The following is a 288,358-nucleotide window of genomic DNA, read 5'->3' as shown; positions in this document are numbered from 1 at the left end:
AATAATAGCTACCACTACTAAGTGTAGCTTTTGCTAGTCTTTGTAAAGCTAGCATGAAGAGGTGGAGTTGGAGTTAGGTGACCTTTCAACTTGCTGGGTGGATTTTAACCCTAAACCTTTTGTCAACATGCATGTTTCCTGATACAGAGAGGATATTCAGATTCAAATATTATATTACTGCCAGGTGTAAATGGGGTCATGGTTAGGGTGACCATATTTTGATTTCCAAAAAAGAGGACACTCAGCCCGGTCACGAGATAGCCTACTTAAATGATACTCGCAGTTTACTCAAAGATTCCTTATAATTTTAATATATTTAAAGTTTATATGTATGGATAGAATATTTTGTTATATTACAAAATAATATCTCCCGAAGACAGAAATTCAGATAGGCTTCCCATAGGTAACTGAACTTTCTTTATTATGCCTCAATTGTAAAATATATATATATATATATATATATATATAAAAATGTAAAATAAATGTAAAATCTCTGGAATAAAATAATGATAGAAATAATGTCTCTTCTGTGTTAGAAAAATCAACTTGTAAAATAATAGCTCTCTTTTCAAGTCTCAGTGGACAAATAAATAATATGAAATAATGTTTTCTAAATAATACCTCTTCTGTATTAGAAAGACCTGTAGCTGTGGTGGTGTTTCACAGTATGAAATGCCAACGCACCCTCCGCTGCATTTACAGCATCCTCTGTTTTTACGGGTTTCACAAAGAACTCAGTCAACTTTGCTGAACTACTCTCACTTCGCACTGCTTTTTCATGTTTCTCTGTGTCCATATGAACTGTGAGGTCCCCGGCACCTTTATTGGACACAGACACATATGTACCAGCTTCGCACACGGTGCACTCAGCCAGTCCCGGCCGGGTAGTAAACTGGGAATTTTTTTCGCAGTTCATCTGTGAACGTGCATTTGCGCTTTGGCATCTTGAACGCTTCAGCTGCACCGCCGGTGTCTGCTGCTTTCTTGTTGTGAGTTTTGGACACAGGGCAACCTCTCGGGGATTACGTCACACACGCTGACCCAAACAATGACAACCGGGGGAGAGGGGGCACACACATATACACACACAGAAGGAAAACCGGACATTATCATCAATTAATAAAAAAAAACCGGACGCCCCGGACGGGACATAAAAAGTGGACATGTCCGGGGAAAAGAGGACGTTTGGTCAGCCTAGTCATGGTGACAACAAGACTCCACAAGACCTCTTTCCCCGCCAAGAAATAGTCCAGCAGTTAATCTCCTATCAAGCCACACATTGCTATTTTTAGGCTTTGTTCTTTTGTATAAATTGAACAAATGAGATATAATGTGTTAATTAATGAGCCTTGGAGCTTTACAGGTGATGGTCGGTTAGCTGTTAACCCTGTTCCCAGTCTTTATGCTAAGCAGAGCTAACCAGCTGCAGGCTGTTGCTTCATAATTAATGTAGAGACATCAAAGTGGTATCCATCTTTTCTTGTTGGCATGAAAGTGGTAAAAAGTATTTTCACAAAATGTTGTTCTGTTTTTTGAAACTCCCACTTTCAGCAACATGAGGGGCAGAAAACAGTATTAATTAGATAATGTCAGATAGCTGGGTTCATTGAGATATATTCATTACTGCCTTACTTTCTACCTGTTAATTGGATATTTTAGAGCCCAGATATTTTCACTGATGGTAGTGTGTAGTCTGTGCTCTCATCTTCTTTAAAGATATATTCCCTGTCCACTAGATCAGTTTATCTCATCTCTACATTATCCTCAGAGACAATAGAGGAGGGTAGATAAAGATGAGCTGTCAGTGAATAAAATGTGTTTTCCTATTAGGCAGAAATGGGCCATCAAATGTGACGTGTTCGATATCAGACTGTTTGTCTCAAAGTCTGTTCTCAAAGGCAGACGACATGAGTAATGGCTCCTCTGTTTTGCTGTAAATTGACGATATTATGACTTCGTCTTCATATTATTATTTTAAATTTGGCATATTTCAAAAGGCTGATGCTGAGCAAGTAGTGCTAATGTAGCCTCCAGTCATATCCATGATTGGAGCTGCTGAGAGGGAAGCTGGCAGAATTTCTCAGTGCGGCCTTTGACATGTTGCGGTTTCTGTGTTGGATAGGTAGAATTGGAAGGTCTAACGGGCCACATTGAATTCAACAGCAAAGGCCAGCGGTCCAACTACGCCCTGAGGATCATGCAGAACAGCAAGGATGGCCTAAGGCAGGTAAAGTAACTCCAAGTCTTTCAAATCTGATGTGAATATCATCTGTCTTCAATCTAATCACATGATATGGCTGCAGACAACATCAGCACAGCCTAGTTGAAGCATAAAGTCAATGTCAGTGGTTTACTTTGAGAAGGATTTACATATAAATAGACTCACACACATTCTTCCATTTTCTTTTTAGACAGACACAAATATGACTGTAACTGCTGAACACAAAGCTATCAAGCACAGTCCTGATCCCAGTTGGGTACTACTTCTAGCAAATGTTGCAGTTGTCTTCATGGCAGTGATGAAACTCAAGTTGGATTGTACAGCAGGGAGCTGTGATAACACTTGCTCAGTTGACATCTTGTGGTGCAGATAATCCTCATTATCCTGCTAGTAGACATTTTGGGGTGCTAGAGGCCAACATTTAATATCAGGGATGCCTATTTGAAGGTTAAAGGAAGCATGTGTTTACAGAGAATAAGATTTGGTTAAAAGATCTGTCAAAACCGGTTGCCGTTTTATTTTTACAGACACCTCATTTAGTGATTTTGTATAAATATTCAGTACAGACTTAAAGTTGACAGGAAATCTTCCCGAAAACTCTCTTGAAGTTGCCGTTACTGAAATTTCTCCACCATGATTCATCATTAAATAAAGAAACAATTAGTAATATTTTTCTATCTTGTTGCACCAAATTATTCTAATGTATCAGCAGGGATTTGTATACCATTGATCACACTATACCACATATACCAGTCACTCCAGTCTTACCTTAGTGTATACTGGAGTTTTCAAGCTCTTCGACCAAGTAGTCTAGTTGTACTCTCTCTAGTTGTACTCTGGTTTAGTGGAAATATTTCTCATGTAGACACCATGAGGCATTTTAATCCAAACCTAAACTCAGTTCAGTGAACTACCCTGCACTTACACTGACAGTAGTCTACCCGTGCACCTCCTTGCCTCAATTTCCCACAAGGGAAAACAATTTCAAATTGTTTTGCAATTTTTTGTAGATTAGACACATTTACCAGGATTACAAAGAGTGAAAATAGTAGTAGTGGTGGTAATGAAATTTAAGTGACAAGAGGCTTTGAGAAGCTCAGAGTATTGTCCTTTCATGAATGGATACCAGAACCACTTGTGCTCTATGAACTGTATGTGCAGTATCAGGGGCTCCCAATGCTTCATGTTAAGAACCCCCAAGTGGAGAAGCATTAGATAATGGATCTATAAAATCTGATTACAAGAAATGCTGTTTGAGGACTTGTTGTAAGATTAAAGTATTGTACAGATTACTGAGAACCCTTTGAAGGAGATTTGACAGTTCTCGAACCCCACATTAGGAAACAGTGAGCAGGTTAATAGAGAGTCTGATCATCACGACTTAAATCCCACACTGGCCAGGGAAAATCTGTTTGGGAAAAGTGATTGTCCAATACTTTCCCATCCATCAACAGCCTCAGTGAATGCTCCAGTGGAGCTGAGCAGTCACCAACAGCTACAACCTGCAGTTGATTTCCCTGGTAATATAAATATAGGTTGTATGTCAGTAATGGATGGAAAGCAAGAATGAGATCAAAGGGAAATATCAGCACAAAAGTAGAAGAAGCCTTAAATAGCGGAGTGATAGTGGTATGCATCAAGATGAAGAATCTGACTGTAGTCGTGTTTACTTTTGTGGTTATAGTCAGGTAACACTAAGCTTCAGAATATTTATAAGATAGCATCTTTCATAAGAGCCACAAAATGGCTAACGCTTCCATTTTGTACATTGATGTGTTCTGACAGATATCACAGTATGTGTGATATCTTTGTACTGTGGAATTGGAGCAAAAAAAAGACGACTGTTGAACCAAGTGGTGGGTAAAATTCAGAGACTAAAAAAATAAAAATAAAAGCTGAAGAAAACATGTTTTCCTATTACTTCTGCCAGTGTTTGAAGAAGTCACAAGTTGTCCCAGGCCAAAACCCTTTCCAGTCACATTGTGCAACAGTTTTTGATATTGTCTGTGGCATTACAACATTTTACATGACTGTGACAGTGAACTAAAACAGATTAACTGCAACAGTTTAAGAAAATTGGTCTTTTATGTAAGAAGACCACTGTTAAGTGTTAGTGACAGAGCACAACTTGAGGTTTAGTGTGGCTTGGAGATGTGAACAGAGACACATTCAGTAAGCTCTGTGTCGAGGCTTGTCTATAAACACACACGCTACATAAATACATGCAATCATGCGAACATCTGCCTTGTTTCTTCTGTCCAACAAAATCAAAAAATCCCCCGTCTTTTTCTCAGTACTTCTCCCTCTACTCCAATTCAGTCCCTACAATAAGAGGATTACACCTGCATATCAACTGGCATCTTTACTTGGGTCCTATCATGAGTGAATAGCACAGACTGAAATGGCCAAAATCAAAAATACCTAAATGACTTAATGAATAAATACATTTGCCATTATATACACCAAAAATAATACATTTAATAATTCTAAGTGTGTCATGGGGTCAACTTTTTGCTTTTCACTGTTATGTAAAATGAATTCTGACAAAAAAAAACAGATGTATATTTGTAGTTTCAGGCTTTCTATATAATTTTGAAACCATCCTCAGGAGCAGGTAAAGATGTCAAGAAATGGCTAATAAATACCAGGTGTGCCAACTGATTTCTCAGCAGCATCTGTTGTATCAACATCATGTAAACACCTTCAGGTCCTTTGATATCCCACATCATTTTTAAACAGTGTTGTGTCCAGAAGGAACAAACCATTTCATTAATGCGTGGCATGTTGGTAAAAAATGTATCCTGATGTTTGTAGTTTGGTTTAACGAGGCTGTTTTTTATGTCTAACATAAAGAGAGGGAGTGGAGGACCTGAAGTTGTGGAAGCAAACCATCATCAGCCAGTTTGCAATTTCACCTCAGTTGGATATATGCTCATCTAAATATGTGTGAAATGTCTACTGGAGCCTTTTCAGTCCCCTGAGGTGTGTTCTGACATGCATTTTTTGATTTATTAAGCTCTAGTGTGGTCTTTGTGTTCACAAATGTGAATAGTACCAACAGTGCTTTTGTGCATGCAGACTACAAAGTAAAGAAATGCTTTGGCTGATTTTAAATGTGACACACCATACACAGCTGTCTTCCCTAGTGTCTCACGAGCTCTCTGTCCTGGTAATGAAAGAAAATGTTTTTTTACGTTTAAAACAGGTGTCTTAAATAAACACTACATGAAGAAAACAAATGACTATGAGGATCATATTTCCTTTTTACTTTGATGGTGTTTACATCCCCAGATGAACAGTGTAGGAATTGCAGCTTTAATTTTTACTGCTACTTCTTTTTACTTTCCAGTTTTAGCAAACCAAAGTTCATTTGATCAACTAAAACAAACCTCAGTCATGATATATAATATTTGGTGTCAAACTGTCATTGACTGTCTGACATCAGTGATTTCATAGGACTCTCATATCTGCACTGGTGATTCTACGCCAGACCTGAACTGCAAACTGGACTTTTGCCTGGTCAGATTTTTAGCGAGTGACACACCTGCTCAGCTGGACTGAGGTCAGGTGAATGACAATTCCAAGAACATCCCACTGGTGGTTATTAAAAACTCCTTGGCTGCATTGACTGTATATTTAGGATCACTTTCCTTCTGCATTGTCCTAAAATTGACAGACTACCTAAAACAGGAGCTTATGGTTGCTTCAATGTTCACCCAGTATGGATATGAATACAAAACGACTTAAAACCAAAACAGCATTTAACTTTCAGTCATTGTTTCATTTCAAATCCAATATGCTGGAGCCAAAACATCCTAAATGTGTCTCTATCTAAATGATGGGCTGTACTCTACTTTTTATGGTTTTGTCCCAGTCTGGCTTTATGTCCCTCCACCAGTCCACCAGATTGCCCTCAGACCTTTAAAGACTGGACTGAGCGAGAAGAAGTAGAGATAAAAGAGGTTGCACATTATATTTAACGACCACTTGAGAAACTCTGGCTGTCTACATTGACCCTCGTTGGAACAAAGTACTCAAGTAAACTATGACGTTAGTTATGTTATTCAGACCTGCATTTGTCTTTTAGTTCAACTTGTGTTGTCCAATGCAGCCTCATTGTGCAAGTCACTGTGCTTGACAGACTTGTGTTTTTGTCAACAGCAAGTTTATTTTACAGTGTGTTCATTGTGCACTTTTTAGTTGTGTTCATGTTCATTCTGGGACAGTTTGTGCATGGTTATATTATATTTTCGGTTTACTGTTTGTTTGTTTCCCTTCTGTGTTCCTGTGCTCTACACCTGCTCTGAATCAGTCTCGTTAGCCCTGCTCTGCTCCCTGTCTCTTCCAAGCCAATCAGCTCACAGCCTGCCCTTGTGTCTTGCCACCTGTTCCTTGTTTCATTAGTTCAGTTTGTATTTAAGTCCTGGTTTTCAGTTAAGCTTTGTTAGATCCTCTGTTCAGTTTGTTCTGCTTTGTCCAGTCTGTTCAGCATTCTTCAGTTTAGCTCTGCCTACATACAAATGTATTGTTCAGCCTTGCTCAGTCTGCAGCCTTTTGCATTTGGGTCCACCTGCTGTCCTCCATTCCATATTCTCTACTTACCAGCTGCTAGTTTCACTCTGGCTGCATCCAGGTTATCCTGGTGAAGTCATAGGCTGAGTTTATGTACCAGCCTACCCATAGTGGAACCACACCTGTCAAATGTAGGGACACATGACATGTATTAAACTATTCAGACCATTTTTTTTACTTTGAAGTCTGCATGCACAAACACAGTAATACACATGTTTGCGAACACAAAGACCACACTGGAACTTAATAACTCAAAAATGCATGTCAGAACTCATCCTTAGAGATGGCCTGAAGAGGCATCCACATAAATGTAGATGTTTCACACAGATTCAGATGAGCAAATATCCAACTAGATGAAATTGCAAGCTAGTTGATGATGATTGGCCTCCACAACAAACATCAGGATACATTTTTTACCAGCATGCCAGGCATTAATGAAATGGTTTGTTCCTTCTGGACACAACAATACTTAAAAATGATGTGGGATATCAAAGGAACTGAAGGTGTTTACATGCTGTTGGGACATCAACAGATGCTTCTGAGCAATCAGCTGGCACACCTGGTATTTATTAGCTGTTTCCTGACACCTCTTCCTGCTCCTGAGGATGGTTTCAAAGTTGTACAGAAAGCCTGAAACTACAAATATACTTCTGTCCTTTTTGAGAGCACGTATTTTATATAACAGTGCAACATCATACGCTATAATACTGGAGAGTGTGGTAAAGGTCAGTCACTAATAGTGTGTGATATAGAACACATGTTACATATGAGAGGACCTCATAAACACCAGCCCTCATTACTGCAGCATCTCCAATAACCTGATATCACAGCTACATAACACCACATGAGAATACAAATTACCAATGTTTTAGCCAAGCAAACAGAAAGAGCGAACTAGACACCAGGATCCTGCGTTAGATAAGTTAATGTAATGCAGTGTCAAACGACATTCACAAAATAAGATGCTAGAAATGTTAACTAACTGCCATTAGCATTATCCCTCATCAGCTGATGGTTTTACAGTTCAGTTATGCTGTCTAGCAAAACTCTCATCAGATGTTACTTCTCAATTCAAGTCAGCATGTAGACTGATTTGAAAGTTAAAAATAATAGAAGAACCAACTTAGCAGAACTGTTCATGTTTTCATGGAGCAGTGTAGCGCTGCTGCTGAAGGTGGAGCTAATGAGGCAACTGTGATTTCCAGAGGAACCACACCAGCCGTGAGCCTCACATGGTCTTGGCTTCAACATCCCATCTTAAACTTCACTATATTGCAAATAATATAAACCTACTGTCTCAAATAAGCCCGAACACAACTGTGTTCTACTGCTACAGAGGCAGCAGTGGAGTCCATCTCACCTGGCCAAAAACTAGTCGATGCTTTTCCTGCTTGGAATTGGACTTCATGTGGGATTAAGGCATGTATAGTTTATCTACGCACTCTAATGTTGATCAACCAATAGGCAAAAAATTGACCCCATGATTAGAATGATAGCCCCCTCATTTGCATAATGAAGCAGAAATGCATAAAGAAAAATAAAATGAAAAATACAGAAAGAAAGAAATACAGTCCCCTCCAAAAGTATTAGAACAGTGAGGCCAATTCCTTTATTTTTGCTTTAGACTGAAAACATTTGGGTTTGACATCAAAAGATGAATATGAGACAAGAGATCAACATCTCAGCTTTTATTTCCAGGTATTTACATCTAGATCTGATACACAACTTAGAAGATAGCATTATTTGTAACAGAACACCACATTTTTAGGTGAGCAAAAGTATTGGAACAGAAAGACTTAAAATAGATTAAAATGAATAAGACTTAATATTTAGTTGCAAATCCTTTGCTTGCAATAACTGCATCAAGCCTGTGACCCATTAACATCACCAAACTTTTGCATTCTTCTTTTGTGATGCTTTTCCAGGCTATCACCACAGCCTCTTTCGGTTGTTGTTTGTTTTGGGGGGTTACTCCCTTCAGTCTCCTCTTTAGCAGGTAAAATACATGCTCTATAGGGTTTAAGTCTGGAGATTGATTTGGCCAGTCTTAAACCTTCCACTTCTTGCCCTTAATGAACTCCTTTGTTGTTTTTGCAGTGTGTTTTGGGTCATTATCTTGCTGCATGATGAAGGATCTCTCAATCAGTTTGGTTGCATCTTTCTTTAAATTGGCAGACAAAATGTTTCTGTAGACTTCTGAGTTCATTTTGCTGCTGCCATCATGTGTTACATCATCAATGAAGATTAATGAGCCCATCCCAGAAGAAGCAATGCAAGCCCAAGCCATGACATTACCTCCACCGTGTTTGTATGTTTGGGATCATGAGCAGATCCTTTCTTTCTCCAAACTTTAGCCTTTCTTTCACTTTGGTAAAGGTTAATCTTTGTCTCATCAGTCCATAAAACTTTGTCCAAGAATTTTTGAGGCTTGTCTCTGTACTTTTGGCAAAATCCAGCCTGGCCTTCCTATTCTTGTTGCTAATGAGTCCCAACCTCATCGCCATGTTTTTACCTCATTACTGTCTCTAAACGAGGGGCTTTGTCCCTAGCAGTCCTGAATTAAGTGTCTGCTGCTCATTCGCAGATGGATCTGTACTTTTGTTCATGAAGTCTTCTGCAAACAGTAGATTCTGATACCTTCACTCCTGCCCTCTGGAGCTTGTTGCTGATGTCACTAACATCTGTTTTAGGATCTTTCTTTACAGCTATCACAATGTTTCTGTCGTCAACTGCTGCTGTTTTCCTTGGTCTACCCGTTAGACGTCTGTTACTTAGTACACCAGTGGTTTCTTTCTTCTTCAGGACATTCCAAATGGTTGTACTGGCTATGGCCAATGTTTGTGCAATGTCTCTGATTGATTTTCCATTTTCTCTCAGCTTCACAATTGCTTTTTTTTCACCCATAGACAGCTCTCTGGTTTTCATGTTGGTTACACCTCTAACTATAATTAACTAAGTCTGCACAGGCAAAACCCAAATATAAAACTGAGCGTAGACATTCAACGCTATTTATTGTTTGAATAATCAATGTAATAGGACACAACTGGGCAACAAAACACACTTGTCACTCACATGTTCCAATACTTTTGCTCACCTAAAAATGTGGTGTTCCGTTACAAATAATGCTATCTTTTAAGTTGTGTATCAGATCTAGATGTAAATACCTGGATATAAAAGCTGAAATGTTGATCTCTTGTCTCATATTCATCTTTTGATGTCAAACCCAAATGTTTTCAGTCTACAGCAAAAATAAAGGAATTGGCTTCACTGTTCCAATACTTTTGGAGGGGACTGTACGTGAATAAATAATTAAGTGGGAAATTAAATGGGGAAGTAAATAAATAGGGGAATTAATACAAAGTTAAATAAATACAAAAGCAAATTAAAAGAGAAATATCAATTTGTCACATTTTATAAAATGATTAATGGCGCCATTTATTTTAATATTATTTTGGTGACCTCCAAAGTGTGTTCCTATTATACATGTTACTCTTAAACGCCTGTTTTCTGTAAATGAATCTTTCATCTTCATCAAACCAATAACTATAATCCTTTAAGTTTCTCCTTTGTCATGGTGCTGTATGAAAGAATGCATAGTATTTCTCCTGGAAATACCTGTGTCTCACTCTGACAGCTACAGTGTGCATTTCCCTGCTGCCCTGACTATTGTGTTTTTCTGCCAGTGCTGCATTATTTATGATGGTTATTAACTTGTCCATAATCCAACAAACTGTCACCACTCTACTGCAACATATACTGTAGCTGTACTGTGGTTTCTTATCTACAGTATTTTAAGTACTGGTTGTTGTACTATTATGACACAGACTGTTTGACAGCACAGAGAGGAATAACTGAGTTTCTGTTTTAAAATATTTGATCCTTTCGGTCTTGGTGACCTCAATGAAAAGGGTGATTGATTTCCTGCCTGAGTGCGAAAAAAATCTTAGCTAAGCAAGCCATGAAAGAGTCAGACAGTAGCCCATCTGCCTTTATTAACCTTGTCTGTGTCTCCCATGCCCTCTTTTTATACTGGCACTGGGCCAGTCAAGCAGAAGGATATTGCTATCAGGCCTAATGTGATAATTTCAACCAGAAGTATTATAAAGCAGCCCTGCCAGTTATGTTAATGGAGAGAGGCAAGGTGTTAGACAGGGGACAGGATGGGGGTGTTTATTTGTTTTGTTGACTAACACCTCCCACATGCTGTTGGGGATGGGGCTACTTCAGCCAGGCAGACACTGGAGGTGCAAAGGCCTTGGCAGTGTGGCAGTGATAAGAAGAAAGATAGCTCACACACACACAAACACACGCACACGCTTACACCTACAAACATGGAGGTTAAGCAGAATATTTGCACATGAACACATGACAAGTTGATAGTTCAGGTCTTCTGTTTGGTTAAAATAGAGTAGAAGCATCATAGCCTACAACTCCCACATTGCATCTGGGCAGTAAATCCACATAAGCAGCATGTTTTTTCATTCACAGTTCGACCTCGAAAGACTAAAGAGCACCTTCCATCAACTTACATACAACACTTCCTGGAAAGGGAGAGTAAATTCAGATTCAGATTCAGATTCAGATTCAGATTCAGATTCAGATTCAGATTCATTCTTTATTGTCCCCAGGGGGAAATTTGTTGTCATATATCCAACTGATTTTGGAGCATGTAGTGGTGATTTTTATTATCTTATTTCTGTTTTTGCAAGGGAGCATGGTGAAATAGCAGAGGGCACAATACAGAAGGATGGATTCAATGATACTGCGGTACAGGAGAAGCAAGAAGTGGAGTTTGACAGAGAGAGTCCTGAGTGTGCGGATGACATGAAATATCTGTTGACAGCGTTTGTGGATATCTGCAGTGTGTTGATCAAAAGTCAGTTTATTGTCAATTGTGATGCCAAGGTATTTCCAGCAGTCCACAACAAACTGAACAAATTGAATTTCTCCGTCAGGCATTTTCACACATTATAACAGTTTCCTGCTGCTCTGTCTCTCCATTTATCTATCTTTCCATCTATATATCTGTCTGTATGCATACATACATACATACATACATACAAGCATGCATACATACATACATACATACATACATACATACATACATACATACATACATACATACATACATACATACATACATACATACATACATACATACATACATACATACATACATACATACATACATACATACATACATACATACATACATACATACATACATATATACATACATACAAACAAACATATACATCTGTATACCTGTAGATATCTGTCTGCCCTCGCGAGCTGGGTACCACCCAGGGGGAAAGGGAAGCGACTAGATGTTATGGGTTAAAGTTATTTAGTAGAGGGTAGTTAGATTGAAAAAATAATAATATTACACAACCGAAAAAGAAAAGTACCAAAAGAAAAGGGCAAATGGGCATTGCTCAATGCAAAAAACAAATATTACCAAAAGAGGAGCCCTAAAATGGATCTATAAAATTAATCTGAAACAAAGAAAACAAGGACAATAAACCTAATTACGTAAACCTTGTCTAGTAAGGGCAGGGTAAAAACATAAACACAGGGCAGGAACAGCACCCCTACTCCAGGTGGCTCTTACTATAGCGAAACTACATGTGTACGAGTCAGTCACCAAAATAAAACATTGGATCCTGGATTTGTGCGCTGGGCGAGGTACGTGACGCTACAATGGGGATCATCGCTGCAAGCCACCGGAAAGTGGGAAGAGCCACAGGGACCGAAGGGTAACAGACAGGGGAGGAAACACTGGAAAAGAATAAATGCATTTACACAAACACAAACACACACACACACACACACACACACACACACACACACACACACACACACACACACACACACACACACACGCATACGCAGGGCCATAACAGTCTGTCTGTTTTTTTTCCTTTACATTGTACCCTAATGAATAATAAGGACCAATCTTTGCCTTTGTGTCTTTGATGTAACTATCAGCTCTGACTATAATATTAATCGTTGGTTGGAAAGGAATTGGAGAAAGTCATTCATGCTTTATTTTTACAGTTGAAGTGCATAAAGGCGAGTGTGCACTGGTTTGGCTCCAGCTTGTCCAGGACATTGCAGTAAGGATCTAATGAAAATGATAATGAAAAACAAAACAAAGTGACTACGTAACGAGTTTACAGACTCTTGTCGTTGGGTTGCAAGCATCTTTAGGATGGATATAAAATTTTAGTTTTGACTTACAACGTGTTTGGCCCCTCTAAAATAAAATATCATTCCAACACTGTAAAGACTTCTAGGTCTTCAAAGCAGCAGTTGATAACTGTCCCAACACTGAAAACCTGGTCGGGATTAGGATTTTGCCATTGTGGCTGCTCAGATGTGGAATAGCCTTCATATAAAATTGATGCTTTGCATTTAACACATTCATGCGGAGCATTACAATAATTGCCTGAAGCTTGAAAACAACCATTTCAGGTGACAGTTCAGAAGCACTTTTTTTTGTTTTGTTTGTTTTAAAAAGTGATAAAGTTATTCATATTATTTCTACTATTAATATGTGGCTACATTACCCAATAATCTTTTACTGTTCAGTTTTGGCAGGCAAAGTCAATTTCTCATCTGCTCCTGTGCTGGCAGCCAGGTAGGCCAATGATGATGGTATAAGAAGTTGGCATGGCATTGTCCGTTCTCTTACCAAGGCACCACTGGCACCTGTAACTAACAACGCTCCACAGAGGGAGGATGGAGAGAAAGGGAAAGATAGATGAGGGAAAGGGGACAATAGCATGGCAGGCAGAAAATAAATGAGACAGAAAGGGCATACGGTAGACAAATAGCTCAGAAAGAAAAGGGGCAAAGACAAAACTATAAAACTAGAAACAGTAAAACAATATTTCTTACATGTACTATTATAACTGTCACCACACCTCGTACTAAAGGCAACAGTGCTGACCTTCACTGCTGTTTCTCATTGGAATGACTAATCATATTATTTTAAGGGAATAGGCTATAATCCTCTACATCCTTTCGCTACGTCTATTCACGAGCCAGGGTAATGAGTTCGATAAAGGTGCCTAACAGGAGCTATCTTGGCTTGTGTGTGCGAGTGTGAGCATGTTACTGAGTGTATATTCTCCAGATGGTGTGAACACCAGGGGTATGCTGTAAAACAGTATCATTCTGGATATATATAAATGACTAATATAACTCAACCTGTTCCTCTGAAAGCACAGCTTGCTTCCCCCTCTCCAGGAACATCAAAAGACGGAGCAGTAACCCAACTCACACCCTTGTTGCTAGAATAGATCACCATTTTTTCGGTTTGGAGGATCAGAAGTATGAGAGCTGTTGTCACTTTAGTATGATACTTGGCTGTGACAGCTGTGGGACTGCTGACTGATCTATCTGACATCAGCTCACAGTGTTGGGTGTATGCATGCATGTTTTTTATGTTCATACTTGTCTGTGTCTGTGTTTATGTGTGAACACTGATGGGGTAGGTGCCAGCCACCACTGCCTGCTTCTTGGCTCTGCACACAATCGCACGCGGCTAGCCCATCGCCATCTATGCATGTTTAGCAGAGGCACGAGTGTCTTCCAAAACAAACACACTGCAGCCTGCCAGCCAACCAAACTGCGGCACGCACCATACTGACAGAGTGGTCCAGCCTCTAAGCAGCCCCTGGCCTCCCTGAACAGGCCATCATTTTCCTGCATGGAGCTCATTGACCGCAGCACGCCTCCTAATTGGAAGAAGCTGTAAAATGAGTAATTATTGCAGTTTGGGGTGGCAAGCTGTTGCCTGTTAGATCGCTAGGTTCTGTTGTGTGAGTGTGCCAGTGAGAGGGTGCTATGTAAGCTGCATTTGTGTATTTGTATATTTGTGTGTGTGTGTGTGTGTGTGTGTGTGTTTGTACATACTGCATGCACACGCCCGCATCTCTTTGCATTGCAGGGGGTTGCTGAGCTGCAAACAGTCTTGGCCAGTTCCTACAGAGAGGAGAATCACTAATTAAGCTTTATAATGGAGGCAGTTAATCAAGGCTTTGGAATAAAAGCCACATGAGAAAGAAAAGAGAGAGAAACAACAGAGAAAGAGAGAAATATAATAGAAAATAATAGACTCAGTTGGAAAGGCTACAGAGCAGTGAGAGGGTTATGAGTAGGTTACAGCAGGACATGGCGGCCAGAAGTGGAAAAGGCCAAAGGCCGACTTCAGCATGACTTAAAGCAAATTGTTCTTATTATCAAGTCCACAGGTGGTTTGCAAAAGTCGATGCTGCGGCTCTGACATTCTGTGTTTGTGAAGCATGCAAAGTTGATGGTTACCCAGGTTCAAACCATAGCCGTGAAACAGAGGTCAAAGATGACTGAAAGAATTTTAGGCTTCTTGTAGTGATTGGAGCTCAGTTGTATCAGTTGTCTGTGAAGCTGCACATTTATTCCTTGCCTTATTTCATCCCATCATAACATTTTGCTCCCCTGATGTGGAATTATTGTGCAAAATTGCGATCCCTATCAACAGAACTTGCAAATGTTTTTTTTTTCTGTTCCTGAAGTAATAGAAATCCCTCCCTAGGCGATGGAACAAGCTGCCAAAATTACCCCTGGCTGATTTACTGAAATAGAAAGCAAGTATCCCAACTCATTCCTCATCAGGGTGGATTACATTTGCTGCAGCATTAGAAGTGAATTCCCTAAATCCAAAGAACTGATTAGCTTCCTACCTCAGGTAGATAATACTCTAGCAGTGTTCAACAGAACAATCAAATTCATTTTGATTATTTTGCCTCATTTCCCCAATTAATTCTATTCAGCAGTGGCAGGCACATCTCAAACCATTTGTTCCTCCGATGTAAATAAACAGAATTCTTGGTTTCACTACACATAATTTAACCTTGTATATTGATTTTTTTTAATGGTGTCTTCCTCTCGCATGTTTTAGTCTCATGTTCTCATTTCTGTGCATTTGTCTCGATGGTGAATCTCTCAGAAGAGATCATTAATAAACTGTTAAATCATCCAGACCTGACCGAGTACATCATGTCCAATTTCCTGAATTATCATTTGAACATTTACAGCCAGATTGCTCTTTTTAATACACCTTAGTCCCCAGGTGTCCTTGTGTCAAGGTCTTTAGAGGTGGGGCTGAAGAATGGAGGTGGTGTACGTAAGAGAAGACCTTTTTTATCCTCATCTGCTCCCCCGTATCAGAGGGAATGCTGAGTGCCTGGAATATGTTAGACACACACACACACACACATCCTTGCACACTCTTGGACACACGCTTATACTGCATGGGCACCACTTCAATTTGCATGAAATGATTTGAGCTGTGTTATTTACACAAGACTTCCTCCAGTTAAAGGGTGAATGTGCTCGTTCAATTTCTTTCTCTTTTCTATTGGATTTATTTATTTCCTGTCAGCACTGCTCCTATGTTTATTACGGCAATCTGCCTTTTTCTTCCCTTCCCCTTTTCTTTGCTCCCACCCTGTCTCTGAGAACACTATTACTCTGGCTGCCCCCGCTGCGGCTGATGCAGATGCACTCAATTCAATTTCTCTCTACTGCTGCAATGTGAGGGAGGGAGGAAGGGAGGGGACAGGTACAGCGAGGCGCAGGGGAAAAAGGCATAAGAGGATGAGAGGTGTGTGGTGGTGCACAGCAGGTTGACAGACAGCAAGACAGCCTCCAAAGTGGGGATAGTTAGACTAAAGAAAGCAGTAACATTGGAGCCTATGAGTCAACATGTGGTGTGGGACCACCTCCTCACCGGGACTGAACTGTTGGTTGGTAGTACTGCTGTTGTGGAGCCAAGCTCATCACTCTGTGTGCCCAGAAATATAATAGAAACAGTAACGTCTTATATACTGTAATTGTTCTCTTATAGTTCCCAGCACAACTCTGGTGTTTGTGTCTTGTACTGAGGAAAGTGTGTGTGTGTGTGTGTGTGTGTGTGTGTGTGTGTGTGTGTGTGTGTGTGTGTGTGTGTGTGTGTGTGTGTGTGTGTGTGTGTGTGTGTGTGTGTGTGTGTGTGTGTGTGTGTGTGTGTGTGTGTGTGTGTGTGTTTTCCCACTTTTGTACTTTCCTGTTCTATTGCTTACATATAGTTTCTTCATGAGACGACCCCTTGGTGGGACTTTGACTTATACGCCAGCTTTCTCACAGGATCCTGTTATGGTCATAATTATAAAATGTGTAATAAATGATTGGAAAAATATATTTATGATCAACATAATAACTGTATGAAAACAAACACTTTTTAGATACAACAGCTATACATCTCTCACAGCCTCACCATTTTAGAGATCAATAAGAGCTTATCTTATCTTACACACACACACTGCTCAGGGCACATGGGTCTGCCCCTTCCTCACAAACACATACCCGGCTTGCCTCAAACAACACGCAAACATAACAAGGAGAGGAAGGAAATCCTCTAAAAACCCACTTAATCAAGAAAAACCCATGCACTCATTACACACACCAGCTGGCTCAAAGATATTTACGAGGACTTGACGCCTAGGCAGTGAATTCCAAACTCACTAAGCGTTTTTATTGGGCCTCGCCCAAAAGGGACCCTCAGGCAGAGTTTCTACTCTTCCATGTTCGTGCACTTTCAAAGCAAGAGAAACAGTATTTTCTTGCCCTTTTGTAGGCAAACACCCAGGGAGTTTCCTCTTTAAGCTGAATTATCCTAGTACGTCACCAGAATGTCAATTCACCATCAAGTGCATGTTTTACAACCCTTTTTTAACATTTGAAAAGCATAACCAAAATGCAAATGTCAACAAAATTACTTGCCATTAAATTTCTATAAATTGATATTCAATTTACAGTTCCTTGTAAAGCAGTACAGCATTGATGTTTCGTCAATTTCTGACTGTCCTCATCACAGAGAGGTTAACTTTCCTAAGGAACTCCTGCAGGTTAGTGATCTCAGTGGAACCTCCAAAGAGTGTTGTTAGCATTTTGCCTCTAAGCACTCTGAACTCTCATTTTGATGGGATTAAAGTACAATTAGAACATTTTATGTAGATTACATTTGGAGAACGCATTACCTGAGATTACTGTCCATCTCTCTGATTTAGATCCATTCACTATTTATGCTTTACTGCAGTGCACACCTCTTACGTTAAGACTGGTTGTCAAAGTTAGTATGATGCTCTCCTCCCAGACCTTTAGCCTATCATAATTCTGGTACATATTGCAAGCACATCATTATTTAAGGTCATTTTGTAAAACACATCATTCTTTCTTCTTAGTCGGGACTTTTCTTTCTGAAGTTTTCAGCTCTCAGAAAAAGTGAAAAAGACAACACCCGAAATGCAATGAACAGGTCATCACAGCAAGATCAAAAGAAAAGAGGAAGAAGCAGCAGTGGGGTCAGAAACCACCAGAAAATAGTTGTAAAACTTCTTAAAGTCAAGAGGGCATGATTTGGAAGAAATGGGATCCTTGGCATTTTTTGGAGGAAACGACTTATATTATTAATGAATTATTTTGTGTGAAGAGAAAAACTGGCCTTCAATTCAAAGGAGGATAATTTTATTCCTACAGAATATGAGACTATGCACTTGCAATTGAATACTTTCTTATTTCTGTTGTTGTGTCAGTGGTGACATATGAAGACAAGTGGGAAAACACTTAGAAATTGTAATATTGATTAACCAAATAAATACTGAATAAAATCAATACCTTCATTTTTGAATCTGTAGTTAAGACATTAAGAAAGGTTTACATGATCCTCTTATAAAACTGTGTGACTTATATCATGTAAATTAACAATTTGACTTTCTTATGATATTAAAATAATTCGTTGATTCTGAAACACAACTGAGATTAGCACTTGCTAGACAAGTTGAGAAACATATTTTTACACATTTTAATAGACATTTAAACCATTTTAGACACTCATTGTGAATAGAGAGAGAGAGAGAGAGAGAGAGAGAGAGAGAGAGAGAGAGAGAGAGAGAGAGAGAAGAGAGAGAGAGAGAGAGAGAGAGAGAGAGAGAGAGAGAGACACTGACTCAGGAATGTGGGCTTATCCCAAAATGTATGACTCTGGGGAGAGTTTTAACAAGCAAAAGAAGGGAGGACAGTCCATCAGTTCATCTGTGGGGCGAGGGGAAAGGTTAGCTTTATTTTAGTTCTGTTCAGTATTTTCTTTTGAAATCCTTCATGCCTCTAGGTCAGAGGTCATTGTATCTGTGTGCTCTTTAGATGGACCGTTGTATTAAAACATCATAATGTGTCTGAAACACTTTAGCTTCCTCTTATCCTCTCCTGGGCTTCTCTACTACACTTCAGTGCTTCCTGTGAATGTTTTGTTTCTTACAATTACAGCTATGTGGGTTTATGTATGTCTCATTTTTCTTATGAGAAATACAGTATGTTATATTAAATAATTGATATCATTTGTATTTAATTTATTCTTTTTGTAATACTACTGCGCATATTCTCTTTGTGTCAGGACTTTTCAAGGAAGGCGCTGAGAGCATTTATGCAAGAAAAACCTTGTGAATGTTTTGTTTCTTCACATATGCAGTGGCTGTTACCGCTGGTTGGAAAATAAATTGCTCAGAGACAGTCCCGGGAAGTGTGTCATTGCCTTTTACACAACACGACGCAGAGTCAGACCCACTACTCCTCCACCCTTTTCTTTCCTTGAAGGACATTATCATAGGAGCTCAGTGTAACTCAGCACACCATGACACGGCTTGGATCTCTTTCTCTGACTCAGGCTCCAGCCGAGATGAGTACATCTTAGCCAGGTCTGATAGACCCACCTACCACCACAAAGGTTAGAGTGAGTTTAGAAACTGAGGTGGCCTTCTGATCTCATCCAACTGTGCAGTTTTAATATATTTCAGTCTCTGTGTGTGTGTGTGTGTGTGTGTGTGTGTGTGTGTGTGTGTGTGTGTGTGTGTGTGTGTGTGTGTGTGTGCGTGTGTGTGTGTGTGTGTGTGTGTGAGAGAGAGAGAGAGGAGAGAGAGAGGCTGAAAGAGAGAGAGAGTCTGTGTGTGTAACTGTGAAACTGCAAGTAATAATTACCATAGTTTTACATCGCAAAAGGTAGCAGTTTTAATATGAACTAAAGGTGCCCCAGATGGCCTCCTGAAACGAGGTGTTAAACATAAATTCCTAGCATGCAAATTGAGTTTTGTCATGAATCATTATTTATGTGTTTATATCAGGGTCAGAGACAAAAATGTAAGAAAATTCCTGTGAAATATGAAATCTGTTGAAATACCACTGATAGTTTTCAGTATAGTAGTCAACAAATGGACAAAGAAGAAGCATGCTAAATTGCTATTTGTCAGCAGGGGAGCAGAAATGCTAGTTTATTTGCCAGCATGCAATGCAGTATATATAATTATTATTTTATTGTTGAATAAAATTGTCCATGAAAGTTGCAGAAGGTCTCTGAAGATCACATCAAGGGCCTATAAAGCTTGCTGGAAAAATTGCTCCTCTCCTCCCTCTGTCTTTAAATCGTGTTTTATTTTATACAATCTTTTATCTGTTGTAAACCATACCCCGAAAACAATATTCAGCAGCAAATTGAAACTGAGCAGCACACTGTGGGTTTGTTTTTTGTGTGTTATATTGCGGTGGATGATGTGTTTTGTGTGTGCGGTTCATGTTTCCAGCCACTGGAACTGCAGCATGTTGTTGCAGCATGTCAAACCACATTACTGTAACAGAAGATCATCCATTTAACACGCTTTCTCGTTCACCTTGTTCATGTGCCATCTTTTTTCCCCCCAATTTCTCCTCATTTCATTGTGAAGACTGAAGGTGCTCTGTGCTTTTCCAACAGGGAATTCAGACTTTGAAAACAACTGCCTGGAAGCTTAAATTAGCAGTGTGAATTCAGTATCGTCTTTTCTATCACTGCCTCAAACAACCTCGGCATGCACGTTTCATTTTTTATGTTCACTTCCCCGTGGGGTAGCTGCTTCTTTTATGGTGCTTTAATCTCTCTGGTGTTAGTGATGCTCTCGTCTCAATGCACACTGAGTTTATTTTTATCACATCACCATGTAAACCTTGTTTAGAAAATGTGTTCTGATGTAAAAAACTTCTATAAAGTTTAGCTACACTGTTAAAGCCACATGCCTTCTCGCTAATGCCAGTAATGTTGAGTCACAAAGCCAGTGGATCGGTTTATCATCTTTCCTCTAATTTATTGCACACAAAGCTGTCTCTGTTACTGTATGAGTTAAATGTCCTGAGTGCTGCAGACAGTGCTGGAGGTCACAGTGGCTATGAAGTGGCTTTTGAGAAGAAAAAAAAAACTTGTCAGCTAGCAAAAGACTCAAGTCACTTTTATTAGATTTCTTCTCATTTCATTTTCTGGAATGTGGATGAATACTAATCACAAGTCATAAACGTAATTGAATGTATTGCTTTTGAAGTATAATTAGAATGTCTTGCCTGACATAAATGGGTTTGATTCTGATTATAAATCCTTGTACAACATGTGCGTGTGTATATATATAAGCTATGCTATCTGACTTGGAGGGATTTTTCTGACTTCTGCAGACTCTCACACACGCACTCTGACACACAGTCATTTTCAGCAGTGATGTAACAGTCAAGGAGAATGTGTCAGATGCACGGAATGGCTGTTGATTTAAATGTATGAGACTGGGGTGAAGCTGGGCAGCATTGTTTATAAATTATATTAGTCATCTTTGACATATTCTCCCCCAAGACGTTTCATCTGTTGACTTTTTCTCTTGCATCTTGAGATTCATATGAAACCTTTGAGGAAATCTTAAGATGGTCAAAGCTAAAAATTGGTACAATTGCGTTCTCCTGAGTGTTTACAAGCCACATGATAGGGGCAGTACGGGTATGTCATACAGTTTTAGGCAACGCAAAGCCAACTGAATTGCAACGAATCACAGTGTATGATATCAAATAAGAAGTAAATGCAGTCACACTGAATCATCAACCTGTATCTGTTTCTACATATTGAAATTCAGAGACTCGCATCACTAGTCTACACACACCGACATCCTGTGTGTGTCTCTAGTTCTCTCTTTTGTTTGGTCTCTGGGAGACATACAACAGTCCCCTTTCCTCTTTTGTTTTTCTCAGTTTGCACTTTGCAGGCTGGAGATGGGGAATAGATCAAAAGCAGAATGGATGAGCTGTTTTGCAAGATCCCCCAGTCTTAGCGGATTTCAAGGCTGGGTGAGACTGTGTATGTGTTGCTTGGCTGTGTGTGTGTGTGTGTGTGTGTGTGTGTGTGTGTGTGTGTGTGTGTGTGTGTGTGTGTGTGTGTGTGTGTGTGGGGGGGGGGGGTTTGAGTGTGTGTATGTGTGTAATATGCATGTTCATGCAAATTTATGTGTATGTGCCTGAGTGCCTCTGTGCCTGTGTGCCTGCAAGTTTGCCTCTGCGTCTCTGTTTTTATCAGTCTGCATAGCGCACCCACAAATTCCTACCAAGATATAGCAGAAGAACAACCATAGGCACAGTGAGAATTTACATGTAGTGTTTTATCTGTTCTTCGTTCTGGGTACAGTAACCTGCAGTAACCCTAACCCTTACCCTTGTTTGGTTCCTTAAAAGATCCTCATTGGATGTCACCATGATCGTGATCAATTATTTTCTCAACACGAGTCAGCAGAATGCTTTAATTTGATACACTGTCATAAATAATACAACACAGTGACACCAGTTATCCTCATTAAAAAAGTGCACATAACAGCCTGCTGCAAACCTTATGGAAGGAAGGAATAGTGCCAAAATACAACATATACAAATGTGTATACACAAATAACAAAGACAAAAACTTAATGCAAATGTTCAAGAAATCTGCACATTAGAGTTAAAGTGTCAATATGCTTCATATGAAGTGCCTCTCACATGGTCAAACAGCCTCTGAAACCCACCTAAAATAGGAACTAAGGGGACCAACAATTTTTGTGACTTTCCAAAACTGACAATTTGACAATCATACCCACTGAGCAGCGTTTGAATTTCTCTCTCTCAAACTCTTTGTTTTCATTCCTCACATAGTTCTCTCAGTCATATTTTATGTAACACTTTAAATGTTTTTGAGCAAAGATTGTCCCAAACTGTGCGCTCTAATCTCCATTTCAATAATTGTCAAGTCTCGCTCCCCTCTCTGTGATGGCTAGCTTTTTACCCCACATGACCCTTCAGAACAGCTCTGAGCACTTCTGCCCCCAGATTTGTTGAATGTATTTGTTCATTTCAAGCACAATTACACCTTTATTGTCAAACAAAAAGTAGTTATTCTACACTAGCTGACCCTATCACCCCACTCACAGTTTCTCTTAACCCAACCCAAAAGACCCAAGTGGGTGATTACACATATGACCTGATTTTTACAGCCTTCCACACTTATGTGTTGTAGGTCTATTTAGTCTTGCTATTGAGCCTTTTACAGGTACTATACCTAAACATGATAGCAGGCATTCATGCTTGCACAATGCACAATGTTGTAACATCATCATGTCATACAATCGTGACCTCTAATGACTTAGCGCTTCACATCTTTTATCATCAGGCTACACTTTCAGATGACTGAAGAGCTGGATGGAGATAATGAGAAAGCTGGGATTGGAACAAACCCTAAAAGCTCTTTCTCTTGTTCTCAGTTTTTAGAGTATGTCTTCACTAACATGGCCACTAGAGAAGAAGACATTTGGACAGTCAGTAGTGTCTGGGTGCACGGGCTGAGGAGGGACTGTGGCTGGGAGGGCATCCATTGTTTGTTGTGTGCTCTACGAGGGAGGCATCACTTGGAGAACATGCAGCGCTGCTTTGAAGATCTGTTCAGCCAGCCGAAAGACCTCCTCTTCAACTCTGAGCTTGTGTCGCATTACGATGACGGAACAAGCAATGCCATTATTCACTATAATGCCAAATAATGAGCGTGCTGACTAGCTTTGGAGTGAATTACCACATCTCAAATAACATCATGCATTTGTGTGTTTTCAGAAATAACAACAGATTATTAAGCTCTTTCCAATCAGTACAACGGTGACAACTGTGTGCTTTACCGAAAGCTCTCTTTACTGTAAAGCACTGCCAACCACCTACACCACCACCTGTGTCTGTCTAGCCCCTGAAGTTTGCCAACGGCATCACCCTGATTAGTGTCATTGCTCGCTTGATGATGAGTCATACCAGAGAGAAGTTCTGTAAAAAGAAAGCCCATTTTTCTCCCTGACTATTCCATAGAGAAAACATGCATAACAGTTACACGCAAGCACACACAAATACAATGCCTCTCTTCAGCAGCACTGTGCTTGTCATTCTAACAATGTGATCATTGTGAGGCAGAGTGGGTTTGCTCTAAATATAACTGTCCTCTGTTTAGTTTTAACCAGGCACTAGCTGCTGATTCAACCGGTGGTAATGTCTGCTGATGGGAAGAAACTGTATCTACTTCAGCATATTTTTGTCCAGCTGAGAAAGCATAATGTTGCTATAAGAGCAGTAAAAGTCCATCATCGGAGGCATAGGAGGATATTTTGCTTCAGCAATATGCACAGCCACAAACAGGCGAGCACACATGCCAGCATACAGGCAAGAGCACACACACACACACACACACACACACACACACACACACACATTTCAGTCTCGACTCAGACTCATTTGGGCCGCCGCAACACCTGAATGCTTTAGCCTCGGTGTAAGTGGGCTGTATGACATTATGTTTGATAATGGTAGCTATTGCTTCTCTCATATATGATGGATGCATCTGTCACAGTGTAGTCTCGCCACACCCTATTGGTTGCAGCGTTTTTCTGACAGGAAAATCAGCCAATCCTGACGCTTCAGTGAGCAGCCACCCTAATCTTTTCCTCATGCTGTAATTCCAGGTTGCAGAATGAACCCTGGGTAATCCCTCATAGGGTGCGTTGTTCCACTTGTTGTCACTCTCTCTCTTACTTTCTTTCTCTCTCTCTCTCCCTCCCTCTCTCTCCTTTTTCTTGAATTCTCGCTCTTTATTTTGGACTTGCATAAACTGTCTCCCTCACTCTCTCTGTCTGTCTTTTCTGTCTCTCTGTTGCTGTCTCTTCCTCTTGTTCTCTCTGCCTTATGTTCTGGCTCCCTAGCTGGCTGCTCCTCATACTTTCTCATTGATTTTCTTTCCATTCGCTAGCCTCACCGCTCCTACTCAGTAAGTGATTGACATTCTCCTGCATCTTTCTATTTCTTTCTCAGTCTTTTCCTTTTTGCTCTCTTATATTCCCATCTCCCTTATTATAACCCATTCTTCCTGCTGCGTCCCTTTTTCTCTCAAAAACACACAGTGCACAGTACTCTTCAACTTTGTTTTCTAGATTCACTGGTTGTACTTTATGGTAGTTATTTATTGTAATTGAAGTGTAAATACCAAATTAATAACACTGCAAATGAGAAACATCAAGCTACAGCTATTTATATTGTTGTACACAAACACAGTCTGGTTATAAGTTAACATGCTGATTCCTCTCTCTATGATAAAAGCTTATGAGTTTAATAGATTATCGGGTTGTGCTGTGTGTTTAATGAGGTTTTAGGCAATGCTTCACTAGGATTAATGCAATGCTTTGGGTGCTCCATGTAAGATTACAGATGTTCTTTCCTGGCATTCAGATTAATGGCAAACTTTGTTAGGCTGTGATTAATAATTCATCAATTTAATTAGTTGTGTGTTTGTCTCTCTTCAATTTTTAGACCCTCTGTTGTCATCTGTTTTATGTTGTTTGTGCTATATAATGAGTAGCCTCCCATTTTTATTACACAAATCAATAATAAAAAGTGTGATTTATTACATAAAGTCTTACAAAGAATAATTATAACATCAAAGGTTTTCAGTCTGTGTGATAAATGTCATGGTGTATTTGCTCACAAGCGTGCATTCTTGCTTACATTAGCTGATGTATACATCCTCCTTCCTGTTAGTTGACTCACAGACAGTACAGCTCTGCCCCCCCCCCCCCCTCAAGCTCAAAGAGAGTTGATGGCAGGGCCACCAAAAGACCATTTCCTCCCCCGCCAGCATATGCTTTTTCTGCCTTCCTGCTCACAGCTCCCTCATCTCCTTCTCTCCACCTCCTGTTCCTGGGTAGGAGTCACAGTGCCACCTCATCACATTACCCTCTCAGTCACCCCAATGCTCAGACCTTTGGTGACAGCTGGTGAGACCAGCCAAGCCTCAGGCTCCAGCCTCTAGCCTCCCACCACCTCCGCAGGTTCTGACAACTGATTGTCCACGCTGATTGCTGAACACCATGTTTCACAGGTCCTTTTTGCGTCGTGCTGCAGTACGTGCACATTTTCTCCCCCTCTGTTTCTTGAGGACATGATCAGTAGAGGGTGGAGTGTGTGCCGTATTATGCAGGAGTTTGGTTAGTTGCCGCTGTAGTATGTGTGAGCAAGGTGCTATTTTTCCCAACAAGTATACCAGAGGAAATGGAAGGCGAGATCTTTTTGATCATATGCTCTCAAAGGAAATCGTTGGTTCCGGGAGCTCTCAGTTCCTTTTTTCTATATCTCACATCAGAATTCATTATCGATGTTAGGAGAGTGGTTAAATTGCTTCCAAATGTGGGTACTGCTCAACATGAATGGGGTAGAAATCTCCTGAGAAATTTATCAATTTAGCCTTGAAACAAACTATGACCAAGCTCAGTGGGCTTTATTTACTGTAGCTTCTTATTCTTATGAGATTTCCATCACTAGCATGGAAATCTCATCATGTAGCAGTTCATCTTCTCTGGGTCTGACTCCAACCATCAAGTACCAAAGGTTTTCCAGCATGTAATCAGGGAACTCATTCCAGTGACATGGATTGGACTAAATTACATACTATATTTTCTCATTTACTCCTCCTATATAATATTCATAATGGAGGGAGGTTGATTATTATGATAAGGGATGTTATTCCCTAACACTCTTCGAGGAAGAGGTGGCAATGTTTGCATAATGAGTTAGATTACAGAGTTTGAACGTAGATGACTAAAAACAGACTGCTTTGAATTGTCATTTTATTTCTCAGTATAAATCACAGGTAGTTATTTGGGAATATTTAATGAAAGTGCTGACTTTTTTTCTATCAAGTTTCCATAAAATCAAGTCAGTGTAATGTTAGTAGGAGCACTGTGAGCAGGATGGCCTAAAATGCCCCACATGTATTAAATCTAAACCGAAGATAATTTGCATCAATAAAACTTGCACAAACTAATAAAAAGCCAACATTGTCATCTGATCATGATTTACTCAATTTTATCTTCAGTGCACATGCAGCAACTGCTTCATTTAATATTGACACTGGAATTGCGTGCTGCTTAAATGAAATGATAGGTTGTGAAATTACCATGATAAGGAAATGAAAATTGTTTTTCTGATAGCTCTGTCTGTGTTGTATCACTGGAGTCACATAAATCTCACCATATAATCATCAGTAAAAACATATTTCACTGTCAAAAATGAATTATAAAGACCTCTTACAGCACACTACAGCACAGGTAGAGAATAAATTGGTAGTTGCTGCAAAAGTCAAGCCTTTCTTCAAGTCATAACTAAGTCTTCTTTTTACTGGTCATTTTTGCATTTTTCACATTATCCGGTATTTGGAGAGACTTAATAAGCTCCAAGGTTGCAAAAGTTTCTCAACCATTAGAGGAGCCATGTAAATCATTCAAGGTCAGAGCATACAAATCACCAAGGTTTCCCCCTGTCAGTTCCATTATGGTAAAATGGAGGCGACTAAGAAGAATGTGCACACAAAAGTACTGAAAGGCAAAGTAGGTTGTTTTTTTTTAATTCTTATATTTACAGAGATTTTCATCACGGAGAAGAGAATTGACAAACATGGGCTCAACAGATAAATACATGAAAAAGGAGATGACAGTGACATTTTGAAAAAGGATGGGAGGAAAGACACCATGGTGGAGGTAGAGGTGTGAATCCCCACTTGAGCTGTAATGAGAATGAGAATGTGGCTCTGCGCCACAGGATTTGCTGGTAATTGGTTTAATGAATGCATTCTGTTGCCTCTGATTGAACACATGCCCTGTGTTCTCTCCTCAAGGAGCCACACACATGTTGTCTTTGTTTTCTGCCGCAGTCTCTAACTTTCGCCTTCACCTTGTCTCGCACCGTAGTGATCTGTCCCTCGCTTCCTTTGTGTCCTACACTGTCGTTTATGAAGGTCACAGTTATTTTCCTTTAGAGAGAAGGAAGGCAATTAAGCACAGATTGTTTCTATTGGCCTTTTCCAGCTGATGGACTTAGTGACTGATCTGATCTGTGTGTGTGTGTGTGTGTGTGTGTGTGTGTGTGTGTGTGTGTGTGTGTGTGTGTGTGTGTGTGTGTGTGTGTGTGTGCGTGCGCGCGCGTGCGTGCGTGCGTGCGTGCGTGCGTGCGTGCGTGCGTGCGTGCACGTGTGTGTGTACGTGCTCTCTCTCTCTGCAGATTGGCCTATGGCACTCTGAAGGTGGGCTGTCCATGGAGAAAAAGCTTCCATCAATCAATGTGACGGACACCCTCTTCAACACTACTCTTACCATCACAACAATATTGGTGAGTACTGTATGCACACTGGTCTGCTCACATCAACAGTCGTCTATATCATTTTATTGGCTCAAGTCCTTGACGGATCCACATGTGGCTGACATTCTGTGGTTGACACACAATTACCATATCAAAAAGCCATTTTGTATTTTCAGAGCCAAACTCAGTCCTCTTGGGATCAGAGGAACTGATGCTGCACGATTGTTTTGCCCTGAGTACTTCAGATGAGGCTGCATCACAGTGCATCAGCAGGAGCTAATAATTCACCATGTCAGCCATTCTCAGACTCTGTTATAAATATAGATTGTATGAGCAATAGTTCTCACTTCCGTCACTGTGCTACCTGTTACAAGGGTTGCCATATTTAAACCGTTTCCTTAATTGCCTGCCACATTATTGATCAATAATCTATAAATCCTTAAAGTTTTTCTCAATTCAAGCTTTATTTAAATAAATATTTAAAATGATATTAAATAATTTAAATTAAACCAAATATTAAAAATAATACTGTAGCCCAGAATTGTTGTTCCTCCTCAAAATATATCCTCCAGTCATATTTTAAGACAATCTTCTGCTTGGATTAAATAATAAATTGCGTCTGATGTGTTTTTTTCTACAAAATCAAGTTTAATTAACATGTTAAAAATCTTTAAAATAACACACCAGTTCAGCTTTCTGGTGAGCACATAGAAACTTGAAATATGAAAACAGCTTTCTCATATCAAACTCTGCAAATGCGCCATTCTGCAAACAGAAGCTCAAACATCCAACTGGATATTTTTAACTGGAAGGGGACTTTAACAAATGGCCAAACAATATCAAAATAATAAAAAGGTGATGATTAAGCACAATAAACTGTTTTTATTGGAGGACAAATTAGACCAGACATGCTTACTCAGTGTTGTATCGACAACAAAGGCTACAGCATGCCTACAAACATATCAGTTACAGCTACCGGTTGTTATTTATGAGCATATCGACATAGTCAAAGGTGACAAATATGCTATCATTATAATCTGTTCACTGAAACTCCATGTTGATAAAAAGGGAGGATTTTGCAAAAGACATTTATGCAGAAGAGGAATTGGTGAAGTGGTCACAATTTGCTTAGTTCGGCTGAATTAACTCCAACCTTGGATATGTCTTCAAGGACGGCAACAGCTTTAATCGTGCTGTTCATGTCATATGCTAAACTGCTCACGTTGTGCTGTATCACGGTGAATCATTGTAGGGACAATCAGTCCAGCTACTTAAAAAATGTGCACATGGATGCAAAAATATGTTGGTGCAACTTTGCACATTAATTATGAATGAATATATTGTTGCACCATCAAATTCTTGAGTGATTAATTGCAAATCAATTAATTACCTACTTGTTTTATTCAGTTGTCCAGATGTGCTTTGAATTTCCCAACCTTGTGTTTCTGTTGATAAAGCTCCTCATTTTCTGTTTTACAGTAGCTTTGATATAGCTTTTGTATGTTGATGTGCTACTGTAGAACATCAAAGATGACAAATGGATTCATGTTGGAGCTACACAGAGAAATTCAGATTTTCAGTCAGCTGCATGTGTTTCATGCCTTTTCTATATCCCCTGAGACACACACAAACACAGTCACACACACAAACCTGTCACTCGCCCAACTCCTCCTCTTCACTGATGAATCAGACGATAAGACGTAAAGTAGCTTGTAAGCAGAAGCAATTGGCCCAATGTGTTATTCTGAGTGGCTGGCTTATCAGCTGGGGAGCGGTGAATGAGGGAAGGACACGGCCATATTTCACCACTGAATAAGTCACTGGTCTTATTGAGAATGAGTGGAACGGGGGGGAGGATGAAAATGTGTGTGTATGAGTGTTTGTGTTGAGGGGGGAGTACAAATGAAACAATGTTTTCACCACAGAAAGAGGGTGTGAAAGAAAGAATTGGCCAAGCACAGAGCTTTGATTTCACTTTGGAGATATAGAGTCCCTGGACCAAACTTCGGAAGCCACCAAGGAGCAATTTTCAGTGCCTATCACAGCTCATTCATCATGGTGTGATTGCTGTGTCGCTGTTATCTCGCTTGTGGGCGGCAGACGAGCCGCAGCTGAAAGCCTCCATAAGAATTCCTTACCTGTAGCACTAGCCTGGAGACTGTGTCTATATGTGTGTGCTTGCACACAGTACTTATGGACACCCAAATCAATTTAAATTTGATTTACTGGCATGAATACAACAACAACAACAATATTGCCAAAGCATCAAGAAAAAGTGAAACTAAATAAATGTGTGTGTGTGTGTGTGTGTGTGTGTGTGTGTGTGTGTGTGTGTGTGTGTGTGTGTGTGTGTGTGTGTGTGTGTGTGTGTGTGTGTGTGTGTGTGTGTGTGTGTGTGTGTGATTTAAATCACTAACAGACCCACACACCAGATGTAAGACCAATTGATTTCGGGGAAATTGGGGGGAAAAGCTGTGTCCCCAATTGGTAAATTGCTGATTTCTGGGTCAGTGGTTAAGGTTAGGATAAGGGTGAGTCTCTAGGAAATGAATGTGTGTGTTTGTGTGTGGTCTGTTATAAGACACTTTTGGGGACAAATTTCAGTCTTAGGACCAGTTAGTTGGTGACAGCTTGTCTGACTGGGGATAAAAGCCAGTGGTTATGGGTTAGGGTAAGTTTCCAGGGAATTAATGTAAGTCTATGTAATGTCCCCAAAATGACCATGGTGTGATATGTGTGTATTTGGTGTGTATTTGTTTGCATCATTTGTGTGTGTGTGTGTGTGTGTGTGTGTGTGTGTGTGTGTGTGTGTGTGTGTGTGTGTGTGTGTGTGTGTGTGTGTGTGTGTGTGTGTGTGTGTGTGTGTGTGTGTGTGTGTTATTATCATTATTTAAGATATCAATGGATCTTACTATTCATTGATTTTCTACTTTCATCCAAGTTTCCACTGTCACTGCAATTCACTGCAATCATTTCACATTTGGGAAACATTGTTTTGTGTGTGCATGTTCATTTTTGACATATTAACCTGACCTTTACAGTTTTATTACACTTACACATGACCATCACATTCCCACTTCAATTTCACAAACAGCCCCAGAAAAAAAAGCACAATCACAGAATTGATTATCACTTTACTGAAGGGCCACAACCCATGTCTTCGTAATCATTGATTGAGTTTGTTACACGCACTGTTCAGGTCATAGTGAAATAATATCTTTATACCCTCAGCAGCCACACTGAGGTAATAGAAAAGTCCATTCATTGTTTCCTCTGTATGAAAATCTCTTGGTTGTGTTGTTCTTAAGTCGTGTGCGGTATTGCATTTTCTCTCTGTTTTAAAATACAGTAGGTTGTCAAGCAGTAAAAAGACTAATCTGTTTTCATTGTTACACATTTTTTTCTCTTTGATTGCAGGAGATTTGCATTTCAATCGTGTAACATATGTTTTTTCATAGCTACAAGTAGGCATGCAACAGTATAACAATTTCATGTCACGATTATTCCAGCCAAAATTATTCCAATTAGTGACATTATCTCAATAATCATCAAAATGTGCATAAAGCTCTAAAAATAGCACTAAACATACTGGAACATCCTTTTTAATGAAAAACAAACAAGGACAGATTCAGACTCAGACATCCAGCAGGTAATCACAATGAGATAAAAAAATCCATTAATAAAAAAAAGAATCCACTTATCAACCTAAAATCCAAGCATTCACATTTTGAGCCTTCAGCCATAGTGACAAATGACTGGAAAGATGCAAGCTCCCCCTTATAGCAGAGGGCATTTCAAATGAATCAGGAAATCAATAGGACTGTACATATAGTCAATAGGACTGTACGTTGTATCCAGATTGATTCTACAAAGTCTGGACAGCTAAAAACCACATGAAATGCGATTTTTGCAAATCAGAGCCAAGGCACGTTTGGATATGGTTTGAAATGTGATTCCGATCAGATTTCTACAGATGCGTCTCAGTCCAGACACTCTGGTAAATCATGGTAAATAACTCCAGATCGGCAGCCACGCAGCATCTTGTGCTTTGTAAATTGGACTTCAAAGCATTTTTGTGTTACTTGTGACACACAACAATGACGCCAAATCCAAATCTCTATCAGAGCGGCCGAGCAGAATCCATGCTGCTACTAGCAGAGTGGTATCGAGGACAACACAGAAAACAACAGTCCATGGAAAGACGTACATAGAGTTCTCCACTGTGACTTGACATCACAATATTTTGGAGGTGAGATGATAAATCTCACTTTCTCATGCTTCCATGTGGGAAAGCCACATCACCAGTGTATGTATTTACTGATGCCTACATCCTTACCACAGCAACCCATGCCGATAGGTTGGTTTCTGGACGCACAAATCCGATCTGATCACTTGCAAATAACAGTGCAGATGAAACGGTCTGTCTTAAAGATCTTATTTGTGAAGCAAATCTGATTGACTTGCAATCTGAACAAAGCCGAAGTACATTTACTTTTCAGGTACCTTTCCTTTTACTTGAGGATTTCCATTTTATGCTTCTTTATACTTCCACTCCACTACATTTCAGACAGAAATATTGTACTTCATACTACATTTATTTGACTGCTTAAATTACTTTTCATATGATTTTGACACAATGGATAATATAACAAGCTTTTAAAATACAACGCATTGTTAAAGATGAAACCAGTGGTTTCCAACTTTTTGGGCTTTTGACACCTTACAAAAAACAGTGTGTAGTCAGGCTCACATTTCAGATGTCTATGAGTTGTTAACAGCTCCACCAAATAGTGATTTTTCCCTCTAAACTTCTCACATGGTTTCATTTGAATAAATGTTGAAATGATTCAATTTTTCACCAAAAATCAGAGAATAGAGAAAAAGTCAGAAAACTGAAAACAGATGTGTATGGGAACTTTGATTTTTCTTCTTTTCTCTCCCATTAATCATCTCACGACCTCTCAGATTTATCTGGTGGCCCTTTGGAGGGTCCCGACCCCTAGGGTGGAAACCACTGGACTAAACTAGTTGATTGTATATAAAGTTGTTCAAACTAACTCCACCTCCAGCAAATACAGTACTAACATGCTACTTTCACACTGAGTGTTTTTAAGTACATTTTGCTGCTAAGAAAGACAATGTTGCTTTTTTACCAAACCAACCACCACGTCCTGCACTGACAACACATTTTCCTGTTACATCCTTGTTGGGGACGGATCAGGACAGATTACACTACAAAATATATGTGGTCAAATGTATCCCCCACCACCTTGGCAAATGGTTTGAGTGATTGGATCACAGTATGCCTTTGTGGTCATTTACTCTTGTTTTTAGTGCTGTCTATTTGTGATCCAATTGCCCAAGTATTTTAACATTTGTCTTTTTTTATTACAATACAACATCAGAGTTGTAGATAGTAGAAAAACATGCTCATCTGGGCATAAAGCCATCAATATATATAGATCAGCTTTCAAACTCCCACCCAGTCCACACACACACAGGTGTCATGTAAATGTATGTAGTTATTAAACCACCAGCAAATCATTACAGTAAGGGTCTTAATATATGACTCATGTAATTAGACATTTAAGCACTACCCATGCTCACTTCTTACAGAATGCAAGACTCCTTATTATTGCCCATTTTTGAGAAAAATCAAATAGAGTAATGTCTCTCCCTGATGCCAGCTTGCTACCATTGTTGGTAGGGAATAATATGGTTTTAGGATTTAAATCCCCACTCAAGACCCATTTTTCCTATTAATATCTGAAACCTGCACAAAATCCTTGGAAGTATTTTCCTTTGCCTTGTGTCACTGAGGGCTCTCATATCTACTCACATACATGTTGGTAAGAATTCAACAGATCACACAGTGCAGGCTGATGAAAGCAGACACAGAGGAAGATTTGCTGGCACCCAGGCTCAGAGGCACTGAAGCATGTGCACATGAATTTGCACGCACATACACGATCCGTCCCCATTTCTTGAAGTTTGTCTATAATTGTTCTCTGTCTGTTTTCATCTCATTCATATTTTCTGCCATTCATTTACTGTGAAGCACAAAGCTGTTTGTTGAAATTGCCACATAAAAAATTAACATGACCTTTTTCTAATGACCTAGTATTTTTCCGAATATTGTCAGAGCTTCTGTGGCTCTTCTTCAAACAGAACTACAGAGCCCTGTGAAAGAATTATATCTCAGCTTCCAGTGTGCCAGGTTGCTCTGGAGAGAATTTTTTAAGGATAAAAAAACAGTTGAGGAACAGCTGGGTTGTGTGAAGACATCTTCAACACCCTGAGGTTTCAAAAAGGGAAACTCCACAGTGACGTGAATGTGAATAACACCCAAAACTGCACCTGTGTGTGTGTGTGTGTGTGTGTGTGTGCACCTGCTTGGGTATATATAAAAGTGTGCTTCTTCCACCAAAGTTATCAGCCTGCAACCAGACTCCTCATAGCCTGGGAATAAGAGGTTGCTTTAAAAGTCTGCATTTCTTTATAGTTTCAAACTCATAGCTTTATTGCTGTTTTGCTGTGGTGTGCAAAAGCAGGTAGATGGAATTTCCTTGTGATCTTGCCTTCATGGAAGACAGCACTTTTATGCCCCCGTATAGACTTTTCATACCTTTATATAGTTATTTTTATATGACTTTGTTCTCAACTTTGCAGAGGCTTCAAGTGAAAGTGGCTCATTCAGTGATTTATTTTTTGTCAGTATTTGGTGGACGTTTTTTGGAGTGTGAACTGCAGCAGATATATCAACTTTTTACAGCAGTTGTGTCTTCATGACACAATTTCTGTTAAAATGACAGAAAAAAAACAGTGTAAAAGGGGAAAACATTTTTGGCTTGATAGACAGGCTCTGGGTTATTGATTGCTGTTGTGAGTTTACCGGTGTGATTGATGGATGCTTGCCAGGTATGATTGTATTAACCAGGTCAACACACAGGAATGGAGGTAAGACAAGATATAAAGGCAATATTTTTGAGCCTTACACCGTTGAGACATCAAGCTTTAATGACGGGGGCCGTGCCTTATAAAAGTAGAAGGCTTTTACCTTTCTTAACAAACATCAATTACCAAGAGGCTGGAAAGTGAATTAAGGCTTTCCCTTAATTATGTGTTGTTGTAGGATACAAACATGCATTAATCCTGGCCCATTACTGGGCTTTGTAGGTGTGAAGAGCTATTAGGGGACCGTATCAGGTTTGTGTGTTTCTTCATTTCATCCCTGTCTCCTAGTCCAGAACCTCTAATGATGTGGAAATCGGAAGTAGTGACAGCATCAGAATTGGTCTGGTTTGGACTGCAAGTTGATGCTTGAAAAGTTTCAGCAGTGTGTGAGCTGTGAAATTAGCATTTATATTGTGCCTCATGCTTGCTGAAACATGAGCATGCATAGATGTCACATTAAGCCAAACCGGTGATATGTGTGGTTATTTTAAGTTAATAATCAGATAGTCAGGTTTACTTTTATAGAGCGGTGCTGTTATTGTCACTATCTGACTGAATGCTTGACCAGCCCTGAGCCCCAGAAGCATTTTATTTTATCTTGTTTCTTAGAAATCAAGGCCAATAATATTCTGTAGTTTTATTATCAACAATTCCCATGAAAACGCCAAAATCAACAACACTGTAGTTTATTTAATCCCTCTCACCCTATCTTAAGATCCAAATCTTTAAAATCAGGTCACAGATATAATATTATTAAATATTAGTTAATTTAATATAAAAAAATATTAAATATTTTTAAAAGGATATATAATTTCCCCAAATATCTCGCCACTGTAGTTTTCTGCAGATTTGGAACCCTGTCTCTTAGATATCAGGTTTATATAGGCCCTACTCCTAATGTGCAACATGTTTTAAACGTAATGCTGCATTACACTTTTACTGGAATTATGAAGAACCTTTGTTAATTAACATATCTGAGAAAGTCACAAAATGTTGATACTGAATATATATCAGTTAATAATTTTGTGCCCCTACAATATGCAGTACAATATCCATCATTACCGCCATTAAGGTTAGGGTGCTTTTGGTTTATTACTGAAAACTTACTTACTTGCAACATCAATCGTGACATGTTTACAATTTTACCTTAAACCAAAACCACACTCTACTTTATTTGTCCCCAAGGGGCAGGTCAGGGACCAAGCAAAAGAGACAATAGAGACAAATGTGCAAAAGAGAAAAATTGTCTGAATAAAGTTGAACATTTTTATTTCATTTTTGACAAAAATTGTAAATCCCAATATAACATAAGATTCTAGAGAAAGTATTTTAGGGCACTAAAGCTTCAATAACCAAACAGATCGAATCTTCCAACAGACACGCAAGGAGCTTATATACACAATTGAACTAACACTACACAGACACAAGGGGACCAAAAACAACATTAAACATGCAACACACTTCAAGATATTCAAACATAAACAACCTATCAAAAGAAATGATCTACAAAGAAAGAATTGGCTTCCAGCAAATATTAACAAATCCAAACAAAAAGAGGGTTCCTTCTTTATATATGTAATTCTGAATTCAAGCGCCCCCCCCCCCCATTCCATTTCCTGTGGGTGGTACTTCAAACGCCACTCTTCCTGGCACTTTGCCAGAGAAGCTCGGTAAGATCACACACAGAGGTGGATGCTCTTTGTAAATTAAAGAACCATGTGACATAGGATGTTACCTAGAAAACCAAACTAAAAAACAAAATGTCATGAAATGAATAAAGCGTGTAATGTGTACACAAAAGACGTGTTGTGGGTGTTGAAATTTGACCACATATAAAGAAATACTGACACTGGTGGATAGCAGCTGATGCGGCAACCACAGTGCAATAAAAGTGTTTTTGTAGCCTACACATAACCACACACAGGTCTCTGGAAGTCAAGGTCCAGCACTTTGAATGGCCACCATTGACCCCAACCAATGTCCTGCAGCTTGTGTGCAGGACATAAATGTAGTACATCCAATATTTAAAAAAAAAAACATTGCTCTGGAATATCATGCAGCTGACAGATACCTAGCACAACATAATTAGGAAAATGAATTATTATTATTATATAAGTGTAATTTCGAAGAGACATTTGGTGCACTAGCCACTGTCACAATAAACACTGTTCGTGGTAATGAAAGAACATGTCGACCAGTGCAACAATGGCTGCTTAATATGATTTTAGTAATTAATTGTTAACAACAACAGAGCTCTTTGGCACAGAGGAATGAAATATAACAGGCTTTGGTTGCACAGCCAATACTTGTTAGTAGGTTCAATTAAATGGATTTGTTGACAATAAAAGAATAGATAGTGTTTGGATTTGAGCTATCTCTACTTGCTAAATCTTATGCTATGTGTTAGCTCAGTCTGTGTGTTCGTTAAATGAAAGAATAGGAGAAGATGAGCGGTCTCACAGGCTATTTTATTTAGCAGTAAATGAATAAAACATACAGAGCTCTGGGTCGAGATCTTCCTGTCCCTGATGAACAACAGTGTTTGTCAGTTCATGAAGTCTGACTCCTATGCTTTCCCTGACCCATTTTATACACAATACAGAATGTTTATGCAATGTGTGAGGTGTTGTCTCCTCCTGATTGGCTGTTGATCTGACTCCATCCTCCATCTTCTCACAGTCCAGGATATGTGACTTTCCTGTGACCTCCTTAAACAGGCGCAATAGTGACTTCCATGTGACCCCCTTCTTCTGAAACTACACAATCACCAGACATCCTTTGGGGTTTTTTAAGGGTTAGTTCTGCATTGTTTAACAAAGGATGGTCAGGGCTATGACTGAATGTTTGACCCCGATCTCCTGTTAATAATAAACCTTTAACCTATACAAGTGGGACGTGTCAACGGTGGTTTCCTTCTTCATCCACACATCAAGAATCTACCTATTTACTTACACTTCAGGGTAAACTGTCTTCAATACTTTTCTACTGTCATTTAGGGTGCATTCATAACAATAGCCCCTGAGATAATGATGATGACTTCCTAATCATTATTGATTGAGAGAAGCACTGTTCTGTCTTTACTCCTGCAATGTGATAATCTTGTCTTTACCAAAGGTCAACTGTCTTCCAGCTGGGATGCATTCTTATTACACAACAAGCTTACTGCTTTCAAATTGTTACACATAGGACCACATATTTATATGAAACAAACAATAAAGTAATTAATCCCCTTATCTGATATTTTAGCAGTGGCCAATTCATAGCATATATCTACAATAGATTCATCAAACCTGTCCTTAAACACTACATGTGCGAGTCACTTACTTTTCTGATTACTGTGTCTTGTAATACAGTCTGTCATCTACCTCTCTTTATAGTACACTGCAGGTTATTGTTGCTCTACAGTATGTTTAATCAAACTATTAGTCTGGTTAGACACATTGAATCCATATGTAGATTCTTGGTGCAGAGTCACACAGTGGGAGAGTCAGTCAGTCATTTTATTCCCATTCTTATCACAGCAGAGCAGAAGCTGATTCTACTGTCCAGTGATGCAGCGAGAAAGAGGCAGAGCTGCCCAATCCGTTGTCAGAGTGATCTGAACCTGTGATCTGTACACAGCTACAGGTTTGAACCAAGCAGTTGCTATGACAACAGGATAAGTCACAGTAACAGTCGTGCCACCTGATTTGCACCAAGTTGTCAAATCTTCCCAATTTCAGTGTAACTACTATTTTCGTTGCTTTCCCTGTGAGGCAAATCAATCACCTTTCAACCTGCTACCACACAAATAAGTATTCCCAGCTGTGACGGTGACAAAACAATTTCACTTCTATACCAGCACTCAAAATATAGCACCACAGCATTACTGCCTGTGCATTTTCCTCCTGAATGCTGTCACAGTGGCTTTGAATGGCTTACAAACATGACTCTGTGGTGAATTACACATACCTACTGTGGGCAATTTATGTTAACACAAGTTGTTGACAATGTCTTCAACAAGTTCATGGTTAAACAAACATTTTTGAGCCAATATTTTTTGGCAAGTGGTGATAACTCATGTTGTTGAAAATTACTCAAAACTTTCTGTCAACAACAATAAAGAAACCTGAACTTTACTTTTGCCCTGTTTATCTTTAAAAATGGAGAATGTCAGCACAAGAAAACATGTCCGCTTGTTAATCATTGTTATCTGATGCCATGTTGCCAAAGTAAGTTAGTTTCATCTGAATTCACGACCTGAGTGCAGGGACAGAGCAACAGCAAAGTGGTACATAACGCTGTCTTTTTCATGATGTAGTGGAGCCTGAGCACACCAGTCTGACAGTTGCATTATTTGAAAAATAGCACAATAAGGGAGGCTCGAAAATACATAGCTGCAGAGCTCTTTAAATCTTCACACAACATCAACTAAACGACAAACAAGACATAAATAAACAGGCAGCTGAACAGAGAGTTGGTTCTCTAAAAGAGTGGTTGTAAATAGGTGTGTATGTGGTGTGTTTCATATTCACTTTTGTCTGAAAATAATAGATTAGGATGCAGCTGTCTGTTCCTGATTAGAGTACCTGGCTCTGTTTCAAATCCACAAATCTCATTTGTCATCGAGCCAGTAAACCTGGTGTGAACTATGACCCACAGAGGACACATGCATCATCCATCCTTCCTGACAATAAAATCTTTAGTCAGGGTCTGTAAAACATATCACACATTAAAGGGGCACTCCAGCAATTTAGTATTGCTCTTCCATAAAGTTGGGAGGGGCTTATAAGAGATACAAATCGAAGCAGCAGATTCTGAGATATCCTTGCTTAGTCTCAAGTATAGGCCAACACCCCAAAACACTGGATTCTTAACTTCCCATAATGCTACTCATAGTGTATATTGAAGCCATGTCTTTTAAACTCCACGGCATCTGTTAGTAACACAAGCTTTCTGCTGAAAATATTCTGGTCTCCAAGCGCAAGCTGAAATAACTTCAGACTTTGGAAATGGCTCTTGCACAGCCACAGACATGATGTTTTATTTCCACAGGCTAAAAAGTACTTGAAATTAATTAAATGTGTAAAATTGGTGCAGTACTCCTTTAAAACACAGTAGAAAGTATAATATGGATACAGTATGACATTGTGAAATCTACAGTATCTTTTTTATGCTCTGTCACATTAGCATTTATAGACTGTTGGTGGTGTCTATAATGCATCCGTGTTTGTTTTTCAGGAGAATCCATATGTGATGCTGCGGCCGAATCACCAGGAGCTGGAGGGAAATGAACGCTATGAAGGTTTCTGCGTGGACATGCTGAAGGAGCTGGCAGATATTCTCAAATTCAAATATCGAATCCGGCTGGTGGGGGACGGACTGTACGGAGTTCCTGGAGCCAATGGAACGTGGACAGGCATGGTCGGAGAGCTCATCTCAAGGGTATGTCAATATATGCCCATACACAAATTGTAGCATAGCCTACCAGAATGCTCTGCAGTCATAATTACATACATAAAGTATTTCTTAAATACACTTACATACACAAAAGTGTATCTCTCAGCTCTCGCATGGTTCACAGCTAAGCAGCTTCATATCATTACACTCTTTTTCATTTGGCAGTTGGCCTTTCCAGCTTAAGCATTGTATTTTTCAAAACAGTCACGGCTTGTTGGTGGCTTGTTCCCTGTCAGCTCCTTTCCTTAAGCCTTCTGAACCTGACCTTAACAGACTTTCCTCCTGAATCAGTCTATGTTGTTGCTGCTAAATCTTTGAGTGAGGTCTTACATTCTCCCAGCTATGCTGTATGTAGCTGTTAACAGGCAGATAAGGTATATAAGGGAGCTGAGGGGAAAAGAGGAGGAGGAAAGAAATGAAATAGGCGAGGAAAACTGGGGTGAGGAAGAGAAAAGCGAATGAAGTAGAGCAGGATTGAGCTGATCCTTAGAGGTGATCTGTCTTAATTCAGCCGGATAATGGAGGGCAAAGACATTAAGTATGTAAAATAGGGGATGCCTGCTCCTGTTATTGTCACATCCTGCCACTGCCTCATCCTACATAGTTGCCTCTGGAAGGCTGACCTTCAGTAGGGGTCATCATCGACATTGTCATGTGTATCTGACAGCATCTCGAGGTGTGGAGTGCAAGGTGGGGGGGCAGACAAAAAGTCGAGATGTGCTTGAGAGCGGATTTCAGTCATGGGATGGGGGGACATCTGGAGGGATGTTCCACAGTGGACAGAAACGATTGTGCTTGTTTGGTTAAAGGCTTAGAAAGGAATGGGAAAGATGTCAGTGAAAAAATGAACAAAGGAACAGCCACGGTTTCAACTTTAATGGATAACTTGAAAGGATATGAAATATACACTTGGTACCAGCAAAGGAAGACAGCCTGGGGTTATTCAGGACAACAGATACCTGTGTCTCTGCCAGTACCATTCAGACTGCACAATATTTCAATGTATGAGGGTAATTAGTTTGACAGGTGTCAGACAGCCTGAGCTAACAACAAGATGAGCCAGGAGGCGTCCAGACTAAAAGTCTAAGTACATTATGTCCTGATTTCAAATCTACAATGCTGCAGTTAGAGAACAAAGTCATACAGCATCAACAAAGACCAAACTCTTAAAGTCAAATAGTACATCACAGAGGAAATGTTTAATTCATCCCTCACATTTATTACAAAGATACTGTATGATTTCATGTAAGTAGGAACAGGTATGATGCAAAATTGAACAGCTAACATCACATTTTGTTTTTGCGAGTTCTACAAGAAGGCATAACAGCAGCCAGGCAAGAGGAATCCAGTAATCAATATTAATATTCTATCGTCGCATAAATATTTCAGTGGCTGTTACGACTGTGTGTTCATTTTTCAAAGGATCAGTGACTTTCTTTGTTGAAATTGCCCTCGATGGTCGTTCCCTGCGCGCTGCCTCCTTCGGCGCTGGGAGCAGACCGATCAGACTTTTCAAACGACGACGGTGAGAAAAAAGATGAGGGGGAGGCTGGGGACAGCTGATGATGGAGGGTCAGAGCCTGCGGGCTGGGGATAGAGCAGCAGGAGACATTAGGCCTCAGTGTGGAGCGTAGGCTGGAGGTAGGCAAGGTTAAAGAGGTGGAAATTAAAATGTAATGTACTTGAAGCACAGACAGAGTGGGATATGGGGTTTTTAAATGAAGCAGTAAGTGTCTTCTGCTAGTGTTTTGAACCTGTTCCAAAGGTTAGAATAATTATGGAAAAAACGGATACATTTTTACGTTACATCAAAATGGATGTTGTTGGAAAACGCTTTTTTCATGTGTGTCAGATGGCCCTCTCTTAGTCTCTCCTTCCTCGAGATACAAACAGTGGGTCATGGATTTTGAGTGGCATCTGCAGCGCTGCAGCACAACTCCCCTTCTCCTCCCTCTCATCCTCCATTCCTTTTCAGTCTCCCCAATCCTCTTAGTTCTCCTGCAGCAGACAAAGAGCAATGCGTTGCTGCTTTCACTCTTTGCTCCTCAGGGAGAAGAAAAATCCCTTGCAGTTGCACTTTGCTGGCCTATATTATTAGTAGGGAGCCATCCAGTATTCAGCATACATTGACCATTTCTATGTGTGTGTGTCAAGTGATTTGTCTTGACAGTGCTCCTTTGGCCAGCCACAATGGCTTCCCTGAGCCTCTCTGGTGCCCTACACACACACACACACTACGCGCGCGCGCACACACACACACACACACACACACACACACACACACACACACACACACACACACACACAATGCCAATGCTGGATTATCTTCACCACAGATAGCGCTATTGGAAGACAATGAGGCTATAGGATACCAAAGGTCATTATTAGGGAATTAGCAAATAGTAACCCACTTCTTATGTCATCCTTGTCTTCTTTTCAAGCGCTCACATTAATGGTTATGTCATAAACTTATGTTACATCCACACAACTATATTCAGTATGCTTCTCAGCATAGTCTTGGACTCATATGTGTTTACGTGATGTGATACTGTTACAGAAAGCTGACCTGGCGGTTGCAGGCCTCACCATCACAGCAGAGCGTGAAAAGGTCATTGACTTCTCAAAGCCCTTCATGACCCTCGGCATCAGCATCATGTACCGCGTCCACCTGGTGAGTAACGTCCGACCAGCCCTCCCCATCCCCACCCACCAACACACCCATTGCATCTTGTTTTCTTCCTTCTACTTTATCTATAATAATAATAATAATAATAATAACTTCATGTATAGAGCACTTATCAAGCAATAAGCACAAAGTGCTTTTCAAAGGTGAGAAATACATATACACACAAACACATACAAAGACAAAACTATTAATGAAAGAAGATAAAACTCTTAATGAAAGGAATAAAAAGGAAAAAAACAACAGCTGATGATGGCCACACAAATGTGGTCTATGTGAGAAAAAGGCATTCTCTTGAAGTAAGTTTTAAGACAAGATTTAAAGGCAGTGACAGAGACAGCTGGCCTGATGCTCACTGAAAGGCTATTCCAGAGTCAAGGAGCCAGAAATGCAAAGGCTTGATCATCCTTTGTTTTTAAACTGGACTCTGGAATAGTTAGAAGACCCAGACTGGCAGACCTGAGGGGCCTGTTTGGACAGTAGGGTTTAAGGAGTTATATACTCCAGCACCAGACTATCATAAGGTTTGAATGATAAGTACAGTTGTGTATGATCCACGTAGCTATGAAAGGAGATGTTGTAATGGCAGATTATTTGTCCCAAGGGTAACATGTAAAGTGTGAATAAAACGGGTCCCCAGATTGATCCTTGTGGTATTCCATGTATAATCTGTGCAGTTCGGGTGGTAAAACACAACACCCCTTCTGTTTCTGCCGTCTCAACTTTTTAACAAGTGTCCACTTCTCCTGTGATTGCCCATTTACTCCTTCTGTTGCTATGGCCCCCAATCTTGCCAGCACCAGATGGCACGTTTTACAGTGTGAACTTCCTGATGAATGTAGCACTTTCTGCATTGTTGTTCTCTGCTTGCCCTCTGATTGGGTTTGGCCATCTTATTAACACAAGTAACGACCTCCTTGCCCCACAGAGAGCAAGCCCAAGCAAGAAACAGTGAAACAACAGCAGTGCTGGTGAAAATGAGCCAGTGGCCCATTAATCATCAGTCCCTCCCCAAACCCTAGGTGACAGAGTAGGGCCCAGTATGGCGGAGCCACAGTCCCCACTGAGGTGCTTTGGCACGTGCACGAGCTAACATTAGTGTAGTTACCCCTTAGGGGCCCTCTTCCTCCTGTCTCCCCTTCTTGTATACCTCCCACATTCTCGCTCACATATACTCGGCGCACGGCGCTAATAAGTGTAGCAGTGAGCAACTCAATTGAGGGCCAATAGTTGGAGAGAATAAATCGATGCTTGCAGCAGGTGCAGTGTTAAATGGGCTGCTAGGTAACATGTCACCTCTGAACTGGGAGATAGCATGAGGTCATATGGAGCTGACGTCCCTGAGGGCTGGCACACAGAGTCACAGAGCTGGATCAGCACAGACTTGACCCAGTTGACCCCCTCATTCTGGGTAAGAGGTTGTTAAGAGGGAATGTGTATGTTGTGTTTTTGAAAAGATAGAAAGGAATGAGAAAGGTAAAAGATAAGGGGTAGAGTGAAGACAGCTGTCTCTGTTCTCTCTCTCTCCCTCTATCTCAAACCTTCATTTCCTCATACTCTCTTTATTCTTCCATTGCCCTTTAGCATTTTCTCAGATCTGACTCAGAGCGATCCCTCAGCATGGCTCTGAAATTCGATATTTGAATTTCTGTGACTGCAGTTGTTTAGTTCTAATCCACTAACTATTGATCCGAGACACAGAGATTTCTACAAGGGGGTTTGCTGCTTATTTCAAACTTTAAATGAAAATTTCAATCAGATCAATAAGACTGGTGAATGCAATAAAATAAAGGTGCCTGTTGGGTATTAATTACCCTAAGACTATTGGCTATTTAATCTCCATTTCTCTTTTCAGTGTGTGTGAATATATTTTATGTATGTCTGTCTCACACACACAAATGCTCGTTTTCCCTTTTTTTTAGTCCTGTCAGTAATTTCTATCTATGAAGGCTGTTACATTTATGACACTGGACTGAACCGCCACTGGTGCATTTCCTCCAACTGTTAGAGTCAACTTTTCTGTGGAGTACTCAGAACAGCGGCAAATCACAACTCTTAATTGCCTGCCACATGATTTTGTGTCAGTGTTTTACCTTGCAGAAAAAAAGACATGAGATCTGATCCTCTGCAGGGATTACTGTTAGCTTGTCTACTGATTCTGCTCTGTGATTTGCAGCACACAACATTGAAATAAAAATAAAGGAGCACATTTCAGACAGCTTACAGCTTGTCTGCAAAATACAAGCTTCACCTGTCTAGATTTTCAGCTTTCTTACCCAACTTTTTTGTGGCTGGCTGAGGATTTGTTGTTACGTACCTTATACAGTGATGTTGTATGGTATATTATATGGTATATAAAGCCCTTTGGCCATATAAAATATATACATTTGAATTGTACACACAAATCACATCTTTAATGTCAACACAGAGCAGACCCCAGCAGTCGGTATAATATGTGTCACTGCCGGCCTGAATTGGGCATCAGAGTTATGAACTCAGACATAACCTTGAGCGACTGTCAAGCTCTTCTCATAAAAACTTTCCCTCCCATAACATTCATCATCTGTACAACACAAAGCCAAACTCTGTAACTCAAGAGCCCAACACCCTGTTGTACTTTATATATCTGTGCCAATTCCATCATTTCAACATTTACCTCAGTAAGACAAAGTGTATGTGTGTGCACAAGAGAAAGAGCGAGCAGTGTTTAATTAGACATAGGAGTTAATTAGGGGTGTGTAGAAGCTGTGTCAGATTCAGCAGTTGCCCTGATGGGCAGGGCACGGCATATGGAGCTTTATTGACTCTGTGGCCACACACACTCTCAGACAAAACTACACAGTCACAAACACAAGCAGCCCTGCACATATGGATGCGCACACCCACATACTTTCACATGAGTGCACATACAGTCACACACGTACTCTATACACACAGACATAAAGCCAGACAACCTGGAGATCCCGTGAGGCAGCGGGATGTTGTTGTGAATATGACCCTGTGACCTCAGCCAAATAAACTGCTCTCCGCAGATTGCCCCTGCAGCCATCACAACAACCATAACAGCTGACAGCGTGAGCTCTGACGCAATTAGGAATGCACACTATCAAAGACAGACAGTGGGGATACACAGTGGAGGGAGAGGAAGAGAGACGGCATGGAAGGGAACAAGCAAGAATTAGGTAGAAAGAGAAGCGGAATGGTTGGAGAGAAGATGGAGAAATGAGAGCAGAAAGAGCAGGAGAGTGTGAGAGTTGAAATGACAAAGGGAAGTCTCCTTCAGTGAGTCAGTCTTCAGGCAGGAAGTCTCAGGGGGCAACAGCGTGGTATGAATACCAAGAGGCAGGATGACTAGGTGAAATCCTTGACTTGATAACCCCACCAGCTCCTTCAGCCACCCTCCTGGCATGCAGGTATCCCCTGAGAGAGACAAGCAAAGGACAGTGGGAAGTTGAGAGAGAACAAGGGCAGTGCAAGGTAACGCTCTTTGTCTGCATGGCGAGAAGAAGAAGGGACAACTATTATAGCCATCAGCCTCACTATTCTATTTAAAATATACTCATAAAAGGTTATAAAGGATGTTTCGCCCTCTGTACAATGTCTGCATCCTCTTCCATCCTTTGATTTGCTTTATGCCCTCTTATCGTCTTAATGTAACGATAAACTTCTGTAAAATGATTCCCCTGCCACTAATAAAAGTAATTTAAACTCTGGATGTGTGAAACGCAGGTGTTTGTTTTACTCCTAAATCTGTTTATCCAACTCCTACATCAAGCCAACTATTATTGTATCATGTGAATCAGCACTAGGTTGTTAAGTCATTATGTCATATGTGCAGTTTAGAGTCTCCCATCTCGTCTAAGTGTACAATGTCACATTCAACTGAAACTACCAGATTAGCTATGCTTGCTGTGTTTTCCCACGTCAACTACCTGCTGCCTCCTGTTCAGCACGGGTGCACTGGGTGGCCCAAGCACGCACTGTATCTGCCCTGCTCTGGATGACTGACAGCACAGACAGCTGCTGACAAGCTTTGAAACACAGGCACACACACAAACACAACACTACTGACACCCTGTCTGTTTGGCACACACCTTGCAAAATGAAGTGGGAACAGACCACCAATACAAGCTCATTGTTTAAACAATAACCCGAGGCCGTGCTATATGGACTGAGAGCAACTTGCAGTTTTTGTACTTTCGCTCTCAGGTCAGTTTATCTTGGATCACTTCAGTATTGCTAAGCACTTTAATATTGATCTACATACAATTTTAATAACTGTACTAGTAGATTATATTTATTTATTTTTGCTTTTTGTCTGTGACATCTGGTGAACTGTCCATGTGTTTTGTATTTGTGTTGTTGTGTTTGGTCTTTTTTTCCCCTTTGTGATTAAAATGTTCAATTAAAAAATTTAATAATTGCCCTAACAGCAGTGACACTGAACTCTCAATTACAGTGATGCATCAGAAATAAGCCACCGGGAAGGACAGATGCAGTGTTCCATAATTTCCTCACATCACAGAAAACAAGAGTCAGTCATCCGGTCCTATGTGTCACCTTTACTCAAACAAGGCTTCAGAGCTGCACTTATTGCACACCTGAGGACAGCACGATGTTTAACTGACATTATCACCTTTATAGCTAAAATGGTAGCCAACAATTGCTAATTTACACACCTAGCAGGCACGGAGCAACATTTGCAGCCATTTGGAGTCTTGTTTCTGTCCACCCGACGAATGCAAGTGTAAGGCTCTCCACCAACTCTGTAAGCTGCTAAATGCTTCAAAGTCTTCACCAGATAGTCCCTATTTTAGTTTTATCAGTCTTTAGTGCTAGTCATTTGATACATTTTAATATGCATGTATAATATAAATAATGATGACACAGCTTTAAAAACGCTTTGGTATCATGACTTTGTTGTCACAAGATGATCATGAAATGGAAATTCATTAAGCTTGTTCTTTTGAGGACACAGTTTATGAGACCTAAAATGTGTGTAAAATGGGGGAAAAGTTACCAGAGAAAATGGCAGTGTGTGCATAGTTTGAATACATGTTATGCTGTTCCCATTTAGCCTATCTGAATGTCTATGTGCTCATTAGTGTGTCTGCTGCAGCTTCACCATGGATAATTTCCCCTCCAACTTCTTAAAATATAACTTTGTCTCTGAATCTTAATGCACCAACAAGAGTTGAGATTTCCCACCAGCACGACTCTCATGTCTCATCCTACATTTATTTCTGTCTCTATATCTGATCTGCTCTCCTGCACCTTCACTTCTACACCATCTGTTGGCATGAAAGTCTCCTGTCTCATCAGCTCCCCCCATCTTATAGCCCCTTGGTGGGACCTTAAGATGTGGACAAGTAGGGCAAGCAGTTAACAAAACACTGGTTCAGCATGTGTCAAACTGGACCAGCAAACAGGAGGACTTATGTCAGCACATACTGCTGTTACCCCACTGCCAACAAGAGACAACTTGGCAGTGATTCTCACTTTACAATAACTCCCTACATCTGAGATGGCCATTGTGTGTTTCACCACTCCACTGTTCTATTTTCAGACCGCTATCATCATTATCATCGGCATTACACTCTATAGATAGACTGACGGGCATTAAGTCTGGCAGGCTGATTTGAATCTTGCTAAAAATTACATTGAATCTCACTCTGCTCTCCTGCTTCCTGCACGACTCCTATTTTATTCAGTCAGGCTAATAGAGTATGCAAGTGATTACAGGCGCATTAATGAATTTTCATCTCTGCACAAGTTTAAATGGGGGTTCGTTTATCATAACAAATGCCCACCAAAATAATTTCACCCTCTTGCAGCAAATTTAATTTTCAAGGGCCTCAGAAATGTATTACTGCAGTGTTTTGGCATGCGTGATGTCCCCCAAGAGCACCTAATTGAGTATTTTTGCATAAAAGCTATTTGGACTTGTTCAGGTGGGCTCCACAGAGCTGCCTGTTGACACAGAAATGGAAGATAAGGCATTTCGACACGATTGAGTGCATCCCTCTCATAACAACACTTGGGACAGTTGGTTGTTTGATCACCTCCACCATTTAACTGTCCTGCTGGCCCTGACAACCACCTCCATTTTATAGTCATTAACAGATGGTGGACGTGCATATGTATATAAATGGCTAATATTCCTCTGATAATGTTCGGTCAGCCAGGCTATATGGACATAAGAAATACGAGCATACACAAATACACAGACACATATACACACACACACACACACACACACACATAAATAAACACACACAATCATTCTGTTATTCAGCACTGCTTCACCAGTAATTGGTTTCATTTAGAAGACAATGGCTGTTGGTGCTAGATAATGAAACATTAGGAATTAGCGCCTATATTCCCGCTGGTCTACTAACTGCCACGCGTATTTTAGCCACTTTATCTCTTCTACCACTGGTTACCAATCCAAACATATATGCAACAGCCCATAGCTTCTTCTGCACAGCTAGCCTTTTTGTCCAAGCCAAAGCTATTAATCACTTTCCCTTTTTTTCTGCCGGCTGCGATACTGCGCGCTCTCAGTCATATAGGAAGTCAACTATAGGTCACAGAAATGAATTTCTGTTTAATGTAGCTGTAATGGTTTAGTTGATTATTTGACCTTTCTCTCTCTATTCCAAGCTTGTGCCAAGCACAAATTGTGACTATTGTCTTTATCTCTGTTAATAATGTTGACCTCTGATTGTCCTTCATGATATGATTTATCTAGTGTAATTTGGTGTAAAACCATACTATATACGTATACCTATTTACAGGAAATAGTTCTCAATTGATGTTATTTCTCTCTTTTTTTTCAGTGCTTGAATCCAGGGAATAAAACCTCTTATCTGTGGTGTTGTATCAATATCCAGCCCTGTGACACTCTGTTGACAGTTCATGGGAGACTGAGTTTGTGCTTTCATACAATGTTGATCTGAATGTTTACATGCAAATGAGATTCATATAATTATAGTGCTATCAGTTTGCGACAGGAAAATCTGTGCTTATCACATCAAAATCCCATTATTTACTGTCCCAGTCACCTTTTTCATCTTTCCCAAATTACACAGGCGGCAGTAAATGTTGGTTAACGCAGACCAAACTAGGGCTGGGGCAAAGGAATCAACATGGAAATTCAACAACAATTCTTTTTAATTAATCTTGGCACTCACTATATTGAGGTGATGCTAGAAACTCAGATGTTTTCTCACTTGCTAATTAGTTCTTCACATTTACGAGTAATTATTTAACCTCTCACCTCTCCTTCAACAGAAGCTCTTGTTAGGTCGGCTTGGGTGATGTGAACATGGGATCAAATGTTTTCTTGGTCTGAAAAGGCGTTAATGATTTCAACTCTGTACTGTGTGTGTTTTTGTGTTCCAGGGACGGAGGCCAGGCTACTTTTCCTTCCTGGATCCCTTCTCCCCTGGAGTATGGCTGTTCATGCTTCTGGCCTACTTGGCTGTCAGCTGCGTCCTCTTTCTGGTGGCCAGGTAGAGAGCTCACTCAGCTCAGCAGTAAAATACACTTTTTAGAGTGAGAGAGATTAATTTAGAGACAGTTGAAGGGGTATAGAACACAGTAAAACACAAAAAGGTTGTGGTGGGGGGATATTCAGAGGAGGAAACAGATACCTGTTTTCTATTCTCTTCAGTCTCTCTAGTTGATCTTTCCCATCATAGTGAAAGACGGTGGGTCTCCAGCATCACAGTGACACCTGCTGGCCAAACTGGCATAACTGCTGTTCAAATCACTACTGCTTATACAGCAAGAAGCATTTTCACATCACACTGTAAATTATGAAGAAACTTAATCAAAAATGCAAATTATACATCTTATGTAACACCTGCTGGAATCAAATGAACAAGGTATTACCTTTCTAAAATCTAAGCTCTGCATTACATTACTGCTATATGAACTAAATCTATAAAAGATGAGGGATATGATTTGTTCATGTCAGTTATGAAGATTTTGCCTTTTTTGCTTAAGTTTGATAAAAACAATATTCCCTCTGCAATCTAAGTGAGGAGTGTGTTCAATGTCTTTATCTCCTACACCTTAAACTGTCCTTACTTTCTTTTGTTTGTAATTTTTCTGTTCATTTTGGCAGGTCATAAGAAATGTATACCCTAGTTTTAAGCCAGAGACATCACCTTTTTCTCAATCCAGCACATAACAAAGTTGTCACATAACTTTTGCTTAATGCGGCAGAATTTTAACACACAACTCACACTTCTTCACTCCCAGTGTTAGTACACTGCACATGGGGAATGGAAAGCAGGTTGGTACACTCTCTAGAGAGCCCAGAAAGGTGACTTTGTGTTCAGTTAACTATTAGAGTTGTTTTGCTCCCCTTTCTTTCTACCTTTCGTTCACTATCTGTCTCTGGAGTTTGCTCTCATCAGAGTACCTTATCTGACTTTCATTCCCACTCCTGTTGGATGTACCCCTACTCCTATACCCTCTGTTGTCTAACCCCATTGTCTCATTCTCCCCAGACTGACACCGTATGAGTGGTACAACCCCCACCCGTGTTTAAAAGGACGCTGTAACCTGCTGATCAACCAGTACTCACTTGGAAACAGTTTCTGGTTTCCTGTTGGAGGCTTCATGCAGCAAGGATCCACAATTGCTCCCAGAGCTCTGTCCACACGTTGTGTCAGCGGAGTGTGGTTAGTATTACCTACAGAGACACCGAGTGCTCTCCAGCAAACACACATGCACACACCCATTTGACTCAACTTTAATTGCTCCATCATGGCGTTTCATCTATGATCTGCTTTCAGTGGTATTTTTGGATCCTGTGATTCATCTTTTCATTTATTCATCTGGTTCAACATGAGAACATGGTGAAATGTGTGCATGTGCGTATGTGAGACATTTTCTGTGTATGTCTATGCCTTTATTCTCTACAGCATGAAGTTTACTTTCTCTCATCCAAACTAAGCCGTGTCACCTTCCTTATGCTCACCCACCCATTCATCCATCCACCCCGTCATCCACAGAAAGTCCTGCAGTATCCTATCCTTTCAGGTGTGCGGTTATTTTAATCCTCCTACACTTCTACAGCCACACAATCTATCTTCATACACCTCCCAGCACATTTACATACTTTTGTAGGTGAATACATATGTTCTTGTCCTCCACAGGTGGGCTTTTACATTAATCATCATCTCATCCTACACCGCCAACCTGGCCGCCTTCCTAACAGTTCAGAGGATGGAGGTGCCAATAGAGTCAGTAGATGACCTGGCAGATCAGACGGCAATAGAGTACGGCACCATGCATGGAGGATCCACAATGACCTTCTTCCAGGTCAGAGGTTATACACATCATTGCATATGGTAGATTGTTTATACTCTTCTATCAAAGGTACACTCTCCCACTCACCTCAGAGCCCTCTGATCGATGGGTCACTAGTGATGTTATCCTCCTCATCACCTTCCTGTCCTTTCTGTGTTCCTCCTCTAACCACAGGTTTTATCTGCTTCCTGTCTGTTCTTTGCAACAATCATTCAATATCATCCTCCTCAGGGAGATGGGGAACTGTCCTAGTCCCTAAGAGAGGCACACACTATTCTCTTTCATCCTCTTGTAATTTGACCTGAGAGAGAGAGAGAGAGAGAGAGAGAGAGAGAGAGAGAGAGAGAGAGAGAGAGAGAGAGAGAGAGAGAGAGAGAGAGAGAGAGAGAGAGAGAGAGAGAGAGAGAGAGAAACATAGAGAGTGTATTGCATGGCAGAGAGGCCGTGAGGGATGATGAGGAAGGAAAGAGAGATTTTAGCCTTGTCTTCTTTGACATTTTAACATCCACTGGACCTTGAGTAATGTCAGGGTAGGAAGGCCAAGAGAAAGTAAAGGACAGGTGTGGATGTAGTGTGAAAATTCTGCTCTGGACTCTCAAAGCTTCTCAAATGTAAAAAACTGTGCAAAAGAAAAAAAAAGATTCACATTTAACTGCAGCACAACTTCCACAGAATGGAAACTATGTATCTGTGACTTCTAGATTTTTACTGTCTCCCACATCAGACTGTGTCTGTTTCTCCCAATTACATCTTGTCTTGCTGTTCTGCAGAACTCTCGCTACCAGACCTACCAGCGCATGTGGAACTTCATGCACTCAAAGCAGCCCAGTGTGTTTGTGAAAAGCACGGAGGAGGGGATCGCCCGTGTCCTCAACTCAAACTATGCCTACTTGCTGGAGAGCACCATGAACGAGTACTACCGGCAGAGGAACTGCAACCTGACGCAGATCGGAGGACTGCTGGACACCAAGGGCTACGGCATCGGCATGCCAGTGGGTGAGTGGAGAATGATGCATGTAGAGTTGGGAAGGGAAAAGCAGGAGTATTATAATTAAGGGAAAGAGAAAAGAGGGCTTAAAACCCCTAAAAAACATGGCTCTCTAAACATTAAATATAACAGTCAAAGTTTAAAGCAGCTGTACAGAACATGCAGATAGTTATAGTCAGTTTCAGCACATTGTTTAGCACATAACTTCACTATTTTGGTTCACTATCACCTTCACAGCATTGTTTTCAGCTGCAGCAGGCAGCTTTTTTTCAGAGAAAAATCCCTAACAACCCACTGTACACGGCCTCCTCAGTACCAAGAAACAGACACAGTTAACGACTAGCTGATTAACATCAGATCAACAGAAAATGAATTATAATTTAAATGATATAGAATGATATAGAATTAACAACCATTTATTTTGAGTTGTTTTTATGAAAAAAAAACTAAACTTCTCTTGTTCCAGCTTTTAAGATATGATTATTTCGGTTTTATTTAGTCCTCTATGATTGTAAAACTGAATATCTTTGGGTTTTGGACTGTTGGTTGGGACGAAACCAGAAATCATCATAACCATTTTTTGATATTTTATAGACCAAACAACTAATCCATAAATCAAGAACATAATTGGCAGATTAATCAATAATAAAAATACTTAGTAGTGGTATGATAATGATATTTCACCAAATCAACTAAAAAAGTGATGATATGACAGTGTTGTGTTCACACCTTGTTTCATCTGCTTCTAAGTGGCCAAAAAAATGGAAGGAAAAAACATCCACAGCTTATTGCTTCAGCAGGATTGTGAGGTTCTGTGTCAGTCAGATTTGATTGGCAGTAACCAGGTATGATGGTTGCAGTTTTAATATGATTAAAACTGTAATCACATTTGATTAAAATTTGCTAAGTCCTGATTGGTGCATGGAAGTATATGATTCATGCACCTGAAATCAGAAAAAGGAGCACAGATAAAAGAATAATCCAGAAAATATCTCATGAAATGACCTACATTTTTCAAACATTGGCGAAAAATTGTGTGTTCATGTAAGATCCTGTAACTCATAGTGTGAAGTTGAGAATATAGCTTTAGGAGGCATTTAATAGTCGACTCACACAGGTTGGAGACCTGATGGGTATCAGCAGGCGGACACAGACGGAGGAGTAGAGAAGGAGAGGGCAAAAGAAGTTCAGTGTGAAATGAAGGCACCAGAGGACAAAAGCTGACGGTTTTGCTTAAATATATTGTGTAATTCATGTTGAAGCTCAGGAGAGGGAATGAAGACCAGGAGTATTAGTTGGAGGATATACCATAAACGACACATTAAAGAGTTAAATTGAAAATTAAAGCCTCAGCAAAGCCAAACCATTAGCTGCTATCATGGTGGAAAATGATGCAAAAAGTGAGAAACTGAAAGAGAGACTTACTGCCAGACTTTAATAGTCTCCATGCTGTGATGTGAGATGGGAGGGCGAAAGAAAGGGAATGTGAAATATTGTTCCTGTTGAATGTGGAACTGTTGCTGTACGTCTCAGTCGCTGCTCTGAGAATATAAACACGAGGTTTACTTACACTTTGATCTCAGGTTGAGTCAAACTACAGATGGGGAGAAAAAACACACCTTAAAGTAAACAAGATTAATTTCAATTCCTTTGATGTATAAAGGATAGATAAACCCACTATTTAGCAAATGATGTTCCATACCACATGCTGCGATGTAGATTCACACTGTCCATTAAATTTGCATAAAATGTAAATTATTTGACACTGGCATATGAGACAACACACATCATACACAACAGTGAGCGAGTCATTATTGCGAAATGAACCACCCTGAAGCAGCGTCATGAAAAATGTTACAAAATGAACCTGTTGCCAGTGTGTTTTTGTCAGAAATTACAGTTTTAAAGCAGAACGCAGGCTGAAATAATGCGTTTTGTACTGTACAGTTGAGTTTTGCCCCTCTCTTCCCTCCAGGGTCTGTGTACCGTGATGAATTTGACCTGGCCATCCTCAAACTGCAGGAGGACAATCGTTTGGAGATCCTCAAGAGGAAGTGGTGGGATGGTGGCAAGTGTCCAAAGGAGGAGGACCACCGTGCCAAAGGTCTGTCCGGGTTAATCCTCATCCGCTTTTTTCTTCAGCACTACTTCAGCTTGTCCACGCTTCAGCTTTACCAACACATTGTCCATTTTCATTTCTTGGCCTCCTTCTTCTTACTCTATGAATCCCTCTTCTTACCTTCTCTCTCTGCCTCACTCTCACCTGTCCTATGAATGTTCTGTTGTCTCCAGGTCTGGGTATGGAGAACATTGGCGGTATCTTCGTGGTGCTGGTGTGCGGTCTGTTGGTGGCTATCTTCATGGCAGTGTTGGAGTTTGTGTGGATGTTGAGGCAGACGCCAGGAACTGAGGTGAGAGAGGGCTATCTAACCTGCATCTGCTTTGTCTCCCTCTCCCCTCCCTGGCACCCTCCCCCCCGTGGAGCTGCTAGGCTCCCCCACAGTGTGCAGCTTTGACAGGAAAAGATGTCTTCCTCTGGGTTTCACTTGACACCCAGCCTTCCACCATCCAGCCTATGAGTCATAATCAGCACAAAACCAAAGATATACCTCACTTACAGTATACCTCACACAGAGAACATGCATATATGGATTATTTTCTATTTATAGTGGTAGATTCATAAATATATATTGCATAGAATATCCTACATAACATATAATATTGAATGTAGCTAGACCTTCTTGATGAATAAATGCTTGCAGGGTGCTGGCTGACAGCCTACTCATAGAATAGCAGTTATTGTTTTATCCTAGCCTTAATCTAAGCATATTTTCACTCAAAAGATGCCTTACATTGTGTGCACATCTTCGCTCAGTCGAATTGACAGATCAGAAGTCATTCTCTCCATCAGAGGGTGAAGGTTGGACAGTAATGGACTAGTTAAGGCCACCTGACCCATTTTCTTTGTACTTCAGTTAATAATCGACTGCCAATAGAAATAGAAATGGAAAGTACTTAAAGAAAATATAGTCTTTTTTTCGCTGCAAGAATTACATTAATGATAAATCTGAATTTTATGACCGTAGCTTCATCTAGGATGACTATGAGAGGTTTTGTGAATTTTGTCACAGAACTCCTGCCTGAACCATGTCCAGTTCAAATTCACATATAATGATCACTTCCGTCGGTGAAGTAGTTCTGCTGTGCTATTCTTGAGGCGGGGACTCCTTCAGTGAAAGTGACCTCATAATACACTGGAGAAAGATGTGCATGCAGTGTTATTTCTGATGTGATTCCTTTAAAACATACTTGATATTTGTCTTTTCGAATGGACTCCGCACTGTGATTTTAACTCAATAAACATTCAGTATGTGAAAGTCAAAAACCAACTCATGTCATTTCTTCTTTTTGACCAGCATAGATTAATGTTTCACTCGAACTTGTAAACCGTGTGTGTGTGTGTGTGGTTTTTGATTGTGTGCATCTGTATAGTTGTTATTTTGCTCTTGTGCAGCATGTAGAGATTGATAATTCTCCTTTTTTGTCTTGCACTTGAGCTGCAGTATACTTTAATGTCTGTTATTGTAAATATTTCAGTTGGCATACTGTAGATACCCAGTGAAACACACCTTCATCAGTCCAGGAGATCATATTTTTATGTTACATGTCTGAGTGTGTCTAAAAAGTAAGTTTCATGATGTACTCTTTGTGTTGTCTTTTTTACAGTTTTCAACCTCTGTTGTTCCCACTATTCTGAATTTAAAGATAACCATGAAATGTATATGTTATGTGTCTGTGATGTCTATCAGTCTGTACTGATTAAGTCAGTCAGTCAGTGAGTGTTCTTGCCTGTCTCCCTCTCTCTCCCTCTCTTATCCCCCTCTCCCCTATCTTTTTCTCCTTGTGTGTGTGTTTGCAGCAATCAGTGTGTGAGGAGATGCTACGGGAGCTCCAGGGGATCGTCCTGTGTCGCGACAGCCTGCAGGTGAGGCGCAGGCGATCGTCCTCAATACTGCGACCGCGGCCACTACCCTTGGATGAGCGTCGGGCTCGAGCTGCCGCAGCCAGCCTCAGCAACGGCAAGCTTTGCGGGGGCACCGGACTGCCTGAACCTCTTTCCCACAGACTGGCACAGGAAGCTGCACTGGTTGCAAGGGGTTGCAGCCACATCCGCATTTGCCCTGAATGCAGACGCTTCCAGGGACTGAGGATGCGCCCTGCAGGGGCCACGGGGGCCCTCCCTTCTCCCACACACAGTGAGGAGAGCATAGAGTGGGACAAGACCACAAATAGCAGTGAACCTGAATAACGCCCAGCGATTCCAACAGGGCTGACTTTCCCAGCAGCCACCTCTCTACTTTCCAGGGATCAGAGGTCATGTGGTATTTTGATTCAGCCACTCTGAGCTTGACCATCAAGGGCAGGACAATGCTGTGGACTCTCTTGTTTCATAGAGAGTTTTGGAATCTCCTTGGGTGAATTTTTTCCTTGGTCATTGGAAAAACTGATGAGTCGTCTCGTTGTGGTCTGTCCCTGTTGGCCCTCTGTACTGTGTACAACAGGACGGACAAAAACGGCTACGGGGCATTTGTACTATGCAGTATTTTCAGTCATTTATCATTGTGCTGTTTCTTTTTCTTTTCTTTTTAAATTATTTCTATCCTCTGTTGGATTATCAGTACTGAATATTGTTATTCTATTGTTCTTGGGGGAAAAAAAACTTTAAACAAGTTCCTTTTTTTAATCTGACAATTAACTGTATGAGCGTATATTGCCTCTGAAGAGCTGCAAAGATGAACAGACTAATGCCAGGTCATCCTTCAGATCCCTTTTTTTTTGAAAGTGCCAAAAACCATAAGTATTATCTTGTGACTGAAGAAAGCACCGCAGCCTTGAGAAGACAACAAAATCATCTGTACCTGGGAAAGAAACCAAGACATACAGACACATGGACTTCTTTTATAGTAGTGATATTCTATTAAAAAAATGTTTTAACTGTTGGTATCTCTGAAAGACAGCGATGCATGTCCAGAGGTGTTGGCAGATGCTCACTGAATGATTGATTGCTAAAGAGGTTGACGATTTCCTGTTTTGAATACCTGCTTTATAACATGATGGCTACACACACACACACACACACACACACACACACACACACACACACACACACACACACACACACACACACACACACACATTCACAATCCATTTATTTCCTTCTTCCTCTGTGTCGTGACATCTCTTTCTCCTCCATATGTCCGACGTCTTTGAAATCATGACATACTATATTTATCACTTGTCTACTTTATGACCTCTCACTTTTAAATGTATACACAGTCTCCTCTACAGTATCTGGAGCTGTACTTTCTCCGTCTGTTCAAGAATGATTTCAGGTTTCATAAGGTCAAGCCTGTGTATAAATGAAACGCAGCATATATCAAACGCAACCAAGAACACACAAAGTCCTCTCATAAAGTAAAAGGTTGTTTTTTTTAATATATCAGCAGTTGACTTGAGTTCTTTTAAATGTCAAGGCAGTTAAAGTTTTATTGAATGTGATGTTTTACACACTGCTAGAGGAGTATTTCAGTTCAAATCGGGCCAGATGTTCTCTGACATTTTCATACATTTACTTTTGCAAAACCCAAAGTTAGAATATGTTAATCAGGCATTTAAGAGACCGCCGCACACGGATAAAGAATATAACAGAAAGTAGATTCAATCAACTGTGCGTCAGTTCAGTTTTGGTGACTAACTGAAGGAAGTTTAGTCAGATGAGCGAGGTCAAACTGAAATGATTAGGCCAAAAGATCTGATCATGTATAATTAATTCAGTTTCCTTGTGTTAAAGGAAAAAAATAGTTCTCTTTATTTTTCCTTTTCATATCAATCATACCTCCAGAAGAAAACACTGAGGACAAACCACCAGCAACAAGATTCTTAGGAGCCAATTACTTTTTGCATAGACTGTGACATGTGACATAGTATTTTCCCACCGAACCGACTGTGTTAAGGTGTTACTGTATGATAGCCTGACTGCCTCAGCGGCCAATCACCTGTCTCCACTGCTCCTTGCTTATCTCTGATGTATACATAATTTTAAATCTGCCCATCAAGTTCTGTCAATCACCATTCCTCATAACAAAGCCAGCAATTTAACACAAGCTTGAAGGCACCGCCACTGCGTTTCTCTTGTACTTATTAGCCACATTCACTTTCTATCTTTGTCATTTTTTCACCTGTGGGTTGTCTTGGTTAAAAAAAATTCTCTGCATAAGCTCTTTTAAAGTAGCAGCCTGAAAAAAGGGGTGAGTGTGCTGATCATTCACAGTGTTTAAATGTGTTTATGTTAATGTAGAATCATAATGAGGACAATTTAACACACTGATATGAGTGTTCACCTTGTTGAATCATTCTGTCATTTGGTTTAATATTTCATATCCACAGACGTGGGATCATCCCCTATATTTTTCAAGCACCTGTTATTGCATCAGTGGTAACGATTGGTACGCTATTTCAGAAGCTGGTAAACATGACATACTGTTGTGGATTAACCATTTACAGACCTGTAGTGAACTGTGATATTAGCACAATTGTACTAATATAGACTTTTCAGAACAATGAGTGGAATCACAAATGAGTGCATTTTCCATTGGATGGTTTTTTCTTATCTTTCAATGTCAAATCAATCGGTTGCTGAAAAGAATTTTCAGGACTTCAAAATGGTATTTCGACTCAGGTCTGCAGTGCGTCTGAACCCCCAGAAGACACACATCAGTGTTTTAAACACCACTGAATCTGCTTGATTCAGCACCCCATAGAAATCAATGGGAATGGCAGAGTTATCATCATTTTGTTAAAATCTGCTGAGCCGAGAGTGCCAATGCATCTAAACCTCAAGTAATGAACAATTATAGTCCCATAGAAAGTGTGTCAATATAGTTTGATCAACTTTAAAAGTGGGTTTTTTATTCCAGCAATAACAATCGTTTGAAGTAGATTATGTTAATAGAACAGAGGATACAGACCTACATACTTTATATGTGGTTATTATGGTCAGCTCATGCAGTTCAGACACACACAGTACATGTGTACATGCTCACAGATTGTGTGCAGAGTGGTAAAGACAAACCTGTTCACATTTGATTCACAACTTTCTATATTTCTTTATAAAAAAAAGAACCTGTTAAAGGAAAATTGCCAAGCAAATAGCAAAAAAGACCCACATTTCATTACCAGTTTTTATAAAAGAAGTTTTTATCCATTTGTTGAATGCCACTTAGAAACTCATGAGAGTAGGAAGCCTCCTGCTGCACCCGATGCTAACTTCTTAAACACTAAAAACATTTACAGGGGTGCTAAATCAAGCGTAGTTGGAATGAGATTGCCAATTACCTTGAAGGCATGAAGAGCAGTAGAGTAAGAATTAATACAAATCCCTCTGAAACACTGGGCAACCTTCGCTGGGAGACAACTGAGAGAAGATGGCAGAGTTTGGCTGCTATATTTTATATGCTTTATTTTCTTATGTTGACATTTTTATTCCATTATAAATACATTTCTTAAAACAACTTCCATTTCGTGGGGTTCTGGTTCTGTCTCTTCTTTACTCTGATAGGCCTACATTTGACCTTCTGAGCAGTTTAGATCTGTCATGCTAAATAGACTGTGCACTTTGTTTTTCATGTTTTATTATTCGACTGGGCGAAATATTCAGGCAGTGCACCTGTTTTGTAGTGACGTATACGCGTGCAGAGAAGAAGAATGATGATTTATGGATTTCTAGCTCGTAAACATGACAATTGTCGAACGAACCAGAAGGACCCGATGCATCTACCTCCCGTTTCTCTCCCCTGACTAAATTAAAGTCTGCACACTCGTGAATCAGTTGAACAGCTGAGAATTTGCGTGGGTGGAAAGTCTTAACGGAGGCTAATGAGTTTAACAACTCACTCATGTGCTATGTAGCCTACGCATCCACTCACCCATAGTCCATCTATCACTGTGATTTTCAGTGGATATTTCTCTCTCAGGATTGTGAGTGAGCACCACACCACACAACAGCCTGGATCTGATTTACAGTTTAATTCAGACTTCCTCTCTCTCTCCTCTCCTCTCCTCTCCACTCTGAGTGCCTGTCACATTATCTTCCTGCTTGTAGCATCAGAGATGACAAGTTTTTCAGTGTGCCCCCACCTCCATGTTACAGTGCATATCCACACACACACACACGCACCCACCCACATAACTCTTGCAAAAGTGACATGCACGCATAAACATCCGCTGCCACCTGCATGTCACTGCTGTGTCAAGTTTATTTCATCATGCTCATGCTTCTCCTTCTGCCTCTGGTGCTCCAGGTCCATAAATTAAGTGCATCCCTACCCACCACTGCCAAGCTGCTGTTTGGATTTATGGAGCCCATGATGAGCATTGAGTGCCTGTAGAGGTGTGTGAAAATCTACTCCACTCCTCAAGCTTACCCAGTTGTAGCACATAACATTACCAGTTTCCATGTGTTGATAGTTATTCTCCAAGGATTTATGAATTACTCGGGGTGGCGAGTAGGGTGAGTGGCATTTCAGTCACATAAACTTTTTTTAGCGCTGCATCCAGTTCAAGGCCCCTTAATAATGATATTTAGAAATATATAGAATATTGTGAGTTTTAAAATGGTCTGTAACTCTGCATTCAGTATGATTTTACTGCTTTCGAATGGCAATTGTTACATCTGTTCATCTCATATCTACTGAGATTGCTTCCATTTGTCCAACAACTGCTTCCTTTTCTCTGACAGCAGATTTCCAAAGGTTAACAGTGTGTATGTATATAGCCACTAATGAGCGTTGGATCAAAGGGTACCAATAGAAAGACAGACCAGTCTATCAGTAGAAACTAACAATTACGCAGTGAGACAGGTGCACATTTTTAAGTGAGAGCTTTCCTATTGATTTGTTGGCAATTCATTGGAAAAGGCTTGTTGTTGATATTTGTGTGCTCAAAGAAAAGGTATTCAGAGTGCAAGAATTCTCTCCAAGGTGAGACGCTGTCAAGGCTGTTATACAGCTTTTTGTTCACTGACAGTTGTTGAACATATTGACCAAAACATCTTGACATTGTTTGTCTTTCAGAGAAATAAAATGGAGCTTCATTTACTTTGTGTTTCGTTCCCTCACTATTCATTCCTTCCTTGATCGATGGCTTAGCAGATGGGGAAGCATTGATTACGTAGTTGTGTGTGTGTGCGTGTGTGTGTGTGGGTAGGTTAGAGTGTGCATGCGTGGGTGTATTTGAATGGGATTTCTCCCTCTCTCATGCACCTACCTCCATGGGAAATCACAGTGTGGGCATCTTGATTCATCAGCTGGAGGCCATCTCGTTGCATTATTACCCAGAAAGCAGCAGACTGAGTAGACAGCCAAGTCAAATTCCAGAGGAAGAGCAGCAGCCAGCACTCTTTGTTAGGTATTCACGAGGAAAATTAAAGCAGCCAGTTTTTAGTGTGGAAATAAGTCAATCACCTACTAATAAAAGCTTTTTTTTCATTCGAGTTCTTTAGATTTTTTTTTAAAACATAAAACAGTCAGAAGTCATTTGTGTTGAGTGCTGGCACTGAAAGTCCCTGTTGACCTTCCAGAGACTGAACTGCACATCAGTCACTATCCATAATGACTTAACTTTTTCTTACAGAGCATCATCTATCTGGGAGAAAATGCTTCGACGGCAGCAGATAAACATTAGCTGGGTTTAAATTAGAATCATTCATCATGTGCATAATATACACATCTGTCTTTGTATTATCTTTTTCAAAAAAGATAATAACCCTAACCCTGTAGAAATAAGGTATATACACCTCATGTGTATTGTAATATTGCCATGAAGGTGAATATTATTATGAAGTACACTGCTAATTTTTGTTCCCCCACAAACAGATGTACAAGGCTTATCTCATTTTCAGTACTGGGATGGCCGCAATCAACCCCATTAAACCCTAAACAAACATAAACACCCTCTGAAAGTTAAAAATCCTTGTGGTTTGAGGAGAAATAATGGTTTTCAGATAAAGACCCCTTGAGTTCCCGTGTTAATTTGGTCATTAGAGCACAGAATTATCTTAATCCCTAAATAAATGATTCATTACCTCACAGATGAAAGGCTAAAAAACAATGCACCGGGCCATGAAAAAGACCCACAAATGACAGCCTTGGAAGTAAAATCCGTTTATCTGCCTCCCCGCAGGGGGAAGTTGGGTTTTATCGATGCCGGGCAGCTAAATCATATTTCCTGCATCATTAACTGTTATTTTTCCTTTCTCTTGGAATTGTCTATTGTTAGTCTACCTCATACGGTGCAGTACTTTTTGTTTACGCCTTAGATTTCCCTTTCTCGTGATTTTTGTTTTTGTCATGGCTGAATGAAAACCCCAACTTGTAGCCAGTTTCACATTCTATCGCCTTTAACCTAATTTGGCATCCTCTCCACTGACTCAGCAAAGCAATTTTCTAAGTAATCTTAGAAAATAGTCTCTATATTGGCATTTTTGCTAAAATACATACCTGTTGCAACTCATAATAGCCTTAACACTCTTTAAATTCCCAACAATATCATTCATTTAATTCCCGTTGGTGCATTTCTCACACTTTTATTCAAGTTACAAACATCTTGTGTTAAAAAGAACAAAGTATTTATACATATTAAACTGTGTACACAGTGGAACACTAATAACTTCTGGGTATCTAGGATATTCAGGCCGACATCTCAGAGCATAAACAGTCATTGCTACATCTAGTGGGCATTACACAACATTACAGACACTACACAGTGAACTACTGGATACATGCAGAGATTACAGAGTCTATTTTGTTCCCTGATGGAAAAATATTATAACAACATCTATCAGTGTGCTCAAGTGTAAGATGCAAATTGATACTGTCGTTGGTGTCACTTTCAGTTGGACCAAACACAGATGTAACGTGAGTTCAAATAGACTGAAGAGCTGATGCAACATCAAACAAATGTATCCTTATTTGTAAGGAGCCCGTCGTTTAGATGTCCAGCGCATTCAGGCCAAATTCAGAGAGCAGTTCCTTGTAATTTTGATGAAGGGTTGTGCTCTTGTCCTCCCATCCCTGTCGAGCCACAGACAGCTGCGAGGTCAGGCTGTCAAGAGTATCCTACAAAAGATATTAGCAGAAATGAGACTTGAGAGGCAAGCTGAAATTTCAAATAATATATCAACGTTGCTTAAATGGATATTGCTCCCCTTAAACTCCCATGAGTTTCAGGGGAGAGCTGATGGAGAGGGCACATAATTGGATTTTGTATGTCATACTGGGAAAGAGAGAAATAATGATAATTACATAGTAAAATATGAGCTCTATAATCATAGACTAAGCCCTCTAACTTGGCTGTGGGCTTCATCACTTATCTTTGAAGATCTGGGCACTGAAAATTTGCATGCACTCACTGTCTGTACTTAGCCAATTGGGCTATACCTGTAAACGGTCAATCCTGTTCCCTTTCCTCACCTCACCTTCGTCTTAAAAGTCCTACGTGTATATGTAAGAATAGGGAAGCAATTTACATGTATTAATAATTTTTATTGCCAATCAGTGAATGGATTTTGTGAATGGATTTTAGTAGAACTTTAAAAGTGAGACCCTCCCCAACTTCCTCGGCTGTCTGTATCCTCTCTATATGAAGGACCTGGTAGTATGATTTCACTGCTCACTCCACGAGCAAGCGCAAGCAACAGGATGCTGACTGAAGTTCACTTAACTGCCACCGGTGTCAACAATGACAGGGAATTTCTGATTACATATAGACCCTTTAAGGAGGAATTCTGGTAGTTTCTAACTCTAATTGTCCTGGTTTGAAGCAATTCACCTGTAGTTTAGTATAACTTTGTACGTCATCATAGTGGACATGCGTGTGCTCTGCTTGAAACACTTTTACAACAGGTCAGAGAAATTGGGAACCTGAAACTACTTCATGCAAAACTATGACTTTCCTGTGCTTCATTTTTGAGGATCAAAAAAAGTTCTCTTTTTAGTTGTGCTGTCAATCTAACTTCTAACAAATCGATGAAAACAGAGCAGTAGTATGGATGAAGGTCAACCTGCAGGTTGATGCTCCGTAGCTCCGCAATGCCAGACAGTCACTTCGGATTAGAGGAGTACAGACTATCAGCCTTCCAAATACTGCTTTTGACAGTTCAGCCGAGGCTTTCCTCAGCATTACTAGACTCCACTGTGAAGGTGTTTCCAGCATAGTGCTGTCTGTTATTGCCAAAGTGATGGCTGTGAGTATAATGTTATATTAACATATAGATTTATTGGACAAAACGAGTGACTCGGGTTGAAAAAAAGAGAACAAAAAATGACTGTAGACAGTAGACAGTATTCAAACAGCCCATATGAAAACTAAAAGAGGTTTTCCTCACTATAATCATTCCTCCTGTTCAGATCCCCTTTAAATGCACTTTTGATGTAAGTCATAGGGGGCCAAAATCCTCACTGCCGACACAATCATTTTTTCAAAATGCATTTAAAAGTTTATATGAGGCATCAGAGTCTGTGTTAGTCATATCAAGTGGATATCTACCACATTTACAGTCTGTTTAGCATCAAATTCCCTCTTTGTGTGTCCTCAGACAGGATTTACCTGTTGAGCCACTTTGGCACTAAAAACACTAATATTAAAAGATATCTACTTCTTTGACTAAATTCATAGTAGCTTAAACTTTAAAATACATTTTTGCACCAAAGGAAGACTATAGATTTCGGCCTTCATCACTTACAGTACATTAAAAGTGTATTTAAAGGGAATCTTTTAATAGTCAAAACAAGAGGAATGATTAGATGGAGGAAAACCACTTTTAGTGTTCATATGGGTACCTGCTTGTTGTTTTAAGACACACTTGAAAAATTGTGAACACGTCCTTTAAAGCCTCCATCAGCATGTGAAGATGTCTAACTTTGGCAACTTGTAGTAGAAGTACCAAAAAAGACATGTCTTGTGCTGCAGCTTACATGCAGGATCTTCTCATAGTCTGCGTCCATGTTGTCCAATTTGTGTTGGAGAACAGCTACAGTGGAATCCTTCTCCTTTTCCAATTGCTCATGCTGTCTTCTCTCTTTCCTCAGTTCCTCCTGACACAAGGCTAGGCAGAAAAATACACATGGGTACGTCATCACTCCTATGTCTTTATTCATTTAAGAACAGGCTTTGTAATTAGATGCATTCATACCAAGTTCTTCCTTTAGCTTGCTGACCTCCTTCTCCAGCCTCTCTACCTTGCTGGTTAGCTCCGCCTGCATGGTTTTGTACTGGCGACTGAGGTCTACAACAACATTTACATAAACAATATTAGACTTAGCTTTCATTGCTGGTTCACTTTGCAAGGCTAATGCAGCAATCAGCTTAGGCACCCAGCTAATTAGACTTTTTGTTCTTCAAAAATTACCCTAACCTTGGCAAACATGCCCCTTGTCCTCTCTCCTGTGGGGATCCACGCTTTATCTCTGCTTATTAAAACAGAGCCTAATTGTTGATTCATGCCCTCTCTATACCGTACCACAGTTGACGTCCCTGTGGTCTTGTCTCTCGTGCTGCAGCTTCTGCTCCGCGTCTCTCATGCGTCTCCTCAGGTCAATCCTGTCAGACTGGGTCTTTATTACTGACTCTCTCTGTAAGGCTGATTTAATCACACAAAAACACATGCATGAGTGGACATACCAGAGGTGGAAAAGGTATTCAGATCATATAATCAAGCAGAAGTGGAGACAACCCTTTGTAAAACACCATTTCTTAAGAACTGTTAATTTCGTAGTCAAAATTAAATTATGCTTTAACATGTAATTTGTAATTTACTGTAGTAGGTGTACCAGATGGTTTAGCTAACTACTTAATATGCTGATGTGTGCTTTCAATTGTAACAATGCATCATATCAAATGACCATATGGTATTGTTTGAGAGTAAAATCTTAATCTGGAAATTAAGATACAATACACCCTTCAGATAAAGTTAATATATTATCAATGCATAAAATTTCCCTTTTGAATTGTGGTGGTCTCAGTGTATGGTCTAACAAAATGGAGAGCCAGTAAGCCTAGTACAAAATTAAATAAATGTACTGATTTTCTGGTGGGAAGACATGTTGATAACAATGAGGACATGATAGCTAATTAATAGCTTCATGCACAGAAAATTAATCAACAATCTTGAATTAGCTATTATTTGTGTAAGGTATTTCTTATGATCTTTTTTTGATATCATTTAGAATTTGAATATCCTTTAGTTGTGTACCATTGTTCAAACTAAACAACCATTAAGAAGACATTAACCAGTTCCAAGAAAGTGTGATGTTATGAAGGAAATATTTTTCAATATTTTTGACATTTACTGTAATAAACTAAATGATATGTGTTCTTTACAACTGAATAGATTGTTCTTTTTTTTTTTTAAGACACAATGGATGTAATGTAGATATATAATGATATAGTGTAGATATATAATGTTACAGTAGATATGAATGACTTTGGTCAGTGACTAATGCCTTGATAGTCTGGCATCTTCATAAATTAAATCATAACCTACAATACATAGAGGAATTTAAAATCGCTGCTTACCAATGTGATCCTGCAGAATGGCAACATCCAGAATACTGTGCCTATACTTTGCTTCCAACTCATTTTCACCTACAAAAAGAGGATAGTAGTAGTAGGAAAATGCATGAACCAATAGATAAACAAGTGTCAAATCTGTCAGAAACATCTTATAAGAAAAGTTACTTTTTTCTGGATTCTTCTTTGTGGTCTTTTTTGTTCTTTTCTTTGGAGGCATACTTGCTTGCTGTTCTGCTGCCTTCTCAGTCCTTTGAGCATTTAATTACACACACACACACACACACACACACACACACACACACACACACACACACACACACACACACACACACACACACACACACACACACACACACACACACACACACACAGTGGGGCCAGTCTAACTACATATAGGGATGAGTCTTTGTTGCTGCTGGGCACTGGTTGCTGAGTGAGTTGCCATGACTCTAACTGTCCAGCTTGATTGATAGTTGATTGACTTCAATAACAGCCAATCACAACTTGACTGGGGCGCTGTTGCCCTCTTAGCTCACGCACACAGGTCATGTAATTGGATCCTTACTTTTAGTGAGACATGTCAAAGCGTCCTTTGTATTCAGGGGTGAATTTAGGGCTGCATTCAGCATCCCTTTAGCGTTTTATGAATGCTTTACAGGCACAGGCGCGCGCCCGCCGACTACATTCATGCTTGTGAACGCGCACGGGGAAGGCGTGGAGTTTGGGTTTGTTGGGTGAGGGGGGGCGGAAGGGGACGTACAGGAAAAGATAGGGCCGCACATACACGTCACGGGTGGTGGTGGTGGGGGGGGGGTAAAATAGTGGGCAATGTTTAATTCCCACAATTATTTATTCACCCCTTGTTCTAGTGTGTGTGTGTGTGTGTGTGTGTGTATGTGTGTGTGATAAGCTTTCGCAGTTTTAAAGCGCAACTTCCTCTCCTCGCTCCCCGGTGTGTGTGTGTGTATACGTGTGTGTGTGTGTGTGTGTGTGTGTGTGTGTGTGTGTGTGTGTTCTGTCGTCAGCCTCGCAAGCCCGCAGAGGAAGGCTGACACTGTCACACACAGCCACTGAACTTCCCGTCAAGACAACTCAGCACAGGCGAGAAAAAAGCTGCTGCTGCTGCTGACAAAAAAGAAAAAAAGGGGGAACAACATCAAGAGAAGAGAAGAGGACACACACACACTCTCCGGGTCCACAAGGCAAAGAAAACGGTGCCATTGTCCTCCAGCTGAGGGGACGAGCAGAGGCAGGTCTGGTGCTCTGCTGCGCGGCTCCCTGCAGAGAGTAGCCCGGCTAGCTGCAGCACGGAGCGGCTTGCACAGGCTGTGAGTGAGGGGCTTATTTTAGCCACAATCGGGACATTTATCTTACTGATGGGAGCTTTTATCCGATAGTCATCCATCCCTTCCCTTCCCTTCCTCTACCCCCCCACTCCTATTCCCTTCCCCCCCTCACCACCGTCGGACCCTGGCTCGGATCCGCCACTCGGGCGCTGTCCTCGCCGGGGGGTGCCGGATCATCACCACCATCATCTCCCGGTCCAGCTAACTCCCAGGAGGCGGTTCGGTGCGCCCCTGACCCCCCGGCCCCCTTTTCCTCGCCTGTCTGCCGGTGTGGCCGACCCCTAGCCGAGCCCTGAACATGGCAGGGAACCTGAAGAAAGGCGGGGGGCTCATCGGCATGATGAAGGATGCCTTCCAGCCGCACCACCACCACCTCCACTCCCATCACCAGCCCGGGGCCGTGGACAAAAAGACGGTGGAGAAATGCTGGAAGCTGATGGACAAGGTTGGTGATGAACCAGTGAACGGTGTTACGGTTTATCTGGTGACCGTGTTAACTGGTGACTTTCTCACATTTTAGGATACGTTACGAGAGGTGAATGAGTCTTCTGAACACAATTGAACTTACATAAATGGTTAGATACTTAGATATTTAAACACAGATGAAAAATGATTAAACTATAAAGTCATTTCTACGTGAAAGTCACCAGTTAACACGGCCACCAGTTAAACCGTAACAACGGTAGCTATGGCGACTGCTAGCCACCAGCAGCTAACTAGCGATAAGCTGGCTAATCTTCGCCCTGCTGCAGTTCAAGCGCTGCTAACATTAGCTAGTCAGCTGGGTGAAAACATAGTTAGCCGACGATAGCTAATTTGCTAACCCTGTGTATGATGTCTTGCACCTTTTGTGCCAGGCTACTGCACATTACTTTAAAAGACAGAGACTTTTAAACCCCAACCAACATCAACATCTATCTATTTGCCACTGCTGTGCCACTCTTTTCTTGTAACTAGTTGTCACACCATATCTGGTTAGTCTGACTATGTTTAAATGTATCCTGAATATAAACAACTATGGAATTAAACAGAAATATGCTCAGGGGATTGAATTTACTAACAGAGGCAGCCAGCAGAGAAACAGTCTCTCCTGTACATTGTTGCTGAAATGTCTACAGTCATCTGTCTGTCAGAGGGCAAGCCCCTTGGAAACTGTAACAAAGCATTGATTAAAAAAAGGAAATGTGCCCATTTAACTAGGCCAATTATGCGCTTTCACAGGGGAGACTATTTCACAGCTTCACTTCTCGGAAAAAGTCTGTAGCAGTTTGACCCCCAGTTTCCTGTGAGATTCACACAGCAATATTAGAGAGAATAGGAAGACAAGACACTCTTTTGTGTCTGCTCTTCCTCTTTGAGGCCTTAGTTTAGAGCGCTGATGTTAAGAGACTGACTTCTTTTGAAAAAAGCTATTATTAAGAAACCACATTCCAGCCTATTTTGCATCTGTGGTAGGTTGCCTGGTTAGACTTTTATTCACGCTTGATGAGGTGCTGTACCTTACACAAATAAGACAACAGAAGCAATACTGCAGAGTCTATCTTTCTGTTATTTGTTGTTTTTTTTTTTTACCTGAGTGTGGTGAAAGATGACCATACTCCACTTAAACCACCTGCAGAGTCAGGTTAGCTTTGCAGTTCACAGCGTGAGAATAATTGATAGTATGACCTGATTGAGTAAAACAGTGGAGGGCCAGCACCAGTGAGGTGAAAAAAAGAGCATCTTACCTTGTAGTAAACGGTATAAGACCAAAAGTATTTTTACTCCACCAGATTGTTTAAAATAGCAGCGGAAATATTGTTTGGGGCTGTCTAAAGGAAAACCACAGCCCAGCATATACCGTACCTCCTCCTGCACAGAACCAAGTTAAATTTTATCAACCCACAGCCTACATTACCTGCTCTGACAGTGTTCACGATGGGGAACGTTCATCGTCAAAGCTTTGCCCTGAGCAAATTTTATCTTAATTTAGCTATCAACATCAAGTTTGAACTCGGAAATTAAAGTTTAAAGCATTAAAAGTTTAAACATTAAGTCTTGCAGTACTGTTTTAGCTGTGACTTTGCCGCAGGCTTCAAGCCATTTAGCTATTCATTAATCAAACGTGATGATGCACATGGAAAATCCTCACCACCAGTTATACAGGCAGACATTGGCTATGATTAGTTTTCTAGTTAAAACAGACACCAGTGGATATCAAGTCATATGCTACTCAAAGATTATTTTGATATCAGTGGTATCAATTTTGTGATGTGGTACTGTTCAGTGACACACATCCACAGTTAGCAATGGATAAAATGATCTATATCTATGTGATCATCATTTCACCCACAGTGACATTATCTTTGAAAATGTTCCCGTGTGAAAGTCCCAGTAGTAACGTCACGCCATTTTCATTTTCATTTCATAGGGAAGTGATCGTCAAAAGTCATCTCATTTCTAGCTGTTTCTGTTTGTTTGTTCTTTTACTGTCTGTGTGTGTGTAGCACATGATTTTTATTTTTTATTTGTTGTGTGACATTTTATGCCTTTTGTAAAAGTGTAGCAACGTACAGTAAGATGGTGGACACTGGTGTGTATGGTGACACATCGCTTTAACCCATTTAGATGGGCAGAAAAATGTGTGTAGACATCCAACTCAAGTCCAGTGGAACTTTTAAAGTGGTCTCATGCAGTTTTTAAAATGTCAGGAAGATTTATTATAGGTAATTAAATTGCACAATGTAGTTTGTCATCAGACATATTTCTTAAAATATTATCCATTTTGTGAAATTGTGGATATGAAAACTTTCAGGCTGTGAACAAATAGTTGTTTCTCTTCAATTTGCTAGACAGTTTTTTTTCTTCTTCCAGAAACGGTCTCTGAGCTCTGCAGAAACAAGGAAGCACTATTTGTCTGTTTACAGCTGAGATCTTGCAAGAATTCAACCAGGGTCAACTTTTCGTCAGACTAGTTAAGCTTTAAACGCCATAAACTTGATGTGTAAAAAGGCAACAGCCAGGTGTAGAATCAGCTGGGCAGAACAGGGCAGACATGATAGGGCAGAAGTTGAGTAAAATGCAGTTTAGCTTGAAGGCAGTCAACATTTTACTTCAACAATGTAGGTTTGATTGATGTACATGTATGACGGCCCTCCGTTTTTGTGTCTTTGTGTGTGCATGCATGCACGTATGTTCAGCTGAGTTATGGGTACAGGTGTTGTGTGTTAGTTGATAATGTCAGTGGTATAACCATGGCAACAGTTGTGTCTGGTCTCAGATATAACCAGAGTACACCTACTGCATTTGAAGTCCTACAAAAGCATTAAAGTTACGAGGACACAGAGCTCGTAATGTTGCTGAAGGCATATTAGCTTTCAGTTCAGTTGTTCAGTTGTAGTTTAATGAAAAAATGCTCCTCATCCATATATGAAATATTTAAAAAATCATCAAAAAATACCCAGAGGATACAAAAACTAACATGTATGAGTGCTATACTGTGTGTGCTACATACAGAACAATACAATATAAAAGTTGCTTTAAAACATCTTTTAGTTCCTTGTCTCCACTAGAGACAGAAATATGTTAAACTGGTGAAATCTTCAGGGTCATTTACAGTTTTATCTGGTCGGTCTAATTTTGACTGACTGGTGCTTAAAACAACTATATTGGTTCTTGTTGTAATCCTTGTAGACACAAAGATTTAAATTTGTATCTGTTAATAAAGTTTATATGGATATTCTGTTATTGCACTGGAGGGTTACACCTATGATCTGACTAACACACAGTATTAATAGGAAGCTAACCTTCAATGTTAAAAAAACCCAATAAAACCTCACAATCAAAACCATTTTTGCATGTTGAGAAATTGGTATTGCTTAAAATATCCTACCGGTCAAGTGTGACCTCATTCTTCTTTGAAAGGCATTTGATACAGTGATGTTGAACCGAGTGGGCCATTTACAAACTGAGATCAGATATCACTTATATGTTACATGCTCAGTATATAGAGAATGGCTTATTTGTTCCTTTATGTCAGATACCTAAAACATGGACTGTCAGTTTAGTTACTCTAAACTATAATATTGGTTAGAACAAATAAAAAAATGGAAGAATATTGGTATATTTCTTTATTTTCAAAATATAATACATGAGACCTCCTTAATGCATTTTACCTAAATGAAGCCATATCTGCTGGCATGTTATACATAAGGGTTAAACAAATAGCTCTGTTTTGGCATAGAAACACATACAATTGTGTCAGCATGCTGTTATTGTAGCATACCACCAAACTGAGTGGAAGAACAGGTTAGGTTAAGGGTAAGATGAGGCAAGGAAATTCAAGTCGGCATTCCTGACACATTTCTTTCGAACACTCACACACGATTAGTAGACAATCATTTGGCTTGGTCCACAAAAGAATGAGCCATGTCCTGTTGTTGACATGTAATTGTTTGGTCACTGTTGAAGCTGATAACTGGATCAGCACAGGTTCAAATGTTCTGCCTCTGTGATCACACAAGAAATTTAAGACCTGAATCAAGTGGTAAATATGGCAGCAACCATGTCCACACAGAGTGTTTTAGGCTCTGTGCCAGTCTTTTGTAATGGCCAACAGAGTGACTCAGAGACCGAGCATTGAGACAGGTGAGAAAAGGGACATGCAAATAAGGTCAACAGCCGGATTCAAACCATGGATGTTGCGGTTTTAACCAGTAGGCTACTGGGGCATATCTTTTAACTTTTAAAACTTTTTTTTTTAGCAAATTTGGCTTAGTTGGATAGTGAGCAGTTAACAGGCAGACAAGGAAACAAGGGTAGAGAAAGGTAGGTATGACTTAACAGAGGTTGCAAGAATCAAACCAGGGACGTTGTGGTTACGTGGCATGTGCAGTAACCTTTCAGCTACCAGGGTATTCCACTGAAATAGTTTTTTAGAGTATGTTGTTCTTGAAAAGTTTGTTCTTTGTCGGTGTCACAGCAGTTGCAGGGCAATCATAACTGAGAGAATCTGTGTTTTTTTAGACAGATGGGTGGTTAAGTACGTGTTGATTAAAATGAGGAAGTGTAAACATATGAACAGCTTCTCTAAACATGCTGAGAATCAGACTGATGTCCTAAGGATATTGACAGGGTAGTCGCATAATCAGGTGCAAACAAATCCTGCTGTCAGCGTTCCTGTGCTTGTCTCCAAGAAGAAGTCTGTGTAGTGAGTGAGAAATTGAGACTATTAGCCTCACAAAAAAACAAACTGCACAGAAGAACGCTGATAAGCCTTTGTCCTGTCCCACCTTCACTTTTCATGTGTAGATAGAATCAAAAGTATGTATGTGACCGTGGTGAAATCACTGATATTTATTGTACTCCATTATTTAATGTGTAGACTTGCCACACTCCAAATGCTCCGAGCTTGACTCTTTGACAGGGCTTTTAAGGACCTTTATGTCTGTCTTCAGCTTTGTTGGCATTTTCCATTCTGCTTGTCTTCTATCTGGGCCCATTGACAATATTCTGCACTAAAGATAAGTGCACTTATACAGAAAGGAGCTATATTACGCAAGTCTGTCTATGTGATATAAATAATGCCTTACCGATGTATGGAATGAAAATGCATAGTGGCGTTTTAGAAAGTTCTCAGATTTTCTCCCTGTGTCTCTTTTCTTTAACCTCCCTCACACCATCGTTTCTAACACTGTTTTTTCACCTTCTCAAAACCCACTTCTTGTCTCTAACTGTATCTTTTCTCCCCCTCACATCCTCCCTTTCTGCAGGTGGTGCGTCTGTGCCAAAACCCCAAATTGGCTCTGAAGAACAGCCCCCCTTACATCCTGGACCTGCTGCCAGACACCTACCAGCACCTGCGCACCATTTTGTCCCGCTATGAGGGCAAAATGGAGACTCTGGGGGACAATGAGTACTTCCGGGTCTTCATGGAGAACCTAACCAAGAAAACCAAGCAGACCATCAGCTTGTTCAAGGAAGGCAAAGAGCGCATGTACGAGGAGAATTCTCAACCCAGGTGAGAAAAGTGAATAAAAATACGGCAGCTAGTCAAACATTAATTGAGTGCGTATGATTCTCGAGGTGTGAAACCGCCTCCATTTGGTTTTTCTGTTCTCTTACTGCTGAGCCACTGGCTGCTGGCTTTCTTAAATGAACTTCCCTGATACAAGTGAATTTGAGGTGTGAAGTCATTGTGGTACAGCAGTTCATTCTGAATAATTATAACTACGCAAGCACAGAGTGAACAATTGCACCCATTCCCAACCCCCAGGGTGGTTGTAGCTCAAGATGTATCAAAACAAGAGGAGAGAGGTGTTGTGGTTTGAGCATGTGAGCATCTGTGGTTAGAATGGCGCTTAATCTACAGCTGCTTGCCTGCCTGTCACTCTGTTTTTGTGCCTCTCTATCTCTACCATCTACTTAGACATTTTCCCTTCATGTAGCAGTCTTGTTGTTTTTTGTCTTGAAGTAACACAACGCTTCCTTGCTTATCTCTTTGCTTTCTCTCCTAAGCCCAGTTCAGACCAAAGCTTCAAGACCAGACAGAACTATTTTAGAGCAATGCAGGGCGAAGCTGCAGCAGTGTGAAGTGGCACGTCTTAGCTCGACAGAAGCCAGCTGATGGCGTTGCCTACAACTCAGTTTCGTCACGTCCCAAGTAGCTGGTTTTAAAATTAGGGCCGGGACTTTAACGCGTTAATTAAGATTAATTAATTACACAATAATTACTGCGTTAAAAAAATGGACGCATTTTAATCACACTTATTTTTGCACCGCGGAACGTTTCTCACTGGATGAGTTTCAGGCGGAATGATTATACTGGAGCACCAACTAGCGTTAAAAAGGAGATAGTGCGGGTCTCCAGGTTTAGGTGGCAAGGTATGACGAGTGTGTCCCGATTAAAGAACACGGATACAGATGTACGGAGTTATCTGCTTTATTACAGCTGTGGTCCTTATACATTCACACACAGCAGGAAATCAGGGCAATAAGGATGCAAGATGCAAAAAGGCAAGGGAAAAAACGTCAGCTCTCTAGCGCATGGAGAAGGAGAATTGCACAGGTGTGGTGCGTTCAAGAACATCGGTAAAACTCAGCTGCATTCAATAACGTAGGACAAATGAAACCTACAATGCAAACAGACTATAAACAGGTAAATATCACTCAAAACAATGTGGGCTTTCTAACAAGCGTAGTTCAGACAACAACAAACCACAGTGAACATGAAAGTAGCTGATGAGACTGCTTTGGTTGGCCCCGTGGATGGGAGTGTGGATAAGAGCATGGTTGTGTGCAAGCTATGCAACAAGGAATTCACATATCACCGCAGCACATCGAGCCTCAAGTATCACCTCAATGCAAAACATATAGCAGCTAGCATGGAAGCTAGTGTGGTAGCTAGCTAATTTCTGAAATGTACTATATTTCTACATATGCTATTGCTACACTTAGTGGCAAAAATTGCACTGGTCTGTTGAACTTGAACAAAAATAAACAATATTTGTGTTGCTTAAGCTTATGTATTCAGTCATTATTCAATGGTATACTAAAAATCCATGTGAAAAAAATTACTTCTCACTGTTCTCAGGTCAAATATTTATATGCGGTTAAAATACGATTAATTTCGATTAATTAATTATAAAGCCTCTAATTAATTAGATTAATTTTTTTTAATCGAGTCCCAGCCCTATTTAAAATGTAAGGCATGTCACCCATCATCAGCCAATCAGCTCGTAGCCAAGTCAGCTAATTGAAATTGCAGTTTTGGACTGAGGAAAAGAGAGCGTTGACCCACTTGTTTCTTCACGTTTTCTGTTTCATCAGTACTAAAGATGCAAGTAGCAAGTTCCTCACTATCATTGTCCTCATTCATATTTTAAGAAGCTACTAGAGCCAGCTACAAAAAATGCCTGAAAAGCCATCAGTGAGAAACGGAAGTACGGAAAGTTGTTTGGCCTCGTTGCATTGGTGTTAACTAGCAGGTTTTGCAGACTGGTGCTTTGCAAGTAGTTGCAAGTTTCAACTCGTCTCATTGTGAACTTAGGTCTGAACTGGGCTTTACATTCAGTCATCTGTTGCTTTGAAAACAAACACAAGTGTGAAGTCTGTAGCATACAAACATAACACAGTTATTAATAAGACAGTCCTCTAGTTAAAAATAAACAACAATGAGAATAGGCATTTTTTTGGAGACCTCAAGACACACTGGAACTTTTCAGTAGCACAAAGTTACTGTAGTGTAGTTAGCTGGACCTCAGAGGTGCAGACTAGCTGCTGGATGGAGCTTTCCTTTCCTCCTTGCTTGTATCACTATAGATGCCTTTTGATTCCCTGCATGCTGTTGGCAAGTGCTGCCATAGTTATCACAGGCGTCATATACAGTGTGTGGCTGCCGTCTTTCGGGAGCTTCTGGATTGGTGGACAGAAACCATTGCCTGAGGGGAGTAGTTGTTGGCAGAACAACGACCTAAAACTGAGTTCATGCACACGCCAATTGTGATTCTCTATATATTCTATTTTTTAGTTTTTAGGAACATCTTTAACAAATCAAATTGAAAGCAGTTTTCACAGCCTAATGTACAGTTGGGTGTTTGTAGATCTGTGCAAAGCTCCTTGATATTGACATTTTCTTTATTGTTGTTAATACTGGAGAACTTCTTTGTCTTTGGTGCACGTTACATTATGATTCAAGAGGTGAATCACTTCATCCCCACAGACCAGAAATGGGTCATGAATGGAGAGTTGATGCTCTACATTGAAACTACATACTGAAGGCAGGATAGAGCCTTTTTCTGTCTTTCATGCCGTCACTTCATTGTTCACTAGATATTTCCATTTAATTGTTAGATGTATCATTTGTGCTAAGTAAATGATAAAAATATTTCTTAATCATCTACATTTTTAACAGAAGAGATTATAAATGTTGACTTGTGATCAGTCAGAAGAGAATAGAGTAGACATCACAAAGTTGGTGTTGACCAGGAGATGACCTGAATAGAGGATGTGTTTGTGGAGCTGCTCACATCTGCTCTGTGAATCACTCGTCCTGTGCTCTCCATTGACGATAAAAATCAAAAACCAAAAGTGAGAAATTTATATTTAACATTTTTTGGTTTCATTGTAATTGCCTCTTAGTTTTGAATTCATTCAGAGAGGTAAACTTTTATTATCTGCCTATATACCTTATTTTAATGCAACAAATGAAATCTTGGTTAAAGCAGTAACATGGCATTTGATAGTAGGCAGAACAGAAGGTCACTCTTCCAGACAGCAGCTGGCGACACAACAACCCAAATAAGCTGCAAAAGTCTCCTTCTTATCTAATTTAAAAACACAAACACACGTCTTGTCACACATTTGTTTCTTGTCAAGGATGTGTTCAATAAGCGACCTAACAAACATTTGCCGGGACACCACTAACGTCATTTAGCAGGTTAGGTAGCTAATTAGCTGCTCAACTGCAGCACTTTTAGCATGTTAACGTACCAACAATTGTCACTTCAGACCTGTTAGATTCTAGTTTCGGTCAACACTTTTCAAACTCCCTGTAAGTGACAAACTGTTTGTACATAGCTGGTAGCTACAGCAGTTTGTTTACTTTGTTTCCTTTCCATACTGGCATTTGGGCATCCTGCTAGCTAATGCCAATCAGTAAATATAATTTAAAAGACGCACATTATTTTTAACTGCAAGGATGAACTTATGTGGTTTCAGTCGGACTTGAAGCCTTTGCTTGCAAGAAAACATCTAAATGCCAACAAACTTAAGTTAAGAGAAAGACAACCTTTAGGGAGTTATTCAGACAGGCTGTTCAACTGGTTTTCTGGTTTGACATGAATGTCAAGTGAAGAAAAGGTGACCTGGAGGTAGGCAGATACATCACTGTATAAAGATCATGAATACTGTTAAAGAGGAGACAAGGAGGTAGGTAAATGTTTTATGTTGCAGCGATACTTCAGTTTTCATAAATGATTGCAGCTTGCAAATTATTCATTTACATATTTTTTTTAGAGAACCACTGATGCTGCTAGACAGTAACTGGCTTTCTCCAAAATTGGACAGCAAACACACTACAAGCTTACCCAAGAAGTCTTTGGTTCAAGGAGAGTCTTCTCACATTAAGCCAACATGCTGCCACTTAAAGTGTATATTAAGCTGCTGTCTTGTTTTGAAAAATTGGGTAATAGCCTTATCCACGCAGTCCTAAGTGATACATCCTCATCTCGCAGCTCAGTTCCTCAGTAAGATTGTTCTTTCTCAGCTAACATGACGGTAATCTCACTGGCAGAAAAACCCTAAAAAGTCAACCAGAAAGAAGAGGAAGCTTCTATTTTAGCCATCCATGTATTTACCATGAGCTGATAATGCAGTTTAGCCATTTTAACCATTTAACTGTTCAATTTCGTCATCACTGAATTGCACAAAGAGGCTGCACAAAAAGAAATTCCTGGTTAAAGCAGAGGAAACACACACACACACAAACAGTAGCCGGCCATAACACACAAAGACTGCTATTGTCTGTGTGGAGAAGGCAGTGGCAGTGACACTAACCAATGGGTATCAGCCCACTTAAGAATGCTATAGGATCGACCAATGACATTGAGCCGCTTGAGAGACTAGTATGTGGTTAGGCTGGAGCTGAGCTCAGTACAAGGCTTGGAATGAAAAGTCAAACTGTAAGGATAAAGATGAATCCTAATCTCACTGCCTGAATGTAGAGAGAATACTTTTAGAATATGCTGCTTTCAGCTTGTTCTTCCATTCAGCCTTAAAGGGATAGTTCGTATTTTGAAGTGGGGTCGTTCGAAGTACTTATCCATAGTCAGTGTATTAACTTCAGGAGATTTGGGAGAAGCAGAGAAAACTACCGGCATGACCGCAAAGCAATGTTCTGCTGTGGACGGCGACAGCAGCAAAATGTATTTTAGCCACTTACTGCACTTACTGTACACTATATTTAGAATAGTTTCACTCCAAGATACTGTAAGTTACTGTAACATAATACTTTCTTTTGGCACTGCATTTTCTCACCTCTTGAACTTCTGTATTCTTACACATATCATACACTTTATCACACTGTAGATCAGTTGTTTTGGCCAGAAAGTGCTGTTGCACTACATGTATATGTGTGATTGCTTTTCAGTCCAGGTTTTGTATTTAGTGTTTTTACCTACTTTTGCATAGTTACAGGGTTAGAAACAGAAAATGTTCGATGTTGTTCTCAGCAGCAAAGAATGAGGATGGAAGTCTGAGTGACTGTGTGCTACTGTGAGCAAGACTTAATTATTAACACTGACAGCACATATTCAGTCAAAATCAACACAACAGCGCAGTGAGCACTTCCTCCTTGTTTGCTTCACTCACTTCCTCTTATTGCTTTACACAGCAAAGCTGAGACATTTTCTCTGGAAGTTGACGAAGGCCCCAAAACCAAAATGAGTTGCTTTTAATCAGCTTTTTTTTTATTCTTCACAAGTTTGCAAAAAAAATGTCACTTTACTGAACAGAGAGTGGCTAGGATGTTGTTAAATCCATCTAGAGAAATGAAAAATTGTTTTATTTTCTTTGAGTCAGAGTCGTGCCATGGTTTGTGAAATATGCACAAGTTAGAACAAACAAAATACGAGCAGTTTGCATCCAATTACAACTTGACTTTTGCATTAATTGTAGTGACCAGTGAGCTGCTGGGTTTGTATTCAGTGTATTCATTGTCAGAAACGTATACAGTATGTTTACTATTATCCGTCTCACAGTCCCTAAGCAGAGTAATACAGTAGAAAGTTGATCAGTGTGTGCACAGAAAAGCCCTTTAACCCCCCCTCCCCTCCATGGATCTAACCGGATACTGCTTTGACCTCTCTGTGAGAATTTGTTTGATCGTCTTCCTGGGCTAAGCTGCCATTGCATCCTGACCACCGTCGATAGGTCCAGCTGGTCACAGGAAGTGGTGGGCTTAAAGGCTGCAGGATGATTCAACTGCACCGTGGGACAGCCTACACTGCAGAAAATGACAGACCTGGAGACTAATAATGTGTAAATATAATGTGTAGTACTGTAGTATATCTCTTATGGCCATGTGTCTCATAGCTTATCTTTACACACCTAATCCTTTGCCTGTTAAAGCCATTACGGCTGTTGGCTTTGTTCTAAAGCGCTTATAAAGCACTCTTCACTGCAGCTAAGTGAAATCAACATTTACTTTGTTGGTCATTTCATTTTTTTTTTGTCTCAAGTGCCTTAAAACATCTTAATTAACAAATTGGCCATCTGTTAAACATTTTAAGATATACTCACCATTTCATATTGCGTTCACCACCATGTACTGAACTTCTGTGAATTTGTAATATTTGATGGTATTTCTCAATATTTTGTCAGAGACTCATTTGTAGTAGACATTAATAAAACCCACTGTGACGCACTTCCTCTGTTTAAACCAGCAGAAAGAGTGTAGTAAAAGAAATGGCAGATTTGTGTGTGGGGGAAAAAGGCAAATTTGCTTGTTTTGCTGTAGTTTGGCTTTGCAGCAATATTAACATCTGAACATACAGTTGAAACAGTCAATTAATCAATTAGTCTCTTAACAGAGAAATAGTCATTCTTCCAAATAAAAATAAAAATCTGGTTGTAGCTTCTCAATTGCGAATATTTGCTTATTTTTTTGTTTTTTTATCATTGTAGAACTGAATATCAAATATGGCAGACTAACGGATGATGAAAATAATCTTTAGTTGGGACTCTGCAAATATAATCAGCATGTATTTTAGTCCTACTCTTAACTGGCTCCTCTTCCTTTACTTGCTTCCATCATTCGTACCTTCCTTTACTGACCGCGTATTCCTCTTATCCTTTGCACAATAGAAAAATGCATTCCAGTCGTGCTTTAGTGATATTATTACAATAGTCGGTAGGAACAACTTCCTCAAGCTTCTAGTCATTCAGCCTTCCCTGCAGCTGACCTGTTGCAGATGAGAGCTGCTCTGTAGCTTTATGCAAGCTTTAGCCTTATGCAAGGCAAAAAAGCTGTAGTGGCAGGTGCCTTTAGGAGCCAACAGTGATCTGGATTTTGGACTTTTCACTCATGACGACAACCAGTTGTTCTTAAAACGTTCTACCTGTTAGTGACATATACTTTGCATGACTGTGAAGTGTTTAAGAGATGTCTTTGCATCTTCATCTGAAGCATAGTTGTGGTGAAATGTGTACACTTTGCAGTCGGCCTTCCTTTTAGTTGATCAGGACAGTTGCTTGGCACTGTTTGTCTGCTGTCACTTCACAGTTAGAGGTCTTATCACAGCACATGGCTGTCTGGACATTTGTGTTTTTCAATATGACTATGTTTTAATGTTTATTTTATATTGTGTTTTGTATATTTGCTGCTGGGGTCACACGTTGTTGATGCTTTCAAACCTGGATAAAGTTAATAGCATGAAATTCATTCTGCAGCTGTTTACAGTAAAGTGTCTCTGTGTTGTTGATGAGTGGTGTAGACAAGGCTTTGTGCACAGAGAAACATTCCATTGTACGGTACAGTAGCTCTGATATTTGCAAATGTCATATGCACCCATTTCTATTTTGGTTCAAGAGCCCCATCCTAAAATATGACTTCCTATTTTCTGTAAATGTACCTGACATCCATGTGAAACAAAGGTCTGTCTCTGAGAGCACGGCTCTTTACTTTGACTATCTGAAAACCCATCTTATCGCCACAGCTATAATATGGCAGGAAAGGTCTGTGTGTGTAGTATTGGATAAAGACATCAGGAAATGCAGTGGTGCATAACAATGATGTGAGATCATTCTGATTACAGGAGAAAGTTTGCATGAATATCATTCATTCCTGTTTTTTCAGTAGCTGCTGGGATAATGTTAGTTTAACGATTTAGATACTCCCACTCATTTTTTAAAGACAGAAAAATACAGTCATGGGTTGCTGCTAAATTTGGCCGTTTCAAATGGACAGTTTCATGTCATAGTGTAGTTCAATAGGACACAGCTACATTCTGTGTGAATCCTGTGTTGTTTGGCTGGTTGGAAAAATGTTCAAGATTGTGCCCTGAGGTAGATGAGTGGTAAAAGTTGCTGTATGTGTTCTAGGATTGAATTTTTTCAAAACCCCCACAAAAATGTTCTAAACAAAATGTTGGAGGTATTAACTGAACATTTACTGTTACTTATCAAAGCCACAGTGTTGCTTCACACCACTGCTGTTATCTTCAGCATTTACTCTTGTATATGAATCAAACTCAATATGACTTTTTGGCTCGTCGGATATGAATTAAGAAAAATAAAGTGCTGCTTCTGTCTGTTCTTTCACGGTGGGGAGTCTTGACGGTTGTGATGGAGGAGGAAGTACAATTAAAGGTAGCCTTTATAGTTAGCCTAGCAGCCAACTGGCTCTCAGTGCTGTTGATGAAACAGTTCACACTTCAGAGACTACGGGTGTTTCAGCTTCAGTTACATTTGCCCTTACTTAGAACTTGTGGCGGTGTAAACACACATGCGCACACACACAAATAGCAGAACAGCGTGGTTATTTATGTTTCTGCGGTATCAGTGAGCAGCCGACTCATGTAGTCCTCACACTATTAGATTGTGGTGATTAGCATGATGCAACCCACTCGTTTCTCTGCCCTGCAGGATATAACAAGCGCTTGCTGTTTATCCACACAGAGATAAATGAGCTCCGATATGCACCAAGATATGGCCATTCAACTGTATTGAGAGGATTAAGCTAAAACAGCACTGTTTTTCATCTTTTTTTTTCTCCTTCACAATAATCCGAGTTTAAGCCTGTCTAATTGACAACAGTGATAAGAGTTTTGAACGAGAGATTAAATTAAAAAGGTCAGGATTTTGCACAGGTGCGCACTGTGTAGTTTTTCTTTTTTGTTTTATTTTACTTTATTTAGGGGTTTATGTTAGGAAGCAGTTAAGTCTGTTTGGATCACTGCTTAAGTGTAGTGTGCGTGTTGTGTGTCTATGTGTGTGTGTGTGTGTAGTGTGTTGTGTGCTGTAATGGCTGTTTCCTGATGGAGATCTGGCTTGAAGCCAGTTTCAGAGAGTTAAATTTGTAAAGTGATGACTAGAGCAAAATGGAGACCCAGAATTACAAACACACTGTCCACTGTGTTTCTCATTACAACCAGATTTAGTTTTAATGCCTGTGTATATTTTTTGTAGCATTTAACACAGTATTAACTTATTGTCCGAAACACATAGTATTCTTTGCTTTAAGAAATGGACCCTTCCCAAACAGATGCACATAGCACTCACTTGCTTTCTTTCTTAAGAATCAAGTTTTTTTTTTTTAAACAGTCATCCCCCACACTGAATGACTTCCTAAAACTGAGTGGATTTAATTTGCTTCACAGTGTGCAGACCAATGGGCAGACCAGACATGAGCACTTTGAATATATATTGTCAGAGGTGTGATGTGACCCGTAGGAAACATCCTGTCACACACTTCTTGATCCAATCAGTTTACTGTGGATGTTTCATCTTTTAGCATTCCTCCCTGCAGTTTTTTAAACTGTCCATTTATTTTTAAGGCATCGCAGTGGTGGTCTCAAGGTGTGGCAGGGTGTAAATGTGACTGAATGGGAGGCGAGTGTCCATGTTTCCTCTGAGGACATAAAGCAGATGTGTGCAAAATGTATTATTGCAACAAAATTGCGTAAATTCTCCAATAAAGATGTAATCCAGAGGACCCTTGTGTCCAGAAGGGTTTGCTCTCTCTTTTTACTGGTCTCAGAGTTCCTGTTCTAGCTTAGTTCATTTTTATAAAGTTTTGCAAACAACTTTTGGTAGTTGAATTTTAAGGCTCAGTATGTGTTTGATCTGCATTTCTCTTTTAGCCTCAAGCAACAAAGATAATACAGCTGCATGACGATATTACAGCTACTTGTGACTCTGCCAATCCAGACAGACTCTCATTCTGTAAGGTTGACCCTTGCTGGCTGTGCTGCGGTGTATTAGCGCAGTGCGGTGCTGGCTGGCTAGCTGCGCTACTTTATCACAGCCAGCAGGAAACAGGAAGGGAGCAGCCAGCTGCAGGGTCAGAGGTCAATCTATAGCATGAGGGGGATGGTGGACAAAAACCTAGTGTTCAGAAAAAGGTTTGGCTTGTTACTGTGGTCGTGGTCGAGGGTGACAATTAGAGCAGGGGAAAATGAAAGCCGTATCACCATCCACTGTAGGTCAGCAAACCATTCTCTGTTCGGCTGTAGCCCCCTGACTCTGCATTGTCCGTGTTGGCACAGCAGCTTAAATAGCAGCAACAGTTGTAGGGGTAGGCTATTGGAGCGCTGGCTGCTGCCCAACACACACACACCAACTACAGAGCTGGTATTGTAGGATGTAGAGGGACAGAGAGAGAGATGCTTAAACAGATATCCACTCGTTCAGCTACGTGTGCGATTAGATTTAAACCTGCATCTTACTAATATTTTCATAGTGATATACAGCCTTCTTCTTCTTATCGTTTTACTCCATCTTTCTGTAATAAAGACGAAAGGAAACTGGGACACACTGTGCATCTCTTGTGCCAGAGACAGCTGTGCTACCCTGCAAGCTTGATGCCAATCACACCAGTGTCTGTGTTCACAACTTTCATTTTCTCTCCCTTACGTGCTCTCTTTCTGAGTTTAGACAGAAAGAATGAATGACAGTGAATGAGAATAAGAGAAAGTTCGCCACAACAGCATGTGTGATGGCTTAGACCTGCCAATATTAGACCATTTAGCTGACGACCCCAAAAAATGGACCTAAGGCTTGTGACACCTGTACACAGCTCTAACAGCATCCGTGTACTGAACAATTAATTGCAGCATCCTGATTTTGCAGGTAAATTGAGTGTCTGGCCTTTGCCTTAACCTGCTTGCTTCAATCTCCAACAGGATCTGAATGGCTACTTAAGAAATACCTATCATTCTTCCAGACTTTAAAGCATTTGAATAATATTAATATACACACTGAATCCAATCACACTGTGTAATGTGCAAATGGTATTATTATCTAAGGTATTATTATCTAACTCTGCATGCCTATGGAGCTTCGCCAGATGAAGCCAATGAATCTACAACGACGCTAGCGGCTCTGTGACATCAGCATGTTCATGTTCACCATCTTAATGTTGTGTGATATCGTGCTAACATTTACTAATTAGTACAAAACACAAAATACAGCAAAGGCTAATGAGAATGTCATTAGTTTGTCGCAAGTATTTTGATCAGACGATGGTGTGAGATGAAAGGTTAGTTAGTTATCAGATAATTAATCCTCTGGGGACCAAATTTCATGTTAATCTATCCAATAGTTGTTGAGATATTTAAATAACAGCAGGACAACATCCATTGTCTGGAAACATCAATGTCTTTATAATATTGTGTGTCAATCCTTCAACTAGATGTTGACATATAACAATTTGGACCAACAGGCGGACATTGCCATCCCTAAAGCCAAGGCTAAAATTATAGCTGGAAGCGTTCGGTAGACAGAAACCTTATTAGCAGCTAAACAATTTGCATTCTCAGGGCTCTAAACTAACTTTTTTCACTGGTTGCACTGGTGCGCCTAACTTTTTTTCTTAGGTGCACCAGCACAAAAGTTAGGTGCACCCAAATTTTCGACCATATCGCATTCGACACCGCAGTTTTGCAGGTTCACGTTTTTTAAATAGCTGTCCATATAGGCAATATTGACTTGTAAATGATTAACTAACAATCTGGTCAACATAAAATTCTTTATTTGAACAATTCCACAAGAAAGGTCACTTCACTGAAAAGTGTTGGTGCTTAAAGTGCTTCACTGAGCTGAAATTTAAACTTAAAACATCTCAAGATAAATGAAATAGTTATTGTGGAAAGAAATTGGCAAATTGCAACTTACCAAACAATGAACAGATTCAAGTTGTCTGCTGACACCAGATACTCCTTATAAAGCATGACACTAGGAAAAATGGATTGACTTAACACAGAAATGTATTGAAGCCACCTTATTGGCATAGGCCACATCCTGCGTTTGAGCACTTGATTTTTCTTGGGTGTTCAAAGAAAAGCTCCATGGCTCGCTGATAGTTGAACTGCGAGAAGGGGGGGGGGGCGTTTATGCTGACACGCATACAGGTAGCTAAATGCTCCCCTTGCAGTTTTTTGCGCAGGTCAGTCTTCACACACGCTGCATTCATAGTCACACAAAGACACACACACAGTTCTGGGTTGGAGCCGTTCATATACTCTGAGCCGGTTAGCCTGAAACGTGTTACTATAGTAACGTCACAGTTACCTGTTTGAGGATTAACGTTGTAAATGTTGACATCACATGGCGCTGTTTGCATTAGTTTTTCGGGCTCCGCTGTTTTTTTCTGAGCAGGTTCTGCCTCAGATGATGTTATGTTTCAACCAGCGGTCTGTGTTTGTTTCCTTATACTTAATATCACTGTTAGCTTGTCTGTGTTATGCTAGCGAGAGGTACAGAGAGAGCTGCAGGTGTGTTCAGGGTCGAAGTCAGACAGGCGGACATAGCGGTTCTGGCCAGTCGTCGTTCAGTAAGCACCACTGCAGACGTTGGTTGAACATTAATATACATCGCTGTAAATGTGTACGGGAATTTCCCGCATTATAAGTGTTGGATTTGCGGGAATCAATTAAATTGTGGGCAACACCTGCAATCCCACGCTGAAATTCAAGCCCTGCACGTCACGTTACTTCAAGCACAGTCATTTTTGCAGCGGTGCTTGAATGTACAGGGGGAAACACTGCATCTTGTCATCCGCGGCTACATGCACTCTACTTCCACTCTCTCTGTCTGACTGCAGCACACGCATTACACACAGGAATATCTGGACCACGGCCAATCAGAGGGGGGTCCCACCCTTCACTATCTCTGGCCTGATGTGTGTCTGTTGTTGAAGGTTGAACCACAGGGAGACTTTCAGAGTCGCAGAGATTTTTTTTTCCCGAACAGCTGGTCGCACCAGTGCGACCTCAGATTTTTTTTAGTCGCACCATTGAGAAATTAGGTCGCATGTGCGACCAAATTGGTCGCACTTTAGAGCCCTGATTCTTGTTTCATACATTCTTGTGTCAGTACATAAATGCCATCATGAAACTGGGAATAAGTGCACTTAAAGTTCACTTAATTGAGGATTAAAAGCTCAAATGGGCGAGACTGGTAACTTCTAGCTTCAGTTCACAGAGCGGCAGCGTACTGAATGTTGGCCATAAAAACTTTTAGACAGCCCTGAATCAATTGCCCTTTGGCCTTTTGAGTACATGTAAAATCAAGCCCAGATTTAGCTTTGTGAGATCACAACATTTCAAAGCATAGTGTGCTCATCAAAATTGTGGCCCCAAGTGAGGATATTCAGACGTATCATTAGCATTTGCTTTTGAATTAGAAATGAAATGAAATGGTGGGTTTGAAGAGAGGAATTCATAAGCTTGAAGTCTTAAGTAGCCGCCATGAATGTTTCAAGTTCAGAGATGAGGGGAGTGGATAAGTGGATTCATAAGATGGCGCAGCAACCTAGATGTAGAAATGAAAGCTGGGAGTGAGGTGAGATTAACTCCATGCATAAACTTGAGAGAGAGGATAACTGTCTTCATATGATTATGTTGTAGATGAAAGCGGAGCAGAGGGGGAGGCTGTTGTAACTTTGATAAAAGCACAGCACAGAGAGAGGATGACAAGAGGACTGATGAGACTCTGAGTAGGCCAGTAGGGCCAGAAGCAAAAGAAACATAGGACCTCCTGCCGAGATGATAGCTGCAGAAGAAAACCCTGAAATGCAGTGTCACAAATGCTTGGGTTTCTTGCGATGACACTGGAACGGGAAGGCGTTCACAACCATGGCTGCACGAGCTCTTCAGGGAAATGCCTGGAGTAGTTGAACGTCTCATTTTCCACACTGATGAGGGGTAGCCCTGACTTCAAGGACATGCCGTCACTACATCTGGCTTCAAGTTTTCGCTGTAGATTGTAAGTGGGCAGAGCAGTTCAAAAGATCAGACATCCAGCTACAAGACTGTTCACTGTTTGGAGTTCATTTACTGCTGAGAGCGTTTAAATATAAGGCTTTATCACAGTTTGTGAGCGTTTTCTCTCACAGATTCTTGCCTGCTCCCTCTGAGGTAAACGATCACACTAACAAGCGCTGGTCTATTTTGGCAGCGTCTCAACGTACACTAATCTTATTCCTCCATCTTCAGTCACTGTCCTCCTTCCACATTCACTCTTTCCACTGCCCCCACCCCTCCCTCCCCACTCATAGGGTTAGTAGTGTAGTGTGGGGCAGCTGCAGTGTAGCCACGCTTTCATTGCTGTCTCTCTCGTGCATGTCAATTCACTCTGCCCGACAGCAAAGCACAATCTCCCTCTGTGCTGCCTCGTAAATCATGGCTTTCTCAGCATAACACATCTAATGCTGTCATGGGGTGCAGTGGTAGGGTAACATTGTGCATTTTTCCCTTCTCTCATCTTCCGGTCTCCTTTTCTTTGTCCCTTCTCCTCTCACTTTTGTCATCCCATCTTCCTTTTTGTTCTGTCCTCCTCCTTCACTTCAGTGCTGTCCTCTTTTGCAAAGAGAATTGAAGCTATATACCAGGATGTCCTCGCCTCTTCATTTAAATCTTGTGTGAGTGTAACTGTGACTGTGTGTGTGTGTGCATGTACACACTGCTGTGTTGTCTCCCTGGACCAGTGACTATTTCTGTATTGTGGAACCAGCTAAGGACAATTCTCAGTGGGAGAAAACACCAAGTAGAAACCCAGCCTTGAGGAAAAATGTATTTTTTTCCAACTCCTATCTCCTCACTTTACGTTTTAGAAGAGGGTGTTACGTTATATTTTAGAAACTAGCCTGTTATTCTTATGGAAGAGAAAACTATACATTTGAATATCATGTTTATTTTAAGAGCTGAGGCTAACCGTTGCCTCCTCGTGTCAGAGTCACTGAGTTTGCCTTGTGGGGGGAAAAAAACCAAGTGAAAACAAATGTAATGCTACTGTCAAGCTTCTCACATGTTTTTTGTCTGGGAAGTTGTATGTGAATGAAAGTCCATTCTCTGAGCTCAACACATGCAAAATAAACATGTGGCAAGCAGTTGTTGTAGACACAGACAAAGCTTGAACGTCTTCCCAAAGCTGCAAATAGAAAAGCAATAAAGAGCCATGTCACACAACAGCGTCATCCACCCTGGCAGCTCGATGGCGGTGGTGTCACGACTAATACTGTAGTAGGAAATGAAGAAATGAACTAACAAACAAATGAGGGAGGGAAGAGGTAGTCGGTGAGGATACACTTCTACCATTTCCATTTGGCGATATTCAACTTCTGTACATTTCCCTTCACTTGTCTTCATGAACACCCATCATCCACACTGGGGTAAAATGCTGGTTTATTTCTTGGCGAATTAACTTTTTCTTCTGATTTAGAGGCCATGGCAACTCACTGTCACCTCTGCTTCACTTTTCTACAAATCAAAATACATCAAAAATCTAATGATGTATGCATACTATAATTTTTAGAAGATTGATATTTCCATAATTTAGTCAGGCACATCGCATCACTGCCTGTTTTGCATTGCCACAGATGGCTTACCAAACAATAACATTACCATGTTGCTCTTTATGGTTGACTGAAGAAACTGCATGTTTGATGCACATTTGAATCAAACATTTAAAACCTGCAAAGTTTACACATTTCTACAATTTCACTACATTGTTGATCAAACTATATTAAAAAAAAGTACTTAATCTTGCAGCAGAGTAAGTTATGTTTTAGTTTTTTGTTTTGTCAGTATGAGAACAAGCCGGTGCAGCAAGGACTCATCGTGCTTTCACCTTAACCTACAAGCTTACTGGCTTATGACACTAACTGGAAACGTGGATCATTATTCTTTATTCATAATGAATCATTATATATTATTATATCATATTATTAATCCTCATCAAACAGCTCTTTCTTACTGTCGTGTGAAAACGGCAAGTCACAAAATTTGGTGATTTGGATTTTTTTCAAATGATTTCTTGGAATGACTTGTTACAACAGAAGCAACAGAAACCGAAAACAGAACTGTTTTCTGACCTCATGGAAAATTGACATTTTGGTTTTCACAGGTGACGAAATGCATCAGCACACTGTGACACTTCTGCATGGTTGATTTAAAAAAAAAAAAAAAAAAAAGACCAGTGTTGTATTTTTGTCTTGTTTTTTGGTTTACCTTTCAAAAACTAACCAGTATTAGTTGTATGTAATTAATAACTAATGCCTAGCAGGAACACAACCTACAATGAGGATCAATGTCATTGATTCATAAAGGATATCCTCTGTCATCTGGTTGAAATGAACTCGTGCAACTACAATGAAGTATCCATTTTGACCTGCAATACCAAACTAATATTGTTTATTTTTAGGATCCTGTTTCACTCTAGAGGCTTCTCTACAAGCTAACGACACTTTAACCACAGTGCAGCGATAAAGACATGAAACATCACGCTCACTCTTCTTGATTTCCACAGGCGGAACCTCACCAAGCTGTCGCTGATCTTCAGTCACATGCTTGCTGAGCTGAAGGCCATCTTCCCCAACGGTCTGTTTCAGGGTGACAACTTCCGCATCACCAAGGCGGACGCTGCAGAGTTCTGGAGGCGCTCCTTCGGGGACAAGTGAGCCAAAATATGTATTATATTTGAACAGATTGAATATTAGTTTACTCCAGTGGTTACAAACTGGAACCCTTAAACCCCATGGGCTCCCTTACATGACTTCACCAGCAAAATGAATTAAATTTCACTCATTTAATTCATTAGCAGTTAATGCAGTGGAGAATGTACAAGAGACATCTGATAACAATAGTCTCTTTGCTCTTCCTTCACTCACAGTAGCCGCAGACAATAAATACATCTTCTCTGGGACAAACAGTAGGTAATTGAATGAGAAGATATGTTGAATCAATCCCCAAGTGTAGTCATACCAAAACAAACCAGCTATGTGGAAGTGCAAGAACGTTTTCGCAGCTGGGTTTTCCCAATACTGTGTGATAATTCTTTAAATTCCCCATTTATCTCATAACTCTTTTATATATCTTACATCTCCAGCAGGAAGTGGCCAATGATATTGGGAAAGCATAGTTCTGTATTTTTGTACATTTTTGCCAAAGTGCATTGAAATGTGATCTGTTTGCATATCTGGGAAGTGTTCTTTGAAAGATTACATCAGGTTAACAGTCATGACAGATGACCTACAAAGCTATATTCTGGACTATGAATATAGTCTCTTCACAAAATAGCATTTGCTTTTCGAATCATAGAATTGTGTTTCTTTATTGAAAATGCAGCCTAAATGTGTATTTAGAAGTGTTTGTGGTGTGTTATATGCAGATACCCATGAATTAACTGCTCATGATGCACTCAACGTTATAACTAAGAATGTCACTTCATCTTTACTGCATGTAGACTGTGCCGTAAGCAAGCGTGCAGATAGTCTACATTCAATACTTATTATTTATGATCTGTTGTGTTTGTTTCCTATTTCAATTTTTTCATGAGGATGTCATCATCTGTTTTTGTTGTGTTTATTACAGGACCATCGTGCCTTGGAAGGTTTTCCGTCAGTCTCTCCACGAGTTTCATGCCATCAGCTCCGGATTGGAAGCCATGGCCCTCAAGTCCACCATAGACCTCACCTGCAACGACTACATCTCTGTCTTTGAGTTTGACATCTTCACTAGGCTATTCCAGGTAGTGAACACACACACGCATGCATTCTCCACACCTTTCTCCCTCTGTTATCACTTTTGTGTGAGTTAATGTGCATAGGAAGTCCGTGATAGAGAAGACAGATTGAGAGCAGTTTGTAGCAGTCGTGTTGTAGGAAACAAATTTCATTTGAGCTGTACGTAATGAACTTAAACTAATCTGCCACATCTTTTTTTGGCTAACTGTATCAACTTGTTAGCAAGACGCCTGCTGACTTATTCACGTCGTCAGATTTGGACTAATGTTGAAGCTCTTCCCTCTCGACAGATAGAAATGCGTGGCAGTGATTTTATCCTCTTAATTGGGTGTCTGTTGTCATATGGCCCAGACTTGTTTTTTGTTTTTTCTAGCTAGATAGCCATACTGAGCTCCTTCTCAAGGATACTCACCAATACATGTGCTCCCCTAAGGCTGTACTTTCTTACTACTAGATGAACAGCGAGGATGAACATTCAAGGAATAATTCCTTAGAGAGGAATCTTTATGAACCGAGCATGCCCATTGGGGCTGTAGAGCGTTCTTTCAGCAGTTTATGAGTTGGTTTACTTTGCCAAACCCTGACTCAACTTTGTAATTGATAGACCACACTATGAGCGCCTTGCTCATGTGCTGGGAGTTGTGGTGAGCTCAAGAGCTAAATGCAGCCAACATATTTTGCAATGTTATAGACAAAGCAGCACACAGCTTGTCCGTTTTTTGAGTATTTTGGTGTACATTTAATGTGATGAAGGTGCTACACAGCAATTATGCAGCTCCTTCTCATTCTATCAGCATAGCACGAAGCTGCAGGAGAAAGAAGGGGCAGATAAAGATAAAGAATTGAGAAAGAGGAGGGCAGAGGGTGGGTTTATCAGGTATCATCTTCAGAGCTTATCTGTACTCAGTTCTCTTTCAGTTCTGTCATTAACACAGTGAAATGTGAATGAAAACCCTTTTATACCATCTCACATATAAAATCTTTCAATTTTAATTGAGATCATTTAAAACCTTGCATGCAATAGCGTGTGTTTTTTATCCCATCAGCATCATTATTCCTTTCTATTTGTGTGCAGTACTCCGACAGACTTAATGAAGCCTAAACAGAATACATGTCGTATGACCCTCCCTCTTACAAAAAGAAAAAAAACCCCTCCTCATAATGTCTTCAAACTTTGAAGAGGAAGTGAACCTGTGGCCATTTTGAGCTCTGTCCTTTAGACTTGTAGTTATATGGTGTGTTTTTTTTATTCTTATTACTATCAAGAGTCCTTCAAATGTCTTATTTTATGCAGTATATTTAGGCTGAATGACGTGGTGGTGATAGTAAGTCATTTTGTAGTGGAAAGTTAACTTGCCTGGTTCAGTTTAGTGTAAATGTACAGTACTCAAAACGCAGCTACTAACACGGCCAGTTTATGATCACTATTCATTACGAGAGAGAGAGAGAGAGGATACAACTTATCTTACAGTTTCAACTTGCCACTTCCTTTGTTCAAAAAGTATAAATAGTCAACATCAGATTTTATTTTTAGGAAATACGGTGAAACTGCCAGTGAACCAGGCAGTCCCTTTTTGTTATTTAGCCTGATAACATCGCTGTGTTTTTACATAGAAATGGTTGTGCAGCTTTAAACGTGGTCACGACTTTTGCAGCTCATTTTAAGTGCTGTATGTGTTAATTCTACTTCCTTTCACACACCATGCAGACTGCTGAGAGCAAATGAGGAACCACCTACTCACCACCACACTCAGTGAGCTTTACAGTCGTATAAGTTTGTTGAAGTAATCACATGTCTACCTTTTTATTGTTCGGTGGATTGACTTGATGTTTGGTCATTTAGTCTTTAAAGAAAGCAACATAAACACCTGTGTTAACTTTTGCCTGCCTCTTATATGGGAAGCAGTTTGCTAGCATCCATTTAACCTTCCTCATTCTGTGGCGCCAGATGGTAGCGAATCAGTTGCATGCTGTTTTACGTGTTGCAAATTCTGCTTAAAACACATTTTCACAATGCTTGACCCAGGTTGAAATGGACATTGTAAATCACACTGATGTTCAGTAAACAGTTGTTTTAACGTCACCCGCAATGTAGTATATTTCTCCAGTACTCTGCTCACACTGTTATATTGCACTGTCCATGCGTTCACACATCAGATGAGTCACTTTCTCTTACTTGTGTGTGTGTGTGTGTGTGTGTGTGTGTGTGTGTGTGTGTGTGTGTGTGTGTGTGTGTGTGTGTGTGTGTGTGTGTGTGTGTGTGTGTGTGTGTGTGTGTGTGTGTGTGTGTGTGTGTGTAGCCTTGGTCGTCCCTTCTGCGGAACTGGAACAGCTTGGCAGTTACTCATCCCGGGTACATGGCCTTCCTCACGTACGATGAGGTCAAAGCACGGCTGCAGAAGTTCATTCACAAGCCTGGCAGGTAAGACATAAAGAGACACACACCTTATAAGGCAATCCTATGTCTAAACACAATGTGGTCTCATTCTCACTTGCTTCTTGGTGTGAATGCAGCAATATAGGAATAACCGCACCTATCCTCATTGGCTATGTCATCACAGTCATATCAAGTTGACTTACTGTAAACCTTTTTTTTTTTTGTCCATCATCAGCCTGTAGTAACACATGTTTGGTCCTTTTGAGCAACACACCCTTATATTATAATACACTGAAATTCAACAATGTAGTGGTTAGCACTGTTGCCTCACAGCAAGAAGGTTGTGGGTTTGAACCTGCCGGCCAGCTGGGGCTCTTATGTGTGGAGCTAGCATGTTCTCCTCATGCCTGCATGGGTTCGTACCGGGTACTGCAGCTTCCTCCCACAGACCAAAAGCATGCAGTTTAGGTCAATCAGTCACTCTAAATTGCCTGTAGGTGTGAATAGTTGTTTGTCTACTATATGTTAGCCATGTGATGAACTGGCGACCTGTGCAGGGTGTACCTGGCCTCTCGCCCAATGTCAGCTGGGATTGGCTCCAGCCCTCCCACAACCCTCTAGAGGATAGGCGGTATGGAAAACGAATGAATGAGTGAATGAATGAATGGACAAGACATGTCATGTAACAATGTTCGTGTGTTTCCTGGGGGCAACAGCATGGCATGATGTAGCCCTCAGGACTTATTTCTGTCCCTGCTCAGGTGATGACGTGTGTGAGATATACATAGTCAAATAAAACCATCATTGTTACCATAGTGATGGTGGTTGATGGTGCTTTTACTGTGCACACAAACACACACAAAGAAATACAAATTATCCAAGTTTGGCTTTGCATCAATACACAGGCAGAGCACAATTTCAAAATTGGTTTCAGTTTTACATAGCAGTTATGCTATGGTGTGTGTGTGTGTGTGTGTGTGTGGGCTAGTGTGTGAAGGACCCAGGACAGCTTGGCACTGGTACCTAGCATCAATGGCCTGATTGTACGCTGAAAGCTGATGTCACTTCTTCAGCCCGGCCTGCGTAGGGCAATGTTGACATCCTAGCAGTTATTGGTCAATGTGAGCACAGCATTTCGATGCTGTAAATTACAGCTCACTGTCATATTTCGACCGGTATTAGTGCAGGAATCCTAACACATACTTTTATCTCATAGAATGGATTAATGTAATGCTCTTTTTTCCTGGCCTACCTACATCAGACACCAGCGGCCCCCAACTGGTCCTGAATGCTATCTTTAAAGTATTAACAAAGACAGGAGCTGAGTCTTAACTAGTCATTTCCTATTACAAATGGATTGACTCACCAACCTGTACATAGAAACAAACGGGCCTTAAAAGGCAAATTACTGGAGAGCGGCTGCATGTCTTCCTTGATTATGTCTCCGAGATTATGTCTTTAATTAATTGTCTTTGTATATTAAATATGCATTATGCTTTTTATTGCATTTCAAGTGAACCTTCTTTATTTATGTGTTTATCTTTGACAATGACTGGTTTCAAAAACCAGTGCTACTCTGTGTTCATAAATTCTGTTGTTGAGATTTTCATGCATTATTCTGCCTACAAAATAATATAAAGAATACATTTACTGTGTATATATTGCAGGCAACATTTACACTCCCTGACTGTTTGATCACCTCTTTTACATCCTTATAACACAGTGTGACCCCCGACACAAATTCAGCATGTCTTATTTTTCACGTGTCTCTCATCAGTTACATCTTCCGACTGAGTTGCACAAGGCTGGGCCAGTGGGCCATCGGCTACGTGACAGCAGATGGAAACATACTCCAGACCATTCCCCACAATAAACCCCTCTTCCAAGCTCTCATCGATGGCTTCAGGGAAGGATTGTAAGTCCAGTAGCATTTTTTTTGGCACACTTTCATCTGTCATTTTCATGTCATTGAGAAGTTTATTCTGGCCCTCTGATCTGCCGTTCTGTATCTGTGCGGCTGGTTCATGGTCTTTATGTGATGCAGTTTTAATAGATGATCTGTAAGTCAAGCTTCCTGTCATTTGCAGGGCTTCTCTTTTTCCTGTTACTTCTCTTTTTCTTTTCTTCCCAAGTCCCACAGAGCATGCATCTCTATGTAAACTATGCTGTTCTGTTTTGCATCCCATGATTGAATCTGCCTTTCAGCTCTAAAACCAGTCCAACCATATCATGTTGCTTGCTCCCATCATTCGACTGTTATCATAACCAGAATAGAACTGTTGGTTTCTAATGCAGCTCACTCAGTGGTTTAGCTAGCTGGCATAAAACTCATCATCTTATGCCAATTTTGATTCCTTTGTTTTATTGAAAGCTATGGGTGGCTTATCCCAACCTGTAATTAAATGCTGATTTTAAACTGGGAAAGCCTACACAGTGTATCGCCTGCATCTGCAAAGCATTTATCAAATGGTAATTATAGCATCTGACCCATTTGTAAAATAATCACGCGTCGTACATGCATCATCTCTGTGATGGTACTAAAACACGTTGCCAGATTGAATGAATGGGTTGAACAGATGTTTTCATTACGACTGCCTGTTAGGTGTACATGCAGTATAATCATACCAACTAATAATAATAATGATGATGATAACTTTTAAATGAAAATGCCTGTCCATACACCCAAGGATACTCAGAGAGGAGAGGAGAAGTATGCCTCTATGTGTGTAGCATAAATGTCTGCACCTCTGCATCAACAGCTATTTATTCCCTGATGGCCGGACCCAGAACCCTGACCTGACAGGACTGTGTGAGCCTTCGCCTCAAGACCACATCAAAGTCACACAGGTTAGAGCAGTGCACTCCTAAGACTGCATCCTCACTCTTTAATACCTTTTACATTCCTGCTACCCCTTGGTATTTTATTCATAAGGTCAAATGAATTTTTTCAGTGGACATGCAGCCCAGTAGAGATCTCTGTTATAAAAAAAAGTGATGTTGATGAAGTAGAAGATGTGATAAAACACTCCACAGGAGTTGAGTTTGTCATGATTAAATAGCTGACCAAATATTTAAATAAGGCTTGATGTTTTCTGTATGATGTAACTGTTTCATAAGCAAGAATCTAATAAACAAGCACAGGGTTTAAAAAATGTCCATATCACAGTGCAGAAAAAAATCCAGTACTAAGTAATGGGTGTATGCACAACTACTTTTTAACAGGATGTTTTGGCTTTAATGGACATGGCTTCAAGCTAAGTGCAAATAAAGTTAGCAATAAATGATTGGTTTCACAATGTAATGGTTTTACAGTTAAGACAAAGTGTTCTCTCAACTGTAAAGCATTATGGGAAACCCCCTCTGCCCTGCACTATTGCTTTCTGTGATCAAAACAAAGGACGTGACATGTTAAATGACGAAGACAATTCACAGAAAATGATGACAAGAATATCCACCCTGATGTATTTTAACCTATCTCTTGTTTTATCATGATCACAAATCTTTTTTTGTTTAGTTTTTTGGTGTTTCTGAACAGACTCATTTTGTTTTAGCACAAGATTGAAACGAAAAATACGCCCCCACATGTTAACATGAACTTTTGCTCCAGAGCCTCGCAGCCTCTTTCAAAATGATCTCAGGTGGTGTTACTGTACCGTATGATGTTACTGTGCTCAGGCACTGAAAGATCATTGTCGTCTCATTTCCTCCCCTCAGGAGCAATATGAGCTGTACTGTGAGATGGGCTCGACTTTCCAGCTGTGTAAGATCTGTGCAGAGAATGACAAAGATGTGAAGATTGAGCCCTGTGGTCATCTCATGTGTACCTCCTGTCTCACTGCCTGGCAGGTATGAGAGTGGGTGGATGGGAATGGGTTTGTGTGGGTTGATTTGCTTGAAGTAAAGTGTCAAAACCTGTACCTGTTGAGAGGAAAATGACTGTTGACTGAACTGCTCTTTGCTACAGACATAACATGACATATAAAAGCACAAAAGCACCTTTAATCCATGTGCTCTGTTACATTTGCAGGAGTCAGAAGGTCAGGGAACGGGATGTCCCTTCTGTCGCTGTGAGATTAAGGGTACGGAGCCTATCGTCGTGGATCCTTTTGACCCCAAGGACAACAGTGGGGGCTCATGCAGGCTCATGTTCGGGGCTGAGGGTGCTCCATCACCCAGTTATGATGATGATGACGATGACAGACTTGAAGACCCCCACCTCATGATGAGCAAACTTGCCTGTACAAAGGTAAGAATGTTGAAATAACTTGACTTTATTGAGAAAAAAGTTACTTAAGTTTTCTGAGATTTTCCAGCCATGCCACTGGTCCGGCTGTTCTGGTATTTTCAGCTGATAAAATGCTGAGGCTGGTTTGATGCCTGGGGTGCACCTCACAGGTTCCCACTGTCCTCTTCTCTGTTTTTCTGAGAGACCCATCTCTCTACAGATGAAACACTCCTTGCCTGCCCTTTTCACTTGTAGTGAGCTTCAACCTCACTGCTCATATCTAAAGTCTTTCATCTCCATCTTTCATGGTGCCAAGGTAGCTGCTTTTTTGTGCCTCTCTGTATTTGATATGTGGGGCATTCTCCTATCTTCCATCTTTTATGCACCTCTGAGAGACTCAGATCACACACACTTTGATGTGGTCCCTGGAATATCTTTGGCTTTGAGTGCTGACCTTGCCTCTTTATCATTTTTCAGTATTTCTTTAAATGTACTTGTCTGTACTTCATACATTTTTTTGTGTTGGTTTGTGTTTGTTTCATGTGTTTCATGTTGAAACAAAATGAGTTTTTGATTTCTTTTTCTTTTCTTTTTTTGGGGGGGAATCTGAGGAAAATACACCTCTTCTATGAGCTGTGCTGTGTAGAATTTTAAAAGCATGGTTATTGGTTCATACTGAAATGTCATACATTGTATTATAATGTTTTTAACCGTGCTGACAACCATTTTGTCGACATGTGGAAATACTGGGACCTTAAATTTGTTCAGGTCAAGGACGATTTGGCCAATTTTCTCCACAGAGCAAGTTCCTCTAATCAGCTAATTCAATTTTAATAGATTAAGAATTGTATTTCACTCCACTGGCAGTGCATTTATTCTATTTATCAGATATTGGTCGATATTATCAGTCAAATCGGCTTATCACAGATAAATCGCTTGCGGGATTTATGTTATCCAATATGTGTCAATATATTTGACATGTAGGCATCATTTTATGTATACTTGATCCTTACTTCAGGTTACATATATATCCAAACTGCATGTTATATGTCTTTTTATTTATAGTTATTTATAATTCTTAAATGTGCAGTGAAGTTTACTGGTTCAATGCACTGATGTCATTTTATACATAAAGTTTATTGTTAAACTATAAAATAACTTGCCTCCTTTATATATCTTTATCAAGTGTTTGATAACCACATTTGAGTGATCATCGCAAAAAATATTATTACTTCATGATTTTCTTTTTCTTTTTGTTGTCATTCAGTTCTAGATAGTGATGGAGGTGAAATAATATGAGAACTGTACTGCTCTGTGTTCTTTGTAATTCAAGTATTACTGTACTTCAGTGATTAGGTAGTCTGACAGGAGTTAAATCGACAACAGCAATTATGAATCAAGTGTTTCATGAAAGGCTGCCATTGTGTCAAAATGTTGTTGTGTGTGTGTGTGTGTGTGTGTGTGTGTGTGTGTGTGTGTGTGTGTGTGTGTGTGTGTGTGTGTGTGTGTGTGTGTGTGTGTGTGTGTGTGTGTGTGTGTGTGTGTGTGTGTGTGTGTGTGTGTGTGTGTGTGTGTGTGTGTGTGTGTGTGTGTGTGTGTGTGTGTGTGTGTGTGTGTGTGTGTTCCAGGTGGAGCGGCCTCCATCACCAATGTCCACGGCTCCTCAGTCCTCTCTTCCTCCCGTTCCGCCCAGGCTAGACCTGCTACCACACAGATCTTCCAACTCCCCTGGTGCCTCCAGCCCTGGAGCCACCTCTAAGGTAAGTGAACATACAGCAGGCCAGAGCTCCATCTCTGACCATTGCACTCATTTACAAGTTCTAAAGAATTTGGTTACTGATTATACTCCATAAAGATAAAAGGTTAATACAAGAGCTTTTAAGTGATTCATAGTCAGCAGTTTATGACTAGACGGATGTGTCTTTGCCTTGAGGCTAAAAGGGTTGTCACAAAAAAATGAAAGGACTTTTTATAATTTTTTGCATTGACAGAATTTAAACATCTCAAGCTGTTACTCGTGGTGTCTGTTTTTTTACCGTACCGTTAAGTGCATCACTCAAACAGACTCAAATATGTTCATGAGATAAGATGAGAAATAGTCCAGCACATTATCCCCAGTAAAAGTGAATTACTACTTTCACACTTTAGTTTCTGTACAGGTCAAAATAAACAAGATAGAGTGTGTTAATTAGTGAGCTTTACAGGCGCTGGTAGGCGGATTTTGTACCATTGGACTGAGCCAAGCTGGTTGTTTCTCTCGTTTCCGCTCTTTGTGTGAAGCTAAGCTAAGCTTCATATTTAGTGTACGGATATAAGAGTGGCATCTATCTTCTCACCAAACTCAAAATATCTTTTCTTTTAAGAGTTGTAATCAGTATGTAATCATTTCCTGTATTTCATCCCCGTTTATCAGATTCTTATGCTTACTCTTACGGTCACCTTTTATATAAGTGAGGTGTCAAAATGACAAAATACGCTGTGTATTTTACTCTTAACTATATTTTAAGAAAATTTCCACGCATATTGCCACAAGTTTCTCCTTAAATGTAGATAAACAGAAACTGTACATAGGAAGCTGAAATTGTCTGCAGCTAAGAAGCCACATTGTTCTTGGGTGTTATTCTCTAACTTGTGTATATTGTAGTTTATGATGATGAAACACAAACACATGGGTCTTGTTGCTAAATTGATTTTTTTCCCAGCACTGATGAAACAAGCTCTGTGTTTTCCTTAATTCATCATCAATATTGTATGAAGTCTAAATGAGCTCCCTCCATCTCTGTTTCTCCCCTCTAGGCAGCATCTCACCACAAAGACAAGCCTCTACCACTCCCCCCAGCGCTGAGGGATCTCCCCCCTCCTCCTCCTCCAGACCGTCCCCACACCGCGGGGGCGGGCCCTGATGGACGGATGCAAAGGCGGCCATTACCCTGCACTCCGGGGGACCCCCTTCGAGATAAACTGCCTCCAGCTCCCCCAAACCGGCAGATGGCTGACTGGAACTCCAGGCCTGTTCCCAAGGCCCCCACCTCATCTTCCTCATCCTCCTCATCATCTTCCTCGTCCACCCAAGTGTCCAGTCTGGGTGGGGATATTCGGGCAGGTGTTAGGGAACTCTCCAACCGACACTCCCTCCCCTTGGCGCTGCCCTCTGCTCTGGACACACGCTCGGACTCACAGAAGAACAACAGCTCCCTCAGTCTGGACCATCAGCTGGTCAGACGAAACCACAAAACACCAAACTATCATTTGATTTCATGTGTTTACATTGGCCACAGTTTAAAGCACACAGCATTGAAGTTCTTACTAACTGTCAAAGTAAGACAAAGGGAAAAAACTAATGTGGCACCATCCTCTAATAATCCAGTATACTGTGTATGTCACTCACACATAGCCACAGTTTGATCACACTTAAAGTACGTAAATTAAATTAAGGTGTATTCATTATTGTCCTCGCTGCCTAAGTGGCACCACAATTACATTTTAGTGTGTGTTATTTATTTATTTATTTTTTCTTATGTTTCTGACATTTCAGTTTCTGCTTCCTTTTCAGAATTTTGCTGCAGCAGCCGGTCAAGATTATGACAACCCCAAAGTCAAGCCCTCAGCTTCAGCCAACGCTATCTATGCACTGGCAAACAGGTACTTTATACTGGCACAAAAGATTGACAACATTTTCTCTTCCTTGCTGATCACAGTGTGATTACAAATGCTCACAAAGATGCACACATTTTAGGAAGCTTGTTTCCAAGTTTACAGTTCCACTATAAATATTGTTGGGTTGTTTGTTTTCAGACCGGCTTCAGCTTTGAGGTCAGTGACAAGCGAGGAGGCACGTGACAGTGACGAGGAGTCAGAGTACATGATCCCCTCGTCTCGTCCTGTCCTGCCCCCCATCACAGTGCCACCTGTAGGAGATTCTCCACCAGTCCTGAGGCCACAACATCAGCCTCTATCAGCACTCCAGTCACAGGCCCAAGCCCCCACCCTCAACTCAAGGTACACTCAAGAATACACATTCTGCAGCACATGGAAATGAAAAGACTCTTACATCTGTTGCTGTTACTGACAGTTTATCATTCTTGTTTCCTGTTGTAGGCTGGCACTGGGTGAACTAGAGGATGGACCTCAAATGTATGAAGCCATGTACAACATCCAGGCCAGGTCACAGCAAGCCAGAGATTCAGGTATTTTGATTCACCAGCCTTTTTATGTAGTAAGATCAGTTGAGCGTGGCAAGTTTTAAGCCTTTCCGCTGCTTGCACCTTGAAGCAGAGCTTACTGTTTACCTCCCCTAAAATTATTTATTTATCTGTGTCGGGGGGGTTGAACCTAGCTTTAACCAGTTAGTCTCAATCTTCTGACTTCTGAGTTGTTTTACTCCAAAATAAGCCTTCTGGAAAAAAACACTTACTGTTGCTATTCAGTGTTGGTTACAGTAGTGAATCATCTAAAGCTGTTTTAAGACATATTTATCTGTTTATATGAATGAAAACAAGCATATGCTGAAAATCTTCTTTCAGAAACTTTCACACACCGAAGTGCTAATGCATCATCTTCCATCCTTCCCAGATTATTCAGAGTTGCCCCCTCTGGCAATGACCAATGGTCCCAGAGACCACCCAGCAGAGGACAGAGAAGAAGAAGAAAATGGCTACGATTTCCCGAAACCCCGACTGCCGTTGCCCCTTGCACGACGGACCCTTTCAGAACTGGCAGGGTCTTCATCCTCCTCTTCATCCTCTTCTTCAAGTTCATCCTCCACAGCTGCTTTCAGCCGCCTTTCTTTAGATTCTGACGCTGGAGCTGCTGCATGTAAGTTTACTTTGGTTTGAGTCAGGACTTGTTTTTAATACATAATATAACTTTCTAATCACCAGAAGTATTGAATATATATTGTTGAGTATTTGGCACCTGGTCCTCCAATAAATAACTACACATTGCTTTTGAAACAGCATTTCTGGTTAAAGCTCAAGCAATGTAACCATAAAAAGTATTGTTTAAAAAAACACAAATAAAGGGGGTTGATATTATTTAATAGTAATTAATTATAATTAAACAAACCATTTAATATTTGTGATATTAATACACAATATTACATTAATCCCAGGTTGCAAGTGACATTTAGTGTATTATCTCAACCTAAGCTAGATGGGGATATCTGGTGCTAAAGCACCGCCTCAGGCTGTCAGGAAGTATGAAATAAAAGTAAAGTAATTTAAATGGCTAAATATCATTTGGGTAAGTGAGAAATACTTTATGAGGTTTGGGTAAACCGACCATTACATGGGCTTTTATTAAGAGATTTGACATTTAAAAGTTCAAAGTGGTGACAGTAATATTGTACAGTATCAGGCTGACAAGGGTGAAAATTAGGGTCTGTTTCATAAAATTACTTGGATGTAAAAATGTATACAGTGCAGCTTTAATGGCCTTAACAAACCTCTGACATTCAGTAAAAGCAGGTAGTAAAGCAGCTGCAGGAGGAAAAGACCATGGAGCATTTAACATGGGGCTTTTTCATCAGAGGATTTTGGTGGAGAGCCTGACAGACTTGATGGAGTAATAACGACAGGTGGTTTCCTGGTCGTTGGTGCATATACCTGAAGCTTTTTGGTGGCCAAAACCACAGTTCTTAATGTGCTATGCAGTTTCTTTATAAGACAACATTCAAGTGTTTCGTTAAAGATCTAAATCTTTGCATCTGAGAATAAATTAAGCGACTAACAGAAGCTGACAAGCTCTCAGGTCATTTTATTGTTGCTTCATTAAAAGTTGCTGCAGTGGAAAAACAGTTCACCACATATACAGTAAGATAAGAACATGAAGCTTACCTCAGACAAACACTCAGTTTGCTGTCTGCTACAGGTGCATAATTAGAGAAAAAGATTAATTTCTAAATGATCTCCAGGAAGGTAAATAGGTATATTTTAAATGAATTTATGTTGTTTAAGATATAACCAAAACTTCAAAGTAAAGCCTGTTCAAGATGTTTTGGCTCCAGAGATATATACACTCACTCTTCACCTCATTTCTTCAGCCTTCTCAGAGGTGGTGGAAGCACCAGAGAGACCCCCAAAGCCCCTGCCCAGACGAATCAACTCAGAGCGTCGGCCCAGCCCTGTCCCACCCGTCCCTGCCGTTCCCAGCAGTGGAGCAACAGGAGGAGAAGCCAACTCTCAAATTAGTAGTGAGATAGAGCACCTCATGAGTCAGGGATACTCGTACCAGGACATCCAGAAAGCACTGATGATTGCACAGAACAATATTGAAATGGCTAAAAATATCCTGCGCGAGTTTGTCTCTATTCCCTCCACCGCGCATATTCTAACATAGCACACTTCCTGTGCCCTCTCTCATGTTTGCTCTCTCGCCCTCGCTTGGCCCAGCCTGGTTGGGTTAAGGTTGGCACAGCCCAACCCAAAGCCCATTGCCTGCAGCACTACCTCCGGTGCTGGCTGACGCCCCACGCCCCTGTGGATTTTTTAACTGGCTGTTACTCCAGTGAGCTCACAGCATCTCTGGGACTCTGCGCCCTGCACTCCATGCGCTTTCAACAGTGTCTGGCCTTCTTTTAAACTGCTCCAGCAGGCCTCTTCCTTTTCAAGAACATCTCCGCAGGACTGACCAAACGCATGTGGAACAATGATGGGACGCCACATGGTGTGAGACTTTCGCAGGAATCCTGGAAAGACAAGATTCTTATCTTTCATTTTGAAGCCTCTTGCTGAAAATGTAACCAACACCTCACAAATAAAACTAAAAATGTATGTCTATATGAAAATTTAATATATGAGTAAATGTATATTAAATGTGTGTAATATATACAGTACGTGCATATACAGTATGTGAAAATGATTTCAGCTTCGAGGTTCGCTGTTGGTACAAGCGTTATGTGTAGACAGGGACCAGATTCTGTCAGACTGAGGCATGCGAGTGTGGAGAAGTATCTGTGAGGAAGAGGAAGAGTCAGGGGGTCTTCCTCACCAGGATCTGTCAGTCAGCAGCAGCTTAGAAGATATCCAGCGGCGCTTTTTCATTATGAATCCAGTCTGTTATGGCCTTTAATTAACAACATTTCTTTGGTACTTTTTTTTTGTTGGTTTTTTTTTTTTTTTTTTTTTTTGAAAACATGCTTGTTTTGTCGTGTTGTATCTTTGCATGACGATGGTTATGACGATGGTTTCAGGTCTGGACTGTTATCTGGCTGTGTGTGTGTGTGTGTGTGTGTGTGTGTGTGTGTGTGTGTGTGTGTGTGTGTGTGTGTGTGTGTGTGTGTGTGTGTGTGTGTGTGTGTGTGTGTGTGTGTGTGTGTGTGTGTGTGTGTGTGTGTGTGTGTGTGTGTGTGTGTGTGTGTGTGTGTGTGTGTGAGAACTGCTCTTAAATGAACCCCTGTTCCTGTACAACATGAATGTGGAATTACAGTCAGTATACTCAGACTACTGCTCTAACTCATATGGCAGGGCCTAGTGTAGCTGTACAGCCTGGCAGTGAGATAATTCGAGGACGTACTAATGTTGACGACCCTGCAGTACCAGACAGGCTAGTGCTCTGTGATCCGTGGCGGCTGAAACGTTTTCATTTTGTCTTTGGCTGGCTGACTCGGGTTTCTGTCTCCAGCTCGGTCCGGTGTTATGAAACAAAAAAAAAAATTGTTATTGATTTACTTTGGTAATATATTATTGTAATATGATCATAAATATTGTTATTATCATTAATTCAGAAGTGCTTCACTGCTGCTACTATTGTTAGTGCTAAACAATTAAGCCTTAAATGTACATTTGTGAATATTGTGTTTAACCGTGTTCTTTAAAGTGACAGTATCACCCGTGTTTTTCCAGTCCGTAATGTAGCATACTTGAAAGTACAAGCGGCTTGTGAGCCTGCAGCCCTCTCAAGCTGTCGACTCTTCAGTGTTTTAAACCTTCTTTTTTTTTTCCTCTCTGATTCTCTGCAGGTCGACTCTGTAATAAAGTAAACAAAATGCATTTAGTCATAGATTCAGGCTTCACTTTGACATCCATTTCCTTTCTTCTCGGGGGATCGCCCCACTAAAAGGAAGTGATTGCTGAGGCTTTTAAAAAGTAGGCTCATGGGTTTGCTGGCCCACCCCCAAGTCTACATAAAAAATCAGTATTTGGGCCAACTGTAAGAACTAACTCAGGAATAATGTTTATCTTAACAAGTGGCGTTCACCCTGGCTGTCCAAAACCGGAGAAGACTCTTTATTGGCATAGACAGCAGCTCACCTGCCATCTGCTTGTCCTGGTGACATGTAGCCTAAAGTATCCGCTTAATGAAGTCACACCAGTAGCCTATTACTTTTTTTTTTTTTTTTTTGTCACATTATAACTTGCACATTTTACATTTTACTTCCTTTTGTTCGCAGGACTAGAGAGAGCAGCTTCATTTCCAGGTACTATGAATGAACAGATTAATAAATGCAAGGAGCTTTTAGGTACATTGAATTGAACCTCTCCCAGCATGTGAAGAATGTTTTTGTTTATTTTGGGAGGGTGTGAATCCTGTCAATAGCTAATTAGCTTTAGCTTATACTGGGTAATGCTGTCTGTTGACTGGACGCTGTCTCCGCGCTGTCCGGCCATCCTCTAGTTCCTTTTTTTTCCTGTTCCTAGTTGCCTTGAGAAACTTCTTGAATGATGGGTAATGGACATGGGGAGTTCCCCGATCCTCATTACTGTACCAATGTTTTGTTAATGTTTCAAGGACAGCACAAGTCATTGTTGTGTATTATTTACCTTTTATTTGTTTTTCACACAGTATACCAATTTGTGCTTTGATACTGTCACTCTAAAGGAAAGCAAATTGTATAGTTAGTGGTATAAATTGGTATTATTTCAGTTTGCATTCCTGTACATGTATTTTGTTCCAAAGGTTTTGTTTACTTAAGTGAATAATTCTGTGATCAGTGCCATATGTTTAGAGATCTTCACCATGTTTAGAGTAAGGCCTTTATTTTTGAAGAAAGTGTGTAGGTACCAATCTGTACCTGTTGATCTCTGAAGGTAAGATTGCGCAGTATTGCTTGTATTAGTCTTTCCTCTCTGCCCTGTCAGCCGTGTCAGTGTCATCTGTAAGTACAAGCACTGATCTGTGAAAGGCCTCAGCTTCCTTTCGTTCATCTCTCTTCACATGAAAGAAGAACCAGATCCCAGATCAGTGCTAAAGCCTCAGAGGTGCCTGAAGTGCACCAGCCCTGTTACCCCGTCCCCGAGTCGGGGGAACTTCAACTTTCTGCCAGAAGAGGGAGCCGTTGTTCCATGTAGCTGTGTCGCTTCTTATCAGTAAAAGGCATTCATTAACTTTTTGATGGTTTTTAAAGCTCATATCACTTTGGAAGTATGCACAGTGCTGTTAATAAAATGATAAGCAAAAGCCATCATGTCTCTCTTTTCTACAAAAATGGTCCAAAATGTTTGATTGCTTTTTATGCACATTTTTAACATTGGTATACTGAAGCCAATAACTTGCACAACTTAAGTGATTCTATTCACTGTTCATTTGTAAGCCCTTAAAAGTGTAAAATATAGTGACACATTTTTACTGTGCAGCATTGAAGTACTCACATTTAATGTACTGGGTTTTTTTTTTTTTTTTAAATGCATTGACTTTAAAGCATTAATCATCAAAAAGAAACGTCCCAAACAGTACATTTACTTTTAATACAGAGTATATTTTGCTGTGAATACTTCCATGTAGTAGTTTTGATTGCAGGAGTTTCAAAAATAACTATACCATCATGGTTTTGAAGTTCAAGCAAGCAGTCAAGTGCTGAGCTGCTATGTGATGAGTTGTGACACCAGTGTTGTAGCTCAGCTGAGCCCAGCAATGACTGAACAAGGAGAGATGAGAAACTGAACGGGACTGCAGTTGACTAGGAAGGGGGATGGCTGGAAAAATTCAGGGCTTTGAAGATGATGCAACAAAATGTGCTTAACAATGCAATACAGCATATATTTAGTAAACAAAGAGTTCTGCTGAATAAATGAGTGATCAGAACAGCAGACAAGTTCAATACTTCAGTGCCATGTTCTGTTTCTTGCAGGTCTAGTAATGCATTTGGTAATAGATTTAAAAACCAAAATCAGATTGGACGGCCCGCCAAGCAGATCAAATCATCATATCTGAGCCATTTTTAAAACTAACCTAATAAACTCTCGGTACAAAACTGTGAAAAAACTGATGGCTATAACATAATTTATTTAGAAATACGACAATAATAATAGGTTGAATTAGATCATGTAAATGTGTTTGTTCTTTTAGAGAAATTTTAACGCAAAATGCTGAGTCTGGACAAGCTGATGGTTTTTCAATGGAGATAACTCCTTTGGGGCTCACCATACACACATTTTTTTAATAGAAACAATGAAGTTATTTTCATTTAACAGTCAATCTTTATTTGGTATAATTTTCAAAAACTGCAAACAATGAATTTGTTGGTACACTGAATTGGTTTGAATTTCTTCAATGATTTTAATTTACATTTTACAAATCTAAGGCATTAAAAGGCATTTCATAGATTTCAAAATTCCAAAATCACTGGGTCAAAAACTAAAAAATACAGACTAACAAAGGTAGGCAGGGTCAGTGAGACAGCTGCACAGAACAGCTGGATTGTTGATTGTCTTCAAACGTCATTTGCATATGTGGAGTCACATGCATACCCCTCCTTAGTCATGTCGCCATGTGACTGGTTGTCATGAAAATCATTTGTATTTAAGATAAGGAGTGGGTGTCATGTCTGAGGGGGACTAGGTGTCTCTCTGGGACTCAACAGATTATTTCAAATAAATATGAACTCAACACATGAATTAATGCATTCAACAGAGATGCGTCTGCACTATATGGAGAGCGACTTCATGCCGTGAACCATATCTACCATGGACCAATAATCTGTTCTACCCTCATCCTTCTAAAAAAAAAAAGAAAAGAAATAAAAATGGCTATAGAAGAAAAGCTCATTCATAAACACTTACATTAAACCAACAACAAAAGACAGTTTCACATTAGAAACGAAACACTGCATGAACAATAATCATGAAAAAATCAGTGCACTGAACATTAAATATAACTACTGTTCGTAGTCAACAGTAAAAAATGTGGACTTTGCTGATATTTCTGTAGAGCTTTGAATATGATTTCTAAGGCATCTGTTTAACTTTTTACTGTTGCCAATGCTTTAACTCAAACACACTCATAAAACATCAAAACTAGTCTGCAAAGGAAAGACAAAAATCAATGCGAAGCTAAAGGAAAAACCCTTCATGTCAAATCCCGAATAGATTATTCACCCGTCTTGCAAAAATATCTTCTTTAATAAACACAAACTGGGGAGCGTAAAGATGTAAGTGTTAGCTGTAGAGTGAGAGGGAGAAAAATTACAAATGGGAATGCTGTGTGATTAAATGACCCAAAAGTTTAAGCTAAGAGGCAAAAGGTGGGTGCAGGCGAGGCTGGAACTGGCTGTAGGGAGAAGTATTGGTGTATCCCCAAAAATTTCAGTGTACAGACTTCAGCAAAACAGGAAACATGGACAAAAATATTAAAAAACATAAACAAAACAAAACATAAAAACAAGATGGCTTAAACTACCTACGTCCTCCTTGCTATCAAGAGTGCCAGGAAAGAATAAAACACTATCTGGTAATTTATTTTTGGTTGATTTTTTTTTCTATCATGTTATTTTAAATAAAGAAATATATACATAGATTATAATATGTACACTTGATAAAAAGCTGTTTCAGGCTGCTCTTCAGTGATTGCTTGAGGTGATGCTTAGTCGGATATAAAAAAAACGTCCCTGGTCAACGTTGTGCTCTAAATATGGTTCTACGGATGATCAGCAGTACACAAAGTTCATAGTAATGAGAGGTACAGTTCTTTAAAGGTGGAAGATTAATTAGCAGAGTTATGTCAAGGAGCGCTCAAATCGCTTCTTCTTAAAGCTCTAGTTCCATTCCAACAAAAATGTGCCTGGATAGCACAGAAAGCAGAGGCTGCAGCTTGAAACGACTTGAGTCTCAGTGGTCCATCATGATGTCGACTGACAGACAACCGAGCTATTCCTTGACATAACTCTAAAATAAGGAGATCTGGTGGAAAGTAGAAGGCATCGGCAGGTCTGAATGGGAAGAACAGGAGCAGCTGTCTGTCTGCAGTCACCTCCTCACTTCTGCACGTCCAGGTACTCACCGCTCTTTACTCCAGAGGGAAAACACACGCAGAGGCAGAGAGAGAGAGAGAGAGAGAGAGGGAGAGAGAGAGAGAGAGAGAGAGGATTTGTAAATAAGTTAATTGTGTAATCAGATCAGCAGAAAAACAGCATTGTCTCAGGTCACAAGCAGTTCAACCTGCAGTTACAAAGTAGATATTTACCTGGTCGCTCGTAGGTTGTTTTTCTCCATTGACCCCAAGGAGCACAGCTTCCTCTGTGTTGTCGCTCTTCATTTCTACCACAATGTTATCTTTGTTGGATTTCTCTTTGGTGCTGCAAGACCACACACATGGATAAGATATCTTTTTGTTATAGCTTTTCATATTTCAACCACTTTCAACCTGAACTTGTTTTTCCCCAAAGTTTTTTTCTTGCCCCTCTCCCATGTAGAAATTATGCTAAATCAAAGTATAGTTGTCCATTCATGTCATTATTACATTAATCACAGTATATTATCATGTCCACTGCAAAGGATGTTTGGAATCTGGTGATGTAGAATTAAGCTGTTTTGTCACTGTTCATTTTACAGCTGATTAAAGGCGAGTTATGATCCTGTTATCTTATCTAATTTGAATAATACCTTAATATAAGCTAAAATAACTTAAAGTTAGGAAAAAAATTGAATTGTAGTAATGTATTAACCATCAAAATAATAGTCATATCCAGACCTCATAGTCTGAATTTATTTTCATTTTTCTTAATTTTGAAAAAAATTATGATATAATGACTTTTTTAGAACTTTTTTTTAAGACGTAAAACCTCATTAAGATTAAAAATATCCTTTTCAAGAGTGTCCTGACCAAGACTGGCAGCAACAAAAGACATACAACATAAAAAAGATAACACAAGCATGCATCAGAGTTAAAACACTGCAGTGTGTAAATCTGGTAAAACCTCTTTTATCTAGTCCTGGGGACACTTTTGTTGTAATGACTTTATAGATAAATGTAACCCAGTGTTTTAATCTATGGGAGGTTAAATTAGAACAGCTGATTAATTCTTAAATTCATATTATACCCACTTTGATTTAGTGAGGTAACCAAAGTCACCAAGGTCTTGACTGTTAATGCTTTGTTAGAGTATATTTAGTTAGAAAACATTGCATTTTCATTGGCTGAGACCACTAAATATTTGTCTGGGTGTTAAGGAGTTAAAACACATCACGTCTTTGCGCTCCAACATAAACAGCCGCTTTAGCTGCACTTACAGGTCTTGCTTGCCGGATCGGCCACAGATCTTGCCCTTTTTGTAGAGGTAGTAGAGCACGCTCCCCAAGATGGCCAGCAGCAGGATGCAGATAATAATGACTGCAATGATAACACCACTGCCCTCTGGTGGAGAAGACGGACAAAAACAACCACAGAGTTACAAAGAGTGTGACTAGATTATGAATGAGATGGCAGCATGAGGCAGGAGTATCGGATACAGGATTGCAGCATTCCACAGTGTGTGTAGGTAGATAGCGTTTTATGGTGCATCTAAACATAGTGCAGCAGTAGCAGGTGACCTAAATCTGGCAACCTAAAGAGAGGAAGGTGCAAAGTCATTCAGGAGTGTAGGAGGAGAGGTGCGCTTATACAACAGCATGACAACATGCACAGGAAGAGGTGAAGATGATGAACAAGTGAGTGATCATTTGATGTTTTTTGTTCATCAGGAGAGCAGGAAGGTCTGATGAATGCTGGGAGGCGAGAGAGGGAGGTGCTGTGGAGGAGCCTTTGAGATGGAGAGGTGAAGGAGCGTATCATACAAACCTTTCTTGATTCTCTTTGGTGGGATAGCTGTTTCTGGTTTGACTGGGAAAAACCACATGAGCACAATTATCAGTGGATGTATTGGAAAAGTCATATCAGCAGGCCTAACACACACACACACACACACACACACACACACACACACACACACACACACACACACACACACACACACACACACACACACACACACACACACACACACACACACACACACACACAGAGCAGTGGCCAAAACTGCATACAAGAGAGGAACTTATCAGAGATTTAAAGCTAAACATTTTGTCTGATAAGTCGACCGTGTACAGTAGCACGACGGTCATTTCCCAGAGCAGCAGGGCCAAGCAGCCCTGTTTAATCTCATTTATGCGGCACTTTGCGAGAAACAACAACCCAGAACAGTTTTCCTCTGAGGGGCTGGAAATTTCCTGGCATGACGTACAAGAGAGTGGGGAAAAGGAGAGAGAGAGAAAACACAAGGCAGCACCCGTAATGGGAGTCAGGAGACTCGCTCTGAGTGCATTTGAAGCATCAGCTGCTTTCTACAGTCACCCATTGATGCGTGTGTGTGTGTGTGTGTGTGTGTGTGTGTGTGTGTGTGTGTGTGTGTGTGTGTGTGTGTGTTTGTGTGTGTGTGTGTGTGTGTACTGTAAATGTATCTGCATGCCTTAATGCTAACTTGAACACACTACTTCATGCTTACAACACTGAGGGTAAACCATGTTAATACGTTTTATTCTCATCTTATTTATTTTCTAGGATGGAGAACCTGTGCTTTCTAGTTCACAAGATTTACCAAACTCATATTCAAACACCGCAAATGAGCAGATGAAGATGAATTGCATATTAATTTCACAGCGGAAAACAAGAGCCAAGCCAACAAATTAGTCAACAATAACAAACCTCATAATAAAACTATAAATACCAGGTAGAAACCACAGAGTTTTTATTCAGGGCAATCACTAACAAACACAGTGCTGTAATGACCTCTCAGTCATGCCACTGTGGTAATTATTCAGTTGCTCTCTAGTTTTCCTTTCTCCCTCTCATTCTTTCTGTCTGACTCACAGAAAATCAGCACAGTAAACCCTGAACATGCAGACAATAACCTTCATTACTTCACTAAAAGGAACAGTTCCGAGATCTCATCTGATATTGTCATTTTAAACTTTTTGTAGCTGATTTGACCCGAGCGGTGCGAGTGACTGTGGTCTTACCTGTGGCAGAGGAAATGGTAGTGGTAGTGCTACTAATGGTGGTGGTGGTGGTGGTGGCTGATGTGGTGGTGTGTGTAGCTGAAAACAGGTAGAGGCACAGAAGGGAGGACACTCCCTGTTAACACACTAGGGGGGGAGGGGTGCACATTTAACAGCCACGCAGCTTCACAGCGTCTCATCCGAAACAACAACAACAACAACACAGATTGAAATGGTGGAGAATCACAGGCAACACATTTACAGCAACATGGCAGAGCTCGATGCCGTCAGATGAAGTCAAAATAAGCGAACAAGTGACACAGACAAGAGGGAGAGGAACAAAAGGAAAGGGGGACAACAGATAGAGTTGTACACACATATAGACACAAAAAGGAGAGACAGGAAACACAAGCAGGAACCCACTGGCTTTGATGTTGAATGTCACCATGTCAGTGCCGTACTCGTTGGAGGCATTGCAGAAGACCATGATGTCAGACGTCACCTTCAAACTGGTCACACTGAGGAGGACGCCATCTTTGGTTTCTTCTTGGGAAGCCGTCTTGAGGACCTGGCAGATAGACGCAGAGATAAAGATACAAAATGAAAAGTCGATTTTCCTTATGTTCTGATTTGAAGAGTTGAGTGCAGTTCTGACAAATACTGTGACAGACTGTGAAAGATTCATCATTATCAACTCATCTGTTAATTATCTTTTTCATTAATCGAAAATCCCCGTTATAATATCGTATTCTAATATCTTCGAGTCCAAAAGTCAGTTCACTAACCTGTATGACACAGAAAAGCCTCAAATTCTCACATTTAAGAAGCTGCATCAGCAAGTTTGTTTAGAAAATTACTAAAGTGATTTATCAATTATTAATAAAAAAGCTGTAGATAATTGTTACAGCTATATAGGTATCATTAGTAAGAAAGGCATCAAAACTTGCTATTGAGAGGCAGCTAATAGTGCCAGTCAAGTTTTTTTTTTAAACACAGAAAGAAAATTCACCTGATTTTTAAGAAATCATGCCTAAATATAAAACGTTTTCTTTGAATTAAAATGTGTTATGTGGTTAAATTACTATAGTTACAATAAATATCACAAGACCAAAATACATCACAGCCTGCTCCGAATGATGAAATGTCTGTCAACAAGTAAATTCCCAATATTCAATGTCTAATTTTCTGTTTAAAGTTAAATAAGCTGTTTTTTGTATACTGTTGTTGAACAGTGTAGATCATACACTCTGTGTGATCCATCAAACCGCTGAGTTTCAAACATTTAGTCTGTAAGATTGAAGAGGTTAAACTCTAATCTAGTGAGTACACATTTGAAAAAGACATTTGCATTTCTGTTGCAGCTGCAGCAGATTGAAGACCAGGAGGCTTCATTCTTCAGGCTTCACCTTTCCATCAGAGGTGGTCCACAGGACGGTTGGAACAGGGAAGCCTCTGGCTTGGCACTCCAGTTTGACTATATTCTCAAAACTCTCCTCTATGTCCGTGTTGTCTGGCTTTGTGATCTCTGGTCGGCCTGCAGAGAGAAATAATAACCTTGAAAAGTTCTACCATAACTATAATAAATATAACTACTAAACTGTCAAAACTGTTTTGTTTTTTTTAACAATAACTATTGAAAGTAATTTAATATTCAGGGTGTCTGTGATCAGACTTACTCTGGACATAAACTTCAAGCATCCCCCTGGTTTCCATTCCCTCAATCTCAGGGGCAGTCACCACACACATATACGACCCTGCAGTGTCCAACGTTGCATCCTTCAGGTTCAAAGTAGGTCCCTTTGAAATCATCTGCACTCCATCCTACACACACGAGGACACAGCATACAAAGTTAACATACATATCAGTATGCACCTGAAGATATGAGGCAGCTGTTACCAGCATGTTAGTTCTACACATAGTTGTATTGAAATTTCTACAAACACAACATAAAATCTGATATTGTAATTTAACTGCATGAAAAATCAATGATTCAAGAACAATCATAAGACAGTAATGTCCAATTGCATGCTAAAACTTTGTAGAAAGCTGCAACAAACAAAGAAAATCCAATCAAGGTGATTTTTACAGACTTTCTAAATCGCTCTTCACAAATGTTAAAACTTATTTCACAGCTGTATTTGTTTTACATTACCTAAGAAATGATTCAGCTTTAAATTTAAATTTAAACTCTGACACTGAGATCAAGGGACACAATATTGGAGATAAATAACCCAACCCACCAGACATGGGGCATCAGAAAAAAATCGCTTTAGACAAGTTTGACAACCTCTATGATGTCTTTCATGACGTTGACCCATAACACTGTTCTGTGTACAATTGTAAACAACTGACAATGCAAAACAGGAATATGCTTTATTTTTTTGTAATTGAACCTGTAACTTTCTAATTATCCCTTTTTGGTCAGCAGCATGAGCACAAAATCAACAAAATATACTGTAATTTCTGCTGACTGGGAAGTAAAGATAAGACCAGCCTATCCCATCAAGACTCATAAATGTGTGCTTACATATGCGAGCATTAACTGATAGTGCTGCCAGGAGGACAGAAAACTATGATCAAAAGTGCAGTCTGCCGTGTTTCTGCAAAGTTACAGCTGATTCTGAAACATCTGTGTGTGTGTGTGTGTGTGTGTGTGTGTGTGTGTGTGTGTGTGTGTGTGTGTGTGTGTGTGTGTGTGTGTGTGTGTGTGTGTGTGTGTGTGTGTGTGTGTGTGTGTGTGTGTGAGACCTTGAACCAGGTTGTCTGTGTGTTCAGAGAAGAAAGGGCATTGCAGGTAGCCATCATCTCTGCTCCTTGGGCCAACTCAGCAGGGCCGTCAGGTTTCACCACAGCAGGATCAAGATCTACACACAGAGCAGGGACAGAGAGAGAGAGTCAAGAGGGGAAAATTCAAAGCGGGCATGTGCAGTCATATTGCAAACACAATGTCTTTTTGGTTGCGCTCATTCATCATGTGGACTCCTTACAGTTAACAAACACGTTGACAGTCCCGTTGAGCTCCTCATAGGTGTCCATATCCATAGAGTGACACTCATAATCTCCCGTTTGTAGACGAGTCACATTTTTCAGCACCAAAGTTTTGGACTCTCCATATTCCACCTAAAAGAGCCCAAAGTAATCTGATCAACACATATATATACATATGTTTTTGAACTTTTAAGCCAACATGAACAAGAAATCCTTGAAGTGCTCAGAATGTTTGGGAGTATCATGTGTTGCTTGAATGATGAGGGTTGATTTTTCTTACGTCTTTGTGCTTGAAATTAAAGATGGATGGCGTATTCCCGTCGCCACTGCAGTGAAGCTCGATCGAGTCCCCCTCCTTGATTTTGCCCTTTGGTGACTCCACCCACACATTGACGGCAGTGGAAGGGTCTGAGACAGAGAGAGGAACTCAGGATTAGACTACAAACCTGAACTGTAAGTTAAAGAAAGTTTACATGATATGATAAAAGTTTATTTGTTATTTTTGCCCTGACCAATAAGTATCATTGTCATATCAGTCCCTCAGACACATTCTTATTAGCCTGTAGCAGCAATGATATTAACATTTTTCACAAGAATTGAAGGAATATGCTGATTCAAGGGTCATTTCTGTAAAGTGACTCATAAAAAAAACCTCTACTCCTGCAAGACTTTCTGGCTCTGGTACAGCAAAATAATTTCCCCATCTGTAATCCCACTTACAAAGTTTTGATTGGTAGATTCTTTTTCCTCTTACTATTGTATCTGTTATGTTAATGTTTGAAACTCACAGTGTACAGTGATAGTAGTATTTTTGGACTCGAACATCCTGGTTTCTCCAGGAACAAAAAAGGAGACATCGCAGTAGAATGTAGCATCTTTGTCCTCCTTGGTCACCATCAGGCTCAGCTCACTCTTCACTGAAAAAAGGCCACTGGATTGAACAGTGCTGCTGGCCAACACGTTTACCACTGGGAGAGACAAGAAGGAAAAGAAATATGTTAAACCACATTACTCTCAAACTAAAATAGTGTAGCAGTACATTGCAGATGTTGATGTGGATCTGTCTCACCATCAGGAACATTGTACTGTGGAATGCCGTTTTTGTACCAGGTGATATTCGGCCTGGGAAAGCCATTTATGACTTCGCAGGTCGCAATCTGTAGAAGAGGAGAGACAATTAAAACGTTTTAGGTTTCGCTTGACAGTGATTTCATCATGTTATACTGAAATGTTCATGATTCAAGCCTTGTTTACCTTGGATGGGTTTTGTTCATTGATTGAGATCCCCTTTCCAACAGCCTCAATGGTCGGAGGCTCGGGTATTACTGCATAGGAATTAAGGAATGAATAAAAACATTTGCAATTGAATGCAAGATTTTAAAAAAAAGGTTGAAATGAAGAGAAAGAGGCAAAAATAGCTGAAATCTCAAGTGGTGAAGCTATTTGAATTTCCCATTGAATGTGAGTAAAGTGTTGACATGTAATGATTAAAAGCAGTTGAAGTTAGAGTTAAAGGGCTCTGTTGTTGCATTAGAGGCCAAAATTCAAAAACAATAAATCATATTGCTTAAAGAGTGACTCCAGAGGTTTATTAAAGCACCTTTCTGACCACACCCAGACGAGAGGACAGGAATACGCTGCTTTTCAGCCTTGTGTTAAGTTATTCAGTTACTCTTTAAATTGTGACACTGTGTAAGAGAGGACAAGTATGTCACCATTTTGTTTGAGATAGCTGAAAGTGCAGAGACAGACAGGTAACATGAGGTAGATAGAGGTGTACTGACATGTAATAAAGGGCTGCAGTCAGAATCCATCAGAAATTGCAGTTATGTCATCTGTAACATTTTGTACATTCATTATGTGTGAAGATGTGGAAGTGAGAAGAAGAAGTTTTTTTTTGTTTTTTTTTTTGGGGGGGGGGGGGGGGTTGAGAAGGTTTAGACCAGGGGTAAAAAAAAAGAATTAAATAAATACATTTTCTTTTCTTTTTTCTTTTCTTTTTCTTTTTCTTTTCTTCTTTATTTAAAGATGGCATTTTTAAAATAAAGTGCTACAGAAAGCTTTTGATGTTGATGTCTTGATGTTTGATTGTGCTTCTGAAATAAAGTGCTTAGTTTTAGAAAATTCAAAAAGAATCCTTTTTTACTTTTAAACTTAACTTAAACTTAATTTCACATTTAATAACTTTATGACAAAACATCTCAACACATATTAACTACATTTACACCTTTTAATGCTACCTCTTATCTGCCACCTCTCTGTCTCTCCTCTTTTGTGTATCTCACTGACAGTCAAGTCTGTCCACATGTCCGAATGCACGGATTTGACTGGCTGATTGGCTATGCACAGTGGTCTGTGAGTTTCCGGGGCCGCTCAGACAAAATGTAACAATCTTCAATATTTCATTAGTTGCCAGTTTCTCACCAGTTGATCATTTGATAAAACACACCATGTCAGGCTAAATCTTACCAAACACCTTCAGCTTAGTAAGTCCCTCCCCATGCCCGTCTGTGAGACTTTTGATTTGACAGATAAAATCCAGTTCATCTTCCAGCTGCACGTCCCTGATGGTCAACACCACCTGTCCAGTGGCTCCGTTCCCATTCACACTGATCCGATCTGTGAACCGTGTGCGTCGCTCTACTTCATTTGTGGTACTGTCCTGATAGTAGATCCTCTGCCTCTCAACCCCCTTGATCACCTTTAGGTTCAACACACATCAAACATTATATGCATAGAAACATAATATCTATGTGTGTTTATATGCTTATGTGTGAGGATGAAAGTGCGTCAGGGATGATGAACTCACGTAGGACCACTGTATCATCAATGCACCAACGCCATCATCCGATGTGAACATGCATGTGATCTGAGCTGTTTCTCCCCTGAAAACCTCCACTCTGTCCTCCATGCTCACCTCCACAGCAGCCCATGCTGAAAGAGACAATGACAGAATATGTTCAGCATATTTTAGTGTATTAAGATTAGCCTTGTGTATGCACAAAAAACAATCTGTCTGAATCTGAGTAGTTCTCACATTAATTATGAGTTAAATGAAATCACAATCAGCCATTTTTTGCTGATAAAATTAATTTCTAAGGGAGTTTAAAATATACCATAAATATATCATATTATTATGATGTAATATATTTCATTCAAGAAAGGTTTTTTCGGCTACATCATAAATGCATCTATTTACTAGCTTCCAAGCAGCAAGGACAGACAGTGTTTTGTGAGCAGTGGTTATGAAGAATAAGGACCCACATTATTTAACATCTGAACTAAACAATGTTGACCGTTTCAAAGCTGTTTAATATGATACAACTGACAAATTAGCTGTTTGTCTGGGAGCTCATTCAGTAAGCTGAGCCTCAACACAAGATGTGTCTATGTACAAGTCTAGAGCTGCGATGATGATTCAGGCACTTCGATGTTTTTCTCTGTCTTAAATATAGAATAGTGCTGTAATATAAATATTGTTGACTTTTGGACTGTTGGTCATGAAAAAAAAGGCGTCACCTCAGACTAATAAATGGCATTTTTCTATATTTTCTGATATTTATAGACTAAAGAAGTAATCGAGACAACAATAGATCAGCAGATTGATTTATAATGAAAGTAATAATTAATTGCAGCCCTACACAAGTCTGAACTTCTTGTTCTGTCATAGAAAAGTGATATTAGTATTGTATACAATACAGTTTAAACTATTAGATTGGCTAAATGCAAAGAAGTTCTTTATCTATATAGACAAAGAAACCACTAAATTCATACTGGATTTGATGCAGAAGAAAATATATAATATACATTTCTTCATTTTGGGTGTTGAGAGAACACTGTGCATGTATGTAACATATTATTAATCGAGCAATACTGAATTTTTGAGGCAGATAAACTAATAAACTGTAGATACAAGAATCTGAATTATGTGGAAGAAGCACAAAACTTCTGCCTCTAAACCCTGTTGACACAAACTCAAAGGAGGCATGGAGAGAAAAAAAGAAGAGTAGAAAGTCATGGTGGGTCAGGGGGAAGCGAGAGATGCTATGACAGGAATGAGAAGCCCACCCATGTCCACATTAATGTGCTGCATTCCACTATGTCACCCTCTCACAGGAAGAAAGGCTCAATTTACAGGCAGCATAGTAGCCCCACTGTTTCTTCATGATCCGTCTCTGGGGAATGAGTGGTTTTCCCCTTCCAAGGTCTCCCGATGTGACGCATCTCACTAGTCTATAGGATGGACCGAACCCCCAATTACACTTTACATCACAGGGTTTTAGTAGATGTTCGAGATGCCAACCGCAGCTGTAGCCTGGAGGTAATGAGGCTGCCAGGTTTGATTTAGTCTTTCCAAAGCATTTGTTCATTATGGTGGTGGATGTAGCTTGAGAAACAGATTTGAGTTTGTGTGAAGTGCTTCTCAACAGAATGTTAATGTGTTTGTTTGTGTCCTGCATCGACCTTTTTTTAATCTCGAGATCTCCTTTTTTTGGAATTAGCCATTAAGTGAACTCAGACCACAACATTTAGTCTCACATTTTGTAAAACTAACACCAGAAACCACAAGCTTCAACGTTCATTCTTGAGTTTGGCGACCAAACAATTCTCAACTAAAAGTCTTCTACTAGCTTTTTCTGGAGCTTTTAACGCCATCTCACTTTGCTCATCTGTGGAGGAAGACCATAAAATGTGATTGAAAGCTGAAACGGCTAGTTAGTCAACCTTGAGTAACAATATTTTTAACAGGCCTAAAAATGAGAGAAGCTGGTTCAATCCGAAGACTGGAAAATATATCTGCCTACAACTTGCACTTTCCTCACTACCAACAGAGACTGTTTCTTAACGACCAAGTCCCAGCTCAAGGAGCAAGGTTTTGCAGATAAAAGCTCTGCCAACTAACTAATGTTTATTTAATTTTTTTTAAAGGAAGAACTGTTTTAACTGGTATCAAAAGACACTTCATCTAGGAAAACTGATTAGATGCGAAACCTTAGGTAATTACTGTACAACCACCGCTGCCTGCTGATTACTGTACTACCCAGATACATCTCTGATTCCCTCCTGTCATTTCTTCCATCATCATCATCTGCATGGATAACAAATATTTACTGCATCTCTCTGAAAATAAATCCATTCTCATCCTCCCCTTTTCTCTCAAACCTCTTTCCTTTTATTTCTTGTTCTTTACTCTCCCCCATCTGCCTCTCCCTCTGCCGTGTGTTGCTGTTTACTGCTGGCTAATGGAGCTGGACGGATGTCTTCCTGTTAAAGAAATTCAATTAGTTTCTCCCACATAGACGTTTCCTGGCTATTAGCGATGGAAGGACAACGCTGACTCACTCAACAACATCCCATCCCCCTACCTGAGGACTTACCTATGGTAAGACATGGGATTCAGTTATCCCGTTTGTGATAATCACAAACTGTGGATATTTGTTTATCCATTCAGGCTTAGCGATCATATCTCATTAGTAATTTGACCAGTATTCATCTCCTCAGTCCATCAAAAAGAGAGGCAGGCACTCAAAGGCCTCAGATCGATCCTCTCTGAGGATGAGGGTAGAGCAGGTATTGAACTCCATTCAAATTGGATAATAGTCAAAATCAGTATGACCGAAAAGAAACTGAGCATCCCTCTCTAACAACAGCACACTGGGAAAGCTGGGCCTCTCAAGTTTTATGAGCGCCCGTCAGCAAACAGTATTCTTTCCCCTGAAGAGTGTGTGCTTGACCCTGGGACAACAATTTCACATGCTGAGTGTGTCATTTCCACTTGAGAGGGGAATGTGCTCTGTCCACTATAGTTAAAATATCTGCTGCTGCTGCTGCCCCTGAAAGGACAATAGATTTATCTTTAAAAAATGATAGCATTACACACAATTGTACACCAACTGTAACAAATCCAAAAATATTCTGTTTACTTTCACATTAATCAAATTAAAGCACTCATGTTGCTGAGGGGTTGAGATGTTGACTAATAGCAGCAACGTCTCTGGTTTGAATCTGGCCGAGATCTTTCTTTCCCTCGTTGATGTCATCTCTTCACTATCAGTACCTAATAAAGGCAAACAATGCCCAAAAACAAGATTTTCAAAAGCAGCAAACTAAAAATAATAGTAGTAAATCATTGATAATCAAAATAGTTGCTGATTAATTATCTCTTCTAGTGGATTATTCAAGTGATAATTTTAGCTCTAATGAACATGAAATCTACAATCTTTCCACTTGATGTCAACATGCGGTCATGAAGGGTTTGAATGTTTGCTTCCTACATCAAAGTAAAGAGAAAATACTCATTTCAAGAGAAGCTCTGTTTATATTCCACAGATACACAGAACACATTTTCCAGTTAAAAAGGGATTTTTAGCTTTGATTTATAACGCTAATTGAGTCTGGGTCACACGCATACTGTACACACACGTGTAAATATCCATGAGCGTGTCAGCGCTGATAAATGAGCTTTAAAGAGCTCCAGTCTCTGAGTCAAGGCTGCAGGTGATCCCTCAACAAAAATAAACTTCTGGGTTCAGCCGTTGCCCTGAAAAAACACAGCCCACGCCCCTCAAAGATGGTGTATTGCATTTTAGAGCACGACAAAATAGGTACATTTACAGATAAAGCTAAATAAGCCCCAAAATCACATCCCTTATAAAAGAGAGCAGAGGAAATAGGATAAGATTATCTCGAGGGCTAGGTCGTATCAGACACACTGTGTATAATGACAAAAGGTCTGGTTTCATTGTAGACATAACAATCACTTTCTGTCCAAGGAGTGCTGTGATAACAATGCTTCCTGTCAGGTTGTTGTGCTTCAGTGGCTGCTTATCAAAACATACAGTCTAAAATCTCTTTATCTTCTACCTTTTACTGTAAGAGCACAAGCAGAAAATCTGCTACAGTACAAAGAGAGAAAATCACCATCATGTGATCAACAGATGAGAATGGGGTTGTCTGCAAGAGCTTAAATCAGAGTAATACTGTACATTTTTTAACATTTATAGTCTCAACATATATTTCAAACAGACACATCAAGCCTCCCTCTGACAGGTACAGTGGACAGATGAGACGTGGCACGTCGTTGTTCAAAGGCTGGAATCTGTTTTGAGTTTCTAACCATGAAGGTTGACAGGCTGCAGTCAACCTGCCCTCCCTCCCTCTGTCTGTTCTGGCAACTGGCCCAGACCACAGATGGCCATCGATGAAGGAGAGGAGAGTGCATCCACCTTCAACACATAAACTGGTATTCAAACCAGATAACCACTTTGTGCTCTTTTTGACACTGATCTGACTGGTGGCAGGATGATGGCTCAGGTGCACAACATGATACCACAAAGATTTCTGGAAATTTTACATTTGAACACCCATCCTCTCATAGTTTTAAAATTGTTTTTCTTTTTGTCCGTCTTGTTTTCTTTGTTTATCTTTTCTGTCTCTCGATATATTCCAGATAGAGGTGTATTTATACTACAGACAACTGAAACCCATTGGCTGCACAGAAGGTTAATTATAAAACCACCTGGCTGCACCAGCAGTGCTGTAAGTGTAAGAATTATGAACACTTACGCAAAGATGTATTTTGTAATTACAGAGCTGCTTTCACTGTGACATAAAGGGTCATTTTCTGCTAATCAGTGTCATAAAAGTCACATTTAATCTACTTTGATTTAATGTTATAAGGCAATAAAACATGACAGCTACCAAGGATGGTGAATACTTTTTGTAGGCATATACAAAAAGTTACACTTTTTGTGTGCTGGTGAATTGATGCTTTCTACCCTTCCACTCCTGTGCCAAATAGTAACTGTAAACGAACCTACAATTTAAAAAAAAGCAATACATTGTTTAAATCACATAAAAAGACCACCCATATGCTACCACATTCTTCCTCCTGTTGTTATAAGTAGAGCCAAATAAAGCGTGTGTGTCAGTATCCTAAACTCATTTCGTGCACGCTCCCTATTTCTGATGTTGGCATTATGTGGGGCAGGTTTGGGACACTGTATGGTAATCCCAGCATACCAACACTTTAAATCCTCAAAAGGTTGAAATTACATGTCATTACATCAATATGAAATATAAAAAATGCTGGCCAGAATCAACAGGATACCGACTGGGTGGTGCAGTAAAGGCCGATGAAATCATTTATCCCCTTAGAGCAATTTTCATGGCAGTCTGCCTAATAGATTAAGAAATATCTCACGTGGAAATGCGGACATTTTGCACTGAGGCTGGGGCAACAGGAATGCTTGTGGAGCGTGTAAAATGATTAAATTTACCCTGTGGGGAGCGTGAATGCAATCTGCACCAGGTTTAGATTTTTCTTGTGTTGTGCTGAAAGTCAGAGGCTAAACCACCCTTTGGGATTATGAATATAGATATAAATGTTCGTTCTGATCTATAAACTAGTTGTTAACGAATCTTCTAAAGGATGGACAGGTCAGCTGACCTTATCATTCTTATGTCTTCCTACTTCCTCAAATCAGAGAAAAACTCACACTCAAATAACAGCAGCAGTGACTGACAGGGTGATATCTGAGGTCAAGAGGCAACACACACACACACACACACACACACACACACACACACACACACACACACACACACACACACACACGCACCACCTGAGATCTCTCAGCCTGGCTGTCTGGGAGTTGGAGGTGCAACAGCATCTAAATACACACACATAGACACACACATAAGCAGAGATCTGTAACTGTCTCTAAATCTTGATTACTAAGCTGAACCTGAGGCTCGACACCGGCACCAAACACATTACTACACGGTTTGCAAATGTCACAGCACAAGCAGCACATGACACTAATCTTACTCTGATGATTTCATTCACTTTTTCCAAACGCTTATTTTAGTCATTCACAACAGCCTTTCTGCTCTATCTAGGAACCACATAGTCCATTAAGGTGGAAAAGAGATCGCAAGCAGTATTGTTTGCATTTCAGAGTGACCTCATGTAATCTGTTTCGTCTATCACAAGGCTAGATTTTAAAGGTACCATATTAATATTTACATACCGAGGATTCCCCGACCCAGACTCCAGTTCATGCTTAATTTACTCCTGTCATGGCCCCGAAAGAAAAGGCACTGAACACACTCAACTAAGACAGGAAAGGATGAGTATGGATATTATATTAAAAGGGAGGACAGAAATAGTGTGTGTGTGTGTGTGTGTGTGTGTGTGTGTGTGTGTGTGTGTGTGTGTGTGTGTGTGTGTGTGTGTGTGTGTGTGTGTGTGTGTGTGTGTGTGTGTGTGAATAGAATTGAACATAATAAAATAGAATAGAACCTAATAGAATAGAATAGAATAGAACATAATAGAATAGAATAAAACCAAATAGAATAGAATAGAATAGAATAGAATAGAACATAATAGAATAGAATAGAACATAATAGAATAGAACAGGATAGAATATAACATAATAGAATAGAATAGAAAAGAACTAATAGAATAGAATAGAATGAATAGAACATAATAGAATAGAACAGAACATAATAGAACATAATAGAATAGAATAGAATAGAATAGAATAGAATAGAATAGAATAAAATAGAATAGAATAGAAAAGAATAGACTAAAGCTTTATTGGTGGAAATTCGTCTTCGGCTCACCAAACACAAGACAACATAAAACCTAAAGGAACCAAATAGAAAGGAAACATAGGAAGATAATTATAATCATCTTTAAAATAAATAAAATAATTATATTATAAATCAGTTTTACACTGAAACACAGCATGCATATCACAGCATATATAACTTGGAATCAAATATGCTGGTAAAGAGAAGTGACAGCTCAGTGACATGTCTCCAGCACTGTCGCATCTAAGACTACAGTAACAGTGGCCTATCTAGTTCGTTGGCAGCAGAATTACAATGCACTGACCCCACTGACACCGTGGATTGTAGCCCTACTTCAGGACATGGTGAGACAGAGAGAGGGAGCATGGGAAAACAGTGCCTCAGTCAGGCGGCTCTTTGTGCAAATGTAAGGTCTCAATAGAGTGTAAAGTTAACATGAGAAAACAGGTAAGAGACAAGCGAGAGATGACAGAAAGACACAGGTAGGGCGGGGAGAGTGATGTGTGAAGAAGAGAGCGTTTGGCTCTCTGTGAGTCGCTGTAGCCTCTGACTTTTATGTCACCAATCCCTCAGGGGCACACTTACAGTATCTCACAGAGAGACGGAAATGTTGAGAGGTTCAAATGCCAGCATCACCCTGAAACGTACGTTCCCTGACATTACACTTTCATTTTTCTCTTGACACACTGCAGGGTGAGGAGTTCACTCAAGTCATGTCACATAAGGGCACCTTTTACTTTCTGGTTGCATTTATTCCACTGAGCAGCTCTCTGATTTGTGTTAAAGATATATGTATAACTGACTAAAAGTCTGGTGTTGATCCATGAATTTCACAACCAACAGTAATAAGTATAAGAAGTATTTGACAGTTATGGCCTTGCAAATGGTTTCAGGCCAATTACAGTTTTTAAAGCTAAAAAAGATGCAATCCCAAACTTCATCAAAACTGATACTATCTATAATATTATACACATACACAGGTCCTAAAGACTGTTACCCTGCTGATAGACAAAGAATGAGTACCAGTGCTTAAACTTCAAATCTTGATAGACATATTTGAGGGATGGACAGGCACAACCACATTTTAGTCCCCTCTCCATAGATTCACTGCCAGAACAGTAGCCTCAGTTAGTTTGGGGTCAACTCATCTTGGCTGAATGGCACAAAAGAATGTTCACACGTTCATCAATCACATTAATACTGTGACGCACCCCAAGGCATCTTATCACACACACGCACACACACACACACACATTGGGCTCTTGGCTTTAATTGGGCACTCAGACTGAAAAGGACTCTTACTGGCTCATGAATCTCCCACACAGCTCCTGGCACAACAACATTTGTCCATAAACTCAACATGCAGCAGAGTTTATAATGCCACAAATAAGCCACTCGAATAAAAGAACGTATTTATTTTCTGCAGCAGAAAGCAATAAATATACATGATTTCTGTGGTCATTATTTCAACACTTAAGATTTTGTTAAGGCATTTTTAAAATCCTGTGAACAATCCTGTAAGCTGTAAGCTAATAGTGCCTTTGATCGAGTTCATGATAAAGCTTGTTAGGGATCCTTCCATAAAACCCCCGACACCAGGCCCTTCAACCCAATATTTTTCACTCTTCCCTCATGCATATGCAAGCCTCTTTTTATCCTGTTTGTTTTGCCAATTATCAATGTTTTCATTTATTAATGAGGACTCTAGTGAGCTTATTAAATGTTAGAGCATCAAGAGCAGACAATTCTAAAGATAGTTCTGTTGTTATGACTTTCAGCTAGCTGGATGGCTGCAGTCCCACTTTGTTGGCTGCACACAGTAACTCTGGACCGGCCAAAAGCACCATGCAGAAATAGCATTTAGAAACTGGACTCCAGATGAACTACAGAGTTTTAGCGGTGAATGGACTATGAGAGGAAGATTTCAGACTAGTAAACCAAATGTGTTTATCTGTTCCAAGTTATGTGCATGACTCAGGTACATGTAAAAACAAAACTTACACAGCGGTGCTTGGAGCTAAATGTTCACATTAAAATACACACAAATAAACTGTTTACATGTCACAGTTTAGCAACTAAAGTGATAAACATGATCACCAACATGTTAGGATGATAACATTTTACTAAAGTTCAGAGTGAGGTCGAAGCTTAGTTTTGCGAGTATTTGGTCAAATTCAAATTGTCACAGATGATGGTGCAGATCAAATTTTAAGGCAGTCTATCCAATAGTTGTCCAGACATTTCACTAAAAAGCAACACATGTGACCTTTTGGTTCAGGGGATCAGAAAATTAGCATATCAGCAATTAGGATTCATCCTCTAGATATCTCTGAAATATTTCATGGCAATCAATCCAATAGGTGCGATTGTACTTCATTAAAAACACAAATGTCAAAATCATGGTGGTGCTAGAGGAACAATCAGGTGACCATCAAGGTCAGTAGGATTCATCCTCTGAGGATGACGTATATCTGTTCACAGCAATCCATTCAATAGTCGTTAAGATATTTGAGGGGTAGACCAATGGAACAAATGTCAATGCCACCTAAAGAGTAACTCAGAAAAAATAAACCGTACAGATACATTGTACTGTAAGTAGAAACCAAGTGGTCCTATGTTTGGAGCCTGTGTTGGTTTCAGGTGATGTTTTATTTGCTGCTTGCAGAGACAATGAGACGGACAGTGGCAGCTGCAGCAACCACAGTGAACTGCACATTCCCACGATGCCTGAGAAAAAACAAGGTCAACTTATCACACTGACCTGCCAGACACTTTCTTCAACACACACACACACGCACACCAATCCCCGGGGTGCTGGAGCCAAATGCCGACAGTGTCCACTCAACATGTCATTAGAATTAACGATTTCCAAAAGAGGAGACGAAGGATACAAAGAATGTAAATACAGTGAAGAAGATCAGAGTAGACCACACAACAGGGGGGACAGGGAGGGAGTCACGTCGCTCTCTGATTTCTCCCGGAGATCTGACGCTATATTCCATTTCAACAGACCACCTGTTGTAGAGATCAGCTCAGGCCAGACCTAGCGTGGTTCTCAGCACGCCAGACTCCAGTCCATCTTTCAAGGGGCTTTGCTGACTCACAACTGCTACAACAGTACCATGATAAAGCTTTAAATGGGTATCTCATGAGGTCACTTCTAACAGTGGTGGTGGTACACCTAAGGTCAGAGAGGCAAGTTTAAGCTTTGACAATAATGATACATTTAATTTGTACAGCACCTTTCATTCATAGTGAAACTCAAAGTGTTACAGTATTAATAACATAATACAATGGATGTTCATTCGTGGTGTACACAGCATTAAAAAATATACTTAAAATCTGAGAATTTGCAGAGATGTCAACTGTTTTCATTTTCTTCAGCAGAAAATAATAATCCAAAGCTCTGAGATATCTCAAAACCTGGGGAAATAAAACCAAAACTAATGGTGAGTGCAACAATATGTTCTCCTGTCATTTGGAATGAAAAATAAATTTAACATAAAAGCTAAAGAGAACTGTTAACTGTTAACAACACATTAGGTTCAAACCACACCATCAGAACAAAACCAGTGTTAGGTCTCAGAATAAATGATGAGTGTATTAACAAAGTACAGGAGACTAGGCTTCTGGGCATCATTATAGACAGTAAATTATCAAGGACAAAACATATAAATAACATATATAAATATATATATAATAACATATCTAAGATGGGAAGCGGTATATCTATTATTAAAAGATGTTCACACTTTTTGACACTAAAAAACAACTAAACAAGTAACTCAGGCCTTAATATTGTCTAATCTTGATTACTGCCCAGCAGTCTGGTCCAATGCTTCAGGAGACATGATTAAGAAATTACAAATGACACAAAACAGAGCAGTGCACATAGTACCTCGTTGTAATTACAAAACAAATGTTGTCAAGTCAACATCTCAGAAACAGTGAAACATGTAGGTGCCAATAAGATTAAGTTAGAAATATTGCATACATTATAAGTATATATATATATATATATATACACTTATACGATAATATAGGCCTTATATAGGCTATACTGTTATATTATATATTGGACTGATTATACAGTGATATTTCTGATCAAGGTTATTGATGTAAAGACCCTTTTCATTTCTGTGGATTGCTGATGATATGAAAAAAAAGAAATGGATCAAATTTTGCATGTGAGTGCGTGTTTGGGACGATAAGAGAAACGGACGACTGAAAGAACATTTATATAATTGACATTATCTGAAAAGACTACTGTATTTTGTTTTTGCTTTTATTTTATTATTATTTCTATGCATAATGTGTATGTATACATGTGTATATATGTAAATGTATGTATATTTTTTTCTTTTTACTTTCTTTATTATTTTGTAATGTTATGACTTGTTATGCATTATGTATTTTGCAATTTTATGCATATGGTCGGACCACAGGAAGGCTGCAACTAATGGGGATCCTCATAAACTAAACTAAACAACTTTGTGGAAACTGATAACAAAAGGAGTCAGGATTAGTTTTATTGAGAAAACATTGTCAAGAAAATGAACTACATGTTTATGTTCAAGAATCTTTCCCTTTGGTTTTGCCAAACTTTGTACATACAAAATACACAAAGTTCTTGTGCTAAATTGACATTAAAACTCCTTAATATCTTTGCTTTGACTCGTGTCTTTTCTTGATGAGAAACACTGTTTTTATTTTCCTTCCTGTCAGAACTCCTGTTCATCTTGTGCATTACATTTTGCTTTTCAAGTCAGTCTTCCTAAACTCAATTTTGTTTTCAGATTCATGACACAGGTGGAACAAAGTATCAGTTCCAAAAAGTATTGCAATTCAATAAATAAAGTTATTGGTTACACCTGTGTTCAACAAGTTTAAGTGTCTGCAGTGAAAAATATCTTGTCAGCCTCTACAAATCCACAAACGTTTACCCCCCCCACCCCCGTCAGTTTGGATGCCACTGAAGTGCAAACTGTATTTCAATAAACACCTAAGACTATAAAGACATCTGGACTTGTGGAAGAGTGTTGGACTAGCATCTAAATCATCTCTGAGCAGTCTTAGACCACAGCTGCAAACTTCCAACTGTTGGCCTTCGGTTGTGAGGAGCAGCGCAGGTTCACCACACTGACCTGAGGCTAATCCCTCTTTGATAAGCAGCTCTTTGGTCTTCTCTAAGCAGTTACACTCCAAAGAGATTTCACTCTGTTCCCCAGCCTTTGATAACTACTTGGCAACAAGATGCACTCCTCTTTACTCAAAGTTTCCACACTCTAGCTATTTTGATATCCCCCTCCCCCACCCACCCCATCCCCTCCTCCCCCAAAACACCCACACACACAGATATAAAATATGCGTTGAATATATGACTTTATGTGGGATGCAGTCATCTTCCCATGTCCAACTCCACGACTCCCTTAATATAAAAAAAACACTGTTACTCTCACAATCTCACAAATCTATGCCTACTTTTGCGTGTGTGTGTGTGTGTGTGTGTGTGTGTGTGTGTGTGTGTGTGTGTGTGTGTGTGTGTGTGTGTGTGTGTGTGTGTGTGTGTGTGTGTGTGTGTGTGTGTGTGTGTGTGTTTGTCTTCGTGGGCCACTTCCTCATGCCTGCTCCCATGGTGGTACAAAAGCCCCCTCCATCCTCTTTCCCACGTCCCAGACTACAAAATGGTCTCCATATCAGCCACTCAGTGCTGTGAGCAGGCAGAAATAAAACAACACAAGCTGCTTGGAAGTATGGGAAAGGCCAACAGGGACTATTTTTTTGATTGTGACAGTACAGAAACACAGAGAGGGAGCAGGAGAGAGAGAGGGGGGGGGGAGAAGGGTCCCATGACATGGCTTCACAAGTATGAGATGTACGTTGCTTGCTGCTGGCATATTCTGGCTAAAGATAGATTGCACACACACACACACACACACACACACACACACACACACACACACACACACACACACACACACACACACACACACACACAAACACACTGAAAGCTTTTTACCCATTGACTCACAGGAAGAGGTACTCATCAGCAGCTCTCTCCTTTTTTGGTGGATGCTGCAAAGCGGCAATAATAAATCGGAGGATAATTATTTTGCTCTTTTATAACAAGCTCCTTATGTGAGCATGTGCAAGTGTGAGTTTGTGAATATACTGTGTGTGTGTGTGTGTGTGTGTGTGTGTGTGTGTGTGTGTGTGTGTGTGTGTGTGTGCGTGTGCGTGTGCGTGTGCGTGTGTGTGTGTGTGATTTAGTACATGCATCAAACTTCATCTGCTCTGTTAAGGATCCAGTGTTATACCCAGGCAACAGCTACATCTCATAATGTTCATATGTGCCTTAATACCTCTAGTGTTTGGGTTTACTTAGAAAACAAAAGGTGTGTGTGTTCTGATTCACGTCATATGCAACCAGTATATGTTGCCCTTAAGTGTTATTTATATGCAGAGTTAAAGATTCCATGCAGTGGGTACTTCAACGTCATGAAAAACTTCCTATAAGTCACTGCATCTTCATTGGTGACCTCTTGCTGCACTATGTGGTATAAGTATAAAGTCCAACTGATAAAATCATCACAATCTTTTTTCCAAATACACATTTCTGCCGATCCTATCTCAAACTGCTTTTTGCTCCATGACAACAACCCAGTGGTTTTACGCTAGAGATGACTCCCTTTCTGTTTGTGTCAAAAGGTATTGAATCACATTCAAGCATTACATGCAACCTGTAAAGGCTGTAAGAAATTGGTACTTTAACCTCACATAAAACTGTAATTTTCTGTTTATTTATAGGTCACCTCATGCTGCACTGATAATTACAATATCCATTCAAATGCTTTTTGAGAGACACACGGTTTTGGATGTGAACCTCCACTACACACGCCTACAGTAAGAGTAAATAATTCATTCCTCACTTTGTTGTGTCCAACCACAACATTGTGTTTTAAAGGGTCACATCAAATCACATAACATAGTCAAAGATACCACTTCAGTTTCCTTTAGAGACTGGTTGCACAAGTATAGATCCTAAAAACAGCGGATTCACAAGTAAAAATGAAAATTTGTATTTGTGCGAACAGCCCGGAGAAATGTGTTGTTAATCACACTTCTCAAAATGTTTGAAAAAGCAGTGCATGGTCGATGTGAACTCATCTCATGCTCACATGCTTTCTTTGCTAAAAGCTCTGCCTATTTATACAAGGACAAATAAAAAGGTTGATTTAAAATAACTCACATGCTGTGATCTGAGGTCCCGACTGTGCAGTATGATGAAGCAACAGAGTGATAAAAACAAGGATCTCTTTTGACTGCATCAGCTGTCTCTACTTGGAGAGGACTGATTCAAATAAAATGAATGAAACTGAATCAAATCATATCAGCGCATTTTCTACTAAATGTCAGGTGTGACCTACATAGAAAGATAACCTAAGCCTAAGCCTAAAAATAATTCGCTGCAAAAATAAAACTCAAGCTTTGGTGTTTGCCCAAATATGACAAAGAGACTAAAGTTGTGGTTTTAATCATCAAATAAACAAACACTAAAGAAAAAGAAGAGCAAACCATAAAAGTCAACGGCTACCAGTGATGTACTGTAACTAAACACTGTGAAGCCACAGTGAACACATCAGTCTGCTCTGTGGAGTCAGCGGTACAGTCTCATGGCTGAGGCCTGATAGGTTGCATTAGGTTAAAAGGATCCTAATGTACATTAGATCAGCACGGAGCATTATTTCAGGAAAACAACATCCATTATTAAGCAGGGTGTTGAACCATGGGAGAATAGGCAGAGATCCTGACAGGCCTCGTGTCTCCACCTATGTCAATCCAGCTCCCAGAGGACAACTTTAGATCCAAGGATCAACCAGAATCTGCTGAAGCAACTGACTTCTGAAGCTCACATCTCTGTTAGACCTCTTTCTAGCAGATACCAACAAAACAAAGCCAATGTTCTAGGCCAGACTCCAACACAACTGCACCCAATAGCCACTTTCCAGAACAAGAGGTAAAGGAGATAGATGAGGGGTTTATTAGCGATATATCACTTTCACTTGACAATGGCACAGCAGTTAGCATTCTGCAGTAATTAGCCACGGTTCCTGGTAAATGAGCAGCACTGGAGTCTCATCCCTATCTCACTAAAAAGCAACAGAAACCAGAGGAGCAGAGGCCCTTGGCCGAGCAGCAGAGGGACAGAGAGAGCTCTGTGTGTGTTTGACCTCAGAGTACAGACAAGTGTTAAAGGAGCGCATAAATCACAGTGTCCGAAATGAAAAGAGAGTTGACTTCTACAACAGAAGTGAACTTGAGGTGGCCAGTCAATGAGTCTATGTCTGTGAATGAGAAGATTCTGCCTTTACAAATGGAAATACAGATGAGTACGGACCAAATACACTTTTCAGAGGGCCAAACAGAAACACTCCAAGAGCCCGCAAGAAAAAAGTGCATCTAACAACCCAGCTGCCGTCTGGAGAGGACTGCAGAGCATCATAAACAAGAAAACCTCTCACCACTATCAACTTGCAAACAACCTCAAATGATTCTACAGTAGATTCTCTCAGTCTGAGTTTGAGCCTTCTCCTCCGTCACCCTGCCTTCCACTTCACACCCTGAGCCCCAATGATAGCCAAGGAGGAAGTCTGCAAACTTTTCAAAACCCAGAAAGGCAGAAGAGCCCCAGAACCAGACTCTGTCGCCCCCATCTACTTCAAAGCTCTGTGCAGACCAGCTGGCCCACTGTTTTCACCCTGTTTTTAACCAGTCTGTGTCCCTCTGCTCAGTCCCAGTCTGTTTTTAAAAAATCTACTATCATCCCTGCCCCGAAAAAAGCACACGATCATGAAGCTGACTACAGACCTGTTGCATTAAAGTCTGAGGTCATGAAGTGCTTACAGAGTGCTGGGACACATCAAGGCCATAATCACTCCCCACATGGACCCCCTGCAGTTTGCCCACAGGGCCAACAGGTCAGTGACACCATCAACCTGGCCTCCGCTTCCTCCTACAGCACCTTGACTCCTTAAACAGCTACACCCCAATTCTGTTTCTGGATTTAAGCTCTGTGTTTAACACCATCTGACCAGAGTTCCTCCACCATAAGCTGTCCCAGCTGGATGTGCCTGACCTGGTCTTTCAGTGGATATTCAGCTTTCTGAAAATGTCTGCTTTCACATAATGTCTGTACTCAGTGCATGAAGATGGATAAGACCACCTCCAGTACCTTGACCCTTCGCACCGGAGCCCGGCAGGGTTTTGTGCTCCCTCCCCTGCTATACCTCCATACTGATCTGGTTCCCTGGCTGCAACCTGCCTTCCCTCCATGACATCCATACCTCCAGGGCCTGGAAATGGACCAGCATCCTGGCCGACCCCTCACACCCCGGCCACCACACATATTCCAGCCTTCCCCCTCGGGAAGGAGATACCAGACAATTCGATTCAATACCACCACAGACACAAGAATACTTTACCCCCCGGCACCATGAAATCCATAAAAACTCCAAAGCCAACTCTAAAGGCAAACTCCACCCTCAGCCTACAGACTGCTATCTACTGCTGCTATCTGCCCCTGCACCTGCCATTTTACCTTCCTCCCTCAACCAAGCATAACAGTGTCTTCATAACAATGTTTGTGTTTTATGTTGTATTTTTATTTGTTTAGTAGAATTTTTTAGATTATTATTTGTTAGATGTTTTTACTGACTATGATTGTCTTTGTGTGTTTTAAAAGCTGAACCAAGGCACATTGGAAAATAAACAGTCCTTAAATCCTTGAAAACTAAGAGTAAAGAGGTCTGGATGAAGCAACATCGCGGGATGTGCAGCTATCTGTTTTGCAGTTCATGCAGTTACTCAGATTCTGTGGAGGGCAGTACTGTATTATCAGAGTCAAATTTAATTTGGCTCATATAATCTCATCACATTTTATCTAAAGTATACAACATCAGCTCACATCATCCTCAAGAGAGCAAGTGTGGAGAAACTGTACACACAGCCAAGATGTTTGCATTCAGGATGATGTACCTTTTTAAAATAATTTAGTGATTCACAATTTTTGAAAAACGTATTTTAAAATATTATAATGTGATTCCTTATGAGCCTATCATGATCCTTTTGTCTTTTCAGCAGTCCTCTCTATTTTACAATATGCATTACAGACATTTCCAGCAATCAGTTCAGGCTAAAAATCAAACTTACCTTGTCTACTGCAGGCCATGTTTTGGCCACTTTTTTTTTTTTTTAGAAAAGTGCATATTAATGTCATACCTGATATGTTGTGATCAGGGTTGGGAGGGTTACTTTAAAATTGTATTCCGATACAGTTACTAAGTTACCTGTTAAAAAATGTAGTCAGTAACGTAATCCAAGTACCACAATATTAAAGTAATGTAACATGATTACTTTCCGTTACTTTAGGATTACTGCAATACCAAATACAATAAGGGCCACTTTCTTTTAAAATAAAAACATCTAATTGACAAAGACCAGCGAAAATACCCACATGCAGTTAGGGTGGAGATGTGTTCAGAGAGTTGGTGCTAACTAAGGGTGAAATCTTCAGTCCGACTCTGGGAGTACTTAAATTAATTTCAGCTACTTAAAAATAAAAATATCCTGACAGTTCTGATGGAGCTCAGGTTCATCCATAAATTCTGCTTTATTATAAACAATCCCACATATAAACCTGAGTCTGTGTGTAACAGCCGATCTGTGTAAATGTGCAAATGAACATTAATTGTCATTAGATCCGGATCAATCTGGTGTTAATGAAGTTACCACTGCTGTATCGCGTGCGTAAATGTGCACAGCCCTTTTCTCAGTTTGGAGACACACTTTATTGTTTCAGCTGCTGAATGATGCTGCAGCCAGCTGCGACATACAGCCAGATGTGACATACAGCCACCTGCGTGTTCCTCTCAGCTGCAGATTAGCGCAGATTAGGTAGAAATAAAACGCAGCAGAGAGCGGTGCAAATACTGCGCAATTCACGGTGTTGTAACATTCTCAGGTAAAACCTGTGATGAAACAGCGCCTGGCTGTGTGGAGTCTGAGTCTGAGTTTTCTTTGACTCATTCAGTATTGAAAGTGTTCGGTGACCAGTGACCCACTGTCAGGTCAACACATTACGCACACACAGTCATATCAGTGGGGAGCAGTAATGTGCGCTACAAGCTGTCATCAACTCAAGTTCTCTTATAACTGCAAGTCAATGTGGGACAATATGCAATTAGGGACTGTGCAATAATGTTTTCTTATTTTATTTATTTTATTTTATGTTTTTATTCTATAGTAGGGACAGTGCAATAATGTTTATATCGTATTGTTTTTTTATTCTGTGTGTGTATGTTGCTATGCCACTGTGATGAGCCCCTGCAATTTTGTTGTACTACTTATACAATGACAATAAAGGCATATTCTATTCTATTCTTTTGGAGTGACACAGGGCAACAAACATCCCTGCCAATTTAAAAGTTGGCAGGGATGTTTGTTTGTTTGGATGTTTCAGGAGCGCCCGCTGCACTCGTAATGCTTTATCATTACTCTTTTCTAGACCATCGTGGATCAGAGAGATAATTTCCCCTTTGCTCTGCTCACGTTTGGGACTTTTTTACAGTGCATAGTAGTATAAAGTTTAAAATGTGTTTTAAAATTGTAATCCTGATAAATAATCCCCATTTTTTAAAAATGTACCTGTAATTAGATTACATCTATTTTTTCTGTAACTGTTGTGGAATACAGTTACCTTTTTATTGTATCCTAATTACGTAACGCTGTTACATGTATTCCGTTACTCCCCAAGCCTGGTTGTGATCCACTAAAGTTATGCATGATATGAGGTGAATAAATCCCTATTATTCTTAATAAGTAACAATGTTTATATTGAGAAGTTTGGGCTTATCAACCTGTTTATCGTGTCCGTATTGAGTTTATACAATTAGTTGAACCCAGGAGTCTCAGTTACAATACCATTACACTATTCTATGCATCTTAAAGACAACTGAGTATACTATACAAAAACACAAGTTTGCAGGAGAAAACTGCACACATGGCAGACATCTGCACTGTGAATGCACTCTTCTAGATACTGACTGCATTCTGTTAACTGCCGACTCTTCACACCTCGCAAAAATTCTTACAACAGAAAGTCTGATTGATGTTGGTTAAAGTTTTGTGGCGCTGTGGGACACTAAAGTACTTGTTTTCCTTACAAGATAAGCCACGTGTCAGTTTGGCAATGTCAAATAAGTTAATGAATTTTGGCCCGGATGCATCTTTATAATACACACATGGCCCATACATTACAAATCCCACATCTCTTCTGACAGTGTGAATGGTGTCGATTTCAACATTTTGTTAAAACTCCACACCCACCAAGTGCCTAAGAGTGCTCACTATTTCTCGAAGCCAAATGTCCATGTAGAAACCATCATTGTGACATCGGAGTCAGTGTGACTGACAAGAAGGAACAACTGGCTTGCCTGGGGGCCAGTACATGACCTTTGACCAAGAATGAGAAAAAAAAAAAGCTAATTGGACAATTTCCAAAATAATGCCTGATCTCACATTTTTGTCCCTTATAGATACTATAGAAAGGACATGCTTTAAGAACTTGGCATTCAAACAAAACATTTATAACTAAATTAAATGTTGACTATTACTAAAATAGATTTTAAAATTCGCTTGTGACGTTATGATTTGAAATGCAGACAGAAAAAAAGTCATTTATATGTAGTTTGTACCAAGTGTTGGTACATTTTGTGAGGTTGGCTTTAGGTTGCCTGTTTATACTTCTATTATAATACTTAAATATGCACAATAACATTGGCGGCATCTTGTCGGATTGCAGTGTTTTTAAAAGTACATCAACAGAAACATCTTGGACGTTAAGACGCAACCAAGATACAGTTGGCAGGATTTCCTGTCTTAGTGACTATGACAAAATGGCTGAGGGGAAAAAGAACAATGGCGTATCCAAGCAAGTTTATTTACAAACAAAGATGAATATCTAGATGCTGTTTATGGATTATGACCTTTGGATTATCTATATACTATTTATGTTGGTTTCTCTTAACAACACGTAAAATGTGTTGGTTGGATTCAACATAAAGTTCAATAAAAAGCAGTTGAATAAGATGAGAAGCCACAGTACAGACAGAAAAAACCCACTGAATAATCAGAGGAGACATTTGATATCTGTTTGAGTAACCTGGAAGTTATAATTTAGGATGGCTAACATCACAACAGTGTCTTCAGTCTTCTCATTATATTCTTGGAACACAACTCAAAGTCAAAATCAAAGCAGACAGTTTCTTTTTAAGTCCAGAGGCGTAACAAAAACCTGCCAAACGTGTTCAGTGTTTGTTCACAAAGCTGATTCCTTTAACAGCTTCATCTACTAAAGGCTTAATGACTCACAGAATACAACTGTCAACCCCCTTCCACCCTGAAGTCTCAAAACTTCCTCGTCTTCACATTTATCTGAAATTGTAAAACCTACCATACAAACCTCTGTAGCCAAACACAATCCACAATTATTACGTTTGTGTATCAAATTGAGCCAGAGAAACAAAACAGGAATCCAAACCACATACTTGTGGGGAGGGGAAAATTACAATAGTTGCGAGCATGTCTCTCTGTGGTTTGCACTGTTTAAGTGGCAATTTTGGTAAGAAATTGCATATAAGCCTAAATTCAATTTAAATAATTGTTCATATTGGTTCCATGCACCTCTTCAGCATGACTTTCATAATCAGTGACCTCCTAAGTAAAGATGATGTTTCTGGCTGATGATGATGATGAGTTCTTTCATTTTGTCTAAAGGAAAAAATCTACTGGAGAGTAAGAGTTTATTTTAGGGTAGTGAAACACAGACTTTGGTTTGTTGTTTCAACTGTGACCCAAGTTTAACTTAACAAGCCGTCCCACAGAGTAGAATAACATTTATTACAGTAACCTCTCTGCACTCTCTAAAGACTAGCAGACCATCAGAAAGAACAACATAGTCATATTTACAACAAGAAGATTAAGCTGATTATATGACAACTTTAACTCCTGATAGGTAAAAAGAGTCAAAAAAGTAAAAAGTCACAGCAGCAGATTTTTGATCATATATGATTGTTGTCTCTTAAATTCAGCATATGTGCTCTTTATTTCAGGGTCAGTAGCACTGGAGAAGGTTGGGTTTAGTGCTTTGCTCGAGCCATAACTGACAGGTTGATATGGTTTCATACAGATTGCATACCAGCTTTCTTCCACTTGCCAACTTCATAAAACGTCTGCTGGGTTATAAACAATTTCCAAATGTGGTGATCACATAAAACAGTCCTGTAGTACTTGTCAGAGAGAGGACTGGTCTACATACTGTTTTTCTTAAGTGTAAAAGTTCTGGTACGTTACACAATTGAGAACAACCTCACCAAGCAACCACAGATATAACAGTTTTTGACTCAAGTGGGTTTGAAAGTGACACCACAGTGACCTGCAATAAAAAAAAGTCTGAGGTCTGAGGTCACTAAACAAATTAAAGCTATAGGTCATTTTGGAGAATTTTACTATTTCCTTGCTTTCCTAATGTCAAGACGATTTCATAGAGGCCTTTAATATTTTTTATGTCCCCGTTTGCACAGAGGCTTAATGGTGAGTTTCCAATTACTGGGTGTCTAAGGGATCAGATGACAGCTACACTCAGGGGGATGTATTCTTTGTGCTCATTAGCCTTGTGTTAATATTTTTCAACCAAGGTCACACAAAATCTCACACAATTACAGTTTTTAAAAGAATCCATGGTTGTATTAATCTGCCGTGACCAAGGCCATGGTTGTGTGTAAACAGGATGTAGATGAAATGCTTGTTTTAATCTCATTTATCTATCCTTAATGAAATTTGTGAATTTATAAATACTCTGCCAAAGAGAATAATCATCTCTAAATGGCCATGGTTTGTGCATTAAAGATAATATACTGAAGCTGCCTTATCACTGATTCAAATGAATACTCCTTAGTGAACAGGTAAAGATAGTACAAACATTTATTCTAAATTAACAAAGTGCCATCACAAAGCTTTCATTGAAAGTGTTATATCCTGTAGAATGTATATATCAAAAAGTTAAGTTAGAGTGAAAGTCATGCTAAAAGACTTATGCTAAAAGTCATGCTTAAAAATGACAATGATTGAGATGCAGACAGGATGCCAAAACAGAGGCCACCAGCAAAAACAAAACAAAAAGCAGGTTTATGGTAAATGGTCTGTACTTATATAGCACCTTTCTAGTCTTTTCGACCACTCAAAGCACTTTACACTACAACTCATTCACCCCATTCACACACATTCATACACTGATGGCAGGCAGCTACCACGCAGGGTGCCAACCTGCACATCAGGAGGAAGTTAACCATTCACTCACATTCATACACCGTTGGCACAGCAACAGGAGCAATTAGGGGACACATCGACATGTAGACTGGAGGAGCCGGGAATCGAACTGCCAATTTTCCAATTGGAGGACGACCGCTCTACCTCCTGAGCTACAGCCGCTTCAAAATATTTGAACCTGGCTCAAGTTTTGCCATAACGCAACATGACGTCATCCAGTAAGGTGCTACACTGGCTGATTAAATATGTGCACGCTCCGAGAGCACCATGAATGTTGTATTTGTACTGTTTGTTTCATGATTCATCCCACAACAGATCCCACAATCATTATGACCACACCAACTTTTTGAAGCAGTTAAATCCTCAAAATACTATAAACCATTGTATAGTATCTGATAAGCCTTCAAACTCATGGATGTATGGCTCCAACTGCACATAAATGCCCGCACCAAAGCAGCCTTTTTGTTGTCTGTTTTTTTAATGTAGTACTGCTTTTGGCCTTAAAGTCCTGAATCAGTTCCTGTCATAAACTTCTATTGCATGTCACCATCTTGACTCTCTCTGTTTTCTTTCTATCTCAACACAAAAAAAATCTTGTTAATAAGAGAAATTTGGGTTTGAAAGACTTATTTTGGTATGATGTGATTCCTAAACTCTGTTGTAACATTAAGTACTTTGCACATATACTATGTAACAATAGCTCTTTGTGCATTACTAATCACCGCCACACACTGCATTATTATATTTCAAAGCAGTTCCAGAGATAATCAGATCTGTGGCTGTGATGGCACGGAGAGTGCAGCACAATCGTCTTGGCAGCACAATAACATAGACAACAACTGAACATCCCTCTCACAAATAATTACCCTAATAATTAAATCGTTTTGTATTGCACCATTTGCACATGTCATGTACACGTAACGTTGAGAGAGGAAAGTCAAGTTTCTACAGTTTGTCACTGTCACCTCTGGCAGTGAAACAGTAACCCTACTTTAACAAAAATAACACATGATGACAACAGGTCATTAAGTGGTAGCTGTGAGTTGACCTGAGTGTGACTTTGTGTGTGTGTGTGTGTGTGTGTGTGTGTGTCTGTGTGTGTGTGTGTGTGTGTGTGTGTGTGTGTGTGTGTGTGTGTGTGTGTGTGTGTGTGTGTGTGTGTGTGTGTGTGGGGCTCGCTGGGAGTCTGTGTTGTCAGGACTGAGAGGGCACCAGGTGTATGCAGCTGTCCGTCTGATCAGGGAACTTCAAAGCATATTGGAGCAGCGGTAAGTGGTAACAGTCAGGGGAGAACCGGCACTTCAGAGGTTCTGATAGCTAAAGGTGATCTCTAAACCACCTGATATGAATGGATTTACCCTGCAGCCAAATATAGAGCAATAAATCAGAGTATACTGCAGTCCAAAGAGTGCTGAGGCCCTCAAATATGACTTACAGATGAAATGCCTCATTGCACATCTGCAGACAAGGCTGATATTGTGTTAAGGCTCTCTGCTGGGCATCACTGATAATGTGTTTCTTATACAACCCAACTGTGTTGGAAAACTGTTGGCAGAAGCATTGAAAGCGAACAAATCAGGAAAATTTGAGTTTTCTGAAAGTAATTATTTAGTGGAAATTGCTAAGTCACTTCCATTGCAGATGTTTGTAAAGCCAACATGTTTCAAACTAAATTGTTTTCTCTTTGGGAGAAGAATGTGGATAACAAGGTTGTGTTTCCTCTGTTCTTATGAACAAAACATACTGCAAACTTCCTTCCTTCCTTTTTCACAGTAAACTAATGTTAGATGCTGATTTTTACAAAACAAATGTTGACATTAACATATCAATCAACAAGGCTTGGCTGCAGATGGTTTGATTGCTTGAGCTACAACATACAAACAAGCATTTGCTGCTACTCAGTGAGCACACATGAAATGGCCCTGATGACAGCAGCACAAAGTCCTGGGAGCTTTCTCCACCAATCACAGCTGACCCACAGCCCCCCGCTCGCTCCATCACTGGTTTGCTATATTGACCCAAGTAATGGTGATAATGGATGTTATTCACATCAATAGGAAGATCAAACAGTAGAAGGAAACCCTTTGTTTCTACGATTCGTGCTCCCAAGTGCACAGCTTCAAACCCATTATATGGCCCAGCAGGGAGAAACTGGATCAAAATGTTTCCATAAAAACACCTGAAAACAAATGCAGCGTTTCTTCTGCTCTCACAGTCTAAAACTTAGAAGTCCATTGACCAACTAGTAATGTGTTTGATTGAATGAAAAACAAATAAATAAATGAAAAGTAATTCTGTCTTCAGCATGGCAGTTTAACTACAATAAGAAGGTTTCCTGAGCAGAGCAGAAAAATACCACACAAACATAAATAAATCAATTTCAGACACACGTTATCTTATATCAACAAATCTGTCAGGAGGTAACTTCCTCACAGCACTTTCACACGGACTTTGTGAGTAAGAAATGAGCATGACCATCGAACCAGACTACTGGTGACCGCTAACTCGGTTGTTGCCATTCACAGAAGCCCTCTGTTCAAAACTGTAATATCTTTAGACCAGTCGTTCTCAAACCGGTATCTCGGTTCTTTGAGAGGGTTCCAGGGGGTCACCAACAAAAAGCAACAAAAAGGGGAATCATATATTTTCAGTACAATTTCATCCATAAGTAACACAATGACATAATGTAAGACTATTTTGGTCATGGATTTCATACTCTTTCGGTAACAAAACATCTGAATGCAATAATCTTCTCAGATGAGGGACCCTGGGACAAAATCTTATGGCCATGGTCTAATTTGTGTCAGTTTAGAGGTCCTTGAGGTGAAAAAAATTATACCAAAATTGTGCATAATCATTTGTTGTAAAACATTTGTTGCCAATATTGGTTTTACACTAGAGAATCAATTTTGATTCATCTATCTAACTGGGAGTCTTTGGGAGTGACACAGGGCGTAACAAACATCCTTGCCAACTTTTAAGTTGGCAGGGATGTTTGGATGTTTCGGGAGTGCCCGCTGCACTCTCCATGCGGTATCATCCTCTACTCAGACCATCGTGGATCAGAGAGATAATTTCCCCTTTGCTCTGCTCACGTTTGGGACTTTTACAGTGCATAGTAGTATAAAGTTATTTATTGTAAAGTGTGATTTAAAATTGTAATCCTGCTAAATAATCCCCATTTTTACTAAATGTACCTGTAATCAGATTACATCTTTTTTTGGGTAACTGTAGCGGAATACAGTAACCTTTTTATTGTATCCTAATTACGTAACGCTGTTACATGTATTCCGTTACTCCCCAAGCCTGACTATACAGAACTACAGTAATAATGTCACAGTGATCGTTTAAAGACAGCCTATACAAATTTTGCTGAAGAGCAACAGCTGTGGCCACCAGTGGTAATTACTGGATGGATTACTGGATAAGGGCACACTTAATTTCCCTACTGTTTATGATGTCATTATTGACCAACCAGGCTGAGAGCAGGTCAAACTGGACCATAAGCACAAAACAAGTATGTGAAGTATAAATGAGGTGTAAAACCTAAGATATTTATGCAACATGATGTAACAGTAGCACAAGAAGAAAAGTCTCAAAAGTCACCAAACTGTGAGCAGCATCAATTAGACATAGATTTGAATTAGCCATAAATTGTACTCAACCAAATAGGGGTGGCCCATTGGTAATGGGTGTGTTTTATTGCTTTGAATTTTCCATTTCATTTTTTTCATTTTTCCTCCCACAGACCAAAAACATGCAGGTTAGGTTAATTGGTGACTCTAAATTTTGTGAATGCGAGTGTGAATGGTTGTCTGTCTCTATACTATATGTGAGCACTGTGATTAACTGGCGACCTGTCCATGGTGTATCCCACCTCTCACCCAATGTCAGCTGAGAGGGGCACCAGCTCCCCCACATCCCTCTAGAGGACAGGCGGTAAAGAAAATGGATGGGTGGATTTCCTGTTGTTTTTAAGACTGTTACGTGCTTCGTACTTTGTCTTATATAAAAGTTCCACTGTACAACAATTTTTATGACACCAGACTGATATTCTCTTGTCTTTGTACTGTTTCCTTTCCAGGTTTCACTGGGGATCTGGATTATGTTTCACTAATCCTAACAACCATAAATTAGCCAAAACAATTTTAGCTGTTTCCAGATTGATGTCAGGGCCCAGATTAAAAACAGTGGTAGACTGCTCCTTTTCTGTGTGGTGTCCTGAGAATTCTGTTGCATGGGAACACATAAACAGAGGGCCTGAACCGCTCAAGGCTTTATTTCAGGACATTGATAAGACACCATGTGCCCGTGACAAACTTTCACCAGACAATGACCTGGTTTTGGGGAAGGGTATATATCTGAATCAGCTGGTTACATATACACATACAAGAATATGGCATGTTAATGATTAAAATCTGTGGCTATATCCTGCAGAGACTTACTGTAATTTCATACGTCAAAGAAGATCCAAACACAACCATTTCCCCAAAAGAGTCCGACTTACTTCATAACCGACACAGTTACAGCCGTCACTGTGCAAATGTGCCGGAACAGAGATCTGAATTTAGGGACTTCCATTTCAAATCTGCTCTGCTCTGCCAGACTGCTGGGCCTCAATTTTCTATGCTGTGGTCGAGGCACAACAAGGGCATTTATTGTCTGTGACCAGCTCACTTCTCCTGAAGAGGAGCAGTTGTTTAGAGCACATGAAACCCAGGCATAGCGCCTCACAGCAGCAGAAAGTGATGACCTTTAAATGAGAGAGGTCTAATGCGGTCGCTCTTTGACCCAGCTTGATTAACTGATGTCACAGGAAGTGAATAGTATCCTTATCAAGAGTCACCGCTATAGTCCAACAGTGGGTCTGTCTTTCCTCTGATGTCATCAACGTCTGGAGACAGTGAACTGGCACAGAAACAATTGCACTTCTTCGAGCTCAGACCTGAGTGGGTGTTAACCAACATCACCAGATGCTACAGATATTAACCATTAAAGATTTTGAGTGGGAGAGAAAAACTGAAGAGGCCTTTTTAATCTGTATCACCACAAAGGAGTTTCTCTTCAGTTAATGAGATGATGTGAACTGGAGGCTGCATAAAATCAATTAGAGTTGTGATGATTTATAAATTACTCTACAGATAATAAGCAAGTAACAATTTTGATAATCATTTAAAGCATTTTTCAAGCGAAAAAAGCCCAAAATTTGTGTTTCCAGCTTCTCAATTTTACATGAGAAGTTGACATATTCAGTTCTTCCTTGACATTTATGGTGTGACGTGCTCAAGTGTCTTTTCTTGTCCAACTAACAGTCCAAAACCCCCAAATTACAGTCACGCAAGACCAAGACAGGCAACAGATTGTTACATTTGATAGATGTTTTGCATTTTTGCTTGAAAAATGACTCTTAATTCAATTACCAACACATTTGATGATTTATTTTCTTTGGCTAATTGTTGCAGCTCTATTTCAGATCTCATTCTCTTCAGATGAGATAAAGTACTAAATATTAGGGCTGCAACTAACAATTATTTTCATTATTGAGTAATCTGTGTATTAGTCATTTGGTCTCTAAAATACCAAGCAATGGTTAACATGTCTCGTTTTGTCCTGAACAACGGTCGAATACATTCAGTTTACTATCATAGAAGAGTAAAGCAAATATTCACATTTAAGAAGTTTGTGAATCTCATAAAATGAAAATATCATCCAAAAGCCAAACAGCTACAGTTAAAGATGTAATACAATGAAGGGCAGGGTGGATATGGAATTGAAGGTGAGGGCATTCAAGCAAAAACAGGCGTGACTTTAGGAGGTGAATAGACGAGAAGGAGAGGTCCAGGAAGCTGACTTTATAGGTGCGGGAGATTTGCGGGAGGTCACGGACAATGGTCAGGCTTAACTTAAACAGGAGATCAGCACAATACAGGGACGAGGTGGGGAAAGGTTCATATGGTCAAAGGCAAACAGGGATAATTAGGTAAAGAGGGATGGGAGGGCAGGAGAGGAGGGAAGTCAGGCACACAAAGAGGAAAGGTTTGGAGGGGGAGCGGGGGGCACATGGACCTGTCTTATTAAAACAAACAAGTAAAAAGTACAACAACACAAGAAAAGTCTTTTAAAATTAAGCTATAATGTGGAAAGCCGAGGCTGCTCGCCCTTCTGGATCATCTAACACCACATATAAGTCTGCAGTCACACTCTTCTAAAAATAAGCATACATCCGCACTTCACTGTGCATCTCCCGAGTAGACATACAACTTTTTATTACTGTCTCACACAGCTCACTTTAACAAGTAGTCTGACAAACAGATAAACACTAAAGATGATCATGTTTCTTTGCTTTGACTTCACACAGAAACTCAATGTAAATATCACACTCTAACCTGTGCACCCAGACCTGTATCTCATTCCGGGAATAAGTTTGACTGTGTGTTTCTGTGTATGATAGAAACATAGTGGAGATATTCACCGCTGCCTGGGCAGCACCGGGCCACTTGATCACTGCTGAGAGTAGACAAGAGCTGACAGAAAGCAGACAGAGAGCTCCCTGACTACAGCCGAACCTCTGTGCATGTCAGTGGCTAAAAATACATGCAGCAAACTTAACATGACTAACTTCATGTACCATTGAAATGAGCAAATCGTGACGTCTCATTATGGTCATTTCAGTCAAGAATTCATACACTGCAGCTGTCCAGCCATCATGATGTCAACATGCATTAAGCCATAATGATCATAATCATAAACAATCATAACCAAACCATGTTTATTGGCAACAAATGAGATGCAGCTGCAATCTGTTTGCCACACTTTTTACACTATTAAGCATTTACATTCCTCTCGTTTCATGCCTCACAGAACCTGCATGCTGTACAACACACCCACTATGCAAAGAAAAACCCATTCATGTCACGTCCACTCCAAGACTAAATACTTTAGTTTAGTGTTACAAGCCACTGCTCTAACGTTATTTTGTGATGCTTTAATCACATATTTCTTGGTTTAAAGAAATATCTCATTCTGAATTTACACATCTAAATATATCTACATTTTACAGTTATAATTTCCTCTAAGGAAAAAAATGGGAGACTACTCAAAAAATATTTTATTTTTGGCACACACACACACACACACACACACACACACACACACACACACACACACAGCCAGGTTACGACAGCACAGGACTGCAGTGACAGGATGGTTTACATTGCCTGGGTACTGAAATATAATGTAAGCAAGAGGGGACTGTGTAGTATCATATACAGTATGCAGTTTACACAGGACCTGCTGCACTCAAAACAGAGTAAAGCTGAACTGGATGGGATAATCTTGATTCTGAAATATTTCTTAAAGTTTTCCTGGGAATCATCACAGAAATGATCAATTCTTACTCAAGAGTAGTCTGAATTGCTTCTACATCGCAGTTTTCTAATTTAATTATTTTTATGACAAACTTTCTCTGAATTAGTTTTATATCTAAGGGTATATGATGTTTTTGCGGCATAAAAAGTTTGGAAAGTCCACACACTGTCCTTCTATAACTGTCCAAACATCGTGTTGCATCGCTGAATGAAATCTCTCTGTCGGTCACTCACCTCCCCAGGTGTGAAAGAGGAGCAGAAGTCCGACGAGCAGAGCGCCACTGTCCTGTACAGCCATGGTTGTTGGTCAGTGCTGAAGCTGTGTGTTCAGGGAGTGAGGAGAGAGTCTGGCAGGGACTGGTCTTCTAGGAAAAGTGTATGAAACACAGTCTGAAAGAGAGAGAAATGATGCAGGAGGGGGCAGAGACAGGAGGCTCCACACACTGCAAAAAGTGTCCGTCATTCAGACACATAGTCGGTGTGGTGGCGGCAACTAGCGGCATGTTGTCTCTACTCGCAATTTGGGTTGTAAAAACCTCAGTCTCAACTCTTTTATGGGTTATATATTTTGATTTTTTTTTTAAACTAACAGAAGTTAAGACTTCTAGTTTAAATGAATTATTAAGGTGGATATTTTTTGTAGTGCAAGTTAAGGGAGAGCAGCAGGAAGGTGGTCTGACACAGTATTCAAGAAATGTACAGATTTTTTGTTGTTTTAAGGAAAAAAAAAACAACAACAAAGCATTTCCTCACCAATAATTTAGGCTATATTTTCTTGATAGGAAACCACGACTGGTGAACATGACTCTCATAAATAAAGCAACGCATTATTTTGAGAGGTGTTGCAAGACTTCAATCAAAGCAGGATACTTGACCTTTCTACAAAATGGTTTGTATATCTTCAATATGTTATTTTGGTCAATGCATGCAGAATTTTCCCCACAGAGTATTTAAGATATGCATCCTGTGGTGCAACGTGAATGTATGCAGATATTACCTTCATCCACAAATACCTATTATGCCTATACCTGGCTAAGTTTCTTCAGTGAAAGTAACATGATTGAGTCAGTGTACTAGTCGTATAAGCAGCAAAACTCATGGATTGGTAAAAAATCACACCAAATTTACAGACTAGAAAGAGAGGATGAGAATAAGCCACCACGGTTCTGCCTGATCACTAAGTGAAGGTTATTAGGATCAGTTTACTTTATTATTATTTAGAAGAATTTTGTTTTCCATTAATAACTGTTAAAAATAAATTGACTTTAATCTTTATCTACATCTAGGCATTCATGAGTGTGACTGCCAGCGCTGGATGCCAAGCTTAATATGGACATAATAAGGGAGTTGGATCAGAGTGACTCACTAAACAAACCATGTTAAAACACAGTGCCTGCCAGAAGATGTCATATCATTTACAATATGCTGACTTCCTGCAGATTGCCTACTTGTTGTTCTGATAGGTAAACTGTTTAACTGTTTACATGATTTGAACTTTTCAGGATTTGAATATATGTAGTGTTTGCCAAACTGTAACAGGACACCTACATATTACTTGGAGGCATGTAATGAAAACACATTCTCAAAGTACCAGAGGGCAGCAGGAAAATGACATAAAATATAACACTGTACAGTTGACATTCTGGCTGGATACCAGGTCATTCATGATTTACAATCAAAAGGCAATTTTGTAAAAATCAGCTTTGATATTACAGTATATTTCAAACTAATACGGTAAAAAGGAAAAAAATTAAGATATTGGAGGAAAAAAAGCTTGTAAAATAAAAAATATATATACATTTTTATTTTCCTGTCTGGAGCTGCAGTGATCAAATATTCGTAGGCACAGTTATTAAGACCTGATAAGAAGACCTAGGGGACCAATTGGTGTTGCAAACAATACAACACTTGCCCAAACTGCACTAACAGTGATGAGTTCACACACTTTCAGTAGGCTGCTGTCGTTAAATGTGAACATTATTTGATCCCATGTGAAGTGTCACAGTCTGTGTAGTTGGAAGCAGATCAGAGAATGGTGGGACATGTCGTGTACACTGATCTCTAACCTTCGCTGCTGGAAAACACCGCTGCGTCTGCCATATGTGCCTGCCAAGTGGATTGCCTGAGAGTGCATGTCAGAGCCACATAGGAAGGAGCAGGCAATGATACTGAAATTACTACTGTGAAAGACTTCTGACAGCACAGCTGGACACTTAAACTCCTCTGAAGAGAGCGTTTCCCATAAGGGTGGAGCAGCAGTGGGTGGTACTGTTTGGGCCTGTTCCACAGTATTATAGTTCAATATACCCGGAAAGGTGGAAGTGAGGACATGGCCCTGCACAGAATAACTCATTTACTGTATGGGCGTTATCAAATAAAGGATGGATCAAGACATTTTGTTAAGGTTATTATCATGTTAAGAGAATATTTGCTTTCAGTTCATTACAAACTGTTCTGCTGCCATTTTTACTGCTGTTTTTTTATTTATTCTAATTTGGTGACAACCAAATATTGAGGTCGTGAGAGAGCTTCAGGGAACTTTTTCAGTGTGTGTCTTTGCCAAAACCTTGTGTAATGAAAGTAAAAACTCACTGTTTGAGACACAGAAGACTTGGGTGCACAAAACGAGATTATACACAAGCTATCGAAAACATAGTGGCAGCTCCATTCTTGAATAATAAAGAATCACATTACATTATGACTGTCCTTGTCTTATCAAAGGCATTGGAGGACATGAGCAGAGATGGTTGGTTTGTTCCATTTTCTTGTAATTGTGAAAAAGCTTGTTTTTCTTGAGATTACGACATACTAAGGCATACAGGTCCAAATAACCAGTCATTAAACCCATTCCTGAATAGAGATTATCCAGTAATAGTTTATCAACTAGGTACGGCAGACATGTCAAGCTTTGGATCTCTTGGGTAATCTAAGCAAAAAAAATTTGGGTGGTGGATTGGTGGTGGTTTTTTGTCTCAAACAGACCAGGAGAAGTTGATTCATGCTTTCATCTCCAGTAGACTCGACTACTGTAACTGTCTTCTGACTGGACTCCCACAAAACAGCATTAAACAACTGCAGCTCATTCAGAACGCTGCAGCTCGAGTTTTGACCAGAACAAAGAGATCAGAGCACATTACTCCAGTTCTAAAGTCTTTACACTGGCTCCCAGTCAGCTATAGAATAGATTTTAAAGTTCTGCTACTGGTCTACAAATCACTGAATGGTTTAGGTCCAGAATACATGAATGACATGTTAGTAGAATATAAACCCAGTAGAGCTCTGAGATCTACTGACTCAGGTCAGATAGTGGAGCCCAGAGTTCAGACTAAACATGGTGAAGCAGCTTTTAGCTGTTATGCTGCACACAACTGGAACAAACTACCAGCAGAACTGAAATCAGCCCCAACTGTGAATATTTTTAAATCCAGGTTAAAAACACTTCTCTTCTCCTGTGCTTATGATGAGCTCTTTTCAAAGCACTTTACATTTTAATCTTTCATTTGCACTCTATGTCCTTTTAATGATTTTAAAGCAAATCATTATTTTATGCTGCAATCTTATTTTTAATGCTCTATTATAGTATTTTATTTCTCTCTCTTATTAGTGTGTGTGTGTGTGTGTGGGGGGGGGGGGGGGGGTGTTTACTATGATTGGGTTTTATTTTTATTTCTCAAATTCCATGTTTTTTTCAATTTTTTTCTGTTAAATGTTTGTTTTATGTAAAGCACATTGAGTTGCCACTGTGTATGAAATGCGCTATATAAATAAAACTGCCTTGCCTTGCCTTGGATTCTTTTTGACCTGCTGTCTTCATTCACTTGTTTTGTTTCATGAGTTAGCCACAGACACAGTTTTCAACCAACTCACAAAGTTTGCCCTTGGAGCAGGCGAGTTTGGATATTGTTTTGCTCCTCTAAGTCCTTTTCTCTGCCAACTACACTTCATCTGTACCCTGTATGTCTATCAGCAAGGACAGGAGTGTGATGAATCATCATCCAAACTCTGCATTTCATCCCAAGGTTATCAGATCCACTTTTAGACCCAGGGTTGTCTGCCAGAGAGACTTTTTTCCTACTCCACACAATAATGGGAAGGAGAGGCGCCTTCACCTCTTGTGTCCTGTTGTGTGTCCTCATGTGTTTGCTGCAATGTGGACCACACACCCAGTCTGACCAACTCTTCTTCTGCCCCAAACCCCAGGTCCTCTTGGTAGTGCAGCGGTGAGGCAGTGGGTTGTGCCCCTCTGGTGTGCCTAGTCTCTCATCCTGTACAGAAGATATTTGCCTGGATGTGTCTTGATCGTCCACCTTGACTTTTGTGCAGTCATATTGCAGAGATGTGATGTCTGACTCCGGGGCTGCAACTAATGATTATTTTCTTAATTACCTGATTTATCAATATGTCTATAAAATGTCAGAAAATAGTGGAACTGCCCATTTTATCTTAAAGGATTGTAGGATTTAGTGGCATCTAGCAGTGAGGTTGCAGATTGTAACTCCTCACTGTCACTCCTGTCTTTCAGACGTGTAGGAGGACATGCAATGCCCTCTCTAGAGCCAGTGTTTGATTTGTGAATTTTGGGCTATTGTACAAACATGGCGGTGGAATATGGCAGGCTCCAGGGAAGAGGACCCACTCCCTATGTAGATATAAAGAGTTCATTCTAAGGTAACAATAACACAACTATTCTTATATTCAGGTGATTATACACTAAATAAAACATACTCATGAATATTATATTCCATTTCTGCCAAGTATGTTATGCTAGATGCCACCAAATTCTACACAATTTACCTTTAAAGCTCTAGGTGATTCTCCAATTGTCTTGTTTTGTCCGCCCAGCTGTCCAGAATCCAAACACCTTCAATTTGCTGTCATGTATGACATAAAAAAGCTTCAAATGCTCAGATTTGACAAGCTGCAACCAGCAAATGACATTTTACTTTAAAAATGACTAAAACAATTATTCAATCATCACATTATTTGCCAGTTAATTTCCTGTCTGGACTGATCAATTAATTGTTGCAGCCCTACCTGACTCAGTGTCTCATTCAATGCTTGGTGCACCGTCTGGGTCAGATTGACGTTCACACTTAACCTCTTTGAGTCAGCAGTTGAGTCAGCATTGCTGTGTGTACACTTTTGGGCCCAGCTAGGTGTACATCACATCTTTCATGGCCTATAAGGAAGTTCATTAGAGGGCGGAGCATGTACAAAATAGAAGTTGTATTCACCTAGATGTAACTCCCGTTCTGAGTATCTGTAGCCTTCAAACTAGCTGCCCCCATGTCTCCAGTTACTGGGCTCAAAATGGTGATGAGCAGTGGGTGTGCTGGTGCTTTATGGTGGCTATCTGCTACCTGTTTATTGGGCAGAGAGTGCAATTATCTGTCTCAGGGTGCCCAGCCAGAGTCCTGTTAGAGACTGAAGTTACATCCAGGTAACTGCTACTGTTTTGAGATGAAATTGTTTTGTGAATTCGACATAAACAACAGACATTTTTACACGTGGTCTCCCAGGCTTCCATATGTCTGGTCTGTTGTTTCTAAAAGTTAAAAGCAGGTAAACAGTAGACATAAAAAGAGAGGAAGGATAATGTGCTTTTTAGTTGACAGGTCCTCTCCTGTTCGGCAGATATGACTGATGCTTTGTTTTTCTTTCCTTCCTAAAAGCTTTCAGAGTGGATCTGTTCATGGAGATATGAGCACTGTTGTGTTTTAATGGAAATATGAGGCCAATTGATGACACATCCTTTATCTCTCTCTGTCGTTCTCAAAACCTGCTGCGATGTAATGTTAATTTTATCTTGGATAAAACACAACATCCTCTCTGGATTCCTGTATCGCCACCACAAAGAGGGCAATAATGGCAATTGTTTGACCCCTCACAATGTGCTTTACACACAAGTTGTTTCAGTTGTTTGTTGACAGAAGTTCCTGTGAAATATACATTTACAATCTTTATCTAGATGACAAAATGTATCTAAAAACTGCTCAGTAATCTACAAATGGGCAGACCATTGCAGAGTTTCATAATTTTCAAAAGAGATTAAACACGAATGTAAAGAAGGGTGCGAGCCACTGTGTTGATGCATTCATTTCCTGCATGGTAAAACAAAAATACTTATGGTTTGCAGCGATAGCAAAGAACTGCATGTTCTCAAAACAACTGTATTGTTCACCCACTCAAGGTCTGTAAATTATGACTGAATGTTTAGGGCATGTGACCTAGGTGTGGCTCACATAGTAGGGGTACAGTATATAAGTATACATATAGCATGGGGGGAAATTGTTTTGTTTTGTTTTCAAGAGGAAGCCTCTTAAAATTCCTTGCAGACAAATTGCAAAAATGTCCCCTTTTCACCCTTTATTTAATATGATACATCCTGGACATGGCATTTGGGAATATCAGGAGCGATGGGTTTGGGAATGAGGAAAATAGAAGCAGGAAAAGCATTGTCCCCTCCCCCACAGAGTTCCCAGGCACTGCAAAGACCTCAAGCACTATATAAAAGCATGTTTCACAACCTGCTGACAGGGAAATCCCTCCAGCCTTCCACTGCTAGATAAGCCCTGTGAATCCTAAAGAAAATTTCTAACGAATTCTTTAGTTAACTGTTAAATAAAATTAGCAGTTGAACAAATATTACGTTGATTATAAACAAGTGTTTTCATTTAGGCATCTGGTCCATCAAATAATTAATTACATTTGTCTCTAATGAAAGCATATGCACTCATTTATAACTTTGAACTTGGTTCCTTGAAAGGAATAATTTGGCTTTTTGGGAAAAATTGTTCTCTTGCCAAGAGTTAAGGAGAACTTTTCATTGATTATGTAGAGACTATGCAAAAAATATCCCCTTAACTTTTTGCTTAAATTTTACTATCCTGTTCAGTTTGACTTCTTTTAATACCTGGAAAACTGAAACTAGTCAATTCCTCAAAATGAAAACTAAACTAAAACTACTTAATTGCTTGTTAAACTAACTCAAACTAAACTGAAATTTTAAAAAAACTAATTGAAAAACTAAATAAAAATAAGAAAAAAAAGGAAAATTTAAAAACTATAATTTAACCACTAAAGCTCACTAATTTAACACTTTAGATTTCTTCATTTAGTCTACCTGTCAACTGGCCAAGAAATAGTCCTGTAAGGAAGGGGTGTAATTATACACACATCATGTAGGTGCAGGTCTAGTGGAAGTCAGCAACAATGGAAAGAGAGTGAAGCCCACACATTTCCTCCAAATCCACAATTAACATTTTCATTCAAATAAACAACGTTTCGAGCCAAAACAGATCTTCGTCAGGTCTGAGAAATAATCCTGCTCACAAATCCCCATTAAACATAAAACTAGTTTTTACACAGATTAACAATGGAGATCTAACATGCTAGTGAAGTTTAGAGGTGCTGGTATGGAAATTTTGTGATTTGCACAGAGTCAAGCTAGATGTCTCCCTATTCTTGTAGTCATTATCCTAAGCTAAGCCAAAAGACTCCTGACTGAAGATATATATAATACTATTCCCACTCTCCCATTTACTTATTTATGCCTCTCTGTCTCTATACCTTTTTCATTGTGTACTTTATTATGTAACTGACAGCACTTGGAAATTAGCACGAAAGACAGTGGTAGATATATGGACATTTAGGGGTTAAAGTGCTTGTCAATATATCTACCACTGTCTTTCATTATAATCAATCAAAACCACAATAAGACCTATGTACCGGATTCTGCATTGCTGCAATCTCACACTCCATCTACACACCCCAAGCAGTCCCTTTTCCCACGCCTGATCACTACTCAGCTGCACTTAGAAACAGGGTATAAAGCTTAAACAAGCACGATGTACTGGAAGCAACATGAAGTGTGCAAAACTATTTTAATGTGTCCCTGGACGACGTATACTGTGACGCTATGACTGTGACGCTATGACTGTGAATTGTGAATATTTATTGTAATTGCCTCGTATATATTATGTGTAATGTAGTTAATTCTTTTTAGGAATTGTGCCGGTAACATCTGGCAGGGGGGACTACCAATGGAAATCAGCCCTTGGCTGCAATTGGCTGCATTTATGTTTGTTTAAAATATGTAGTTGCACACACACTGTGTATAAATAAGTATTTCATGTACTGTCCCTTAAGAAAACCTTTATCTGTAGGACAATCTGCACTCAATTTTACCCATGAATGCGAAGCCTTCTCCACTGGTACACTAACTTGAGTGTCCTCATCGTGTACCACTATGTGTGCCATTCCTCAGTGATTGATGATTCCACACGACTTCTGTTTATCTCACCACGGCTCAGTGCTGTGCTTATGGGCTAAGCAAAGCCTGAAGGAAGGAAAGAGAGGAAAAGAAGTCATTCTTTCCGAGCCACTGAGGCCAGACCCAAGAGCAAGTTGTTTTGGGGGGTAGTCTGCCCAGCATGAGAGACGGCTATTGTCCGAGTTGCTCCAGAGGACGGGGGGCTTTTGAGTGTGCACTGGTATGGCGAGGGGGCTTCAGGGGAAGAGTGGGAGAGAAATTTGAATTTCTGCTAAACTCCGTCACGACAACGGGGAGTGTGACAAAGAGACACTTTGATAACCACATGGGCTGAGAAGTGGACAGAGCTTCTCCATGGTGATTGTATGTAATAAGGGGCATTAATCATAATAAATCCTCCCACTGACATGTTTCTTCAGTGTTTCGAGATCTGGAAGATGAAGATCTTGGTAATGAAAAGAGAAAAGGATGTTAATGATGATGAATAATAAAGGTTAATGACTTCTGTTTGGTATTGCAACTTATCTCGCCTGGAGCAAATATTACGGAAAACTTACAGAACATGAAAAAGCACATTTACAGTGTTAAATTGTTGACTACAGTGACACAGTTAGGTTCCTCTTCAAATTAAAGCTTAGAGCTTAAGTTGGGGTTGTATTGCTGAATACTTTAAAGAAAACATACCAATACATTAAAAGGAGAAGCAGAAAAACTGTTTCTGATAAGGAAAATTGAGGAAATTTGCTGTGTGAAATATATCATGCAATAAAAAAATAATGTTGTAATGTTATATATCAACACATGTTTTCCGTTTCATGGAGAATCTCACATCACAAGGGTGCTTGTGATTAACAGTTCAATTCAATTTATAAAGTAGTTTCTGACAGTAAATCAATCGGCTCCACTTTTTAATAATGAATCATATACTTCAGCTACTAAAAAGAAGTAAGAGGTGTTTGCTTCTTATAGTTTCTTATTAGGGTTGAAATAATAAATCAATTAATCAATCAGTTAAACAATATTTAATCAGTTAATCTGTATTTTTTTAAAGCAAAAATAGCAAGCATTTAATGGTTCCATTGACTAAAATTTAGGGATTTTCTCCTTTTCTTTGTCATATAAAATGGTCAACTGGATATTTTTGGATTTTGTACAGGATCACAGAAAGGAAACAGATCTCTAGGAAGAGGGGATGGACACTTTTAGCTATTTTATGACATTTAAAAGCAGATTAATGATGGACAGACAAAGTGTGTGATTTGGGACACGACCATGGCCTCTGATATCTTGTTGTTTTATTGTTTTATACTATAATGACAAAATGAGTAATCTGGTAACTGAAAATATTATCAAGAGATTCATCAGTAATAAAACTGATTGTTAGTTGCAGCACAACTTGTGATTTAAAAAAAAAGATCCCACTGAGTATTTTTGGGACAAATGCTTATGATGAGTCATAGAGCAGGAAGCAGCTACTACTGTGTGCAAATTCATGGACATCCTGCAGATGCACAAACGTCATCAAGGTCCTGAGAAGACAGCTCAAAAGCACAGGAATGCCATGCCTGGGGACCTCGTCAGTATTAGTCATGCTATTTGTATCTCTGAGTCACACCAGTAAAGCCATCAATCTCCTTTTTCAACAATCAAGTCTTTTATCATAGTCTTCAATTTCTCACCTTTTTTCTCAGTTTGCCATCACTCCATCTCGCCCACTCAGTGTGTAGCCAAAGCAGCGGGCTTGAGGGTTACTGTGGAATGCAGGGTCCTGCTCGGGGTCCTGACCAGTCTGCACTCCAGTGATTTTTACTGTTTGGAGTTTGTGTTTTCCCAGAGAAGCTTATGGTCTGCCGCCTACCCCCTGTCCTCCCTCTAAAACACACACACACGTGCACACATAAACACACACACACACACATAGACACACACACACACACATACATACACAACACTGGTAGCCAGCCAAAGTCATCATTGAATGAATCTGAATTCCAAATATCCCAAAATAAATCACAAAACCTGGGAACACAGCACAAAACGTGAAGTCCCCCTGATTGGCCATGATGACAGATTTTCAAGATAGTGGCACGCCTGCTCTGGTCTGTGCACTTCAACATGTAGTATATGGTGCTTACTGAACCCAGAGCAGTTGAAAATGTCATACCTACTACATATTTTATTGTGTTTTATGCCTGAAATCTGGACATTTTAGTTTAGATATAGTTAAACACATGATCTAGTTAAATATGAATGCAATGTCTCCTCGAATTTACATTTACAATATATACTACTAATTTATGTGTGAACATGTTTTGAGGGAAACTGCTGCTTGGAGCTTGTGCTTTTTTAATGAAAGAATGTCAAAATGAGAGTCCCAAATGTGATTAGATTGATGCAACAATATCACTTTGGTTAAGTTTAGGGAAACATTTTCAAGATTTTCAATAATTAAATTACAATATTTTTAACATTTGTATGACATAAATGTTTTGTGCCTTAAGTCAGTTTAAACATAAATTATAAATACAAACATCTAACCATGACCACAATCTTTGGTGTCGAGTTATTTGTGATGCCTAAACGTAACCATAAAAATATCATTCAAAGTATGTTGCAACAAATATTGTAATGCAAAAGAAGATTTGGGGGCAAGAAAAACAACTCAGTGTATATGGCAGTGAGTCAATATTTTTAGCCACCTGGAAGGTTGAGAGAGGGTGGAAGAGCAAACAAAGAGGTGGAAGGGTGCGTCAGTCAGATGCTCACGTTGTCTTCAAAGGGTGGAAATGACCCAGCGGGTGAGAAGCCCAATTGCTTCAGATCAGTCATTTGTGAGGCCCTCGGCTGTTTGTAGGAAACTTGTTAGGGTTTGGTTTGTCTTGCTGTCTCAGATTCATCCTGTGTGAACTTCTCTTGTTTCCCATGTCGGTGCCCTTATGTGCTTTTTTCCTGCCTTATTTTAAGTAAGCTGCTCTGAAAAGACTGTCTCCAGTTCCAGACTTTATGACGGATTGCAGCACTTGTCATCGCTGATAAATGGGTGATGTTGAAACCAATCTGTATCTCAGCTGGGTTAGGTACTTCTGACTGTTGAGTGAATAAGAAGATACGAAACAAGAACTATCAAGACAGATGATAACTCTTAAAGATGCACACTAAACCCTTATCTTGGTTCTATTAAATATCCTCTATCATCTTTGCTAAAGACCACATTTATAAAAAATAAAATAAAAAGTATGTCAATGAATGGATCCCCTGGAGCTGCTGTGCAGAAAACCATACAATGTTGTATTATGCATAAAGAAAGCCCAGAGGGTGGCAGATGAAGACAAGCCTTTGTTGTAACCTCACATCATTAAGAAAAGGAAGGATTTGGTCATCCAGAAAACAAACTAAGGAAGCTGACTGCTGGCCTGCTACTGGACCACAGGGAAGGTTAGCTACCATAAAAGGAGTAGGTCTAGAAGCTGCCAGAGACAAAAGTAACGCGCAAGGACTTTTATAGCTTCTTGTAACGCTGCTACGTATCCCTGTTGTATCATTAAATGCTTACACAAATGCTGTTTGTCAAGAGTCCGAACGGATTGGAACAGGATTTCCCATGATCGTATCAGACAGTTTCCCCCTCAAAGCTGAGCAGCTCAGATGGGGAGGATGAGGCACAAGGCAAGGAAGGAAATACTATTGATATTGTTCAGGAGTGTTTGTGTTTCATTGTCATTAAAGTAACTGAGGTAATGGGAGACTATAGCTCAACAAATGAGATTGTGTTCATATAAATGGAATGGGATAGGGAAACTGGAAAACCCTGGTGATGGTACAATATGATAAAATAGATAAACCGATGACTGCCATCATTTTCACTTCTCTCTCTCTCTCTCTCTCTCTCTCTCTCTCTCTCTCTCTTTCTCACTCGCTCACATACGCACATGCACACACACAGTTACCGTAAACACAGATAAACAAAGAACATTTCCTCCTTTTATTTTTTTTAAGAGAGCTTTTTTTTCTTAAATTCTGAGAATAAAGACTTTGACGTTGTGGCATCACCTCTTGAACACCTGTCAGCACTGTTTAATTGTGTTCTTCCATACTTCACTGCTCTTATTAATGCTATTTTTAATGTACTATTATATTAGTAATTATATACAAGCCCAATTCCAAAAAAGTTAGGACGCTGTTTAAGATGTAAATAAAAACAGAATGCAATGATTTGCAAATCTCATTTTATTCAACATAGAAAACATATCAAATGTTGAAACTGAGACATTTTACTGTTTCATGAAAAATATTAGCTCATTTTGAATTTGATGGCAGCAACATGTCTCAAAAAAGTTGGGACAGGGCCATGTTTACCACTGTATAGCATCCCCTCTTCTTTAACAACAGTCTGTAAACATCTGGGAACTGAGCAGACCAGTTGCAACAAAATGAAAAATGGGTTAAGTTTATTAATGTTTATTGTTTTTGGTGGCTGCAGACAATATCAACACATGTAGTCAATCATATGTACATTTTTACTTTATTGACTATATTATTTATGCTTATTGTAAGTGTACTATCTGTACTAGCTTGTGTTGCATGTGTAGCCTCTACTTGGAAAATGAAATAAAAAATGGGTCACAAAAAAAAAAGAAAAAAAGCTGCCCTTACACGTGATTATTTTAACAACAGAGGCAAAATGAGCATGTTTAAATCATTATAACCACCTGTACATTGTATGAAGAGGAGATGGTGTCACTTCTTGGTTTCATTAAAGAGTAACACCAATTTAATTTGTAAGTAGATTTATTTCTAAAAACAACTTGAACTAAAAAAATCAGAAGTTTGTAACTTCATTGTTTTAATGGTTATGCAATATATTTATAATCATTCATTATATATTTCATATCAAGGGCTCTGTGATGTTCTGCAAACTCACAGGAGGGACATATTGAAGGCAAGGAATAGTTTTCACAGAGTCAGATTTATTCAGTTTCTTCCAAACAAAAACCTGTTTTATTTCAGAATTTCAGACAGTCTATCAATGAATCAATCAAACTTTCATACAAGTTAATGTAATTCAAAGTGCTTCACAGTTGATTGACACGCTGATAATAAGACAGAACAAGTGACAACATAAAGAAAATGAATAAAAACAATGGGAAAACAACAAATTAAAAGACAAAAATTGAGACTGATGCACACAAGAGAAAATAAGGATGATAACAATGTTAAGAAAGTTTAAATAAAATAAGTACACATAACTAAATAAATAAATAAAATAATTTTAAAAATAAGCAAAGTAAGAGAGAATAAGAGAAAAGGTTTATTAAAAGTTAGAGAGAAAATGGTTGAAATAGATTTAAAAGACAAAAGACAATTTAAAAAAGAAAAGTAAATAAAATAAGAGATGAAGTTTAATAAAAGCTAGACTAAAACTAGCTTAAGAAGAGATTGAAAAGACAAAAGAAACAGACAAATAACATTGATAAGAAGATAAAACTTTAAGAATGATAATAATAAAATAGCGTGAAATAAATCTATGATTCTGTCTGTAGAGTATCTAAAAACAAAAACAAAACTTTAATGACATTTTATGTCTTGAGAAACACTGTGAGCAACATTGCCAGGTGATTTAAGTTGGTTTGCAATATTATTTATCCGCTTTTTTAAAGTTTTTATTCTGTTTTAAGTATCCCTTTACACTGTATATTTTTTTCTGCTCATGTTTTTGTGTTTAGTATTATTTTTCTCCAATACGTCCTGTGCTGTTTTATTGTTGTAACACCGGAAGTAAGCGGAAAGGTCAGCTGACTCGACCAAAACAATAACATCGACAGTTAAAAACTTTAAAGCTTACAATGAGTCTGTCTGCATCTCTCCTACTTTCGTGTGTCGCTTTTCACATACCTTAGCTTGTTGTTAGATTAAACCGTGTGACCAATTAATGTTTCCGGATCGAAGTGAAACCTGGAAATCAGCGGAAGTGTGTGTTGCACATTTGAAACCAAACATCCGGTTGTGCAGCAGCGATCAGAGCTCGTCGATTCAGTCCGACAAAGATGAGAAAAACATGGAAAGTAAATGTTTCACCGTGATTTTAACAGAGCGAGGGATGGGATACTGTTTCGCCTGGCACATAGGACCAACTAACTGAGTGTTTTACCAGGAATAAATAAACTAAACATGGACTTCACTGAGAGGTAAACAACCCTTAAGTCAGCATGGGTTTGGTGAACTTTGTCATCTCCACTGTGGGAAAATGTCTGGACGCTGCATGCCTGCTGCTGGACCTGAATTTTGTCGTCGTCCACACGGTGGTCCGGTCTATCCTGGCGGTGGTCGCCTTCATCTACAGCCTGCCCACACTCCTCCTCAACCTAGTGCTGGAGTTGGGCAACTTTCTCCTGTTTTGCTTGATGTCCACTGCAGAGGCGACATCACACATAGCCCAGGGTGCAGTGACCTCACTGGGCAGCGGGGTGCTGGCTCTGGAGGGGCTGCTGGAGAGCCTGAAGATGGTGGGTTACCTGTCCATGCACGTCCTGCTGCGTGGGAAGGAGCACCTGTATCGAGGTCTGCTGGTGTTGGTGGAGGGCTGTGGCATCGCTGTCAGCCTGGTGGTGTATTTCACTAACACAGTGGTCAACTTTGCACTCATCGCCACCCAGAATCTGTACCTGGGGATGGTCAGCGTGTGGCAGACGGTCTCCAGCCCACTGCAGAAGGTACTGGAGCTCACGCTGACTTCCTTCACCTTCATCTACAGCAGCGTGGTTGGGACATCAGCTTTCCTGTGGTCGCCCTGCAAACTGGTGTTAGACTTTCTGGTCTCGCTGGTTCACATGTTCATCAGCATCTTCATACTGAACATCTACGGCCTCCTGCTCACCGTCACCATCGCTCTGACCACCACTGCCTACCTGAATCCAGAGCTGACCAGACAGGCTGCTATGAGAATTGTGGATTACATGAACTCTTTCTCTGCCCTGCGCAGACTTTATCGGACTCTACGCCACCTGGTTTTGGGCTTGCAGAGCATCCCAGACTTTGTACGTGGTGCTGTGCGACGACTTCGAAGGATACTCCATCACCTCCGCCTGTTAGAGAGACGACTTTGGCAGCGGCTGTCTACACACAGCAGTCAGTTAAGCTTGCTACTGAGGACGCAGCTCAACAGGGACAACAACAACAGAGTGCGTGGCGATGGCGACCCTGGAGAGGAGAGGAGGGATCCACCTGACGGCAGAGCAGGAGATGGAGTGTACCGGGAAGTGCTGGATTCAGTTTTGCCCTCTTCCAGTACAACGAGACCACTAAAGAAGCAGACATCTTCGGGCAAAGACAGTAAATCTCCACCTGCTGAGAACCTCCTGACTCTGCTGAAGGAGCAGGAGGACAGGAAGAAGTGTGTGATCTGCCAGGACTGTACCAAGACGGTGGTGCTGCTGCCGTGCCGACACCTCTGCTTGTGCAGGGACTGTACAAACATTCTGCTGAGGCAGCCGATCAACCAACAGAACTGCCCGCTCTGTCGGCACATGATCCTCAACACTATGGATGTATATCTATGAGAGAATAACAGAAGTGGTTATAAACCTGATAACGTCTTTACTTAAAGTGAAATGATTTTTTTATGTTTTCACTGGGTTTTGTTTAAATGATGTGTCTGGTTTTATTTTATATTTTTCTCACTGTCAGCAAATCCCAAAGTCAACAGTACATTTATACACAATACTTATTACTTCTCTCACCTGTGGTCTCCATAGAAATTCCCAGTTTACTGTAACAGTAGGGCTCTGTAGTTATTAACGTCTTACTCAAACAGGCATAAATAGTGTTGGGGACTATTTTCAGCCACAGATGAATACGTTTGGTGAAGTAGTTAGTATTCATGTACGTTAGATCGACTCAAAAAGAACAACAGTGTTTTTTGTGCTTTATCAGACTTTAGCCACAAAGACAGTTCTTGTAAGTGTGATCAATTTATTATCATTGTTGGGATTTGTTGGCAATAAAGAAATATAGAATCTATCTATCTATCTGCTAAGATTTGGTTTCAGCTTTGGGCATTCTCTGTCAGCAATATAGTAAAAGATATGCTATTTCTTTTTGCCGCTAAGATGCACCTGCGTTTCCAGTGTTGCCTCGATATGTCTCAGGTCTTGTAGCCATGGTAACCAGTAGGTGCGCTTTCCTGATGCTGAAATGTTTACCAATGTCTTAAAATGTACGCCGATTTCAGTGGACCAAGCTGTGAAGAAAGAGAAAACTTGCACTGTGCTTTTCTGCATGAGTACACAAATGAATCCACACCTGCTGTTTGTGTACCGCAGCGTATTCACAGTAGCGCCTTGAGCTTTTGTTGCAGTGGGAGATTTTACCATTTAATACTTTTGTAAATGATAACAACTTCAGTTTACCTGTGTTGCATAGAGCTTTTCTCACAGAGTCTTGTAAAGGGAGTTTAAAAAAGAAAAGAAAAATAGGTTTTCTGTACTTGAGGAAAGTGATTCATAAATTTCCAGTCAGGCCTGATACAATGCAGCTTTTATTCCATTTGTTCTATTGATAGGGCGTATTCCAGTCTTCCATCAATATTACAGTCACCACCAACACATAATCCATAAAAGGTTTTCACTTTCTTTTGTCATTGTAATAAAACAGATTTCTGTCGTATAAAAGGACCATAAACCGATAAGGCTTCATAATTCCATTTGCATTTGCCTTTCCTTTTTTGTTGATATCGATCAGTGTTTAAAGTTTACACGGCAGTGTTGTGATTCCACTCCATGTATTATTATCAATAGTGGCTGATGTGGAATCAGATCTGTGGTGAAAGAAAGTACAATCTGTCATATGCCTTCATCTGCTTTTTGCAAAGTGTTTTACTTTAAATAATTCATATGATTTAAATTAATTTGATGTCTGGGTTATTTTTGTGACTATAGAGCAATGGAATACCTGTGAATGACATTATTAAATGATCAACACAGACTACTCCTGTCAGGTATTCCTAAACTGCTTATTTCTGGCACTCCTAACTAAAGTGGACTGTAACAGCTCACATGCACATCATATGTTGCTACCTGCTGTTTGTATGACCTGCGTGAACGAAGTTTGATGGTGTGATTTAGCAGAAATGAATGTAATGTTTTTTGAGTGATATGGCTGCCACATTACTGGCATTTCATAATAAAACAACAATCATTGAAATTGTCTGTTGTAATTTTCACATCATAAATGTTGTTGGGCTTTTAGACTGCTACAAAAGTATGAGACACAGTGGTATATCGAATACTCAAGTAAAGGAGTAGGAAGTAGTAAGAAGTAGTAGAAACAGCAGCAAAGTAGTAGGAAATAGTACAAAAAATCTGTCACATATAAGTGTAAGGAGTGGATGAATGAATGTGTGCTACAACAAACATAACAGATCTCAACTGGACTGACCTTACTCTGACTGTGCTGCATTCATGTCACTTTGGAGTTAAGTTTCTGACTTGTAAATAACATCAAAGTCATAATTACAGCTGAAAAACAGATTTTTTGAGAGCTCTGGTATCTATATCTGACTTGGAGCTTCATGATATGAAAGTGCCTGAAAATCAAACAAATGGGGATGCCTAACCCTGTAAGGCCCACTGTAGCAGAATTACAACATCACTTTTAACAATTCTAAAAAAATTTTTTTTCCTCAAGACTACATTTACATAGTTTATGGGTCCTATTGTTTGTCCTCACAATGCTATTGGATAGAAGAAGTGTTTAAAAGTCCAGTCATCTGGCCATGAACTCAATCTACCTGTAAACTTCCCGTTGAGCTCATCTCCTTCATTTTGAACAATTGGATTCAAGTAAGTAAAATTCCTCAAATATTTTTTTTTGTGTTTATTACAATGTCTAGAACATGTACATACTTAGTTATTTTAGAAAACATTCATGAAATCATCGGTAGCAGTTTGTAGCATTAGGAGATAGAAAAACAGGCTCTGAATGTTCTGGATTTTTTGGGGGGATGCCAGTTGCATTGTTCAGGGTCAGGTGCGAATCGTCTTAAATGTGAACCTGTAAGTGCTCTGGTGGGGTGCATTTGTTCCTTTTAGTATGATAAGTAGAGAGCATAATAGGCCAGCCAGACAGCATTGTGTGAATGTAGTGGAATTTTGATTAGCATTTGCATTGAAATGATAATACTTTGATGGAAATAGATCTCTACCCTCGACACATGGTCTACCACCCTATGTATTCTTTCAGGTTATCTACTACAATATAAGACCCATATGTATTATTCACATATTTATTTTTACTTTTTCCATTTCAGAATGCCACCAGCGCAGAAGGGTCATCTATTCAGTGTGCAGGATGTGATTGCTGCAGTCCAAAATGGAGAGAGTGACGAGCCAAATCTGAACTTGTACTGTCAGGTGATGTTGTGATGAAGCTCGCCTCCACGCTTCCAGAGGGTCAAAACTACAAGATCTACACAGACAACTACTTCACCTGTGTCCCATTGGTAGTCAAGCTCCTTGAGCGTCGAATCCATTATGTGGGAACAGCGAGGCAGGTACGCCTACCCAACTGCAACCTTGAAGATGAGAAGAGCTTGAAGAAAAAGGGGAGAGGAAGCTTTGATTTCCGTATGGAAGGGAACCACAACATCTGCGCTGTCAAATGGTATGACAACAGAGTGGTCACACTTGTGTCATCCTTTGCTGGACCTGTGAAGAAGATTCAGCACTCGGAAAAAGCCACCAAAACCATCATTGATGTTGAGAGCCTTACATTGTTGGTACCTACAACAAACACATGTTGTGGATTTGTTGGACTCATTTGCTGCCAAGTACAAGTTCCTCATGAAATCCCGCCGCTGGTACATTTACATCTTCTGGCACACCATCATCCTTGCTGTGATTAACGCCTGGCTCCTCTACAAGCGGGACTGTAAAGCTAAGAAGATTACTAGGAAATAGATACTGAACAGGAGACAGTTTCAGGCACAACTTGCATCCTCTCTCGTCCTGGTGAACACAACACCCAAGAGAGGGTGACCATCTTCAGGGAAGACGAACACATTCACACAGACGGTGACATCATAATTTATACATCAGAGGCCTCCTAAAACAATATCTGAGAGGTCAAAAAAAATGTTGCTTATTTTTTTTTCTTCTGGGTCTTACATGGCTAAGGCTAAATCTGTAGTTGAAGGAGATTCTGTAATGGAGACCACGCCAACAAAGGAATGCGTTTGAAATGATTCATTGGATAGAAGTGGAGGAAAGCTGAGTTGATGTAGGAGAGATGGATTGATGGTCCGGGAGAAGAGTTGTGGGTAAGATCAAGGGATGTAGGTTGAGGATAGATAGATGAAGGTATGGCAATGTATCAATGCAGTTGGGGGGAAGAAAGAAGGGAACCAGGAGGAAGGTAATCAAGCAAAGGAAAGAAGGTTAGAAAGGATTTTGCAAGGGAGAGACGTGAAAACTGAGACAAAGGGGAAAGAAAAGGGGAAAGAGTGCCTAAATACTCCTTGTGTGGAAATAGGGAACATACAAGGTGTGGTCTTTGTTCACAAACTTAGTTATAAACGTATTTATTTATTGACAAAGGTCCCCAGAGAGTGATAAAGGACACATTTTGTGTGTAGCTATATTTGCAATGAATTATCTTTTTATACACCACTATAAATGCTGTCATGTCAATCTGAAGAATTATCTTTCATTGATGTCAATAGAGAGTCAAGAAGACATTATTGTAGAGACAATTCTGGTACATTTTTGTCTCCTTAAAGTCCAGAATATATACAATTTGATAAGGTACAAAAATGGACCGGCACTGATGGGTACACCACTGTCTCCCAAAATGTTAACCCCCCCCCCCCTTTTTTTAGGAGTGGGCCCCTAATGGTCAGATGGGACCACTTCCCCAGCATACAACAATTCACCAGACCCTTGTGGTTTGCAACTTGAGAGGTCCCATTCCCGTTCCCAATGTACTTTCTAAAAATATAAGCAGCTCCATGCTAAACATCTGTGAATACACTCAATCACGTCAATCTACAATAAATCTTAATTTTAGAGAGTTTTTTAAAATTAGTTTTTTGCAATACCAGATCAGTGTTACATCTGCAGCCATCAGTGACTCAACAGGAGAGAGGTTATCTTGAATGAGAGGTGTGAGCAGGTTTCTTCAGAACAATCAAGCTAAACAATGTGTTTAGTAAACCCCAGCATTGTTTATTGTCCTCTGACCTGCGAGCCGAGCCTCAACAGTGTTTATGTGTCACTTGTAAATGAGGATGGTGTTAACAGAGGAAAGGAAGTTTGATGTCAGAGATGAGTAAACGAAGGATAACTTTATACTCCGGGGATTCGACCTCTTCTTCTTGACCTCAGTGGTCTGGGCCGGGAGCAGTGTGGGAAAATGTCAAAGTCTATACAGCACTGTCCTCCGCCTCGATTGGGCTGTATTTAATTCTGTTTATGATAATTTTCACCATCTCTTACTCTGGCACTTGATTTCCATTTCTATGTAACGTGAAACCAAGTTTTAAATCTCATAACAGTGAGGATCTTTGCTGATAAAATGAATAGTTGACCCTGACCTCTGACCTCTTTATGTGGGCTGATGAACAAAACAGAATGTCTCTGAATAGATAAGCTGTGGAAAGGAGAAATACAACAATTCATGGACCAAAATTTAGTATAAAGAAGATCAAATCTAGAGATTTAAAGAAGACTGAATGAAAACGATAAACAGTTTGAAAGCAATGTGAGGAGATTTTAAAAAAAGAGACAGGCAGCTCATTAGCCTTGTCCTCTGCCCTGTCCTGACTCAACTGTAATTAAAAGGTTTGTTGTAATCAGTCCTGAAAATCCTGGTGGTGGCCTTGAGTAAATGCAGTGTGTGATGTATGAGCAGCGCAGATTAAAGCCAGTGACTCCTGAAAAAGGAAGCTGGACGATAGCCATCTGGTCAGAGGTCTCCGTGCTACTTGAACTTTCACCTTTGGACTGAGAGAGAGATGTGTGACAGTGAAATTTGCCACTGTTCTGACCAGGGCACTTTAAAATCCTACTGTGATAGATGAAAAGTTGGTAAGTGCTGTGCCCTGTGGAAGTTTTCATGTTTACAGCATTGAATCAAACGAGATTAAATGTGTTTTATTTTTACTCAGAAAAAAGACCTGTTTGATATCAAAGTAACAGTAGATCTCGTCGAAGTGTAAATCTAAATCAGATATAAATATAAAAAGTCAAAATACATATTTAAAGGTACTCATGCCCTTTGATAGGATGCACCTACTGTAAATCATCACTGGTGCAGCCAATCAGAAGTCATATCATTAGTTTAATGGAGATCATCTGTGCTTTTCATGGTCACTGTATCACTCAAGAAGACCAAAAAAAAAGGAAGCTAAAAATACAACAACCTGAGCATCACCATTTCAATATGAGAACACCATGGATATTTGATGCATATTCTCAAACATTACTTTACAATGGAAGTACAATTTCTTCTGATTGGGCCATAACAGCATAACTGCAGGCTTGCGTTTATTTTTTGTATATCATATTTTAGTCCAAAATGCTCCTCAGAATGTGATGAGGACTTGTGATTATATACTTTTTTAGTCTTACACCATAATCTCTGTATTGTGAAAGACTGCTGATGGAAAACCCCATAAAGGGGCAACTAAAGGAGGTTATATTTATGTTTAAATGGATTTTGAACAGTCGTCAAAATGTCTGGATGTGACTAAACTAAAGACACAAACTTGTATCTGTGGAGAATAATAATATTTCTCACTCCTCAGTGGCTTTATCAAGTTACCCATATCACATGCTGATCTGCAGACAGTTCAAAATCCCATTTTAGTATTCATTGACTTCATGTCTTAATGTTGCACCAGCTTTCATACATTTATAATGAACAGAGAGGATAACAGCAGGGTCTACTTATTGATATATCTGAGATGCCTCAAAGATGTCCATCCAGTTTAGATCTCACTATTGCTCAAATGTAGATAATCTTCTCCACATAGGTGATTTATTTGGTTATTTTCTAAAAAAGAAATACATTTTAATATTCATTTTATGATGTCTTTCTCTTGTACATTCTTGCCTGCATTCATTTCGACATCCAGCCAGTGTTGAACCCATCATAAAGGCACCTCAGGACTCAGAGTGTGTTGATACAGCTGGCTGAAAGGATCGATCTTGGCCAAATAACCTGAACCACAAACTGATGATACTGGACTCTCTCCTGTGCAGATGTTCCTGTATTTGACTTCAGTGTGAGGAGTGATACAACACTGCCCCCTGCTAGACAAAATATTACTTCCAACTCTAAATGAACCAGCTATGATGAGGATGGTACAGTATGAATATATATCGTCTGGCTTGCAGCTGTGTTATGACACAATGTCTTCAACATGAATATTTTGGTTTGTCTTAATATCATTTTTTAAATTAAACTTTGGGGTTTGGATAACACCTGCACATACTGTATCTCTATTTTTATTCTTTTGTGGGCTACCACTGAGTACAATGAAGACATATGTCAGTACTATTTTGGGAAATTTGGGGATTTGACAACATGTGTTCCACAGCTTCATACAAATTACATTGAGTCTTAAAGTCTGATTCTGTTATGTTTTTGCTTTTTTTAACCAAATCTATTAACATTGACATTAAAACTGTGCACGGACTAAGTATTTCTGATCACAAATTAATTCCGAGCAGTATGGAAAAGGCTTTAAAGTAGTCTGACATTTTGGGGAATGTGCTTGTTTGTTTCTTGCAAAGTTAGATGAGAAGATATATATCATTTTCTATATTTGTCCATTACATATGAAGCTACAACCAGAAGCTGGTTATCTTAGATTAGCATTAAGTTTGGAAAGAGGAAGCAGCTAGCCTCTGTCCGGAGGTAACAAAATGAAAACATGATATCTTGTTTGTTTAATCTGTACAACAAAACAAAGTATAAATAGAGCATTTAGTGATTTTGCAGGGGGTTTGTTATACTTGTTTGGCAGGAATCAGTGATTTCCTGGTTGCGCATCAGGGAGACATCTGATCGGTCCCAAATTCATTCTGCAGCATGACAATGACCCCAAACATACAACCAGATAATAGTAAAAGTAATCAGCAACAAGAAGAACAAGAAGTCCTGCAACAGATGAAACACGTAAATCCACAGAACTGTGGCAACCAATTTGCCAAATACCTTGAAAAACTAAGTAAGGAACTGCTGCTGTTTTGATTTAATTTATTTAGGTTTCTTCTGCTAAACTTGTATAATTGTATGAAGTTAAGTGACAAATAAAACTATTCATTCCATTTATTTTTGACAGTGTCCTCACCTTACTTTAAATGCCTAAAACTTTTGCGGAGGACTATAATTGAATAAATAAATTGAAGGAAACATAAAATTGCAAAGGCATTTTTGTGGCTACTCAAGCATTTCTTACAGGGGCGGTGTTGTGCTGCAGCAATGTACACTTATTTCTAAATCCCAGCTCTGCCTCTCACACAGCATATGTACATTGTCTATCATATCGTCTCACAATCTTAACTACATGTCAAGATGTCAAACTCTTGCTCTATTCTCCTCACCCAAACAGACAGCCGCCCACCAGCGAGAGCTCTGTGTTTTCAGGGGGTGATGTCACTGTCTGCCTGGCCATCAGCTTCAAGCAGTCAGAGAATGATTCACAGGCTGTGACCTAATGGAAATAAATGATTGATGCCAGGGGAAGATTGATTAAGTCCCTGCTTTTCATTCTACCCTCAAGGGAAAAGTTATGAGGATATATTTAGAGCTTAATTATGTGTAGGAGTCTCTGGGAGAAAGGGGAAAATAACATTTCCTCATGTCTAAGGTAGTGTGTTTGACAGGCAACAAAAGCCTTTCATGGGTTCTGGTCTTGTCAGTGCTCAGGCCTGCCCTGCTAAATAAACAGTCCTGCCTCAAGAAAAATGTCAGAGACAAAGGCAGAGACTCAGCTCAGTAAACGGGGAAAATAATATATGTTCTAATTGTTTTAAGCTTTCATCAGTGACTGGAAGGAGAAAACTTACATCAAGCAGCTCACTGTGCTGAATTGCAGCTTGTGAGTCTGTCAAGGTACTTAGGGCGTTTGGTGAAATCATTAGGCCGAGGTAAACAGAGTGGATCCAGTGGAAAATTAATATTTTCCAGCCTTTTTCATTTCGGTATTGACTTTGGGAAAGCTCTGCCTTCGGGAGTGAAAAACATATTTAATTATTAAAGCTCCATGTGTATGTTGATCAATATGGCAATGTTGACAAATAATATTTATTCAAGTACTGTACTTTACTTGAATACTTTAATCACTATATTGTACTTTTTACTCCACTAAATTTACATCACAGCTGTTGTTATGGGCTAAAATGATGTTTGTTTGTTTTTTTAAATTAAAAAAACATCATAAGCTTCAACTCTTTTTGGCTTTGATCCTAAACAACAAAGGAGTATCTAACTGGATCCCTTTTCAGAAATATATATATTGCTATTCCAACAGAGAGTGATTTCCCCTCTAAACTTCTCAGAGGGATTCATTCAAATAACTGTTTATGGTATATAATAATTATTTGTTGAGGTAAATCCAAAACAACAAAAAAGCAAAAGAAAAGTTGAATAAAACTAATTATTTTCTTGTCCATCCCAATAATGATCTCACTACCCTGCAGATTTATCTCCACTGGACTAAACTACCTATAAACTTTATAAACTATAGCTCCAGCTTGAACTACTAAAACTATATTATACTACTGTGTAACTATATAATAATATAACACCCAAAGGGACGATTTGTTCTTTAAATACTTAATATGTTGCTGATAATACATCTGTTTTACCTAAGGAGGCGTTTCATACAGGACTGTTTCTTGTAATGGAGTATTTTAACACTTTTGCATTAGTACTGTAACTTAAGAAAAGTATCTGAGTACTTCTTTCACCACTGCCACTGTAATTGAGGTCAGGTGTGTTTGCACAGGCAGGTATGTTATGATAGTGACTGAACTGGCAGCAATTAGCTATTAACTGATCTTATCACATGTCTGTATTACGGCCAAAAATATCTCAGTCGTGATTTTTTACAAAGTTTTATTCGTGTTTGATGTTCGGTGTGCAGAAATCATTGGGAAACAAAGTGCAATAATAGCATGAAAGCTGTTTGAATTTGTGGCCTGGAGTTGGCTGGAGGCCACTGACACAACATCTGTTACAAAAATTAACTGTCACAGCAGTTTGAAGGCAGCAACTGAATAACAGACACTGGATAAACATTACTGCTCGGTGTGCGTACCTCACACTTCATGGTACAATATGTGCCATTCGAGCAACATTCTGGTGTGCGATTTTACTTATTACACAAACACAGATGTTCCACATCACAGCCTATTCACTTGTCTTTATCCAGAACATCTCAATTATAAAATTGAAATAGGTAAGAAATATGTGCGTGGTTCATGTCCCAAAGAGGGATATGACTTTGTTTTGTTCATAAGCACGTGTCATTCATGCAAACACAGCTGAATTTTTCCAGTCTGAGTACACCAGGAAACCGGTGAAGATGCTGTCTGTCTTGGTGCTGGAGTAAACTCCATTGTACTCTCCCAGAGCCATCTGGACCCACACCTGGTCGCCAGGGATGACATGGAGCAGGGAGCCTCCTGACAGAGATGCCGGTTTGGGCCAGTTGCCATAAAACTGAAAATAAGATGCCACCGCATGGCCGTTTTTCATGAGGTCAAACTGCAGGCTGGCGCGGTAGACTGTGGCGTGGACGCTGAAGTAGTAGACTCCAGGGACTCTGCAGGTGAAGCGTCCTGTTTCTGTGCTGTAGTCACCCTGTTCGTTCAACATGATCTTGTCGAAGCGGACTGTGTCTCCCACAGTTAGGGGAAAAGTGTGGCCCTCAGATAGTTTGGCACTGAAGGCTGATTTGGGGGCCACGGCACACTCTCCTGGCTGCCCGCTCTCCCCTTTAACTCCTGGGTCGCCTCTGTCCCCGGTCAGACCTCGCAGTCCTGTCTCACCTGCAGACAAAAAGGAACTTTCAGTGCTTCACTTTACCCAACACATACAGACATACATTTAGATAGCACAGAGCACCTGTATATCCCCTGTCCCCCTTCTCTCCTTTCTCCCCTGGAGCAGAATCTCTCCCATCCCTCCCGTCTCTCCCTGGCTGACCAGCACTGCCATGAGCTCCAGGAGAGCCTGGGATACCAGGGTGACCAGTGCATAGACTGGGAGGAATCTTGTTATCTTCTAATGGACTGGAAAGTGGAACTTGTAGGACGAGGATGGAGTACAGCATGGGCAACAGCCTGAGAGATGTCATTGCAGAGTCACTGTTAACAGAGAGAAAATAGTTTAGCAAGGAAAAAAGACAGTTTTTAGAAATGTCTGCAGCTTATAAACAAGTCTGAGGAAGGTCAACACCAGAATGAACTTCAGACAGTGATTGCATTACATCTGATTACACAAAACTGCACCACAAAAGCCACTATAAAGATTGAGTCAAACATTACAGAAGTAAAAGAGAGCAAATCTAAATGTTGCAATTGCAGCATATGTAAACAGACTGAAATGAGTTTAATAACTCAAATTAAGGCCCTGTGGTCAGTTTCCATTCTCTTGTCAAATATAATGGTACAGGATGACAAAACCTTCAATTTAGTTAAAGTAAATGGCTGTAACGGTTGTTAAAGGTTTGGTTAAAGGGCATTTATTCAATAAACTTCTCAGGCAGAATCACTGGAAAACTAGATCCATACTGGTTGAAAGTGACTGCAGTTACATCCATACTGCCTGTAAAAGTGGGCTGATTTAAAAAAAGAAATTAAAAAAACAAACTAAACCAACATTTACTGTTGTCTATATTAAACTCTTTTAATCATTTACTTTGTATCAAGAGAGAAAAAATGAATTGCTATAATACTGCTCCTCTACTCCATTCTGTTTTTAAACATCTTCCCGTAAAACTGAAATAACACATTACATTATTGAGTTGGCTTAATCCAACAGATTTCAGTGCTGCCAGAACTGCAAGGAAGTAACCAGTAATTTAGAGCAGATGACATTTTCAAAGCGTCCACCTCCACTCAGGTAGCTGTTCTTACATAATGTAATAGCTTGTTATAATATTAAAACATTCCTGCAGTAAGTGGAGATTTTTCACAGCAGCTCAGAGTGTAATAACACGTATGTGAAGTGAATGTGTTTATTAACGTAGGTGCAGTTTTTTTGGTTCCAAATGGTGATTTGGTTTCCTCAAAGAACAGTTTGAGAGAAAAAAAAGCATGCTCTGTTTCAGGGAAGGCACGTGGCGGTGCAGAGTGGAAGTGATGGAAAGAAGAAAAAATTATCAACAGTGAACGAAGATTCAACAACAACTCACTTAGACACACAGTAGGTACAAAATCTTTGATCTAAACAACCTTTTTTTTGGTTAAATGACTCAAAAATGTAACTAAACAACATAATATTTCATTACATAGTGTTATGTAATCACAGAATGCAAACATATTATGTCCAAAATGTATCATTTACATCCATGCAAGCATTTTCTCTGAGTGAAACCTTGACTTTTTCCATTATATAATCTCTTCTTTCACTTCTGGAGAGTGAAAATAACACAAATTCCTCAACTAATGACATATCGGCAAAACAAAACGTGACTAGTCCTGGTTTCTAAACAGATGTTTCTTATAAGAGTATGATGAGATGCTGAATACCAGACAGCCTACTCAGGAACTAGTCAGTCACACCTAAAATTTAAAGAAGTTAAAAAGTCAAATTCTTCCTCTGTCTCTCTTTTTCCTGTGAATCAAGAACCTCAAACCTCAAATGACCCTGCTTCAACAGTGGGAGAGTTCAATAACCCCACAGCCTTCCTCTTTTGTCTTTCCTGCTGGGTTTTTAGTGCAGTCAGACTACAGTCAAGAAGAGACACCAGTTTGTCTCAACTCTGGCCCTGTTTGGCTGTCTGTCTGAGAGTAGGACAGGCGTCACACGACAGTAAACTGAGCTGAAGAGTCCAACAGGAACACTTACAGTCGTCTTAAAGCATGGTTTTTTCATGCTGCGTGACAAGTTAAGGGTTTTATTGTCTATCTGCAGGTCTCCCTAAATGGAAATGAGTTCCTATATGTTCATCAACTGCTGCTGCAGAATGACAGAGAAACAGAAAGAAAGAAACAGAAAAAAGGAGGGAGAGTGAAGAGAGAGATGCGGGTCAGCATTCCTGCAGAGGAGGAGAGCAGACAAGAGGACAAATACTGGAGAGTCTGAACAGCTGTCTGCCACCAATCCTCTGTGGCCCTCAGATTAGAAACATTAATGTTTTCATTGAGAGCACAAGACACTAAAAACCACTTATACAGTTACTGCATGGATACACGCACTTCTGACTCAGTTTATAATTCCAGAACTCCTTGTCGTCTTTGCTTTGTCATGCTATGATCAGCTGATTTTTATGACATTTAGAATTATTTTTGCTTTTCTTTTTCTAAGCTGCTATAAAATTTGTTATGAGGTAACGTCCAGATGTTGAAAAGCAGTTGAAAGAACTCTGGATAAAGTTAAATCCAAAACACTCTGTTATTAGAGTCCAGTGATTTGGATTCAGCTTCCTCCAGACTTTGATCCACCTGGAAGATTTGTATGAACTTTTACCGGCAGTTCAAAGAGCCGATTTCTGTGCGAGAGAAAAAAGCCCCACTGGCCAGTAGGGAACAAACTGGCATTTTGCCTTAAGACCAGCTGGACTCCAGTAATGTTTCTGTATGAGACTGAGTCATGTTAAAGGCAAACTCATCCTTTTGTTTTAAACCCTGTACTGCTGAATAATGCTTTTGCTTAGTGGTGTAAAGTACTGGAACGAAGTACATTTACTTTACATTCCTACATTACATATTCCTACTTTTATTTTCTGCTACTTTACTCTTTAACACCACATTTCAGAGAGAATTATTGCACTTTTTACTCCACTACAATCATCTGATAACTTTACACATTTAGATTTTATAGTAAAAAGAAGTACAGAATATAATAACCAACAGTACATAGTAGTTAAATTAACTCCACCTTGACCACCTAAAACATTAAAATACAGCTTAAACTTTAGTAATGCATCATTAATCAAATCCAGTTTAACAATATAACATTGGCAGTCTGCTGCATAATGAGTACTTTCACTTTTGATAATTTAAGTACTGTATTCATTTCAGATAGTACTTACATACTTTAACTTCTAAGTGAATGCAATACTTTTACTGGTGTTGCTGCATTTACTTAAGTAAATGATCTGAATACTTGGAAACTGTATAAAGTTTCCTTCATCATTAGCTCAGCAGTCATATCAATGATGCGGTTTTTGGTAACTCAGTTCTTACTGGATGCTCTGGAGGAAAAAGGTGGTCATGTATTTCTCAGCTCTAAAAGAGCAGCTTTGACTTGTGTGAGTAAAGAATGAAAACCTAACTTACCAGATGATGGAGTGAAGTTTCTGAAGAGTTGCTGCCGTTGCTGTTGTTGTTGATGATGACGACGATGTCTGTGTGTGGTGAAGAGAATCCAGTGAAAGTTCTTCCTCCCAACCAGCGACAGTCTGGCTGGGAAAAACTGAGAGGAAATGGTAATGAAATCCAATTACAAACTGGGGTGGGTGGGAGAGGAGGAACAGTGGGTGGAGGAGAGAGAACAGGGAGGATACTGAGGGAAATATTTGATGTTCATCCAGCATGAACGAAGGAGAAATATGTGTAAAACAAAAACAGTGAGACAAAATCAATATTGAAGGGAGGGATTTAAGAGGGGAATAAGAGGATGATGAATAGAAGAATGTTTGGGAGGTTGCATAATAGTGTTTGGGAAACTCTCCAGAACATAACCACAGTGAGTTCAGAGGACTGTGGTGAGGAAAAAAGCAAATGTCACCATGATGCAGTGCAGCTGAAAATTTCCTCCTCTCTTTATTTACACGCAAAGAAACATTGCTTTAAAGACATATACTCAACAGAATGGTGAGGAGAGGTTAATATAGACATAAACCTCTTTCTACTCAATGATCTTCATCATAAACCTCCTAAATATCATCCGATCTTTAATTTCTCTCTCGCACTCAAGCAAGACACTCTGACTGTAATCTCCTTTCCCCCAGTTATCCTTCAGTGGCAGCGTGAAGTTGATATAGCAAGAGGTCTTAATATCTTCTTGGCAAGCAAACTATAAACTTGAGGCGGTTAAATTTCGCAGCTACCTTGTGTTTGAGCCAGTGAAAACATGTTATCGCTGTTATCCTGCAGCAGTTGGACCAAAAGGAGAAGGCCTGTGCCAAAACTGGAGATGGAAGAAGAGCTGTGAGATCATGGTTTATCTCAGACTCATCTATGAGGGAGAGGAGACAGAAAACAACCCTTATTAAGAACAATTTTAGGCATTAACCAAAATTAATTCAGCCTTTATTATGTGTTTTTTTGTCACATATTGAGGCATTTAAAATTGCAAAATTGATTGTGAAAGTGTTAGTTTGCTGTAACAAAGCATGACTGTACACATGGCCCCGATTAGACTATACAACGCTGGTTTTATGGGATGATGACCTGGGGAGTGGGTGGTCGGGTGTTACAGCAGCTCTTTGAAACTTTCCTTTGAATTTGTGTCATGGGGCTGTTGTGAGGAGGGGGTTTCTTCAGGCTCCTGTGGAGGCAGCGATCTATAACTTAAGTAAGATGTGTTTTTGATTAGCAGCACCAGAATCAACACTTTCTGGGTCTGCTACATCAATTTCCTGTTGAAATCCATAAAAACGCTGCTTGCAGCATTTACTGTTAATTTGGACAACTTGGCAAACTTGAATACGTCTCTGGGTACTGGGGAAACAGAGTGATGGGGTGAGATTCAGTAAATAACGAGGCAACTTCAGTTTGGGGGTTGAACTGTTTCAGGAAAACATTCAACTGTAAAACAAAGACTTGTGGGGTCTGTGTTGAGCTGGAAACGTTATGAAGACAGATGTTCTGCTTAAAAAAAGATTATATGATGACGCATCTTATTTCCTTTGACCTTCCGTGTGGAACAGATGTTCTTTGGTGGGAAAAAAACAATCATCTTCTGACCAGAACAATGTAGTCAATTTGCATTCATAACACTCACCGAACGGCATTTAATTTAAAATGCAGCAAAATATATAACTGGGCTAAGTGAGCTAACATGATTGAGGTACCTAGAAGCACGGCTGTAATTACAAAGGTTTTCATCTGAGGTCATACAATTGTTACACAAAAACTTGCAGGAATAAACTGGCAGAGAAGCTTCAGATTGAATATCACGACATCATACAGTACAATACAGACTGCTGCCTCTAACGAGCCTTTTTCACAGCAGACTTTTTGGCTTGTCGCAGAAGGAAAATCACAGCTGTTACCAATAACATTAACGATGGCTCCTGCCTATTGAAGTGTCCCAGTAAATCACGACAGTGTGACATCATGTGCAATATTAGGACCTGAAACTGAAGCAGCTAAAACAATTCAGCCATCATTCATTTTATTTACACCTGTGACATGTCAACTCTATTTATTTAATTGTGTTAAGCCATGTTCAAATCCAATGCCAATTTAATGTTTTCAGGTTCTCAAAAGCTGTTGCTTGTTTTATTGTACTCACTTATTTTTGTAATTTGAAGACATGGTTTCTAGGAACTATTGATGCCCATCTTTGTCAACTTTCTGGACTGAATGATTGATCAGTATGAATATAAAGCATGTATACTTTATACTAGACATCATTTCTGAACATATTCTTAGCGTGCAGGTGATGGCTTGAGATTTGTTTTTGTTACCAGGCAGTCAACAATTTCCATTTTTATTCCTGTATAATATGACAATCTACGAAGCACCAGGACAAACAAGCAGTTTTGTAACATCTTGTATACACCATCGCAGAGAACATCAGGTCTGCGTTTATTTTGTGTCATTGTTGGTTTACAAGTCTTCAGTGTGTTACTTCATTATGATAATGCAACTTACAAACTTGATGTGATAGGAAACAACTCAGCAGTGTGCCGATAGATTGTCATTGCAAAAGAACAAAGCAGAGGATATATTTTCTTCGCCGCTTCAGATCCTTTGGGGCGAGCAGACAAATTATTCTCCTTTTCTTCACCTCAGTCATAATGAGCATCTTACAATACTGCAACATTGTATGGTTCAAGAGTCTGTCTACAACCTTAAGAGCCAAATTGTCTCAGCAATTAAACATCTGCTCAAAGATTGTGGGCCAACCCCTCCGGAAACTCTGTGAAACAGCCTATCACAACATAATGTAAAGGCTGGCTAACAACATCATCTCTAATCATAATCATGTGTTAAATCCTCCATGTTTTACCATCAAACTGTAGATTCAGAGTACCTTCATTCAATAAGATCAGGCTTAAGCATTCCTTTGTACACCAATCAATCATTATGCTTAACACTGAATCTAAGTCAAGATCGAGGACCAGGTGAAGGGACACTAATGTGCTGTGTATGTTGTTTGTAGAGTTTGATATGTCACTGCTTTGTCTGTTGTCACTGTTTTTGTGAATTGGTGTTGCATGTCTGTGTTTGCAATGGAGCTGCTGATGGACGCAAGAAAAATGTCAGACCTGTCTGACAATAAAGTATTATCTATATATCTATAACACAAAACAATCTCACCACAAGGTCTATTTAGTTGCTGTTGTGGAGCTGTCAGTCATACGAAATTATCTTCACCAGCAGTGAGTGTTCCCAGTCGCCATGCAAATGTAGATGTTAGTATTTCAATTTTTCGGATAACTTTAAGGACTTCTGCTCCGTCTGCTAATGAAGATCATGTGCTATGAATGAAAGCTCCATAGGAGCTACTAAATGGACCTTTCCTCCACCACTGGTGTAGCACTGTGGACTCGGGAGTTGTGCAGACAAACAGTGAACCAGTCAAGAGACAAAAAAGAGTAAAGGAGACATGTTTATTATTTAAACTATCACTTAAATAAAAAAGTGCATAGAAAATAAACATGATTAGAAACTTTTCTTTTTACACTTATGTACAACTTTGTTTCCTAATTATACATTCAACCAAGTAGTTTGTGGTTTATTTTCACTGTGGTGGTTTTCCTTCATTTCGATGATGTGTATTGAGAAAACACTGTTAAAACGGGAGAAAATGTGACTGTTGAACTCATGAACTTGTTATTACAGAGAGCAGGAGGAATATTGATAAGACAAAGGTATATTCAAGGCATAAGAAACAAGCCTGTCCATGATCCCTCTTTTTTTTGCATGTCCTACCGCCCACTCCGTCCGTGACACCACACCCCATCCGAGGCTGATAACTTCTATACACAAGAAACAATTAGAAAATTACAAATACATGTTAAGTACTCGCCTGACCCCTCCAAAACCGTGACTTGTAAAATAACAATTCAGGGTGGATGTTGCGCAAAATAAATAAATTAAATGTTTTCAACATCATCATTATCTCAGCATTATGACTTTCTATAAAAACAGTACATGATAAGTACAACCAAAGCTTCAGAGGAGAAGAGGGGGTCAGGGAGACGTGAGAGGTTTCCAAAATGAAAAAATGACATTTTGGTGGGATCTTTTGAAAACTCCTGATCAGTCTCCACAAACCCAACTCTTAATTTATACCACATCAAGTAAGCCGTCTAGAAGTCCCTGTTAAAACATACAAAGAAAAAACATAAAAACATTCACTACAACAACCAGGGAAAGAAATTAAAATGGTTGACCTCAAGAAGTTCACGACCACATTAACACAGTTACATTTCTCATCACATAAAAACCGTTCCTTTTCCAGAGAGAAAACAAAAAACAAAAAAGAAAAGAAAGAAAAGAAAAACTGCAATGTTCCTTACTGGTGAAGGAACATTCACAGGCACAGCAAAATTGGTACTGGATATCAATATACAAAAGAATGATGCACGTTAGTTTCATCTGATAGTACTGTAACACAAAACCATTATAGAGTACATTGAAACATTGCTATTAACCATTATAAATCTGCTGTTTTGCTACTGTAACTAAGTTTGTCTGTCCATTCCATATATTGTATAGATACTAAAGTACAAGAAATTACTATGCATGTTTCCGTATAATATTGTTATGTATTTATACTATAATTACAGATAATGACGGAGAAGGGCCACTGGTGTGGCATAGTAAAATGAAGTCCAAAGAAACAACGGAGACCATTTCCTTATTGTATATATGCTGTTAAAAACAGTGAAATAAATGACTTATTGTTCACTGAACCCTCTGACCCTGCAAACGCAGAAGTGGATGTCGAGAAGCGAGAGTCGTAGACAGAGCCCTTTGCATTGGTAGACATGTCATCACCGATGCTAGCGTGAACTGTTGAGCTAAAACCAGTAAGAACCTGTTGTCCTACATACAGAAATGCCACTTGCTGTTCATTCTTCAGTGTTAATCCCAGTGCTGAAATGAAACTGCTGCTGCCGCCTTTGAGGTCACATGTACACATCATCCGTATCTACCCGGGTTGTTCACACGAGAACTGAAAACAAACGAAGCTGACAAAGCATCAACATCACAAATCTGGTGATGTGGAGGAATATACATTCATTGTTGACCTTAGCAGCAGAACCCAGCGAGCCCGATGTAGGTGCAAGCAGCACAACCTCGAGGCTGGCCTGTGAGTCAGGGTCAGGTAGCTGGACTTTAAGACCTGAACTCTACAGGAAAGCCTGGGTTATACTCACTGCACCAACAGGAAGGAGAGGGCTGCTGGCATGGTCCCTGCCTTCACTTTGTAGCAGAAAAGAGTCAAGTGCACTTTGCTAGAGCCTGGAACGCCACTTTCAGGGGTCATAAAGACCGATCGCAGGTTGAGTGACCTCGTTTTTTTATGATCAGGGCCTAACGCACAAAATCTCAGTGACTATCTGTGCTTGTGGTTTCAGTATAGGAGTTGCATTGACTGTCTGAAGAAAGAGCTGAGATATCCTATTTCTATTCAGTGCCTGTGTCACAGCTAAAGTGCAAAACCATGTGTGGGGTCACGTTTTTGTTTCAGCTCACAACAACAAGGGGTAGAGTGGGGGGGGGGGGGGGGGGGCTTTAGGTGATAACGAAGTCAACATGAATGGTGGACATCAATCAATTTAAAAAAGGGGACAAACAACTTTTCCAGTCCAGTGGAACCAGTCCGTCTAATTCAATATTCGGTCCAGGACATGAAGGCTTTAGAGAGAGAAGAGGCGTGCTCTTTTACAACTAAGTCAAACCACAACGAGACTGGACAAAACAAGAAAAGGTGATTTCCAAATGCTGGCACTCACGGATCAGTGGTCACCATGATGAAGTGGTTTTGTTATATGAACAGATTGGCTCAACAGAGATATGACAAATGCTGTTGGTAGCATTAAAATAAAGGCACCTCTTAATCGTAAGTCTGAAGAGGAACTTTGAACTGACGGGACTCCTGCCTGATTTGTAGATAGTTCACGTGTTCCCAAATTGGCTGCAAGTCAGTCGACCCAAGGTTGATTAGTGACAAGTATTTATTTCGATATGACAGCAGTCTGTACGGGACGCGATTCTTTGTTTGATGTGGTGTGGAGACAATAAGGCTGGAGAGAGCAGATATCTGCTATGGATCAACAATCTAAACTCTCCCAAGTGCATAATAATAGTTCACATGACTGCCACACTGCCAGCTAGAACTGGAGCAACGAAAAAACAAAACAAAACAAAACAAAACCATCAGCTCTGACCGAACGGTCCCGGGATGAAGAGCTACTGGTGGACTGAACCAAACAGGACCAAGCCACAGACCAGCGTCAGTCTTTGGAATCAAAGAAAACATTCAGGCTACAAAAATCAAAAAAGAAAAAAAAATTACAACAAAAACAACTTTGAAAAGGCAGCGGAATACAAAACATAGAGACCAAGCATTAGTTTTTGTAAACCTCTATTTCCTACAAAAATGGCAATAAAATAAATACGATTTTTTTAAAAATATAAATACCATCATTAAGTGCTATTCACTAGTGAGTGCTTTTTAAGTCTTTTTGTAGAAAAATATACATTATTTACATTTGTTTTGTTTTTTTAAAAGCAAGCATGATATTTCCCTGTCCATAATAAAAAGACAGATAATAGACAAGACTTGAAAAGACTCAATACAAATAAAAACATTTTCATAGTAATGGTTATCACAACAGGCCAAGAAGAAAACAAGCTGTGTGGAAAATTCAATTCGAGGGCGTGATGTTTGGTTGTCTTTGCTGCTGTAATTTGGAACGTGACTCAAAAGTCCGAGCTAACGTAATTACCAAAAACTAGTTTGATAATAAGAACAGCATGCACAAACCTGCAACATTACTTTCTGTAAGATCCAAGGCGTGCTCTGGATCACAGCTCCAAAAATCCATTATAAATATGTCTACTTAAAGCACATCAGTAGAGTAGGCTACTCCAGTCCCTTAGCTGTCAGTCCACCAGAATCTCCAGCTGCCTCGCTCTCTCAAGGCCAGAGGCTTAATCCCATCAATAACATGTCTACATAGCTACCAAGCTGTCAGACTACAAAAGTCAGTTTAAGTACAATGAATGATATCAACCATTAGATATCATCCTTATCATGAACCACCAAAAATAACCTTTTTGTTTTTTTAAACAAATCTACATTTCTACACCCCTCGTCTCTTTTTTTTTCCTTCTGTCCATCGTCTCTCTTACTCTCTGTGGCTACTGCTCCCCCAGACTGTTTCCACCTGTACAGCTCTCATCAGGCTGCCATACACACAAACACCTCCTATTTACAGTGTTGAATGTACACACCTCCAAGCTTATTTAAAAAAAGCCCGGTCTAGGGGAAGGTTCCAGTAAATCACGACGGCTCTGAAGGCATCAGGGCACATTCAGACAGGGAGATGTGCTGATCATCAGCTGACACTAAGATTTATAAAAAAAAAAAATTTAAAAAAATCTAAGAAGTTTCTAATTAAAATTACTGTTCCAAGTCCCTTTAACAAATTGCACTTTGGTGTAAAATGGAACCAAGTTCTTTGCTTTTTTTCCGTCAATGTTTACATCTCAGCATTAGTGGACCAGATCATCTCCAAAGAAATGACACATTTTTAGAAAATTAAGGAGGACGGGCCAATGTTAAAAATTATGAAGGGGTAACTGTTTATGATCAAAATGTAAATAAAAGTAAATATTGCAATGCTGAAAAGGCTTTTACCATTTCATATTTGACCTACTGAAGGTGAAACTTGACATGCCGAAATGTAAATGAGACAAAAGGAGGCACAATATGTTTCAATTTCTACAAATGGCCCCTCCTCCGATATGGCCTTTCCTGCACACATGTTAAGACCCACAACCACCGTCTAAATGCTGCGCTCTGCCAACACCGGCAGCAGGAACGCTCACAGAGCTCGTGCCCTGTTGGCAGCTGTGGACCAGACACACGGAAAACTGGCATAAAGCCGGTGCCACGCTAACCCCCTGTGGGGGAGACAGTCCTCTTTAAATCATTTAGATACTGGTATCAGTTTAGGAACTTGCGACACTTTTTTGCACCACAGTTGCAGGGCAGCTTGTTGCTGGCGTCTTCGATGGGGAACTTGTAGTCGTAGGTGAGCTCCTCTCCACAGTAGATGCGACGAGAGGCAAAGATGACGATGTGCTTCTGGCTGTCCACAGTGATGACCCGCGAGTAGCAGTTGGGCTCACAGGAGTGGTTGATGAAGCGGGCAGCGTTTCCGTGCACTGTGGCATCTACCACCTCGTAGTCGTCGATGCGAAACATGTAACAGCCAATCCCCTTTGAGGAAAGGAAAGAAAGATTTTTAGTCTAATTGATCCAACAACTGACACAATATTTCAATCAAGGTCTCGGGACTCAGACATCCGCATTCTCACCTTTCCATCATAATATTTCTCCCGTTTGTCAGTGAGCACAGAGCGAATGACATTTCCAGAGTATTCAATGACCATCTCTCCTGCATCAATGGTTTTCTTGCAGAATAGTCCTCGGCCATGAATGGGAGATCTGTGAATTACATTCATGTCATTTCAATCTGCGTTTATATGTATCTGCGACACATGTATCATTTTAAACCCTTTTTTTATACCTTCTAGTTTATCAGCATTTTGCTATAAAAATAAATGAAATGATTGCTTACAAGTTGTGGAGCTCATAGAGTGGAGTACTTCTGACAAATTGGTGTGATGAATATGAATGAAGTTGATTTAAATTGTTCAGATCTCAACATTAAAACAACCAATGTAATTGCTACCTCCGTGCAATCATCTGCTCCTTGTGCAGCCTGAATATTTTATAACTGATTAACAGATAAAGTGCCACAGATCTAACCTGTAGACTCCGACAGTTTCCTTAGAGGTGGCCTTGAGCTGTTTGAATCTCACAGTAAGTGGTAGCTCCATGGAGGCTCGCCTGCAACCACAGCATGAAAAATACATTTTATATTGATGATATGAATAATTTCTGTAACCTAAAATGAAACAATCTTGATGCATTTCAAAACTGTTAACTGTCAATTTTGGAGAATCATATTTAAGATAGAAAAACTGTAGTTTTACCTGGCAGTCCTGAGCTGTCCTTCCTCGTCATCATCTTCCTGCTGCCTGTACTCAGGAGGCTGGCGGTGTTTTGAGGCCAAGAAATTGAACATGTCAAATACAGACCTCCTGGAGGATAGAAAAGTGGAAGAGATAGTAGTCAGAAACAAACACAAGATGATTACTTTATTAACCTTTAACAATCATGATTCAGAATCCTCATGGTGACGATAGCAATTAAAACCAATAATCAAATGGGGAATATTAAAGCTACTATTCACAACTCAAACCACTGTCTGTGTTTGTGTATGTGGGTCCCACTCCCATCCTAACCTGTGGTTGATCTCTGCACGAGCCGAGCCGTGGGGATTGATGGGAGGTTCATCAGTCTCCTCTGGTTTGTGGAAGCGGAAGCGGTAGCTCCGACAGTGTCTGGAGCCGTACAGCTGCTCCAACAGGAAGACTACCGCCTCGTGTACGACTCCCAGCATCCTCAGTCCGTTCACGCCTGATAGGAATGAAGAAACACACTAGTCAAAAAAGTTGTCCAAATATGTATTTTGACAACAACACTTTTTCTTTTTTTTAATTCTTTCCCCATGTAGTCAAGAATAATGCCTCACCTTCAAAAGAGAGCTCTTTGAGTCGGGCATTGGAGCGAGCTTCTTGCACCTTATCAGTCAGGGATTTCCAAGCCTCTGTAGAGAGAACAGATAGAACATGGCACATGGTTCAAAGTTTCACACTCATCAATTTGTTCAAATAATAAAAGTACAAAAAAAAAGTACTGTATATGTAATGTAACATTTTATTTATACTATGTTACATATTTTAATTACATTGAATTATTTTTTATATTTTTTGGCATTTTGCCATTGAGAGTCAGTGTATGCCCTGCTGTAGACGTTATGGTTACATGGTAATAAACCGGATGCCCCATTATGCTGATTTAGTAGTTGTGCCAAAGCAAATGCACATTTAATTCAGCCAGATAATCTGACATGTACAGTATTTAGTGTTAAAATGTGGTGTAGGTAGCGATGTAGGAGATGTTGTTTTCTCACACCTTCAATACTCTCACAGCGGATGTGGAAGCCATCCTCACTGCATATTTCAAAGATTATGCCTTTCTTGGGTTTACTATCCAGCCCTGTGTCCCTGCTGTTGCCGTCCTGGTCAGGTGGTGAAGCCACTGGAAGAGAACCTGCTCCCCCAGCTGCGGATGCTTTGTCTTTCCCCACAACTTTCCCCGGTAAAACAGGACCTTCAGAAGTCTTCTTTTTACCAAGCACACTGGAAAAGATTGCAGTATTAGACAAGAGTTCAGTATTGTCAGTGTAAAAATGTGTAATAAGGATGAAATGGCTCCATACCTCTTGTTGGTTGTCTTGTCTGTGGGCTTTCCTGTGTCCATGGGTTCAGGGGAGCTCAGCTCTTTAGAACTACTCACAAAGAAAGATTAAAATGTATTATAAATCTAATATATGTTATGCTACTTATACTTTAATAAACAAGTTGGTAGTTACAGATTCAGTCAAGGTGAACTATTTCATTTGACAAAGTCAGTCAAGTTTTCTCATTTATTCATGTAAATCAAAATAAATCCAACACACAATATAAATACCTCTCAAGCTGCCAAAATGATAACTGTCTCACCTTGGGTTTGAGGTGAGTCGTCCTGCAGGGTTATTATGATGATCCTCTGCCTGGGAGGCCTTGAGCTTTTTCCCACTGATCATATCCGTGCTCGGCCTACTCCTCTTGGTTTTCTGTTTGCTTTTTGCTGCTCCTGAAACTGCAACTGATGCGGAGGAGTTAGGTGGCTTTTGTTCTGAGGATCTGGAAATGGGAGTTGTTCTGCTGCTCTGAGAGTTTGCAGAGGTCTGTGTTTGGGTGAGAACGCCAACAACACGCCCCTTGGCAGGGCTTAAAGAGGTGGCTGGGGCTAAAGTAACAGTGGTGCTTGTACAGTCCAAAGACTGGGATCTGTTAAAAGGCTGTGACTGGTGCTGTAAGTGGATATTACCGCCTTCTGTGTCTCCTTGTTGGTTGACAGCCATGCTGATAGTTTGCTGGGATGGCAGGACGCAGATGCTGCTGGCTATGGAAGTCTGGACAGAGGAGCTGAGTTGTGACATCAAAGGAGCCGCCCCTGCTGACTGAAGGACCATGGGCTGATCGGACAGGCCCAACCCATGTGGCCCTGCCTTAAACAGCAGGTTGCTAATTGGCCCTGTGATCTCAGTGGAGTTGAGGACAGGGGTAGAGAGGGAGACTGATCCTGGTGCAAGAAGGCCGGCAGCGCCACTAGGGGGCACAGACACAACATTTAAAACTGACTGACTGGGGTTGAGACCAGAGACTGTGCAAGGTAGGAGGTGAGTAGATGTATCGTGACCCAGGATACCAGACTGGGCTGTAGCAGGGATCCTTTGCTGAAGAAGAGTAGTGGGATCCAAGTACATAACCCCACCTGATTTTGGTCTCTTGATAATATTGGGGACCTTACGCTGGGAAGAGGAGAGGGTGCTTAATTCAACTAAGCCACCAGGCTGGCCAGGGATGCTAGCAGTAATCTGAGGGGAAGACAGGTTGATTAGGGTCATGTTAGGAGGGGCGACATCTGAGGGGGCCAGAGTGGGCTGGCTGCGTGAGCGGGCCAACTTCTTGTTTTTTCTGGGCAGAAGACGAGATATGGGCCTCTTTTTGCCATGAGCAGAGGCGAGTACAGTCGGGGAAGAAATGAGAGAGGAGGGACTGGACACTATGGCAACACTGTGACCCAATTCATGCGGTCGACCGGCCTCTGACACCAGTATCTGGGGCTGATCATGTGGCAACCCAATGAGAAGCCCTGAGGTGGTGCTAGGGATTCCTGTCTGGAAGCCGGCCTGTGCGGTTCCTCTGAACGTGTGAATCTGGGAGGAGTGGGGCATTGTGCCCAGGACTTTGCCACCAGCAGGAAATATTGGCTGTGCTGAGGTGAGACCAGTATTCAGCCCTGTAGTGAGTGTCATGGAGCTGAGCACTGCTTGGGAGCTGGTGTCCATCACTCCTGTCGCACTAATCTTTTGCGTGACTCCATTAGGGACAGTCTGGAGGACATAGAGGGGCTGAAACTGATTAACCAGGATGAGTTTGTCAGGTCCTGGTTTGATGACTGCTGGGCTGGAAACCTGAGCCTGGGATGGTCCTGCACCGGGTACTGGACTAGGGCTGCCGGTAGCTGCAGCTGATGCTGGAAGGTACTTTTGACCCTGAAGAGGCAGAGAGGGAGAACTTGGCAAACCAGGAGTGCCAGAATTCCTGGGAACGTCCTGATTACCTGGCGGTTCCACCACCTGGCCAATGGCAGGGCTGGGAATAAACTGCTCAGGAGTCATGTGACCGTCAGTGGCTTGGGTATCCCTGTTTCCCAGAGCTGTAACATCATGCTGATTCTCTGATGGTGACACACCTGGCCCTGCTCTTTTTTTGTCCCCGCTCTTTTCAGCGCTGATAGTCTCTGGGTCAGAGGTCAAGCCCAGCATGGTGCGGTCTGAGGTATCTGAGATGAGACTCCCAGCACTGTGGTTCTGACTGGTACTAACAGTAGGGCTGCGTGTGGTCAGCACAGAGAGGTCAGAGGGCAGCTCCAGAGGAAGATATGGCTCCTCTACAGATATGGAGCTATTCACACTACTCTCCACCACCCCTCCACTCTCTGAACTGGGCAGTGGCTGGGAAAAATCATCAAACAGAATGTCTTTACGCCGGTTGACATCCACGCCGACATAACCCTCATCCAGCAGCAGCTCAGAGGACGAAGGCTCGGGCTGCTGACCCAGAGCTTGCATTGACATGGAAGGTGTGTTCAGGACAAACTCCATGATGTCTGACGGCAAAATGTTACCGCAGTCATCACTGTTGTTATTGTCAGAGTCTGATTTAAGCAGGTCAGTGCTGAGGGAGAGCTGGGCTTCGAGAGGATCCTGGCCCTGACTTTGTGGCTGGGCCTTGACCCCACCTCCTAAAGGAAGACAGTTTTCTTTCTGGTTCTTTCTGCCTTCTCGGGTGTTACTGCTTACTGCACCTGTTGCTCCACCACTGTTGTCCCCCTCCTTGCTCGAGTCATGTGACTCCAGTTTCTCTGTGTGCCTCTCTCTGCCCCTTCTCTTAGGAGTGCTCTTATGTGGGGTGGAAGAGGTGGTGGCTGTGGTGGTTGTGGTGCTGGTGGTACAGATGCTTGTGTCACTCTCTGAGCCATCATCAACGCCATCGAGCTGGCCGATATGCTGCTTGCCCAAGGTCCTGTTAAAACACAAAAGAGACAATATGTTAGGTTGTTATCAGAGAGCATGGAAAAATAACCAGTTAAAAGCTGATATGTGTACTTACAAAGCGCTCAGCATGTCGTCTTCTGCTTTTCCTTGTGCCCTCTGTTGTTGCTGCTCCTCATCTTTAAGAAAGCGCTGGAGCTGGGAGCCTCGTCCCAAACACTGGTCTATCCCTTCTATGGATGGCAGGCCGTCACCTGGGTTAATTATTGTCCGTGTGAAGTTATAGTAGTAAGGGTCTTTAACCCTCTGTTTCATTCCGCTGTCCTCATCCTCTCCACTGTCCCCGGACGAAGAGGAGGTGCTCATATCATCTGCTCCGTCCACCTGCCCTTCAGCTGACTTCTTGCGACCGCCTGTCCTCCTCTTAACCACGGCTCCCGCTCCGTCCCCACTGCCATAGAAGGGGAGGTCTTCCTCACCGTACGAGCGGACCCCGTAGAAGGGTGTGAGACCAAAAAACATGTTTGAGCGTGCACGAGCACTGCGCCGGGGGTAGCGGCGCTTGGCTGACCCCGACCCGTCACTGTCATCCTCGTGATGTTTATCATCCATACCTCTGTCATGGTCATCTTCTGGGCCATCAGCCTCGTCTTCGGTGCCTTGAGTGAGGAGGCTGCGGTGGTCTCGGAGTTCGCTGTGATCTTTATGCAAATCATCCTCCTCCGTCTGAGTCTGGGTGTCAGATTCAGAGCTGTCACTGCTGCTGGCAGACGGCGAGGAGAAGAGAGCAGAGCGGGCTGAACGACGGGTCCCCTGGCCAGCAGGAGAGACAGTGGAGGTAGTGGTCGTGGGACAGGAAGAAGAAATACCGCCGATAGTGCTGGTCCCATTAGGGTCAGTCTTAATATCTGTCTTCAGTGGAGTTACAGTGGGAGGTTTAACAAATCTCTTTTTCTCTCTGGAGGACAGCTGCAGCTGGTTAGTTGTTGGTTTTGAGTGAGACTGAGAAGATGTCTTCATTGCTTTCTCTGGTGCTAAACCAGCCTGCTGCAGATGCTGCAAGTTATCCACACTGGAGCTGTTCTTTCTCTCGGGACAGGAGAAATTTTCTCGGCTCTTTGAGGATGACCTGTCTCCTCCCTGGTTCTCAAGCTTCTCCCCCTGAGCCTTCCCATGGACTTTGGTGCTGTTTCCAAGCATCTGAGCTTTGCTATTGCTGTTGTTGTGAGACGTGGGGTTTGTAGCCTGTGTGTTGGAGCTGCCACTAGCTTTAGTATTATTGTTGAGGAGTGGAATTTTGTTGCTGCTGTTGCTATTTTGGAGACCTTTCTCCCTTTCTCGGTCTTTGGACACCTCCCTGCTGCCTGTCGTCTTAACTTTGGGGTGTTTGTCTTTGGCAGCTGAAGCTGCAGCTGGAGACGCAAGATGCATGGAGCCTCGTTTGACAACGTCATCTTCTGCTGGATTCCTTGATGGCCAAATAGGCTTCATGGCTGCTGCTGATCCCGGACCTGATGAGTAATCATTTGATTTCCGTGCACTGGTCTTCTGAAACGAAGGCTGTGGGGAGCCGGATTTCCCAACAACTGAGTCCTTATGGAGTGAAGATGGCACTAAGTTTCTAGTGCCACTACTGCTCTCCTTCCCTGAGTTGGGCTTGTCCTTAGACTGTATAGTGTTAGAGCTGGGAGTGGACCGGTGACGAGGCAACAAACTGAGGCTTGAAGAAACATCCTGATCTTTGCCTCCGTGTTTTCCTTGCTTGTCAGCCTGCTTGGTGCTGCCACCTCTCTGCTGACTTGTGAGGACAGCAGTGCCGACAGGAGGGGAGGACTGGCCTGAGCCTGCAGGTGCCAGTCTAGGGCTCTTAGTTTCACCTGCAGCCTGTTTGGACTGACTGCCAGGGTTGCTGTCTTTCCCTGAGCCAGAGTCTTTGTTTCTTTCTGTGCTTCTATAACTGGAATCTCTCGAGGGTCTACCTTTGTCAGAGTCTCTGCTAGATGGTCTGTCTTTTCCTGCTTCCCTGCTATATTGTCTATGCTTCTCAGAGTCCCTTAGCCCTGTATCTCTACTGAGTGGCCTAGCTTTTTCAATATCCTTATAGCTGGAATCTCTAGAGGTTGATTTGCTCTTATCTGTTTCTCTGTTGCTTGAGTCTCTGCTTGCCTGTCTCCCCTTCTCAGAGTCTCTGTTCCCTTGTCTCCCCTTTTCTGAATCTCTTAATGGGTCTCTACTGAGAGGTCTCCCCCTCTCAGATTCTTTCAGAGCTGAGTCTTTACTCAATGGTCTCCGCTTTTCTGGGTCTTTGGCTGCTAGTTCACCTTTGTCGGAGTCTTTTTGCCCGAGGTCTCTGGACGATCTATTCCTCTCAGAATCCTTAGAGGCTTGCTCTCGACTTGACACTCTCCCCTTGTCTGCATCTCTCGATCCTTGGTCTCTGGATGGTTGTGATCTATTTCTGTCTGTGGAGAACTGTCTACATCTTTCATCGTCCCTCTGAACAGAGTCTTTGCTGGGGTGTTTGGCCTTTTCAGGGTCTCTGGCAGGTGAGGGGATGAGGGGAGGTGGTGAAGTAAGGGGTCGTGACAAAATCTGAGGTGGGGACGTCATCCCTCTCTGTCTGTGCAGCTGGTGAGGAGGAGGGGAGAGAGAAGGGGAGCTGTGGCGCCGTGAGTCAATATTCCGCATGCCAGTGTTCAGCAGGGAGTCTCCTACTGTCACGATCTCATGGCTTTGGGGTTGAGAGGAACCTCCTACAAATAAGGAAAAAAAACATTAATGTAATGTATGTAAATATGCGAATCTTGGAACTTTTAAAGACTTTAGCATGTGTTTACCTGGAGAGGGCATGGGCCTGGGGCCTTGTGAGCGCTGGCAAGGGGGGTAACTGGGGTGCCGGTTCCTGGTGTAAACCCTGAGCTTGGGGGTGTTGGCAGGGGAAAGGGTGTCTGAACGCCGTGGAGTCTCAAATGGATCAGGAAAGTCTTGATATGAAAAAGGGAGAAATTGACACAGAACATACACTTAAGTTAAACATGTACAACCAAACCTGACACATACATGTACTGCAACAGATGCTAACCTGAACAATATTGTATAGGTTCATTGTATAGCTTACCTGTTATGGGCGGTGGGCTGTGTGCTATCGTACGATTCTCCTCAGGAGCCATCATGCTCTTCAGGTCAGACTCTACCACTGGAGGGTGACAAACTAGGATCCTACAGGTATACACGCAGCGCTTTCGAGCATCTAAAGTACTCCAGTACACCCTGGAACACCTGGAGAGAGAGAATGTATTTAGTTTAACATTACTGGCTTGGGCATTTAAAGCTCCTTTGGCAGATGTACTTTAAAAGGTACCCTAAAGTGTTTCTTATGAATGGGAAAGTCAAGTTTACATTTAGTGTTACTCATCAAAATGCATTGTGCATATCCAGCATCTCACATCTCACACAACATTGCAAAATACCTTCACATAAATGAAAACACAAAAAATACTTACTGGTATCCTACAGGGAAGAGTTTGCGTTTGCAGTCTGAGAGTTCAGTCAATATCCCCAAACAATCAATGGTCATTGAGCCTGCAATGATGGTGAAGATGTTTAAATCAGCATTCAAGAGACATTGCAATAACAAGTCAAGTAAAAAACAAGATAGACTGGCAGTCATCTACCACCAGTCACCTTACCTATCATCATGTGGACATTTTCAGGCTCCAGTCCTGCCAACCACTTCCTCCTGAGACTAATTCCATCCAGGTCCACCAGGATTCTGCGGGTCACCTCAAACTCAGACACCACCTGGGGAAAAAATACACAAACATGGGTAAGATGAAGAGAGAGTGTTTCCTTTCTGAAGTGTAGCTTGATTCGTATAATATGGGATTGATGTACTGCAAATAAAGGATTTCTTTACCTCTCCCTTGATGAGGTCACTGTGCTTTGGACAATAGACTTTCTTGTCCTCCAGGAAGACGCAGTGGTACTGGCGTGCGCACATGAAGTGGTAGTTACTGGTGCAAGAGGTGAGGCAGCAGCCAACTGTGGCCCCTGGCTTTTGACACTTCTCGCAGCGCTGAGTAGAAGTACACAGAAACATGTTTCAAGTGTCTATCCGATCAATATCATTTGAACATAGAGTGGGAACTTGCAAGGGACAAAGTGTGCTCTCTTACTAGCTGTTTTCCCCTGAGTACAGCCATGTGAACATTTTTCAGAGAGCCGTCGTCGTCCTCGAACACCTCAGCGGACCACAGGGCACAGTTTACATGGGTCCACTCGTTCTGACCGATGTACAGCAACCTGCCACCCTCCTGAAACATACAGATGCATTTTAAATAACAAAGCCCCTGCCTTACATTTGTTGAAGCAAGTGCAAGCAGATTTGTTACTCACATTAGTGTTCTCGTCTCCATATTTCAGACACAGAACACATTGCCTGTTATCACTAACACCTGGCGGAGGAGGGAGCTCTGGGCTGTCTTCACGATCTGCAAACAACAAACAAAGGTTGAATTTAGAAAAAAAACAATAACTGATAAGATGTGCAAAACAATGTACGGATACACATTTTTGCAGTTTGCCCTACCAGGTAGAAGTGGAGGTGGTGGGGGTAATGATGGAGGGAGTGAAGGAGAGGAGGCTGGAGTATCTGGTTCACCGGGTGTCTTGGGCCGGGGAGCTGGGATAATCTTTTTCATGAGGTGGGGGTGCTCAGCACGGGAAAGCTCCTGTCTCTCCTGCCATTGGGCGTAGTTGTGATCCAGGGATGGTGGCAGCACAGCATTGGGAAGGAGACCACTGCTGTGAAAAAACAGCACATACAGACAGTCACTACTACGACTAACTTAAATGTGAATTTCTCCAACAAGTAGTGATTATTTTATTGACAAAAGCCAGGTGTAAACAACAGAATAATCCGAAAGAACCACAGGAGTTGTTGTGTGGCCTAAGGACAAGAAAAAGACTCAAAAAAAACAATTCAGTTTTGTGTAGTGGTTATTGTTTTTACATCCAAACAACATCACTAGTCAGACTAATTAATGGTATTCAGAGGCAGTTCTTGCTTAAGTGATTATTGCTCTCAGCAAGGTGGACTTTTGGGGGTTCTAACCAAAGTTTATAGTTAATAGTGTTCATTTTTACAATATGTTATATTTAAAAACAAGTGGAGTAAAATGTAAGAAAAATGTTGATGCGTTCCATCTTTGTTTAATTGCTGCCCTTATTTCAGTCATTGGGAGATTTATTCATTAACTTAAACTTATCAAACAGACATTACAAGGACAACGTAAAATATACATTCAACTGTCTGCCCCAAGTGACATTTTTGATTGTGTAGTAAAGCTCCATTGAGCCATCTAAGCTATTATAATAAATTTAAAATGCTCTAATAAGCATGCAATTTAAATGCCATAGGCCACTGTCTTTATGTAAGATCATGTATTCTGAAAAACACTGACACAAATTGTGAGCACATGTCCCTACAAGCAGTCACTGATAACAGAAAGAAGAAAAAAGAACAATCAATAAGATTGTGTTCCAGGTGTTGCTTTTTATAGAAGATAGATTACATGTGTTGGCAACCACTGAAAGCGTGTTTAATCCATCAGCACAATCTTAAAGATGATCTGCAGTGCTGTGAAGATCTCAGGATTTCCCCTCCAGAAGATATTAAAATTAAAAACTGAGCAGTGACAGCAGTAATAAATAGTTACATCCAAATTACTTTGCCAAGTTAAACTCGCAGAATGGAACTTTTTGTCTCCCTCTTCTGGCAGTGAGAGTAATTACAAAAACACTATTGACATGCTTACGACATAGGTTCCCCCGCTACTGTTACGGCTGTAAAAAGGGGGATAAATTGTTTTGCATCACACAACCCATGCAAAATGACTTGAATTTGATCCATTCAATCCTATACTATTTGAAAACTCTAAAAGAGCTGCAAAATTAAATGTTTTTATCCCCATCCAAGTTAGCAGAGAGCTAACCAGAAGTTAGCAGCTGGTGGAAGCCAGCGCGGAAATGTCAAACCCGGCACCACATTTAAAAACTTCGTATACTATGAAATACAGACAATTACCTGGCTGTGATAGACTCTATCAGCTTTGTGTGAACTTGTTTGGCAAGGGCTTGAATATAACATTTATAATTATGTTAAAGTGCTGCACTATAGCTTTACATATAGCCAAGTCGAGCAAGGCTGGATAACTGGTGTGGGATTACGTTTCATATTTAAAAAGCCAGTTGAGGCAACTGTTTAAGTCTAGAGGCTTTCATCCAATGATGGCCACAGGATCCACTGGTTGGATCATTTGTTTCCTGGATGGGAGCATTGATACATAACGCAAAAGACCAAACTGACAAGTAAACCACAATTAGACCACAAATATTTATCAAAGAGCCAACAAGTGAAATGAGACACTGTGACGGTTTGCCTCCCACAATGCCTGGAAGTGAAGCAGAGTAAATGCTCTGGGAAATGTGATAGCTGGCGAATGAGAGCAAGTGACTGAGTGAGTTAGTGAATGAGTGAGAGAGAAAGTGTGAATGTGGGAAGGATTCCAGTGTACAGAGAGGCACAACTATGCCACTCATTTACAAAGTATAGATTCAAGTTGCAAGCCCCAAAAAGAGACTATGAGCTTTTGAGCTACTAACAATGACAAATAATAAGCCTGTCATCGCTGTAAAGAGCATTAATTATTCAATATGTTCGCTTCATTATTAATCATTGTGAGAGTGAGAATATGTATAAATCAATATCTGCTCACCTCCATAAATAAGTCTCAGGTGACTGATTAAAAAGCCCTTAGACAAAGACAACCAACTACAACTAATCAGGGTTGATTTTATTGATCCTGTATTCTCTAGTCAATAAGGAATGCACACAAAAATACAGATATCAACTGTCTTTCCAGTAGAAATATTAAAAATCATATTAATCAATGTCATTTTGAACTCTATCTTATCTTCCCTTTGCCACCAATCATCCATTACCCACAACATTCATCACTGAACTGTCCAATAGGTTCATTAATTCAGAGAAACTGTGAAATCAATGTCATTACTGCAGCTTTAAGTCTTGACTGGGACCATTGTCCTGAGATAAGGTATGTTGAGAGAAATCCATTTCATTGATCTCTTCTGTTAAGTCAGTCATTTCTGTTAAGTCATTAAAAGAGTCTCTTTCTGTCTCTGATGTCAGTGGCCAATGTTTTAGTTGTGATTCCCAAAAACTGAACATTACACATATTTGTAGATTTAATATCCTGTGAGTCAAGGAAAGTTCAGAACTTTTACCATCTAACAGAAAACTGAAAGGGGTGATTTACACGTCTCACTAGTTTGACTTTATTCCTCAAAGCAGCTTTGATCCCTTTTCGCTTACCACTCAAAAAGATACAGTGACGGTCATGTGAAGTCCTGATCTTGCCCTTTGGCTGTTATTTCCACTAAATACTGTATCTCAGAAGTTGTTGGTACAGTCAGCCCACAAATGTTATAAATATTAGTTCTCTGCTTTCTGGTTGCCTCCTTTTACACAGATGATGGTACAGTTTCTCCCAGAGAAACCACATCTTGCTCGTCATTTCAATAATTACAGACCTACAGTTTTTTGAAAACTGCCGTTCTTCTCCCAAGGTTTTAGGCCGGGCTCATGTTACATGAGTATTAAATTCAAACTTTTTACTCTATAATTGCAAACATAACTCACACTACAAGTTTAGAAAATAACACTGCATCACACACATGACAATGCTTTTAAGACTGAGATCACTGCCTAGTGGAGGTTGTTTCTTAAAAATGGACTTGTTTAATGGACATGTGTGGTCTGCATTGCTTTTAGTATTTAAAGTTTGAGAAAATGGAAAATAATATTAAAATTATCCTGTAAAAAACAAAAGATAGCAAAGTTAAGTTGTAGCCTGGAGTGATTTTACATCTTATTTATGGTTCAAATTCAGATATTGTGTTAAATAGTGAAAGTCTACTTGCTTGGAAAAAAAACAAAGCAAAACTTTATTAAAACTAATTTTTGCTTTCATTTTTACCTTGAGATTGTACTTTTGCCTAATTTTTTACTGCTACAGCAAGTAAACAAATCAAATTAAATTAAACAAATCTAACAAAATAATGACATCCTGAGATTGTTCAAATTAATCCAACTACTAAAGATAAACTGCTTGAAATTGCAATGAGTTCAGATGGAAACTGTTAACTGAACTCTTTGTACTCTTTCAATTTCCCATAGACTACGGTGTGGTAGACACTCACTTGGCAGCGACTTTTTGTCTTTCCCACAATCTGGACTCTTTCACTTTGAACCATGGGAAGATTCGGTCCATTTGCTGAAACAGAAAGCATTAGATTAAGTTCACATATCAGTTTACTGATACAGAAAATACCTGCATAGACTTTCATTTCGGGTGAGATTATGGTTCGTGCTCAGCAGACTGGCGCTAGCTTGATGGTGCTATACTTTGATGATAGCTATTGACCCCATACCAGCTCTAAATAAAACATCAGGACATTTTAGACACTTGAAACGTGTCACAAAACATAATAGTCAAGTTGTCTGAAATGATCCAAAACCTGCCTTACTGTCAAAGTGGAATTTTCAAGTACATGTGAACTGCATGAATTGTGCATTCGCTGGTGCTGTGAGAATATAATCTATATAATAATATAGAAATCCAGAGTTGATGTGTGGTTCTTACCCGGATGAAAAAAGACTTGACCATGCTGTTGGCTTTCCTGCTCTCGGGTTGGCCACCGTCACCGTTGATGGCCGTCTGGATGATTCGCGCGATGTCGTCACTGAACTCCAGCTGACAGAGAAATGATGAACACAGAGAATGACACAGTGCCCGCGCTCTCATATTTTTTTCCCCCTGTCTGCTGGCAGCAGAGTATGGAAAGTAGTATGTCACTCTGCCCTTTCTGTGCTCCTCACCATCTTCCTCAGTGTTTCCTATAATTCCCAGTATCTTCTCTTCCTAAAAGCATCTCTCACCCATGAACACTTTAATTGTTTAAACAGTGAACTGCATAGATACATTGGTGGACATGTTATTACTCCAGCTATATCTGTTAATTTACCATAATGCTGCACAGGTCTAACCATCACAGCTGTTGATGTTAAGTGCTAATTGCTTTGCATGAGCATGTGATAAAATGAACAGAAGAGATGCAGCTTAAAAGAAAAAAAAAAAACATACTTACCACTGACTTGTAGCGACCGTGATCCATCTTTTTCTCGACAGACTCCAGGTCTGGAGGAGAGTCGCTGGGAGTCGTGGGCGTGACTTCAGTCAAGACTGGGGGATCTGGGCCCTCAGGGGAACGACGGGATGGAAGACTCTCCTCTGTCTCTGGGTTCAGCTCTGGAGGTTTCACCGCCTGTTCCAAAAGAGAGTTAAACCCTGAGTAGAGCTCTTACTCTTACAATCAATAATCTCTTTGTAACTTAATACATGTGATTGTATCCGTCAGTGTTTACTCTGTTTGTATTCATCTGTGGAGCAACATCATACTGCATGTTTTGACTATGCAAAAACTAGCGAAAATTCAAAGCAACTTTTACCAAAACCAGAAACGCTCTTGTAGAAGGGTTTGTTTGGTTTTGGAAACTCCTCAAGAGTGACTGCATCAAAGTTACAGAAGAGTGTGTGTGTTGACTAACCTGTCTATATCGTAACAGGTGTGTGGATGTGCGTGAGTTTAGCAGTGCAGTAAGGATGTGGTGAATGCAGCCCTGAAGCTCCCTCTCCAACGCTGTTCGCCACTCGGCTGGATGGCGTTCCGTACATTTCATGCATGTGTAGGCAACGCTCTCTGGCAGCTTTGACAGCAGCTCGTACATTTCATCTGAGGGACAGCGACAGTTGACAGGTCATTATTAGGTTTATCGTCTTTCAACGGCTCTTCAGAATGACAGCCTGTCAGTCAGCTGTACAGACAATGATGACTGACAAGACAAATGAAGTGCAACAAGTGCTACAAAATATTCAAATCAATGTTCTACTTGTAAAGATCTTTCATTACATTTGTATTTCAATACATTTTTCTTTTGAGGCCTACTGACCTGTCAGATTCTCACACTTGGCATGAACCCAATGGTTGCAACGGCCACATTGCATCATCTTGCTGTCGTAGTCATCATCATCATAGCACTTATCACACAGTGGGCAGAAGTTCCCTGAGAGAGAAGATAACATGTAAGGTGATAAACATTCATACCACTTAGTACAAGATGACTTTGATTCAAATGTTGCCCTTTAAATGGTTGTCAACTTGTTGCTGATGAAAACCTTAAAGTATAAGGCCGTATTCAAAACCAAATCAGGCATTGCAGCACAACACCGCAGGTTAGTAAGGAGGCGTGTGAGGTGGTGTGGGCGTTTATTTGTGAAAGTAACTGCTAGAATGTAACGCAACTATGGAACAATCAGAAAATAACATTTTACTAATCTGAGTCACCGGCTTTCTTGTTATCACCCCTCCCTCACCCCTTCATTCATTTTCTAGCTCGCTCAACCACAGCTGCACTTTCTCTCCCTCGCTGGTGCTCTCAGCTCTCTCTCTCTTTGTCTTTTTTAGAATAGGTTGGGGAGCCATCAGCAAAGTCTAACTTTACTTTTAATGATATCAAACAAAGAGAAATGTCCTTCCCATCCTCCCTTAAGGCAAGGTTTTACAGATCTGATCAGTCTGATTGCCGCTGTGATTGGCTACCACAGCGTGATGTCAGGCTGTGTTTCTCCAAAAGTTGGTTCTGGATCAACTTTCTGTGATCATTCCTGTTCATTCAAACAAAGGGGAGAACTGGCGTTTCTGCTGTAACATCTAATTTGGTCTGAATACAGTCTACAAAATACAGATCACAGAGGAAATCCTTCTGTTTTAATCTCAGAAAGCATACCAGTGTAGCTGCAACTAACTATTATTTCCATTATTGATTATTTTATTAAATTATTAAATGATATATCATTTTGTCTACATAATGTCAGAAACTAAGAAAAAAAAGTTCACCATACTGGTGATGTATATGCACAGTCATTCCTTAACAGTGAGCATTATTTTGGACACGCTTGTTACTCACCTTTAGCAAAGAGTTTGGCACAGTCATGACACATGGAGAAGTCATGTGACCACTGGGCATCCCACGACTTTCCGGGTTTAGTGGCTCCACAACTCTTACAGCGCACACACTTGGTGCAAATCTGAAACAACAAACCCACAAAAAAGCTGGTGACTACATTGCAGAATCTTGCAAGCAGTTGTGGTGTGAAAGTAACGCTGTGAGAGTGGTCAAATGTTTTCATCGCCACTGCCTGTGAGAAGGTCCCATGAACGGAACTGACACTATTGTGAGAGGCTTCGAAGAATGTGTGAACAAAAGGAGAGGCTAGAGGAAGATGTGTGAGTATAATGCTAATGTTTGGTCAGGTAGCAGTAGCAACGGTGACCATATTAAGGTGATAAGGTGGAGAGGATGTCTAAAAGAAGCATGATGTGTATCCATACCCAGACTCTCTTCTTTTTGGTGGGTCTGGTAGGGTGGTTGGGACCCAGGCACTCCGGGTGATAGCTGTTACGGCACTTATCGCACTCTAGCAGCTGCTGCTACAGTGAGAGAGGACAAAAGTGACATCAGTTAATTTAAATATCAAGCAAGGAAACATTGTATTTGTAGCACCATTACAGTGGATCTGTGATTTTGTGTAGACAGTGCTCCCCACGGCTTATTGAGAAGCACATTTATAATGGGCTTCATGGTTGAATAACAACATTATGAAAGGTATTACAATGCAGCTATAGTGCGAGCTGTGCTTGGCAGCGGTTTGTAGGCAGCCACTTAAGTGACAACAACTGCAGTCAAGTTTTTTATGTGGCCGAGCGTCAACACTAGCCCAGTTAAAAGCTTTACAACATGTTACGCCACAGCACTTTTTTCCCACTGCAAACCAATAGCCACTCTGCCATTCATAAATACTAAAAATAAAATGCCACAGACAAGTTAACAGCTGTTTCATGAGGCTCACACTCACTGTTTGTCTGGCAATGAAACACCAATAAATGTTGAAGATGCACCAAGTTTATGGTAATGTAGCACAGATTGCACAGATGATACTCTTTAGACAAATGAGTTTCAATCTCAACTAGAAATCCTTTTTGTAGCTTTTAGCCCTCAGTGACCTATAACCCATGAATCTGTATAGTTCAATAACATGTACCAACATAGAAAAACAATACAACAGGCTTTTGATTCGCACTGACCAAATATCTACATACATAATCCTAAAATGACAACCATACCAAGCTCACACCATGCACATCATACACAAGACTTCAGTTAAATAATAAAATCATGGTGGGAATCCAAGAAGCTGATTAAATGCTGTCCGTTCTCCAGCCTTCACAAACTGTCACTCTAAACTAAGCTTCTTTTGTATCCAGCCTTAAATTAACAGAAAGTGCACTGAATGGCTTACTTTAGTTTTCTGGTGCTGGTGCCCACAGGCCTGGCAGAATCGGCATCGTCGACAACACCAGTTTTCAAACTGCTCCTGGAGAGGGCGCTCGGACTCGCCCAAGCAAAAGAGATGGAATGGTTCACAGCATACCTGGCAGAAGACGAACTACAGAGAGGGAAACAACTGTTTGAGACTCCCAACTCTAACATGGTTGGTGAAAGTGAACTTTATGACCAGAGGCATATGTGAGGATGTTGAGAAGAAGAACATTTTTAACTTGGTGCACAAAAAGTATTATATTATTTCCTATTAAGGCAGAAAAGACAAGTGAGCGGTACAGAACAAAGAAATTAAAACTTAAGAGATGTAAGCATGTTCTTTTACCTCAACATTTCCACTGCTTGCACATAAGAAGCAGAGGACCCTGGGCGTGACAGGCATAGAGGAGAGCAGGCTGAGGCCTCCAGCCTCCCACACCTTCTCCACATCATGGTCCCTCTTGAAATCCACTCTGATACGATGCACTCCGTCGCAGGGCGATCTGGACTTCGCCTGGCCCCTAGTCGAGGGAGTGCTCAGCCAGTTTAAAGTACAGCTGCTGGGTGATTTAGTGCTCAGCGGCTTTTTGGGTTTGTCAGACAGAAGTGGAGAGATGAAAGAGAATAGTTAATATTGGAAATGATATGTGCGTTATAGAGTCCATTGAGAAAGTTATGGGTTTCCTTGGGAACTATGTATGAAGAAAAATTAAAATCTATAGCTGAGGGAGGTTCACAGGGGAAAAAACAAAGCATACAAGATACAGTATAAAACGGTAAGTTAAAAGTCTGAAGAAACCAACTGTGGCTACTTCCTACCTTGTCTTTTGGTCTCTGTTTAGGAGATGGAGGAACAGAGCGGGAAGTTGGCTTCTTCAACGGTTTTAGGTCAACTTTGAAAAAGAGAAAGTAAATGAAAAATAAGAGTGGAGTTTTGTATAAGCTTTATATGTATTATAACAAGGTGCGACCAGTTTCTTACCTGTATCCGACATTGTTGTAGTTAAACTCTGCTGCTGTGATGAGTGTTGTTGGGGCTTCTTCTTGGGCTCGCTCAGTGGTATCTTGGGTGAGGCGTCTTTTTTGGAAGGCGCCTGACTCACAGGTGGCCGTTGCTGCTGTTGGGATGGCTGATGAGATTGCATAGACTGGGAGGGGGAATTCTGGGCTGAAGATGACGAGGAAGAAGAAGAGGAGGATGAGGAAGATGATGAAGTGGAAGAGGATGAGGACGAGGAGGAGGATGTTGTTACAACTTGCTGTGGTTTGTGTCCCTTCTTACTGGAGACACTGCTTGAGACAGAGAGCTGTTTGGGGTCTGGAGTCAGGGCTGGAGACTGAGCTTGGGCTGTGACTGTGCTGGCAGTCTGAGGGGGTTCAACTGGTGCAGGGGAAGATGCTAAAGCTGGAGATGATTGCTTTGATGATGGCTGCGGTCTTGACTTCTCCTCTCCCAGCTTAAGAGGAGGAGTTTCACTCTTTTTGCGGGAAGGCTCCTCCTTCAGTGGTGCAGGAGTAGGTTTGGGGACAGACTCCGTGTTTGGTCCCTTTACCGGATTAAGACCCTCCTTCTTCTCAGACAACTTGTTCTTCTTCTTGTCCTTCTTGCCTTTGCCTTGTTTCTGAAGAAACATCTTTGAGGGCATCCACTGCAAATTTTGACATTTCCTCATCCTGTGGACAGTGACACAAAATGTAACCTTTCATTTCTTTAACATTCCATTACAAGTTATAAAATGTTATTCAAGACATACATCATAATAGCAATTATCTATTGTGACAAATAGCTCATCTACTGAGACTTACTTGCAGCACTGCTTTTTAATGTTTCGTCCGCCAAATTTGGGCTTGTCGAGACAGTTGGTACATTCACCGCAATCCTCTGGAACCTGGCAGCCTGAGCACTGGCCACAGCGTCGTGACCGACGACCCTTCTTGGGAGGAGCTTCTTGAACAGCCTTTTGCCGTGTCTCTCGTGGCTTTATGGGAGGGGATTGAGGCTCTGCCTCCTCTGAACCTGCTACTGATGACTTGTCTGTTAGGAGAGATACATCATAAGATAGATGTCATCATAAATTACACTCAATAGTACAGTATTTATTAGACTCACTAGAGTCTGAGATACAAAAAGAATCTACCCCAAAGCAAAATTCCTTTGCATATCATTGCTGATTTATATCATAACAGAAGCTAGTAAGCTCACTAGCTCAGCAACATAAGGCATTACAAATTTTAAATATTGTTAAAAACTGAATGAATTCAATCAATAATTTAGCAAATGGAAACCTCCAACTACGAATCTTTTTTGCAGAATGCCATAAATTGTCACGTCTAAACTTTAGCTTTAAATGACAGCGCTTCAGCGTATATTTAATCATTTCCAAAATGTCTTCTTGAATACACTCTTTTCTTTGCTGAATGGAGAGCTCCAATTGTATCTAAATTTCACAAGTCAAATCCAGGTATTTGATGGTATTTCCCATAACAGCAGAGCAGCAGTCCATAGATAGTGTTTCAATTAAAAGGAACATGTCCAGGATGTTAAAACAATCCTGGACAAAAAAAACCAATATCCTCACAATAAATAAATAGTTAGGGAAATGTAGGAATGATATAACTGAGATTATACTTCTAACTCTTGATTGGTCACTGACATCAGATCCTCTCGACTCACAAAAATTCACATGTGCCAACATGACATAACACTAGTGAAAACTACCGTAACAGGGCAGCCAAAGTGCTCGTTCTATCACCACTTCACTGTGCACTGTGCTCTCTTTCCTCTGCTCTTGAGATTAATCTGTCATCACTGCACACTGCAGGACTTTTTTAAGACTAGCACAGATGTTGTTTCATACATAACAAATGCTTGACTCAACCAAAGCCTCCGACCAGAACAGGCAAGTCTTGTTTAAATTTTCTCAATAATTCTGCTTTGCAATCTTTAAGAATTATAAAAATCCTATATTTAATTAACAATGATTAAGTGCCATCTCGCTGCTGTATGTTTGGTATGTGCTGTTAAGAAGCCAAATATAGCCTGTGACCTACTGACCCCTCGCATTGCAACTGCATTAACATCTAACAAATTTGTTAAAGGGGACCTATTATGCTCATTTCCAGCTCTATATTTTTTTGCATGATTCACACTCCTTTTATCTTATACTTCCCCTTTATGGAGCTTAGTTTCTGTCTCTGAACAGTCCATTTGAGCTCCTGTCTTTTTAAGGCCACTCTCCCAATGAGCCCACTCTGTTCTGATTGGCAAGCTTTATGAAAGGTGCAGCCATATTATTCATGTTTAGTTGCCTCCGACTCCAAACCAACATTTCCTGCTTTACTGCTTCAGATGAAAATATTTTAAATGACTAAATAGCTGGGGACTTTAATCGTGAAGAATTTACAAGAGGTGAAACTTATTCTTATTATGTGGAGCTACCTGTTCAACGAACATCAAAATAATGCAAAGAGGAATATTACAAGCATAAAACGGCTGCAGTGATGATGATGTTTAACGAAGAGCTGAAGATGACCAGCACACCACCAACAGGTACAACTACTGATTTTACTTTGCTCTGCTTTGTAATGGAGTCATGGCTCTGTGTGACTATTACCAAAACAATGGAAAAATGCCCTAATGTTAGCAGAGCAGTGAACTTGCACAGTGTGTGGGGAGCAGACGTCAGCTAAGGCTGAAAGTAGAAAAAAACGTTGTGGAAATCGAGCATTGAGAGCAGTCTAAAGCCGGTACTTTTTGCTCACAGGGATTACTTCTACATACGTTTACCTCATTATTTAACACTTTTGGCCACTTTTAACATGAACATCTGACACTGCAACATTGTACACTATAGGACTGAAAATAAGGAAAATAGTAATAGGCCCCCTTTAAACTCAGACAATGTATTAATATTCATTATTGTAATCTCCCCACGATTCCCCCAGGCGAGTCAGTAAACTTGAACAGCCAAGCCCAGACAGTAAGCCACAACCAGGTCAAACAAGATGCAAGTCGAATGTGCCTCACCATCATTCCCCATGGAAGATAGGATCTTCTCTCTCTCCTCCCAGGGCAAGGCACTAAGTGTGGGCATGTCGTCAGGGAACACTGCCCGATTACGGCCAAGAGCCACAGCTGCACGACGGCATACATGCTTGATGCGTGGACCACGGACTGAAGCCTCTGACGAGTCGCTCTCTTGACCCTGCTCAAAAACACACATTGTCACATAAAATAAGACATATTTTAACAATATGCCTCCTCATAATAATAAAAACTACACACAAAAAACACATAATACAATTTGTTGTGAATGTTTCACTGAACTAAATAAATCTCTTATGGCTGGGCGTTGTGCAATAATAATGATAATGAAGATGATGAAGCGGCAGAGGGGAAGGGAAAGGCATTGGTTGCTGTGGATTGTGTCCATTTCTAAAAACAATAATATTTGTGACAAAGAGAGTTTGGACCCAGGGTACAACAAGTTCAGCTAGAAAATGTGCAATAACTGCCTATAACCATCTAATTGTTAGATCAACACTAGAAGAACAGAAGAGTTTATTTTCTTCAAAGAAATACTTTCAAGAGCACAGCCAGTGCTGCTTTCTGCATAATGTATGAAGCTAGCAGAATTCCCCTTAAGTAACATCCTCTGTGGGACTTTCCTATTATCAGGTTTCAGTTTGAGTACAAATGCAGACTTCTATTTATAGAAATACATTTCTGTGCATTGTGTCAGTCACTTGCTTGTGGCTGTATGATGTGAATGAGAGAAACAGAAGTATTTTGTTCAGGGTACACAACAACTGTTGAGAAATGAATAGGAAAAATCACCTGGACCTTCAGCTTACTCTTCCTTATTTCAATGAGCTGGGCTTTGGCCTTCTTCAGTAGTCCAACTACCCGCTTGTCAGTCACAGGCTGTTTCTCCGCTTGTGACAACACAACGGAGACAGGGAGCGGTTGTCTGCCTGGCTGCCCTGGAAGGCTTGCTGTCTGCTGGCTAGGAGCACTTTGTTTCTCTTTCTCTTTCTCCTTCTCCTTTTCCCCATCCTCCATCTCTGCTCCCTTCTCAGAGGGTCTACCTTTCTTAGGTAGACGTCCTTTAGCAACAGAAATGGGAGCAGGGGAATTGAGCCCACGCCCCTCAGAGGAAGCAGTGTCAGGAACCATCTCAACTGCTGTTAATTTCTTTCTCCCAGGGGCCTTTTTTGGAGCAAGAGATATAAGAGCATCTTCTGAGTCCCTACCATCCACAGTAAAGAGGCTGGAAGGTGCATTGGGGGAACCGTCTGGAGTAGAAACCTTGGTTCTTTTCTCCACATCCTTCCTCCCTTCTCTCTTATTCTCTTTTTCTTTCTCTCGGTTCTTATCAGAATCCCTTTCTTTTTCCTTTGGAACAGGTTCCTGGGGAGCTGACATGCTTTTTTCTTTACCTCCTTTCCCAGCTCCTCGCGCTGTGTCTTGGGCACTGGAAGGAAAGAGAGGGAAAAGTGGGGAAGAGGAGGATGATGTCGTTGACAAAGGAGGTGGGTTTCCAGCAGCCCCTCTCCTGCTATCAGGTGTCCCTTGTGAGGTCAGGGATACGGAGGAGAAGGTGCTGAAAGAAGCAGGAGTTAAGGCACTCGTGGCTAGTGGACTTGTAGAGACCCCGGGCAAAGAGCTGGGGTTACTACTGCAGACAGAGCCTGTCAGCACAGACATCTCAGAGGAACCTTTCCCCATAGATATTGGACCTCCCATTTGGCTGCTGCGTCTGGTCATTGAGTGGGAAGGAGACCGTGGTTGGCTGCGTATTGTTCCAGACACCAATCGTCTCCTGCGCCGCGAGCTTCTGGTGGAGCTAGAGGACGTTTGGTGTGGGGAGAGAGAGCCAGGGCTGCTCCCAGAGGATGAATGCAGGGTAACAGACTCGAATATCCGAGAGTGTGCCTCGCTGGGTGTAAAGCGTGGAGCACGAAGCAACGGGCTGCGCTTCTGGAGTGGTGCGTCAAAGCGGGATGAAGAAGGATGTTGGTGGTGGGTGTGGGGGTGAAGAGGGGCAAACAGACGAGTCCCTGATCCCGCTCCACTGCCCTGTGCAGGGAATGAAACAGGAGCAGCTCCCCCTGCTCCACTGACGCCTTGGGGCAACAGCCCCACGTCTTGAGCTGTGAGAGGGGGAGGACGGAAGTTGTCAAATATGGGCTTGCGGATGAGGCCCTCCTTGGCATATTTAGCAGAGGAGAAGTACTGCTGTTCAGGTTGGGACAGGGACGTCCATCGGAAGGTGGGTTCTCTCAGAATTGAGCGGCTTCGTTTGTCTGACAAGCTGGACAGCACTGATGGTCCAGACAGGAATTGAGGCATGGAGTGAGACATCCAGGGTGACTGGGGGTGGTGTTCACTGATAGCAGCTGAATTGGAGGAAGCTGACTGGGGAGGCTGAGGAGGGGTGAGGAGAGGGGGAGGCGGGGGTGAAGAAGAGGCAGTGGACGAAGCTTGCTGGGAATTTACGAGTGTGGTGGAGGACATCAGCACTCCTGTTGGTGGGCTGATAATAGGCTTTTTGGCCCCAATGGTGAGCGTCTCTCTCACCCTCTGGCTCTGATTTCCTCGACCCACCCCCTGTCCTCTCCGGCCTCGTCGACTCCTCTCAGGCAACATGTGCTCTGGCTCTGGCTCAGAGGGAGGGGAGGGAGGCCGTGAGCTGTGTAACAGGTTGGCCTCCCTCTCTCCCTGTGAGGACGGAGAGTGTTCCTCCTCTGGCTCCGACAAAGCTTGTGTGGCCTCAGAAGCCTGGGAGTCGCATGACGAGTCATCCAAGCTGGGGCTGCTCGACCTGGAAGACTCTGCAGAGGAGAGCTGGGAGGAATGCTGCGACACGGCACTTGAGCCGCAAGAAGCCGCGCTGCTGCTAAAACGCCCATTTGCGGCATTGTTGGTGTTGCTGTTGAGCAGACTGGCAGCTGCTGATTGAACACTGTGGATAGGGGCGGGCGGGGGAGGAGGGGGGATGGAGTCAGTGGGAGCAGTTGTACCAGTGGTCGTAACGGCCGGCGGAGAGGAGACCAGAACAGGAGAGGGGGAAGAGGAGGTAGTGGAGGTGGGTTGGGCAGATGTGGAGACAGATGCGGGCGTTTCTAACCGTGCCATTTTCATATGGGGTGGCGGAGCTCCAAAGTTGCCCTCGTCTTCAATGAAGCGCTTGGGGGTTTTGATGATGCGAAGTGAGACCGTGCTGACCACAGGCATGATGAACTGTCTGATGTTCTTCAGTTGATGGGTCTTCCTGATGCCAGCTTCAATGGCCCCTGTTCCGCTACCCCCGATGGCTACAGCTTCTTTCTCCAATCGCTTTTGCGCTCCTTTCTTTGCACGCTGCAGCAGCTGCTTAGCGATGGTTGCATCAGTGCGTTTACAAGAGGGGACAATTCTGACAGGCTTTCGATGGCGAGGGCTTTTCCGGAGGCCCACTGTCCTGCCTGACTTAGAGGGAGATGGGGAGGCAGGTGAATTGGAAGAGTCCTGGTCTTCAGCATCATCCACATTCCTTAACATGGGCTGCTGGAGAGCATGTGGTTCTGTGCCTCTGTCCCCCCCTCTCACTTTAAAGGCTTTGTGTTTGCCTTCCCCACAATCATCAATGGAGGTAGACAGCTGTGCAGCAGCAGCAGCGGCAGCTGCCTCAGCTTTGAGCCGCTCAGCTGAGGGCGGTCGACCACGTCTGCGTCGGGGTACGCCAGGCAAAGTTTTGAGCCGTGATTTCTGAGGGGCAAGTTTAGTTGCTCTCAGCCTCTTCAGGTTGGTAACTTTGGATTCAGCCCGCCCACCTTTGGGAAGCTTGGCATCAGTGTCATGTGGCTGAGCTGAGCCCAGTGGCGTCCTCTTGGTGCCCTTTCTGTCCTTGTCCTCCTCTGTGTCCATGCCCAGCTCAGACCCAGCCTGCCTACCGTCCTCCACTGCTGCATGGTTACCTGTACTCCAAGCTTTCTTACTACTTGAGGATGGTGGTCGCCCTCTTCTCTTTTCTCCAGTGCCAGGTGGCCTCCCAGGCAACCTTTTCACCTTCTCAGCCGGCCTTTCTGGTCTCTCAGGTTTCGCCTGTGTGGAGGAGGGAAGGGAGGAGGGTGAAGGTAGACTTGCAGCAGCTTTCTGGGCAGTCTGGGCCCGGGGCGGACGGCCTCTGGGCTTCTTCTCCTGTATGGGTGTGCCCACTAATAAAGCCAGGGAAGAAAACAGAGGACATTCAATTAGCAAGGAGCCATCAGATATTGACAGCTTGTATCGACACAGACATCTCAAGGCAACAGTAAGGTCCAAGACAGACATGAAGAGACAAATCCTGAATAACTTAGCCAGTTCCTGCTGAAGGTTTCATGAAAATTTTCAATATGAATTTCAATATGATTTTTAGCTCAAGTACCTGAAGAGGTTGTTGAAGGGCTCTGTATTCTTTTCTGCTCAGTGACCGTTCCAAATCCTCCAAATATTTCTTCCTACAAAAAAGAAAGAAAGAAGAGAAAAAATGGATCAATCTTTTGTGACCTTACAGTTGAGATTATGGTTGGTTAACAGGTCAAATATTCAGCATCCATCATGGTACATAATTGTCAGTTGGCCTAGATGTGCAACACTTGATTCATTCTTGAAGTCAGACTCAAATGAAGACCAAGATTTCAAGACTATAATGATGTGCTCAATCTCACTTTCTATTGCTGGCTTACTTTGGTGCTCTCATTTTTCTCTGCTTTTCGGATGACATGCCTGAAACTTGGAGAAGGTTCAAACCCACAACACAGTTTGAATTGCAAACATCCACACTGTCCTCGGTGACTAACACACAGCTATGCTTTCCGGCTCCCGGAGGAAACGATGAAATGGTAAGGTGGTTGGTCATACATATGCAGCTAAAAAGCTCATCAGAGTCCGACCCACATTCTCAGCCATGGCTCAATTTTCATCAGACTGAGCACATTGACAGCAGGTGTACTAACGCTCAGCTTTGATTTATGTTGAATTCTAACATTACCTAACATACAAGTATGATAACATTAGCTACTTAAACATAATGTTGCATATTTCAGTTGATTAAGGTACAATGCGCTAACACAAAGTTGTATCCTATTCAGACTGACACTGCGACATGCGTAGTAAAGTCTGTCTGAATGTATCACTGTGGGTCAGCCAACCCGAATAAAATGCAGGTTAAGCCACAGATATACTCCCTAGTGGACACGTACACGGACAGCTGCAGGCACCACAGGCCCGTAGTAGTTCTGTTAACACTACTTTCTGGAGTCCACTTGGAGGATATGTTCCACACATGTACAGCAGATCAGCATCTACAGGAAGACAGCGTAATGGGTACACAGATGTCTGCACAGAGCCTTCATCTTCATCCTCTGATGACAAAACTACTAATTTTGGCTTCTGACAGCACTTCCCAGCTTTGGTTATCAGGTGTCTGTTATGTATGGATGTTAAGTTAATGGCATGTTAGTAAGCTAACTATTAATCTCAAACACACAGCTTTAGCTGACTGAATTTGGTCATTAATTTTAGGGGCATCCTGTCATGAAGTGAAATACATTTTGTAAGTTACGCTGAATTAAAAGTTGGGGAATCACCAAAAGCTTTGAGGTTGACCTTGTAGGGATCATGAAGCTTTACCAAATTTAATCGAATGTTTATTCAAGATATTATGCTCCAGTGTTGTACTCACTGCAGAACCAAAAACAACACTTAACTGTCTAACATGACCAGTATCATTACAATGAACAAATAGACACACACAAATGAAACATGAGTTGAGTTCTTCCATTGAAACAAATGGAAATCAAAAGTTTCCTCCTGAACATTTCTCTGTGGGAATAGACACTTAACTGCTATTACTCTGAGCAAGTGCAATAAAACCAGTGGAAGAATTATACGGTCATCATACGGTATCTGAAAACCTAACCTGGCAGATGAAATGAATGAAGTACTGTGATCATATTATCTTTCAGAGACAAATATAAGCAAACGTATCCCAAGTTGCACTTATATTTCACTTATTGAATCACTGACTTAAACATGTGTATATATTCTTCTCTGTGTCTTGATTTTTCTGGGAGGATAAATCCTGTTATACTAGTTAAAGACATCATAATATAATGTTTGCACAGACAATCCATTTAACCCCCCCCCCCCCCTCCCATGGCTCAGTAAAGCCTTAAGATGTGCAACGAAGAACTAGCCTGAGGATGATTAACATCTTCAGCATCTTCTGTGAGCCACTACTTCTTGCAATCAGTGTGTGTGTGTTTAAGAGTGGAGGTGAGTATGTCATTTCATCATGTTTATTTATAGCAGCGTGTAGGGATGCGGTTGAGGTCTCACTGGCCCAGTTTGTAGAGCAGCTGCTATCCAAGTGTAGTCCAGACAAGTGTATGCACATGGACAACCACCAGCTAAGAGTTACACACATCACAACATTAACAACTTATATGTAACTGTGTCTGACACATCCACGCTGTGGACTCTAATTATAAAAAACATTTTTTTAAACATCCTGGTATGCAACAAAATGGTTTAATCTGTTCTACATAGAAACAAATAACAATAACAGACAGCCAATACTGCTGTTTATCCTGGCAGCCACACTCATTTGAGCATCATCTACTCCTGTTAGTGCATTTGAGCATCTTTTTCTTCTTCCTCCACTTTCAGTTTAAGCATTCTCTCCTCTTCCTCTATCTTCACGGTAATTCCTGCATCCCCTCCTCTCGGAGCAAGCTGCTGCTCTTGGTAGGTGTTGTTGCAGTGCTGAGGGGGGTGGAGTACCAACGGACGGCTCTGACTCGCTGTGATAGTGCGAGTGGCATCAATGACATCACAACACGCTTTTCTAGAGGCAAGTGCACATAGCGCACCACACGGGTTCAAGTAAACACGCATACATCCTAAATTAACCAGACACACAAAACGCCTCACACATTTAGATGGAACAAAATGCAAAATACACACACACACCTTGCACATGAACTGCACAGCAAGATGTAAACAAGCAGAACATACGCGTGAGGATGCGGGGGAGGGGTGCACGGGCAAGGCGAACAAACAAGGCTAAGGAAAGGAGGAGGGCTGTAGGAGGAGGGAGAGGAGGAGAGGGGAAAAAAAGAGAGACGGGGAAGCAGCATCTTGACCACATGCACCATCAACAGCGGAGGGAGCGAAGTCGTCTCCTGGGAGCGCAGAGGATGAAAGAAGTTTGGGTTTTTCAACATGCTCATGCAGAAGCTTGCCAAATCCAAAGTCTAAACAGGCCTCCCACACAACAAGGCTCTGGCCCTCCTCCCCCCCTCCTTCCCCCGCTCCTCCTCCACTCCTGCTCTCTGCCATGCTCCCAAACACATATTCAGTCACTCACTCATTGCTCGCTTGCTTCCCGCCCACTGGCTGCCATGCACCGAGCAGCAGCGTGTGAAACACAAGGCTCACCATGAGCGCAATAGTAGGCCAGGCACAGGGAGGTAACTTCAAGAAGTAAACAAACACTGTAGTAGACAAGCGAGGTAAGGTTCATGCGCTACTTGGCCTTACAACATGCAAGGGATAAAAAGGTTTGTGGAAAGCCCCGAGTTTCCCTTTTTCTCTTCTATTTCATCTTTTAAAGCTGAGCAGAGTACAAGAATGTCTTTGAACACAACTGCTCAAGTTCTTCTTATTCATCTCTGCTGGCTTCTGGTGTCACTCTCACCACACAAGTCTGAGCAGTTTTACTTCATGCTGGTCTGTCATATCTCATCTAGCTGATCAGAGAATAAATGACTTGATATAAAGTCACTGGGCGAGGGAGGAGAAAAGGAGACCAATATGATTCATTGTGGAAGCAGGAGGTGAAAGGGGCTGTCCCAGAAAGCTATGAGACGGATGTGAATTTGGTTTGAGGTATTCGTCTATGTATCACTTTGCTTTTTGCAAGCTGTGAAAGCAAATGGGACTTTTACGGCTTGCAGATTAGGAACATATTCCCAGGCAGTGTACGAACAAGTCGGCCATAATCTAGAAAAATCAAATCATGCTTAATTCTGGCATTCAGAAATACATCTTAATTTTGGATAAATATGGAATATAAAACTAAATTAAACCAGATAAATTTTAACCACCTATGTTTGTGCTCATTAGTGAGAGTATGAGTGCATAGCTATAGCCTGCAGGTGCCAATAAAAGCTGTAACGCATTGCAAAAGCCCTGAAAACTTGGTTGTATCAGAGGAGTAACAACAGACAAAACAATGCAAGTGGAAAAAAAGAACATGTTCGGAGAAAAAAAACAAAAAAAAACCTTATCGTGATCAGTCAACCTTGTTGCCTACTAATTATCTCCATATGCAACTAATTTGCAACAGTGATTTACATACACACAACATTACGGAAGTCGCAGGCTGTTCGTATAGCACAACAAAAAGTGAGGGTGTGTGGGCCGGGGAGTGGACCTGAGTTCACTTTCTGTTTCGAACTGGAAGCTGCTGCTAATATCGTTAAAATTCAAACATAACCACAAACTTCCCTTAAACTTACCCCCGTGATATAAGTTGCTTTAACTTAAGCATACAGGATTTAGTAGCAACAAGCCAATACTGTAGAAATGAAAATAACAATTTGCAGAGATGTAGGACTTTCTTTAGGGAAGGTATATAAGTAGTAATCGAATATATTACAATTGTTTTTTACACCAGTCCAAGTTTTAAACTAGGTATAACGCCTCAACCCATATAGAGTTGGCACTGCTAAATTCGTCAGTCATCATCTGTTCTCTATCCTCTCTCCATTTATTTTTCTTTGGCAGAGAAGTATTAAAACCTATTTCATACATGCAATGTTTCAAACCCGCTTGCTGACAAACAACACTTACCAAAAATATTGATAAACTTCATAGAGCTAAACTCTGATTGTTGGCTTTGCCGACACTTTCCAACTCCTTCTCTTTAAAACTCACTATGGTATGTTTAAGAAAAATGAGCAGTAGTACTGTCAGGTGTGTATGAATTGTATTAAACTGGTTAAAACATAACACGATAAATCGATTACCATAGTTTGCAGTTAGCAAAACAACCACTGATGACGTCAAGATCTTATCAGAAAGACTCCCCATTACTTATACAATCATTACCAGCAAATAGACACTGTTCAGTGCTACTTTATAACTTACATTGTATTTATTTTGTTCAACTCTAACTTTAATAACAACTAAAGTTCTCACTTCTCACAGATAAAATGTTCAGATTTAGTCACAACAATATCACTACTTCATATTAACCAACCAATATATGATGACTTACATGGTTTATACTCCTCATATTCATGTAGGGAGGACTATATTTTTTAACTAAATAAAGTTTGCCATGATACAATATTCAAATAGAAAGAAAAACATAATCCCCCCCCCCCCCCCCAAAAGTTATCACATTCAAGTCTTACTCAGACCAGATGTAAAGGGCTGGGAAAGGCAGGGGGTAATGTGACAAATGTCTTGGCTGGATTGAAACCCCAGACACTGCAGTTGTGTGGCAAATGCCTGACCCGAAGGAGCAACCAAATTGGCCCCCTAATCTTATACAGCTACAAAAAGACATAAACTGAGATTCAAGACAGTTTAACATCAGAACAAGCAGTGGAGAAGTAAAGGATGACAGGAATGTGAGTCAGACAGGAAGAAGAGATGTCAAATGCATGTGTAAGTTTTTTAGGTTAGGACCCTGTCAGTCACTCTGATGCTGGAGAGCACGTGTTAAACGGTCATTCCTCCTTGGTATGAAAAAAACTAAAATGTTTTGACACATTCCAGGAAGATTTCCTCTTGGATTTACTGAACAGACGGTATGCCTCATCCCTTCCTGGAATGTAAATTGGTGGTGAACTCACACTCCCCTATATGCTCTGATGACACATCCCGTCATAAAGGCCACATGGGAAACCAACAAATACTAATAAGTATACAAAGCAGCAACTGTTTGAGGTTCATTTAAGTTTTCAGTCTTAGTCACTGATTACAGCATCTTGATTCCTCTAACAGAGTTAATTACTCAGTGGCACTACCTTGTGACCCCTGTCAGCCTCAGGCAAAAGGCGAACATTTGTTTTTCCAAGTGTCCCGACACTGAGTGCAACTGTTTCACATTTGCTCATCGGCAGCACACAGACCAAAACAAACACTTTCAGGGGCAAGATGTCTCCTCTTCCTACACCTCGCACGTAAGGGGGCGAAGACAGTCACTGGACAAAGACAAACAGACTGATTGGCACGTGTGCATGGTGTCTCACACCCACACAAACACACCCACACACACACACAGGGTGGCAGGCACCCACAGACACACATCCTATGCTCTCTACCCAAGCAGGCAGTGTGAATTGAAGTTCTAATCAAAATAAAGACAAAGAAGACACGCCTACTCATGAGTGCAATAAGGGACATAAAGTCTGAGGGACACCCTCCAAAACAGCCCCCCCTCAACAGACACACACAAAGAGTAAGAAAGACGACACAATTGCCGCCTTTCAGTCAGGCAACTCCTAAAGCAGAGGTGAAAGCTCCTTGCCCGCCTGCTGTAGCAGAATAAAGCCATGGATGGGAGGGTCTGTGACTAATTCTCCTCCCAGCGTTGTCCCGTGGGGAGGAGGGGGTCGCCCCGCACCCTTTGATATCCCTGCCTGCGCTCTTTCAGCCGCCCGCACTTTGTGAGAGCAAGAATAAAAGCAGACACAAAGCTTCCTGCTCCAATCCACACGCTGTCTCGGGGATGGGTAAGCGGGTGGGGGTGATATGGAGAGGGGGGGGGTCTTCCATTTAAATAGGCCAAACACCTGCTGGACTGAAGCCCCTTCCGCTCAAACACACCATTTCTCTCAAACCAGTGAGGCAAAGAGACATTTGGGTTGATACATCTATTCAGCTGCACTTTTGTATGAACAATTAAACATTGGTTATAATATGTGGGCGCTGAGGATGCAGCAGAAGGCAAGACATAATGGGGGAAAATGACGCACAGTCTGATTAGATGGACAGTGACGTTGGGGTTGAGGTTGTGGAGGTGAGGGGCTGGTGGGAGTCGCACATTCACAAAAAAGTCTCAGCACCAAAACAAGCAACGGCAATTTGGCCGGATCAAGAAAATGAATTCCCTACACACACACACAAAAGCTAACAAATGCCTTCATTTGGACAGCAACAGCCGACAAGCACCCTTTTGAGCCACCCCAATAGGCTTAGTAATCCATTCCAAAGTGGCAGCTGTCAGAAGAAAAGTTGCTCTGCCTCTCAGACGGGGATGTGTGTGTCTGAAGTGGATTTGGGTCTTTCTGCCTCGATGGAACGAAGGAGGGGTGGCCAAGTGTCCGGCTGGCGCTCTGTTCAGGGTCGCCCTGTGAGCTCAGCAGGCTGCGGTGAGCCTGAACAATCCTGCCCCAGTCTGGCCAGACAGGCTCGATACTGCTTCTCAATGAAATCACCATGCTGTGTCCGCAAACTTCCATAGGCTTCAGGTTCCATGGGGATTTAACGATCCACACATCCCAAACACTGTTATACTCTTCACTCGAGTAGGGGGAAGTTACTAAAATAAAATAAAAACATTTGCTCACAAAGTTGGTATTGCAAATATAATTCGTCTTTGTCCAGAATATCATAAAGCTTTGATTTAGAGTATATATGTGTGTAAAAAAAATCAATGAAATCAACATACTGTGTCTGCATCTCCAATAGGCTTCAAACGCACAAGGATACCAGTCTGTCTCTGTTATAGGTTTACTCATCATCATGTTTCAGAGTAGGAGTAGGAGGAACTCAAAAAGCTTAAAAAAGTAATTTAAACACTAAACTATTTATAACAAATATATTTCGGGTAAGAGGTTTGTTTCCCCAGAACATCATAAAGCATCGACTGAAAGTGCAAACGTACTTAAAATCAATGACATCACCACGCTGTATCCACATCTTCCATAGGGATTTAATAGTCCCTGGTTAATGGTTTAATGGTCTGTCTACACACATCCAAAACAGTACTAAACTCTCAATTATTGTCACTCTTTGTAAGTAAATGGTTAGAGGGAGTCCTACTGTGGTTACTGTGGTAAAAAGCACACAGAGATGTTATATCAATTATAATTCCTGTCTCTCCATAATATCATGAAGAAATTAAAGTGAGGTAGGTAAAAGAAACAAATACAGTCATTGGGCTAAATCATATACAATAACTAAAGAGACTAAAAAATAAACAGAATAAATAAAATTACAGACTATAGATAAAACTACAACTATAATATACTCTTCCCTGAGTATTAACTGTTCAGTTATGTTAATATGCTACAGTATATTACACTGTACACGAGTGTAATGAATGAATAGTTTTATTTTTCTGTCTGGTCATTAACATGAAACATCCCTCGTGGAACAATTCAAACACATTAACTAACAACGAAAACAAACACTCTTGCATGTTAACCCTAATATAACAATATAATACATCAACATCATCTCAACATAAACATAATCCTCCCACAAAGGATGCTCCGAGAGATGCAACACAATATGCAAACACAGCCTCATTAGCACAAAACACAATACACACATCCATACAAAACTAAATCTACATATACATCAATTAGTGCCAAACACTGTATATCTATGTTTGATCCAGTTCATAAAACCAACAGTCTGAAATCCACATAGCATTGGAGCAGTGGTCTCCAACCCTGCTCCTGGAGAGCTACTACCCTGCATGTTTTAGGTCTCTCCCCACTCTAACACACCTGATTCTAAGTATTAGCTGATTATCAAGCGGCTGAAGCTCATCAACGGGCTTAATAACGAGTTCATTATTAGAATCAGGTCTGTTAGAGTGGGGAGATACCTAAAACATGCAGGGCAGTAGCAGGGTTGGAGACCACTGGTATAGAGTATGAGGAATGTATCAATCATGTTATTTTTTCTCCTCACAACCCATGCTGTAGAAATATATTTAGAATATATTTATGCATGAAATTCAGTGGAAGTCAGGTGAATACTGCTAATGTAGTCATTACAATATGTCCCTACTGTGTACAAATTCAGACTAATAATGCATGCAAAAAACAATCAAATTCAGGATAAAAACATACATAAATATTTAACTAGTATGCATGTAAATACTGCTGTGCGTCAACCCTAATAAGCAAGTCTTGTCTAGAAGCACTGGAGCTGCTGGTAAACATCCCCACACAATGTTACTCCCACTGCAATGAACGCATGCTGCTCATCATGGAGAAGGAAGATGGTAGTTCGCTAAGACGAACACACCCCCACATCACACGGCCCGTCAAGAAGGGGCTCGTTGTTATTGTAGCCAGCCCTGCATGCGCACTGTCACTAGCATGCCTCCTTTTCTGGTAATAAAAAACCCATGTTGATATACTCTCAAACAGCAGCTATATAGCAAAAAAAAAAAAGATACGATTTTTCAGTGTGTTGCTGTGCATTGGAGCTCAAGCATTATAAAACCCCCCTGCATTATTTTTTTTTTTGGTACTAGCTACGCACTGGCTGTGCAGAGAAGGGGAAAACATGTCCACCTCCCATTTTCCTATGCATCAGCAATAGCAATGGCTAGCGTGGCGTAGTGCGTAGCATGGTAGCTGTCCTAGCTTTTAACACCAAACAGCACACAATTATTTTAGTTGTGTATATATACATATGTGTGTGAGCTCTTCCAACTTTAGCTTATATGCTTTACCCTGCTGCAAAGCGATGTGCAAGCCGGAGGGTAAACACAGCAAGCTCCTGTGCAAAAACCTGCAACTTTACCACCGCTTATGAGAGGATAGTAATGGTGTAGCTGTGAGCTAACCAAGCAGCTATGTGTTAGCCAAGCTTTGACACCTAACTGCAAACATAAATACTACTGATAGAAACCCGGAGGCAAGAAGTAAAAGTACATAATAAACAAGCTGAGCTCACCGTAGCTACTTATATTTAAAAAACACATTTGTAAAATAATCTCTGCTCCTTCAAGTTGTCTTGTTTTCAAACACATTTACATGCTATGTTGAAGCCCTCCCCTCCTCCTCCTCCAAAAAGCTATTGCACCCCGACGAAATACGATATAATTGTGTAATTATATATTTATATGTATATATATAATAAACAATATATGTCGGGTATACACATTATAACGCTAGTAGTTTCACTGTGTGTTAATGTGCATTAATTTAAAGGCGATATGAATGCTTCCCATCAAAAGCTAATGTCAAGTAGCTAACTAGTAAACCAGGCTTAGTTACACTTGTGCTTTTAGTCAATAAATGTGCAAGTAAATGTGTAATGTGTTGAGTAAGATTTATATTTAATGTAAAAGATTAAAAACTGAACACATCCCCTGCAAGTGTTTTGGTTAGGTTAGCAGGTAGATATTAGCACCAGATCATCCAAAACAGTGTGTGGATGTATGTAGCTTGTGTCTTCAGTCACTCACACACACACTCAAAAAGGTGAGGAAAACTTTGCAGGAGATCCACTGAAAGCAAACATCTAATAAAAGTTTTATGGTTAAAGTAAAATAATATAAAAGGTTAAAGTGTGTAGTTTAAGGCCACAGCAGCCAAAGTTAACAGAGCATCCTGGCAATGACAAGTTTTCTCTCTCTCTCACACACACACACACACACACACACACACACACACACACACACACACACACACACACACACACACACACACACACACACACACACACACACACACACACACACACAGCTTCACTTCACGGTAGGAAGACGAAGAAGAAGAAGAGAGAGAGAGAGAGAAGGGGGGAAAGATGGTCAATGTTTGGCCGCAGAGAGGAACCATTAGCTCGGGGAGGAAAAAAGCACCGACCCCCATCCTCCTCCTCCTCCTCTTCCTCCTCCTGCAGCTGTCTGCCCCGGTGCTCCTGAGGCTTCTCCTGCCCCTGCCCCCCCTCTTCTTCTCCTCCTCCTCCTCCTCCTGTGTGTTGTCCTGTGCTTACCTCCCCGCTGCTCGAGTCACTCCATTCCCCCAAAACATCCCGAAATTTCTGCAGGTTGCTCCCGATAGCCGAGGAGACCTGTAGTGCAGCATCAAACCCGGGTCCGAGCCCGGCTGCGTTGTGCTGCGGGGCTCCGGAGACGGTCCGCAGAGAGGCAGTGACCCGGACTCGGCCCGCTCTCCTCCCGGTACCGGAGTTGCTGCTCCCTCCGGGCCGAGCTGGGAACCGCCACCGACAGCTGTGCGCCATTTTACACTTCTCTCTCTCTGCCTGTCTGCCCCTGCGATCAGAGATACCTCGGTGGGCGGAACCCTAACCCAGCACTTCACATAAACAACCTCCAGCACAGCGCTGCACTCTCACTGGCCGACACGTCGTTATGCATGTTTCGGGGCGGATCTGGAGAAACCCCGACAATGCATTTTCTCAGCGGCCCCTATTCAGACTCTGCATGGCTTAATCCAAATCAGGTTCAGGGGCTTTGCCCGGGAAAGAGGCGTCGCACTTGAATCACAAGGAAGAGCAAGACTGTTTTAAGCTTCCACTGTGGTTTATTGAGCCAGGAAGCAGCACCCCCTAAATTTGATCTCAGCACCCCTAAAAAATAAATAAATAATGTTTGTATTATTTTTTTCCCTGTAAAAAACATCTGTATCTCTGAGATGAAATGCCTTATCTACCCCCAAATATTTTACACAGTGAAAAAATAAATGGCATATTCCTTAACATTGTCCTATAAGTACAGTACTTAACTAAACATATATTATTATTATTTATTTTTTTTTATTAAACATAAACAATACATACAAACACATCTGTTTATGCCAGGGAAGCAATCACATTAAGTATTTTTCAAAAATACAGCTAGTTTTCATTGCCTTTTTGTTTTTAATGTCCTTAATTGTGGTGCAATATTGATTTAGTTGTTGAGCAAAGTGTCCAAAGTTTGGCTTGGAGTCAGTCCATGTCTTCTTATGTATATGGAATTTACCCAGCAACAAAATCAACTGACAAGATAAACAGAACCTTTGTCTATCTCTTCATTTTCAAAGTGTAAAAGAACATCTCTATCTCTGAGATGAAATGCCTTACCAGTTTTTTCTCATAATAACATTTTGTACATGTACCCCCAAATATTTTACTGTATACACAGTGGAAAGAAATAAATGACATATTCCTTAACATTGTCCTGTAAGTACAGTACTTAACTAAACATATAATTATTATATTAATGTCCTTTCCATCCTCTGCCTGTATACAACTTTAATTATTTTGCGAGCCCATCTGTTAGAGATGGGACAAACAATTATGCTGCATGTTCAAATGGTTTTATTTTAACAGCTTTAAAGTACTTTGGATAGTTCTGTCATAATTATTGTGTTTCCCTTTAGGGTTCATTAACTTATCTCAGGGTCCTCTCTGTAGAAATATGTGATTGTTTATTCTGAACCATTGTTATTATTATTATACATTATAGTACACCAGTCTACTATGTATTCATATTTCTTGTTGCAATTTACGTTATCCAGTGAAATGTGTAAGTTAGCATGGAGTTTGAACACTTGCAGGTTATTGTATGTCAAATTAAACAAAAGGTCTGATCCTAGAATTGCCCCTGCCAGGAAGATAAGAAATCTTTTATAAACCGCAGCCAAACTAAGACAAACTATTATCAGCATACTGGGATACTTATCTGTATTAGATTATGTGTTAGGGGTGGGGGTCATAGCAATGCATTCTGCACCCAATGTTATCATACTCTGCTCCACTATTGAACTGAACAAGCTGTAGCGACAAGTTGCACATAAAAAGACACATATTCCACAGCAACTTTATAAATTTATGATCTATTTATTTGGTTTTAAACGTGCTTTACCTCGGTTTTAGTAAGAGAGCTCTTAATTGTTTTTGATTTATTTAATTGATGCTTTTTCTGTTTTCTGTGTCCTGGTTGGTAGTGCCTTGAGTACATCTTTATGTCTCTTAGGTTGACTTTGTTGTCTCTACTGTACATTTGTTTGTCTATTGTATAAATGGGAGGACATTATCTCATCTCACTGCAAAAACAAATTTACCTACGAGTATCAATAAAGTAACCCGAACCTGAACCTAAACTGCAGCCAAACTAAGACAAACTATTATCAGCATACTGTGATACTTATCTGTATTAGATTATGTGTTAGGATGGGGGTCATAGCAATGCATTCTGCACCCAATGTTATTATACTCTGCTCCACCACCTCCACTTCCAATTGAAGTTATTATTTCAGTAACACCTGCTGCACAAATAGAGCTGTGCAGATCAACTCCATGCCTATCAAACAGGAGCATGTAGCAGCTCCATCAGTACACCCGATTAGCCTCCACCTCTGAATACTCAAACACTCAATATTATGTGTTGTTTTTGAGTATAAAGGGGATTGAAAAAAGCAAAACAATAAATAAATTCATTTTTCTACGGTAGTATGATTTTTTTTTACCACATTCTGGCAATCTGAACAGTATAATCAGAGGCTTATTTTAAGTCAGTTTGATCAATAACCTTACAATGAATGACAAACTATAACAAGCTGAAAAAATGTACTTTTTTTCATCTTAATATATATATAGTTTTACTTGGATGTCACTCCAATGGAAACTTCTGTCTGTGCTTAAACCCAAATCCAATAACTCAGTTTGGACAAGTAAACAATTTGAATATGCAAAGGGTAAAGATGAAAACTACACCATCCATTACCAAATATGAAGCCTGTATAGCCTGGGGCAGTTTGTCAATACTGATGAACAAGAATAGCTCATTTTTTTAAAGAAATGTTTAAAAGTTTATGATGATAACTAGATGAAAAAGTTACAACCAGGAGCATCTTTATGCGCAATGAAGGGAACATTATACGGCCCCCAAACTAATCTGATATGGTCTTAAAGTCATGATTCTTCACAATTTCATTTAGTTGCTGAGATTGTCTTACATAAAAACATTGATCCTGTTCAAGATGACTCAGAATTTAAAAAAACAACCTCCAAATGAAGAAAGCTGCATACTACCCAAAGATATTTGAGACTGTTATTACTAAAAGAAGAGTAAAATATTAATGTAATTTAGATTTAATATTGATGTTAGCCCTGTGATTTAATATATAGCAATTATAAGTATCAGTTACTGTATTGGTTAAAGTATCTAAGTTTAGTGATCCATTTCAAATGACTAATATCATGTAGTGGTAAAGAAAACAGTCTTCCATCATATTCCTGATAAAAGAACATAACAGTGTCTTATATAACGCACATTAGTTTTATTTCTTAATCATACTGTACATCCAAAATAAACATTTTATTATGATAATTAAAACAAAAAAATATTGCATTATAATTTAACCCATGTAACCATCCAGGCGGTAGATATTCAACATACATTATGGGGGCATGCCAACACACAATCTGTCTCTCACATTTTGCCACTTAATACAACCACATTTGATTTTGAATTAAAACCTTTCAATTGAAAAAGCTACTCAAAAACAAGTCATCTTTCTCTTACCATCTTTTCTTTTATATTCTACCTGCAGCTCAAAGCAACAAACTCATAATAGCATCCCAAAAGTAGGAAATAAGTCAGATCCACATTCACTGACATGACTGCAAGGCTCGTGGTTTTAGGCACCGATTCTACTGATCAGCTGTTTGCCCACATGTTAATACACTACGCTTGCACACAACAAAAATTCCTTTCAAAATGCTAGACTGGGGTACATCAGTTAATCACATAAATGTTTATGACATAAAGGGGATTGATGCCTGTTATACACACTGCCAGTCAAAGATGACTGAACACCCTATATTTTGGCATTTTGTGGTTCAATCTCAAGTAACTTTAAAGTCTGACCATGGATGGTATAGATGCATGTCATGATTAGCTGAGTGTATGTGGATGTCTGAGTGACCTAAACATCAAACACTGAGAGCTACAGTGATAAAATACTTTCAGTGGTAGTTTCTTTGTAAGACACTTGTATTTCTCAGATGACATTCTCTAATGACTTGCCATTTCTGTTTCCAACCTTTCATTTATACTTCCACGTTCTAGTGTTCAAAGTAAGGCATTTTGGTAACTAAGTATATATAGTATTTTTTTTTTTTTACCTCTCTGCACTACTAAGAAGTGATAATAAGGCAACAATCTGCCACATTGGAGTATTATGGCCAATTTCAAATTTAACAACAAAATGTGAAGAAAAAATGTTTTTGGAAAGATTTCTTTTATTTGTTGTCCGAGGTGTCATTGCAACAATTAACTGTGAGCAGCTCCTGCACTTCCACTCTGGATTGCCATATGGGCGATGGTGTCCTTTCAACCTTTCATTTGATGATCTATTAATTAGTAAGCTCTCAGATCCTAACAAGATCTTTAATTGATGCTTAATTAAAGGCAGTTGCAGTTTTTTAAAAATCATCCTATTAAGCTTATAAAATATACAGACAGTTGCGCAGTGTGAGTTGTGCCATAGGAGAGCAGATCTATATATTTTCCAATAAATAAAAGCCACACACATTTTAATTCAGTTTTATCTATGCCTTACATTTAATTTCTAATTTTATTTACAATGAGCATGCTGCTTGAGTTTCAGCCAAAAGTGCTAAAATATAGGGTGCTCAAAAACATAAAAAGGCAGTGTATCATGTATTCTTATTATGGGTGAAGTTATGGTCAAATTATCAACAGTTTCATCTTTGTTCTGCCATCTGAGTTCCCAAAAATACTTACCTTGCAGTATAAAACCTTGTTAGCGCCAGCTGGTGAGTCACAAGTTCATATAGTACATTCAACAAGTCCTGTTGAACTGATACTTCTGGCCACAGTTCTGAATGTAATGAGAACTAACACAGTACACAGTATTCAGAGAGAGAGAGGAACCAGAGGTTGTGTCGCCCTACTAATGTTTACCATAGGGCATCATGGGAGTCAAACAGCTACTGTGTGTGTATTTTGAACTTGTCACCAGCCGGTGGGCTACAGTTTGTCTGGACTGTTGTCACAGAGATAATCCACTGAGCATGAGGGCTGCATGAAAGGCTAATGCAATGTTAGTCGGACCAGAGGAGTCAGAAGAAATCCACAGAGGCAAGCACACCATGGATTAGCTGAGAAGCAGAGAGGAGCACACTAGACGTGGGCCGGGAGAGAAAACGAGGGTGCAGTCATTGTTTATTACAGCGAGGGATCAAGGCTAGCCACTAGGTCCCAGCTGCAGCCTCTCCTGCTTATGCTTATCCAGCCACTGCAAGATCTGCTGTTTGAGTTCCTCATTTGGCCTGATCTGGTCCATGGTTAGAGGACTGCGGTTGAATGGGTCTGTCTGATCACTGCAAAAAAAAAAAAATCAATAAATGCTTATTAAATAGACTCCCGCACACCAGCTTTATACATAGACCACACAGCCCATAGCGACTAATCACGATTAGAACCATTTATGACCAATTTATGCCCCTTAGATATCATCTTTAGATTATTTCAGAGCTTTGTCGGGAGTAACTAACCTGAGGAGATGTCTGGCTATAGTTGAGCGGTCAACTGTGACATTGGAGGATGGGAGAAGAACAGGATCAAGCATCAGCGTGGACATAATGGGGTCTAAGAACTCGTCTGGGGCATCTGAATAGGTCTCCTCTTCCTGCTGCTGTCTGTCTGCATGGGACTGAAATAGAGACAAAATGACGTCCAACATTTGAATAATTCCCTGCTGCTTACATCACAGAGAACACTGCATAGATTCATAGGATTTGCAAAAACTTAACATGTATGCCAGGATTATCTCTGACAGATGTATGTCAAATAATACCTTTATTTTATCAGCAAGGAGTCCAAAACCCACAATCATGTCCCCAGGTTTGTTGATCTTCTTTAGTACCCTGACTGTCTGGGAGAAGAGTGTAGGAGAGTACGATCGTCCATCCTTTGGGACTGTGGCACAGAAATTCTCCTCATCTCTGCCAAACACAAAAGCAAACACTTTTTTAAATTGGGAAACCAAAAATAGTGTTTGTACCCAGCAGTTGCCACTGTATTTCTTTTCCGGAGAATATGGCATCGATAAAAGAACAAAAATAAGAGAAGAAATTGTCAACGCATACTTCACAATGTTTATTTTGCAGTTTCTATTTCCAATTCTATTATCTATTTTGGATGGAAAAGAAAGTGTTTTCAGAACATACCCCAGGTTCAGGTAGATGGTGCAGATGTCAGAAACAAGCTGCTGGGGCTTGAAGTCAAACTCACTGAAGTCCTTGACTTTAAGGGCGCCCATCTTAGGACCCACCAGGTGCTGCAGGAAGTAGTTCAGCATGGAGATGATCCTCTCAGCCAGGAAGGGGTGCACAAAGATCCCCTTGATCTCTGGAAATGAGGAAAATTGTTAAAGGGAAAAAAACAACAACATGAGGCTGGTAAAGACAAACATTAAATGGATTCATCAATATGAAGAGGAGCATCTCTCCTGCCTGACCTGAGGTGAGGAAGGACAGTGTGCCAATGGTCTCATTAGACATGATATTGTGGAAGCGGCCCAGCTGTCCAAACATCTGCAGGCTTGACTCCTTCTCTCTTCGGGCATCAGGGGCCAGGCCATCCCACTCCCCTCGATCCCGCTCCAGCTGCAGAACCTTGATTTTACTCAGGTACTGCAAGAAAAATAAGACACACATATGAATTTTATTTTTCTAAACTGGGCTTAGGAAAAATGACGAATCTTACACACAAACTATAATTATACATTAATTATTAGTTTTATGGCTTTAAATTAAATGAAATTCATAATTTTACTATTGTGAACAAAATGTATCATAGTCTCACTTGAATAGCTTCATCCAGCAAGTAGATGGCATCGTTCATCAGTAAGTTGAGGAACCTGAGGAACAGAGGGGGGTTCATGGCCTCCAGATTGACAGATGCGTAGTCCGCCAAATGCTGAAACAGAGAAGTGCAATGAAGTGAAAAGCATATTGAGATCAATCTGCTTAATTAAACTAGTCTCCCAATATATCACACACAAAATCACTTTGAAGTAAACTATGTATACCTATAGTGCCCCCATTCATTCACATTCAGTCTTATACTATATATAAGAAAACATCCTGCACAGTTTATTAGTGAATTGAAGGCTGATGAGGCTAAATCCCAATGATTATTTACTCCTTCTCTTCTCCTCCACTTTTCCCCACTACCACTCAACTTTAACCAGAAAATAACAGATGAGACAGGGTGACAGAGTGAGGGAACATTTTCTACTCTGTCACTAAAAATCAATGTCAGTTGTTGATGAAGTTGCCCAATCATAAACTCAAGAATACACTTCATAGCCGAGCAAGATTTTTATGTACAACCTAAAGAAAATATTAACACCATATTTATATTTTTCTTCCTCATGCAGGAACTCATCTAATACCAACATCATTGTAAAGTAGTTCAACAGTATGTAGTCTGAACACACATTTATTGACTTCTTATTATGCTTACAGTAGAGAGAGATGTTTAGGTTAGAATATTCTTTGTGAAAGGGGCTGAAGGATTTTGTTTCTAGCTACTGATCAAACACAGTTTACCACAGGATGAAGAACGCCAAAGATACTAATTTCTTAATACCTTGATACTCTCTCTATAGTTTTCTTTGCCCCACATGTACTTAAGGATGGGATACATGGGTCTCCTGTAGTTGAACTTCTGTTCAAACTGATGAGGATCACCTGAAGAAAAACAAGAGGAAAACTAAACAAAGTCAAATATTTTTCACTGCTACTGCTGTTTTCACTTCTTCCAGCTTCTCCCCTTATCTTGATCTCCATAATACACACAGGTGCACACACAGTCCAGAATCTTAACAGTTTCACTTGACTCAAAAAATAAATACTTGTAACGTTAATACAAAGGTCTGTAAAATCCTTCTCACATTCCAATTCAAAACTTAAAAGGATTACAAGTATGTGCTTCACCTGTAAATTCAATGTCTACAAACACAGTGATGAGGGCCTCGGCCAGCTGAGGTGCGTGTCTGTAGGTACAGAAGACTCTCTCTCGCTGGAACACGATTGGCTGAGCAGCACCGGGAGCCACAGGCTCCATGTGGGGCATCACTGCTTCTAAGACCTCTGCCAACTTTGCTCTTAAATGTGGGTTCTTCATCCTGTTGGGGCCGCAGGAAATGAGGGATTGGAGCAATGCACTATTGAAGCCCTATTGGAATCACAATTTCTTCCTTTCAGTTCACATGACACAAGATTACAATCATGCCAGATTAAATCATGTACCTCTCTACGTTACCCATGAAGACAGTGATAAAGCTAAGAATCTGCTCCAGATTTTCAGAGGAAGTCTCCAAAACATCATCAGCAAACCGACGCAGGAAGATGAAAAAATCTCCCAAATTCTCTGCAAAGAACTCTGAAAAAAACACACACACACACATATACAAAGATGCATTTAACTCATGGCTTTGATGTTGAGAAATATTCGAATTGAAAAATGACTACCTTACATTACATGCAGTAATTTTGCATAGGCTCAAATTTAAGTTTTCTATTTCACTGTATTTGTAAAGAAGTGGAAAATGTGACCTACCTGGTACATAGCAGAGCATAGCACTCTGTAAGGAAGGCAGGGGAAAACTGAGTGCTACATGTTCAGGCCCCTGGTTTCCCATACCAAGCTGAACCAGCAGAGCAGCAGTGGAAGCTTGGAGGTTAAGGCAGCATTGCAGCATGGCAGGCTGCGTGGTGGCAGCTTTGGTTGACAGATAAACAATCATCAGACGCTCAAACTGCTCCAAGAGCTGCTCTGACATTGGGTTGCCTGTGCGCTGGGCCTCCTGCCATGTCACCTGGAGCCGGTGGAGAGACTGGTTCATCTTCACCATCTGCTCATGGAGTCTGCACGTGAACATTATGCATACGCACCAGACACAAACAGAACAAGACACGCAGGTTAATGCTGACATATGGCGCAAACATGAGGAACATACACTATACTGCATTGTAGTGCGAACTATAGAGCTATAAAGGCTTTATTTGAGGAAACTAGCAGTACTCTTTTAAACTTCTATATGGAAGATAAGTTGTTTGATTGATTATGTGTACCTGTGGAAGCCGAGATGCAGGGTGAGTTGTGTGAGGATGAGGTTTTCGGTCAGCAGGCTGTAGGACTGTGCAGACTCCACCGGCTGCTGAGGGGGCGCAGGGATGAGACAGGTTTCCTTGTCGAGTCCTGGTGCACGATAAAGGTGATCAATCAGTCATGAAATTTAATGTCCAGTCTTGGAAAATATTATTGAAAGCTGTAGAATCACTATAAACCAACTTTAAAAAAGCAAAACAAATCCCAGAGCTGCCACAATAATACTGTTTATATTAACCTCTTGCATGCACATTGCGATTGCGCCTCTCTTCTTCACTCAGCTCTTTGAGTGCGCAGTAGGAAGGATTGAAGGTGAGCAGCTTGGGCGAACGTGGCCTGCAGAAGGGCTGGCACAGCTTGAGCAGTGCCGCACCCAAATTTAAGAAGAATGCATCTGAGGCGTACATCTGGAAGAAGATCTCAGGCATCTGATTGGCCCATATCTTGGCTCGGCCAGCGTTAGCCTGCAGACAGCTGCCCAACCATGAGAGCAGCAGGTGGCGTGTCTCTCCGGACCGCTGGAGCAAGTTTTTCAAGATCTGATGCAGCTTGTCATGAAACTGTCCCATGAACTGCAACACAAGGAATTACAGATCATTAGTCCTCTTGCATTAGTTTGATAATCAGTGTGACCTCACTCACAACCTTAAATTAATCAGAATCTACTCACCTGGTGGATGTTTGCCTCCTGGACCTTCGTCTCCTGAGCACTGGAGCGAGAGGGGTTCAGGAAGTAGCCATGTCCCTCCACCACACCGGGAGTTTTCAACAAGCAAGAGATACTCAACACGGTCCCTAAAAGGCTCTTCTGGTACTGCAAACCGTTAGCTGGATCTTTGGGCTGAATGTGTTCCACCAACACCTAGAAAAACCAAAACTGTTGTTGTCAGTAGATACTTTATGATCACATTATCAAATAAAATGTCTCTGTGTGCCTCCTGACCTTAGCAATGTCTTTATTGTGGCTAAAATAGAGGAGAACATCTAGGTAGGAGTAGAGGAGAGGTTGGCACAGATCCAAATCTTTGACACGCCCCTGGAAGATGTCAAACATTGGTACTATCACCTCCTCAAAGGTACGGACCTCCTGGTCAGAGAACAGACCAGCAATGACCTCCTCTAGAAACTCAATCACCTCCTCTGGCTCTGAAATGCAGAGAATGAGGAGAAAATTAGAGAACATTTGCCTGCACTTATTTTGTGTCTGCACAAAACAAGTGCAGACAAACATAGTATGAGAGAAAAAAGAAAGCATGAGAAAGAAAAGATTTGGCTCGATGGGAAACCTACGTGCTCCACTGAAAGCTTCCAGCAGCAGGTCCAGAAGCTGTTCATAGACATTCTGGCTGATGTAGATCTCTGGCGTGAGCAGTACTGTCTGTGTGTTTGAAACTGTCAGGTTCTTACAGCGAACAGCAAATGACAGTAACTTCTCTGGTACCTTTGTCACCTAGTGTACAGACAGTCAAGAGGTCACTGAATTATAGACGAGCATTGGGTCATTTTTACAGTCCAACGACTAAGAATAGACTATAACTTAGGGCAATCTCTGAAAACCCTTTTAGAAAATAGTTTTCTTCAATTACAGTCATGTAGAGAAAAAAAACAACTGGCACCTCTTCCTTTGCCCTCTGGTAACAGGCAAAAAGGTAAGGAATGGCACGTTTCTCTCCAGCATCACGGTCAGCAGACAGGTTCACAGCGCTGCATGACGTCATGTAGATGAGGTTGTTTCCTGGCTCTAACAGCAGCAGACGGTTAAAAAGCGCCTGAATATAAAAAATGAGATAGATAGAACCCAGTCAGTGTAAAACATCCTGCACATCAGCTTGCTAACCTTCTTGTGCCTAAAGGGAGCCCTTGGCATTGCTAACAAGTTGCATTTCTTTGCTGATTGCACAAAATATTTAGTGCTTTGTTGAGAGGAAAGAAGACAGAAGAAAGGAGCGCTGACATAAAAAGTGAACATATCAGACCTGCTCTATGTTGTCCATGTCCAGCCAGTCCTGTCCATCCAGATCTGCAGCCATCTCCTCCAGGTACACACAGCGAGGAGGGATCCCATTACCTCCTCTCAGACTTGGGTCACCTAGGTAAGAGAACAGGACCAGGGTGCATTAAATAAAGTGAGTTTATATAATATTACATATAACAAGGTAAAACCAAACCATGAACACTGGATTAATTGTACTTGAGTTCAGTATTTGAATAAATACACCAGGGGAATAAATGCACAGCAAATATTTGCTCTGATTTATTTCAGAATGAGGTGGCAGGGGGATTCATTTAGGGACTGTGTAAATAGAGGAGGGGGGAGGGGGGTCTTATTGACTGCATTTCCTGTAAATGATGACTCATCCTTAAGCAGTCTTGTGGGTGGCGAAACCAAGCACAGAAGTATTTGTAAGGGCGATGAATCATCTGTTACTGACGGGAAACTTTAAATTTGACATTCAAGATGGCGACCATCATCAAACAAAACCACAGAGCAACAGAACAGAATCTGCAGCTATTTACAACACACTCGGTTACATCATCAGGCACTTTGCTGTATATCCAATGGCCCATTCAGCTTCCTGAGGAACTGACATGGATTATCTGACCTGTCTCAACACCCACCTGTCACACCGGTCATCTTTGAAAGGGTTGTGACTATTTTACTGTGAACCTTTGGCTACAATAACCTCATCTGTAAAATTGGTGATAAAATAGAAAAGCCTTGTTTAGCAGTGCACATGGAATTATTATTATTATTATTGTTTTCATCATGATCGTCAACTATTTGCAGTTGTCCTTCAACATTTGGATGTTTATGAAGCAGAAAGCGGACTTACGGAGTCAGGCTTTGGTTAGTCATTGACCAAAACACATGACAGTGTGACACAATTAGACAGCTACAGCAAATGTATGTTAAAAATAAAAAAACAGCTTGCCCTCTACATTGTTGGTAATGATGTACTGTGTGGGGTTTTTTTGTAGTATGGGGTCAACTTATATCCTCATTCAGATACCATCTGGATGGGGTTAAGAGTTGAATGCTGTCTGGTGTCTCTGGTGGTGGAAATTAACTTAATGATACTAACATTTAAATGTGATATAACCAACTCCCACTAAAAAGAGAAATGAGGCAGGAAAGAGAAACAAAAAGAGTATACGTCTGGACAAGAGAGAGAGGAAGTGTGCATGTGGATAAGAGGAGAGAAGTTAAACTGAAACTTGAAATTATTCAATGTGATCAGTCTAAATGTTTAAAACTAAAACTGCAGACTGGAGTCTCTGTTAATAATGATCAGTGGCAGCTGTCTTATCTGTGTGGATCCAACACATATTCAATAGACCTGCATCCTACACACCTCTGTTACATAAAAGCGTTGCACATTATCAAGGTTTCCTTTTACTTACTGTTGTCCAGGGTGATGAGAAATATACGCTGGATCATGTGGTTGACATTGAGCTGTTCACAGAGCTCCTGGCGTGATCGAAAGGAGCGGCTGATCTCTGCCACGGAGTCGTCATTGTCATCAACGCTGTCTGACACAGAGTTTTCTGACTCTGACTGGCTCTCTCCTGAGTCCTCCACTGCAATACAAGATGCAGAAAGTAAATATGAAACCATGCGGATAAGTTCTGCCAGATTTGAGTATGACATATAATAACTAGAAATAAAAGATTTGATTCTTTTGAGTCTGAACTGCAGTCAATCCACACAAGTGTTGGCTATAGTTGTTATTAGAGGACGGCTGCAGCTCTGACTTCAGCACTCACGTGGTGGTTCAGCAGACACTTGTGCAGGTTTCTGGCCTGATGCGAACTGTTTGGCATCAGCCAGCGAGCCGAAGAGCGCAGCGAAGGGGTTGCAAGAGATGTTCTGGTTGTTGTTGCCCTGGTCAGTCATCTCACTGGGGCTCAACACTCACTCCATCCAAGATCCCAGCCTTAAACAGCGACGAGGACACGACAAACACACAACGATGGAACAAAACACAATTTAAGAGTAACCAAGTAAGGGATTAGTGAGCGTATATGGTATGTTTTCACACGTTAAATGATTGTCAGAATATTATCATGACCTAACTCTTTTGATATAATACAATGCAGAGCTGCCCTCCTTGCACCTGGTATCATGACTTCATTCATATTATGGTAAATGTCTGTCTCTGAGCCACCACACACCAAATTAAGTTCCTACTTTATATCAAACTATGCCACACAGTAATACATGTAATTATCTTCTTTATGGGGAGTTGTTTAAAGCCGATATTTTATGGAGAAGGTACTTTAAGGGTCAGTTGGCCATCTATCTCTTCTTCTTTGGAGTTTTACAGCAGCTGTCATCCTTGATGCTACATTACTGCCTCCTTCTGTGTTTAATTCCCCTAATTGCCCTCTTGGTCTTTCAGTCATTTAATGAGTCCAGTTCTCCTTAAAAATCATAACACTCATATTCTCCGCTCACCACTACCTCATCACTCTAGTCCAAATTTTAGTCCTTTTCTCTGAAATCCTGCAAGCACTTCCTTTCTTTTTATCTCATATACACCCTGCATTTTATAAAGGCATGCTCTACTTTCGTCCCAATAATATGAAGTGTGCTGTTTAGATTACGGCGTCCAATTTTTAGTCTGCTGATTATTTAATACTGTTTCAGCTCTCTTAATTCTAACTTTGATATTTCCCTTTTTGTTTAGTCAGCTTGTCTACTTTCTTGTTTCCCAGTACATACATGAATGTGACCTTTTAGCCCTAGTTGAACTATTCTTTAGTAACACTTTAATAGAGCATTTGTACCTGATTTAAAGGATGGGTTCACAGTTTTTCAAGTCTGTCTTAGAACAACAGTCAGGAGCCCAAATGAACATTGAAATTGAAAAACTCAGTTTTTTCTTGCTGTAATCCTTGCTCCTGTTCATACTGGACGTTTGAGGATCCTTTCATAATGTATTTACAATGTAAGTGATGGAGGTCAAAATCCACAGTCCTCCTTCTGTGAAGAAATGCATTTAAAAGTTTATCTGAAGCACACATGAAGCTTCAAATGAGTCGAATCAAGTAGATATCTTTCAATGTTAAAGTCTTTTAAAGCCAAAGTCCCTCTTTTTGTTCCTATACTGCAGCTCAACAGGGAAACACAATGAGGTAATTTGATGCTAAACAGACAGTAAACATGGAAGATATAATCAGATATATCCACTTGATATGACTAACTCAGACTATCTTGAACCTAATCTAATTATTTATTTATTTAACTTGGAACTCTTGCACTTTATCCTTTATAAAAAACTTGGTTGTATACTTGTACTTGTATTATTGTACTTTTACTCTCTTACTTAAGCCACTGGTTCTTATGGGTGAGCCATATTGTGCACAGTAGTCTCAACTTTTTTTTTTTTAATTCTTCTTTATTCTTTTATAAATCGGTTCCAGCACAAGTCACTTTTAATCTATGTGCATTAATTCTTATTAGGTTTTAGTGCAATATCTGATGGATAATCTAGAAACCACAGTAATGTCGTATTTAAATTTAATGTGATTGTAGCCACTATACACTGTTGTCCAATACAAATTTCCTCCTTGAGGACAATAAAGTTTATTCTGATTCTGACTGCTGAAGCCTCAAAAAAGCTTCAAATATATAAATATATACTTTCACTGCAGCTCAACAGGGAAACACAATAAGGTAATTTGATGCTAAACACACAGTAAATGTGGAAGATATGAACAGATAGATCCACTTGATATGACTAACTCAGACTGCTGAAGCCTCAAAAAAGCTTCAATTAAACTCCTAAATGCACTATTTTTAATGACTGAAATTGGCCCCCTGATCATTTACATTGAAAGCACATTGGAAGTGGACCTTTTAATGTCTAGTATGAACAAGAGGAATGATTACAGCAAAGGAAAACCCCTCTCTCAGTGTTAAATAAGACACCTGACTGCTGGTTTCAGACATACTGGAGAGAAATGTGTCTTTAACCCTTTCAAAAACTGCTGCTGTGGTCTCATCGTTACAATATGTTTCACCACCTCATGGAGCAGTCTTCATTTGACCAGTGTAATGTCACCTGTTAGTCTATCAGCAGGTTGAGGCCGCAGTGTTATCTAGCAGCAGCACTGGGCTAGTTAGCATGTTAGCTCAGCATGTCAGACCGGCTCTATTCCCACTCTCTATCCCACTAACTCTTATCAAAATGTCTACATTCCTAGTCCGAGTCATGAATACAAAGGATAAAAGGTGCTGCCGTACCTGTTAGATGAGATGAAGTGGGGGGAGGGGGGTTAATGTATGTTTTGGATTAAGAAATCTCTTCTAGGAAACCAGCTCGGTAAATAAAAATGTAGACGTCATCACGATGCGACGTAGAGCATTGAGTGGTTCAGTCACAGCTCACAACAGGCAACATGGAGATATACATAGACCATATGGCAGGTAGAGGATGGAGAGGAATAATAATATCAGAGGGCGATTTTAGACCCTTTTTAGAGGTGCTCAAGTACCCCTAAATTTGATCTCAGCACCCCTAAAGATAAATACATTATCATTGTATTTTTCCCCCTAAAAATTCAAATGGTTTTATTATAACAGCTTTAATGTACTTTGGATAGTTCTGTCATTATTATATAATCTTTCCCTCAGGGTTTATTAACTATCTCACAGTCTCTATAGTAGACCACTCTTCTATGTATTAATATCTTGTTGTAATTTCTGTTATCCAGTGAAATGAGTAGTTTAGCAGAGGGGTTGAACACTTGTAGGGCATTGTATGTTAAACTCTCATTAGGAGCCTGGGGCGATTCTAGGATCAGACCTTTAGGGGGGCTCAGCTCCTAATGAGAATGAAACATACAATGCCCTGCAAGTGAACAGATTTTTTTGTATATATTGTTTATGTTTAATAAAAAATTAAAATGTTTTATATATGTTCAGTTAAGTACTGTACAATGCTAAGTAATTTTGTAACTAACTTGAGTATTTCCATGTGATGCTACTTTATACTTCCACTCCACCACATTTCAGAGGGGAAATATTGTACTTTTCTACTCAATTACACCTGTTTGACAGCTTTAGTGACTTCAGATGAAGATTTAACACAAACACATTACAATACAGTGTAAACCAGTGATTTCGGTCCGTGTATCTTTTGGTCATTCGATTTGCTTTTGTTTGTTTTTTCAGGAGCGAGTATTGAAAAACACAAAACTGAGTGTTTATTTTATTTTCATTTTAAATTACAAAAGATTAAATTGAAGTACAAACTGTTTTACTTTTTCCTGGTCAAAAAGGGATGAGCAGAAATTTAAAAAATGGTCACATTTCATATGTCTATGATATGCAAGCCTGGGTTAGTACCTCAAGGAGCCCCTGGGCACCAAACCTCATGTCCCCCAAACAGCTTTTATTTTAGTCTAATTGGAAAACACTCCTGTCGGGTGGACAGGAGTGTTTAACTCACATTTAACTCACATATTTTGTTTTGGACACACTAGGTTTCTGACAGTGACCATAATTATCAACATCAAGAGAACTGATCAAGCCTTCATATTTCTGTAGAGCCTGACCCAAAAAAAAAGCCCAAGGGCCCATATGGTAGATCTGGCCATGATGAGTTGTTAACAGCTCCACTAAATAGGGATTTTATTTTCCCCTCTAAACTTCTCACATGGTCTTGTTTCAATAAATGTTCAAATGATCCAATATTTCACCAAAAATCAAAGATTAGAGAAAAAAATAAATGCTGAAAATAGATTATTTTTTTCCTCTTTCCTCTCCCATTAATCATCTCATGACCCCTCAGATTTACCTGCTGATCCTTTGGAGGGGCTCGACCCCTAGGTTGGGAACCACTGGACTAAACTAGCTAACTGTATATAGAGTAGTGTAAACTAGCTCCACCTCCAGCAGCTACAACAGTAACATGCTGCTCTAACACTGATGCTTCACTATTAATAATCTAATGATGTCATTTATAATAATATATCAGTCAGAGGGACCAAAGCACTACTTTTACTTTAATAAGAATATGGAGCTGCTCATAACTTCTTTCTTCCCTTTTTAATCTCAAATGTGAAACATGGTGTGAGTGGAGAGGTCAGTTATTGTATAATATCTGACTGAACTGTGATTTCAAGCTTGTAATGTCTTTTGACCATCAGCAGAGGGCAGCAGCAGACTGCAGCTCTGACTGGGTCTGTCCTGATCACCTGATGCTCCCTCCATTGTTCTTTATCAGAGTGTTTATGAAATTAAAAATACATTTCTTGTAATATACATTCTGTAGGTGTTGCTTGTACCACGGGTGGGATGTTATAACTCACACACACTGTGTTTGCTACCAAACACTCTTTCCACATTTTTTTTATCCTACAGCCAGTTAATGCTGTTTTCAGGACTCAAAGTACCAGTGTTTCACAATCAGTTTTTCACAAGTAATGAATAAGTTTACTCAGTACATTCCAGCAGGAACCCAACATAGTGATAAGGTAATCTGTGAGTGTTTGTGAGTAAAAATCATTGAGAGGAGTGTCTTGAAATGTGTAGTGTTACAGGAATTTAAATTAATTTAAGCCTTTTTCCCGCAAAACAGTAAACTGACAGTTCATATAGTGGAGATTAACTTTGTAAACCAGCAATTTCAGCACATGGTGAAGTAATCTCTGTATCACTGCTATCCGTCATCAACTCCCTGCTGACAAGTTTTGGCCATTCAGTTCTACAAGGCAGTAAAAAGTTTACTTTAACCTCGTAAATTAAATGAGATGTCTGCAATTCAATAATTTCTTCAATTCTGCCAAAAGTTTTAAAATTCAACACTAGATGTTATGTGTATCTTGTGGTTAAAGTCGGTGTTAAATGGCTGCAACACAAAAAGTAAAGAAGCTTTATTTATTATATCACTGAATCTTTAATATGTGTACTGACTACATCCAACAAACCTCATGTTTATCCTCGGGTCAGTGCTGCATCTCGGATTGTACAGGTTCAAATCCTATTTAATTGCTATATTGAAGACATTTTTCTGTTATGCTGGTCAAAATGTATTAATAGGACAAATAGGTGAAAAGAAACACAAACCTTTCCTTTTCTGGACCAAAATCTCCCAGAGGGCTTACTTTATTGATGTTCCTTTTTACCAGTCGAGCGCTTACAGTATCCTGTTCAAATATGCTGTTACCACCGAAGCTTTCACCACTTTGAATGTATACTTTCATGTGTTGTCTAATGAAAAACAATAACCAACTCTCTGTTTTCCAGTTGCTCATATTAGCATTTTGACCAGACATGTAGAAATACAGAGGCTGGAAAAGAGTTTTTAATATTTTATGAAATAATGCAGCAATCATTCCAGATGTAGTGAGTCAGTCAGCTTAGTAAACACTGTTTAAACTAAGCAGCTTCAATACTGAACACTGATTTACAGGTCAAAGCCTCGCTGTACACACTCACTCCACCAAGTGATCATTCAGAGAACATTCGGTTTTAACAAAAAACGAAATAAAAAAGAAATTATAAAAATAACAGCTTCTGCAGTGTGTGTCTGCAGTGTTTTCATAAACAATCAATGTTTTTTTCTTCTTACATATTTAGCATCTGAAACAGACAGTAAAAAATGTAACTTCTCATATCCAACTTGGTATGGAAAGACAGTACAATTACAAATGAACGGTTTGATCTCTTTCTTCTTTAATCTGTGTAGTTAAATTATCTGGACAAATACTCTCCAGTGATCTACACCTATCATATACACCGTATAAAGTCTCAAACATAAACACATTCACAATATTACGAATATTACAATATAAGGCACAATATTTACAGTCTCAAGCAAACTTCCTGTCACTGTATACTGAAAATGCAGAAAAAAATGCTAGTGTTCCAGTTTGTCACAGTTTAGATCTTTAAGAAGGCTCAGCCTCTCAATGAAATGTATTTATGTAAGTGCCTGTCTGACAAGTCTTTGTCCGTAGTGGCTCTGTTGTTCATCACTGAATTACAAGTGTCTTTATGGCTCCTTTTCACCATACATGATAAGCAAGAAGCTCCACTTGGGACCTCCCTCCTTCCTTTTCTCCTGGTTCTACATCTTCTTGCGTTCTGTCCGTTATTTGCCATACTGCGCTCCTTTTCCCCGTCTTAACCAGTCCCTCCAGGGGGACTGGGCTTTGTCCTGATTAACATCTGAACTCCAGGTGGAAGAGGATGACGACTGGTGTGTCCAGGTAGCAGTTGCCTTGCTGGGCCTACGGAAAAAGGACATGCCATTGGAGGTGGGCTTCTTCTGAGGCTGCTCCGACTGCTGCTGGGACCTGAGCTGCTGGTTGATGATGATTTGGATGTCGTCCTGAGGAAAGGTGAGGAGGAACAGACAATGAGCCGCAAGTTAATGAACAGAGACTCAGTATGGTGCTAAAAGCAGAGTCAATATTGGTCTTACATTCATCAGGTGCTAATGTTGCTCTGTAAATATTGTAAATAGGCAACCGTCACATAAAAGCTGCACTTAGAGCTTGTTTTGTTGCAGTTAAATCTGAACACTACAAGCTTGAAAATGGATTTGACGAGGACAAACAACGCATTGAATAAAAACAACAATATCTCTGGTTTAACTGTCAATAATGAGTCCAATAATGTTATAGTGCAATACTAAATCAGTGGAGTTTTTCCTGTACTCCTTGGTTCATGATGAAACCATAAATAAAGACCATTCTTATATTCCAACAGTTTTGCTGCCGTTTTGTCATTTTTTATTTTTTGAAAAACGTGTCAATCAACAAAATGAATCAAAGGAATAGTGTCTTCTGTCCATTATAAGTGCTTAATTAAATTGCCTCCATGATCTATGCAGTCCTACTCAGTCTATCTCATCTGTATTTAACTTGAAGATATTCCTGCACATTTATGTGTATTACATTTCTGAATATATCGCTCCATATGTGTTTCTTTTGTCTGTAAATGCAGAGTTTCTAGACTGATGTCTGTGTATCATATGTCATTTATATATTGTTGGTAATACCAGTTTGTATCTGCACACACATGACACTTCTACAAACATTTGACTTGCCCTGTGCAGAATACACAATTTTTTTAGGATTTAAATCCTGTGGTAGAAATCCATTGCGATATTTTAAACTGATTATAGCCTTCAAACTCTTTCAAAGCAAATTGTAGCCTGTCAGGATGGAGAAAGAATATTTTTGCTTTCAGCTAACAAACATAATATCTCCAGAGCACTAATCAGTGTTTTGGTCAAAATATTAACTGCATTATCTTCATCAAAGCACCAGAGATCAGACCCTCTGGCAGATGGCTCAGCTTGGCATAATGACTCAGCAGCAGAAGGGCTCACAGACAGGGACACCTGCCGTTCATATTCCTCTAAACTGACAGGGCTGAGAGAGATATGGCTGCGTCTGTCCATGACCTCCCACTGAGGACACCAAACTGAGACACATCCTTCTTCTGTATTGTCAAATTATGACTAAAACTGGCGATAGTGTGCTTCAAAAAGTGATTTTTCATCAATGATTGTGCAGATGAATGTGTGGATTGAGGATTTTTATAAAGCAGGAGACGGATTTAAAGACGTAATGACTACATGGTTTAGAAGACAGAGTAGACTGGAAAGGACAGACGAAAAGGATTTACAGAGGTAAAAACACCGCACCTGCCAGGCCTCCAGTTCCTGTGACAGCTCCAGTTTACGTTGGATGGCTTCTAATAATTGGTTGTTCAATGACATCATGTCATTTTTACTTCGGACCAACTCAACCTCCATCAGGTTTTTCCTACCAAGAAATGATGAAACTTCTTCAGAAACGTCACATTTACACCCAAGAAATATATACACTCAAGACGTCATCACAGGTAAAAACTAATTACCATGGCTACATCAATAGCTATACAAAAAGTGCAATACATTATTTTTTCTTGTTTTGTTCATCTGACAGTTACGTATTAATTTTTTCTGAATGTTCAACCCAACAGAATTAATCTAGATAACCGTCAATTCTTGTAAAACACATGAACAAAATTGCTGTCAAAGGCATCCGAATATACGGATACTGCATTGAGATTATTGATCAAGAAGGACGACTCACTTGGCTATGGCTTCATCTCGGTCTCTGATGGCCTGTTGGGCAACTTCAGCCTGCTCCTGTAAACTCTGCAGCTTCTGCCTCATTTCAGCGTTCTCCTGCTGCAGCTGGATGTTCTGGAGGAGGAAAACATCAACTGTGTTTACACCACAGCTCATTTATCTGCTTAAACCACTGTAAAGACACTGGTGTTGCACCTAAGTCGGCAAATTACTGCATATTTAACACAAGATTGAAAAATGTGATTTAATAAAAATACATTTCAGTGTAATTTGTGAATGCGAATAAGCTCATTTGGATGTTGTGCCAAAGCCCAGAGTTGAGCTAAAAGAAAACTTTTTTTATGTCATAGAGTCCATTATGAATTCCTGCTAATAAAAGCTGCAAATGTCTTACTTCTGTGAAGAGAATCAAACCCAACCCTCTAAAAAACCTCCAGATGTTTCATTAGATGGAAGTGTATTTCCAGGTAAAAAATACCCTCCAAGGATGATACTAAAATTGACTACAGTAACAGCAGTAAGGTCAGTACCAGCAAAGCCAAATCCTCTCATAATGGCTCACCAACGGCACCCCCCCTACCCGACAGACGTATCCGTTCATCACTAGGTTACCTGATCTCTCAGCTCTTGTGCTGCACTCGGATTCCCACACTGATCACCGGTCCTGTCGACAAAAGCTGGATTCAGCTCCTGGGACACACACATTAACAAAGAGATCAGGTGTCGGCCGTGCATTTCACAGAGATTTACACCGAAAAGAGATTCTGTTGTATTGGCCTACATGCATGGTGCTCGGAGGGAGGAAGTGGCAGGTCGGGAATATTTAGTTACAGTGTTAAATGCACGTTACTCGTCTGAATGGCCTACAAACACCGTGAGCCACAACTGGACAATTGTATATGCTCACTCACAGCAAATGAAAGCCTATCAATTGTAAAGATTCATTGACAACCATACACAGTTCCACAGTTTAGTTCAGTGTCTTGTTTGAGGACAGTGTTGTACCTACTAGGAGCCACTAGAGGGCAGATAGGCCGACTGTGAACAAACTGATGAATATGGTATGTGAGGACGCTACTTTATGGATCACTGACTTTGAGTACAGCTGCTCTTTTTTCTGGATGATGAAACCTACATTTTCGGGGTGCAAGGCTCTCTATCAACAAGAATAATATTATGTGAAAACATTTTAAATCAATTTTAACTTTTGTCAACTTTTCCACAAAATGTGTATAAAAATGTCATACGATACAGTTGATATACACCAGTGTTTCTAGGCTTTATTTATTTAGTTAATTCATTCATTCAGTCCTCGTTTGATATGAGGAAACAAGGTCAGCCTTTTGTTAGCATATCCTGTTCTGTCCCATTTGTTCATTTTATGTGTCTGTTGCTCACCTGAGGGCTGGATGTCTGTGCCAGAGTTTGGGCCACTCCCTTCAGTCTATGCAACATGGCCTGCAGGTCGACCTGTTGATCTATGTTCTCTGATCTTCCAGCACTGTTCATCTCCTGGGTCAGTGGTAGCAGTAACCGAAGGATGGACCCCATTTCTTGCGTTATCTAAGATAAACAGCAGAGAGGGCATGTTTACTTTTACTTTTAAAGCAGCTACAATGTGAGACTTGTTAAGTTACTTTGCGGGTTATTTTCATGACAAAGCTGGTATACCTTGGAGGCTGTTAATGTACATTTGGCCTACATTGAAAGAGCTAATGTTTCAGAAGTTTTAATAAAAAGTAAGCCACCCCTGCGAAGAAACAAGGTCTATCTTTTCACCTTTTCCTTTCAAGACACCATATTTTCTCTCCACACACGTCACATAATGAGCAACCTACTGTATATTTACACAATGGGAGGTGCAAGCATTACCTCATTACTCTGTGTAACTTCCTTGAGCCAATTTTATAACATGATGATACCGATCTGATGATAACAGCTTTATTTAAATATGGTAAAAGGGATAATTGTATTATATTTTTTGATAAGGTTACAGACAGAGATGTACACATGCGCCGAAAGGTCCACATCAAGGAAACTCTACTACAATGTGGTTATGACAAACAGGAAATGTCATGAATGACTCACAGGTGCAGTTATACATCACATTTTCCTGCTGGAACAAAACAATAACACTAGATACCCAGATAGTGAGAATTAGAGGATTTTTCTGTTCTCTGTTCTCTGTTTTCTGCTGCAGCACTGCTTATCTAATGTTCCTTTGTGGTGTCTTCGCTTTGAAACTCAGAAACTTTGCAGCCTCTCGTCGCACAGTGTCCTTGCCTCAAACAAAAGTCACACAGAGAACTTGAACAAAATGTCCTGTCATCACGTTGCTCTCTGCAGAAACAGCTACTGTGCTTCAATCTAACATTTTACATATACACGTTTCTCTAAATTAAAATTATAAATCTTGGTGGCACCATAATTGTGAGATCTCATACATCTTTTAAGAAAGACTTTGTTTAATACTCTTGTTTCCAGTCATCACAGGAACATACATTTCCCCTTTAAACACACATGAATCATTGTGGGGAAGACTAGAATAGAAAAGTCTGAAACCAGCACTTGCCAACCACAGCATGGAGATAAAGTCACAAAAGACCTCCAGTGTTTGTTTGAGTTAGAGTACTTCGCTGGATTTACAGCTTCACCGCCTCATAACATGCCCTGTTGTGTTCATTGTATTGTTCCGATAATCTTAGTATTTCCTACTTAAATGCATGAACTTACTTTCGTTTTATACAATAACCCAATGGAATAATTTGAAATATTTTTCATGCACTGTCACCCACTGCTTGGAGTGGGTAGTATATATACTTTTATCTTTATATGGTGACAGAAGATATATACTGTATATCCTCTATTATCTCTCTTTTGTCTTAATTCCCTAATTACTGAGAATTCACTTTAAACATTTTAATGCATTTTGATGCCTGAAAGTTACAAAGACAGTGTGAATTTTCCAGCATACTGTATACAATATTGTATTAGTATATTTAAATTGAATTATCCTTTGCATGTATATTGCAAAGATGACTGAAACTACATTAATTAACGACAAAAACTACACATTTCTCTCTTTCTTTCTTTTTTTCCCTATCCAGTCTTTGCTTTGCCCATTTTATGTGTCTGTCTTGTATTTATACAGATTTTTTAGAGTCATGCATCTGATTAGATGGATATTTTCACTATGTTATGCATCATTATTTCTCATCCTTTCATTTCCCCAAATCCAACACAGGAAAAGGTCAATCACTCTTCTTTCCTCTGGAAATACACATACCAAGACATATTTACTGTATATATACACATTTTTTCTGTTTTTAATCTCACTGACAAGATTTTAGACAAATCTACTTCCTGTTCTGGCATTAATGATTTAACAAATGGTGGTCTGACTGTGTTAAATGGTTCGCTATCTACCCGCTGCTTTGGTACCTCTTCTTTGCAAACTCCCAGTCCTGCCGTGTCCAGGCTGCTCTCCAGCTCGGACAGCAGGGAGGCATCTCCGTGACTCCTGGCTTCCTGCAGGGACAGCTCCTCCTGAAGCTCCTCCACTTGGGCTTGCAGCCGCTGTGAGCGATCCCGTGCCGCTTCCACCTCCTGCCACGCCTCCGATAGCTGAAGACACGAGGAGGAACAAGCACACACACACAAACACGTATTAACACACTCAGACTAACATAGACACAAACACAAGGCTGAGGTTCAACGACTGAACGGGATTAGGAGAAGACAACGTCATGTATCCTAATAAATTATATTGATAACCAACAGAGAGATGGTTGTGATGTGTGCTTTTACCCAAGGCCATGGGTGTATTTTAACAAGCTGTCATGAGACACTTGTTTTAAACACTCTTACTAGTGTTCAGCATGACAGAAATCCTGACGTGCCAGATTCCAGCCTCCAGCACAACATGAAACCAAACGAACACGAGCGGAATCCAGAATTGCGGGTGAAAGTTACAATGACGGGGATGAAGTGATTGTTTAGCAATGCTTTCCACAATCCCGCCGAAACCCAGTCAGCCGGGCAGGGAGCAGAAAATCCCTTTTGTTATTGAGGCTCGTTCATTCATACTCCAGCCACACTGTGCTGTTTTTGTGTTGCCTGCTGCTACAATGAACACTAATCAGTGTGTATTTACTTTGAAGAAAGAGGGATGCTCATGTTTTTGTGTGAATGCACAGTGTGTTCATTTGTCTGTCTGTCCTAGGCTATTTTTGGGAACAAATTTCAAACTTAGGACCAGTTAATTGGGGACGGCTTGTCCAATGGTAGACAAAAGCTGTGTCCCCAATTGGGAAAAAGCTTATTTTTGGGTGAGTGGTTATGGTTAGGCTTAGGGAAAGTCTCCAAGAAATTAATGTAAAGTCTATGTAATGTCCTTAAAAGTGACCATGATCTATGTGTGTGTGTGTGTGTGTGTGTGTGTGTACCTGCTGGCTGTGTTGCTGGTTGAGTTGGTCATGCAGGGCCAGACGTGTGTGTAAAGAGGCCAAGCTCGCCCTCAGCTCAGCGTTCTCCTGACACACGCTTTCCAAACGCTCCTCCAGCACCTGTTCTTTCTGGGTGAGACGCAACACCTGAATAAACACACACAAACATAGATTATTAATCTTTTTCACTGAAAAAGCTAAACTCCCACTGACTTATCTATTTCCAAATCCACATGTCCTTGTGCATAACACCCCATCTGCCCACCAGCGTGGATATCTGTGAGTGTTAGGAAAGGTGTTTTTCTCTGATTTTATTCTCCCTGAATAAGATACTGTTGTGTAAAAGTGTAAAAAGAAACTTTTCTTCATTTAATATGAGAATGTTCTTTTGCTTCTCCTTTTTGGAGATAAAAGTAATCAAAAATATCGGAGAATGCTACATGTTCTTCCAGGACTTACTGTTAGATTCCTTTCAAGTGGCATTATATTCTTTATGTATTGATAAAGTTAATTAAAGAAAAACATGTTGCTCTGTAAATTATGTAAATGCAACACAATCAACACGTTTAACAGAAAATATGATATGAGAGCAGATTGTTCTGGTCATCCGGTCCGTGTGAGTACATGGTGCTCTCCAGACCATAAACACTTTATTAAACCATCAATTTAGTGTTAAAATTTTGTGGTACATATGCTGTGTATGTTCATGTTTTTTACCTGCTCCCTCATAGCACTTATCAGCTCCTCGTCCTGTGGTCGGTTGTGGCTTCCTTTTTGTTGGAGCTCCTGTTTCAGAGTCTGCAGCTCAGTGGACATGGCCCTCTCCACCTCCATTGCCTACAAAACAGCAGACACACACACATACACGGACACATGAGATTCACAGGTGTAGTGTTGAATGAGTACAATTGGCAGGGTAGCCTTCATTGTGCACCTTCTTTACTTTCAGACAATAAGAGAGGAAAAGGAGGAGGGGTCACAGAGAGATATGAGAAAAGAAAAAAATACACACAGCCAGAAATCGAACCACGACTACAACTGGTGGAATCAAACGTGTGTACTGGTCAACCTGAAACTCAAAAACAAAGTTTGCTCGAGGCACGAGGTTTAAGAGCATTGAGACCACAATCTAAATCTAAATCTAAATCTAAAAATAACTTGATATATAGCAGGAGATTGCTCTGTGTGGATAAAGTCGTGTAAAGTAGACACAGATGAGAACCTGGCTGAAAGGTGGGATTAGGTGTCTAAAATTGGGATTGGTATTGTTTTGCTGTTGGCCCTGCAGCAGAAAGAGACTCAGAGATGTTTTTTCTTTGCTGTGAGTGGCTACAGTGTGTTTTTGTAACTCCCAAACTGGAGGTCAGGATATCTGATGGGGCCCCAAAAACAAATCTGAAGAGTAACAAGATGATTAAAGAAATATGACAGAAAATATATTCTACAGAAATTTCTATTCCCCCCTCCACATGAGATTTGTTGACAATAAGATAAATACAGAATATTGCCAACCATATCCTTTTAAGTTTGTTTACAAGAAAACTCTACAAGGCACTTTTAAGGGGTCACAAGCCAAAGAAGCTGGGAAGTACTGACTGAACAAAAAGCAACATGGCTCCTTTGAACCTTGCTCCAGCAAAACAACAGGAAAAAACGGACAAACCACATGTCATATGATGATTTCTCATAAATGATGATTTCTCATCTTTTTTTTTCTCAATCATTTTTACAGGCTTTCTCAAATGCAAAATAATATTGCAATTCAATTCAGGGATCTGTGGGATATTGCTGTGCCAGTTCTGAAGCCCCAGTGAACGCACCAACCTGCTGCCCTCCCAATCCCCTTCTCCCCTCCCCTCCTGGTCTGGGACCCTTAGTTCCCCTTACTCAGCATTTCGGCGGGCCCCTGTCAGGTCCCATCACAGCCACATAATACAAGATGAAAGGCCTGCCCCTACGCCAAATGGAGCAGAGGGCATCTTGGTCTTGTCTGTGACATCATCATGCCACATTAGGCAACCATGTGTCAGAGGGTAAAAACTTGGAAATCTGGAGGGTAGAGCGGAGAGGCCAGATTGTGTGTATGTGTTCGTACAGAGGAAGTGAGGCAGACGTGATGGCTAATATTACTGGGAAGTGTGTGTGTGTGTGTGTGTGTCTGTGACGAGAGTAAAGAAGGCACTGATGGACAAAAACAAAACATAGCATGCAAACACACAAGGAGGAGGAGAAGCTTGTATCCAGGAGTCTCATCAACAAGGGCCCCCTTCCACAATAGAGCTGGCAACCCACTGAGAATCACCAGAAAATGGGGTGGAAAGAGGACGCTCCATTTGGTAGAGACACAAAGCCTGAGATGATATCCCCTCACATGTTCCCCCTGCCCCCCCTAAGCCTCAGGCCGTCCCCAAGTCCACACGCAAAGGCATCCAGCAGCTGACTACCCAAGCTATAGCCGAGGCCCTCAGGGAGCGTGCAGAAAAGATGGCTTTCCCTCGGGATGATGGGATGTTTGGGTATGAGGGGCAACATCAAAGGAGCAAATGAAAGATTTATATTTCACTGCAATGTATATGTCTTTCCCTCTTTGTCTGTGACGCTAGCAGAGGGAGCAGAGGTCACAGGGGGGGTCTGCTTCAATGCAGGCGTCTCCTTTTACAATAACGGAAATTCACAGTGACGGATTTGTCACAGTCAACCAGTAACAACCTGTGATCCACGGCCGGGGAAAGTGATCGTTCAACACTAGGTGGTAAGCAGGAGTTGAAGAGTTAATGTCTTTTTCAGCTGTTAATCAGACACAGAGAAGACCAAAACACCAAATATGTTATCTACATTTTATTGATATAAATAACTTACACAATATTAAATACCATTAAAAGGTAATGGCTCCTTTTACTTTTGATGTGTTCTAAACAGAGTTTTGGAAGGCTGTTCTTATATCTAATTACTTACTTGTCTTATTTTGTCTGTGGAATGGTCCAAACCTAAAGATATTCAGTTTACTATCACATACAACACAGAAAATCATTAAATCTTCACATTTGAGAAGTAGAAACCAAAACAATTTGGTAATTTTTGCTTTAAAAAATGACAATGACAAATCGATTATCAAAATAGTAACAGATATGATCTACTGATCATTGCAGCTCTGTTTACATTTTGTTTAATCATTATTTTTCTTATGTAATTAAAGGAGTATTGCTTATTTCTTTATGAAATGTGTCTGCAAGTATTGATTCATGTTATACTGCTCAACAAACCAATAGGCTCCATCATCGGTGAAACTTTGGATGTGCTGCCTGAACAGCATGAACATTTACATATTTTGAAAGAGAAATAAAAGGTGAATCAACACCTCTCTGAACAGTTTAATCAAAAAATGAACAATGCAATCTTTCAACCATGCTCACTGTATCTAATCAACTGGCAACTAGGCGTCTGCTATGCTCAACTGATCTTATTTTGCAAAGTCTAACCACAAATGTTCTTTGTGGAGAAGTGTGATAAGTCTGATTCAATATCGACTGTGGCCCAGCTTATCGTGACTGATGTAAACAGAAATACTGTGAAGCTCAGCTATCAGTTTATACTTAATTTAACTTGACACAGGTCCAAACCAAATGTACTCAATTTACTTTCGGTAACATGTTAATCAAATATTATCAGTATTTCCAGCTTATCAGCCTATAATAATACTCCCTTTTCCAGTCTGGCATTTCTTTTCCACTATGTGTTTATATCCAAATTTCCAGTTTTATTGCACAAGAGTGAAACTACAAACCTACAAAATGTGTTATTCTCATTTTTCTTTCCTTCAGTGGAAATTATATCATTATCTTTTGACTCCTGGGATTTTTAAAATCAGCCCTAGTTAAACATTTAGAGGATGCCTGGAACTTCCTTCATTAAACTCAGTCAAGTAATTAATTGACGAAGTGACAGTATCAAACTCAGGATCAAATCATTAATGCTTAACTCAAGTGTTCTCACATTTGTAAAGTAATCACAAGAAAAACACACTGACATCACTTGACACGCCCTGATATGTTGACACCTACTTTCCTGCACTTCAGCTGCTGTTTGAACAGTTGAACCATGTGACAATCTGGCACAAGTCAACATTGTTTTTATGCAGCCGCTTCCTCAACTGTACCAGGATGCAGTGGATCTTTCCTCTTACATCAGAGAGCCTGGTTTGATTTGCTGTGTTGCAGGTAAATGATGAACTCTTTATCTCAGGTTTTCTGAGGTTACACTCTCACGATTAGGATATTAGAGTTTTAAGCAATTTGAAACGTGCTAGAACTTCTTTACATTCAAACTCAACCTCCAAGCAGCACTTAGTGTACACAGAAAGGATCTAAAATGTAAGATATTTAAATATTTCTTCATCATTCAACAGAAACAACATATTCTTCAATCTTGCCTGAAAAACTACTGAAGTCCGATCAGGACACACAGAACAAAATCTCCTCTTTCAGTACGAACACACACATTATCAGAGAAATACAGACACAACTCACCACACCAGGCAGTGACACACACCCCACAAAAGCAGCAGTAGCCTTCACCACGTCTGGTAAAGAGATTCTTCCCACTTAAACGCTCTACTTCTTCGTTTCTTTTTTCTGATTTTTACAACCACTCATAGTCCACTCTAGAGCCACCAATGTCTGATGCCTGCCCGCCAAATAAAACATGCTCTCTCCACTTCCTTCTCCCTGAACAGCCCCAAACAGAGATAGCACCTTTTTATCTAAATTGACTTTTTCCTGAACTTCTCGGGAGCCTGTTTGTCGCAGAAACTCCCTCAGTCTGCCCTCAGAGGTAGAAAGACGTTCAAAGTTCTTAATTCGGTGAACCTTGACTCATGGGAGGGTGTACAGAGCTGTTTGGGTTCATTTTTAACTTTGCAAAGCTCAGGTTTGCCGTTCACTTTGAAAGCTTGGGACATCATGAGTAACTGCACCGTGAAGGGGGGCGCTTGTGAGGAATGCCACAAGTGTAGTGTTTAGACAAACAATCCCTTCTCTGTCAGGCTGGAAAAGTCCTTGTGGGCGACTCAAGGTTGTCCTGCTGTGTGATCTAATCAGCTCCTTTCATGTTAACTGATAAGAGGCCAAAAAATATGGCCCAGATTCAATGTTTGGATATAACTGTACGCCGTTTTCTTCATATCAAACAGTGCACATCATAAATATCTGACTAGAACACATATATGTGGAGTCAGCTGTACATTTCCACTGATTATACCCATTATGTCATACAGTCATCCAAGCAGCACTTTGTTAAAAGCTAACTTAGTTACTTAATAATCTGGATCCTGTTTAATAGATATGTTGACGTGTAGTAAAACCAGCATCTTCCTGAACTTTTTCTATGTTTTTCTCACTCTGACCTAGATCTAATATCAGGCCAAGGCATTAACTTTCCCTCCCTTCTTGTTTACATATTGTTTCCATCCTGAAGATTTTGTTTTCATAGCTACTTTGTCTGTTTCCGCTGCTCAGATGAAAACTCTGTCTTTGCTCTGAGCATATAAACAGCCTGAGAGTCTGGCGTTGTTCTAGCCTGAGTCAGACTGATACCTGAGTGTTTACAAAGAACACTGAGTTTCAGTGTGTGGATTGGATGACAGCCCTTCTTATCTAGACTGACTCAAGCCTGCAGCTTTGGATCCGCAGCTCAGGTGTTTGTTTCACTGCGAGTCAGTTACCTATTCATGTGTATAGATCACCTTCAGATGTTTTGATGCAGACAGAATGACATTAAATTTGCAACCACCCCACAAATCGCCCGCTATCCACGTGTGAGACTCACCGTGTTGAGCTGCTCCCGGATCCGCTGAGTGTGCTCGCTGTGTTCCAGCTGAGCTCGACTCTTGTCCCTCTCCGCCTCGCTGAGGGCCTGAGTGAGAAGCTTCACCTGGGTGCTCAGCTCCCTCACATCCCTCTCCAGGTCCCCCACCTGACTCTCCCACTGGGACTGACAGCCCTCCAGCTTGAGCCGCAGCTCATGCCTGCCCTGCTCCAGCTCCTACACAAAAGGGGTGAAAAACATTAACCAGGTGACAACAGAACACAGATCACAACGTCAAATATGTCAAATCACAGTTAAAGTTTATTCAATCTATTAAAAGTATGTGTTACTCTGGAAATGTGATGCTTGTTGCAGCCGGATGTTACAACAATAACGCATTGTTTTCAAAGGAATTTGAGTCACAAAAAGCAGCAGGAGGACTCATTCAGTTCTGCAAAGGATCACGGGTAATGTGAGGCTGCTTGAATCTGAATGAATGAAAATAGCATCACCAAGAATTTACAGCATTTAATTCATGTCTAACTACAGATAAGTCAAATCACTTTTCATGTATTATTTATTCTTGACAGATATACATCTTTATATCACTTTGCAGAATATTTTATTACATAACCAATATCCCAGTTTTACCAGACTGTGACTTAAGTCGTCACACCTGATAAGATTTAGCCCTGTGCTCCTGAAGGAGACGTCAGCATTCACCTCGAGTAAAGCAACAAGGCCGTCATTTCATCTGTCATAAACAGCTGTGTGATGCTGTGCAGTGAGCAACACCTTCATCACTGCACTAAATATAGAACACTCGTAAAAGTTTGCAGATGACTCAAGTTCACCTGCAGTCTCTGGCTCTACTGCCGATAGGTTGAATTGATCTGGCTTTCAGTTAAACATTTTTGAGCATCACCACTGAGTCATTTTTAAAGTGTGTGAGCATGTAGGGGACCTGAGTAGATTTATGACCCTTGCTGCTGATACTGTAACTGCAGTTTTCTCTTTGCATTACTTTAGAAATGAACTGCTGACCTCAGGGTGAAGTTTAAAACTTACAGTTTGATTCGGCAGCAACAGGATTCCCCCTTTTTTTATGATTCATGATGATAACCAATTGTTAAGCATAACATTTCAGTATAGATGTGCCTTTTAAGAAAGAGGTGCATTTCAAAGAGCAAAGGATGAGAACAATGAGTGCAAAAAGCTTAAACTTGATCACACTGAGAACAGGACAGTAATGAAAGAGTTTGAGAGAACTGGAATATTACCTATTTCCTGTGCATAATACACTAACATGCATTGCAAGGAATTTGGAGATATTTCAATCATACATAGTAGCCTACCGCAGTTCATACAAATCAATATTTGCAGAAAGTATGGTCATAACTTACAGTAAAGTTACTTACTTACAGAAAGCTGTTCCTGGCAGTGTGGGTGTGTTTTCTTTTTTTCACATTATTTTTCCAAAAAGTCTTACATTGTGTTATTTTTTAAATAAAAATAGCATATTTAAATTAGTACATAGTACATTAGTCATTAGTACATACAACAATAAACAATCTTGTAACTGATTGTGTTTATCATATTATCAACTAGGCTTTGTCATACATTATGTAAAAGAAATTATATATTGGCATTCACTCCATATGATATACAGTATGTGGAGTATATTTTGTATTCTGAATATAAACCAGACATGTTGAGCCTCTGCAGTGTCCCCAAAGTTGCTCTACAGTCCGATACCTCATTATTATTATCGACGTTTTTGTGTCCTTTCTTTAGTCAGGAAACTTATGTTCAAACAACAGAAAACACGTCGAGAAAATAAAAGGAAACTATAAATTCGAGCCACACATCTTTCATTATAAACTATAGTAGCGCTTTCCCAGCAGAGAAACACAGATTGCTCTTACCTCCAGCTTGTCTGCGTACTGTTCATGAAGTTTGTCGCTCTGATCTTTCAGCTGACTGTTTTCCAGGAGCAATGCGTTTCCCAGCTGGGCTGCCAAAATAACTTCTTCCTCCTTTTGTTTCAAAGCAGCCAGAAGTTCATTGGGGTCTTGATAATCTGTTATTTCCTCCGCTCCGTAGTCGATGTAGAAATCCCCCTCCAGGTCCATTTGCTTGGGTTTGAACCCCCATTCATCAAATCGATTCATAACTATTCAGACTTTTTTTTCTGTGTACAATAAAATCAGTTTGTCTTTTTGTTTTAAAGAAAATACGCAAAAGCCCGCTGAAATAACCCCACACGTGTGTCAGTAAGATGTGAATCCATTACACCTGCCTGCTGCTGCTGTTGCTGCTGTCAGTTTGAATGAAGCTGAAGGTTTGAGCTCCACAGTGAACGTAGGCTGGACTCTGTGTTTGTCGGCAGGGGGAGTTGGCTTCAGTCACCTGAGCAACTGTTACCAGCCTGCTGACAACAGTCCTGACACACCTGTCCTGATGTCAGACCCAGTATCTCTAGTCCATAATGGAAAATTACACCGATAAGACCATAAAACACGTAACATGTGTGTTATGTCATTAAATGTGCCCTCACAGATGTTCAGTTGTGTGTAGACTGATTTTTTTAATACAACTAAAAAGGCCTAAAAATTACTTTACACAGTTTTTAAATGTTACACAGACTTTATTATTCAAAGGAAAAGTCAAATAACCTTTGTTTCTTGATTTATCACCTCTTTATTTAACACATATTCTCTCTGGTCATGTAGTAAACTGTACACATGTAGGAACAGCATCTTTCATTGTTTCTCTGAGGCTTTTTTAGGAAGCATTGTGAACCTGATCCTTTTATAGCCATCCTTAGAGTAATAAGCTCCTAAATTTGGCCAATAAAGTATGAAAAATGTGTGTTTTGTTTGGAATTGTAATTGCAAAAAAAGTCAATTTTATGTGCGTGGAAAATTGATTCTTAACCTGTGTATGATTATGAAATGGAAAACATGCACACTCCTCTTTTTATTATGTATGTACACTCTTATATTTTGTACTTTTTAAAGAAAACTTTTTTTTTATTTTGCCGAATTTATGACTGTGGTTGTTGTTATTATTAAGAATGTGCTGTTTTTTTCCTTTTTCTCCTCTATGTACCTAAATAAACATAAGTAAACATACAGTATATTTTTTGAAATATTCTTTCACTAAATCAACACCTCACTGATACAAAATAAGCTACAGTCTAACAGAGCCAGCTACATAAATACACATATCTATCTGTATGAATCCGACGTGTAAATTAGTCTCCTTTGAATAAAGTATTACAGATGTTCGACATTTTTAAAGTACTTCTACTTCTTCCACCTCATTGAAAAATCCTGAATATGCAAATAGATTTACATTTCAAAATGTGCGCAGAAAGCTTGACTAGTTGTTATGTCACAAATCGTGCTCAGATTTAAGGTGATCACAGAGACATTTTTCATATTTAGCAGATGAATGTGAAAACACTTTTCTACTGTCAAACTCTGTAGAGTGAAGCTCAAACATTACAATGAAGTAACAACAAGCAAAACACATGTTTGAGTGTGTGGGGGACTTTAAGTATTAGTACATACTGTATCTCTCTCTCTGTTTGAATGCCTAACACTGCAAAATAAAACGTGATATTCATAATGGAAAAGGAGAGATTCCTCATGCTCCTTGTACATATGATACTTTATCACTGTCTGCTTAATGTCCTTTTTTTATCAGTCCCACTCCATACAAGCATGAGTTTTTTTTATACATTTTATCTTGTTATAATCCAGTTTAGTTTGTATTGTTCACCTCATTACATTATAACAAAACAGAGAAAATGTATTAATCATGATATATATAAATACCACGATCACCCAGTTCCATGAAACCCTTCTACATTGTACATAACATTTCAATAAACCTTAACTAAACTAACAAGAACATGTATTTTTGCAGGTAGATAGTATTCTTTAATAGTATATTTGGACATTATCTGCTTGAACACCCAAAAACCGAAATGTCACACACATTTCTTCTGAAGTGTGACGATGAATGGGACTAATTTCCTTACAGGACATCAGTGTTTCAGTCATCCACCCACCCAGTAAGTGCTTAATAAGTTCACCGTGCATGAAAGCAGAGGGGGGAGTGTCTGCCTGCTTTGTCTGGCCGCCTGCCAGAGGTCAAAGGTCGGCCCCCAGAAGGTTTCATGGAGCAGGGAGCAGTGTCAGAGGAATAAAAGGCGAAGCATCCTGACGCATGGCGAGGCTTTTGTTGCTAGCAAGGTCACAGCTTCTGTACATATGGCAGCAGGGACCAAGAAAACGCGAAAACACTGTACATCAAGGCTCGGTACGCCCCGCTGCCATTGTCTCCATTGTTCCTGCCCAGTTTACAGGCTGCTGATGGAGGGGCTTGTGCCATAAGCACGACGAGGTGTCTCACATATCTGTGTATTGAGGTCCAGCTGGGCCTCATGTGGTCAAGCGGCACACAGAGGAGAGGAGACACGTTAAAGCTAATGAAACACGTGTGTTTGTCTGCCTGAGTGTGTGTTAATACCAGTCTATGGTTAATACACTCAGATGTCAGAGGAAGAGGCAGAGTCTTATTAAGCATTTAATAAAGGCAGGTGACTGTCAAAAAGTGTACCAATGACTATGCTTTGAGGCCGAGCACTTAAGTTCAAGGTTTTCTGCTGTGTTAGGCTGCTGCAGCATTTGTAAAGAAAGCTACCGAAGCAGAACCGACACTCATAAAAGCCTAGTTGATGTTATTATATCAAAGAATCTGGTGCTAGTGCTTGCTGACAGCGATAACATATTCCACCATCTGTGAGCTCGACCCGCTCTAGAGAAGCAAACATTAGCTCCGGTGCCTGCATCAGCAAGATCTGTGATGGGTACGACTGTACTGAGTGTGCCAAATGATGATCACAGTGACAGGCGTGTAGTATTAGAAATACTGTTCATAATAAAGATGAGGAGAGTACTACGGTTGAGCCACACTGTGGTGTGTGACACCATATATCATGTTCAGCCAGTGGATATAGATACTTTGCTGAGCCATGACTATAAAATAGATTGAAAGGGTGTTGCTAATGCTCTTGTTTACATGGGACCCCAAAATTATGATGTCCATCTCTGATCAGAGTATGGGAGCTGATGAAAGAAATATATAAAGTTGGGTGAGTTTTAGGCTAAAAGTTTCCCTCTGAAATGTAGTTGAGTAGAAGTATAAAGCAGCATAAATATAAATATTGTACTTAGGTGCAGTACGTAAGTATATGTGATCAGTTACTTTACATTTTTGAAGATTAGTTAACATAACACGCCAGTCCACCACTTCATTTTAGACCTGTAGTGGCATCTAGTGGACAAAAATATAAAATACTTCATACAGTTCTTTACAGGTATAATGTGTCCTACTTTAATAGTTTTAAATGAAAGTTTATGATATGTTTGGGTGAAGGCATCCCTCACTCAAACCTATCACCACATTTTAAAACCTAACAAAAGAAAGCAAACAATTATAGGCCTATTAAATTAAATGACCAAATATAGGTATGCACATTTCTGAATGTTTTGGCAGATAAAGCTGCTTTGTATAAATCAATGTATTTTCTAAGCCTAAAAACTAGTGTCCCAGATTATAAAATCCACAAATTCTGAAACTAGTGGGCACAAGGAACACTAATATATGTGCCATTTCCCTTTTGAGTACAATATCTAAACAAATGTCTTCTTATTTAATAAGAAAAACATCTTTGGGATTTCATAATGATGTATGGTGTTGATCTAATGTACTGGATTCATATGTAAATATGGTACACATGTCAGACTTGCAAAAAGTGTCTCACATTACCCTAATCCACCCTATTTGCTGGTAATTTATTGCTGTACACACTCCGGCCAGCAGAAGGCGGTAATGCATATTTAAACTGGTTAACTCGGGCCGGCAGAGCCCCGCTATCAAACAGAAAGAGGAAACAGTAATAAAAACATGCCTGAACTTTGGAGTGCTGACTTATAATAACAGATTTAAAGTAGTATAATCTTGACAATGGAGAGAAGAGCAGGGACAGTTTCTGCTATCAAAGCTTTAGGGTGAGTAACATACTCCTGCAGCCAATATAATGCACATTAATTTCTTTTATTTAATTGTGTTATTTAAGAAGTGATATAATATTCTCTCCAGTATATCAGGACATGCATGGATTGATTTCACCTACCGTGTGCGTGTTTCCTGCTCAGGTATCCAGGTGTTTCCTGCCTCTCTAAGTGTAAATGTGATGAACTTCCCTGTCCTCTGCTCACCTGGCTGAGTGCACAGCTGAGGAGACTCTGTCCAGAGCTACAAGGTGGTTTTATATATTATTATTATTAATCAACATCTATCTATGCAGTAAACCACAATCCAGTGGGAGTTTTTATGACTGTACAGAGAATAATAAGATCCTGATCTGGTGCTTTATGCTTTGGTCCTTTTCTTTGAGATACACTGCCTGATGGCCTGACATGTAGATCACAACTTTGACATTAACATTTTAAACCAAACTGATCCAACCAAAATGTTTTCTAGGCTTCTGATTAATTACTTTATTGCTTTAAATCTTTAATGTCTTTGTGAGGATGTTTTTCTGAGCTGAAACAATTACTCAAATGACAGAAAATGTGTCTTCAAAAATATGAATCCTTTCCTTTCTATCATTTTTTAAAGCAAAAATACTTGAATGTCACTGGATTTAGTTTCTCAAACGTTTTCTTTCATTGTCTACTGTGATATTCAACTAAACATATTTGAGTTTTGGATGAATGGTTTGGCTAAACAGGCTATTTATGTCAACATTTAGATTCTGGTGGGAGAGGGGACGTCTTGCTGGTAGAGGAGCTGAGACATTTACTGTCTGACTTATCCTCTCCCCTCACTGTGCCGACGTCAGAGGTGCTGGGGCCACCAACCCTCAACAAAGTCACTGGTGAGAAATAATAGGAGTCCGGTGGGTGCTGTGGTAAAGTTTTGTGTTGAAGGTAATAACAGATGACTGCAGTACCCGTAGATTTGTACATTTCCTTCCCAACATTTTTAAATGAAGGGTGAAATTTTGCTCTAAAAAAACTCTTTAGAGTTCCTTGTATCGGAATTGCAAGCAGCCCGCATATTCAAGCATCATGAATTGCATCCTGAGGATAAAACGACCGGAGGGGAATCTGAAAAAGAGCAACGAGTGGACGATCACAGCCATGAACTCGCTGAGGAATATGAAGATGAAGGTTCTGACAGTGACAGAAGGAAGGCGGAGATGCAGGCAGAATGGATATTACTGCTTCACGCTCTTAACATGGACGCTTCCTCTCAATTTACAGACGTGATGAAAGAGGTAAGGCTGATATAAGAGAGACCGATCAGTGTTTAAATCATGATTACAGACTGAGAAGCACAGTAAGGATTATATTAATGTTTTAATATAGGTGGAGTCGAGGCTTGCTAGTCAATCATGTGGACACATGACGGACCCTCTTCTTAACAACAGCCTGAGCCCAGAGCAGTGGGTATGTTGCTACAACTCTTAGCCATTCATCACACATTATATGTATTTTATATTATATTGTATGTATTTCACTTTTCTTTCCTCTCCTTTCCTCAGGCACAACTTGTAAAGATAAATGAAGTTCTGTCCAACAACTATAACTGTCGGCGGCAAATGATGATCAAACGCTTTCAGGTTACACTTGAGTCGTTTGCGTGGGGAGAAAAACAAAAGGTAGGAATGTTTAATTGTTGCATGTTTAGAAATGATTCCTCCAAAGTGGAAATTCTTGGCTGGGTTTTAGGCAGCGAACATTGAATAACTATTTTTAGTACAGGAATCAAACATGCAGTCTTGTCAAAATGACTCTACTATGGATTCATTAGCAAGTTATTAACTGTTTGGTTTATTAAATATCAGAAAACAGGAGGCTGTTAATTGTATCAGAAACAACAAAGCACACACGCTCGTCCTTGATACCATCTGTAGTCACAATCAATCTCTTGCTGCAGAAGTTTATTTGGGCACAACGGAGGCATCACTGCACCTCACGATGAAATCAAACCTCCTTCTTTTACTTCCAGGAGCGCAGTGAAGCGTTGGCCTCGGTGCCTCCTCTTGCATCCTTCAGCGGCTCCTCCAGAGTATCCATGTCTCTACTGCTCGCCGCCAGAGAAGATCAGTCCTGCATTGAGCCAATCAGGGCAGGAAAAAGCACTGACGTCTACAAGGTAAAACCATAAACTGTTATAAACCAATCCTGTGGTTCTGAGTGGCGTTTTTCATGACTGCAGATGGTTTATAATTCCTGTTTGGTCTCTCTAGACGAGAATGGGTGACGTACCGGACAGAGGAGGACGACCGGGTGAAATTGAGCCACCTATGCCATCATGGGGAGAACGAAGAACGCAAGGAAACAGATCAGGAAGAGGAAGAGGACAGCAGCAATGGCGTAAATTTTCTGATAAGAAGAAGAAGAAAGGGAAAAAGGAGTAGCACGTCGTTCTCTTTGGTTTAATTAATGAACTGTAGAAATAAGTCATGAAAATGTTTTATTTAAATCTTCAAATAGAAAATATGGATGTGGAATGCTGCATATTATATAATTTTATAGTTAAACATGTGTATAATTCTTAGTTTTAGTATATATACATACTTGACAATGTATATTTCAATAATGTTTGGGTATGTGGCTATATATTTTTGTTTATGAAAGAAAATTACAGAAAGAAAATTTTGGGGGGGGGTTTGTTGATGACTTTGTTGATGCTCTACTACACAGGTTTATTTACTCAAGAATAAACCTGTTACACATCGCAATTCATTATTTTTATCATGAATTATCAACAACTTTGGCAAAGCTCATAACTGATTTGAATACACAATCTTAAGAGCACCTGACACTCATCTGAAACACGACATAATGAGCTTTCGTGCTGCATCCTTCACTAATGTACATGTCAGCTGATCTTTGAGGTACTTGTATTTTTACTTGAGTATTTCCATTTGATGCTTCTACATACTTCCATTCCACTCCATTTTATATTGTACTTTCTCATCCACTGCATTTATTTGACAGCTTTAGTGACTTTTCAGATGAAGATTTAACACAATGGATAACATAAGAGGCTTTTAAGTGCTGCTAGACCGCACAGCAGTAGGGTTTTTCGTTTCAACAGCCGTTTATGGAAGTGGACTGTTTTCTCTTTGGCTTTAACCCTGTAAAACTCGTTTTTACATCCTGGAGCAATACAGTAATAGCCTCCTTTTAGTCTTTTCCTGTCCCATGGTTCTTCTGTTTCCACCGTCTCTCACTATCTCTATCTGTCACTGTCTCAACCGTTATACCTGATGAACTCAACCAAGCCAATCAACCCTGTGACGTCACAGATTATCATACTGCAAAATGGCCATGGCTCATTTTTTCATGAAAGGTATAACAGGGCTTCTTTTTTCTTTTATATGTTTACATTTTTTCATGCATTTTATATGATTCTTGATAAGGGTGGAATCCCACTCAGTAAATAATATTAACTTGATTGGCTGCTTCATATCCACTGTAAAATAAAACAATTAAAGATGAAACCAGTTGTTTTTGTTTTGACTTTTTACAAAAAGCACTATAGTCGGGTCACATTTCAGATTTCTGTCTTGTAAACAGCTCCACCAAATGGTGATTTTTCCCTCTAAACTTCGAAGGTGGTTTAATTTCAATAAATGTTCAAATGATCCAATATTTAACCAAAAAATTACAGATTACAGAAAAAGATTTGTGTAGCAGAACTATGTTTTTTCTTCTTTCCTCTCCCATTTAATCATCTCACCACATCTGATGTGTGTCGTCATGAACAACACAACAAATTACTTAGGGACGAACATGAATGGTGTCAAGTGTTAAATGTTATATTATTTTTTAGATCTGTAAAGTTTGATTAAAAATACGTGAGTTTTTTTCCTGGTTTGTATTTATTTTTTGAAAATTGATATCAGCCATGTGACAACACAAAATCTTCCAGATAAAAGTTAATATTACAGTGATTTCAGGTCCAGGTCCAGGTCCAGGTCTAGTCTCTGCTGACCTGACCCTGACCTGTGATGAGTTTAGGACTTCTCAAGCTGTTTCTTCAGATCTGAAGCTTCTGCTGCCATCTCTTCCTCTGACCTCCACGTGGAGGGACTGTCCTCATCCTCTCGGTCGTGTTTCTGGAGCTCATCATACACGCTGTCGTTACGCTTAAAGTCACCGGCCTTCCTGGGCAGCACATGGACATGGACATGCTTCACGGTCTGTCCGGCTTCAGGGCCGTCCTGGATGGCGATTGTGACAGAGGTGGCGTTGAAGTGCCTTTCCACCAGGTTGGAGACTCTCTGCGTGGTGCTGAATAAATCTGCCACTTCATCTGGCTGGAGATCCCTAAAACGCTCCACCGGTCTCAGAGGACACACCAACACGTGTCCGGGCACCACTGGCTTCCTGTTGACCAGAGCAAAGCTCAGCTCAGTCTGCAGGAACACAGAGGAGGCCTTGATGAGGTGCTGTCCAAAGCGCAGGGTCGACATGTTTCTCCCACCTGACTCACCACCAGGCCTGCAGGTGGAGGATGACGATGGTGATGATGGGGAGGATGAAGAGAAGCAGTGCTCAGACTGTGGAGGAAGACACTTGATAGTTCCTCCTGACTCCTGGCAGCTTCTGTATGTTTTTATTTCCTCCTAGATGCTTTCTTTCAATCTTGAATCAGCTGGATCTTCTTTACTTTCTAACTACAATCCCAATCTGCAATCCTCTCTCTTAATTCATTCACTCATTATTATCATTATTATTACTATTTGATGCTGCACTCATCAGTTAATCTCACACAATGATCCTCTGGACTTTCATACATTCGTCTGTCCCATGAAAGCGGCTCCAGCCAGTGTTTTTTTTGCATCATACCGGAAGCGAATTTTATTTCCTAGGACGACGCAGTCATATCCCGCCCTACTCTGCCTCTGATTGGCTAGAACTCGTTTCTCGCTGTACGCATGAGGAGCGTCATTGGTCAGGATTAGGGTAAGCGTGTCTGAATAATCCAATCAGAGCCCGGGGCCATGACTTTGCCATCCTAGGTAAAAAAAAACAAAAAACACAATGACACAGGAAATAAATGATGTAACACATGGAAAGTTCCGGAGCAGCTTAAGGTCGACAGATATCTGTGTCTATCAGCCACCAAAACTCACAAGAAATCTACTATATCTACTAATATTTTAACAAAATGCCGAGAGGAAGCAGAAGCCGGACATCCAGGATGGCTCCTCCAGCCAGGTAACATTTCATTTTGGAGAACATTTGTTGAAATGTGTATAAAAATGATGTGAAGATAATGTTTTAGCATGTTCAGCTAATGGCTTACAGTATGTCAGCAGAGTTATCTAAATAATAGGTATAAATAATAATGAATAAACATATTTTCTATATCTAAACGCGTCTATTTAGCTGACTTTAAACCTATTGTTAAATGAATAGTGGTTGATCACAGTAATGAAGGTCACACTGTTAAATAATCACGTTTGGTTGCGTCACAGACATGAATTATAAAATAAACAGTGTAATTACATAAAAAATACAAATGAGAATAGTTTTGTTTTAATCTATAGATGACTGAACACATAAAGGTAAGAAGATAATGATAAAGACTAGTATCATCTGGGCTTTAAGTTTGTGTAATATAATGATAAAGCTGAAATGTTTACTTGTCTGAACAAGGGTTATTTTAGTTTTGACATTTTCATTAGTTTTTATTTGTATTTAGGTTTTGTTTTGTTTTTTTCAGTTTAGTTTTAGTTCTAGTGTAACAAGTGATTAAGTAGTTTTGGTTTTATTTAGTTTTAGTTTTTCAGGTATTAAAAGGAAAGCCTTGATTTGTAGGAGCTTAAAAAAGGATGAAAGAGTGCATGATACCAAATATAGTTTACCAAGTCATTGTTTATTAAAGGTACCATATTGGGCAAAGCTATTTTAGTATTTTTTAGGTTTTTAAAAACATTAATGATGCTCAACCCACAGCAGAGCTCAGTAACTATCACTTGGAGCTCAAGGAAAAGCAAAACATAAAATGGTTAAAAAAATGTTTTATCAGTTAACAAAATTAATTTTAACTGCTAGTTTTAGTTTTAGTCTTATAGTTTTAGTTAACTGTAATAAACCTGGTCTGAACAGGTGAGTTGTGGTGTGTCTGACTGTAAATGTTAAACTACGTCCTCGCTTCTTTGTCATCTTATTTATAAAGCTCATTATTTAATTTGTTTGTCCGGCTTTAAGCTACGTTTACTTTAGTTTAGATATTGCATGAAATACACAGAGTTTAACACATTGTAAACTGTCAGATGTATGTTGCTTTAGATGAAAGCGTCTGCTAAATAAAATTGTAATTTGGTTTTGTTTCATTAGTGCTGATGCCAAACAGCACAGAGAAAACACAGCAGTGACCTAAAGTGACTCCATGCACCAGAGACATGCTATAACACTGATATTATATTATGTACATTATACGCTCTGTTACTCCCTTTTTCAACCATTTGTTTAAAGATGATATGAAGACAGAGGGGTTGTTTTTCTTTATTGCATTAGACCTATATGTGCAGAGCCTTTTTTAAGTTTTAATGTCTTCTTGCATCTTACCATGATGTTGTGAGTGTGATGTGATCTTCTCAAACGTTTTAGATTCATCTACAAATATTTTGAACTTGATGTTTGCATATTTGGCACTGCCACATAGAGGTAGTGCCAGTTGTTGACTGCTTAGATTAACCTTTTAAAATGACTTTTGTCTTCATAGCCGGGCACCACCATCACCACCACCGATGGCCCCACCTCCTGCCCGTTATGCCCCGGCTCCGATGCAGGCTGCTCCGTCTGCTGTGGGTGCTCCAGCTGCAGCACCCAGGCAACCTGGTATGTTCGCCCAGATGGCGACTACAGCAGCTGGAGTGGCAGTGGGCTCTGCGGTGGGACACACCATCGGCCACGCAATGACCGGAGGGTTCAGCGGAGGCAACTCTGAGCCTGCCAAGCCTGACGTCACATACCAGGTAATTAAATAGCAGTCCAGCCAGTGATGAGACTAGAATAGCATCGGGACAGATCAGTCTGTCTAATGGTAGGTAGGTCATCAGTCACAGAGGTGTTATCAGAGACAACCTAAATTGTCATATCAGAATTAATTGAGTTGCACTTTATCATCCATTAAGGAAATTAAATCTGATAAAGGATTAATGAATGGAAATAGTTGCTTTGTGTGTTAAATGTTGCTCATGAAACACCTACAGTTATTCCTCATCACATAAATTAGTGAGCTCTTAAAAATGCCACATGTAGATTTGAATGATCCAATCATCTGCCTTGTGTCTGTCAGGAGCCGTACCAGGGCCAGCCATACCAGGGCCAACCCTACCAGAGCCAACCGTACCAGGGTCAGCCCATGTACCAGCAGCCACAGTCCATGTTCCAGCAGGAGGCTCCTCAGCAGCAGTCCTGCTCCAACGAACTCAAACAGTTTGTTGAGTGTGCCCAGACCCAGAGCGACTTAAAACTCTGCGAGGGCTTCAGTGAGGTGCTCAAACAGTGCAAATTCTCTAGTGGTAAGTAATGTGTGGCCCTTTGCCTGAAATTACATTAAAGAGGGATTCATAGCTTATCTTTCTAAGGAAAAAAATGGCCACATTTTCTGATTTCAGTTTCTAAAATGGTCTTAACTCTTCTGTGACAGTAAATAAAATGTGTTTGGGTTTATCCACTGTTATAGATTTTTTTTAAAGAATTTAAGGATGTCACCTTGGGCTTTGGGAGAAAGAGATTGTCGTTTTTTTTTTTTTTTTTTTTTACAATTTTCTGACATGTTGTGGCCCTAACAACTAAATGATTAATAGAGGGAATAATCAACACATTAATTGATAATGAAAATAATAGTTGCAGCCTTACTTGATTTTCTGCTGCGTAAGGAGGATTAGCATTTAGTCATTCACGTGTCATAGCAGAATGACTCTGCACTGTGCACTGTGCTGTAGTACTCAGTGTGGCCATGAGGTGGAGTAATTTTAACACTTTCTGAATGCTTCCTACTAACTGCTTTTTTTCTTCTACTGTTGGATTTAAAAAGAAAAAGACAAATTAATTAGTAGAAATAATAGATATTAACTTGTTGTTCTTTCCACAGGTATGTCTTGAGATGGAGACAGAAGAGTGGAGGCTGAAGAGCGCACAGACTGCAGTTAGGAGCCATACTGGATATTAGTAGAGATCAATAAACATGCTTTATTTTGACAGTTGATTATCATCAGAAGGCATCGGTGCATTCATTTCTCAGGAAATACTGCAGAATTTGTAATAATAGTCTTATAAATAATGTTTCTTTGGTGTTGCATGTTTTGAGTTGATTTCTGTTGTTTTTCATTAGTTGCTGTGCTTTAATTTAAACTTCTTTCTGTATTATATCACAAATACAACTGCAGTGTTAGAACATGGTGAGCCAGCAGTTTCAAGACCTCCACACCGTTTGCTTGTAACAAGTAAATGATTAAAACTATTAAAGCACTTGGATTATAAATAAAGACAAAAAAAACCTCTCTGTGATGTGTGATGATTTATGCTCTGCTTCCTCAAATAGAAAACATTATTACATTGTATTCTGGAGGAAAGGTTTCTATTTTTACATGTTTTCTTTCATTAGATTATTAAGAGCTACCAAAGGCTCCACCACCTGTCATGTCACTCCAGTCTCAGTGCAAATCCACAAATTGAATGTTGCATGTGGGATAATGTAGGTCAGCCTGGTCTTTCTCTGTGTCTCATGGTGAAAGCAGGAGCAGCAGGGGGTTATTTCATAGGATCTGCTTTTTTGTGCGGACACACGTTCAGAGAGTGCTGCTGCTGCTGCTGCTGGTACTTCCTGGGAAGCAGTAATTTATTTTTGGCATCTGACATTAGAGCTCACTCTCTGCAATGGCAGCAGCCCTACGAAGCCACTGCAGCAGAGGAGTTTGACTGGACCTTCTTTTTTTCTTTTCTTTTTTTTGTCCTCTCTACACTTTGAACAGACTTTAGTTAAATGATGGATATCCTTCACTGCAGGGACTGACTGGGACCGGACACGGTGAGTGAGCAGAGCAGGCGTTTTTACCTCATTTGCTTTGCTTTACTGCAGCAAGCAAAAGGTCAAATAGTGACAGAGGTTGAGAGGGGGCTCCAGTTTACACTTTGGCATATTGCTTTATTAGTCTGCGCCTCAGGAAAATTTGGGTAGGACGTTAAATCTGGGACAATAACTTGTTGGTACTGAAAGATAATTGTGTGTTTTGTTCCTGTATTTATGCTTGTTTTACTACTGTTTTAATGCCAGTTATGGTCCTGATATCTAAAATAACTTTTCGTTGTTAAAATATGTTTTAATTGCATTACCTTTTATTAGACAAGATAATATTGTCATCCTGATCTGATATTCAGAGTTGATATTATTCAATCAAATTTAATGTTATTTTAGTGCCATTGAAGCATGTTAGGGAACAGACCAATTAAAATATTTATCTTAAAATCCCCTAAAGCGTTACATTAAGGCTATTGTGTCAAATGTTTATTAAATAATGATCAATTGATTTATTTAATATTTTAACCACAGGAAAACCTGTTGCTTGTGTTCTTCAGTCTATGTGCTGTATATCTATCAGGTCAGACAAGTTTGTTCATTGTTTTTAGCATTATGTCAGGCTCTTAAGCTGGACTGTAGATATTAAAACAAGTCAGAAATCTTTACATCTGCTATGATTTTAATGAGCTTCATTGGATTTAAGCAAAGCTGGTGATACAGAAAACAGTTCATCTTTTTTAAATGACAGTGTTCAGTAAGTGTAGACTACTGTCTCTTGAGCATTTAAAATAGTATCTGTAATACAACCAGCTTTGGGCCAGCTACACAGTTTAACAAGAGCAGAGAGCATGTTTGTGTGGTGGAGGATCAGTTGCTTAGTTACCACTTTCAGTTCACAAGTGGTGGAAGAAGATCCTTTATTTAGTAAAAAGTAAAACACAACAAATATTCATGCCTTCCTCTAGATGGATTGGTATGATTTTGATCCCCTGTGACCCAAGAATGTTTTATCTCTGATCAAAATCATACCAATCCATAGAGGGAGGCATGAATATGTGTACTAAAAGTCATGATAAGCTGTCAAATTTCATTCAGAACTTCCAAACATGTTTTTAGAATAAATGTAGAAAATACTTGGCTTTGTATAATACTGTGTCTGAAATAGTAATAATTTTTTTTCATTTCAAAAGTTTAACTGCTGAACCTGAGACATCTGGTCCTTCACTGTAAAGTCCGTTCTCAGTATTAGTGAAGGGGAAGCTTCAGGTTTCGCCAAACTAGTCGTGATATCAGAAATCATTCTCGTAGGTACGAGCTGTAAACTGAGATTTAAAGTGAGCGCAGAGAAACTTTCCTCCTTTAGCAGATGAATGTAAAACAGCCTCCTATTCTCAAACTCTGCACATAGAGCAAATCCTCCTACTAAAGTCGGTCGGATTATCCTAACAGGACCATGAACGTCTGCACAAAATATCACAGCACTGCATGGCATAGCTCAACCAACTCTGATGAGATTGTCACACCTAAAGTTGCCCTGATTGTGTCAGTGAGAAGCTCGTTCACTCTACTAAACAAACTGTCTTTGTCTGTCGGCAGCCTGTTGTGAGCTGAAAGCAGTTTTGTTGCCTTGGTGGTGATCCAGCATCACTCAATCATGACCAAAGAGGAGGAAATCCCTGACTGGGTGGGAGCCCAGGAGTTCTATGACAAATATGATCCCAAGGAGATTCTGGGAAGGTATGTTGAAGAAGCACACAGCTTAATATACACTGCAAACATTTAATTTATTGATTTCTTTAACCAATTAAGTCCCATTGAGGTTGGCCAGCGCTTCAAAAACACAATTTTTTTTATTGGTGCTCTTAAAATCCACATGAAAGACAATAGATTACAGCTCATATTAGATGATTTATGAAGCCTATGCTATGACTTTACAGAAATTCCACAGAGTAGTTTCCCAGAAGACCCTGGGAGATGTCAGCAGTGCCAGAGCTCGCTTATTGTCATTCCCCACCATCTGTCGGACAGTAGTGGGGTTACATAAGGCGCAGTGTCCGAGGAGAATGCATTCATTAACTTGAGCGTGTTTTGGACAAAGGTTCAGTGTGGAGAGCCACTCGGGATTGGCCAGAGCCCCGGTGGATTGCGTAATTTCACTCCCTTTCTCACATGCAGGTCATGAGGTCACCGGATGTGTGGATGGACAATGTGTTCCTCCTGCTAGTATTCTTCACATGGCTCAGTCAGCTTCACAAACAGGGGGAGGAAATTCTGCTCAGTAGGCCCCGGATTATCCTCTGAAATAGAGCAAAAAATAAATACAATGATGAGTTTATGATCTTTGAATTTATGCTCAGACTTGTTCTGAAGTTACTGAGAAAAATAAATAAAAGGAAACAGGATGAAACTGAAAAGATCTGAGCAGTATTCAGGAGAAAAACATGTATCATGCAAAAAAAAACCCACTTTGATTATTGAACATGACATCCATCAGTATTCACAGAAACTCCTGAGTAAAGCACACAAACATGTTTTCTTCTCTTCGCTCAGCTGTACAAACATGAACAGCTCTTTCATAAGAACGCTGAGGTGTTTTCTCTTCCTCAGGGGAGTGAGCAGTGTGGTGCGTCGTTGTGTCGACAAGCGGTCATCTCAGGATTATGCAGTGAAGATCATTGACATCACACCCTCGGACAAGATGACCTCAGAAGAGATCGAGGAGATCCGAGAGGCAACAGAGAAGGAGATTGATATCCTGAAGAAAGTCTACGGACAGGACAACATCAGTAAGCACAGTTTTGAGTTAAAACACCCATTCATTAGTTCATTGGAATGAACAGTCCTGTGAAATTTACAGCTTCTCGCACATAGCACAATAGGTTTGTTTGGCCTCCGTCCCTCTAACCTGCTCAAAGAGTGTTGACCTTTGCCCTCTACTGATGTACAATACAATATCTACTGTTCCTGTCTTGATTCAGTACTGACAAATCTCCTCAAATGTCTCTCCTCTTCAGTACAGCTGAAAGACTGCTACGAGTCCAGCGCCTTCTTCTTTCTAGTTTTTGATCTGTACGTTTATAATCTCAAGTTTTACATTTACACACGTTTTTATACTCACCAGCAGACGGAAATTCACTGAAAATGTTTTACTCACCAGGATGAAGAGAGGTGAACTTTTTGACTACCTCACAGAGAAGGTTACCCTGAGTGAAAAGGAAACCAGGTGAGTGAGCATCTTACATCACTTTATGGACTTTTTCCTTCTTAACAAATATGAAAGCAAGGAATTATTCTGCTTTTTAAAGAGTCAAGAGTTTGTGGTGTGTGTCCGTTTTAGGAATATCATGCGTGCTCTGATGGAGGTGGTCCAGTTCCTCCACGACCAGAACATTGTCCACAGGGACCTGAAGCCTGAGAACATCCTCCTGGATGACAATATGAACATCAAACTCACCGACTTTGGCTTCTCTGTGCAAGTCCAGGAGGGAGAGAGGCTCAAAGGTTTGTGGTAACTTGCATTTAAACCAACCTGTAAAAAGTATTACATATTTTAAAATAGTTGATATAAATGAAAGGCCATCTAAGAAGGACATGGTTGAAAAAATCCAAAGGTGACCCAAATCTTTCTTTCTCTGCCTGAAAAACACTGATATGATTAAAATCCAGCGCTGCTTCTAAAGATCTAAACTCACATATCAAAACAATATTGACAGATAACTCAACGTAGGCACAGCAGACTTCAGCACATTCAGCTGAGGACTTGCTCTAATAAAGTTTCTATGTTTACAGCCTTCAGTGCTGTGACAGCAGCTGCTGCTGCTGGTCAGCGGAGAATCCGGTTGCGCAACACGCTTCCATCTCTCTCAGCCACTCTTACAAAGGTTAAGATGGAAAAGGACACTCAGATCTATTTACTGTACTCCCGGTTACTCGGAGCACACTGACCTTTCAAATAGACACTTTGACTTCTCAGAGAGCACCAGATCACCAGCAGTGGGAACTGGCAAGTCAAAGGTCTAATAGAAGAGTGCATCATCATTTAATTTCTCTTCTTAGGGTGTAAAGATTTAACATGGATGTTAGACATCGTGCATTAGGCTGTAGATATATTTCAGCATGTAAAATGGCGGTATGGCATGCACACAGTAACAGTAAACCCCAAACAAATGTCAACAAAGCAGACATGGTCTGTATGTTGTTATTAATGTTCACATGGGGAGGTGAAAATGTTTTGTGACTTTTCTCAGCTTCTCACATTTGATGAGTTAATGCTTTTCTTTGTTATACATGATAGTAAACTGTGTGCCTGTTTTCTTCACTGGGACTATTGAACAAACAAAAAAAGATTGAAACAATGTATCTATATTAAACTACAATGAAGAAAAATGATCAAATATACTGCCTATATCTTTAAAAAAAATAATTTTAGGTTTTATAAATTTATTTGAGTAATATTCTGCCCGATATAGACAGTAATCTTTTCTTCCAGCATCAGATTAAAGTATCATCAGATTAAAGTGCACTCTGAGAAACAGCCTTCATTCAGTGTGCTTGAGTCTAATTTTACATGCATGTGTTAAACTTTACCCTCTTAAACTTAACCTCCTTTATAAACCTTGCAGCCAGGGCAAAAGTGCTGAACACGTGTTTTTAAAGCTTTGCAAGTTTGAGGTTTGACAGTTCACCAAAAAAAAGCCCAGAATCTTCACAAGAAACATGCTCAATTTTTTTAATAGTAAAAGTCTGTTTCTATCTGGATCTTGTCTTTAATTCAGAGGTGTGTGGGACTCCTGGTTATCTTGCACCTGAGATCATTGAGTGCTCCATGGACCCAGGACATATAGGATATGGTACTCCTGTGGACATGTGAGTAAGACTATTGCACAGATGTGAGTAAGACTATTGCACAGTAGAAAGGCATCTGGACATTAGATACTGTATATAAACTGTACTTTTTTAACAATAACAAAAGTTATTATAGATGGCCTAATACGTAAGCTCATGTTGTCTTATTTATGATCTCCACACAAAGTGAACCTGTTTTATAAGCCTGTTCTCTGGCTCATCCACCCTGCAGATGGAGTTCAGGTGTGATCATGTACACGCTGCTCGCAGGCTCTCCACCCTTCTGGCACAGGAAGCAGATGCTGATGCTGCGTATGATCTTGGCGGGAAAATATGACTTCTCATCTCCAGAGTGGGAGGACCGCTCAGATACTGTTAAAGATTTGGTAGGATATTTTATCTCAACTTGTTTTAAAGTCACACACAGCAATAAATGCACTTTGGACAATACGGCTTCAAATATTCATCGTGTATTTTAAAGCTGCAGTGAAGTTTTAATCACACATCATCACATAACATACACTCTTTATGGTTTTCTCAGATCTCTCGGATGTTGGTGGTGGACCCGAAGCAGCGTTTCACAGCTAAAGATGTTCTCAACCATTCATTCTTCTCACAGTATGTGGTGAATGAAGTACGACAATTCACCCCGTACAGGCGTTTCAAGGTGAGGTGTTAAAGATTTTGTTTTTAACTCTCCGATGTGTCAAAGATGTCCACTTGAAAATGCCCATATCCATAAGACAAACTATAAGACTAAGACATTAGTCGAGACTGCAAATGTAATACTACAGCTGGAAAAAACTGAAAATCTTGATTAAAATACCCACAAAGAAATATTCAAAGTGACAGATTATCTATCTTAAACCACTGAACTGAGAACTGAATTAGAATTATTTTACATTTTATTAACTTGTTTGTATTTTTCTGTATTTATTTATATGATTATATTGTATATTTCATAATGTCTTATTTAATTTTGGCCACATAAAAAGGGGTCTATGTGCGGCTGCCTTGAAGGTGGGATATCAATCCCAAAACATTATGGTATACTTAAACTTGTCGTCAGTGATTTAAATAAAATGTAGTATATTATCTTTAACATTAGAAACTACCAGTATGGTCATACAGGTTCTCAAATGAGATGGTAAAATTTACTTTGTCAACATGTACACATTTCATACTTAAAGACATCAGTAACCCTTTACTAAATTTTCTCCATCAGGTCATTTGCATGACCGTGCTTGCCACAATGAGAATCTACTGCAACTATCGCCGAGCCAAGCCTGTTACTAAGGAGGTGATCAAGAGTGACCCATATGCTGTGAAGCCCATCCGCAAGCTCATTGATGCATGTGCATTCAAGATCTACGGCCACTGGGTCAAGAAGGGCCAAACTCAGAACAGAGCAGCACTTTTCGAGAACACTCCCAAAACCATCCTGCTGTCTATAGCTGCCGAGGCAGACGAGCCAGCCCACAGCATCTGGTAATAAACAGTCGTTCCTCAGGGCGCGTCTGTTGGAGCTTAAAGGTATACTATGCAGGATTTCTTGGTTGGTGTGTTTAAACACACAGTATTCAAAGTTGGTCCCTCCTCCCTGGCTCAATGAATGAGGGAGAGGAAAAGAGAGAGTGAGCATCAATGGTTGAGCGAGCTACAGTGTGTATGAAGGGAACAAATGGCACTGGCAAGAAAAAAGTTGTGAATCAGATAAAACATTATATTTCACAGCGGATATGATCTGAGGCACAAATAAACACGCACACGCCTTCACACAATGCTGCGGGGAGATGCAGCATTGCTCGATCCTGTCTGCTATGGCCTCTCTGCTTTGTGTGTGTAGCTCAGCCCCGACCACAGACCTGCAGCTCTTTTTACATCCATGACACACAGACAGAGAGCAGAGTTGAGCAGAGGAGAGAGACGGAGACAGTACTGTAATCTGGTCACTGTGCTAAAAGTCCCAACCTCCCACTCTGCACGCTGTTACTGGCTGAGGGCTACAGACCCACTGCCCAAAGGTTGATAGCCAGAGACGTAAATTATAAGAAAATAAGAAATTACAGGCAGAGTCCCTGCAGATGAATACACCACCTTACACTTCTAGTGGGTCGTAGTGATGTATGAGTCTAAACATTGTTTTGTTTTTAGGAAAATCCTGTGTAGTATACCTTTAATTTGGAGACACCTCTGCTCAGTGTGGCTTTTTCGTACCCTTCCCCATTTTCTCCTACAAAAATTAGTATAATGCACTGTGCAAATGTTTTACCTCAAGACCTGCAGTGGAAAACAAAACATCTACAGGAATACCACAGAGAATATAATTCACTGTTTAACATTTTACCTTCACTTGTCCTAATGGTACATCAAATTACTGTTAAAATAACAGATAATGTTTTTTTTTTTTAAAGAGATAAAAAAGGTGAAACTCTTTTCTTAAAACTGCATAATTGTTTTCTTGATGCTGGCAGTCACTGATATTATCAGAGACTAACTGTTTAACAGTACGCAGCACTGTTCTTATTTAATAGGTTGGAAACACTGTATCCACTTTTATCTCTCAGTCATCTGGGGCTTTCATTCATAACATTAATTTGTCCAAGTGGGAGATATTAACTAATTTAAAATATGTTGTTAAAAATGCAAATATATGTAGATTGAAAATGTGATTTATCATATTCATATTAATTGATTAGATATGGTGGTGCAGTGGTTAGCATTGTAGCCTAACAGCAAGAAGGTTCTGCTTTGGATCCACCGGCCTGCTGGAGCCCTTCTGTGTGGAGTTTGCATGTTCCCCTTGTACCTTTGGGGGTGCTCCAGCTTCCTCCCACAGATTAAAACATGAAGTTTAAGTTAATTGGTAGCCCCTAATTGCCCCTGGGTGTGAATGGTTGTCTGTCTCTATATGTGAGCCCTGTGATTGACTGGTGACCTGTACAGGGTGTTCCCCGCCTCTCACCCAATGTCAGCAGAGATTGGCTCCAGTTCCCCCGTGACCTTTTAGACGATAAGTGGTAAAGATGGATGGATGTGGGGAGCCCTGGTAGGCCATCTGGTAGAGAATATACCATCCATCAAAGTTGGGTCCTTAACCACAGTGGCCTAGAATCCAGTCCGGGCCCTTTTCTGCATGTTGTCCCTTCCCTACTCCCAGCCTTTTGTCTCTCTACAATCACCATCAAATAAAACAGAAATGCCAAATATGTAAAAAGAAAAAAAAATACAGGTTACTCTTTGCAGAACTGTGAATAATTGGCTCTTTACAGAAGCCAAAGCAAAATAAAACTTTACATTTGTCTGACAGGAAAATGAGAGAACCTGCATACTTGAAATTACATTAGACTTAGATATTTGGTCAATATGCATGATGTATTGTACTGTACTGACAACTTCACTGGAAGTTTTAAAGATTTTAGCACTTTGAATGAATTGTATGTCATGGCTTTATTTATTAAAACTTGCATTTCACACCCAAGCCTTGTTATTTGTGTAAAAAGTACCAATTAAATGTATTTGTGTTTCTCCAACATCTGTAGGCTAAAATTAGAAATCAAATACACACAAGCAATTGTGAAGATAGTTACAAGTTTATTACAAATAAAAAGAAGTGAGATACGTTCACATCTCTGAAGTATAAAACATTTGAAGGCAGCCTGCAGTATTCAGCTTTCTATTCCATCACGGTGCTGTGGGTGAAAAAGAAAGAAAAATCTGTTATAAGCACATCACAAAGTGTGACATTAATCTGAATGACTGTTAATTTTCATGTTCTTACCAAGAATGAAAGTTTTTTTTCTCTGCTCCCTTAATAGTTGTTTGCAGTTCTGCTTCAGAATGGCTTTTGGATCCCCTGAAACATTTAGCAGGCGAGAATAATTATTACAAGACAAAACAGGAATGCTGGCAGAGCAGTGTCTTCAATTTCAAAGTGCATAATTGTACTCATTCCTGTCCAGTCGGATGAGACTGAGGCAAGCACTCATCCGGTCATTTTAATAGAAATGAGACGATACTTTTGCATGGTGTCTGACTGTATCCACCACAAACCAGCTGGTACAGAATTCTTCCATGCCTCAGTGCTACTTTCATGTTTTTATATACAATAATGATCTTGCATGTCTTTGCATGACAAACGTACCATCCTCAGGCCATTCTTCACGGCCTGGAAGAAAGTCCTAGCAGCTTGTTTTCTTTGGTTCATTGTCCTCACCATAAATGTATGTCTTTTTGTGCTGGAACAAAAAAAGAATCAAAAGAGGCTATGAGCTGAATTTGCCTGATAACATACTGTAATAGGTTGATTAAACACACATAAAACATAACAGAGTTCACCTAACATACTGTTTTAACAGTAAAGTGGAGTGATGAGAATTTGTTGCTGACTTAATGATTACCTGAACAAAATGTCTAAAAAACTTTGGCTGCATGACTTAATGTAAATTTTAGTCAGTTGCAGCCCTGTTAGCAGAATCACGTGTTAAGAGTCTCAACGATTAATAAATTAGTTACCAAGTATTAAATAAATTGCAGACTATTTTGAGTCATTTTTTTAAAACAAAAAGATTTCAGAATTATAAGTGTCAACATTTTCTGGTTTCTTAACTCTTACGTGACAGTAAACTGAATAAATTTGGCTTGTACATTTGAGGACGTCACCTTGGGGTTTGACAAACTGCGATGGACATTTGTCACCGTTGTATGTACCAAACTACTAAGCGAATGAATTGAGAAAGTAACCACCAGATTAATCTATAATAAAAATAATTGATAGTTACAGCCCTAAAAGTGTCACACATTCATTGTAACCATATGTTGCTGTATTCACTCTGACTTGAGGATGAGTCACACGACAAGTGCTCTTATCCTGTTGTTAAGTCAGTGTGTGAAAAGTATAATTTAGCATGGTGTCTGACTGCATTTACTATTTGAAAAGTAAAACAGAATTCGGCCATGCATTCAAATACATGTTATAAAATAATAGTTACCTCTCAATTTTTCTTCTCCTGACCCTGTAAAGGTCGACCATTCAGAGAGGGCATCTTGCTTGGTACCTTCAGAGAGGAACAAATTCACAGCAATTAAACTCTGAACACGTCTCTGCTAGTCATTATTGCTGACTTGACAAAGAATTAACACACGTTCCCTATTATTTATGTATAACTTCCAGTATAATGGGAAACATGTATGGTAAAGACAGCAGATATCTAATCCTTCTCACCTCTTCAACAAGAAGATCTGCCTGTTTCTGGGTAGGCCATTATTCTCCATTATGGAGAGGGTTGGAGGTCAGGCCATCTCCTCTAATGTCATCCAGCGCTACAGTCACACAAAAAACAAGCATTTAATCCATCAATAGCATATTTCCCACTTTCATGCGTTTGTAATTTCTCTATTTACTTCTTCAGGCTATCATGATTTAAAATAGTATGAGAAGCCTTGTTCATCCTAATCACATTCATATATATCCGAGGTTGTTAATAACCAGCATAAGCATCGTAATGTTAAATAGATAAAAGCTATAAGTTTAAGTTTAGCTGACTAAAAAACTACAACCAACACTGCCACATGTGTTGCAGCACATGCTTTCCACAGCATGCTAAAGCTAAAGCTAAAACACCTGCAAGAAAAACAAAGGTAATTATCCTGACAAGCATGTATGAAAACTCACATTTTATCCTGCTGGCTCCTGTTATGACCCAGATACGGCTTTAAAGTAAACATAGTCGACATTTTATGCTCTCTGTGGGTCAGCGTGCTCCTAACAACTAGCTTCATCTTCTTCTTCATGGGTCGTGCCGGAGGGGGAGGGGGGGGGACCATATATTTGCGTAAAATCTCGCGAGAGTAATAAATTAACACAAGCCATGATCTTTTCAAACCCCACTAAAGTGTCTAAACCTAACAAATCTTAACCACAGCATTCATAAAAACATTATTATTTAGTATAAAGACAAACAACACCCTCAATAAAGGAACAAGGCGTGGAAATCTCGCGAGAGTTTTACAAATCTAGGGTTACCATCTAGTCCTCTAAAGTTTAATAGCAAAGGAAACACCTTAAACTGCATTACCGCCACCATCTGGACTGGACATGTGACAATATATCAGACCAGTTTAAAAAATATATCTATATCTATAAATGTGAAAAATATAATATAAAATAAAATAAAACCTCTCAACTTTCCCACATAATCTCAATATATAGAATTATACTATATGTTATATTCCTACAAGTTGACTGGTCTCTTGTCCAATATGAGCTCTTGAACATAATTCTTATGCTTCGCTGGTTGTTTATATTTCTAGTTTGTCATATATTTAGTTTATGTTTTTAAAAGTATTTGATTGTTCCAAGATAAGTTCTGCAATATTGCAAAAATCCTCTTCGTTAAAGTCAAAATCCCAAATGCTTATACTATTATTTTCATCTGTATTTGAGTGTGTTTACATACTTATATATTTATATTTTTATTTTAGAATTGGATTAACTTTTCGTTGATCTCTTGTAGCTTTACAGACATTTAAGGCCTTAGCAGTAGGCGATTTGAGGCTGGATCATCCCCAGCAAAATGACAAAAATGCATCTCTCTTGTTGGCCACCTACTTTACGACAATGATCTATTGTTTTGCAAGGAGCTTGCCATGAAAACAATTGCAGATAATGTAATGCACTGCCTTGCTGATTACATTACTGGAAAAGGTGTTGATTGGAAATACTGTACAGGTGTTTGCACAGGCAGGGCTGCATGAACAACAGGAAAACATCCTGGTGTTGTCAGATAGATTCAAGAGAGGGCGCCAGACGCCAAGTGGACACGCTGTTTCTTACATCTGTCACCAGAACTGCATGAAGTCATGAATGTGGCTGTGAAAGATGTTTATTATATTAAAGGGGAAAAGCACTCAACTTCAAGTGTTTTGCCATTCTGTGTGAAAGACGTGATGCAGATACAGCTGTTGTACCAGAGTGAAATAAGGGGACTTTCAACAGGATGTGTTTGAACTGAAAATAAAGTTTCTTGAAGAGAAGCACTCCCCTCTTTCTGAGCAGTGCACTGATGGTAATGTTGTGCAAAACTGGCCTGATTTATCTGACCTGGCCTTTTCTTGAAGCCCTTCAATTTTGTCTGAAAACTAACAACACTAAAAACAATGTGCTGTTTCTGTCTTTCATGTTCTTTGACAAAGAAGGGGCTTATAATCTAAGAGGAAAGTTTAATTTAAAGAAACTGTGTTGGCCCCAATATGAAGAGTATATGTAGTTCAGCCTGTAGGGTGAATGGTTAGATATATTTGACCAATTAAATTAGCTCAATATATCAATATATCAAACCCAAATATCCAGTAAAATAAAACTTTAAAAGTTCACACAACCCTTCCTCATCCATACACCTCTTAAAAGCACATTTATATATAAATATAATGTGTATCTTTTTTAACTTTGTGTGTCTATGTTATTTTAGCTCCATATCCAGACCCTGCCACAAATTCACCCCACAGATTGAAATACATCATAGTGGTGTCAACACAGAGTTTCTTCAAATTAAACTTTCCTCACAAATTGTAGGGAGCAGATATTAAAATATTAACTACTCACTGTCAAAGAACATGCAAGACAGAAACAGTAAAGTGTTTTTAGTGTTGTTAGTTTTCAGACTAAATTGAGGGCTTCAAGAAAACACGTATTCTTTGGAACAGAAGAGTCACTGACGGATGATTTGACATGTTTTCACTCCTAAGTGAAATTTTGGAAGCCTTTCCTCATGTCAACATTATCCAGTGTTATAACCCAGTGTTTGATTCTGTTGTCATGAGAGTTTGCAGACTACTTCCAAGGGGACACACAACATGGAAAACCTTGGATTTTGGAGCCTTTCTCAGTGGCTCTGTCCTCTGTGCTGGAAAATGATCTGATGGAATGATCAAAAGACGGCAGCCTGAAGTTTCAGGTCACACAGGTTGATCTGAAAGTTCAGTCTGGATACTGGCTGTCAGTCAATACCCCCCCTCTGTCGAACAAGCAATCAATTTTCTGTTGCCTTTCACCACCATCTATTTATGTGAGTCAGGGTTTTCCATTGTGACTGTCATAAAATCAAAGGCAAAGAAACAAACCGAGAGCCAATTTGAATGTAGAAGACTTGATGACAGTATTTCCCAGAAGTCCACGTGTCTCACAGAGGGAAAACAGAATATATATATTGTTTTTTTTCTTATTTATTTGTGGAAAGTGGTCCTCAGAGATTTTTTTAAACAATTGGATAAAGCCATGAATTGTATAAGGTTAAGAAGTCAATTTAAGATAAAGTCAAAACAACAGTGTGTTTTGGATAATAATATTAAAATGCGTATTGCCCACTTCTAGTAACAGAATGGACCTACACAAAATATATATTTACCTAACAGCAAGTTATAGTAAATAGAAATAATAATTGCAACTATGATATCAAGAATTAGGCTAGGCCACTCCCATGTCAAAAGTTGACAAATCACTTACACCTACACTACAAAGAGGTAAATGAATAACTGCCTTATCCACCTCTATTTATGAGGATGAACGAGCACCGGACTTTCTTTTCTTTTCAACAATTAAAGGAGAGATTCATTATTTTTCTGGTCTGTTTTAACATGGCAATCAGGTACTCAGATGAACACAGAAAGCGTTTTTCTCCCTGTAATTGTTCCTCCTGTTCATACTGACTATTAGATGTGCTTTCATGGTAAGTGATGGGACCAAAGTCCAATGTGTCTACACAGTCATTTTGTGTAAAAGTGCATTTAAACATTGATCTGAAGCTTATATGAGGGTTCATCAGTCTCAGTTATTCTACCATCTTTTACACCCACGCACATCCGCAACCATGCATGTACAAAAACAAGCTCAGTTCTGCTGGTAGCATACTATTTCAACAGCCTACTGTTTTTCTCAACGTGAGAACCTGAAATAGAGATACCCTGCTTTCCTTGGAGTTACACCCATAGACAGATTAGTCCACACACACCATCACCGACATGAGGATGCTCACACAACCAACCCAAACCTAAGCAAACTTAATGAAAGAAGCCACACAAACAAACACACTCAGAGCATGTGAGTGATTGCCTACCCACTAAATATACAGTTATTCATATCAAGTGGATATCTGCCACATTTACAGTATTTTTAGCATGAGATTGCCTCTTTGTGTTTCCTTGGACGGCGTTGAGCTGCAGAGGAGTAAACAAACAGTTGAAGTTTGGCATTAAAAAGGATGTAAATCAATTAACCCTTACCCTTTTTTGCACAGAAAGATGACTGCAGATTTTGGCCCCCATCACTTATGTTCATTGTCATTACATCACATTGTAAGTGCACTACGAAGGGAAATTTTGTATGAACAGAAGGAATGATTACAGTAAGAAAACCCTATGTCAATGTTCATTTTGGCACCTCACTATTTACTACTAAAAAACAGATTTGATAATTATGAACCCATCTTTTAGAGGTGTGTAGTAGTGAGAGAATAACTGAGATTGATCTGAATGAATGCTGCTGGGAACTGACCCAAGTTTGTCAAGTCAATAAGCCCAGGCCTGAATCATCTCAATGCGGGGTTTATTGTCCAGTTGAGCTGGGATTGTTCGCTTTAATGACAGTAAACCTGCTCTAATACAGCTTTTGCGGGGACAACCCATAAAATGTAGCCACTTTTCTGTAGTTAGCACAAATTAGTTGTCAGTTAACCGTCGCTGTTGCCATGGAGCCGAAGTAGAAGGCGGTGGGCGGGACCTCACCGGCTTCTTCTCTGATTGGTGCAGCGTCCAGCGCCTCTTTCCTCTAATTGGTGAAGCATCCAGCGCCTCTCTCCTCTGATTGGTGGAGTATCCAGCGCCTCTCTTCCTCTTCAATGAGCCCACTGAGAGGTCGGCTAAAGCTGAAGCTGTTAGTGCCTTATCTCAGCTATCCTCATCGGTAAGTACCACCAAATAACTTGAACATTTTAAATATGTTTTCGAAGACATTTTTAGCCTGGTGTTGCAGGTTGAGTATGCACACATCGATAGTCGTGCAGCGGGTGTGACTATCGCTTTAAATCAAGTGAAATAGACAACACCAGACAGGTAACGACCCATACTAATGATTATTAGTAGCGTAAAAGCGTCATATAATCAGTGTCAGTGGTTTGCAGAAGTGACTTACCGTCTACTAAGGGATAGTAAACATACAGAAGGTTGGCGTTTGACCAAGTTTAATCGTGTTCATGCCTGTTTTTTGGGGTTTTGCTTGCAGGACCCAACTAGTCATGAGTAGTGTGCATATGTGGGTGACGCAACACGGGTACATGATGTCAATTACGATCTCTCTCTCTCTCTCTCTTATATATATAGTTTGTATAACTTTGTTATATTTGCTTTATGCAACGCTTTGTTTTTTTTGTGCACACACGACTTGTGTTTATATGAGATGAGCTCTGTCGATGCAGACACATTAACACATAGGTATTTCAGCCAATAGATGTGTTTGCTGCTTCACTGGACACAAGACATCCACTGCATACAGGGCTTAGTTACACAATGAAATCTGGCAGCTGCGGGGAAAATCACAGGCATCACGTTTAACCGACAAAGCTCAGCTCGGCACTCCCAATGATAATTAGATTTCCCCACAGATGACTTTCTTAATGTTTGCCATGACATGTCGTCTGACATCTTTTAGCCTTAAGTCTCTATCACGTGGTCAAAAGAATTATTGAAACAAGGTTTTCTCCTGTTTATACTGGCCCCAGAGGATCACTGCAATGTAAGTGAGTGAGTAAAGTAAGTCTTCCTCCTGTGCAAGAATGTGTTTAAAAGTTTATGTTAAGATAATATGAAGGTCGTCCTAATTAGTCAAATCTAGTATCTTTCAATGTTAGTATATTATAAAGCCAAAGTCCCTCTTCTTCTTACTATACTTCCATTACAGCTCAACAGGGAAACACTGTTTGAGAAAACACACATTTGAGGGAATTTGATGTTAAAAACACTGTAAATGTGGCAGATATCCACTTGACATGACTAACTCTGACTACTTAAGCTTCAGATAAACTTTGAGTTATGTATTTTTGCACAAAATGACTGTGTGGAAATATTGTGGATTTTGGCCCCCATCACTTTAATTGAAAACACCTTTTGAAGTGGATCTTTTAATAGTCGGTATGAACAGGAGGAATGATTACAGCGAGGATAACCTGACTGTTGTTTTAAGACAGACTAGAAAAACTGTGAACCTATCCTCTAAGTCCTGTTGAAATGCTCTAGTTGTTTTTGAGCATACTAACTGTACATATATTTTCTTAGCACAATGACAACGCTGTCTCAGACAAAGGAACTCTTCCGGAGAGCAGACGCTGTCTGTTTTGATGTGGACAGCACGGTCATCAAAGAAGAGGGCATTGATGAACTTGCCAAATTCTGTGGTGTGGGAGATGCAGTCACTGAAATGTATGTGTGCACATGCTGTCAACATCACATTAAATAGGGGACAGAAAAGTTTTACAGTTTTATTGCATATGCTCATATCACTGGACTTGTTTCAAATAGTATACAATCTCTTTCAAATTTCAGGACCCGCAAAGCCATGGGCGGCTCTATGACTTTTAAAACGGCGCTAACTGAGCGTCTCTCCATCATCCGATGTTCCAGAGA

The 288,358-nt window shown here is 40.2% G+C and overlaps 14 protein-coding genes, 1 long non-coding RNA gene and 2 other non-coding genes across 25 annotated transcripts in view; 7 read left to right on the top strand and 10 right to left on the bottom strand.

Moving 5' to 3' along the window:
* Nucleotides 1–58,525, top strand: part of grik4 (glutamate receptor, ionotropic, kainate 4) — a 293,525-nt gene extending 235,000 nt beyond the window's left edge. For all 3 annotated transcript variants that reach the window (XM_062418967.1, XM_062418968.1, XM_062418966.1), the window contains 11 exons: nucleotides 2,123–2,227; nucleotides 28,253–28,360; nucleotides 40,505–40,708; nucleotides 43,281–43,394; nucleotides 50,811–50,920; nucleotides 51,926–52,099; nucleotides 52,577–52,742; nucleotides 53,501–53,726; nucleotides 55,694–55,822; nucleotides 56,011–56,129; nucleotides 57,638–58,525. In XM_062418967.1, coding sequence (XP_062274951.1) covers nucleotides 2,123–2,227; nucleotides 28,253–28,360; nucleotides 40,505–40,708; nucleotides 43,281–43,394; nucleotides 50,811–50,920; nucleotides 51,926–52,099; nucleotides 52,577–52,742; nucleotides 53,501–53,726; nucleotides 55,694–55,822; nucleotides 56,011–56,129; nucleotides 57,638–58,027 — 1,845 coding nt within the window. In that variant the 3' untranslated portion in view covers nucleotides 58,028–58,525. The remainder of the gene's footprint in view (nucleotides 1–2,122; nucleotides 2,228–28,252; nucleotides 28,361–40,504; nucleotides 40,709–43,280; nucleotides 43,395–50,810; nucleotides 50,921–51,925; nucleotides 52,100–52,576; nucleotides 52,743–53,500; nucleotides 53,727–55,693; nucleotides 55,823–56,010; nucleotides 56,130–57,637) is intronic.
* A 6,232-nt stretch (nucleotides 58,526–64,757) lies between these two features.
* drc12 (dynein regulatory complex subunit 12 homolog) lies at nucleotides 64,758–68,563 on the bottom strand. The gene is made up of 5 exons (XM_062419701.1): nucleotides 68,350–68,563; nucleotides 67,295–67,414; nucleotides 66,968–67,060; nucleotides 66,750–66,880; nucleotides 64,758–64,892 (listed from the first exon to the last, which is right to left on the bottom strand). Exons 1-5 carry the CDS (start codon nucleotides 68,561–68,563, stop codon nucleotides 64,764–64,766), a joined length of 687 nt encoding a protein of 228 aa, XP_062275685.1. The 3' UTR covers nucleotides 64,758–64,763.
* Nucleotides 68,564–69,243: 680 nt separating this feature from the next.
* cbl (Cbl proto-oncogene, E3 ubiquitin protein ligase) lies at nucleotides 69,244–108,857 on the top strand. The gene is made up of 16 exons (XM_062418949.1): nucleotides 69,244–70,137; nucleotides 75,443–75,690; nucleotides 92,193–92,339; nucleotides 93,257–93,413; nucleotides 95,709–95,830; nucleotides 97,563–97,700; nucleotides 98,545–98,632; nucleotides 99,500–99,631; nucleotides 99,813–100,031; nucleotides 101,639–101,770; nucleotides 102,807–103,226; nucleotides 103,564–103,652; nucleotides 103,806–104,009; nucleotides 104,109–104,197; nucleotides 104,583–104,825; nucleotides 106,051–108,857. The coding sequence occupies exons 1-16, from the start codon at nucleotides 69,991–69,993 to the stop codon at nucleotides 106,344–106,346; spliced, it is 2,871 nt and encodes a 956-aa protein (XP_062274933.1). The 5' UTR covers nucleotides 69,244–69,990; the 3' UTR covers nucleotides 106,347–108,857.
* Nucleotides 108,858–111,584: 2,727 nt separating this feature from the next.
* On the bottom strand, nucleotides 111,585–150,869 carry mcamb (melanoma cell adhesion molecule b). Of its 4 annotated transcripts, none has more exons than XM_062419445.1 (17): nucleotides 150,767–150,869; nucleotides 120,994–121,118; nucleotides 120,654–120,885; nucleotides 119,439–119,509; nucleotides 119,254–119,341; nucleotides 118,973–119,152; nucleotides 118,465–118,592; nucleotides 118,184–118,316; nucleotides 117,945–118,060; nucleotides 116,872–117,016; nucleotides 116,602–116,729; nucleotides 115,619–115,763; nucleotides 115,217–115,294; nucleotides 114,000–114,041; nucleotides 113,453–113,576; nucleotides 112,407–112,518; nucleotides 111,585–112,232 (listed from the first exon to the last, which is right to left on the bottom strand). In XM_062419445.1, the coding sequence occupies exons 1-17, from the start codon at nucleotides 150,828–150,830 to the stop codon at nucleotides 112,230–112,232; spliced, it is 1,914 nt and encodes a 637-aa protein (XP_062275429.1). In that variant the 5' UTR covers nucleotides 150,831–150,869; the 3' UTR covers nucleotides 111,585–112,229. The 4 variants fall into 4 exon arrangements, with proteins under 4 accessions (XP_062275429.1, XP_062275428.1, XP_062275430.1 ...); XM_062419444.1 differs by having other exon boundaries at nucleotides 111,585–112,227; XM_062419446.1 differs by lacking the exon at nucleotides 115,217–115,294 and having other exon boundaries at nucleotides 111,585–112,227.
* Nucleotides 150,870–164,847: 13,978 nt separating this feature from the next.
* Nucleotides 164,848–167,990, top strand: rnf26 (ring finger protein 26). Its single transcript, XM_062419302.1, has one exon. The coding sequence runs from the start codon at nucleotides 165,011–165,013 to the stop codon at nucleotides 166,358–166,360; it is 1,350 nt and encodes a 449-aa protein (XP_062275286.1). The 5' UTR covers nucleotides 164,848–165,010; the 3' UTR covers nucleotides 166,361–167,990.
* A 7,943-nt stretch (nucleotides 167,991–175,933) lies between these two features.
* Nucleotides 175,934–180,423, bottom strand: c1qtnf5 (C1q and TNF related 5). Its single transcript, XM_062419269.1, has 3 exons — nucleotides 180,311–180,423; nucleotides 176,931–177,172; nucleotides 175,934–176,854 (listed from the first exon to the last, which is right to left on the bottom strand). The coding sequence occupies exons 2-3, from the start codon at nucleotides 177,160–177,162 to the stop codon at nucleotides 176,334–176,336; spliced, it is 753 nt and encodes a 250-aa protein (XP_062275253.1). The 5' UTR covers nucleotides 177,163–177,172; nucleotides 180,311–180,423; the 3' UTR covers nucleotides 175,934–176,333.
* Nucleotides 180,424–183,797: 3,374 nt separating this feature from the next.
* kmt2a (lysine (K)-specific methyltransferase 2A) lies at nucleotides 183,798–225,537 on the bottom strand. Its single transcript, XM_062418482.1, is given in 35 exon segments — nucleotides 183,798–188,666; nucleotides 188,765–188,894; nucleotides 189,219–189,299; nucleotides 189,446–189,553; nucleotides 189,758–189,932; nucleotides 190,048–190,122; nucleotides 190,491–190,717; nucleotides 190,798–190,866; nucleotides 191,081–193,714; nucleotides 193,802–196,436; nucleotides 196,521–196,667; nucleotides 196,802–196,962; nucleotides 197,187–197,265; nucleotides 197,373–197,484; nucleotides 197,600–197,758; nucleotides 197,859–197,996; nucleotides 198,079–198,173; nucleotides 198,272–198,486; nucleotides 201,964–202,037; nucleotides 202,407–202,517; nucleotides 202,912–203,088; nucleotides 203,372–203,556; nucleotides 203,774–203,887; nucleotides 204,791–204,911; nucleotides 205,216–205,314; nucleotides 206,184–206,330; nucleotides 206,550–206,786; nucleotides 207,023–207,096; nucleotides 207,186–207,877; nucleotides 208,010–208,238; nucleotides 210,231–210,408; nucleotides 211,041–214,402; nucleotides 214,612–214,684; nucleotides 225,207–225,488; nucleotides 225,490–225,537. Coding segments are annotated over 35 exon segments (13,719 nt in total). The 3' UTR covers nucleotides 183,798–188,390.
* A 2,956-nt stretch (nucleotides 225,538–228,493) lies between these two features.
* On the bottom strand, nucleotides 228,494–240,703 carry ube4a (ubiquitination factor E4A (UFD2 homolog, yeast)). 2 transcript variants are annotated; one of them, XM_062419505.1, is made up of 20 exons: nucleotides 240,614–240,703; nucleotides 238,132–238,301; nucleotides 237,769–237,945; nucleotides 236,343–236,455; nucleotides 235,983–236,135; nucleotides 235,657–235,816; nucleotides 235,310–235,512; nucleotides 235,037–235,228; nucleotides 234,605–234,938; nucleotides 234,330–234,456; nucleotides 233,815–234,122; nucleotides 233,505–233,637; nucleotides 233,190–233,380; nucleotides 232,843–232,943; nucleotides 232,054–232,167; nucleotides 231,707–231,881; nucleotides 231,417–231,597; nucleotides 231,044–231,191; nucleotides 230,742–230,899; nucleotides 228,494–230,567 (listed from the first exon to the last, which is right to left on the bottom strand). In XM_062419505.1, the coding sequence occupies exons 2-20, from the start codon at nucleotides 238,259–238,261 to the stop codon at nucleotides 230,432–230,434; spliced, it is 3,234 nt and encodes a 1,077-aa protein (XP_062275489.1). In that variant the 5' UTR covers nucleotides 238,262–238,301; nucleotides 240,614–240,703; the 3' UTR covers nucleotides 228,494–230,431. The 2 variants fall into 2 exon arrangements, with proteins under 2 accessions (XP_062275489.1, XP_062275488.1); XM_062419504.1 differs by lacking the exon at nucleotides 240,614–240,703 and adding an exon at nucleotides 239,155–239,329.
* Nucleotides 240,704–243,460: 2,757 nt separating this feature from the next.
* si:ch211-235m3.5 (BICD family-like cargo adapter 1) lies at nucleotides 243,461–259,015 on the bottom strand. Of its 2 annotated transcripts, none has more exons than XM_062419280.1 (10): nucleotides 258,634–259,015; nucleotides 256,730–256,945; nucleotides 251,624–251,743; nucleotides 250,907–251,053; nucleotides 249,888–250,085; nucleotides 247,860–248,024; nucleotides 247,074–247,151; nucleotides 246,463–246,575; nucleotides 246,030–246,150; nucleotides 243,461–244,706 (listed from the first exon to the last, which is right to left on the bottom strand). In XM_062419280.1, exons 1-10 carry the CDS (start codon nucleotides 258,877–258,879, stop codon nucleotides 244,467–244,469), a joined length of 1,644 nt encoding a protein of 547 aa, XP_062275264.1. In that variant the 5' UTR covers nucleotides 258,880–259,015; the 3' UTR covers nucleotides 243,461–244,466. The 2 variants fall into 2 exon arrangements, with proteins under 2 accessions (XP_062275264.1, XP_062275265.1); XM_062419281.1 differs by having other exon boundaries at nucleotides 249,903–250,085.
* Nucleotides 259,016–262,680: 3,665 nt separating this feature from the next.
* im:7138535 (uncharacterized protein LOC797998 homolog) lies at nucleotides 262,681–266,338 on the top strand. Of its 2 annotated transcripts, none has more exons than XM_062419268.1 (8): nucleotides 262,681–262,791; nucleotides 262,939–263,045; nucleotides 263,538–263,663; nucleotides 263,812–264,065; nucleotides 264,157–264,237; nucleotides 264,333–264,449; nucleotides 264,800–264,946; nucleotides 265,041–266,338. In XM_062419268.1, the coding sequence occupies exons 1-8, from the start codon at nucleotides 262,748–262,750 to the stop codon at nucleotides 265,209–265,211; spliced, it is 1,047 nt and encodes a 348-aa protein (XP_062275252.1). In that variant the 5' UTR covers nucleotides 262,681–262,747; the 3' UTR covers nucleotides 265,212–266,338. The 2 variants fall into 2 exon arrangements, with proteins under 2 accessions (XP_062275252.1, XP_062275251.1); XM_062419267.1 differs by having other exon boundaries at nucleotides 262,939–263,048.
* A 393-nt stretch (nucleotides 266,339–266,731) lies between these two features.
* Nucleotides 266,732–267,615, bottom strand: fhit (fragile histidine triad diadenosine triphosphatase). Its single transcript, XM_062419529.1, has one exon. The coding sequence runs from the start codon at nucleotides 267,273–267,275 to the stop codon at nucleotides 266,817–266,819; it is 459 nt and encodes a 152-aa protein (XP_062275513.1). The 5' UTR covers nucleotides 267,276–267,615; the 3' UTR covers nucleotides 266,732–266,816.
* Nucleotides 267,616–267,850: 235 nt separating this feature from the next.
* On the top strand, nucleotides 267,851–271,324 carry chchd2 (coiled-coil-helix-coiled-coil-helix domain containing 2). Its single transcript, XM_062419068.1, has 4 exons — nucleotides 267,851–268,023; nucleotides 269,537–269,789; nucleotides 270,113–270,338; nucleotides 270,914–271,324. The coding sequence occupies exons 1-4, from the start codon at nucleotides 267,974–267,976 to the stop codon at nucleotides 270,922–270,924; spliced, it is 540 nt and encodes a 179-aa protein (XP_062275052.1). The 5' UTR covers nucleotides 267,851–267,973; the 3' UTR covers nucleotides 270,925–271,324.
* A 341-nt stretch (nucleotides 271,325–271,665) lies between these two features.
* Nucleotides 271,666–280,161, top strand: LOC133980179 (phosphorylase b kinase gamma catalytic chain, skeletal muscle/heart isoform-like). Its single transcript, XM_062418793.1, has 10 exons — nucleotides 271,666–271,849; nucleotides 273,437–273,577; nucleotides 274,448–274,626; nucleotides 274,855–274,909; nucleotides 274,998–275,063; nucleotides 275,178–275,341; nucleotides 276,616–276,706; nucleotides 276,918–277,071; nucleotides 277,227–277,352; nucleotides 277,911–280,161. The coding sequence occupies exons 2-10, from the start codon at nucleotides 273,495–273,497 to the stop codon at nucleotides 278,175–278,177; spliced, it is 1,185 nt and encodes a 394-aa protein (XP_062274777.1). The 5' UTR covers nucleotides 271,666–271,849; nucleotides 273,437–273,494; the 3' UTR covers nucleotides 278,178–280,161.
* Nucleotides 280,162–280,274: 113 nt separating this feature from the next.
* LOC133980180 (uncharacterized) lies at nucleotides 280,275–282,471 on the bottom strand. The gene is made up of 6 exons (XR_009925161.1): nucleotides 282,360–282,471; nucleotides 281,910–282,007; nucleotides 281,677–281,742; nucleotides 280,830–280,923; nucleotides 280,467–280,541; nucleotides 280,275–280,377 (listed from the first exon to the last, which is right to left on the bottom strand). It is a non-coding gene; the product is annotated as an uncharacterized LOC133980180 (long non-coding RNA).
* Nucleotides 280,626–280,763, bottom strand: LOC133981183 (small nucleolar RNA SNORA15). Its single transcript, XR_009925249.1, has one exon. It is a non-coding gene; the product is annotated as a small nucleolar RNA SNORA15 (small nucleolar RNA).
* LOC133981182 (small nucleolar RNA SNORA15) lies at nucleotides 281,505–281,645 on the bottom strand. Its single transcript, XR_009925248.1, has one exon. It is a non-coding gene; the product is annotated as a small nucleolar RNA SNORA15 (small nucleolar RNA).
* A 4,103-nt stretch (nucleotides 282,472–286,574) lies between the features above and the next one.
* The window catches only part of psph (phosphoserine phosphatase), a 4,692-nt gene continuing 2,908 nt past the window's right edge, over nucleotides 286,575–288,358 (top strand). The window contains exons 1-3 of the mRNA XM_062418792.1: nucleotides 286,575–286,643; nucleotides 288,011–288,154; nucleotides 288,278–288,358. The exon at nucleotides 288,278–288,358 is cut by the window's right edge and continues 54 nt beyond it. Of these exons, the coding sequence (XP_062274776.1) occupies nucleotides 286,579–286,643; nucleotides 288,011–288,154; nucleotides 288,278–288,358 (290 nt within the window). The 5' untranslated portion in view covers nucleotides 286,575–286,578. The remainder of the gene's footprint in view (nucleotides 286,644–288,010; nucleotides 288,155–288,277) is intronic.

Source organism: Scomber scombrus, chromosome 5 (genome assembly GCF_963691925.1).
Source record: "Scomber scombrus chromosome 5, fScoSco1.1, whole genome shotgun sequence".
NCBI lineage: Eukaryota > Metazoa > Chordata > Actinopteri > Scombriformes > Scombridae > Scomber > Scomber scombrus.
Note: the sequence above shows the minus strand (reverse complement) of the source record. Positions and strands in the feature narration are given on the sequence as shown.

Bases quoted from the DNA above. Each gene is read 5' to 3' on its own strand.
- fhit (XM_062419529.1), bottom strand. From the start codon at position 267,275: ATGTCGACCCTGCGCTTTGGACAGCACCTCATCAAGGCCTCCTCTGTG.
- cbl (XM_062418949.1), top strand. From the start codon at position 69,991: ATGGCAGGGAACCTGAAGAAAGGCGGGGGGCTCATCGGCATGATGAAG. The intron at 101,771-102,806 runs GTAAGTGAACAT...TCTCCCCTCTAG, and splicing joins GCCCTGGAGCCACCTCTAAG to GCAGCATCTCACCACAAAGA. The intron at 104,198-104,582 runs GTATTTTGATTC...CATCCTTCCCAG, and splicing joins ACAGCAAGCCAGAGATTCAG to ATTATTCAGAGTTGCCCCCT.
- si:ch211-235m3.5 (XM_062419280.1), bottom strand. From the start codon at position 258,879: ATGAATCGATTTGATGAATGGGGGTTCAAACCCAAGCAAATGGACCTG. The intron at 248,025-249,887 runs GTAGATAGCGAA...TGTTTATCTTAG, and splicing joins AAGAGGTACCAAAGCAGCGG to ATAACGCAAGAAATGGGGTC. The intron at 246,576-247,073 runs GTAACCTAGTGA...TTCCTCCTCCAG, and splicing joins CACAAGAGCTGAGAGATCAG to AACATCCAGCTGCAGCAGGA.
- mcamb (XM_062419444.1), bottom strand. From the start codon at position 150,830: ATGGCTGTACAGGACAGTGGCGCTCTGCTCGTCGGACTTCTGCTCCTC. The intron at 119,153-119,253 runs GTGAGACAGATC...TGTCTCTCCCAG, and splicing joins ACAGTACAATGTTCCTGATG to TGGTAAACGTGTTGGCCAGC. The intron at 115,764-116,601 runs GTGAAGCCTGAA...TCTATCTGCCAG, and splicing joins GGACCACCTCTGATGGAAAG to GTCCTCAAGACGGCTTCCCA.
- im:7138535 (XM_062419267.1), top strand. From the start codon at position 262,748: ATGGAGAGAAGAGCAGGGACAGTTTCTGCTATCAAAGCTTTAGG. The intron at 262,792-262,938 runs GTGAGTAACATA...TTTCCTGCTCAG, and splicing joins TCTGCTATCAAAGCTTTAGG to GTATCCAGGTGTTTCCTGCC. The intron at 263,049-263,537 runs GTTTTATATATT...GTCAACATTTAG, and splicing joins CTGTCCAGAGCTACAAGGTG to ATTCTGGTGGGAGAGGGGAC.
- rnf26 (XM_062419302.1), top strand. From the start codon at position 165,011: ATGGGTTTGGTGAACTTTGTCATCTCCACTGTGGGAAAATGTCTGGAC.
- LOC133980179 (XM_062418793.1), top strand. From the start codon at position 273,495: ATGACCAAAGAGGAGGAAATCCCTGACTGGGTGGGAGCCCAGGAGTTC. The intron at 274,627-274,854 runs GTAAGCACAGTT...TCTCCTCTTCAG, and splicing joins CTACGGACAGGACAACATCA to TACAGCTGAAAGACTGCTAC. The intron at 277,072-277,226 runs GTAGGATATTTT...TGGTTTTCTCAG, and splicing joins CAGATACTGTTAAAGATTTG to ATCTCTCGGATGTTGGTGGT.
- ube4a (XM_062419505.1), bottom strand. From the start codon at position 238,261: ATGACTGACCAGGGCAACAACAACCAGAACATCTCTTGCAACCCCTTC. The intron at 234,123-234,329 runs GTACACATAATC...GTTCACGTGCAG, and splicing joins CTGCATCTCGGCTTCCACAG to ACTCCATGAGCAGATGGTGA. The intron at 231,598-231,706 runs GTCAGGCAGGAG...CCTCATTTCCAG, and splicing joins ACTGTCCTTCCTCACCTCAG to AGATCAAGGGGATCTTTGTG.
- drc12 (XM_062419701.1), bottom strand. From the start codon at position 68,563: ATGCCTCCAAAGAAAAGAACAAAAAAGACCACAAAGAAGAATCCAGAA. The intron at 67,415-68,349 runs GTAAGCAGCGAT...TGATTAAATCAG, and splicing joins CATTCTGCAGGATCACATTG to CCTTACAGAGAGAGTCAGTA. The intron at 67,061-67,294 runs GTACGGTATAGA...ATGTTGTTGTAG, and splicing joins CCACAGGGACGTCAACTGTG to ACCTCAGTCGCCAGTACAAA.
- c1qtnf5 (XM_062419269.1), bottom strand. From the start codon at position 177,162: ATGACATCTCTCAGGCTGTTGCCCATGCTGTACTCCATCCTCGTCCTA. The intron at 176,855-176,930 runs GTGCTCTGTGCT...TTTTGTCTGCAG, and splicing joins GGGGGACAGGGGATATACAG to GTGAGACAGGACTGCGAGGT.
- chchd2 (XM_062419068.1), top strand. From the start codon at position 267,974: ATGCCGAGAGGAAGCAGAAGCCGGACATCCAGGATGGCTCCTCCAGCC. The intron at 268,024-269,536 runs GTAACATTTCAT...TTGTCTTCATAG, and splicing joins AGGATGGCTCCTCCAGCCAG to CCGGGCACCACCATCACCAC. The intron at 269,790-270,112 runs GTAATTAAATAG...TGTGTCTGTCAG, and splicing joins AGCCTGACGTCACATACCAG to GAGCCGTACCAGGGCCAGCC.